At 39.4% G+C, this 288358-nt stretch overlaps 8 protein-coding genes and 1 long non-coding RNA gene across 9 annotated transcripts; 5 read left to right on the top strand and 4 right to left on the bottom strand.

Moving 5' to 3' along the window:
* The first annotated feature begins 26011 nt into the window (after nucleotides 1-26011).
* On the top strand, nucleotides 26012-73971 carry fgf10a (fibroblast growth factor 10a). Its single transcript, XM_084746306.1, has 3 exons — nucleotides 26012-27411; nucleotides 46260-46363; nucleotides 73100-73971. The coding sequence occupies exons 1-3, from the start codon at nucleotides 26952-26954 to the stop codon at nucleotides 73298-73300; spliced, it is 765 nt and encodes a 254-aa protein (XP_084602432.1). The 5' UTR covers nucleotides 26012-26951; the 3' UTR covers nucleotides 73301-73971.
* A 68195-nt stretch (nucleotides 73972-142166) lies between these two features.
* Nucleotides 142167-180043, bottom strand: nnt (nicotinamide nucleotide transhydrogenase). Its single transcript, XM_084745681.1, has 22 exons — nucleotides 179968-180043; nucleotides 177361-177577; nucleotides 172774-173003; nucleotides 172029-172246; nucleotides 170946-171033; nucleotides 170754-170842; nucleotides 169304-169491; nucleotides 168071-168204; nucleotides 167790-167981; nucleotides 165926-166079; nucleotides 164321-164482; nucleotides 160046-160156; nucleotides 157765-157910; nucleotides 157340-157535; nucleotides 155944-156177; nucleotides 154583-154743; nucleotides 152583-152762; nucleotides 151428-151587; nucleotides 148064-148145; nucleotides 146239-146357; nucleotides 144979-145094; nucleotides 142167-143088 (listed from the first exon to the last, which is right to left on the bottom strand). Exons 2-22 carry the CDS (start codon nucleotides 177512-177514, stop codon nucleotides 142939-142941), a joined length of 3264 nt encoding a protein of 1087 aa, XP_084601807.1. The 5' UTR covers nucleotides 177515-177577; nucleotides 179968-180043; the 3' UTR covers nucleotides 142167-142938.
* Nucleotides 180044-186027: 5984 nt separating this feature from the next.
* ccdc80l2 (coiled-coil domain containing 80 like 2) lies at nucleotides 186028-194085 on the top strand. Its single transcript, XM_084745517.1, has 12 exons — nucleotides 186028-186378; nucleotides 186448-186536; nucleotides 186687-186860; nucleotides 186979-187130; nucleotides 188058-188372; nucleotides 188571-188805; nucleotides 188916-189072; nucleotides 190228-190364; nucleotides 190863-191014; nucleotides 192416-192519; nucleotides 193217-193297; nucleotides 193528-194085. Exons 1-12 carry the CDS (start codon nucleotides 186096-186098, stop codon nucleotides 193857-193859), a joined length of 2211 nt encoding a protein of 736 aa, XP_084601643.1. The 5' UTR covers nucleotides 186028-186095; the 3' UTR covers nucleotides 193860-194085.
* Nucleotides 193625-220177, bottom strand: LOC146308312 (uncharacterized). The gene is made up of 3 exons (XR_014772601.1): nucleotides 219870-220177; nucleotides 213429-213600; nucleotides 193625-193761 (listed from the first exon to the last, which is right to left on the bottom strand). It is a non-coding gene; the product is annotated as an uncharacterized LOC146308312 (long non-coding RNA).
* fyb1b (FYN binding protein 1 b) lies at nucleotides 198358-218211 on the top strand. The gene is given in 20 exon segments (XM_084745516.1): nucleotides 198358-198400; nucleotides 198403-198527; nucleotides 205384-206395; nucleotides 210198-210333; nucleotides 210588-210661; nucleotides 211115-211137; nucleotides 211571-211623; nucleotides 212737-212857; nucleotides 213360-213519; nucleotides 213693-213810; nucleotides 214926-214945; nucleotides 215076-215151; nucleotides 215323-215406; nucleotides 215894-215934; nucleotides 216271-216349; nucleotides 216526-216625; nucleotides 216916-217078; nucleotides 217603-217636; nucleotides 217780-217811; nucleotides 217924-218211. Coding segments are annotated over 20 exon segments (2517 nt in total). The 3' UTR covers nucleotides 217947-218211.
* A 161-nt stretch (nucleotides 220178-220338) lies between the features above and the next one.
* On the top strand, nucleotides 220339-222610 carry atp5mea (ATP synthase membrane subunit ea). Its single transcript, XM_084745515.1, has 4 exons — nucleotides 220339-220466; nucleotides 221155-221209; nucleotides 222361-222459; nucleotides 222571-222610. Exons 1-4 carry the CDS (start codon nucleotides 220431-220433, stop codon nucleotides 222594-222596), a joined length of 216 nt encoding a protein of 71 aa, XP_084601641.1. The 5' UTR covers nucleotides 220339-220430; the 3' UTR covers nucleotides 222597-222610.
* Nucleotides 222611-225667: 3057 nt separating this feature from the next.
* LOC146308310 (rod cGMP-specific 3',5'-cyclic phosphodiesterase subunit beta-like) lies at nucleotides 225668-238436 on the bottom strand. Its single transcript, XM_084745860.1, has 23 exons — nucleotides 237680-238436; nucleotides 236770-237081; nucleotides 234473-234625; nucleotides 232778-232867; nucleotides 232514-232654; nucleotides 232341-232415; nucleotides 232159-232223; nucleotides 231663-231729; nucleotides 231511-231558; nucleotides 231237-231386; nucleotides 230194-230337; nucleotides 229259-229324; nucleotides 228944-229093; nucleotides 228748-228855; nucleotides 228482-228591; nucleotides 227944-228031; nucleotides 227739-227839; nucleotides 227503-227610; nucleotides 227363-227426; nucleotides 227193-227267; nucleotides 226271-226354; nucleotides 225981-226134; nucleotides 225668-225830 (listed from the first exon to the last, which is right to left on the bottom strand). The coding sequence occupies exons 1-23, from the start codon at nucleotides 237836-237838 to the stop codon at nucleotides 225769-225771; spliced, it is 2574 nt and encodes an 857-aa protein (XP_084601986.1). The 5' UTR covers nucleotides 237839-238436; the 3' UTR covers nucleotides 225668-225768.
* Nucleotides 238437-244281: 5845 nt separating this feature from the next.
* rbp4l (retinol binding protein 4, like) lies at nucleotides 244282-246365 on the top strand. Its single transcript, XM_084745709.1, has 5 exons — nucleotides 244282-244416; nucleotides 244852-244969; nucleotides 245060-245196; nucleotides 245698-245810; nucleotides 245902-246365. The coding sequence occupies exons 2-5, from the start codon at nucleotides 244853-244855 to the stop codon at nucleotides 246123-246125; spliced, it is 591 nt and encodes a 196-aa protein (XP_084601835.1). The 5' UTR covers nucleotides 244282-244416; nucleotide 244852; the 3' UTR covers nucleotides 246126-246365.
* Nucleotides 246366-255269: 8904 nt separating this feature from the next.
* On the bottom strand, nucleotides 255270-265944 carry LOC146308308 (keratin, type I cytoskeletal 18). The gene is made up of 10 exons (XM_084746410.1): nucleotides 265777-265944; nucleotides 263923-264195; nucleotides 263626-263751; nucleotides 262640-262722; nucleotides 261346-261502; nucleotides 259690-259857; nucleotides 258783-258908; nucleotides 257552-257769; nucleotides 256560-256588; nucleotides 255270-255519 (listed from the first exon to the last, which is right to left on the bottom strand). The coding sequence occupies exons 2-10, from the start codon at nucleotides 264184-264186 to the stop codon at nucleotides 255404-255406; spliced, it is 1287 nt and encodes a 428-aa protein (XP_084602536.1). The 5' UTR covers nucleotides 264187-264195; nucleotides 265777-265944; the 3' UTR covers nucleotides 255270-255403.
* Between the last annotated feature and the right edge of the window lie 22414 nt (nucleotides 265945-288358).

The raw sequence follows: 288358 nt of genomic DNA, 5'->3' as shown, positions 1-288358 counted from the left end.
TTTTTTTTTTACTGATGAATCACTTTTGCAGAGACAAATGGAAAAAGAAACAATGAGAGCAAAGTGGTTTGATGCAACTGTGTTCAAACTTGCAACAAGACACCTCTCGCTGTGCCATTTCTGTCATATAAAAACAGACGTATCTGCAGAAAAGCATCTGAAAATACTCAGAAAACAGGACCTACATGCAGGCAATGAGAAAGACAGACAGACAAAATGTGGGTCAACCTTTCCTACTGAGCTCACCGGCCTGGCATGACCCACTGCTGGAGGTCTCTACATGCTGAACTGACTGTTAGATGGCTTTAATAGGCTCCACACAGGCCAAACAAAGCTGTTATGTTATTATTAATCCAAAATGAATGGAAATCTTTACCACTGGACACATAAAAACATTAATTTAGCAGATGATTTGAAATATCTGGGTTTTCTTAAACCTAACAGCACATTTTTACTTTAAAATAAATGGTGAGCAGCTGCAAAACATGGCATCCATTCTAAAAATGTGCTCTTATGTATGTTCTAGCAGAGGAGAAGGGCCACTGTCTACCATCAACTGCATTTTTCTCAAAAGAACAATTCTGTGAAATGGACGCTAAAATTGCTGCTGGAGAAATTGGACATGAACACTGCTATATTATGTAACTCTAACCATAAACTATTAGATCAGACAGAGCAACTTTTACCAGGATCTGGAACAGCTGGTTTTAAGATCTAGTCGGTCTTGTCTACCCATTTTAGACAAAGAGGTTCAAAAACCATAGCCAAAGTCAGTCAATGTTCATTATAACAACAGGATAAAACAGAGAGAAGCTTACAAAATGCACAGGGATAATATTTCAATGAGAAACTGAGGGGAATCATAAACATATTTTTATATTAGCTTGTGTACTTATTGAAAAAAAATCCTTGTGGCAACATGTACTGGTGGTTAATTGATGAAAGGCGAAATGAGTGGTTGGTAAACAAGTTTCAGTTCTTCTTTTTCAGCCGTGTCATTGTACACAGAGCAATGCATATAATGTATAATAATTGTAATATCTGTATTGCATGGCCAAATCTGATTGGACTTCAAAAGAACTCTTAGACCAGGACATGATCAGATGCTCAAAAACTTAATAACAAATCTTTAATTTGTGACTGCCCTTCAGAACGGCACATACAGAGCATACAAACATGCAAAAAAAAAGTGTGTTTCTGACATGCACATAAACAGGACCACAGATCATTTGTCTGTGCTTTTAAAAACTGTTACAAATTAGCCATGTTCTCGAACACACTGTGCAATGGAATAACATGAGTTGAACTTACAAAAGAAATTTGTGGTCCTGTGGTTATCGTCACAGATCTACTTCCACTGCATATACTTTCCTGCTGTAACCTCTGTTCATGAATGCCTGATTTACCAATGTTACACTTGGGTTCACTGCAAACTCTCTAGGCATCTGTCTTTGGGCTGAGCAGTTATATAGTGTTAACAAATAGGCTAACTGTGGTAAAATATTATGACTTTCTAAAATTTTTCCTGCTAAAATGTGTTATGCTAATCATTGTAATCAGTGGCAGGACTGTCGATCATATTGATTGGTGAGAGATTCAAGAAGTCAGTTCAAGACAAAGTTTCAGTGCAACATGTTCCAGGTCCCTCCTGTTGAGTGAGCGGATGTCTTGTTTCGGTCCAATGGACCAGTCAGTGTCAGGTTCAGGATTAAATTCATAATTAGACATGATGAGGTCTCAAAGTACTGTAATCCCCATCAGTGAAAGCTTGAGTAGTCATTGAATCATGTGTGTTTGTTTTAGGCTCAGTGGGAAATGGCGCTGGAGTGTTCCAATAATGTTATTCCTCAGATTAGTTTGTTGCCTCTTGAAAAGCAAATATTATCTGTCAAGTTTCATTGTGAATATCAGCTTCGTAAAGACTAGCAGTTAAAAAAAACAGTTAACATGGTAATCATGTTTGTCTTCTAGAAGTCAACGTTCATGTGTGACTTGAGAAACTGAATCCTCAGATGCTTGCAGTGTTCAAAGACTTGATGTGTCCAAGTGTTTTTTGTGTAGTCTCTTTAGATTGATGAAATTGATTTATCAGTGACAGCAATAAATAATGAATAAATAAATAAATAAAGAGGAAGGTCAGACAGAGAGAGAAAAGGAATGAGGGAACTGATAGATACATTGTTTTCTGTACAAGATACCTCTTCTTCAGAAAGAAGAATTAGATCTTGTTAATGAAAAGAAGAAAGAACAAGACACGCAAGAATAAAGATAACAAGTTCAGCAGACAGAGAAAGAACTTAATGAACTACATACAGGTCTTTTTTCCCCAGTGTCATGCACTAGATGTCATCTGAGCCTATGACTGACTTTCTACAATCCAATGAAAGTAATTTTATCTGATTTCCCTGCTGAGTTGATGGTGTTTATGGCGCCATTATTATTTCAAGACATTTACAACATGATCTAGTATGATTATGATTCAGACAATTTAATAAATGATTAAATAACAAAAAACAAACAAACAAAAAACATATGGGTTCACTCAGTTTAATAGATTTTACATTTTGTGGATGGAGTATGTATATGTATCTGCTACATATTATCTCCCAAGTTTTTGTTTTTCTTTCGGCAGCTTGTCAACTCACCACTAAAGTCTGGTTGTGAAGTGACAACTTATCCTGCAGCATTTTGGTGAGGTTTGAGGACACAACATAAGGTTATAGCTAAATAATAAATATCATAACATGACATAACGTCCCAGAAGTTCTCAGTTGGATGGAGGTCTGGGGAATGTGAAGGCTAGTCAATGGCATCAATGCCTCCATCATCCAGGAAATTAATCCAGCAATCAATTATTAATCAACTATTAAATTAATCAGTAACTTTTTTGATGATCAATTAATCATTTTGAGTCATTTTTTGAAAGAAAAAATGTCCCAAATTCTCTGATTTAAGCTTCTTAAATGTGAATTTTCTGATTTTTTACTCCTCTCTGACAGTAAACTGAAGATCTTTGAGAGCATTTTCTGACATTTTAGACTAATTGATTGATCGAGAAAATAATTCAGATTAATCAATAATGAAAATAATCGTTAGTTGCAGTCCTACAATAGTTAAATATAAATTTCAATTAGATAGAAACATGGCAATGAATACACTCTCTGAAAGAGCTGTAGCAGTCATTGTTAACATCCTCAAACCTGTTGCGACTTCTCCACCTTAGTCTTTGTTTGTTTCCCCAACCCCATTCACACCCGGAACAACTCAAGTGAAATAAATGTATTCAATTAAATGTTTTACTTTTTAGATCTGCATGTTAAATTTTATTATTACAACATTATTAATATTATTGTGCATACATCCAAAACATGAATTCCCCCTGCCTCTCTGTAAGTGGTAAATTTCCAATCAATCCACAGCTTGCTTGCACATTTGCAGGAAATGCTGCCTTCACTAGAGGCCTGCTATAGGTGTGAAAATGCAAAGTCTCTTGGCAGCAAGATTACAAGTGTTCCTGTCGAGTCAGCTGAGCTGCTGTAAAAGTTACTGAACCAACAATTATGAAGAGAAGGAAACAACTTCTTTTGCAGGGTTTGATGTTGAAGACAAGACCTGTCCACGACAGCAGCAGGTGGTTAATGTGTCTCTGATGAGTTTAATTTTGTGGCCCGCTCAGCTGTCTCAGTCTGTTAGTCCACATGGCTATGCTAAGGCTCACTTGTTAGTCTACCGATGATATGCCTTACTTATACCAGATGCTTGACAGATCACATCAAAGATACACTGCTGACTGCAGCCAATCTGTGTTGTTTTATTGTTATCCCGCCACATCTTAACAGAATGTGTTGAGCCGATGTAGGAGACTGAGGCAACAGTATGGCATTTCTCCATTATCTGTGTCAGAGGATGCTTTTGTGAGGTCAAGAGGACATCATGTACTTGGCTGCTTTCTTTTCACTATCAAGATATACACAAAAAGAAGAAGTGCCACAAAAACGGGTCCATATATGCTGGGAACCAAGTGAGATCTCTACAAATCAAATCACATTCATTTATCAGATCAATTGTCTTATATGGTTACTGATCGAAACATGTCAACTGAATTAGCCTGGCTACAAAATACCAAAAGGCTTTGTGCTATTTCAAAGCTGTCAAAGGAATAATGACATGAAATCTATTATCGGACCAAAAGTGTCCCTGCATTAAAACACCACAGGGGGAGTTCGTTGGTGCTGGCGTTGTTTAACGTAATGATGAGACAATGAAATACAATCAAGGAAATCCGGTTGGAGTAACAGATTGATGTGTTCAAAGGCTTTGCAGATGGCAAAACTCCGCACAGCAGTTTGCAAGAGTCACAGACAGGATTTTACAGATCTGGAAAGGGAAAGTTACTCTACTATTTTATTTTTTATTATAACAATTGCGAGGTAACAAGAGTTACATTACATTACTAATACAACATTCACGTTATAAAGCAATCTTGTGTTTACATGTATTTGATTGGCCAAAGCAGCACCCTGTCAGATAACAATGCAGCAAAAGTTGAGTCTGGCTAAACTTTTTTGCTGGCTTTGCCCTGCGTTCTTCTCCGAGAGACTTTTTCAAGCCGGACTCAAGTCGGTCTGAATGCAAACACTAATACTAATTATATCGGTTATCAAATAATTAACAACCAATGACAATGTTGTGCTGCACATCGTGTTATTCTGTTGAAGAGCAACTGCACTGGAATATGCAGTGAATGGCTGCACATTTTTTGAAACATGGTAATCGGCAAGGTCCCGGAGGACGAGTCCGGTGCTTATCATGGCACTCCACTGCCATTTTCCAGAGAACTGACACACCTTGAAAAACAACCGTTTTATCCACTTTGCTCTCAATCTCTCAAACTACACTCTTTTTTAACTTTGTCTTTATGCATCGCTATTTTCTTGTGAGTGCCCGATTGGTACTACACATGCACAACTCTCAACAGAGATGAGAAGGAAGCGAGATGGTTTAATCTGTAGCCATTTCCATCATCAGCTGTACAAAAAAATAACGTGTTCCAAAGTTTTCTACCACTTGCCCAATCAGCCAAGTTAGTTGCTAGACTTACTAGCCTCACAAGACATTTTATTTGCCCTGGGCAATCCTTTTTGGTGAACTCTGCACTACTGTTGTTTGCAGTAGTTACTGGCAGAGGTGGGGGACTCGAGTCACATGACCTGTTGCAAATTTGAGGACTTGAGACTTGTTTGACTAATGTTTGTGAAAGAGTTGACTTTGACTTGGCATCTGTGACAGATGACTTGAATAGCCTTTGATATTTTTACAAACCTGGCAACCTACTGGGATTAATATTTTTCTCAAAATTACATTTTCTATACCAGGAGCAGAAGCACGCTTTCAGGTGAAAAAGGAGAAATCTGGGTTCTGGTAAATCTGACCTGACAGCTTTAGTGTAGGGCTATTGTTTTGTGGTACTGATAATGAATAAGGCAAAAGAATGTAATTTATGTTAATCAACATTAGAATGAATATAATCTACACATGGAAGCAGCCTAAACTTTGCTACAGCTGTGAGGATAAAATGCAAAGTTTATTGTCTTTGATCTGTCACTGTCCGTCTGAACAGCCTCATGGAAGTGATATTTCATATTTTTACCTAACAAAATTTGTTAAAGCAAGCTGTTTGGTGTTTTCAAAGTCATAATGTTAAGTTGAGACAGATTAATTCAGTTAGCATTCAGAATCGACTGCTGCAACACAGCAGAGAGCTGGCACTGTGAGCCTTGAAATGTTATATTAATAACCACTGCTAATACAGTCAGTTATCACTCAAAGTTAAACAAAGCTGTAAAAAATCTCTCTTTCACTTGGTGTGAGTTTTCGATGTATCCCTCAGGAGATTTGGGCTGTCTTTTATTCAGGTCTGCTTTATGGGCACATTTCGCCACATCCAGCTGTTGAGGATATCTCCATCATCTGCTGCCATGTCTTTCAGTATTTAACACAAAAGCGTTTGGAATAAAGTATAAACTCAGAGTTTTTGGACTCTTTGGGATTTGACTTGGAATTTGATGTTGCAGCAAAAACCTTGTTGAACGTCTGTTGCATCCATCAGTCAGAGTGCACGCAAAGCTGGTGGCAGAAACTCATACAGGCCGGGATGATAATATTGAGGGACAGGTAGGTTGATGTGGGACATCACACTGGTTTCTGTGTAACTTCATGCTGAAGTGTGGCACAGCTGACTTTGTTAAATTAAAGCCCCCTCAGCTGTGTGATCCACGCCAGTGTGTGTCTTCAGCAGTCACATGGTAATGTACTGATAGATATGCCCTATGCAGCACCAGCACTATGTATACATGCATCACATGCTGTGTATAGGGCACCAAATGCGGGGTACCAAAAGAGCCTCACAGACCTGCCAAGTGTTGTAAAAAACACCAATTAATTGACTCGCAACAGCACATGCGAGAGAGAGAGAGCACACAGGACGAGTGCTGAAAGAGAGCGTGTGAATATCGACAGACATGTCGTCGTGATATAAAAACTTCCTTTGATCATGAAGCCTGATGTGTGTCTATAATGCTGTGGTGTATCAGTGAAGTCCATAGAATACACTGCAGGGTGGAGTCTGTTGACAGTGCAAAACAGACAGATAGATTTGTGTTATTTGCTCATCTGCTATGAAACCTGTAGAAGACCATTTCCTCAAATATGATGGAATAAAAGAAGATCCCTTAAGTCATTATGATGGGAAACTGTCGAAATAAAGAATAATTTAGTATTTCAAAATATTTAATTAGTTAAGAAAAATCACTTTGTATGTTAAAATAATGAGACACATTTTCAAGATGACTTACATACAAGTCATTATTCTGAGGTACTATCATTATTCTCTGAAAGTTTCTCATTATTCTGATAGACTGACTTCATATTTTGAGACAGGGAAGACCTGGGACAATTGTAACATTTTTTATATTTTCGTTGATAGCTCACAAACTAGATGAAATACAGTAGCCATCTTTTGATGAGAAACATATGTGCACTAATTAATGATGCAATTGGTATATTTTTTATCATGAAGGACAAGACTGTAATATTACATGTCATCCAATGTCATGCCCCCTTGGTGGGGGCAATTGTTAGAGTGGCTGGGGCAGTTATAAATGAAAAAATGAAGCAATATTAACCCACTGCACGTCAACTAAAAGCACACCTCTAAGTAATCACATGACTGTTGTAGTATCCAATAATGTTATGTAAGATTTTATTTGTATATAGTCCAAATTATTTTAGATATCAGGAGACATCATATTCATTCAAAGAAAAAGTCTCCTTCTATTCTTACAGATGAAATGGACAACAATTCTAGCAGTAATTAATTTTAATTGAGTTAAAAGTCATTTCACATTCAATTTTAGTGAAATCTTTTCATTTTCTATCAGGAAAGTACGCCGACAGAAGAACACGGTGCTTACATTGCTTAATTGTATAGGTTTGTATGCTGTCATGGTTTATGTTTGAGCTAGACTTTGAGAGGTAGGAGAACTTTCTCTACACAGAAAGGACTGGACATGCTTCAGTCTCACCACAGTGACTCAAGACTTGTTTGTGACTTGTGTGACTTACTCCTTTGATTACTGGACATTGAAAATAATAGTAATAACAATAATAATAATAATAATAATAATAATAATAATAATAATCTCAATGACTGTGAAGATAAACATGGATTGTGAGGGTATAAATGAAAGGTTAGCCCATTAGCCCTAACAAGGATTTCTGTACTGTATGTAATTTTGTTGTTGTAAAATTAGTTGCAAGGTAATAGATTTCAGGTTTGACTAAATCCCTTTTGAAGAGCCCAATGAGTTACCTAACTTAACAGATGTAACACACATATGTGAGTTCTGCAGTAAAAACACAGTGGTTTTTCTCTCTGGATGCTCCCATGTTGCCTCATCATTCATCAGAATCTCAGACAAGACTAACAATAAAAAACAACAATCAAAACCACTGTACAAACAAAAGTGACATGTTTGTTTGTTGTGTATAAAGTTCATGACCTGTAGTGTGGTGATGGTTGTTAATCCTTTTCTCTTTTATTAGTCATTAATCATCTCTTTAGGAAACATGTGGCCTCAGTAAGGACGGCATCCAAAACATCAAAGATATTTGTGTTTTGTTGCCTCCATATGAGGGAGTTGGCCTCAGCAGAAACTTCTTTTACACACTGCAAAATGGGTATTGTGGACTAACAGAGATAGAGACAGTCAACCCTGGACAGAAGACATTTATGCAGTTTTGTTGCCTCCATATGAGCGACTTGGCCAAAGCAGACACATGCAAGTAGTGATGACAGAGGAGTCAACATGCCAATTGCACTGGCCACCATATGAAAAAGACCCTTTGAAATTCACAAAGATGTGTCAGAGTTCCAGATACTGTATGTCACTGTCATATATGTAAGAGAATGTGCAAATCTGTGACAGATCAGTATTCTCATATCGCTCCAATAGCTTGATATATACTATCATTTGTTACATGTGGTCAAAACAAAGATAATCTATAAAGTGTTACTTTATTGAATAAGGATGGTGATATTGTGTAATAATCCCATGAAAAGACTCAAACCAACAATGCGTTTGTCTGTCACTAAAAGTTTTCTGCCTTTAAAAACCTGCCTGTGACACACTGCCCCATTCATAAATCTTTAAAAACAGGTCCAGATATACACAATAAGCAATTTGTATCTCTTCTTGTGGCATGGCTGTACAGGGATGGTGACGTCACTCTTTGGGTTGGTTGTCCACCGCATTGGTCCTTACTAAAATATCTCAGCAATCATCGCATGTATTGAAATTTGGTTCACACATTCATTTTACCCTCAAGATCAATTGTAAACACTTTGGTGACTGCTTCACTTTTTATCTAGAACCATCATCAGGTAAAATTGCAAACTGTCTGATAACACTAACTGTAGCTATCACTGGCTATTTAGCTTAGTTAGCTGTGCAGCTAGCAGTCCTATGACTCTGACCAGACAAGGAACTTGGAGCACCAGGGTAGTTTTGGTGTTTGCACAGGAGCTTTGGACTTCAGAGAGGAGGAGGAGGTTAAGGGTTATATGTATATATGAGATTTTTAACATTAATATAACAGCAAACAACTATTTGTTATGGTAAGATATAGTGGAGTACTGACATCCTGAGCAGAAAATGAAGTCACACTCCATCTGTGACTGGCTAGAGAAGGCTCGGTAGATAACTGTTACCAATACTGTCTACACTAATACTATCTATCTGCTACTGGATTTTGTATATAGCACCTTAATTAAGGTAATTAAGCTTTAAAGGACTGCTAGCTGCACAGCTAACTGAGCTACTGGAAAGGCAGATACAGTCAGCAGTTATTTTACTAACAAGTAAACCTATCTGTTCATCAGAAAATTAAGAAGTCTCATCAAACATCAGAAGCAACAGAAAATACAGAGAGTTGAGGGAGAGCAGCTGGAGGACATTAGAGGGAAAACAAGACAATATTTTCTTCATAAAATATGATTAAACAGTGAATACAGTTGTAAAGTAGTCTTTTGTACCATAATCAGTGAGACCTGGGCCCCAGAAACACTTTGCTGACATGGAGTTGATTTTTCAAACCTGATTCTTGCCTCATTTGTGATCTGAATAAACAGCAGCTTTATTAAATTCAGGATAAAAGGTTAAATTAATGCCTTGCAGTTGTATGCCACTGCTAACCAGTCAGGCTGCTTTTTACATCATGCAAGACTCATAATTTATGGGGTAAAGACTTTAAAAAAGTCTTTTATGCCTTTATTGGACGGGACAGCAGAAGTGAGGACAGAAAAGGAGGAGAGAGAGTCGGGGTATGACACGGGCCATACGAGGGAGATGAACCCACATCCGCTACAGAGGACTCACAGCCTTAACACATGGGACAAACGCCCTACCACCTGAGCTACCAGGCTACCAAGGGGTGAAGAAATGTAGTAAAAGGTATTAAGTGTATTTTTTGGCAAAATGGGAAGGTATATTCATGTATATGATTCCAGTGAACAATTTCCAGTGAGAAACATGCTGTCTTCACAAAGACTATTTTTGAATACAGAGGACTGACAGAGAGATTCAAGTGTTTTTGTAGGTCACAGTAAAGTTGACCTTTTCTCTCATCATTTTATCCTTTTAGACATTTTGTCATCATTAGTGTATGAATTCCTGAGTTGGTAAAAAAAACAAAAACATTTTTTGTGAGGTCACAGTGATGTTTAACTACCAAATTTTAGTCAATTCATCCTCGAGTCTACAAGTACCAAACCTAAAGACACTCTCTCCTCAGTGTCCAACATGCAGACCAGGTACAGAGTTTTTGAGGTGAAACAGAGTTGGCTGAAGTTGTTTGATGCTGCAGTGTGTGTTGCTCAGCTGCTCTTGTTTATTACAGCTGATCGCTGCTCCGCTCCATGAATGACTTAACGTCTCCGGGTGATGGTAAAAAAGTATTTATGTTTGTCTGGCAAACGCGATTATTTCAACACTAAATTAAAACACGATGGCAACCGTTGCCTTTTGAGAAGATGAAATACATGTCCCTGTTAACTGCTGATAACTGAGCTCCACCATTTTCACCTTGTCAACGGTCCAGTTTTTCCTTTTATAAATCAATTAAGAATCTTCCTCATCCACATCACGATGAATCTAAGAATCGAGTATTTCCACAATCGCTAATGTACACATGTACAGACAAAAACACAAACAAAAAACACAATGCCTCCAGTCACAACTGTTGCTAGTGCAAAGACCTAAAAACAACACATTTCCCTTTGGAAATGGAAATGATGTACTACATGTTTATTTGCACTTAGAGCAGGGAACTGAGATTCAATAACAACTGGTCACTCAAGACACATGTGGAGTCAAAATCTAATGCCAGGTGTGAACCGACGTACATGGAGCTCTTCACTTGTGATTGGATCATCCAAGACACATGTTAATGCAAGATGCAAGCAGGCCTTCAGATTAATCTTGTGTCTCCCTGTGGGGCTCCTGTCCCCCACATTGAGAACCACAAAGCTAGAGTACAGCAGGATTTACCTTCAGTCAGGACATGTGGGGGACAACTGCTGTGGAAACCCATGAGTCAAGACATTAGCAGCTATACAAGGGGAAGCCCAGCCGCACTGTCCTCATTACAAGCAACAGACCGTTGTGATGATGAACAGTGATGGTTCCTTTTATGTGAGACCAAGTCTCATGTCTAATGGCCCTATCATTACTGGAGAGTGTAAACAGGAGAAAACACTACATACAGACATGGGATTAGTCCTAGAGTAAGTGTTTGTTGTGGTTTTGAAAACCACAAGATCATGTGTGTGTTTTATGTGTGTCTGTGCAAGTGTGTGCCATCTCTGGTAGCAGTCCTTCTTGTAACACCATAAATGCATGTGTTATTGTCAGACGCAGCATGGAATCAAAGCAAGTTTGAACACATGATTGCAGGTATTCACGCTGGCCTTGTAAAGACTTGCAACACACTTATTATTCACAAGTGACAACTTATATCATCAATCAACCATCACAAAACACATTTAGACTGAGGGGGAGAAGAATTACAGGTGTCAAAATCAAAATACATGACATGTCTTCAAAAGACTGAAAAGGTATTTTGACGGTAGAGGTTATTGTAACTGTACTCAGCTTAAACTATGTTACATCAGTACAGTGGAACTTTCGTGACTTTGTCTGGGGCTGGCGTACACTAACAACAATTATAACATGTTAAAAATATATATCAACGGTGGAAATGTAATGTTTGAGATGTTTCTGTGTATGTTTTGACACAATTTAGAGTATTCCTCTAAGTTTTAACTGTTCAAAACACAGCAGCAACATTTGTTGCAGTTTCAGTAACTGTTTCAATCAGGGCTATGATCAAAGCTGGGGTAGGCAGTTTATTTTTTCTGTCAGTGGGCAAAAATTTCATAGTAAACTTTTTAGCATATCGTAATTCAAGCTGTCTGGCTGAAAACTAGACCTCTACAGCGCCTCTTGGCTCTGCTTTCAGGTTCTAGAAAACCTATCCCATGATGAAAGACTTCACCAATCACAGGTCATTTCAGAGAGAGGGCGGTCCTATCGGTCTCTGCAGATGCAGATGAGTGCGCACGTCCCTTCATATGGAGAGAGCCTTATTCAATGGCAGAAAATCCTTTCCCACAATTCCTTTGTCTATAATGGGGCATGGTACCAAACTTGTGTGTGAACACGGCCCGGTTCCACACAGAGCTCTGGGATCATTGTGTTCAATGCCATGGTGCTCGCACCAACGAGTGGCCAAGGGGCATCATGACAAATAGTAGGGAATAGCTTTTAAATGGGGACAGTGATGTGTGTGTGGTCTATTAGTTGCTTATCCTGCTGTTAAACAGTGTCACAGCTGCCCCTGAAGCCTGGGGCGCTCTGCCCTGAGGCCATAAAGAGCTGGATGGGCATCTCTGAGAAGGCAAGTTGCAGTGAGCAGGACCGGGTCTTGGCAAGGGTCAAGCCAAAGAGAACAAAGAGAGGTTTCGCAAAGAAACCTGCACTCTGTTCAAGCTTGTGGGTTTGGTGGGAGCGGTTTAGTGGAGTGATACATATTGTGTACGTTCAGCTGTTACTTACTGGAATGATTATTTTATCATTATCAATTAATCAATTAATAGCTTTGTCTGTATAAAAGGTAAGAGAATACTGGAAGATAGATGTAATGTTTTCCCACACCTAAGGAAAATGTATTCTAATTGCTCAGTTTATTTATTCCAAAGCCCAAAGATAATCAGCTTACTATCATCTGCAACTAACAAAAGCACTTAATAACTAAACTACTTCAATTGTTGATCGACCGATCGATTAATTGACTAATCGTTGCAGCTCCACAGTAGTTAGCAGTCAGGATATGATGGAAAAGAAATTATAGAAAATACTCTGCTACTGTACTGCATTCAAGAAAAACTGAGCAGTAACTCTTCACATTTGTCAGTGTACCTGCAGTGTTAGTGGTTCGCAGGTGAAGATTTAGCTCATGTAATCCAGATGAACATGTCTACTTGAAAATATACTTGGGGCTTTGAGTCTGATGTTTCAAACACCTCCTCTAAACATAAAGAGCCCTCTAAAATAATCTTTCGTGATTGATCTTTAAACTGGAGTGTGCACTGCTGAGACAAGTGCTTAACAAGTTAATTCAAGTGCATTTCAAGTGCTTCAAAGTATTTTCAAAGCATTTTCAGCTCAACAATCTTTTCCCCTTGTCTCACCTACAAACGAATGTCCTCTCTGTATGGAGTCTTTTTGCTTTGGTTTGTTCGCGTGTCTAGACAGAATGCACTTTGCAGGGCTTTGAGTCGGCTGTCTATTGTCTACCTGTGTACCTGGGCATGGTTGGATGGCTTCACCACATCACAGGGCTTTGTCTGCTGAGTTTGTTCTCTCATCAGAGGCCAGACATAATTGCCTTTCAACTCCGGTCGCCCTCTCTTCTCCTCACTGATGTGTCGTGCGGGAGAGGTGGAACGTCCCTACCTGCCGTGCTTATATGTCGAGGATAAAGCTACAGGTACACTGGTCACCTGCTGACTGAGCGTGTGCAGAGAGGTTAGGGAAAGGGGAGGGTGGGGGTTATCGGCCCACTTAAACCTGATACCTGAAATCCAACCTCAGGACGTGGAACAGGACAGGTGTCTGGTTCCAACTATGGCCAAAGTAATGGACATGAGTGGTGACGGGGTTGGGCTGGTGTGGTTTAGCTTAGTGTGGAAGGTTAGAAAAATCCCCTGAAACATTAGGAAGGAGTTGATAGAACTTCCCATGTCTCACTCTTTCCTCTGACCTCTCACCCTTATCTGACCTTAATGCAAGTTTGTGTGTCCATGACTGTTTTTTTGTGTTATTAAGTGTCTAAGGTTGGACGTGCATGCATTTGTGGCAGCGTCTAAGTCAAGAGAGCACTGAAAGCTATCTTTGAAATCTTCAAAATGAAACAGAGTGCCACATTGTGATGTCTAAAGCAGGATGTTCTTCGTGCTTTAAGAGTCTGGGAGCATTTTGGCCAAATAACCCTCGAGCCTCTGCTCACACACGAACACCTGGCCTCCATTTTACCCCCTGCCTGACGCAATCCTGCACGTCATGGCAGCCGTGCCAAGTAAACTTTGGTTGCTATTATATTTGTCTCTTCAAACCCAAAGACCACAACACTGATGTTAGAACTAAGAATAAGACTCTAAAACTGTGCTAGATTACCCAGTATAGTGTGTACCATGTTAACCACTGCTTGTCCTGGATGATCTTTGTGCCCCCACTGCTACATCATGCCCTCTCCTCTCTAGTTGCTGCCTTATAATAATTATAATAATTTATTGTTATTATAAGTAGTATTTAGTGGCATAGTAATCCAGTATTTTTCAAATTAAAACAGCAGTTGACTAAAATGTTAAGAATATGATACAATATGATTGGTCAGAACCTTCTGCCTATACCTACATAACTGAGACTGTGTGCAGCTATACACAGATAGGGAAACTGGCCTCAGAAAAAAGCTGAAAAAGTTATGTAAATGCTCTATGGATATTTGAAAATGGCTAAAAAAGACAAAACCTGTAAAGGTAGAGCAAGAGGCTGTTGCTCAGTCAACAGCTCCTGGTGCATTTGTAATATAATAAGAAGTTGGCGCAGCAAAAACCACCAGCCACTGACTCAAACCGCTGCACTAATGTTAGCCTCAAACTTCTCTGAGATTAACATAAAAATCAAGCTCCAAGCTATACCAAAATAAAAAGAAAAAAAACAATCTTTTACAAGCTCAGTACTCATCCCAGGACTGGCTGGAATAACATTCATATTAAGAAAACGCTACTTTCTGCTGCCCTTGTCAGACATTTTGGTCACCTGCATCACATTCAGGCACCACTTTTTAAACGGTATAGTAGACAGTTTAACACTGTACAACACTACATTTGACAAACACACATTAAGAAGGTAACATTATAAAAGGTCCAGGGAACAGTGAACATAAAAGTTTTACAGACTTAACGAACATGTCCCATCTGTTTGTCTCGCACTTGTCTTGCCTTTTAATGAACCGGCGTTTGATTGGTTCTGGCATTCGTCCTGCCTTTAATGATGACCACTGATTGGTCACAGATCTACTCTGCTTTCAACCTCCCGCCTGGTGAAATAAACAGAAAGCCACGAGAATAATCAATCATCAAAGACAATTATCTCTCTCTTTTTCCCTCTTTCCCTTTCTCCCCCCAAACCTCCCCCTTCCTTACTCATGCTGTATACTTTTATTTAGTCTCTCTTTAACTACATACAAGTCTGGACTGTGACAGATGTGCCGGTTTATGCTGAATGTCAAACTTTATTATGGTCACGTAAAATGTGCTCATTTCAGTCTGTTAAATGTAACGTAGTACGTTATTGCTGGGCCTTAAGACTACAACAGATCAGACTAGGATACCGACATGATACTTCAGGTCTTTGCAACATTAGGCATACATACAGAGAGCCAAGGAAAGTCATGTTAGTTATGTATGCCTTCAAACATAGCTGCAATAAAAGTCCTCGAATGTTTCATGTTTCTTTGAGTGTGTGTATGTGTGTGTAGGTATGTGAATGCAAATGTGCAAGTGTGATTAATCAATTTATCTTCTTCTCTTTTTGGGTCTTTTTTCCATTAATTCTTTCCAAAACGTGGATGGAAGGATCTTTATAATCATTAATTTATCCACCCGCTCGCTTTCTCTGAAACCAGAACTAATCCACCTGCTGCATTATTCACCCGGAACCAACACTCCCAGTCCCCGCATCAATATTTCAGTGAAGGCCATGCACCCCCACTGGACAGCATGACGAGATAGATGTTGAATGGATGTTGGTGTGGTGCACGGCGGACAAAATATAGCCCACAGGGGATTTTGTTCAAAGCTAACCACGTGGATTTTTTTTGTTTGGGTTTTTTTTGTATTAATTGTCAAAAATTGTAACTTCTCCTATGATAACATATTTTTACTATTATCACACCTGTGATTTACTATGTCGTCATTTTCTGTTTATATAATAACCTCCTCTTACAGGTCCTTGTAGTTGTTGTTAACTGTTAATCAGGTAATTACCGAAAATCTTATTGACCGAATAGAAATGTTTGTCTATAGGTTAATTTACATGGTCACACGCTCCACTGAAGGCTTCGCTAGAAAGCAGTCTGAGGCAAGTAGTTCTATCTGCAGACTCATGGCACTAAAAGACACACATCATAGAGCCCTATATCATACACGTTTCAAAACAGATGAGGTTTAGGCACCAAAACGTCTTGGGTAGGGTTAGGAAAAGATATCCGGGGACTGCAGCTGGACCCTTCTCATCTGGGGTAAAAAATGAAGCTTGGTGAGGGAACATTCCAGGGTATTAAGTAATCCTGATGGTATGATTTTCAACACCGTCATAAATACAGGCATTCCTCTTTTCATTAAATTGATACTGAGATACTGTACTGTAGTGCACAGCTTTCGCCACCAGAGGTCAGCTTCTGCACGGCAGCACAGCTGTGCAGACAAACATAGCTTCATGAGAAGAAGAAACATGGCGTCCTGCTCCTGTTTTGGATTATGTTGGATTCAGTCCAGATGATCAAGGTAAACTGGTCAGAGTTGCGTTTCGTCTTAAGTATGTAACTTTAGCAAGCATTAAAGAGGGAGTGGGCCAGACTAATTACTGCTGACAGAGTTACAGCGAATGCACACTGAGCAGAGGTAAAGGTGAGCAGTGATGTTGTCATTCTGGTAGAATATGTCAGTAACAGCACTGTAAATTTACAGTTTAGGTTTGAGTTTGTCAGTTTTACACAAATACCGCCTAATACCGTATTACCCTAGTAAAATGTCAGGAGGGTATGAAGGTACGAAAAAAAATGATACTGCCCAAGCCTAGTAATTGTACTATGCTGCTTTTGTGAACAAGCACCCAGCAACCAAAGACCACATTGCTGCTAGCCGTGGGGAGACACTGTGATGCATGCCAGTGGTATGCAGTATGGTAGAGGGTGAGAGATTTAAAGAGCTAATGTTAGTTTGGTACCTTGAGAAGAGAATGTTATGCCATAGAGAGCTCTTGTGACTAAATAACTGTGACACTAAAAAAAAAACTTTTGAGGAGAAAAACAAAGCTAAAAGTCAAGCTAGCCAGGGCAGACAAGCTAGCTCTGGCCATCAAGTGCTGGACAGATCTCACAAGACACTGGGGGACAAAAGGTGCACATCATTTCATTTTTCTTAGTTAGCGGTTAATGGGTGGGACTATTAAAAGCATCATTAACCGAAATCAACATCTCTACACAGATTACACTGAGATGATGTAGATAAATGCATGCTATCAAGCTCAAGATGTGTCATATTGTATGCTGACATCATTCTTTGGTCCTGAATCAGAACACTGCTGTTATGATTACACTTTTGCAGTTGTAAATAAAAGTTCAGATGCGATGACATCTACTGTAACTACTCAGCTGAACAAGTGTTTAAGATGTATAATATATCCAGTAAAGGAAACCCGCCACAGACAGTGTCACTGGAGAATTTGAGCATCATTTATAGATCTGAAAGGAGCTCTCCAGGTCAGTGAGTTCATTTCCTTGACATTAACATAGTTGCCAGTAAGATAACAGCCAGCCAAGTGATGGAAATGATCATCGCCGTGGTGAAATGTTATTTGTTACCATAGCGAATGTATCATGAGAATTAGCATTCCAGTGGCAGTTGTGTTTAATGTTTCAGCTTTTTAAGTCTCTAACATGGGCCACACTGTAATTACTTCCATGTAGTTAACATTATTAAAATATGGAAGCTATCTCAACACGATTAGAAGAAGCTGTCAGTGGTGCATTGGGCAACATTTCAAAACTCTGGGGTTTACATTTCAAAATGTAAACTCAGTCTTAGAAGCAGCACCATCTGATACGAGGAATCACAGTTTGTAATTTAAGCCAGTATTTGACAAATTAAGTATAAAACTGGCTGCAGATGGAGCCGGTGAGGTTTTGTGATGTCACACTTTGAACACAAGTCAAACGTACAGGTCACTGTCTGCTTCAACTGTCTCCACTTGCACCATAAAAGGTTTGGTCATAAAAAAAACAGGAACGGTGTCATCTACAATCACATTTCCAAAAAAGTTGGGGCGTTGTGTAAAACATAAATAAAAACATAATGCAGTGATTTGTGAATCATTTTCACTGTTTCCAACTGAGAACAGTACAAAGATATTTAATGTTCAAACCGATAAACTTTTTTTAAATAGACACTCATTCTGAAGTTGATAACTTCAACACATTTTAAAAAAGTTAAAAGAGGGGCAACAAAAGACTGTGAAAGCAGCGGAATGCTAAAAAACACCTGGAACGTTCCATAAACAAGTTCCTTAGTAACAGGTGACAGAAAGGCTCAATTGTTGACAAGATGGGGTAAATGAGGTTCATCATCATCATCACTTGTGAAAAACTGCGAGGACGAATAGTTCAAAAGTTTAAGATGTTTCTCAGTGCAAAACTGCCAGGAATTTAGAGGCTTCACCTTTGACAATCCATAAGGTTCAGTGACTCCAGAGAAATCTCTGCACATAAGGGGAAAGGCCAACATCGAATGCTTCCAGTCTTCAACCCCACAGGTGGTACTGTGACCAATACTTCATGGGCTTGATAACATTTTGTAAGACCATTGTCAGTAAACAGAGTTTGTTGGTGCATTTACGAATGCAACTCAAGACTCTGCTGCACAAAGCAAAAAACATATATCAACAAAATCCAGAAATACTGCAGTCCTCTTTGGGCCCAGTCACATCTGAGATGGAAAAGTGTGCTGCCAGCTGATTAGTCCACATTTCATGTTGTTTTCAGAAATTATGGATGTCATGACCTCTAGGCTAAAGAGGACCATCAAGATTGTTTTCACTGACTTCATCCTAAGCCACAACCAGTGTTAATGAAGATGTTAGTTTATACTGACCTTACCAAGCCAACGCACAAAAGAAGCAACAACAACTTTCAGATCAAGGAGATCCACAGCCATTAATAAGATCAACACCTGCTCCAAACACTTCCTATGTGCTCTGTGAAGATTATGTTTCTGAGTCTTGTTTGTTTGACTGTATGGCTCATTATGGCATCTGTGCTGTTGGTGAATACATGTATCTGTAAGGCAGATGTCAGAGGGTTATGTCTGCTTCACAGATGCGAGGTTCGGCGTCTAAAAACCAAAATATGGCAGTACTTTCCCTCAAATGTATAATTAGCTCCGTTATGACTTCATATTGAGTCATAATTTTACAGCATGGCCTTAAGAAATAGGAATATTTCCCTCTCACTGTCGATTTTAGGGGATGAAGAAGAACAGCAGGCCCGCGTCAGGCTGCTCTCTGTGTTGTTTGTTTCCATTAGTGGACACTTTAGTCCCTTCAGACCCTCAGGTGCTTTTGTTCTGAAGGATCAGTCTATTTCAAGAATCCCCTTGAGAAAAATTGGTTGTGATATCATCATCAAATAATCATCTGGATCAGCTCTTGAAGAAAGTTCAGCAGAGAAGAAAACACTCATGTGTGGCTCATATGATGTTGCATAATTTGCTTTCTAAACAATAAAACGTTCCTGTAAATGATGGAAACCAGATCTTCAAGACTCTCAATATATGACGACTGTGATGTTAACAGAAATACGTTATTACTCGAAGACTGTGCTGCCTTTATGTGTCGTTTGTAGCTTCAGGAGATACTTGTTTATGATTATAAACCTGCCCTTTTTTTTGAACATCAACATGAGCAGTCCATCGGAAATACTGTGGTGTGTGAATCATAAAACACTCTTAAACCAAAAGCACCGGTCTTATTATTCCATGTCATTGTCTCAGAACATCTTTGTTTACGTGATCTGAAGGTCATGTCTCTTCGTTCAGGAGTCTGGCACACCTTCTGAGGCAGCCTGAGAAAGAGGTGTTTACTCGTCTTTCTCTTATTGCGGCAGTTAACACGCTGATCTGTGTTTCCATTTCAAGTGTGTGTAGTACATTCCAACGGGATGACAAAAATAATGTGGGAAGGGCAACAAAACAAAGCTTTAAAAGGACTCAGTGTTGATTAATTTAAAATTGCTTTATTTTTCGGAAAGCCTGTTCAAAACTGATCGTAATCAAAGCACTCTGGATTATTAAGGTTGTCACTAAGGATTATCTACTCAGGAGCTTGACCGTAACTGCAGAGTACAGTATCTGTAAGTTAGCTTATCGTAAGACCTCCTTTTTGTCTATAAGTGCTTTAATGTGTCTGTAATTAAAGTTAACTGCCAGGGCCATTTCTGCAGAGCTGGTTTGAAGACCATAATGCGTTCAAAGCCACCAGCTCAGACCGCAATGAAACAATTAGAATCACTGAGCCGAACTGCTGCTCCCTGATGGCGTTCTCCTCCTAGGCATGAGCAATCAAGACTTATCCAAGGCATGACCAACGGAACCAGAGGGGGACCCGAGTCAGGCACTCACACCGACTGATCTCAAGTCCGCAGAGCTCTCTGGGAACATATAAAGATCATCGCCATTTGGCTTTAGGTACTGGATCAGCACTTCTACTCTGCTCGACTTTGAAGTTTGACCTCAGATTGCAGCGGCAGTTTTAAGCCAAAACCACGAGACAATGAGACTGACTCATTTCTTTCCTACGAGGGGGAAAAAAAAAGATTTTGAGAAATGTGGCCACATCTAAAAAAATTATTTGTTCATCATTAGAGGCACCACTGTTGCATTCTTGCATTTTGCATCACTGTAATTACAGCGTCACATTTTTTTGTATATTTTTAGTTAAAATTTTGAGTCATGTTTTCTATTGAGTCATATTTGTTAAAGGAGAAATCTATATTTACTGTAATAAATCATAAAATGAGCATATGTCACCAGAAATTTTAGTCTAAGTTGAAATTGGTGCATCTTTGACAACAGAACAGCCAAGGTGTCCTCTTTTGAAATTTCTATTCCAGTTTGTAACTTGTGCTATTGTTTGCCCATTTCACATTAACAATACACAATCTTGCCCTCGTCTGGTGCTCCTGCAGTATTCCTGCAGCCTGCCTGGGCTTCCTGAAGCCTGGTGAGGAGGGTGGCGGGGCAGAAACATCATGCTTCAACCATAGATTGTATATTAAATAAGATTTCAACCTATTTTATACACCATTCATGGCTCTTTTAAATATTTTCAATTCTTCTAGAAAATAAAATGTCTGTGTGTTACTTAATGTAAAGCAAACATCTGAATGACAGTCCTTTCCAGAGAGGGAAGCCCCTACAGCTTTGTTGAGTATTCAGGGGAAAAAAGATGAATATGTGGTGCTCCGCTGCATCAAACAAATTGTTTTCTGGTGTGACGAAACATTTTTTCCCTCATGGACGACCGACTTCCAACATCTGAGTCTTGTTAGGACTGTTACACAGAACAACAAGACTGCAGGGCGAAGCAATGAAGAGATCAGTCAGTAATTGATCAGCAACTGATAATTAGTTCAATAGTGATTCATGCTTACTATAACAACGCAATAATGAATAAACAGCTTGAAATTTTCTATGACAATAAAAGAAGGGTCAAAGACTCAGTGTGTGTGTTTGTTTGTGTGTTTGTGCATGCATGTGGGTGTGTGTTGTGTGTGTTGTCATTCTACACCCCAAATTCAAGCCACAGAGCCACTGACCAGATGTTTTTTCTCTCTTTCTCCCTCTCACTCTATCTCTTGGCATTTTTCTGTCTCTTCTTCTCACTCCTTTGTTCTTTCCCTGAGAGTTTCCATTTTTATTGCTTCCCAAGTTCCCATACATTTATTCATTTAGCAAGCGTTCAGCATTTATACCCACAGTTAGCCTGTTATGCTCAGTGTACAAGACTCAGTTATATTCATGACTTAAGGGCTACAAAAAAAAAAGTATTTTCATGATTGAGTAAGCTGTAGATTATTTTTTCACTTATTCAATTAGTCTTTTTGTCAATACAACATTTGTCCTGAAAATTATACATGGCTGCTGGTGAGACAAACATTTTTCACTTGTGACCAGGTTGTGCCACAAAACAACCAGTACCAAAGGTGCAAAGTGACCAAGGGTGGTGTTTTTTTTTGTTTTGTTTTTTTAACTGTTCAATTTGTTGCATTCTGGCCATGATTTTCATCTCTGACAATTTATGCGTGAAAACTATAGTAAAGTATACGATGCTACAAGTGATGAAGGAGTCCTGCATCTGTCCTTAATAAAAAATATTGTACTTATTTTAACTGTCCAGCTCTGTTTTAGAATATAAATGAACAAAGACTTCACTTTGGAATATGAATATGACAGATAAACCAGGCAGTCATCACACCTAAAATGCTTTTTGTTTTGTTTTGTTTTTTTTAACAACGTATCAACATTTTGCTTCTACAGAGAGGTTTGTATCTGTACACATCTACAGCAGGCTCAGTCCAAGAAAAGTCAAACAGCTTGGTAAGACACTAAGGAAAGTTTTCAATATTTAAGGCGAGAATATTCAATCATATATTGCATGTTGAAGAACCGTGTCGTGCTGTCCGTGGTGCTGAATTTTATCTGCAGGTGTTGACATGTAGATGTTCCTCTGGTACCTGAACATGTGGGCATGTGTGTAGGACAGATTGTCAGGTGAACAGTTTTTCAAGGTTTGTAATTCCTGCTAGGACTGAAACTAAACAGACTAAAACTCAAAGACATCAGTGTACTGTCATATAGGAAAAGAAGAAAAATGAGGAGCTGTAACCAGGGAATGTTTGGTGTTTTCGCTTGAAAACTGACTTAAAAGATCAATTGGTAATCAAAATAGTTACAGATGGGGGTCACCCTGGTGGTCTAAGGGTTAAGGCACCAACCATTAGCCGCAGCATCCCAGAGCCTGGGGACTTTTTTGGCATGTCATTCACCATCTCTCCCTCCCCTCTCATTTCCTGCCATCACTTTACTGTCAATTAGGTAGGAAAGGCATAAAATGGTCCTAAAAAGTACTTGAGATGAGACCCAAGAAAAAGTTTAAAAAAATCTCAGCCAGACACACACCATATTTTACCACTTATGCTCACATAGCCAGTTACACAAATTATTAAATGATTAAAAATTATGCAATAACTGATCACCAGTTTCTGAAATAAGGAATGAATATTAATTACAGCCTGTGAACCACCTTGTAGGGCTGACTGGCTGACTTTAAGTGTACAGGGCTTTCTTTTTACACTGTTACTGTTGTGCTGTTGGTACTTCAGCAGAAGGAATTGTATGAAAACATCCTGAAGTATTGATGCACGTTGCTTTGACACTGGAGGACTAAATGAAAGAAGAAACACACGAGAACATGATAACTCAAATTTATCTAGTGCATACCTTGGACAGGAGTCAGTAGTTCCAGTAATAACAGAGAAACTTCTGAGGAAAGAGTTGAGGAGAGGATAGGAGAGGCAGGGGCGGAGATATGGCTGTTGTCTGACAATGTGAAAAGGAAATTAAACAATGCTGAAACCAGACAGTAGACCTAGATTCTTGAAAGGTGAAATGCAGCAACACACGTAAGGTACAACTTCTTTCATCCAAACACAGAGAGATGTTTATCTAAAGATTAAGCTCCAAAGTAAAGAAATCACTTGATAGTATCTGTCAAAACAGCTGAGGGGGAACTTGGATCAAAACTGTCCTGTGCATTTCCAAATGAGAAAAAGAAGACAATCATGCATCATGGAGGGTGGAGATTTTTTTTTAGGTTTAACTCCATGATGAACACTATAGAGGGTAATTTTACCTATGAGCGACCTGATCAGGACAATTAGCACATAACAACCTGTCTATCTATTGCAGATAGCTATAAAAATACATTTGGCAGAAAAGGCTTTGAGAATCCGAGCAGCAAAGAGGGCTCTGCTGGGTGAACAACTCCCTCTTCATTAATGATTACAGCCACACTAAATCTTCACTGAAGGGGAAGTTTGGATTATTTGAAGTGGGGTTGTATAAGGTACATGAGTTACTGTAGTCAGTGTATTTTCTACAGTAGATGATGGTCAACTTGTTCCCAGTTTGGAGAAGCAGAAAGGAGCACCAACACAGAAGCAAAACAATGTGTTGCTGTGGACAGGGTCAGGAGCAACATGTATTTTAGCCACCTAAAAAAGATAAAATTCAACACCAGTTTAAGTGCACCTTAGATTAGAATATTTTCACAGCTTTATCTTGCTGCCAGACAGCCTTTTCTCATAGGAAACTGCTGTTATATTAGCCAAATATCGCTCTTTTAAACCAAACAGACTCCACTGGCAAAATCAGTCATTTTACCTCACAGGAGGCAGGAGTTGCTGCTCGAGCGCTGTCTCAATATTTTTGTTTGTTTGTGTTGTTGTCTGACTTGGATGAATCTGAACTAACCTTTCAAAACATCAAAGTCACACAATTACACAAAAACAAACTAACAGATGAATACAGCAGTAGACAAGTGACTCTGTGTTCTGCGAGGTACATGTCGCCCATGTAGTCTGGTTGGTTTGGAGAGAGCACTATTTGGCCTATGTGACAGCAGAAAGACAGCCTTTTCTGATGGGAATATAAAGCTTTGAAAATATTCTAAATATAGTGTGCACTTAAAAAAAAAAGGCCAACCAAAAAAATCCACTCTGGTTTAAGTGGTTAAAATATGTTTTGCTGCTAACCCTGTAGTATCTACTGTGGGTAACACACTGACTATGATGTACCTTTAAAAAAAAATATAAACCATCCCTTTGAATCTTAATTAAGGAGGAGAGGTTTGAACGGAGGAGGGACCAACAGTGTGAGGTGTCAGGTGTTAAAATTGCTGCGCTGCACACCTGCATGAACATGATTGGAAGTTACAAGTCAGCTGGTCACACAGCTGTGAATGAACCAGTCATTGTGAAGCATGAATGAAGCAGCTGATGCCAATCAGCTAAAATACAAGTGTGACTGCAGAGCTCTGCCTCAACAAATGCTTTGCTTCATCTTTTATTCATAGGTGAGGTGGATTTCATTTATTTAAGAAAGCATTCATATTTACTGAAGAACTACTCGAGATTATGACATTCACATTATAATAAGTGGGGCTGAGTATTAAATTTAATATTGTTCTGAGAGATGCAATTATTAATTGAATAACTGATTAGTTGATTGATCTCTAACTATTTTGATAACTGATTAATTGCTTCAGTCATTTTTCAAGGAAAAAAGATTTGCTGGTTCCAACTGCTTTAATGTGAAGATTTGCTGCTTTTCTTTGTCACTTATGATAATAAATGGTGAGTCTTTGGGTTTTGGACTTTTGGTTGAACAAAAGAAGCAATCTGAAGACTCTAGGAAATTGAGATAAGCTTCTTCTTCTTTCTTTCTTTTTTTTTTTAAACAATGATTTAAAGAAAAAAAAAATGTTTTGGAACGGTAAGAACTGAAACTAAGGCACATCATATCAGAGGAAAAATTTGATATAATGGCCAATGCTAATCAAGAGATGGACCTTGGAGCTTTGCTGAAGGAGAGAGATACGAAGGAAAGGTTTTCTTTCCCTCTTTCGGACCTGCTGTGTTCAACTGGTGGGGTTTTGTCTGGGAAGGGGAGGAGAAAGAGAAAGGGGGGGAGAAGGAGAGGGAGGGAAAGAGAAAACGGGGTGGGACGGATCTCTCCCCCCCTGCACACACACACAAACACACATGTACATGTGCGGACACACATGCACGCACACATAAATACGCACAGCTCTTCAAAGCCAAGTGGTTTTCATAGACATCCAATTACACTAAGAGATGACATCTGGGCAACTGCAGCAGATAAATAAGGTGAAAGGAAAGACAAGATTCAGTCACCTCAGAGAAACTCCAGATAAGCAGAGAGAGCACCGGTGCTGATAGAGATAGGAGGGAGGGAGAGGCAAAGGAAAGAGGGAGGGGGCCAAAGGAGAGGGAGCCACACACAGGAGGAAAGAAGAGAGGCAACGCGCTGCTCCGGCTGCTCAGACTCCGAGAGGCAAGGACAGAGGAGAGACAGATAGGGAGCTCAGCTCACTGACAAGACGCACAACAAGAGAAGAGGCTGAGTTACACACTCAAGTAACTTCAAACCAGGAGAAACACAGAGAGAAAAGAAGAGAAGAAAGTCTGGATTCTGTGACTTTTTTTGTTTTTTGTGTAGCCTGCCTCACGTGGATTTCTCTGGACATTTTATGAGAAGCAGAATTAATCTGTTCTTTTGACTTCCTGTTTTTATTTATTCATTTCGTTCTGAGCAGTTTGGCATCTTTTATCCAGACCTACTCCTCCGCCTTCCAGTCATCCAGCTCCTTGAGCTGAAGAAGATAAATGGTCTGGTACATGTGTGTGTGAGTGTGTAGAGTAGATTTTGTATATGAATGAACTGATGATGAGAGTTTTTGCCTTTGGATGTGAAGATGTGTAGGTGTACGTTCAAACTTTAAAAAGGGATTTTGAGCGTGTGTGTGAGAGCAATCAGGAGCAAAGAGCGGCAGTCTTGGGAGGAGAGGGTGGAGGTGGTGAGAGGTCTTTGAGACGAGCCCCCCAGTTGTTCCCGTCGCGACTTGATATGAGTTATGGATGTTGACGCATTCCTGCGACGCTGCTGAGGAATAAACAGCACTTCACCGCCACCAGCAGAAACATTACCATCATTATCCCCGATAACGCTACATCCGTTAGACTTGTCTTCACCCCAGCTATTCTACAGGTTTCAACAGCAACAGTCCCAGTGAGGAGGACAGAGGAGGTGCAGCCGGTCGGTCAGGGGGAGCTTCTCCCACTCTCGTCCCCTCTCCCTGCACCCAGCTCAGCATGCCCCAGCCCCTGAGCACCTCCACAGCTCTCCCAGCTCCACTACCATGTGTAGATGGACAGTGACACAAGGTGCACCGGTCGCCTGGTTCTCCTCCTGCCCCTGCTGCTGCAGACCTCCTTCACTCCTCCTCTCCCTCATCTTCCTCCTCCTGCTTCTCTTGCTCCGACCTGCTTCGTCCTCACCCCTGTCAGCTTCGTCATCATCAGACTCTCAAAAGGATCACGATGCTCCCGGAGGGACTCCTCCTGACATCTTCATCTCACACTCACCACCTTCCCCATCATCATCACCCCTTCCGCTGCACGCATCCTCTGCAAGGTTGCCACGGGCGACTAATGTGTCATCGTCCTCGGCAACGGTCGTCGGGCGCCACGTGCGGAGCAGCTACAACCATCTCCAAGGAGATGTGCGCAGGAGGAAACTTTTCTCCTACCAGAAATTCTTCCTTCGCATTGACAGGAAAGGAAAAGTTAATGGCACCAAAAGTGAGGACGATCCATACAGTAAGTCAACTTTGGTCTCTTTGTTTCTTGGCATTCTAAAAGCATGGCAAAAGCAACTTGTGAGAATTTCTAAAGTTTTTACTCTATATTAAGCCACTTTATCTCCTCTCAGCCTTTTAAGTTTCACTAAAAATTTATAAAAGAGCTGCCGAACCCAAAGGGAAGTCCACTTTGTGAAATTTGCTATCAAACATTTTAATATCTGTCTAAGAGAACACTATGGCAAAAGAGGGACTGGTATTCTTCCACTGCATCTCAGAAGTTTCAGATCGTTTTGTTTTTTCAACCTTCAGCAACTGTGTACATTAAGACAGGTGACTGGGCAAAAGAACAAATAACAGAGCTGCGTGATCTTCATCCCTTTCTACCATGTGCACAGGCAGGCACGCACATTTGCCAGACTGCAGAGTTATAAGGGAAGGGAGAGCATGACAGTGGGAGAGGAGAGGAAAAAACAAAATGAGTAAGCCAGGAAGATAAAAAAGAGAGATGATCCACTGGAACCAATTAGAAATCGCCCAGAGAAAGTTCTTCTTTCTTTTAGGAAATATCTAAAACACAGCTATTACCAAACCCCTGGGGAGAATGACAAGTACACTTACTGCTCACTGCCATTGTGCTGCAGCTGTAATAGTGGTGGGCATATGCTAAGTATGAGGTTGTACGGACTCAGATGTAAAGTAATGACCATGCGATTCCTGCTCCTTTTTTCTGGTTGTGCATCTTGAGGGCTGTGAAATATGATTTTAACCTTTATTTATCCTGAGATGGGGTCACTGAGCACACATGGTCTTTTGTCAGCACCACTCAGCTTCACATTCACACAGTTACACTCTTTCACACTGCTTTTAGTTCTCCACTGTGGGCCACTGAGACGATTCACTGGTACCTTTAGGGCACCTTGAGATACCTTGACCGCAGTTTTCACATTAATAAATGCAAAATGCATGGAATCTCTTGTAAAATAATAAGAATGAAGATGCATGTAAAGAAACTGCATTAACAAAAAAAAAAGCTTTGTTTTCAGTTACTTGAAGGGATACTAGATTATTTAATGTGGGGCTGTATTAGATACTTATCGATCGGTCTTTGTATTACCTACAGTAGATGCCAGTCGGCATGTCCACAGTTTGGAGAGAAAGGCAGAAGCTAAGCAACATACTGTACGGCTGTGGACAGGCTCAGAATCAACAGGTATATTAGCCACAAAAAGTCCACCTAAAAAAAAAAGTGTTTAATCAGTTTAAGTGTATGCAATATTTAAAATGTTTTTACCACTTTGCCATCAGATGGTCTTTTCAGATGGGAAACTGCAATTATATGAGACAAATATTGCTGTTTCCCAACCAACCACACTCCATAGGCAAATTCAGGACCTTGCATGGAGGTTGCTGGTCTACCGCTGCCTTGATCTGTCACTTTGTTTGTGTTATTGTGTGACTTTGATGTTTTAAATGGATAGTTCAGATTCTCCCAAGTCACACAATAGCACAAACAAACTAACAGATCAATGCAGCGGTAGACCAGCAACTTCTATGTTCTGTGATGTAAAATGACTAATTTTGCCAATGGAGTTTGATTTGCTTGGAGAGAGCAATATTTGGCCAATGTAATGGAATTTTCATGACAGAAAGGGTTGTACACACACACACAGATATTGATTTTGTTTAAGTGGACCTTTTTTAAGTGGCTAAAACATGTTTTGTTACTGACCCTGTCCACAGCACCTCTTTGCTTAGATTCCGTGCTGGTGCTCTTCTCTGCTTCTCCAAACTGGGGTAGCAGCGACATGCATCTATGGTAGTTAAAACACTGACTGACAACTCCACATCAAACAATACAAACTTTGCTCTTAAAAACCAAACTGTACCACAACAGCTATATGGTATAATATATTTTTAACAACTTGTAAAGGTCACCAGAATCATTTATGACTTGATCCAGAACAGAAAAATCAGCTGTTATCATTCTGGACTCCACACTTTATCTTCTAGTTAAACACATCTGGAAGTTCTCCAGGACTGCCACAGTCTCTCTGGTCTCCACGCAGCTCAGAATAGCTACACTGCCTGAGGGCACATTGACAGTAGTTGTTGAGGGAGAACAGAACATTACTCCCACATTTACCTGCCCAGAGGTTCCCTGCCAGTTCACTGAATTAGATGGGTGACGTCCAAAACACAAGCTAATTTCTTAAAGATTATACAACAGGCTCTCACTGCGTTACGTCTACTGTATGTGTATGAATCCGCCACCGCATGTCAACGGGTGTGCGTCTGCGAATGTAATCTTCACAAATGGATTTTTTTTTAATCACTCACACACCTTCATACACATGTCATTAGGTTTGTATCCATCTGTCTGTGGGTCTGTGGTGCTGTACAAGCCTCTCCTGCTAAGAGCACGCACACATATACGTGCTCACACACACTTGAGCACAGAGAGGCCAGTCTTGCACATGGCCTCCATATGGCAAAGCCCACTTTTATTAGGGCCAGGGCCAGTGTGAATATGTGTGTGTGTGCGTGTGCATGTGTGTGTGTGTGTGTTTGTGTGTGTGCCACTCAGACACCAAGGCTCTGCCAGACATGGCTGAAGGAATTTCAATTAGCGTCTCTTCCTCCCTCCCCTCCCCTGCAGTCCTCTCTGACACACACACATGCATACATACACTTTTACACACATGCACATAAAGAGCTCAACCATTAGGGTGCAACGTGTCACTAACTATAATGGCATCAGGTCATGGCATTAGAGGCACAATCCATCAACTTCAACAGCTCTTGCCACTTGATTGTGGTGAGAAATAGGTAAGAATTTTTTAGAGGGAAAAAAAATAAATCTTATAAATATGAGGACTTGGCCATAAAGGCCAAACATTTCAGGTCATATTTTGTCTTGTTGGCAGCATTTTTTGTAGGCATTTCATCGAGTATCTACATGATAGCAAGTGCAGATGTTTAACATGTTTCAGATTAAAAAACGATGGGTGGAAATTTGGTGATAAACTGGAGAAATTCGGCTGCGATGATGAAATAATGGCAAAATAACATTTCTCTGCATAGTATCATATTTAATGTTCAGGTTCTTTTGCACTGACATCATTTGTAACTGTGGACAAACTTGCATGTGTGTCACCTCCTGCTATTTTGCATGCACCCTGAAAGCAGCAGAGAACAAACTGTACCCTTCAAACGAAACCAAACAGAACACATTTAAATTCTCCTCCACTAACTGAGAACATGGATGTGGTATTTGACATGCTAGACGTTTTCAGTACACTTTTTGCTTATTGCTCACTTATTTTAACATGCTACATTTTAACATCGTTCATTCATACTTTGAAGTTTTAGAGCTGATAGAAGCAAAACAACTGCTTCAAAGCTGCACACAGACTTTGGTACAAATTAGCCTGGTGCTTTGACGCAGGTTGCTGGCCTTTATATGCTCATTAAAAACACATGGATCTTCTGAGATAAAGCAAAGCTAGCTTGCTTAAAATCCTCTACATATAAAACATACTATATCATAAAATAAATCTCCAACACACTGTGCATAAAACTCAGGTGTTGCACATGTATAAGTTGTAGAGCTGGAACAATTACACGATTAGTCGTCAGCTCTTAAATTAATCACCAACTGTTTTGCTAATCATTTTCATTTTTAAGGTAAAAATGTCTAAACTCTGATTCCAGCTCCTCAAATGTGAATATTTTCTGGTTTGTGGACAAAACAAGACATTTAAGGACATCACCTTCGGCTTTTGGGAAATACCGATTGTCATTTTTCACCATTTCTGATATTTTATGGACCAAACAACAAATCTATTAATCGAGAAAATGATCAACAGACTAACTGACAATGACAATAATCATTAGTTGCAGCCCTTAAAAATTGAACTTATCTGCTTTAGGAAAGCATCAAATTGTAAACTAGCGAGGGGGGTAGTTGTTAGTGTTTTATCATGGTCTAGTAGTCTGGCAATGTTCAGGAGGTCAGATTGCAAATGAGCGTCATTACATGGTGTCAGAGGTGATGAAGAAGTTTCAGCTCCATCTCCGGGGTTGAGCCTCTCCTCCACAGCCAAGCCTTTCTAATCATCTTGTCAAAGCTGATGGCAGTACATCACTCAGGGCCCAGAGTCTGTATTGTGTGTGAGCGTGTGCTCACTGGTGCATGTCAGTGTTTGTGTATTTGTGTCCATGAATCAACGCCCATTTATCCCATCTCACCTCATAAGGCCTTCAAAATAAGGCACTCCCAGTCTGAGTATGGAAATCCTGTCATGTGATTAGCATTGATCCTGCTGCCACTGACCATAAGCAACAGAGCTGTCCTTGTTTTCTTCCCTCGACATTGTCCACGGACTGTCACATCTTGTTTACAAACAAACGAATAAAGCAATGAAACAAATGGACATGTGTTTGCAGTTGAACCACAGAATTGTGGTCGTGCGTAGCTCAATTAGCATGAATGGTGCCAACGCGACCACAGTGGGAGCTTTGATTCTCACTGTGGCCACCCGGATTGTAAAAGCTGCCACACATACTTATTGTTAACATTAATCACAGTAGACACGTTACCTACTGACATGAATTAATCCAACGCACCGCAATTTATGGAGAGCCTCATACACTGGACATTATTCTGATTTAGTGCAGCTTTTCCATGCCCAGGGTAATTACACAGGTTTGCCACCTCTTGCTTGACCTTTACCCATTGACCCATGTCAGGAAGCTTTGTTAATGGAAAGGTCAACACCACACATAGTGCATCACTTCTGGCTGTTCTGTTACTCTGACACTGTTAGTTATGGATATAGCAAGGGTAGGGTTTCCCCTGTGTATTGCAAACCCGGTGGCCCACTGGGCCTAAGTTGCCTCCCCAGCAGGCCTAAGCATCGGGGAATTTTATTTTCATAGGATGTATTTTTGAGATGTTTCTTTAACAATAGCTACAGTGGGGTAGCTCGGCTGGAAACATAGATATAATTGTTGGAAAGCTCATTAGCAACATCTATTGGTTAAGTCCATCCACTTCCAGTGTCCTCCACAGGACTTTATTTCAGAAAAAGCTTGTATAGTCATCAACAGTGAAAGAGAAATAATTCATTAAGACTGATTAGAACAATGTTTGTTAATTTAAATGCATAATATGAAACATTTAAAAACATCTGCAGCGACATTGCCCTCTGCCTGTATTTCTCATTATTTTCGCTGAGTTCAGGAAGCTTTACCAGTCCAAAGTGTCTGTATTTGATGCTCTGGGAATGACACACAACAATAAACTATCTTTATGGTGTGTTTACAAACAGCTCCTACCTTTTTAGAAGATAATTTTACAGGTCAGGAAAGTCACAATTAAATTTCTTTTGTTGTTGAAAACAAAGCATTCTATATATTGCCAGCGTCTTTGCAAAATTCTACCACAGCTGTTGTTATCTTTTTAAATGCGTGTTGAATAAATGATGGGCGATTCCAACCCTATTATCTTATTATAGAAACTATAGGGCTCTAACTTAATGTTGCCATCAGTCTGTTGCTGTCCTGTGCGGGGCTCCCGTCAAAGATACTTGCCACCAGGCCTACAACTTTATTATATACTACCCTGTAGGGGTGAAGAAATTCTCATTCTGAATTGAGATTAATAATCCATTGCGATATGACGTTGACAGGTGGTGATAGGTTTGTCAGTATCTTGAAACAAGACAAAATAAAACAGAGCACTGAATAAGAATAAAGGAAAATTCATGAAACAAGCAGACTTGTCTTGGAAATGTTACAATTAAAACAATGCTCTGGCACATAGATCCACTTGTCTTGAGAAGACTGGACAAAAACATTACTTGGTATATTGGAGATTTTTGCAGTTACACTCCATATTACTTAAATATGAATGACCATTTCTGCCAATGTGATAAAAATATATACATAGCTCATTATAATGACTTAAACTTAAACTGACTCAAAATAATGACTCGAGAAACTTTCTCAAAATAACAATTGAGATACTAAGATATTAAGATACTAGATACTAAGTCATTATTTTGAGATACTTACTCATTATTTCAAGAAAGTTACTCATAAGAGGATCTTTCACTGTACAGGATCTTTTTTTTTTCATCACATTGGTGGAAATGGGTTTCCACACTAAAAAGCACAGTGCACCAAGAAATGCCAAAATCTTTCTCTTTTTAAAACATGTGGAATGCAGAACAAACTTGTGTTTTAGAAACATCTGAATAAGGTCTTGAAAACCACAACCACTTCTTCTCATCTTCTTCCATAAACCTCCAATGACTCAGCAAGGTTAACGCAAAACAAGAATGTAACAAGTGCTTGCCCTTCTTGAATATATTTAGGCCTAACATCTTCTTGAAATTAGTCCCAGTCTTTTCCCTTTTTCTGTCTTTATTTTGCTGCCTCTCTCCCCTGCTCCCGCTCGATGAGCGCATTTAGGGTTCTCGTGGGAAAAGGTAACAGTGTGGCCTATAAAAGAGAGTTATGAGGAGGTACTGGACGCACCAGAGGTTAGTGTCAGCGTTGCTTTTCATTCAAAGCTACTTTGACATCTTCATGGACTCTTCTTTCTAACAGCCATAAATAAAAGCGTTGTACAAATGTCATTGTGTGAGCTTGTTCAGGAAATACTCAACCTTTCATCGAGTACTCCTGAAGCTGCCAGAGCCAACATCAACAATTACATTCAGCTGTACTCTGAAAACATACAATAAACATATACTACCTGCTCACTCCCTCTGATCCTTCCTCCAAATACATTCATTTTGCTTGTGGTTGAAACAAATAGGAAATACTCCTGAGTGGCTGTAAACAAAAATCATGGAAAACCATTCAAGATAATGAGTGAAATTAGTCAGGCTCAATCTGCCTGCATGAACAAACAAATACAATATTTTTCATTTTCAAGTGGCACTCTTCATGGTGATGTTTTGTTAATATAGAGAGTCTGGATCAAATCATGTCAGTTCTGATTCATCATGACTCCTTTACTGGAATCTACGGAGCAAACGCTGTCAGCGTCCTGTGGAAGCATTACATAATATTGATTATTATCTTACATAAGAGTAATGATATTTCACGGTAACAGACAGATAGCTTTGCCTCGTATATTTAGAAATTATTTAATGAATAGTGACACCAAGCCATGTTGTAAACTTTGGAGAAAGATGGATTAACTACTCATTTACTGGTGTTTACTCAAAGTTTAGTTATTTCATAATCTTTGATGCCTAATCTCAGATATCATCAGGCCATCAAAATCTAAAGAGCAGAGAGACATTCACAGTCTGGGAGGGAGGGAGTAGCACTGAGTGTACCTGCTTTAGAAATGTTAATGAGAAACTATTAACTAATTTAATTTAATTCCTGCATGATTTTTACAGTGTTACTGAGATTTAGGGCTGCAACTAATGATTATTGTTTGGTCCATTAAATGTCAGAAAATTGTTTTTAAAAATGTTGATAACTGTTTCCTAAAGCCCAAGATGAGGTCTTCAAATGTCTTGTTTTGTCCACAACCCAAAGATATTCAGTTTACTGTCACAGATGAGTGAAGAAACCACAAAATATTCACATATGAGAAATCAGAGAACTTTGCCTTTTTTTTCTTAACTTACTTGATTAAATTAAATTAACTGATTAATCAGTTATCAAAATAGTTGGCAACTAATTTAATAGCTAACATCTAATCAACTAATCGTTGCAGCTCTACTTGGATTAACTGTAGTAATAAAGAGACAACTGTCTCATACAGCATTCATTTGTAAAAACAGCACACATTTTTGACCTCCAAATTTGATTAGACTTGAGTGACTAAAATGGGAAGTTATGATCAAATTAAATTTCATCAGAAAAGTGGATTCCATTCACGTCTAAAGAATTGCATCATCAGATCCTTCATCACAAGAGTGAATGTGAAGGTCCAGAGGTCCAGATGCACGAGTGCCCTTTGACCCCATAACCATTCAAATAGGGTAATTTATGAACCGTGTGTGTGTGTGTGAGAGTGTGTGTGTGTGTGTGTGTGTGTGTGTGTGTGTGTGTGTGTGTGTGTGTGTTTTCATGCTTTGGATGTGTCTGGAAGGAAAATGCAGTGCTGACAATGATGAGAACAAGTCTCCACAGTTAATAAAAGTTTCCCATCAAGATATTGGTTAAGATATTTCTACATTGTTAAAGTGCCGTTTTTCTACTTTTGAAAGCTCAGTGTTTTTGCCAAGAGTCAGTGAGGACAATGACAGGATCTGTCTCATTTTTCCATCACTGTTTACATATTTCCTATCATCACTGCTTGATATTTTTCCCATGAATTCACTCCCCTGTCCATTAATGTGTCAGCTACGACAAGGCTGAAATAAGAGCCAGATTTCTGTAGGCAGACCAAGGCAGGCCTGCCACAAACCCCACCAGTCAGGCACCACCTTAAACAAAAGTCTTTCAGCAGCAAATCATGTTTCTGTAAGATCTTCTGCTGCTTTGGAGCGCCTCGGCCCTCTAAAGAGAAAATGGCTCCAAACATCAAGAGTCAATTACTATCCGCAAGGAATCTTAAGTTGGACATCTTTGTTTTTGATGGACGGCTCTTTTCATTGTTTATGTTATGTGGAGGATTCTTGCAGAGGACAATCATAAATATCTTGGAGAGAGGGAGAGAAAGGCAGAGGAACAGGAGGAGATGCTCGGACTTACAACTAGACCTCAGTGATTAAACAAATTTCTAAACAACCATCAAGATTTGGTGTGAAACATCATCTTTGTGTAACTAGTATATATACAAATCTGGTAAATGAGCCACATACACTTATCTGAAGAGTTGGATGCATCTGGTAGTATTCCTGAAGTGTTTTACAAGCCTACAGCGTTCATACAATCAATACGGAGAGGTATTTACTGTATGAATGCAAACATTTTGCCCCATTCAGCGCAGTTTTTGGCTTATCTCAGCACTGTGCTAACATGAATCAAACAGTTTATTGTTGTCTAAATAACAGATTATTACATTTGGTAACACATTGCAAAACAGAATCCCTTTGGAGTAAACAGTGATGGGGAAATTGTTAGCATCATTTACATTAAGACCTAAAACTTCAAAACTGCTGTATCTGGCATGTCTGAAAGACACTTTTTGTTGTGTAATCAAAAAAACTTAAGAGTATTCCTTTGTTCTAGACATACAGAACATTCCAATACCCATACAACAGTACTATTCATTAAGCCAAAAAACATTCCTATCCTATCCTATTCCTGTCCCTACACCTATGTCAAATGGGGTCCATCACCGATGGTTGACAGTCATCAACCACTGAGCCCTCTACCATTGCAACATCCTAATTTATCTATTTTATGGGTAGTGTAGTAGTGTATCGTGCCAGCCAGAGAATGGAAAAATGAAGGATGGGTTTATTCAAATACTCAAATAAGCACCCAACCCTAAATGCAGTATGCCAAAAATACCAGGATGACTTACTGCATCCAGTTGCATTTTGCAGCATGCAAGCCAGCACGTTTTTCTGGCAGTTCTGACCCACAATCCTCTGCACAATGGAAAATATGTCACACTGATTGAACTGCCAAAACAGCACTGTCATCCAAATCCCATACTTTTCTTTTTTTCTAAAATTCGCTGTGGACTGTGACATATGTATGAGCAAGAGGGTCAGAGTTCAAGATGCAATGTTATGACGAAGCAGTATGTCCCTGCTGTATAATTACTACATCCAACAGTATGTACTTTAAGATAACTGCAGAACATTGCAGTAAAAGTAAAGAGAAACAGCATGAAATTTGAAACAAACTGATGATTTGATTGTGAAGAAGAAAAAGAAAGAAACAACAATGAAAACATCCATGTAAAATAAGATTATTACAATTCAGTTTACAGTGCAAATCATTCTGTAGTTTAATGGCTTCATCTGTAGCAGAGTCATCTCTTCTGGGTCCATCTTAGTCCATAAGATGACCCTCTGTACTAACTAAACTGGGCTGAACAATGACCTCTTGTAGCAGGAGACAGAACAAGTTTCAGAATGATGTAAGCTTAATGCCCAGGTGAAAATAATTTAAAGTAATCTAGTCCTTTTTAGAGCTGAAGCCATTAGCAGATAAAATGCCTGGACAACTGACAGAGACTTCATCAGAAACTGTTTTGACAAACAATTAATCTTTAAGACATTACAGATTAAAGATTAGCTTGATGTCCTAAAGACAAACTCTCTGGTTCCAGCTTTTCCTCTGTAGGATCTCCTTTCGTTTTTCTTGCTTTTCTCTGTTTTATATCACTATAAATTGAATGTCTTGGCAATTTGGACCGCTCACAATGAGAATATTCATCGGTTTCTGTCCTGCACAAACTTCTTTCAGAAAACCAAAAACAATGAGCCCTAACAGTATTGTATTTTTTAAACATAGTTTCTCTACCAGCCTCGATGCTGCACTGGAAGTCTAATCCTCAAAGTGTCATTTTGGTGTTGGTCTGGTGCATGTGAACAGGCTGAATTCATGGCCAGTAAAGCAGTGGGAGGTGAAGAACAGCATCTGTGACAGATAACATCCAGGGCTGCTGCCATATACACACCACGTGCTGCAGGAAAAGCCCCCCACCCAAATACGCACACACCTTATGTTGCTGCTCCTCCACACTCACCCCTAACCCTGCTATACACACACACACACACTCACACACACTGCATGAAAGTGAGGCTCTTAATGGAGTCATCAAAGGTAGAGCTGAGTCCAGAGAGGCATCTGGACAGCCTTGCCGTTTGAACAGAGCAGCCAGGAATGCCAGTTAATTACCCCGTGTGTGTATGTGTGTGTGTGTGTGAACGAACATAAATGTATGTGTAAGGACGGATAGACAAAGTAAGAATGATACAGAGACAGAAAGACGCATGTGACAAACTGAATAATATCTGTGCATGTCCGTGCATAATATTTGTGGTGTAAAATAACAAGATTTCTAAAGCTGAAAGTCCAACGCCAACAACTCAGAAACCACAACAGTTGGGCAACATCGCACTGGCAGCTGAACTGTAAATGAAAAATGTGTGAAATGCAGACGACCGTCACAGCACTTTGCCTGAAAACATAACTCCTGCCGTGTCAGGCCTGTGAAATGTTTTGACAGAAACTGGCAGCTTTGGCACTTTATCATGTTACAAAGTCAACTGTGTTAAAGGAATCGTGAGTTTTTTCTCCTCTCGATCGAATCACCATTAACATCACTGTGAATTTCTCTTGGTTTCCTCCCAGCAGCTCTTAAACGTGTGTGACATAACTCGCTGCGGTCTTGCTGCACCCGGTAAAGTGATCTCAAATTATGCGGGACTGGAATGATGAGCAGCGCAGACGAGAAACTCTACGCTATCTGTTGGCCGGGCCGCTGGTATTTTTAAACTTTTCACTCAGGTGATCCCTTTTGTTTGATTTTTTTTAATAATCTGGGTTTGTTTTTCTTTTCCTACCGCGGCCAGTTTTGAAATCACACACAGCTTGAACGGTGTGTGGTTTCGGCTATTTCTGTCCAACAAGAGAGACACTGATGTGAGTGTTCTTGTCAGGGAAGGAAATAAAACCATTATGGGGGCAAGAATAAGCTGAATAATACAGTGAGTGTAGGTCAAATAGAACAATCATACTGCTAATGAAAAAAACACATGAAGAAACCCATTCAATGTAGCGCAAAAAGGGCACCCCATATCTGTTTAATATGATTTATAACCCAGAAACTTAAGATGAGCAAAACAAATTTTGAAAAGAAATCAGTTTACCAAATATGCTATTTGTAAAAAAATGTTGGCCGTGTTGAAAATCAGAAACAGGCCTCTGTTTTCTCAGCTTCGGTTTTAAACTGTCGGCCAGGCAGGCTTTGATGTGGCCACTTAGCGCAGGATGATACTGTTGTCAACCACATCAGTCTAAACCAATACCTCAACGCTCCTCAGAACACATAATATACAGCAGTTTCCACTCCAACTCAATATCTTCACCAGCACTCACCGAGTAAAAACTGCTTGTTCTCTCTCAGACTTCATAAAGAACCGGAAATATTCAACCAAACTCAGAGAACAAATAATGCAAAGGAAATAGTTTAATCCTATTAAAACCACAGGTTTGTGGACACGCAACAGCGGCCAAGAAGACTTGTTTGCATGCGTTCCACTCTTTGTTTTTTGAATCTTTACGGCCAAATACAGCAGAATTGTTTCACATTTTCGATATCGATATCTGATTTAAGCATACTGGTGGTCCATTATTTCTTTTCTTTTTTATCTTTTATCTTTTTTACTGGCACGGATTTTCTTTTCTTTTTAGTCTTTGGCGGTTACATGGACGTAAACTCTCATGTCACAATGAATACGAGACATCGTCAGTCACTCTGTTGCCATAGTTTTAAAGAGAAAAATGATCTTACAGTGTAGACCTCAACTGATGCAAATCAGATATGTAAAAACCCATAATAGTGCCATTTTTGCCTCGTAGAAATTTTGTTCTTTGGATATCACATTTTTATTTTACATCTAAGAGTGAGAAATAACTGAGTGGTTCATCCAAATATCTGCATATTGGACACAGAATAAAGGAACAAAACGATTTCCATTCTTTTCACTGAGGGGAGTTCATGACAGAAACAAGTCCACAAGTGACAATATTTCACAATACAGAGCAAGACCTTTCCGTGCTACAGGCCCGCTGTAGACCCGCTCACAGCTGGTCACCGTGTCGAGGTCATATTGTGAACAACCACAGTACAATCTTCAAAAACATCTCCTGGACAAAACAGTGGAAACATTTTCATAACCTCCCTTAACCTTTAGGTTCAGCTGGAGTCTCTCTGACCTGCTTTCCAAAGGGGCTGGGCAGGTGGGGGTTGGCAGGAGGTCTGTGAATGTGTGTGTTCCCCAGTGTGTGTTCCCTTTTTTGTGTGGATACGTGAGGATCCTGTCATGTATATGTGTCTGATTGTGTATATGGCTGCAGCTAGATTTTTTTGAATTATCGATTAATTGTTTGGCCTATAAAATGTCAAAAAAAAATTGAAAAATGTTAATCACAATTTGAGTCCAATGTGACATTTTCAAATTGTTTCTTTTGTCCAGTCAGCAGTCCAAAACCCAAAGACTCTTCATTTACTCTCATAAATGACAAAGAAAAGCAGCAAACCCTCACATTTAAGAAGCTGGAACCAGCAAATGCCTTCAACTTTTGCTTGAAAAACAACTGAAATGATTGTTGGCAACTGAAGTTCTTTTCATAGACTAATCATTACAGCTTACAGCTAATTGTGTGCGTGTCTGCTTACTTTGTAGAAGTTGGAAAAATGTTTTTATTACCAAAGCTCCATCTCACTCTCTTCAGATCAAATTCATCTGAAAAGTCATAACAGGTGTTTGTTTCAGCTCAACTTACAACTGATTTGACATATTTCACAAATCTTTAAAGGGTTCCCAAAGTTTTTCAGCTTGACCAAAAAGAGAAATTTGGTGTCTCATGACCCAAACAAGCCGGCGAGCCAGGGACAGTATGTTGGTATGTCAACTGTGGGCTTGCAAGGTAACGCCAGCAATCACGGCTAATATTGACGAGAAATGTTAGCTAGCTAAAAATACACTAGTCACTAACAAACGTGAAACATGAAGACAGGGAACAAACAATCAATTCTACAACGTCTCTTGAAAGTCTCAGAATGAGAAACCTGCATATTAAAAGAGAACTCAAACACGTTTTCAGGTCAAGGTTCATGAGAAGTGGTGTACCCTTGTGGGTTAGAGGTACGAGTCTGATCATCTCTTCTTCCTCTTTCTTCCCTCATGTTCTGCTAAAGGTAGAAAAATATCCCAAAATGTTTTTTTTTGTTTTGTTTTTTTAAAAGAATGATTTCTCAGAGAGGTGAAGGGAGTTTCATGTCAAACGGTAACTGAGTAACTGCAGGCTATTCAGACAGCACTGTACACAAAATTAGACTTTCTGTGCAGCAAGCCCACTCTTACTGTAGGCAGTGTGTGTTGTGATTGAAGCTACAGCCTTAGAGATCATAACAAGGACTTGTGCCTACAATATAGGCTGGGTATTGAACTTCGATACTTTTAAGGCACTGACCGACTGAGTATTGAAAAGTGTCATTCGATACCAAATTTCAACACGTAAGGAATAAATCTGATCATCAGAAACAAGCCATTAACGATGGAGCTTGCTTGTACCAAGATCTTATAATGCTGGTGATTGATTGTCGAACATTACACTGTGCTGTGCAAGAAAAACACTACATTAATCCAAAAAAACGGGAATTGTTTAGTTTTTTTTTTACTAACAGGTCTAAGAACAGCTTCCATGATGTGCAATGTAATTTTCTATTTATTAAAATGGATTAGGTATCGAAATAAGTATTGTTCAGGAACCGGTATTGAAGCCGGTATCGCTATCAAAATTTTTTGAATGGCCTTACTTGTCTCAAATGTCTCCTCAGTGTGATTCAGACACTGAGGTTTGCTGGGAAAAAGGAGGAAACCTGCTGACATATGTGACAGAAGATTAGAGTAAAAAGATACTGAGCCACTTAAAGAGAATGATGATGATGAAGACAGAAGGTGAGGGAGACAGAAATAAAAAAGGAATATAGACAGCAAAGCTAGAAAGTGACATGAGAAACAACAAGGCTGAGGAATTATTTTGTCTATGCAGCAGGAGTCTGGAAGTCTGAGACAACAAAGTAACAACAATCCATAAAATGTGGATTTAACATGAAGAAGATCACAGACTAATAAGTAATAAATGTGTCTGATTTGTAATGGTTTCTAAAAGGCAAATTTCCATTCCCATTTATGGAATTGACAGGGTCACACTGGAGTTTAGTTTTGGCTACAAAACCCATTAAACATCGTAGTGGTCTTTATGAAGTGGTTAATGAACAGTTTCTTACTGTTAGAAGGCCAGCTTGTGTTTATTTGTACTTGCAGCTCCGTTAGTGTTACGGTTTGAGTTTGGCTGGCAAAGAACCCATTTGGCTTGTTTTTATGAAGGTTGTAGTGTTGCCCTGTTACACACAGGTGTTTGCCCTTGGTAGGGCATGTTGATAGCGGAAAATGTCCATGCCTTTTATATTAAGAGAACTCTGTGCTATTTGTGCTTTCAATGCAGGGTCATAAAACTGTTTTTGCTTTGCACTTAAAAACATAAATTCATAATTAAGATGTTGGGGCTGAGATCCAGGGGGCCACAAGGAGGGAGAAAAAATGTTTCGTTCTGTTCTTTTCGGTAAAACAGGAAAAAATACGAGGCAAGACAAGGTGTTGAATGATGTAAATTAGATTGTAAAATAAGAAAAGTTAAGTTTTAAGAGCAATGTAGGTCAAGTACCAGAATTTAAACCATTTGTGAATGTGCATGACGGCATCTGCGTGTGTTTACCACAAAAACCTGCTGAATGGGCCTGTGTTACAAGCTCAGGTCCTGTTTTTCTCCATCTCCTTGCCATAAACTCTGTTGTTGCAATCTAATCCTTTTGTTGCAGCCTGGCCTTTTAACTCACAGGCGGACGGGCTGCTTCTGGTAACTGGTAAAGGGGCCATAAAAGAGCCCTGCGCTTTGGTTTTTGACAAACCACATCAAACAGGAGGAGGGAGAAAGGGTTTGAACAGGTGGACCGGCCTTTAGCGCATGCAGCACAGACAGATCTTATTCTGACAGATCACAGCTCAGAAATGTCAGCTGTGGTGCAGTGAAATGGAACATTTTGAACCTGATAGATCAGCGTTGTGTTGCGGTACACGTCTGTGTGAGTAATGGACTTAACATAACAAGCCACTATGATGCACTGTGAGCTACGAAAATCTTCTTGAAGTTCAGAGCTTTAACAAGCCTTTAGTGACCAAATAAGGGAACTGCGGGGATGGATTAATGCCAGTTTACGTCACCCAAGGACTACACTTAACAAAGAGCAACAAGGCCAGAAACTATTAAAAAACAACAAGACACATGCAATAGAAAATTGTTTGTCACTGCAAGACATCAAATTAATTTTATGCCCTTTTCAGACAATTCCAAATGCAAAACAGTCTTTCATTGAAATTACAAAGCAAAGAGAAATAATAGACAACGGGAGACAAGAGGGACACATTCTGCAGTCAAAAAAAAGTTCAAGAAAGACAGATATCTCAACACCCAGAGGTTCAGAGTGAGGACGTAACTGTAAAACACAGCAGTTTCAGAACAGATGCTCTCAGATGTCTATATCTACAATTAACTAGACCCATCCCCTCATCTCTTTGACCAAAACAAAATCACACCATGACTGCAGGACAGTGCAAATTTCTGTGTAAAGGAAGACAGCGGGGGATGAAGACAGGAAAGGGGATCAGGTTTAAAGACGGGTATGATTTACTGTAGATGAGCTGAAGCTAAAAGGGGTAGTTTTTGAAAAGGGGTTGTGTGAGGTACTTAGTGATAGTCACTGTATGACCTACAGCAGATGGTGTTCAGCACGCATCCGGTTTGGAGTAGCAGAGAGGAGTACCAGCACGGAAAGCAAGCAATGAACTGCTATGGACAGGATTGGCAACAAAACGTGTTTTAGCCACTTACAAAAGGTTCACCTCAAATGATCTTAATTAGTTTAAGTGTGCACTATTTTTAGAATTTGTTGATCGCTTTACTTTTCTGTTTGACTGCCTTCTCCGGTGGGAAACTGACATTACGTAAGCCAACTCTCCATGCCAACCAAATTCCATTGACAAAATGAGTAGTTTTACCGAGCAGAACAAAGGAGTTGCTAGTCTACTGCTGCTTTGATCAGTTAGTTTGTTTGTGTTATTGTGTGACTTCAGTTTTTTTAAAAGATCAGTTCGGATTCACCAAAGTGAAACATTAACACAAATAAATAAATATTAACTCGAAGGTCACAGGAGTTGATGATCTACTGCTGCCTTAATCTTACTGATTTCCTCTAAGGAGTTTGGTTGGTTGGGAGAGAGCGATATTTGGCTTATATAACAGTGGTTTCGCAGTGGCTCTGACAGCAAAGTAAAGCAGTGAAAATATTCTATATGTAGCATGCATTTATACAGATATTGTAATTTTTTAGGTGGACTTTTTATTAAGTAGCTAAAATACCTTTTATTGCTGACCACTCTGGTACTCCTCTCTGCTATCCCTTTAAATATTCTGGACTTCTGCCTGAAGCTGTCTCTCTTCAGTCTTTCATGGTACAGTACTACTACAGTATATTCAGTAAATTCACTCTTTAGAGAAGAAGTACTGTACACAGATTCAGTTGTTTTTTGGCGATGCAGTACGGCATAAGATTGTCAAACAGGAAATGGTCTAATTACTGACACTTTCAAGAATGACTTTAACAGACCTCCACAGATACTCTGGATATAGTGTCCTCTTTTCTCACTTCATTCTTCCAACTATTCCTGCAACCAGGCTTCACTTCCTACCGGCCCCTTTAGCTAATCCTCTCAAACCCCTGACAGTTTTATGGCTTGGTGTAACTGGTTTTAGGATGAGAGAAGAAAGGGCCGGCAACCACAGCTTAAACCAGTAATTGGTTCAGGCTTGAAAACTGATACGGACGCCTTGACCTCTTGCCAGTCTGGCAGCCACAGAGCCTCTCTCCGTCCTGTCCGTGTGCCCGCCTGCCTGAGCTCCCCTGGTCAGAAAAACAAACATAGAACGGAGAAATGTTTTTTCCTGGCTTACACCTTGGTCCCAGGGCATGCAGCCCGCAAACTAACCAGCAAATGAACAGGGGGCAAGAGGCCGGTCTGAGGTCTGCCTGTCACATAGTGAAGAAAAAAAGAGACAAGACTGGGGTTCACTTGTGCAGAAGAAACTCAGATGATTCAAGTTTCTCCTGCAGGATTTTCAAGCTATTTTTCAAAATTATAGAATCCCAATTAAGATTGTTACATGCAGACCTATAACCTCATACTCCAAGATGCATCTTTTCACAATTTAAATTTATGAGAACACAATAAAATATCCATATTTGCAGTGATCCTATGATCACTTAAACAACTGCTCACATTTTCTTGGGAACAACCCTAACACTTGCCAGAGGCAGTAAAGGTCATGAAGTCAATTATGAACTTTTCCGAACAATTCTGACAGACAGTTATAGGGCTGCAACTAACTATCATTTTCATTAGCAAGTAATCTGTCGATCATTTTCTTAATTAATCAATGTGTTGTTTGGTCCATGAAATGTCGGAAAATGGTGAAAAAATGTTGATTGCTTATTCCCAAAGCCCAAGGTGTCATCTTCATATGTCGTGTTTTATTCAGCTTACTGCCATGGAGGACTAAAGAAACCAGGAAATATATTCACATTTGAGAAACTGAAATCAGAGAATTTGGTCTTTTCATCTTAACTCAAAACATTAAATTAGCAAAATAGTTGGCACCTAATTTAATAGCTGACAATCAATTAATTGACTAATCGCTGCAGACCTAGTCGATTAACTGTCAGGGTTAAGTCAGTGCTGGGGTCCAATTGATTGTAATTTACTGTATATTCTAGGTTGATCATTCATCAACAAAAAAAAACTCGCTGGTGATTCTTTAAAAACAAAATTCTCTCAAACTAGAGTCTAATATGCCTCTATTGTGGGCATCATTTACATGAAAATGTTTGGAAACCCCTGATTAAAATCATTTTTAAGTGAGCACGTTTTGATTTATGATCACTTTTCTTTGGGAGAAGATGACAATTTGGGTTTTGGGCCATAAATATGTATCTAGTATCAGCAAAATGTAAATGTACATGGATACAATATGTGAGGAACCAATCTACACAAAATTTTGTCTGTCTCTCTGTCCTCGCTGCACCAGGTATTTTGGAGATCAAGTCGGTGGATGTGGGAGTGGTGGCCATCAGGGGCCTCAGCAGTAACTACTACCTGGCAATCAGCAAGAAAGGAGAGCTATACGGAGCGGTGAGTAGCTGTAATTTGATTAATATAATAATAATACTAGAACTGCAAGCAGTTATGAACGGGGGCCAAGCCTCCCCGCGCGAGCCGGTCCCCGCGGCCCTCGGAAGCCGCCGCCGCGGGCCCCGAGGGACGCGGGGCTCGGGGCGATCGCGGGGACGCGCGCCGTCGTCCGAGCCGCGGCCTTCCAGTTCAGGGTAATTGTCAGGACACAGCCTGATGCTGAGCTGCAGTATTCACTGTAGTGGGTGTGCACTGTTAGTGCCACAGGCAGAATGCGTGGCGATTTTGTTTTGTTGTAATAAATCCCGCCCACTTTGACCAATCATTACGTAAGTTTGCGGTTGGCCTCAGGAGGGAGTCCACATCATGCACAGCGAATTTCGTACGAATCCGAGCAACTTTTCGGAAACTCGATGTTTTTGGGTTTGTAGCGCCCCCTATTGGCTGATCCGCACCAAATTTGGCACAGAGGCTGTGGATGACCTCTGGAAGCACCGTCTTAAGTTTGAAGTCGAAAGACTGTAGTTTGACCGAAATATGACACAACATGTGTTTTTTAAGCTAGCCCAGAAATCGTTCGGTTATTATTAGCGCATTTTTTGTCGTGCAACAATTCTTTTGATAACTTTAGATCAGACACGTCTAGACATCGTATGTGCAAAGTTTGGCGCAGATGGCGCTTAAACTGTAGGAGGAGTTCGAAAAAGTAGGTTTCGGACATGTGGCGACTTAGCGACGGGAATTTTCGGCGAAAGTGGGCGGGGCCTACGTCAGAAAATCCAGCGCTTTTCAGGGAATACGGCAATATAAGATTTTTCAACGTGTCACTTAAAATGTGAAAGTTATAGGCAAAAATGCGTTATAGCGCCCCCTAGCGGAGCACACGTGTGATTTTCGGTAGGCAGGATCTGAGTCCTATTCTACATGTACCCATAAAATTTCAAAGCCCTAAGTATTATACTTTGGCAGAAATTAATTTTTTTTGTTTATCTTGTCATAAGCTCCGCCCACATCGACCTGTCATGACCCCCTTGAAGGTGTGGCCTCAGGAGTGGCCCTACATCGTACGGACCAAATTTCGTAAAAATCGGTGCAGCCGTTCTAGAGATATAAACTTCCCACATGTGTAGCGCCCCCTAGTGGCCGACATTTGCCAAATTCAGCTCATAGGCTCCCGGTGTCATGCCAACCAAGGATCTCTGATTTGGTGTCGATAGCATTTACTTTGACCGAGATATGCAACATTTTCCATTTTTACGGCTAGCTACGGAAATTTGTTCGTTAATAATTCGCGAAATTTTCAACCCAAAAAAAATCTTTTGATAACTTAAGCTCATGAGGACCAGAAGAGTGTACGGGCCATTATTCGTCCAGATCGAACAAAATCCCTAGGAGGAGTTCGAAAAAGCAGGTTTGCCAGTTTTCGCGATTTTGCGAAAAAATTATTTAGGCGGAAGTGGGCGTGGCCAATTACAAAGTGACTCAGCTCCATTCAAGGAATAGGGGGATATAAGGTTTTTGAATGTGCGACATACGGTGTGGGAGTTATAGGCCAAAACGCGTTTTCCTTGCTTATAGCGCCCCCTGCAGGCGGACGTGTGCAGTTTTTTGCGTCTGAGGTACGTGCGGGGGTGTGGGCCAGCCCTCCAAATTGCACCGCCCTACCTTGCACGGTTTAGCCTGCAGTATGACTTTTATCGGGAGAAGAATAAAAATAGAAAATAACTAGAACTGCAAGCAGTTATGAACGGGGGCCAAGCCTCCCCGCGCGAGCCGGTCCCCGCGGCCCTCGGAACCCGCCGCCGCGGGCCCCGAGGGACGCGGGGCTCGGGGCGATCGCGGCGACGCGCGCCGTCGTCCGAGCTGCGGTATTCATGACCAATCATTAGGTAACTTTGCGGTCGGCCTCAGGAGGGAACCCACATCATGCGCAGCGAATTTACGACGACTCCGAGCAACTTTTGGGAAACCTGATGTTTTTGGGTTTGTAGCGCCCCCTATTGGCCGATCCGCACCAAATTTGGCACAGCGTCTGTGGATGACCTCTGGAACGAGCATGTTAAGTTTGAAGTCAAAAGACTTTAGTTTGACCTAAATATGACACAACATGCGTTTTTTGAGCTAGCCAAAAAAATCATTCGGTTATAATTAGCGCATTTTTTGGTGTGCAACAATTCTTTTGATAACTTTTCGTCAGACACGTTTAGACATCGTATGTGCAAAGTTTGGCGCAGATGGCGCTTAAACTGTAGGAGGAGTTTGAAAAAGTAGGTTTTGGACATGTGGTGACTTAGCGACGGCAATTTGCGGCAAAGTGGGCGTGGCCTACGTCAGAAAATCCAGCGCTTTTCAGGGAACACGGCAATATGAGATTTTTCAACGTCTCATTTAAAATGTGGAAGTTATAGGCAAAAATGCGTTATAGCGCCACCTAGTTGGGTTTGTAGCGCCCCCTATTGGCCGATCCGCACCAAATTTGGCACAGAGTCTGTGGCTGACCTCTGGAACCACCGTGTTAAGTTTGAAGTCAAAAGACTTTAGTTTGATCGAAATATGACACAACATGCGTTTTTTGAGCTAGCCAAAAAATCGTTCGGTTATAATTAGCGAATTTTTTGTCGTTCAACGATTCCTTTGATAACTTTAGATCAGACACGTCTAGACATCGTATGTGCAAAGTTTGGCGCAGATGGCGCTTAAACTGTAGGAGGAGTTCGAAAAAGTAGGTTTCAGACATGTGGCGACTTAGCGACGGGAATTTTCGGCGAAAGTGGGCGTGGCCTACGTCAGAAAATCTAGCGGTATTCAGGGAATACGGCAATATAAGATTTTTCAACGTGTCATTTAAAATGTGGAAGTTATAGGCAAAAATGCGTTATAGCGCCACCTAGTGGAGCACGAACGATTTTCACGTGCGATTTTCGGTAGGCGGGATCTGAGTCCTATTCTACATGTACCCATAAAATTTCAAAACCCTAAGTGTTATACTTTGGCAGAAATTAATTTTTTTTGTTTATCTTGTAATAAGCCCCGCCCACATTGACCTGTCATGACCCCCTTGAAGATATGGCCTCAGGACGGGGCCTACATCGTACGGACCAAATTTCGTAGAAATCGGTGCAGCCGTTCTAGAGATATAAACTTCCCATATCTCTAGCGCCCCCTAGGCGCCAACATTAACCAAATTCAGCTCATAGGCTCCCAGTCTCATGCCAACCAAGGATCTCTGATTTGGTGTCGATAGCATTTACTTTGACCGAGATATGCAAGATTTTCCATTTTTACGGCTAGCTACGGAAATTTGTTCGTTAATAATTCGCGGAATTTTCAACCCAAAAATAATCTTTTGATAACTTTAGCTCATGAGGAGCAGACGAGTGTCCGGGCCAATTTTCGTGCAGATCGGACAAAATCCCTAGGAGGAGTTCGAAAAAGTAGGTTTTGCAGTTTTCGCGATTTTGCGGAAAAAAAAATCGGGGCGGAAGTGGGCGTGGCCAATTGCAAAGTGACTCAGCTCTATTCAAGGAATGTGGGGATATAAGGTTTTTGAATGTGCGACATACGGTGTGGGAGTTATAGGCCAAAACGCGTTGTCCTTGGTTATAGCGCCCCCTGCAGGCGGACATGTGCAGTTTTTTGCGTCTGAGGTACGTGCGGGGGTCTGGGCCAGCCCTCCAAATTGCACCGTCCAAACTTGCACGGTTTAGCCTGCAGCATGACTTTTATCGGGAGAAGAATAAAAATAGAAAATAAAAATCTGAACAATTACAATAGGGTTCCCAGCACCGCTGGTACTGGGAAACGCGTATGCTTGCATCCGCGTTCCCCAGTCCCCGCGGGCTTGGCCCCCTAATAATAATAACTAGAACTGCAAGCAGTTATGAACGGGGGCCAAGCCTCCCCGCGCGAGCCGGTCCCCGCGGCCCTCGGAACCCGCCGCCGCGGGCCCCGAGGGACGCGGGGCTCGGGGCGATCGCGGGGACGCGCGCCGTCGTCCGAGCTGCGGTATTCATGACCAATCATTAGGTAACTTTGCGGTCGGCCTCAGGAGGGAACCCACATCATGCACAGCGAATTTAATCCGAATCTGAGCAACTTTTGGGAAACCTGATGTTTTTGGGTTTGTAGCGCCCCCTATTGGCCGATCTGCACCAAATTTGGCACAGCGGCTGTGGATGACCTCTGGAACGAGCGTGTTAAGTTTGAAGTCAAAAGACTTTAGTTTGACCTAAATATGACACAACATGCGTTTTTTGAGCTAGCCAAAAAATCGTTCGGTTATAATTAGCGCATTTTTTGGCGTGCAACAATTCTTTTGATAACCTTTCGTCAGACACGTCTAGACATCGTATGTGCAAAGTTTGGCGCAGATGGCCCTTAAACTGTAGGAGGAGTTTGAAAAAGTAGGTTTTGGACATGTGGCGACTTAGCGACGGCAATTTGCGGCAAAAGTGGGCGTGGCCTACGTCAGAAAATCCAGCGCTTTTCAGGGAACACGGCAATATGAGATTTTTCAACGTCTCATAAAAAATGTGGAAGTTATAGGCAAAAATTGCTTTATAGCGCCACCTAGTTGGGTTTGTAGCGCCCCCTATTGGCCGATCCGCACCAAATTTGGCCCAGAGTCTGCGGATGACCTCTGGAACGAGCGTGTTAAGTTTGAAGTCAAAAGACTGTAGTTTCACCGAAATATGACACAACATGTGTTTTTTATGCTAGCCAAGAAATCGTTCGGTTATTATTAGCAAATTTTTTGTCGTGCAACAATTCTTTTGATAACTTTAGATCGGACACGTCTAGACATCGTATGTGCAAAGTTTGGCGCAGGTGGTGCTTAAACTGTAGGAGGAGTTCGAAAAAGTAGGTTTCGGACATGTGGCGACTTAGCGACGGGAATTTTCGGCGAAAGTGGGCGGGGCCTACGTCAGAAAATCCAGCCCTATTCGGGGAATACGGCAATATAAGATTTTTCAACGTGTCGTTTAAAATGTGGAAGTTATAGGCAAAAATGCGTTATAGCGCCACCTAGTGGAGCAGAAACGCGATTTTTGGTAGGCGGGATCCGAGTCCTATTCTACATGTACCCATAAAATTTCAAAACCCTAAGTATTATACTTTGGCAGAAATTAATTTTTTTTGTTTATCTTGTAATAAGCCCCGCCCACATTGACCTGTCATGACCCCCTTGAAGATATGGCCTCAGGACCGGCCCTACGTCGTATGGACCAAATTTCGTAGAAATTGGTGCAGCCGTTCTAGAGATATAAACTTCCCATATCTCTAGCGCCCCCTAGGCGCCAACATTCGCCAAATTCAGCTCATAGGCTCCCAGTCTCATGCCAACCAAGGATCTCTGATTTGGTGTAGATAGCATTTACTTTGACCGAGATATGCAACATTGTCCATTTTTACGGCTAGCTACGGAAATTTGTTCGTTAATAATTCGCGGAATTTTCAACCCAATAAAATTCTTTTGATAACTTTTTGTCTTGAGGAGCAGAAGAGCATACGGGCCAATTTTCGTGCAGATCGAAAAAAATCCCTAGGAGGAGTTCGAAAAAGCAGGTTTTCCAGTTTTCGCGATTTTGCGAAAAAATTATTTAGGCGGAAGTGGGCGTGGCCAATTACAAAGTGACTCAGCTCCATTCAAGGAATATGGGGATATAAGGCTTTTGAATGTGCGACATACGGTGTGGGAGTTATAGGCCAAAACGCGTTGTCCTTGGTTATAGCGCCCCCTACAGACGTACATGTGCAGTTTTTTGCGTCTGAGGTACGTGCCGGGGTGTGGGCCAGCCCTCAAATTTGCATCGTTCAAACTTGCACGGTTTAGCCTGCAGTATGACTTTTATTGGCGGAAGAATAAAAATAGAGAATAATAATAATAAGGAGTATAATAAAAATCAGAACAATTACAATAGGGTTCCCAGCACCGCTGGTACTGGGAAACGCGTATGCTTGCATCCGCGTTCCCCAGTCCCCGCGGGCTTGGCCCCCTAACTAGAACTGCAAGCAGTTATGAACGGGGGCCAAGCCTCCCCGCGCGAGCCGGTTCCCGCGGCCCTCGGAACCCGCCGCCGCGGGCCCCGAGGGACGCGGGGCTCGGGGCGATCGCGGGGACGCGCGCCGTCGTCCGAGCCGCGGCCTTCCAGTTCAGGGCAATTGTCAGGACACAGCCTGATGCTGAGCTGCAGTATTCCCTGTAGTGGGTGTGCACTGTTAGTGCCAAAGGCAGAATGCGTGGCGATTTTGATTTGTTGTAATAAATCCCGCCCACTTTGACCAATCATTACGTAAGTTGGCGGTTGGCCTCAGGAGGGAGTCCACATCATGCGCAGCGAATTTTGTACGAATCCGAGCAACTTTTCGGAAACTCTATGTTTTTGGGTTTGTAGCGCCCCCTATCGGCCGATCCGCACCAAATTTGGCACAGTGGCTGCGGATGACCTCTGGAACCACCGTGTTAAGTTTGAAGTCGAAAGACTGTAGTTTGACCGAAATATGACACAACATGTGTTTTTTAAGCTAGCCAAGAAATCGTTCGGTTATTATTAGCGCATTTTTTGTCGTGCAACAATTCTTTTGATAACTTTAGATCATACACGTCTAGACATCGTATGTGCAAAGTTTGGCGCAGATGGCGCTTAAACTGTAGGAGGAGTTCGAAAAAGTAGGTTTCGGACATGCGGCGACGTAGCGACGGGGATTTTCGGTGAAAGTGGGCGGGGCCTACGTCAGAAATTCCAGCGCTATTCGGGGAATACGCCAATATAAGATTTTTCAACGTGTCATTTAAAATGTGGAAGTTATAGGCAAAAATGCGTTATAGCGCCCCCTAGTGGAGCACACGTGCGATTTTCGGTAGGCGGGATCTGAGTCCTATTCTAAATGTACCCATAAAATTTCAAAGCCCTAAGTGTTATACTTTGGCAGAAATGAATTTTTTTTGTTTATCTTGTAATAAGCCCCGCCCACATTGACCTGTCATGACCCCCTTGAAGTTATGGCCTCAGGGCTGGACCTACATCGTACGGACCAAATTTGGTAGAAATCGGTGCAGCCGTTCTAGAGATATAAACTTCCCATATCTCTAGCGCCCCCTAGGCGCCGACATTCGCCAAATTCAGCTCATACGCTCCCAGTCTCATGCCAACCAAGGATCTCTGATTTGGTGTCGATAGCATTTACTTTGACCGAGATATGCAAGATTTTCCATTTTTACAGCTAGCTACGGAAATTTGTTCGTTAATAATTCGCAGAATTTTCAACCCAAAAAAAATCTTTTGATAACTTTAGGTCAAGAGGAGCAGAAGAGTGTCTGGGCAAATTTTCGTGCAGATCGAACAAAATCCCTAGGAGGAGTTCGAAAAAGTAGGTTTTCCAGTTTTCGCGATTTTTCGGGAAAAAAAGTCTAGGCGGAAGTGGGCGTGGCCAATTGCAAAGTGACTCAGCTCTATTCAAGGAATATGGGGATATAAGGTTTTTGAGTGTGCGACATACGGTGTGGGAGTTATAGGCCAAAACGCGTTGTCCTTGGTTATAGCGCCCCCTGCAGGCAGACATGTGCAGTTTTTTGTGTCTGAGGTCCCTGCAGGGGTCTGGGCCAGCCCTCAAATTTTCATCGTCCAAACTTGCACGGTTTAGGCTGCAGCATGACTTTTATCAACGGAAGAATAAAAATAGACGTAAATAATAATAATAAAAATCTGAACAATTACAATAGGGTTCCCAGCACCGCTGGTACTGGGAAACGCGTATGCTTGCATCCGCGTTCCCCAGTCCCCGCGGGCTTGGCCCCCTAACTAGAACTGCAAGCAGTTATGAACGGGGGCCAAGCCTCCCCGCGCGAGCCGGTCCCCGCGGCCCTCGGAACCCACGGCCGCGGGCCCCGAGGGACGCGGGGCTCGGGGCGATCGCGGGGACGCGCGCCGTCGTCCGAGCCGCGGCCTTCCAGTTCAGGGCAATTGTCAGGACACAGGACAAAGCTTAGCTGCAGTATTCACTGTAGTGGATGTGCACTGTTAGTGCCAAAGGCAGAATGCGTGGTGATTTTGATTTGTTGTAATAAATCCCGCCCACTTTGACCAATCATTACGTAAGTTGGCGGTTGACCTCAGGAGGGAGTCCACATCATGCGCAGCGAATTTCGTAGGAATCCGAGCAACTTTTCGGAAACTCGATTTTTTGGGGTTTGTAGCGCCCCCTATCGGCCGATCCGCACCAAATTTGGCACAGAGCGTGTGGATGACCTCTGGAATCACCGTGTTAAGTTTGAAGTCGAAAGAATTTAGTTTGACCGAAATATGACACAACATGTGTTTTTTAAGCTAGCCGAGAAATCGTTCGGTTATAATTAGCGCATTTTTTGTCGTGCAACAATTCTTTTGATAAGTTTTGCTCAGACATATCTAGACATTGTATGTGCAAAGTTTGGCGCAGATGGCCCTTAAACTGTAGGAGGAGTTCCAAAAAGTAGGTTTCGGACATGTGGCGACTTAGCGACGGGACTTTTCGGCGAAAGTGGGCGGGGCCTACGTCAGAAAATCCAGCGCTATTCAGGGAATATGGCAATATAAGATTTTTCAACGTGTCATTTAAAATGTGGAAGTTATAGGCCAAAATGCGTTATAGCGCCCCCTAGTGGAGCACACGTGCGATTTTTGATCGGCGGGATCTGAGTCCTATCCTACATGTACCCATAAAATTTCAAAGCCCTAAGTGTTATACTTTGGCAGAAATTAATTTTTTTTGTTTATCTTGTCATAAGCCCCGCCCACATCGACCTGTCATGACCCCCTTGAACATATGGCCTCAGGACCGGCCCTACTTCGTACGGACCAAATTTCATAGAAATCGGTGCAGCCGTTCTAGAGATATAAACTTCCCATATCTCTAGCGCCCCCTAGGAGCCAACATTCGCCAAATTCAGCTCATAGGCTCCCAGTCTCATGCCAACCAAGGATCTCTGATTTGGTGTCGATAGCATTTACTTTGACTGAGATATGCAAGATTTTCCATTTTTACGGCTAGCTACGCAAATTTGTTCGTTAATAATTCGCGGAATTTTCAACCCAAAAAACATCTGTTGATAACTTAAGCTCAAGAGCAGCAGAAGAGTGTCTGGGCCAATTTTCGAGCAGATCGAACAAAATCCCTAGGAGGAGTTCGAAAAAGCAGGTTTGCCAGTTTTCGCGATTTTGCGAAAAAATTATTTAGGCGGAAGTGGGCGTGGCCAATTACAAAGTGACTCAGGTCCATTCAAGGAATCAGTGGATATAAGGTTTTTGAATGTGCGACATACGGTCTGGGAGTTATAGGCCAAAACGCGTTTTCCTTGGTTATAGCGCCCCCTGTAGGCGGACGTGTGCAGTTTTTTGCGTCTGAGATCCCTGCGGGGGTGTGGGCCAGCCCGCCAAATTGCACCGCCCTACCTTGTACGGTTTAGCCTGCAGCATGAGTTTTATCAACGGAAGAATAAAAATAGAAAATAATAATAATAACTAGAACTGCAAGCAGTTATGAACGGGGGCCAAGCCTCCCCGCGCGAGCCGGTCCCCGCGGCCCTCGGAACCCGCCGCCGCGGGCCCCGAGGGACGCGGGGCTCGGGGCGATCGTGGGGACGCGCGCCGTCGTCCGAGCTGCGGTATTCATGACCAATCATTAGGTAACTTTGCGGTCGGCCTCAGGAGGGAACCCACATCATGCGCAGCGAATTTAGGACGACTCTGAGCAACTTTTGGGAAACCTGATGTTTTTGGGTTTGTAGCGCCCCCTATCGGCCGATCCGCACCAAATTTGGCACAGCGTCTGTGGATGACCTCTGGAACGAGCGTCTTAAGTTTGAAGTCAAAAGACTTTAGTTTGACCTAAATATGACACAACATGCGTTTTTTGAGCTAGCCGAAAAATTGTTCGGTTATAATTAGCGCATTTTTTGGCGTGCAACAATTCTTTTGATAACTTTTCGTCAGACACGTCTAGATATCGTACGTGCAAAGTTTGGCGCAGATGGCGCTTAAACTGTAGGAGGAGTTCGAAAAAGTAGGTTTCGGACGTCTGGCGACTTAGCGACGGGAATTTTCGGCAAAAGTGGGCGGGGCCTACGTCAGAAAATCCAGCGCTTTTCAGGGAACACGGCAATATGAGATTTTTCAACGTCTCATTTAAAATGTGGAAGTTATAGGCAAAAATGCGTTATAGCGCCACCTAGTTGGGTTTGTAGCGCCCCCTATTGGCCGATCCACACCAAATTTGGCACAGCATCTGCGGATGACCTCTGGAACGAGCGTGTTAAGTTTGAAGTCAAAAGACTTTAGTTTGACCGAAATATGACACAACATGCGTTTTTTGAGCTAGCCAAAAAATCGTTCGGTTATAATTAGCGAATTTTTTGTCGTTCAATGATTCCTTTGATAACTTTAGATCAGACACGTCTAGACATCGTATGTGCAAAGTTTGGCGCAGATGGCGCTTAAACTGTAGGAGGAGTTCGAAAAAGTAGGTTTCGGACATGTGGCGACTTAGCGACGGGAATTTTCGGCGAAAGTGGGCGGGGCCTACGTCAGAAGATCCAGCGCTATGCGGGGAATACGGCAATATAAGATTTTTCAACGTGTCATTTAAAATGTGGAAGTTATAGGCAAAAATGCGTTATAGCGCCACCTAGTGGAGCACAAACGCGATTTTCGGTAGGCCGGATCTGAGTCCTATTCTACATGTAGCCATAAAATTTCAAAACCCTAAGTATTATACTTTGGCAGAAATTATTATTTTTTGTTTATCTTGTAATAAGCCCCGCCCACATTGACCTGTCATGACCCCGTTGAAGTTATGGCCTCAGGGCCGGACCTACATCGTATGGACCAAATTTGGTAGAAATCGGTGCAGCCGTTCTAGAGATATAAACTTCCCATATCTCTAGCGCCCCCTAGGCGCCGACATTCGCCAAATTCAGCTCATAGGCTCCCATTCTCATGCCAACCAAGGATCTCTGATTTGGTGTCGATAGCATTTACTTTGACCGAGATATGCAACATTTTCCATTTTTAAGGCTAGCTACGGAAATTTGTTCGTTAATAATTCGCGGAATTTTCAACCCAAAAAAAATCTTTTGATAACTTTAGCAGATGAGGAGCAGAAGAGTGTAGGGGCCAATTTTCGTGCAGATTGAACAAAATCCCTAGGAGGAGTTCGAAAAAGTAGGTTTTGCAGTTTTCGCGATTTTGCGGGAAAAAAAGTCTAGGCGGAAGTGGGCGTGGCCAATTGCAAAGTGACTCAGCTCTATTCAAGGAATGTGGGGATATAAGGTTTTTGAATGTGCGACATACGGTGTGGGAGTTATAGGCCAAAACGCGTTGTCCTTGCTTATAGCGCCCCCTGCAGGCGGATGTGTGCAGTTTTTTGCGTCTGAGGTCCCTGCAGGGGTCTGGGCCAGCCCTCAAATTTTCATCGTCCAAACTTGCACGGTTTAGGCTGCAGCATGACTTTTATCAACGGAAGAATAAAAATAGAGGAAAATAAAAATCAGAACAATTACAATAGGGTTCCCAGCACCGCTGGTACTGGGAAACGCGTATGCTTGCATACGCGTTTCCCAGCCCCCGCGGGCTTGGCCCCCTAATAAAAATCTGAACAAAAACAATAGGGTTCCCAGCACCGCTGGTACTGGGAAACGCGTATGCTTGCATCCGCGTTCCCCAGTCCCCGCGGGCTTGGCCCCCTAACTAGAACTGCAAGCAGTTATGAACGGGGGCCAAGCCTCCCCGCGCGAGCCGGTCCCCGCGGCCCTCGGAACCCGGCGCCGCGGGCTCCGAGGGACGCGGGGCTCGGGGCGATCGCGGGGACGCGCGCCGTCGTCCTAGCTGCGGCATTCCAGTTCAGGGCAATTGTCAGGACACAGCCTGATGCTGAGCTGCAGTATTCACTGTAGCGGGTGTGCACTGTTAGTGCCAAAGGCAGAATGCGTGGTGATTTTGATTTGTCGTAATAAATCCCGCCCACTTTGACCAATCATTACGTAAGTTGGCGGTTGGCCTCAGGAGGGAGTCCACATCATGCACAGCGAATTTCGTAGGAATCCGAGCAACTTTTGGGAAACTCGATTTTTTGGGTTTGTAGCGCCCCCTATTGGCCGATCCGCACCAAATTTGGCACAGAGCGTGAGGATGACCTCTGGAACCACCGTGTTAAGTTTGAAGTCATAAGACTGTAGTTTGACCGAAATATGACACAACATGTGTTTTTTAAGCTAGCTGAAAGATTGTTCGGTTATAATTAGCGCATTTTTTGTCGTGCAACAATTCTTTTGATAAGTTTTGCTCAGACATGTCTAGACATCGTATGTGCAAAGTTTGGCGCAGATGGCGCTTAAATTGTAGGAGGAGTACGAAAAAGTAGGTTTCGGACATGTGGCGACTTAGCGACGGGAATTTTCGGCGAAAAGGGGCGGGGCCTACGTCAGAAAATCCAGCGCTATTCGGGGAATAGGGCAATATAAGATTTTTCAACGTGTCATTTAAAATGTGGACGTTATAGGCAAAAATGCGTTATAGCGCCCCCTAGCGGTGCAGACGTGCGATTTTCGGTATGCAGGATCTGAGTCCTATTCTACATGTACCCATAAAATTTCAAAGCCCTAAGTGTTATACTTTGGCAGAAATTAATTTTTTTTGTTTATCTTGTAATAAGCCCCGCCCACATTGACCTGTCATGACCCCCTTGAACATATGGCCTCAGGACCGGCCCTACTTCGTACGGACCAAATTTCGTAGAAATCGGTGCAGCCGTTCTAGAGATATAAACTTCCCACATGTGTAGCGCCCCCTAGGTGCCAACATTCGCCAAATTCAGCTCATAGGCTCCCAGTCTCATGCCAACCAAGCATCTCTGATTTGGTGTCGATAGCATTTACTTTGACCGAGATATGCAACATTTTCCATTTTTACGGCTAGCTACGGAAATTTGTTCGTTAATAATTTGCAGAATTTTCAACGCAAAAATAATCTTTTGATAACTTTAGGTTAGGAGCAGCAGACGAGTGTACGGGCCAATTTTCGTGCAGATTGGACAAAATCCCTAGGAGGAGTTCGAAAAAGCAGGTTTTCCAGTTTTCGCGATTTTGCGAAAAAATTATTTAGGCGGAAGTGGGCGTGGCCAATTACAAAGTGACTCAGCTCCATTCAAGGAATTGGTAGATATAAGGTTTTTGAATGTGCGACATACGGTGTGGGAGTTATAGGCCAAAACGCGTTGTCCTTGGTTATAGCGCCCCCTACAGGCGGACGTGTGCAGTTTTTTGCGTCTGAGGTACGTGCGGGGGTGTGGGCCAGCCCGCCAAATTGCACCGCCCTACCTTGCACGGTTTAGCCTGCAGCATGAGTTTTATCAACGGAAGAATAAAAATAGAAAATAATAATAATAACTAGAACTGCAAGCAGTTATGAACGGGGGCCAAGCCTCCCCGCGCGAGCCGCCCCCCGCGGCCCTCGGAACCCAGCGCCGCGGGCTCCGAGGGACGCGGGGCTCGGGGCGATCGCGGGGACGCGCGCCGTCGTCCGAGCCGCGGCATTCCAGTTCAGGGCAATTGTCAGGACACAGCCTGATGCTGAGCTGCAGTATTCACTGTAGTGGGTGTGCACTGTTAGTGCAAAAGGCAGAATGCGTGGTGATTTTGATTTGTTGTAATAAATCCCGCCCACTTTGACCAATCATTACGTAAGTTGGCGGTCAGCCTCAGGAGGGAGTCCACATCATGCACAGCGAATTTCGTAGGAATCCGAGCAACTTTTGGGAAACTCGATTTTTTGGGTTTGTAGCGCCCCCTATTGGCCGATCCGCACCAAATTTGGCACAGAGCGTGTGGATGACCTCTGGAACCACCCTGTTAAGTTTGAAGTCGAAAGACTTTAGTTTGACCGAAATATGACAGAACATGTGTTTTTTAAGCTAGCCGAAAAATAGTTCGGTTATAATTAGCGCATTTTTTGTCATGCAACAATTCTTTTGATAACTTTAGATCAGACACGTCTAGACATCGTATGTGCAAAGTTTGGCGCAGATGGCGCTTAAACTGTAGGAGGAGTTCGAAAAAGTAGGTTTCGGACATGCGGCGACTTAGCGACGGGAATTTTCGGCGAAAGTGGGCGTGGCCTACGTCATAAAATCCAGCGCTATTGTGGGAATACGGCAATATAAGATTTTTCAACGGGTCATTTAAAATGTGGAAGTTATAGGCAAAAATGCGTTATAGCGCCCCCTAGTGGAGTACACGTGCAATTTTAGGTAGGCGGGATCTGAGTCCTATTCTAAATGTACCCATAAAATTTCAAAGCCCTAAGTGTTATACTTTGGCAGAAATTAATTTTTTTTGTTTATCTTGTAATAAGCCCCGCCCACATTGACCTGTCATGACCCCCTTGAAAGTATGGCCTCAGGGCGGGCCCTACATCGTACGGACCAAATTTGGTAGAAATCGGTGCAGCCGTTCTAGAGATATAAACTTCCCATATCTCTAGCGCCCCCTAGGAGCCAACATTTGCCAAATTCAGCTCATAGGCTCCCAGTCTCATGCCAACCAAGGATCTCTGATTTGGTGTCGATAGCATTTACTTTGACCGAGATATGCAAGATTTTCCATTTTTACGGCTAGCTACGAAAATTTGTTCGTTAATAATTCGCGGAATTTTCAACGCAAAAATAATGTTTTGATAACTTTAGCTCATGAGGAGCAGAAGAGTGTCCGGGCCAATTTTCGTGCAGATCGGACAAAATCCGTAGGAGTAGTTGGAAAAAGGTGGTTTGCCAGTTTTCGCGATTTTGCGAAAAAATTATTTAGGCGGAAGTGGGCGTGGCCAATTACAAAGTGACTCAGCTCCATTCAAGGAATTGGGGGATATAAGGTTTTTGAATATGCGACATACGGTGTGGGAGTTATAGGCCAAAACGCGTTGTTCTTGCTTATAGCGCCCCCTGCAGGCGGACGTGTGCAGTTTTTTGCGTCTGAGGTACGTGCGGGGGTGTGGGCCAGCCCTCCAAATTGCACCGCCCTACCATGCACGGTTTAGCCTGCAGTATGAGTTTTATCAACGGAAGAATAAAAATAGAGGAAAAAAATAATAACTAGAACTGCAAGCAGTTATGAACGGGGGCCAAGCCTCCCCGCGCGAGCCGCCCCCCGCGGCCCTCGGAACCCAGCGCTGCGGGCTCCGAGGGACGCGGGGCTCGGGGCGATCGCGGGGATGCGCGCCGTCGTCCGAGCCGCGGCATTACAGTTCAGGGCAATTGTCAGGACACAGCCTGATGCTGAGCTGCAGTATTCACTGTAGCGGGTGTGCACTGTTAGTGCCAAAGGCAGAATGCGTGGTGATTTTGATTTGTTGTAATAAATCCCGCCCACTTTGACCAATCATTACGTAAGTTGGCGGTTGGCCTCGGGAGGTAGTCCACATCATGCACAGCGAATTTCGTAGGAATCCGAGCAACTTTTTGGAAACTCGATTTTTTGGGTTTGTAGCGCCCCCTATTGGCCGATCCGCACCAAATTTGGCACAGAGCGTGTGGATGACCTCTGGAACCACTGTCTTAAGTTTGAAGTCGAAAGACTTTAGTTTGACTGAAATATGACACAACATGTGTTTTTTAAGCTAGCCAAGAAATCGTTCGGTTATAATTAGCGCATTTTTTGTCGTGCAACAATTCTTTTGATAAGTTTTGCTCAGACATGTCTCGACATCGTATGTGCAAAGTTTGGCGCAGATGGCGCTTAAACTGTAGGAGGAGTTCGAAAAAGTAGGTTTCGGACATGCGGCGACTTAGCGACGGGAATTTTCGGCGAAAGTGGGCGTGGCCTACGTCAGAAAATCCAGCGCTATTGACGGAATAAGGCAATATAAGATTTTTCAATGGGTCATTTAAAATGTGGAAGTTATAGGCAAAAATGCGTTATAGCGCCCCCTAGTGGAGCACACGTGCGATTTTAGGTAGGCGGGATCCGAGTCCTATTCTACATGTACCCATAAAATTTCAAAGCCCTAAGTGATATACTTTGGCAGAAATTAATTTTTTTTGTTTATCTTGTAATAAGCCCCGCCCACATTGACCTGTCATGACCCCCTTGAAGTTATGGCCTCAGGGCTGGGCCTACATCATACGGACCAAATTTGGTAGAAATCGGTGCAGCCGATCTAGAGATATAAACTTCCCATATCTCTAGCGCCCCCTAGGCACCGACATTCGCCAAATTCAGCTCATACGCTCTGAGTCTCATGCCAACCAAGGATCTCTGATTTGGTGTCGATAGCATTTACTTTGACCGAGATATGCAAGATTTTCCATTTTTACGGCTAGCTATGGAAATTTGTTCGTTAATAATTCGCGGAATTTTCAATCCAAAAAAAATCTTTTGATAACTTAAGCTCAAGAGGACCAGAAGAGTGTACGGGCCAATTTTTGTGCAGATCGGACAAAATCCCTAGGAGGAGTTCAAAAAAGCAGATTTTCCAGTTTTCGCGATTTTGCGAAAAAATTATTTAGGCGGAAGTGGGCGTGGCCAATTACAAAGTGACTCAGCTCCATTCAAGGAATCTGTGGATATAAGGTTTTTGAATGTGCGACATACGGTCTGGGAGTTATAGGCCAAAACGCGTTGTAGTTGGTTATAGCGCCCCCTGTAGGTGGACAGTTGCAGTTTTTTGCGTCTGAGGTACGTGCGGGGGTGTGGGCCAACCCTCCAAATTGCACCGCCCTACCTTGCACGGTTTAGCCTGCAGCATGAGTTTTATCAACGGAAGAATAAAAATAGAGGAAAAAAATAATAATAATAATAAAAATCAGAACAAAAACAATAGGGTTCCCAGCACCGCTGGTCCTGGGAACCGCGTATGCCTTGCATTCGCGGTCCCCAGGCCCCGCGGGCTTGGCCCCCTAACTAGAACTGCAAGCAGTTATGAACGGGGGCCAAGCCTCCCCGCGCGAGCCGGTCCCCGCGGCCCTCGGAACCCGCCGCCGCGGGCCCCGAGGGACGCGGGGCTCGGGGCGATCGCGGGGACGCGCACTGTCGTCCTAGCTGCGGCATTCCAGTTCAGGGCGATTGTCAGGACACAGCCTGACGCTGAGCTGCAGTATTCACTGTAGTGGGTGTGCACTGTTAGTGCCAAAGGCAGAATGCGTGGTGATTTTGATTTGTTGTAATAAATCCCGCCCACTTTGACCAATCATTACGTAAGTTGGCGGTTGGCCTCAGGAGGGAGTCCACATCATGCACAGCGAATTTCGTAGGAATCCGAGCAACTTTTTGGAAACTCGATTTTTTTGGGTTTGTAGCGCCCCCTTTTGGCCGATCCGCACCAAATTTGGCACAGAGTCTGCGGATGACCTCTGGAACCAACGTGTTAAGTTTGACGTCGAAAGACTTTAGTTTGACCGAAATATGACACAACATGTGTTTTTTAGGCTAGCCGAAAAATCGTTCGGTTATAATTAGCGCATTTTTTGTCGTGCCACAATTCTTTTGATAAGTTGTGTTCAGACATGTCTAGACATCGTATGTGCAAAGTTTGGCGCAGATGGCGCTTAAACTGTAGGAGGAGTTCGAAAAAGTAGGTTTCGGACATGTGGCGACTTAGCGACGGGAATTTTCGGCGAAAGTGGGCGGGGCCTACGTCAGAAAATCCAGCGCTATTCAGGGAACACAGTAATATGAGATTTTTCAACGTGTCATTTAAAATGTGAAAGTTATAGGCAAAAATGCGTTATAGCGCCCCCTAGTGGAGCACAAAAGCGATTTTCGGTAGGCGGGATCTGAGTCCTATTCTACATGTACCCATAAAATTTCAAAGCCCTAAGTGTTATACTTTGGCAGAAATTAATTTTTTTTGTTTATCTTGTCATAAGCCCCGGCCACATCGACCTGTCATGACCCCCTTGAAGATATGGCCTCAGGACTGGCCCTCCATCGTACGGACCAAATTTTGTAGAAATCGGTGCAGCCGTTCTAGAGATATAAACTTCCCATATCTCTAGCGCCCCCTAGGGGCCAAAATTCACCAAATTCAGGGCATATGCTCCCAGTCTCATGCCAACCAAGGATCTCTGATTTGGTGTCGATAGCATTTACTTTGACCGAGATATGTAAGATTTTCCATTTTTGAGGCTAGCTACGGAAATTTGTTCGTTAATAATTCGCGGAATTTTCAACCCAAAAAATAATCTTTTGATAACTTTAGCTCATGAGGACCAGAAGAGTGCACGGGCCAATTTTCGTGCAGATTGAACAAAATCCCTAGGAGAAGTTCAAAAAAGCAGGTTTTCCAGTTTTCGTGATTTTGCGAAAAAATTATTTAGGCGGAAGTGGGCGTGGCCAATTACAAAGTGACTCAGCTCCATTCAAGGAATATGGGGATATAAGGTTTTTGAATGTGCGACATACGGTGTGGGAGTTATAGGCCAAAACGCGTTGTCCTTGCTTATAGCGCCCCCTACAGGTGGACGTGTGCAGTTTTTTGTGTCTGAGGTACGTGCGGGGGTGTGGGCCAACCCTCCAAATTGCACCGCCCTACCTTGCACGGTTTAGCCTGCAGCATGACTTTTATCGGGGGAAGAATAAAAATAATAATAATAATAATAATAATAATAATAATAATAATAAAAATCCGAACAAAAACAATAGGGTTCCCAGCACCGCTGGTCCTGGGAACCGCGTATGCCTTGCATTCGCGGTCCCCAGGCCCCGCGGGCTTGGCCCCCTAATAACTAGAACTGCAAGCAGTTATGAACGGGGGCCAAGCCTCCCCGCGCGAGCCGGTCCCCGCGGCCCTCGGAACCCACCGCCGTGGGCTCCGAGGGACGCGGGGCTCGGGGCGATCGCGGGGACGCGCGCCGTCGTCCTAGCTGCGGCATTCCAGTTCAGGGCAATTGTCAGGACACAGCCTGACGCTGAGCTGCAGTATTCACTGTAGTGGGTGTGCACTGTTAGTGCCAAAGGCAGAATGCGTGGTGATTTTGATTTGTTGTAATAAATCCCGCCCACTTTGACCAATCATTACGTAAGTTGGCGGTTGGCCTCAGGAGGGAGTCCACATCATGCACAGCGAATTTCGTAGGAATCCGAGCAACTTTTTGGAAACTCGATTTTTTTGGGTTTGTAGCGCCCCCTTTTGGCCGATCCGCACCAAATTTGGCACAGAGTCTGCGGATGACCTCTGGAACCAACGTGTTAAGTTTGAAGTCGAAAGACTTTAGTTTGACCGAAATATGACACAACATGTGTTTTTTAGGCTAGCCGAAAAATCGTTCGGTTATAATTAGCGCATTTTTTGTCGTGCCACAATTCTTTTGATAAGTTATGTTCAGACATGTCTGGACATCGTATGTGCAAAGTTTGGCGCAGATGGCGCTTAAACTGTAGGAGGAGTTCGAAAAAGTAGGTTTCGGACATGTGGCGACTTAGCGACGGGAATTTTCGGCGAAAGTGGGCGGGGCCTACGTCAGAAAATCCAGCGCTATTCAGGGAACACGGTAATATGAGATTTTTCAACGTGTCATTTAAAATGTGAAAGTTATAGGCAAAAATGCGTTATAGCGCCCCCTAGTGGAGCACAAACGCGATTTTCGGTAGGCGGGATCTGAGTCCTATTCTACATGTACCCATAAAATTTCAAAGCCCTAAGTGTTATACTTTGGCAGAAATTAATTTTTTTTGTTTATCTTGTCATAAGCCCCGCCCACATCGACCTGTCATGACCCCCTTGAAGATATGGCCTCAGGACTGGCCCTCCATCGTACGGACCAAATTTTGTAGAAATCGGTGCAGCCGTTCTAGAGATATAAACTTCCCATATCTCTAGCGCCCCCTAGGGGCCAAAATTCACCAAATTCAGCGCATATGCTCCCAGTCTCATGCCAACCAAGGATCTCTGATTTGGTGTCGATAGCATTTACTTTGACCGAGATATGCAACATTTTCCATTTTTATGGCTAGCTACGGAAATTTGTTCGTTAATAATTCGCGGAATTTTCAACCCAAAAAAAATCTTTTGATAATTTAAGCTCATGAGGACCAGAAAAGTGTACGGGCCAATTTTCCTGCAGATCGGACAAAATCCCTAGGAGTAGTTCAAAAAAGCAGGTTTTCCAGTTTTCGCGATTTTGCGAAAAAATTAATTAGGCGCAAGTGGGCGTGGCCAATTACAAAGTGACTCAGCTCCATTCAAGGAATTGGGAGGTATAAGGTTTTTGAATGTGCGACATACGGTCTGGGAGTTATAGGCCAAAACGCTTTGTCCTTGGTTATAGCGCCCCCTACAGGCGGACGTGTGCAGTTTTTTGCGTCTGAGGTACGTGCGGGGGTGTGGGCCAACCCGCCAAATTGCACCGCCCTACCTTGAACGGTTTAGCCTGCAGCATGAGTTTTATCGGGAGAAGAATAAAAATAGAGGAAAATAATAATAATAATAAAAATCCGAACAAAAACAATAGGGTTCCCAGCACCGCTGGTCCTGGGAACCGCGTATGCCTTGCATTCGCGGTCCCCAGGCCCCGCGGGCTTGGCCCCCTAATAACTAGAACTGCAAGCAGTTATGAACGGGGGCCAAGCCTCCCCGCGCGAGCCGGTCCCCGCGGCCCTCGGAACCCAGCGCCGCGGGCTCCGAGGGACGCGGGGCTCGGGACGATCGCGGGGACGCGCGCTGTTGTCCGAGCTGCGGCCTTCCAGTTCAGGGCAATTGTCAGGACACAGCCTGATGCTGAGCTGCAGTATTCACTGTAGTGGGTGTGCACTGTTAGTGCCACAGGCAGAACGCGTGGTGATTTTGATTTGTTGTAATAAATCCCGCCCACTTTGACCAATCATTACGTACGTTGGCGGTTGGCCTCAGGAGGCAGTCCACATCATGCACAGCGAATTTCGTAGGAATCCGAGCAACTTTTGGGAAACTTGATGTTTTTGGGTTTGTAGCGCCCCCTATTGGCCGATCCGCACCAAATTTGGCACAGCGTCTGTGGATGACCTCTGGAACCACCATGTTAAGTTTGAAGTCGAAAGACTTTAGTTTGACCGAAATACGACACAACATGTGTTTTTTAAGCTAGCCGAAAAATCGTTTGGTTATAATTAGCGTAATTTTTGTCGTGCAACGATTCTTTTGATAACTTTAGATCAGACACGTCTAGACATCGTATGTGCAAAATTTGGCACAGATGGCGCTTAAACTGTAGGAGGAGTTCGAAAAAGTAGGTTTCGGACACGCGGCGACTTAGCGACGGGAATTTTCGGCGAAAGTGGGCGGGGCCTACGTCAGAAAATCCAGCCCTATTCAGGGAACACGGCAATATAAGATTTTTCAACGTGTCATTTAAAATGTGGAAGTTATAGGCCAAAATGCGTTATAGCGCCACCTAGTGGAGCACAAACGTGATTTTTGGTAGGTGGGATCCGAGTCGTATTCTACATGTACCCATAAAATTTCAAAGCCCTAAGTGTTATACTTTGGCAGAAATTATTTTTTTTTGTTTATCTTGTAATAAGCCCCGCCCACATTGACCTGTCATGACCCCCTTGAAGATATGGCCTGAGGACCGGCCCTACATTGTACGGACCAAATTTCGTAGAAATCGGTGCAGCCGTTCTAGAGATATAAACTTCCCATATCTCTAGCGCCCCCTAGGCGCCGACATTCGCCAAATTCAGGTCATAGGCTCCCAGTCTCTTGCCAACCAAGGATCTCTGATTTGGTGTCGATAGCATTTAATTTGACCGAGATATGCAACATTTTCCATTTTTACAGCTAGCTACGGAAATTTGTTCGTTAATAATTCGCGGAATTTTCAACCCAATAAAATTCTTTTGATAACTTTTTGTCATGAGCAGCAGAAGAGTGTATGGGCCAATTTTCGTGCAGATCGAACAAAATCCCTAGGAGGAGTTCGAAAAAGCAGGTTTGCCAGTTTTCGCGATTTTGCGAAAAAATTATTTAGGCGGAAGTGGGCGTGGCCAATTACAAAGTGACTCAGCTCCATTCAAGGAATATGGGGATATAAAGTTTTTGAATGTGCGACATACGGTGTGGGAGTTATAGGCCAAAACACGTTGTCCTTGCTTATAGCGCCCCCTACAGGCGTACATGGGCAGTTTTTTGCGTCTGAGGTACGTGCGGGGGTGTGGGCCAGCCCTCAAATTTGCATCGTCCAAACTTGCACGGTTTAGCCTGCAGCATGAGTTTTATCGGGAGAAGAATAAAAATAGAAAATAATAATAAAAATCAGAACAATTACAATAGGGTTCCCAGCACCGCTGGTACTGGGAAACGCGTATGCTTGCATCCGCGTTCCCCAGTCCCCGCGGGCTTGGCCCCCTAATAAAAATCAGAACAATTACAATAGGGTTCCCAGCACCGCTGGTCCTGGGAACCGCGTATGCCTTGCATTCGCGGTCCCCAGGCCCCGCGGGCTTGGCCCCCTAAAAATCTGAACAATTACAATAGGGTTCCCAGCACCGCTGGTCCTGGGAACCGCGTATGCCTTGCATTCGCGGTCCCCAGGCCCCGCGGGCTTGGCCCCCTAATAATAATATAACCTTTAAGACAACCATTACATTTTAATCCAGGATTACCTCACTGGCGCAGTCTCATGACTGTTACATTTTACTGGTAATACCAGTAAATATGTGTCAATTTTAATGAATCAAAGTCTTGCAAAAGAGACACTTTGCTCCCTAAACTGGTGACTTTGCAGCTTTGAATTTCCTTGAATGCTTTTTAAAACAATGGACAAGGCTGCAGGACTCTCTCTTCAAGAAATAGGAACCACAGTTAGTCAATGCGAGCTCTCCTCTCTGCTACCTACCTCTCCTCTGCGCTCCATTCAGAAACAGGAAACACAATCCTTCAGTTTCTCTATTCTGCTTCAGTCCCTCTGGGGAGAGCAGCCCTTGTTTCATCCGTTTTCTCTCCTCTCTATCCCTCCTTTTCTTCATCTCATTCTCTCCCTCCTTTTTTCCCTCTCTTTTTCTTACTTTTGAAAGACCCAACTTTCAGCATGTCTCTCTGGAGCCACACCACAGATGAAATGACACACGGTAGAAAGAAAAGACAGAGAGGCATTCTGTTGCATGGCCTGAAACTGAATTCCCATGACGTCTTCTGCTCTGTGCAACACAAACCATAGTAGCGCGGCTGTGAGGGACTGGCGTTCGATTACACTTGATGGCTTTTGCACAGTGACTTCTTTATCCGGCAGTAATCAAATGAAATCGTTGTTTTCTTACATTGGCAGATTAATACATGCAAATGACACAAAGGATTATGATTGCCTGTAGGTTTTAATACGATTGAATTTGAATAGAAATCTCAAAGAAAAACAGTGAGGAAGTATGGATGATATATTCACTGTGTGGGCTGGGAAAAACTATTAGTATTCAACAGTTATTTTCTATTAAAGATCCAGTGCATCAGATTTAGGGGGATTTGTTGACAGAGTTGGCAGAAATGGAATATAATATTCACAAGTGTGCTTTCATTAGTGTACACTGTAAAAAGTGTATTTCAGTAGTACCTGCTGTGATGTAATGTTTTGAATGAGTTCCATTCAACTTTCAGCTTTGGTGATGGCAGTCTATTTTCATGGATTATAATCACTTGAATTACATCCCATAACCTGCTATTCTTATTTCAGTAAACACGGGTCAGGTTTCTCTTATATTTAACAAACTGAAGTAACGTACTAAGGTTACTATAAAAATACTTTCCTGAAATCATACCATACCATTGTTAAGGAGCAGTATTTTACTTCTGGGTAAAGAAAATAACTCAGTTGGAAATTTGGGAACTTTTAAGTTGATTTGCCTTAAATTTGCTGTTTTAAAAGCAATTAAATTATTAGGTACATCTGACTTAAAACAACTGTGTTCGCAAAACTTGTTCACTTGATTTGAAAAAACTTAATTCATTTGTGTGTTACCAACTGAAGTAATTTTTTTTGTGTATAATCACCTGCAGATAAGAATTGTTGTGTTTTCATTACTTTTTGATGAGCCCTTAATACAGAGGGCATGGGTCCTCTTCACCTGAATCCGCCATGTTGTACCGACACATTTCTACAGTAGCCCAGAACGGACAAGCCAAAAACTGGTTCTAGAGAGCGCCTTTCACATTTTTGTTAGTATCACAGCCACAACAGTTTCTTCTACACCTTTAGAAGGGGAGAGTGAGACAAAGTGTTTGCAATCTGCAAGCTCACAGCTAGATGCCACAAAATCCTACACTCTGGTCCTTTAAATACAGAGATTTACTTTTTCAGATTGGACCAGAAAGCCACTTAGTAAAACAGTACTGACATTATTACTTTTCATGAATCATTATCATAATCAAATGTCACTTATAATAACTGCTTTTCTAATCATTTAATTGAAAGACAGCCAGCACACACACACAAACACACACACAAACACACACACAAACACACACACACACACACACACACACACACACACACACACACACACACACACACACACACACACACACACCATTTGGTCGTACCAAGCACTAGCCTTCGTTAGAAAGCAGCACAGTGTCTGTAAAATATTCTCATTTTGCTTTGGGAACATTCAGTTTTACTTCTGGAACCAATTTGAACAGCTGTGGCCAGATACAGAGAGAGAGAGAGAGGGAGAGAGAGAGAAAGACTGAGTTATATAGTGCGTGTGTGTGTGTTTGTGTGTGTGTGTGTGTGTGTGTGTGTGTGTGTGGGGCACGTACATTTTTGCTCGTGAATATCAACCGCATCCAGTTAACTGGCTGTTTAAGCGACGTTAGCCTTAAGCATAAGGGCAGCTTCCAGTAAACTGACAAATGTTACTCTCTCAGATCATTTTCTCTTTATTTACCAGTGGGTGGTCACTGCGGTAACGTAAGCCACAAACATGGTGTCACGATGCTCTCTGCTGGCACACAGCCCAAACCTTTACCACGTCACATCTCATGCTAACCTCTCGGCCCCCTCCAATACCTCCCCCTTCACCCCTGCAGTCCACTGACACACAATCAACATCTACAACTCTTTGAATTACATGTCCAGTTTTTACAATTGGCCTTGATTACACTGGGGATCATGCAGCAGATTCTTAAGCAATGGCTGACCAATTTTTGATGCATGTTGTCACAACAAGTAAAATATCAACATCTTGTTGCCGTGCTCAGACAAGCCCTCTAAGGACAACTTTAAGATGAATAAGCATGAAAACATCATCAAAAGCAGCTAATACAACAGCTAAAGAGAGATTTTCTTGTAACAACTACGGTGTTTATGACAGTAATAATAAGTCTGAAAGATTAAGAAGATGGACTGAGGGCAAGGCATGGAACAGGGAAGATCATGATTAACTTAAGACCAGGCTCCATTAAACAGAGGTTGAAATAAAGCATAGAGGAAATAAGAAATCGCAGCTGAACAGTACAACAGCCCTCTAACTTGGGGATTAGTAAGATTTCCAAAAACAGACAAAATGTGATCCTGAAAAATCCACACTTGGGTTTGGTTTAGGCATGCTGAACTACTTGGTTAACCAGATTGCAGTTTGGGTTAATATGTCACATATGTTATGCATGTAATGCAACATTGCACATTTAAAATTACTGACTAATTTGCCTTCTTTTCCTCAATTAGTCGATTAATGATTTGGTCTATTTCATAAAGACCAAGGTGATGCCATTAGATTGCTTGTTTAGTTCAACCAATAGTCCAAAACCCAAGGATATTTACTTTATTACCATACAACACAGAGAAATGCACCAGATTAATTAAAATTGCAGCAGGCAGGTTATTTTTGGTGTCAGTGGGCAAAAGTTTCATTATCCTTTTATGCACAATGTAATTCAGATGTTCTGAAAGGGAAGTAGACTTCCGCTCGTCCTCTTGGCTCTGTTCTCAGGCTTTAGAAAATCTAGCCTGTAATGGGAGACTTCAGCCAATCACAGGTCAGAAAGATAGTTGATTGTTTATTTTTTTCATTCCCATGTCATCAAATACTGACATATTGATTCAACAGTCAACTATCTTTCACCAGAATCGCTTCCTGCAGCTTTAAAATTTAGAAGTAGGAATTAGAGAATGTGCACGAAAGTGACTCAAACAATTTACTACCAAAATTGTTACTTTCTAATTTTCTGCCAATTGAACAATTCATCAATCAACCAATGGTTTCAGACTAAAAAGCATTCATGCTTATGTACAACTATCCATCATGCATCTCATTCGCACAAGGGCTGCAACTACGGGCATTTTCATAGTCGATTAATTAGTTGATTATCTTCTCAATCAATTAGTTGTTTGATCTATAAAATGTCAGAAAATGGTAAGAAAATGTTGATCAGTGTTTTCCAGAGTCCAAGGTAGCACCCTTTAATGTCTTGTTCCGCTCACAACCCAAAGATATTCAGTTTACTGTTATAGACGACCTCAGAAATCAGAAAATATTCACATTTAACAATCTGGAATCAGAGAATTTTAACTTTTTTTTTCTTAAAAAATTACTCACACCGATTAATCAATTATCAAAATAGTTCATCATTTCATAGTTCATTAATTTACTAACTGATATAATAATCTATTAATTGTTGCACCTCTAATTCACATAGCCAAGTGAAAAGTTTCAAATCCAGGAGGAGGTGCCTTTACTGAATATAATCTCTGCTCCGATTCATTTTTGAATATCTGACGTTCACACTCCTTGTCTCTCCCCTGCAGAGGGACTTTGGTCCGGACTGTCGTCTGATCGAACGCATCGAGGAGAACAAGTACAACACCTACGCTTCAGCAGAGTGGCGCAACAAGAAGAAGCATATGTTTGTGGGACTGAACGCCAACGGCAAGCCAATGAGGGGGAGGAAGACGCGGAGGAAAAACACAGCCACTCACTTCCTGCCCATTGTGGTACAACCACGATGAGTGGACATATCAGCCATGAGAGAGCTCTGCAGACTGCGGGGTATCAAACTTCTTTGGAGTTATAGCGATGGCTACATTGGACAGATCTGAATCAGATCTGAATGATGCACTGAGGAGGAAAAGAATGGAAACCTATGGACATTTTATCTCTGTTGGATAAAGACACTTCTATTTTTAAAGAAAGAAATAAGATATATTGCTATACAATGTATATATTATTTTCAGTTTTAAGTTATCAAGTACCTTGGCGCAGTAGAAAATATGAAAAGAAATGACTTCTGTGCCAAAATGTGATTATTAACTCACATTGCTAGATTTGTGTACATGTGAAGTGCTTGACTGGGTAGAAATAAAATGACACAAGGTGTAAGAGAGAAAAATAAAGAGAGAAGCGGAGGTATTGATGTAGAGGTGACAGATAGAAAAGGAGATGAGAAAAGCAGAAAATGAAAAGGATGAGAAAGAGTTAGAGTCAAGAAGTACCAACACAACAGCAAGTCTAACACTATCATGTTTTTTCCTTTAAATTTATTTATTTTGTGTAATATTTAACAAAAACGAACAAAAACACAAAAAGGACAAATTCTTGTCTTTTTTACCATTTATGCTTCTCTTTTTGAATACTAATCATTTAAACCTGAATAAATATAAAAAAATATATTTGTCTTTAAGTTGTTTGACTTTGAATCATTTTAGATATTTTCATGGTTCAATTATTGGTTGTTCATATTGTAAATACACAGCAAAGAGATAGAAATAAATCCATATATGATCAAAACACTCAAGGGAATTCTTCAATCAGCTGGCCCAGGAAAGTGATTTACTGTAGTCTCTTAATATTACCATGCAAAGTGCTGTGAATTAAAGGATAAAGGATAAAAGATAATGTGAGAATGTTATACTAAGGTAAAGGTTGAAAGGAGTCATCTTGTTAATGGAAACCAAAAGATTACATATTATAACGATACCACAGGGTACCTGCACTTTTTTTCAGTACTTTACTCTCTCTGTAATAAAAAAAATATCCAATTTTAGCTGTTAGGAAAAGGGGGGGGGGGGGCAAACTTCTCCATTTCAATGTTATTTACACTACACACAATAACATTCCACCCTACATCAGTACAAGCTACAGCCTGTCACAGTCTGTCACCAGTGTGTTGTGTGTCGCCTTATTGTTACAGTGTCTGGTGTGCAGTAATATTTCCCAGTAAACAGTATGTAATACACATAATATTGGGTTTGTACTAGAGTTTTGGACATACTAAAACATATCACCTATGACCCACATCACCACCTGTTTTAGCATGCAAAATAGCATGTTGGGAAGTAATTTCGGACACAGCCAGAGAGTGCTGGCTAGCACTAGTAAACATGCTGAGCTAACATTCATCAAGACACTGAAAAAGGCTCTATTATCTCTAACAGCAACTGATCCAACTACCCAATTAACTGCCTGAAGAGGTCGCTGAAGTTGTCAATGCCTAACTTAAAGTTTCTTTGTCAGTGGAGGGTGGCTGCAGGCATGCATACATTAGGTCTTGGCTTTCAGGCGATCAAACACTGTGCATCTTTTAGCTTTTACAATATATTTTGATTGACAAGGCGTTTCTGCGGGATAGATGTGTTGCCCTGGCCAGCTTTGTATTTCACATTACAAATACTGGAGCAAGTGTTGCCAATGTCAAGTTTGGAAAATTTTAACCACACATACAACCACTTCCGGTTCTCCATTGCCCTGACGTAATCTTGTCAGTACCCATAAGTACCCAACCTTTGGAAAAAGTATGCTGACAAAAGTCATCTTAACTAATGCTCCATGTACTAAAGCAAGTTTATCTCTGCCCTTATGGTTTTCACCAGCACATGGACTTTGCTCAGTTTACCTGGATGGAGCTAGGTCTAGAAGTGCTCAGTTTACCTGGATGGAGCTAGGTCTAGAAGTGCAACAATTTATCAATTATGAATTGATTATTGAATTTATTGCCAACTATTTTGATAATTGTTTAACTGGTTTGAGTGTCATTTTAAGAAAAAACGTAAAATTCTCAGATTCCAGCTTCTTAAATGTGAAAAGTTTTTGGTTTCTTTATGCCTTTACGACAGACACTGAATATCTTTTGGTTGTGGGCAAAACAAAATGACTGAGGACATCATTCTGTGCTTTTGCAAACACTGACATTTTCACCATTTTCTGACACTTTATAGACCAAATAACTATTAATTGATAAGTCCAGAAAACTGACTGATTAATCATCCATGAATATTGCTGTTAGTTGCAGCCCTTAGTCTATTTAATGATGAATACAGTGTGTCTGTGATACAGTAGTTAACAGAATCTTAACTCCAAAGGTCAAGAATGACTTTTAATGCTCAAATATTCAAATATTTTGGCAAAACCAAAAGCATCACAAATAGCTCTGTCTAAGTTGTCAAGATCGAAAACAAACTGCAAGTAAGTCGGTGGAGTATTTTTTTTTAATCAAGATGTGAATCAAGAATCTGTAAAAGATTAGACTTTTGAAAGAAGTCCAGCAGACGAGCTGGTTGATGAGTTCAGGGGTTTTCATTTCTCGCTGAAAAAACCTTACAAGTACACATGGCAAACATGGATTCCTGGAGGATAAACACTGTCTTTTATGTGATAACAACAAAGACAAAACAGGCTTTAGAAATGGCTGATGCACACACACATACTGGGGGGGCGGCTGGGTAAAGAGGTGTGCCTCAGTGTGGTCTAGCAGCTGGGGAAAACCTCCTCCTTGACCTTACTTGTCTGAAACCTGTTGCTGTGCCCCCCGAGACAGAAAGACACATGGAGCAGGGCATATGGTGTAACGTAAATATCACTCCCTTGTTTATCACCTGATTCTAATTAACTATGATGTCATGTTTTCTTTATTCTCCTTCTCTTGCTTTCCCTCGCTTTTACTTAAACTCCTTCTCTTGTGTCGTTGCCGTCTGGACCCTGTGTTGCATTCACACTCACATTTTTTTCATTGTTTTCGAAAACTTTTGTCACGTCTTGGTTAAGTCAGACAGATTCCAGCAATTAGCGGGATCAAACCTAGAGCAAGGTTATCTCACACACACACTCACAGACGCACACTTCCTCTGCCCAGGGCTGTAGCAGTTGTAATTTGTTCATTGCATCCATCACTTTCAACTCTCTGCCATCTGTTTTTCTCTCTGTTTCTGTGTGTGCGTAAGTTAATTTCCGAGTATGATGGAATCCACCAGAGTCGGTCCATCCTGCTGTGTTTATTACAAAACGGCCCGAGATCCTCTTTTTTGCGCAGGAATCCTCGGTGCCTAACACTCATGTCAAAATGTGAGTAAGTATGATGCATCAGAGGGAGATTCAAATTTCCTTTCATCCTCCCAGGGCATCTAGTCCTTTGTTTATATGATTACTTGGGTGTTCTGTAAACGACATATCAAGTACAATTACTTTGAAATGTGTTCAAGACACCGATCCCCCTCCTCCTTCCCTCCCTCATAAAGTTCAAGGGCTGGCATTCCTGAGCCAAGATGTCTTTATTATTTGGTGGTACAACTACAGGGATCTACAACCCTAACTCAAAAAAGTTGGGATGCTGTGTAAAACATAAATAAAAACAGAATGCAATGATTTGCATAAACTTTCTGACCTATATTCAATTGAATACAGCACAAAGAAACAAATTTAATGTACAAACTGATTACCTTCATTATTTTTGTAAATATACACTCATAATAAATTTGATGCCTGTAACAAGTTACAAAAAGGTTAGGGGAACTGAGGACACTAATTGTTGATGTTATGAAAGTGTAAGTCCTTCTTATTCTTGCTTGATATACAACTTCAGGTCCTCAACAGTCGGGGTTCTCTGTTGTCATATTGTGTGCTTCATAATGCACCACATATTTTCAATCAGAGACAGGTCTGAACTCTTTTACTACAAAGCCATGCTGTTGTAACACATGCAGAATGTGTTTTGGCGTTGTCTTGCTGAAATAAGCGAGGACGTCTCTGAAAAAGACGGTGTCTGGATGGCAGCATATGTTGTTCCAAAACCTGTATGTACCTTTCAGAATTAATGGGGTTTTTCACAGATGTGAAAGACAGCCATGACGCCATGGGCACTCACACACCCATATACCGTGACAGATGCTGGCTCTTAAAGCTAGCTGTGGTGACAATCTGGATGGTCCTTCTCTTTAGCCAAGGGCTTCAACGTCCATGATTTCTGGAAAACAATCGGAGATGTGGACTCATCAGACCACAGCACACTTTTCCACTTTGCGGTCCATCTCAGATGAGCTTGGGTACCAGAAAAGTCGGTGGCATTTCTTGATGTTGCTGATATATGGTATAGTCTCAAATTGCATTTGATGCGGTGACAAACTGTATACTGACAAAGGTTTTCAGAGGCCATATACAAATATGTTGGTTTTTAATGCAGTTTTTAATGTTGTGCCACCTGAGGGGTAAAAGGTCATGGGCATTCAATATTGGTTTTCAGTCTGGCCTCATTCATGCGGAGATTTCTCTGGATTCTCTAAATATGCCAGTGATGTTATAGACTGTATATGGTAAAATCCCTAAATTCCTTTTTGTATTTGTGTGTTTTGTGTTTCAGAAAGGCGTGAACAACTGAGCCTTTTAAGGACGGCCCTTTTAATCATGACACTATCACTTATTACCACTTAACCTGTTTACCTGTGGAATGTTCCAAACAGGTGTTTTTTAAGCTTTCCACAACTTTCCCTGTCTTTTGTTGCTGTTGACCCAACTTTTTTGAAATATGTTGCAGGCAAATCATTGCATTCTGATTTTATTTGCATTTCACACAATGTCCCAGCTTTTTTGGAACTGGGGTTGCACATATGTAAAATGTCCTGTTTAAGTCTGTATTAGAACATGGAAATTTGGATTCACACAGACATATCTGTGACAAATTCGTCCACTTGTTCATTCAGGGAACTTGGAATCAAGTCTGCATATATATCATGTGTAGAGCCCTTGGAACAGTATTTTTATTGCGACTTTAACATGACTTAATGTGCTCTTGCCTTTACCCGTAATACATAACAAGGCCAGACTTAAAAAGCGGGGCATTTATCCAAGACAGATGTTCCATGCTGATTATCAACCCCAATGACATCTGAGTTGGTCTGTTCAGCGGCACTGAGCCACGCATCATTTCTCCCGTTTCTACAGAGCGCCTAACATGTCTCTAAAAACTGTTTGCCAATGTCATTTTTTAGTGTTGTGCTTGGGTATGTTTGGTTAGTGTTTGGTTTGTTGAGGCATGTGGCGAGGCTCAGTATGCGGTTTCTGTTTTGACTACATCAGGATCTATCGGACCTGTGTCGGACCTCAAATGAAACGTACACCATCGGCTTCACACGTTCACAGCTCCTCTGTTTGTTCAGAGAGTCTTGTGGCCGTGCGACCTGACCGCAGCAGCAGCTGTGAATATTTTACTTCCCGGGGAGAGGGGGAGAGAGAGCCAGAGAGACAGAGGAGGGGATACAGAGAGAGGGAGTTTGCGAGCTTTGAATCGGAGAAAGACGTGTGGGTTTGGAGGAGAGGTGAATAACTGAAAGAACCACAGTCCTGGGGGCATTTACAGCAGTCGAGGGGGGTTATTGGAGGGGGGGTGCGAGAAAGAAAAGGAGGAGGGGAGATGTTTGCTGAGAGGGCAGCAGTTTGGATGGGATGCCAAAGGGTGAAAGGAGGGGGTGACTGGTTGAGAGGAAGAACGGGTGATGGGGGCGATTAAAGGAGTTGCCAGAAAATCTGGGGTTGGAGGATTGGAGGGCAGGGGGGGTGGCTTGAAGGGATATTTGCTGAGGTAAAGAGGATTGGGGGGCAAAGGGGTTTGGAGGCAATCATTGGAAGCAGACCAAGGGAGTTCCTGGAACCCAGGAGGTGAACCAGGAGTCCTCCTCCTCCTTGCATGTTCAGCTCCTTTTACTTTATTTCTTTTTTTTTCACCACTTTGTCCTCCTTAGTTCAGCTATTTGTCATTGTCGTCCTTGTCCTTTTTGATGCATGGCACCTTTAGCTCCATGGTGAAGACCTGCTCCCAGATCCGCTTTGTTTGAATCAGTCCGTCAGCATTCAGTCAAGTTGCAGAAAAGAACAACGTTACTAATGTAAAGAACTAAAGTTATGTTACCTAGCTCCAGTTGGAATTTTTTTAAAGCAAAGACGACTTACTACAAAAACTATGCAGTGATCAATGAAAAAGTAATTGCAGTATGCAAAACATAAAGATTAAAACAGACAGAAGTGCAACAACTTCCAACTTTCCTTAATATTAGAGTAAGTTTTACAAACTGACAGGTTACTCGTTGATTGAAAGGTGTTGGTGATTATCATACTGCATCATCAGTGCATCATCAGGACCCACATGGGGAAATCAAATGTCAGTGTCTGACATAGGTTTCCACAGCACTTAAATGCTTTGGATGTGTTTATTTAAGAGCTCAAAAAGAATTAACCTATCATAAGCATTATTTATATTGACAACAGGTTACTGTGCACCTGAGTGTAATGCCACCTTGCTGACCTGCTGTGGCTCTTATGTGCACACAGAGACCATGGTGCATCGCTGCGTCTGTCAGCCATACTGTATATCTTTTTTTATAACGAATTGGCAGAAATTTTGTTAAAAGAAGAAAAGAATAACCAGAAAACACCTGGACTTTTGTTTTCCCCTGTTCAAAGAGGGAGAGACGGAGGGAGGGGGACAGCGCATCTGCCCTTCACCCGATGTATTCATGTCTGTCATGCTGTATATTACTGTGGGGTCGCTGTCACACTTTTTAATCAGACAAAGCACACAGAAAAGGATACAGCACAGCAGTTCTAACAGCTTTTGACATATATAATCAAAGAAAATATCCACACTGAGGTGCATACATTACTGAATTTACTGAACCGTTTAAGGCTGATTCGGTCAACTTGTTTAGTTTGCACCAGAGTTGAATTGACGGCTTTCACAAGAGCCCAAATGAACCGAACTAAACCGGCAAATGGACCACAGTCTGTTTTAACCAGACCAAACGAGATAGGTGTGACTTGCAAAACACGGACTCAGTCCCACCTCTGGCACAGAGTACATGGATATCAACTTAACCTGTTCTAGTGTACTTGCACGATGAAAGTTGGATTATCCGAGGTGGACAGCTGAAAAGGCTCAACATGCTTAGCTACCAGTATTTCCACATAAGCTAGCTAGCCACACAGTCATCTCATTACTACAGTATGATGGGAGACATAAACACACACAGGACCGTTTATCCTGGTAATAAAAGAACACCATCTCATTATTATAAAACTACAGGCAGAACAGGAAATGTTGCTTGGGCAGAAACAAGGAATAGATAAATGATTAAAACTGAGCCAAGATTAAATGAACGGATTAAAAAATAAAATGAGCTAGGGAAAGATAAACAGAAGAGTAAAATAAATTGTGTTTAATTGCGTTTAGATAGATCACCTTTCACTGCCTTTTGTTATCTTTGGGGCTCTAATCACCTCCCTCTGGTAATTAGACTTTACTTAGGCCTGAATTTTTCAGTACGGTTTTGTTAAAAAAACTGCTAATAAACTGTTATTTGCAGATGCAGTGGCATATTAAGAAGTTAAAAGTTTATCCACATCTCCTTTTCTTTCATTTTTTCCCCCTGTGGGATTCTTTTTTTTTTCATTTTAGTGAGGCGTCAGCAGACTTCAACACCTTGAAGTTTAAATATAGAAATAAAGATCATTCCATCTCATTTGTAAATGTTCTTAATACACACACGCACACACACACACACACACACACACACACACACACACACAAATAGTTCACCCCCCGGCTGCCCCCTGACACAAACACACACTGCCCTGCGTTTCTGTTCTGGTTCAGGGGCGACCTGTACCTGGAGCTCAGTCTCAGCTCCAGCTCCATCTTCACATCTCCTGAGGGCTTCAAGTTTCCTGCAACAGGTGGCTCAAACATTTGCCTTGGCCTGCACTGAGGTGAGGCCTCTGTTTATCGATTCGGAAAGAGTGAGGAAAGTCAGGAGAGGGGGGTGGGAAGACAGAAATAAAAAAAGAAAGCGCAAAAAAAAAAAAAGGATAAAGTTAAAGCATGTCAGCAAGAGAGAGAAATATTCAGGAAAAGTCTCTCCGACACAAGACTCCTAAAATGTGAGTCACTCAAGTTGAGTGGAGATAAAAACAAGAATGTAAACATGTATTTTGTACTAATATTTTAGTCAAGGCTTTGATAAACCTATGAAACATTTTCCAGAGCCTGAGCCAGAGCAGAGCCCAAAATTAGTCTCCTCTCCACTCGCAGTTTTTTCTCATCTCATTCCTGCCTCACTTAATTCATTTTGTTTCTCCTTTCTCTCCTCTGCTCTGCTTTACCTCTCCTCTCCTTTCCTCACCTTTACTCCCCCACCCTCCCCTAGTCTCCAGAGGAATATGCCTGCAGCCTAAATGAAAATATATTTGTTGTTTTCATTGGCCTTCTCTCCTCTCACTCCACTGGCGTGATTTAGCCTTAGACCCAGGGTCGCTGGAAGCGGCTGTGGCAGCAGAAAGCCTCTATTAGTCCTTGATCACTGGCTGCTTGACAGTAGAGTCAACATGCAGGGCATTAGGGCCTGACATGGGATCAAATAAAGACTAATTTACTGGGTGTCTGTATATAGTGAAACCACATTAACCATTCCCTTTCCTGGTTTTGTTTTAATAATTCAATTAGCTGAAATGAACAAGTGAATCAATAAAATGAACAAGGGGGGGAGCTATTTTTACTGTGGCAAAACACTAAAAAGGAAGAAAAATGTTTTTATAATCATTAAAGAAATAGACAACTCATTAGCAAATACAAATTATATAATAAATAAAACCATATTGGTTCAATTCAAAGGCAACATGCTGCCAACAAGTTTTCTTTGCATTGGAGGGTACTTGCTTATTTCAAAGAGGATTTGGTTGAATGTCATGTTTACACTGCAGGGTACAGATTTTGATAGAAAGCACTAGAAGCTAGTATGGTAGAAAATGCCTTTACCATCTGCTATTGATTCATATGGATCTTCATGTGGAAAAGTATCATCAAACAGATTAAAATCAGAATATCTCTAGGGGATTTTAATTGCACAGACCTCCAAACTTGATGTGAAGGTGTTTGTAAAACAGATAAAATGCATTTCACTGCTGTGAACCAAAATGATCACAAAGTGATAACTGCAAGCTTACACAAGGTCACTGTATTTGCAGTACTGTCTCTGCTCTTCATCATGCACCACATGAACCAAGTGCCAAACAAAAAATAGCTCTAGTGCACCTTGTGGTTTCAAACTCGTTGTCTCCATCGTGGACGTTATACTCTCAGTTAGCAGGATATTTTTAAAAAGTTACTGAACAGATTTAAACGATATTTGGTGAAACATTTAAAAAATGTTTGTTTTGGTGGGGACAGTGCAACCACAGTCATTTAAAAGGTACTAGGTTTTTAGCATTTAGCAATAACAAATATGCAAAGTCCAGATAGACTTTCAAAATAAAGGCACAGAATCTGTTTTGTTAAAAGAGGTTACTCTGTTACGCAAGTTCAGGTATGTAACGCAACTGATGCCTTGATTCCACTGGCAGGTTGCATTTGAGCTGTCTTCAAAATGCCTCCATGCTCCCATAGCAGCATTTAACAGGTAGATCATTTTAAATGCCTGATTTTGTTAACATGGTCATTTTTGTTTGATGTTTGTGCTTATAACATGGGTAAGTATGCTACATAGTTAAATAGTTTCTTTTCTTTTCTTTTTTTTATCATCTTCAGTTTTGATTTTGAATAATGACCACTATCTCTATCCCAGCTATTCTCAGGAACTGGGCTATGGCCAACCAATGGGCCTCAGAGCAGAGTGGAGGGCTGTTTCTGGGACACACTGAGGCACTTCTGGTAGAATCACAATGTAGAATGGCCCGGAATAGCTCTGAAAGTCATGGCACAGTGGAAACACAATGCAGCCATGTCCACTGGAATCAAGTACTTATATACATTAAGTAACTTAAATAGCTAGAGGGGCATCACAGTTTGAAGCATAGGTGCACTGACATTTTGCTGTAGCATGTATATATGCATTTCACTTTGTTCAGATCCATATCAATAACTCGTGAACATTTCATATCATAAGACTAGGACTGTGCATCCAGGGTGAAAACATGTGCTCAGCAGGGCTGGGTACTGGTGCTCAATACACTTAAATATCAACCAAAATATCCCAGTACCAAGTACTGTCAAAAGTTCTCCAGTCAAATGACACCAATCCTTTTTGTACCCAGACCTAGAAAAAAAATTATTGTTAATATTTGTATGGTTTTGCTTGCAGCCAAATCTTCAACTTAATGCAGCGTGAAGTAGAGCGTGAAATATTTGACAGAGTTGGCAGTTCATCGTCCCAAGATATCACCAAAACGTTGTGAAGTATGGCTATACTACAGGCGTGTGGCATCTGATGAGGAAAGATTATTTCAGGAATGCTTCTATTCATATGATAGGTATTGAATGAAGTAGAAAAATAAGGTATCAAATGAAATACTTTTATTATAATTTATTCTTAAAACACATGTAGAGAATGAGAATTACAACGCATGTGTTTTTTTCTGGTCAGAGTGTTGGTGATACAGTAATGGGGTGTGTGTGGCTGAGGTCGGTGTGTTAATATGTGTGGTGAGAGTGTGTGTAAAGTAAGAACAGACTGAATTAGCTTTACATGAGGTCAGGTGGCAAAAGGAGTGAGTGGTTTTTTTGTGGTAGTGTGGAGAGATTGCTGTGGTACAGGCTTACGACAGGGTTGTGGCAAGGTTGAGCTATTTTGGGGGGCACTGGTAGGGCAGGTTTACTGTGTAAAATGCAACCAAACTGTGCATTAAAGCTAAGAAAAATACACTATATTTTAGAGACACTGCACTCCCAAATATGTCTTCGTAAGCCCTCTATTTCCATTTACTGTACAGTCCATCCAAAATTACCCTTATTCTGTACCTGCAGTTTCCACATAACCATTCTCTGGAAAATGCTGTGTTTGCATGCCGATGAACCCAGTGGAGCTTTTTAATATTTATTATTAATAAGAATAACAATCATACAAAGAAAAACACTGCAGTGAAGTCTCTAGCTCTTGCTAAACCTTATTCCAGTCAATTCTTTGGTGTCTGACCAAATAGCCGAATAAATGTAATATATTAGGTTCCCCGTCGCATTTTTTGCCGATAATTACATCATGTACTTGGGAATCTCTACTACTCACTAATGTCTGTGTGAGTGGGAGTTATTAAAAGTGATTCTTTTTTCGGTTTACTCCCCCTTGAGCTTAACTCCCACTGGCTGTTGCTACAATTGAGCTCATTCTTGGAGACTCTTGGACTAGTTCATGGCACACAAGCCAAGAAAATCAACACATTTGAAAAAAAGACTCAAGTACTGAGTCTTGAAACCTGTCACACATGATCATTTGCACAGACTGTTGGGCCCAAGTGTCCCTCGATCCCTGATTCAGCTTGATGGTTGGAATGTCTCAGTCGAGTTTGGAATCAGTGTGAAAACAGTCCAGTATGGCACGGTGTTGGATTGTGTGGCAATAAGCATTGTGGGGTTTTGTGCTAAGAGAGTGTATGTGGGTACACCACATCAGGGGTTTAAAAGGCATAGTCGTCCCCAAAACCTGTAGAAACATCAGGATGTAAGGATGTGTCACTGTGCGGGGAGATGCTGCATCACACTTTATATCCACTAAGCTATGACCACTGGAGGGGTGTCTCACAAATCAACTTCAACATAGTTTCACAATAATACAATGCAGAGTGTTAACAGGAGTCACACAGTAGATACCTGCAGCGTAGGCATAGGCCAAGTGACAGTGAGAAAATCTGCCTTTATAATTTCTGAATGAGAAATTTAGTTAGTCTGTTGATCATTTTCTCGATTAATTAATTAGTCATTTGAATCATAAAATGTCTACAAAGTTGAAAAAAGTTGATCGCTGTTTCCTAAAGCCCAACATGATGTTCGCAAATGTCTTATTTTGTCCATAATGCAAAGATATTCAGTTTACTGTCACAGAGGACTAAATAAACCAGAAAATATTTACATTTGAGAAGCTAAAATCACAATTTTTCTCAAATCAAAATGATTATTTATCATTAAAATAGTTGTTAATTTAAATGTTTAATTTAATTGACTAATTGTTGCAGCTCTAGTTGCAGTTTTATGTTATTAGATTTACGTTATTTTGTTCACTGATATAGAAGGTGATGGAAATTACTTAGCTGGATGTCTTCACTAAACCTTTTTTTATAACTTACTTCAAGTAGTCCTCGCCTTGAACAATTTCCAATAGCATCAGAAACTTGTAGGAGAAAAACATACCACAGCTGTTTTGGTTCTCATATGGTATTTTTGTAGCCACCATAGTCCAAATGTGTAACTACATTTTGGAGGAGAAGCACATCAGCTATGGCACAGGTAGGTAATAGCATAAACCCCTTAATGTGGAAGTATGAATGAGGCTTAAGTGACAACAGCTTGCCATCACAGTCACTGCAAACAGATTTTTGGGGTAAGATTATCATGAATTCCTACTGTCAACTCAGGATTAACAAAAGTAGAAACAGGTGACGTTGCATTTTTCTGCCTTGATTCAGTGTTAACACATATTGTATTGTAGACATCTTTTCAAGTTACAGTTACTGTTGGAACAGAGTTCACAAAAACAGGGCTATTCAAAATCCCCTGCTTACAAACCCAATTTAACTGGTGAAAAAACCTGACTGACCAGAGAAAAGCTATTTCCTTTTCAAGGGAAGGTGGTGCTTTTATCTACACATACAGTGGATGTTTTCTAAATATTACAAGGTGAAAAGTCTTCATGAAAATTATCAGTTTACAAAATATTTAGTAACTATTTCTATATAAACTTGTCAAAAATGTTTGTAAATTTGTGTTTGGTCAATCATATCTCTGTTGGCACTGTATTACTATCATTGAATCTAATATTATTGGAAAGTATATGAATTCCCTTCATAATGATGTCCCATTTGTAAGGGTCCTGCATTTGTGGGATGAGCAGCACAGCTGATCAATCAATGTCCCTGCCAGTGTCAAACAGTGTATTCTCCTGTTGGTATTGACTCTATTGTTCTGAAGTGTTTGGGGAAGTGGCTGATCAAACTCTCTATCAGTAACAAGGAACAAACAAACATATTGCTAATTTTATGCTTTATTCACTCAGCAAACAGTCAGAAGCCTCAGTAGCAGCACCTGGTCTGCCTTAATTGATTTTTTTTTTTTTAAATGCATCTGCTGGTGAATCTGGATCTGACACTTTCAACATCATATGGTTGAGAAAGGATCAGTTGTGCAGTGACCATGATTATATGACATTTCAGCATGAAGCACCACAGTTAGACTATAAGGCTGAGGTTAAGCTATTAGTTAACTCGCTAACCCACTGATCTTACTCAGTGAGACGGGACCTGGCCCTGACAAAATAATTTCACCCATGTCTCTTCCCTGCTCTCAGCTTCAGAATAAAACAATGCCTGCTTCATTTCAACCAAGCAGGCTCCAGCTGGGCCTCACAAAAGGGGTAATCATGGAGAAGATGAGTCCTGTGATGGTTTGGTTGTGGTGTGTGTGAATGCACACACACATGTGCGTGCATGCAAGATGTGGTCCCAACTGCTTGGAGCCCACAGGAACATTGATGAGGTTTCCAGTGATGCACTTTGCCTTTCAGCACAATAGAGGACTTCCCATTGATGTCATATTCTGCAAGTGCTCCATGCCAGCGTATCATCACTGGTCTGCTGACACCATCTCTGACTGGTCTGCATTATAATACAGGTTCAAGATGCTGAGGAAAGCAGAGGCCTTTACAGGAGTCCAAATCAGTAATTCATGAGGAATGAATGTTTGGGGTATTTTGGGATTTGTTTACACCAGAATGATGGTCAAACCGCAATCTACTAATCAAAAGCAGACAAATAAATGTACTTGATGAATTATAAACAAACCACAGCCATCCTCATGCAGGTGAGCCAGGACTGTAATGCTACACTTTTATTTGTTACAGTTTAGATTTTACTTCGCGTGTATCAAAATCTGATCTGCAACAATTTATTATGAAAGAAAACTGTGTAATCCATTTATGTTGTAGCAACACAAGAGGGAGAAAAATAAAGTGTAGCTATTTCAAGACAAGCTTTCGTTTTCTTAGTTTCAGTATTAGTTGTACTAACAAATGATAAGTGGAGGCAGTATGATGATGTCTCAATGGTAAGAGCACCCTGAGTGTACATATTACAGTAAAAAAAAGAGAGATCTCCTGGCAAATGTAAACCACATGTTGGCTCCATATGAAAGCAATAAACAGCTTCTGGCCCCATGTCCCCAATTCCAGCCGTCATACAGGGCGAGCGTAGATAATAGCAATGATGACTGCCCAAAACACATTTATTGCATTTAATTATTTAGTATGCTGCTTTCAAGCCCCCAAGGTTATATGAGACACAATCATTCGCCATTAATCACACAGCTTGAAATCCTAATCAAAGTCATGTGTCAAAGCTTAGTGTAAGCTTAGTAATGAGTTGATTTTTCTATTATATGAGCAGTCATACTGCCATACTGGCACATGATGAGAAGTGCAATATGATGATTGTGTATATTTCTTTATAGTTTATGAATTCAACAATGCCATGTTCCACGCCATCAAAACCATGTATATCTATCATATTTAATAACAGCCAGACATTGACTTTTAAATTTCAATTAACCCTTCGCTAAGCTCCTCCTATGAACATAGATTAGCAACAGTAATGAAGCACCACAGGCCTGTTGAGCTTTGCATTTCTCTATATGATTAAGTAGTGTGCAAGGGGCTCTAAGATTAACAATACTGTTTCTGAGGTTGACATGAGACAGAAATGAAAATCTGTCTTTGGATTAGTCAAATAGTCTAAAAGTAAGAGAAAAAAACTCATAAAACAGTCAAACTTGAGCACAATTTATCAAAAAACATGACTGAACTAAATTATCTTTACAGACTGAGCAGGATCACTGAGGGTAAATAATGTTATGACATCGTAATGTAGCTACCACACAGTGTGGCTAACTTTAGCAGTGCTAGCACCAGCAGCCTGCTATCCATGTAGGTTAACGTCCACACGTCTGTCCTGAATGTGGTTTCACATTGCTGCAGTGAAGTGATTATATATCAGTTTATTATGACACAGCCTACAAACAACCTTATTTTCATTTCTAGATCAAAATACTGACAAACTGTGCTGATTTCTATTAAGTGTTATCTGTCCCACTTTGCTGATTACAACAACATGCAGACCAACTGGGTGTTAGCGCAGAGAAGGATGGGCTGCAGCCCCCGCTAGTGGCGGATGACTGGGTAACACTTTAAATAGTAACTGGTGTTGTACATGAATAAAATGTCAATAATGAGGTTAACTGATGCTGACTAACAAGAGCAGCAACATTTAATTTAACTTATTGTCCACATCCCTAATTTTAAATAAGTCATAAGTCCATACAGGTGTCTTCACTGTAGCTAGTGTGCTTGCTGCTACAGTAGCTACATTGTGTCCTTAGCAGACACTGGATGACTAGTGCCCTGGGGGTGTCCCCACAGTCTGGCAACCTGATTCACACATGGACACACAAATCGTCGCAGCTACAGCTTTAACAAATAAAACTAAAGACAAACCGTCACACAGTGCATTCTTGTTCGTATTTTTCTAGACGCTGTGGACAATAGTGCCAGACGTTAACTTCAAAACTAAAGCTTAAAACAAGAGAAAACAAAAAGAAAAAGCCCTTCCTGAAAAGATTTGGCTTTATTAGACTGTCAAAAATGATGGCCAGCTAATAGGAACCGCAGGTCGCTGGAGACTTTGTGGCCTGAGACTAATGCAGTCCGCCTCACAGTCTTTTTTTTTCTACTGTGGAGGAAACAGTGGTTATGGCAGAACAAGACTAGGACGGGCAACCACAATGTCAGTCACAACACGGTGCCCAGACTATGTGGGTACTTCGTCTGTGTGTGTGCAAAAAAGGCATTTCTATGTGTTGTAAAAGCTCTATGGTATTCACTGTATGTGTGCATGAGTGTGTTTTGTCTGCGTCAAGCTGAGCTGCAGTGGGACAGATGAACCACCCCCACCGTTTGATCACTATGGCATAGAGTCTGTGTGAGGACAGTGGTGGTTTTAGACTGGCATTCTTCATCTCCCCCCTCAGGTCACCTACAGATCCAGATGTGTGATAGCTCGTAACCTACAGTGACTCTGGTGGCGACTGGTGTGGACCTCCAGCAGTTCAAAGTCTTTTCAGTTTGCAGCTGCTGAATTTGGCGGGAAGCGTTATTTTGCTGGAATTAGTTAACCTCTGCTGCGCTTGTGTGTCAAAGTCGGGTTTTTTTCTAACTGTACTTGTGTGTATGTGTGTGTGTGTGTGTGTGTGTGTGTGTGTGTGTGTGTGTGTGTGTCCCATAAAGGATGTCAGACTATTTCATAAAGGGCTCCTAAACGCTACGCTGCTGCTGGCTGTTTGTTTAGAGAGAAAACAAGCCGAATGAGACAGGAAAGAGACTCTTCAATTTCCTTATCTCTGATTCTCCTTGGTAACTGTCCAATATCCTTGTATCCCGTGTGTGTGTCTCCTCCTGCAGAGTCCAGTCCGTGCGACCTGCATTCACAAGCAGCCTATTTTGCTTTGCTTTCCATAGTAACAATCTCCATATGGCGGGCGTTATGATGTTGAGCTTTTTCTTGCATGAAGTGGATCGGATAGAATTGATGATGGACCGAGCTTTTTCAACAGCTTTCACGGTACTTTACGTCACACACGCACAGAGTTACTGATATGCTAACATCCATACAAACATGGGCAAAATGTACAGTAAACTACACGAGGATACTGACACACATAATTACCATTCATATTCATACACACACAAATATACATTCAAAAGCAGACTGAAACACACACACACACACACACACACACACACACACACACACACACACACACACACACACACCACCAACAAAAGCTTGCCATAGGTTTGGCCTCCTCATGCTCACTTCCATGTGTCTTTCATAAGGGAGACCTACCCCTTACTGTGTCTTACTCCTGCTTCATCCAACCTCCCATGTGTATCATCTAATGACTCTCTCCTGTACCACACCACACTGAACTGAGATGAACACAGGAGATTTAAAATAAGACTTTCAAACTTTTACGTCATAATACTGAGTTTTTTTTAACCTGTCTTTAAGAAAACAATATAAAGATTAGACATAAAAAAAACTCTATGTATTCTGATAACTCAATTTATCAGACTCAATGAGGTCAGAGAAGCCTTTTGCAAAGTAGATCTGGCCAAGATGGCAGCATAAAGCAGTAGACAAACTAACAGAAAATCAATATAAAACTACATGTAAAAAAAAAAAATGCAACACTAAACTCCTATACTCAGCCAGTTACCAGTTTCCTCAATTTAATTTGCTTCCACAGACTATTTCAAAGTGGCAGATGGTAAGGTGAAATGTGTGAGCTAGGTTTACATAAATAATGATTATCACATGTGGGGATACTAAGGGTGAATATCTGTGTTGTTATCTTTAAGACGGGCCTTAATTTTAAAATCCCCATGGCCTGTCTGTGTCCATTTCTGTCCAAGTGCACCTCCTTCCTGTATAGTACATTCAAACACTGCTAGTGCCAAGCAGATAATAGCAAGCAGTAAAGAAAAAGATGATGAGGATCTTAACTCCAGTGTTTCCATTGTGTCCCCTGTAGCTGTCCTCACCCTGACTTCTCACTGGCCGTCTCTCCATCTTTCTCTCTCCTGTTGTTTTACTAGCAGAGCTCTCCCAGCCAGATGTACTCAATAGTCAGAGTTTATCTTACCTTGGCTTTAAAACTCAGGTCCTCCACATGATTAAAAAGACTCAGGGACTGAGAGCAGACTTCAAAAGAGAGGATGAGGGACCTCAGGGAAAGAAGGAGAGAAGGAAGAAGGGACGACTGAGTACTTAATGATGGTAATACATTTACTTTCATGTGTGTATTCACTTGCTGTGCTGATGCTACTTGATAGAACAGTCTGGGAAGAAAAATAAATCTCATTTTGGAAATACAGCATAGATGCAAGAAGGAAAAGTATTTACAAGAGTAGCGTACACCTAGCTAAAGCAGACTAATATAACAGTCCTGTAATAAATCATGCTCAGTTTTTGTTGAAATTGTTTTAGAGAGGTGATGACTCAAATGTATGATCATTTTAAAGGATGTAGTTTGTGGTGCTGTTGTTACTGTATTGCATTTTACTTATAGGTATCAGGTAATATATTGTGCACCCAATATCTATGAAGACATGCTAAATACAGAAGCATTTCTCTGTGTAACAAAAAGAATTGGTAGCCTATACATCAAAAAGTAATGAAATGACAAATTGACAAATTCAAATGACAAATTTCTGATTCAGGTACAGTCCTACAGAAAAGCATATCTTACACTGTAAATTTGAAAACACAAAATAATTAGATTAAGAGTAGTGTTTAGGTGAGTTCCACCTTGGCTATATTTAAACATTAAAACCCAAACAATTATATATTGCAGAACAATTAAATAACATTCAACAACTCTCTCTCTCTCTGTTGTGGTTGAAGCTGACAGGGAAACTGAATTGTTCCCAAACAACTGATTTAAAGGATGCAGACGGGTACTGGGTACAGCTCCAGCATTTCAATTGCGCTCACCATAGTGTGATTGACTCACATACCAATCAGCTAACCTCAGCACATGTTGCTGAAGGCGTAATGTTTCAGAGAAGAACTTGGGCTCTTCTGTAGTCTGTGTGTTTCTGACTGTGACCTTGCATATCATGACAGTTTGGCACAAATACATGAGCTGCTACAGCCCTAAAAGATACTGAAGACTAAAGAGAGGATTTGTTGGTTCCCATCTGGGTGACAAACTGATGTCTGGTTATACTGTCTAAGACAGGATAAGACACTGAACGAGCCTGCTCTGCTGGATGCCACTGAATAATGTCTGAATGTTTTATATCATAATCCCCACAAACTGTACAGAATATTGTCCATCAAATTAGTTCATACTGCTTCCCACCAACAGAGTTGAAGGAGTATTTGAAGAAAACACTCCACAAAACACTTTATGGATGACTGCAGTGATCCATAAATTCATGCACATGGACAGCCAGAGAAAAATGGCAGGATCCTGTTATTTACGGTGCGGGAGGTACCCTCCAGGGGGTTTCCCCCTTTTGAATTGTTACATGTATGTGGCCACAAACCTTGAGGTGTCTTTGACCTAAAATTAAACAAAGCTGGGAGCATGAACGGTCCAAGCACCGCCGGCACACTGAAACTCCCCACAGGATTATGATGTGGTCTTACTCCTAATTTCTGTTTGAGCGCAAGTTGTTCAGGCAGAATGGAAGCAAAGTTGAAAATGGAGTAATTGATAAATCCCTCAGTGAGTGTTGCAGCTCTGTTTATGTGCTCTAAAAATTTCTCTACATGCTGCTGTGTGGACTGTTGCACTACAGATTCAGTGTGCAATTTTATGCATTTTAATATTTTACAATGGATCTGACTAGGAGTTACCAGCAGTAGCAGTCTTCTTTATACCGTGTGTCTTTACACAAATTCATCACATGACTATTAAGAAGTTGCTGTTGGATGACATGGTATATTTCAACAAGTCACGGTCAGGCTCAAACATTGTGTACACTGTATGTATACTGACATCAGAGGTCACTATTTTCTGTGTAAAACATAAATCTTTAGGCAAATAATCACAAACTAACTACTGGAACATCATATATTTCAAGCTTTTAGAAATCCATGGAAGGAGGTAAAGGATTAAACAAACAATTTACAGAGATCTGAAGGAAAAGAGTGAGAGACAAGCGCAAACCACACACACACACATGCCACACCTAACTGCCTGGGCACGACACAAAAGGAGACCCTGGTGCTGTTGGCAAGAGTCATGAACTGCATTACCTTGCACTGCATGCACTGGAATGAATTACAATATAATATATATACACAATATATTTCCAAAGGCTCAAATGGACTTTTGTGCCAAATTTGAATAAATTATTTCAAGATGTTTTTGAGATATCACATTCACAAGGATGAGACTGACTTGAGGTCACAGTGAACTTAAACTATTACCACCAAAATCTAAACAGCTCATCCTTAAGAGTCAACAATATTGATACATTGAAAAATACTGATACTTATTATTTTAAGTGATTTGAATACTCATTTTTTTTCAGTATTAATACGTCAATGCCAGCTGGACTTCCTCTCTCTCTCTCTCTTCTCTCTGACAGTGAGTGACACACGCAATTCTGCAGTGCCCACATTGTCCCGCCTCCTCTCACTTACTCACAGTGCTGTCTTCTTCTTGTCACTCATGTCATTTGCTCCGATGGACATGAGTACCAATTCTGAAGAAATTCTTTCAAGGTATTCCCGAGATATCACATTCACAAGAATGGGGTGGACGGACGGATTGACACCCCAAAAACATAATACCTCTACCCACAGCTGGTGCTGGTACAGCTGGTACAGCAGTACAGAAAGAGTGATTGATGTGGTGGACGGTGAAGGACAAGACAAGAGTTCATGAGACCTCCACTGCTGGCATGAAAAATGACTGCATTGTCACTGTTCATTTTTTCTCTCCATGCCCTTATAAATGTATAATCCATGTTCATTCTGTATATTAAAAGCTACTGTGATTGAGTTGTTTTTGAAAATTATATGCTATTTGATAACAATGTCTTGTTATAAAGAAATTAAAATTAAAATGGCAGAAGCTTTATGACCCTGTTTATCGAAACGTCAGATATTTAATAAATCAGCAGAAAGGGAGACAGTGCGTGAGAGTCTTTCTGGTTTTCTTCAAGATGACCCTGTCTATCAAAATAATAGACAACAAGAAAGTGTAGCGTCAGGTTACAAGCGGCATATGAATCAGGTAACACACATCTGGAGTTCTGGAGATGGTGGAACTCACAGCTAATATATACACAACTGAAACAATTAAAAGTAAATGAGGCAGTGTTTGTGCGTTCATTTACACTTTTTTGAGCCGTCCCACCCTCTCACCAAGTGTTATGGATAGGCACATGAAAAAAACACTAATGCAACATTAACAGTTAACCATCAGACCACAAATACCACCTTGAATCCACAGATATTCAACACACAGCAGTGTGTGATGTATTAAAAGATTAAAGGTTTAACAACAAGTCCATCCACATGTGAATAATGAGGGTCAGAAGCCTGATTGAGCATCTTTAGTCCCTGAAACCCAAATCCTCTCTAACACACCCAGTAACACACACGCTCTTCAGTTGACTGTAAGAGGTAAACAGAGATGTTTGTTGGCTGAATGTGACAGTGGTAATATGCAAATGTAGAGAAACATCTGGCCAATGTTAACTGGTGGAAGCCAAGAATATTTCTTTTTGTGATGATGATTCACCTCATGCATCTGTTTGTGTGGGTGTGTGTGTTTGTATGTGTGTCCAAAGTACTGTACACCTGCGTGTGTTTAAATTGTACAAATGAAACCTTATATTTGATATCAAGTAAGACTGGAATTAAGGAGAGGGTTTGGCAACTAGACAAGACATTATTAAAATAAAGAAGGGAGAGGGTGAAAATGTTGTGTAACTCTGGCAATGCTGTTGTTATGTTTAAGGCACATAAATAATATCTGTTATTTCAAAAGAAAATCAAGTATGGACACCAAGTGTAAACCGATCTGCTCCAAAATCATGGCATCTTAGGTCAATGATATGCAGCTGCATATTCAAATGCTGCTTTCATTCAGGTAGCGTCAAAACAGCTCAGAATAACTGTGTTACTTTACACACATCTGAGAGCCAAACCCAAACTTTATCTTGCAGGTGCTCAGACAGATGTGACCCCGTCAAAACTTGAGGTCTTGACCCAAATGAGGTTGTTGGTTACTGTTAGTTCACTTTGTTTCTGGGTTGTGTTGAACTGAGATTGTGATATGTCCTGGCTCTGCAAAATTTTGAGAACAAGAGAGCTGATATTTCACATGATTTTTTTTTTTTTTAAATAAATGTGCCCGCAAATATTGGCACAGGTACTTTCTATCATTAAAAGTCAAAAGCTCTTCAAAGTGCTATTCTATCCAACTCTGAGGGCTTTGTTCATTTATTAACACACACAGAAATCAGCCCTGAAACATTACTGTACAAGACACCTCCTTTTCATCTTTTCTCTGCCTGATCAGATGCAACAGGTGCTGCAGACACTACTGCCAGTTCACTTAGGGACCATCAATAAAATACAGTTTGAATAAAAACAAAATCAATGTTATTTTCAGTACCTTTGTGGTGACTTGCCCATATTAGTGAAAATTCTGATTAAAAATTCGTCTTAAGTTAGTCTCATGAAACACACCTATTTTGACTCTTCATGTGTAATTAATTCATTTTACATGAATACAATTAAATATTTAAACAGAAAACAATGCATGCCACACACGTTTGCCAGCCACCTTTGCCTCAAAAAAAAATCTGGGAAAACCCAACTTCTATCCAAGAAGGTTTGTCCTTTTTCTGACTAATGATTGGAATCTTTGAATTTCTGGTGGAAGCATTAAAAATGACTTCAATGATAAATTCATTATCAAAGCAAACAGTCTTCAGTTGATCACCTAATTAATGGACTAATGGACTACTCATAGACCGGATCAGCTCTTTCATTGCTAAATGCTAAACTCATGTGATGCTGAAAGGAACTACAAGTTGGATTTACCAGTTATGGCCATTTGTGTTTTTCTGGTTGGATCAGTGATCCATAAGATTACAGAGAGGTTTAAAAACAAACTGAATGTGTTAACCATTTTTTTTCTGGACCTATAAGTCAATTTTATTAGAATCAGTTTAGATCTGTTTTTGTTTGTTTTTTAGTTGTTGTTTTTTTTGTCTGTCTCAGGGTTGAGCACAACATTCCTGGCAGAACCTAACTTTTTAGATGTCTCTGTTGCGTGTTTGCTGGTCTGCTATCACGGTTTCAGCAAGACATTACCCTTTTATATATTACACAGCATAGATAGAGGAGATACAGAGGTCAGAGGGTCAATGACAGGAAACAAATCTTGTGAGCATCTCATACTACAACATGTACCGCAGGCTTCCAAGCAACTGTACACACATCGATACATATATACATCCAGTCCTCTTACAGTCTTGCTTCTGACATGACACATGAGAGACAGAAGCAATGCGTGGAAAACTACAAACACCAGCGAATCATCCAAGTGTGAAGCATCTTACAGAACTCAGCCCGAAGCCTTGGACCAACCTGCTGCTCATCAAAGACAGAGGGGGAATTACCCTGGCCTGGTGAACGCACACACACACACACACACACACACACATATATACAAACACACACACACACACATTCAGACAAACACAGACACAGGTCTAATGAGTCCCAGCTGTGAATGGTTGCGTGATACAGCAAGACAACAATTAATGTGGAGAGGAGGCAGGACATGTTGACCTACTAAACAGAAAGAGAAAGAGAGAAGAGAGGATGAGAGGGAGATTGTAAGATGAGAGAAGGTGAGAGATGAAGAGTTTGGAAGAAGAGCAAGAAAGTGCAACAAACAAGTGACTAGAGTAACCGTTTACAACCGCTAACCACTTAGATTACACTAAAATCCTTCACTGTACGCAGAAATATAAAAGATTTCTGAAAAGTGAATTTGTGCATACAGTCTCATCCCTTAAGCAGTTGTTGGAGAGATGTAAGTCAGTGTCAGCTAATCACTCTTGACAAGCTCCATACGGAAGAGAAAAGCCATTCTAAACAGTATTACCATGTGTTATTGTGAAGATCTTACATGGCTCAGATAATCATTGTGAGCAGGAATACTACGTCTCTCACAAAGCTTGAAACCAGAGAAATTAAGAAAAAATGTTGGTGTGTTTGAAGTTTACTTTGCATCTTTTATTTCACTGGGGTGTTGACATCTCAGAACCAGAAAATGTGCCTGTATCCCCATAAAATTTCCCTCGGTGCTGTCGGTGCCTGTACAGTCAGTTTTTAATTATCTGTCAAAGGAGCAACTGTTGGCTTTGTGCGTTTAAGTTTTCAAAATCTTGACTTAATATTAAACACAGTAGGTTTGTGGGAGTCTGATTTTTGTGTGTTTAACCTCTGTCTGGAAAGTCCAAGTGAAGAAAAGCTACAGTTTGCTGTTCAGAAGTCAGAGTGAACACTTTGGAAATGACCTCAACCACATTTTCTTATGGTCTATTACTTCATCAAGGTAATTTTTTGCCTCAGAAACAGTAGTTTGACAAAAAAAAAGAAATAAATAAATACAAAACAATCTGCACCTGAACACTCTGGAGAAGACTAAAAAGTAGAGCCAATTGTTATTTGCAACAAAAAATATAATTCACATCTTGTAATTATGCTGTGGTATTTTTCCTTTAAAATATAAAGAGGGGTGAATTTAATGATTTTGGGGGCCTCATGCAAACACTGAAAAGTGGCCACATGTAAACATTCAAGTGCATTTTTAAGTTATTCAAATAATTGTGGAAAGTGGCAAGTTCAGTAATTAGTAAGCCTTAAAATGTCCTGAGTGCATCACATTTTAAAATCTGTGGATTTGGTTAAATGTCAACTGTTGCCTCTCAGACCGGATCCGCGTGCACACGCCTGAAGCGGGTACACAAGCTCTCACCCATGTGGCAGTTGACCTTTAGGCTAAAAACATGGTGTAAATGGCGTCTTTTTGGGTCAAATTTTAATGGTGTGGCTTATGGACACTTGGACTAAACCACACGAGCAGTATGGAGACATTTTGTGGGTTTTTTTTTTCTTTTTTTCACATTTTAAAACTGGTCACCATTCTCTTCAATTGTACTGGATTTGGCTGCAACGCTGTTTTCCGCTGAAGCTCAAGGAGTGTTTTGGGAACTGGAGATATTCACCCATGCTGATGTGAGAGCACAGGGGTGAGTAGATATTGAGTGAAATTTCATTTCTGGGTGAACTATCGCTTAGTTAGTTTATTTTTAGGTAAAACTGAAGTTATCACTATAATAACACATGATTCCAGTAAAACATGCTGCTTTCACTTGGAGACTTTTTTTTAGGAGGACAGAAGACTGGTAGAGAGCTGAACATTATGTCACAGTAAAGTTGACCTTTGACCTTTTGGATATAAAATGTCATCAAGTCATCATTTTATCCTGTTGGACATTTGTGTGGGATTTCATTATAATTAACATATTAATTTTTGAGTTATGGCCAAAATTGTGCTTAGTGAGGCCACAGTGAATTATCCTAATTAGTTCATCCAGTACAAGTCCAGCCATGGCTTCCACCAGCACAGAAGCATAATAAACTTGCCGGTGACGACCACCATATAACCTCTTGAGTCTAACAACCCTTTCCCATCTCCCCTATTATCTCTCTTGCTATCCATCCATACCAGCTTTGTAGGAATGTCTCCCTTGCTCACCCCGATTGGTTTGGAAAAACTAAAAATTAATCCATTTTGACACCTCTGCGAGACAACAGGAATGTATCTGGGTAGGTGCGTTATTGAATAAGACTGGGTGTCCTCAGCTCAGCCAGCAAGGCTGAGGCGCGTTGATGTTTAACTGGCAAACTACTTAAGAAGAGAAACCTGAGAATGTAGAGCTCACGCAAAGAAAAATTAGGGCTGTGCCCAACTCAGACTTCTGTCAGTGGAATCAGATTTGGCTGGCTATGAAGATTATATATAATATAAAGATTCTATGATTTGATTTTTCACACTAAACTCCTACATCAGCCAACATGAGTATATTTTATGATTAAATTTTAATGCCTTCAAAGAAAGTTAGTGTGCTCATAATGCAGGTATAAAATTCCAGTGCACTGCAGAGCGTGCAGTGCCGATCACCTGCCCTCTCCGCTCTATCACAGTTAGTTCTGTTATTTGTGGTGACTTTAAGACTCAGTTTGTTAAGTTCTCAAGCTGCCATACTGTTGCTTTTCTCTGTTTACAATGACACAGCCAGAAACAACCAACGATCACTCCTTTCACCTTCTCTCCCCGGATAAACATCAGAGCATATTGTCACATGCATTTTTAAAAAAGTGCGCCAGCTAACATAAAACTATTTATTATTCCCCTTATTTAAAGCCAAATTCCTCAGTGAAATGTTCTCTCTGTGCATTTTTGTAAGTTTATATCAGTTGTATCCTGTTACTGTAACGCACACTAACTAAGATTCTTGAAGTCTTTTTTGTCAGTCGACTAAAGGGTCTCCTGATGAGTTGAATCTTCGACTTTCATGTGGCAGCCCAAAAAATAATGTATCATTAAGCTGCTGTACAGTACCTTATTGTATGTAGGGTGTATGGATTAGTTTAAATTTGAGAGTTATGATAGGATGATTAATTTTGCATTGATATGAGTAGCTGATATTTGTCTCCAGTCCAACGATTCTTAATCAGTCCTTCAACATCCAATCATAACTATTTTTCTTACTTCCATTATTTATTTCAACAATATATCAAGTAATAGTACCTATTAGGTGACTGTATAAACTAATTAAAAAATATAATGTTTTGAAAGACAACATAAGGCACAGGACTAGTTGATACAGGCAAAAAAGGCAAGCCAAGCTGCACGTGTGAATGAGGAAAACTACTTGAGAAAAACTTACTTTTTCCAGAGTGCAGGAGAAAGAACTTGGTGACATCATTGTGCTATTGTACTTAAAAGTTGAAATGGCTGTTCTCAAGAATGGCTTTCAGGGATTTTGGCCACCACAAAAGCTTACTGCTGCAGTAATGCTATACCCCTTCCATCAAAACTCATTACAATTCTAGCAGGCCGGTTAGTCCCTGGTTGTCCCTTAATCCAAATAAAAAAAACTAAGAATATATTAACGTATGTTCAAGAGAGCTGTGTGATTTTCTGACTTCACACCAAGACCAGTTACACTTTTTGTCTTCTCTCTTTCTAAAGTGTGTGTGCTTGTGATAGACATGTTTTCCAATATTTGTACAATTTTGAATCAAAAACCAAAAGCACTAGAAATTACTGTATGTATTTTAATGTATTGCTACACCACACCTGTCAGCAGGTGAAAACAGAGCACCTGTCTGGTTTACATGGCAGACTCTGTAAAAAAACAAAAAACAAATAATGCAATAATCACCTACCCACTAACATTTTAAGAGGTGAAGGCAACCACACCAGACCACAGCCACAGCAGCTGGTCAAAACTGGTTTAAATACACACACAATACACACTAGCAGGAAAGCACATAATTACATAAAAACTCTGTTACAATTTCTTATGTTGTCCATGCACACACATGTGTGCATGCTCTGCACAAACAATCACGTTTTCAGATTTGGCCACCCAGCACTCATCGAGCTAATAAAGCTCTTGGGTTGCAGCCCAGAGAGGGGCTGGGTTTGAAGGGCTGGGTTTTTAGGGGCTGTGCAGAGTAAACAGAGCTTTAAAAACAATAACAAGTCACTTGTGAAACATTCTGAGTCTGCAGGGGCTCTGTGGACTAATAAACTTATTAGTAGGTGACTTTACTGGGACCTCAGGGGAAATGTGTGGAGGTGTTTGCTTGTAGAATACAACAGGGATCACATCAAGTCTGGTGTCATCGAACCAGTGAGGATGACAAACACACCTGCGCACACAGATGCACGCACAGACGAACAATCACTCACACACAGACTCACAACCATGGCTCATTTTCATTTTAAGTGCTTTTCAGTAAAACAATTCACTGGAATTTTCACGTGGCTTTTTATCTCCTGACACACTCAAAAGTTGTTGTTTTTCGGGATGAAGTTTTCTGGCAATTAGCATAGTTTGTGAATCTTCAGGTTATAGAAAATAATGCGAAAAATTGTGAGAATATTCAAATGAGCTAGCGGTGTTGTACAAAAGTCCCTCTAAAGTCATGTCATATCAAAAATGAAGGTGATAAAACCAATAATTATTTGGAGCAAAAGTTTAAATAATGAGACCTCCTCCTGCTGAATACAGGCATGCAGGTTCTGTTCAAACAAATTATAACATGCATGTAAATTGTTCACATTATTTAGAACACAACCCATAAAGCCTAATAATAAAATTACTTTGCAGAAAAGATATGGTCCACTGCCTCACTAAGAGATGAGCTACCAGGTGACCCCCTTTGTTATTGTGGTAATTTTATAAAGATAGCATGCATGATGGTTTGGAGTAAGGGTGCAATCGATCACAAAAATTATAGTTCAGATTGTATCACAGTTTTGAGAGTTTTTTTTTTCAGACTGCAGTGCCACAGAGCATATCTGTCTCATCTTTTCATCACAACTCTGCAAGAACATGTTGGGAATTATTAATCTAAAAAGTAACAGCGACAGTAAAACTGTATTTCACTCACAAGTTAGTTTGCGGTTCACGGGCTGAACCGTGACCTGTGACAACAATGATCTTGTTACACTACTAGTTTGGTGTCATGATTGTATGTTCAGGACAGGTTGCTTCTTTCCTGCTTTAATGAAGAGGGCAATGACCTGGGGAACATGATAGATGAACACGGTAGTGAATTTTCTGAGCACTCCCAGCTGAAGTGCAAGCCACTGCTTGTTGCCCTTATACACAGTGAATATTTTAATTTGATCACAGATCAAATATTTTTCCCATCTTCGAATGTTTTATAAATTTAAAATAAAATTATAGCAGTCATGTTCTGTTCCACTGGTGCTCAGGTCACCCCGCCTCACCACAGTCTCCACCGACCGGGGGAGAGATGAAATAATGTTCACACTGACAAAGAAAAAACACACTCCCCATCCAAAGAATGAGCAGGGAAAACAGGCGAGCGGTGCAGCTAGTGAGGTGGAAAAGTATTCCTCACACAAAGAATCAGCACAAAAGGCCAAGCATGAACACTGGAGACTGGAAGATGTAGCCACAAAACCCTGGCTCTGAAAACCACACAAAAAACAATAAGTGTTGCTCTTTGGACACTAGAAAAAAAATCAGCTCCAAATGTGTTTTAATGCAAAGTAGTAAAATTAGAATGTCTGTCTAGAAATATCTGCTGTCTCTTTCCTAATCCGAGAGAGCACTGCCAATATTAATACACCTCTTAGGACACAGAGGCAATGTTATTTCATCTGGATATTGAGTATCTCTCTGTGTGTGTGAGTGTTTGCGTGTGTGCGAAATTACATCTAGGAATAGCCAACATGACCCCGAAAAGCCAAGTTTAAAAACCACACACATACAATGGAATCTGTACTATGTTTGTTTTGTTTTGTTTAATTCCAGACCCCCAGTATGAGGGCTGACAGACCGGTGAAACGGGAGCTGAACAAGGGCCAGACACAGCCAGGAATGAGACCAAAAAGTACTCACTCACACCTTCCCAAGCCTCCGCCAAGGTGCACTTTATCTGTCATATTTGCAGCCATCTTGAAACCATCTCTCAGCAGAGCTTTCTTTAACAGTACATTGAACCAGGGCCGGGTCTACACTAACGAAGGTCATGTCAGGGTCTCCTTGTGGTACCTTGTACTGTAGAAGTGATAACATTTACACAAGAGACATATATATTTGAAGACCCATTAATCAATGAGTACGCATTACAGAGCTAAATACACACATATATATTATGTGAAATCCCTTGCTAAATTGATAAAAATCTGATTTGTTTCTAAAATAGTGTCACACTTCTCTATAAACACTTAATATTAAGAAATTATATTACGAGTCAAACATCTAATCTCAAATGAAGTCTTTTGTAACACTGGTCTCCACCTGACATCCGGACCACACTGTTGGGTTGTTGGAAGAGAAAATGTTGACTTTATAGCCTACTAGAAAGAAAAATTACCAAAGGTAAAGGTTGTAAGAATGGAATAAAATGATGATTAATTTAAATTTTTGACAATAAAGCTGTAGAATACAGCTTTAGCCTCAAGTGCTTGAGTTTACTGATGCTGGGCAACACCTCTCTTTCACTCCTGTACTGATGTAACCATCCAGTTGGCAGCCTTGATGATTCTAAGAGCAAATCAGGGGGTGAAGACTGGATCTGCAAACCCCTCGTATTGCCTGATAATCTGGGCCGAACATCAGTGCAAATCCAAGGTCCAGGCCAGCTTTGTCCTCCCGATTCTCGGGAGGGAATCTGAAACTCCTGGTGGTTAAAGGTCAAACACGTTTTTGGCCATAACTCAAGGATTAATACACTAATAATGATAAGATACACATATGCCACTTAATTCAGACAGTCTTCACATTATGGAGGCTAAAGATATTCTCATTGGGCTGTCACTGGTCCAAATTTGAGCATGATTATTACAATAAATTCCACCTATATTAATGTGAAATGCTGTCAAAATGACAGATCTAGAATCCACAATTTAAAAGAACTAACTAACCCTTCAAATGAAAATATTTGGTTATATTCTGGATTTTATTAAGTTCGACTCAGTATTTTATTCAAGATGTATATAACAATATTTCTTGTTTTTTGGCCTCTAGTTTGTCAGCTGATTAAGTTTTTAGCTTGCAAATGCAGCTCTGCTTTGGTCCTCAGGGGGTTAACAAGCTAATGCAAACAACTTTGATATCATTTCAGGAAATAACCCCAACAGTTCTCAGGGTTTCTTCAACGAAAAGAGCTATACAAACAATGCTGATTTTGATTTTATTTGAACGACATGAACCGTGGTTACTGATGGGAGAGCAGAAATCATCTGTGCTTCTCCACATCCAAACAGACAGGCAGGTAATTTTAGACCCTGGGAGAACAAATTGGCCTGTTTCACCCACTCAAGTCAATCAAGAGAGTGAGGGGGAAGGGAGAAAGAGACAGACAGACAGAGAGAGAGAGTAAAGCACTGAAAAAGACAAAAGGGAGAGGATAAAAGAGATTAAAAAAAAGACAGCGGGGTTACAGAAAAAACTATAGAATAGGAAATAGAAATGGGTAATTGAAGACAAACTGTGAAAGAAAAATAAAAAGGAGGGGATAAAAATGTGGAAAGAAATCTTTCTCACCATCCTCCCACTGGTGGTCCATGTTCCCACTATTGCCTCTCTTGATTTAATTGCCCGGGTAGGAGTGAGATCAGAGCAGCAGTTCAGCACTAGGGTTCTATCAGACTTGAGAAACAACAACAAATAAGAAATTAAAGAGATGAGAGAGAAAGAAAAAAATAACAGAGACTAGAGAGGAAAGAAGTAGAAACCAGTAAAGCATGATGAAAAGGCACTTAAAAGCACACATTTAGAAAACAAAGAAGAAGACTGATGCAAAAAAACGTGAGAGAAAGAAAAGGGAGGGAAGGAGGAAAAGCAGAAACAAGGAGAGCCGGTGGTCCATTTCCTTGTTTTCGGCTATATTTAATTACCCAAGTAGGAGTAAGTTCAGTAGATCAGTAGATCAGCAGTAGGAGTAGCAGGCCTTCATCAAAGCAGCAGTCACTGCTTATTAGAATATTATTACAGAACAGCAGCAGCCAGCCAGTGGGCTGATTACTGACTGGGTCCAATGGGAGGCCTCATTTGACTGGAATGTATGGAGGCTGAAATGGAGAACAGGGATAAACACAGAAATACCATTTATAGACCTGACGTTTTGATATGCTTTTATAAAAACTGTTTCCACAGTCTTTTTCATTATACTGTACAGTGGCTTTTTAATGGCTTTCACTGATGTTTGAACATTACATTTTCTCCAACTTTTGCTTTCAGAAGACCTCGTGAAAAATGCATTTCAAGCTATAATATGTAACATTTCTGTATTAAAATGTCTTAAAATGCTGAACATGTGTTATATATTTTGTTCAGTTGTGCACTTGCATTACCCTAAAATTTTTAATATTGCTCAAATGCAGAGAAGTTTATTCAAGGTAATGGTGCATTTCCTGCTAGCTGTTGATGGCCAGCTCCTACTTTCTACAAGTTCCAGGAAAACACGATGCATCGGAGAGTGAGGAAGGAAGTCTGTGAACGTGACTAAACTTAGCATGGTTACAATTTTAAGACGTCACCTCATCCCATGAACGTGATTTCATGGTGATAAGTCATGTCAGATAGATTTTCATCAGCAACAGTGGTTGTTTAACAATGACGACAACTACCATGATCTAACACTACTTCACGTGTTACTGTGAGAGACATCTAGTGGCAGAACTTACATGACACTGTGCATTTCATCATAAAAAAAAACAATATTAATTAATAACAACAATCTGCAACTTATCTTTCCAGCTATTAATTTATTTAATATGCAAAATTACTAAAGGCAATTGTGCAGTTAATTAATTGTGTTGTTTGTGGCATAACGGATGAGGCGATTTCACATGTTAGGAGAAATGTACGATGAGTTCACATACTAAGTAGAACTATTACAAAATATGATAGCTAAATATAACTAAATGAGCAATAGGACACAATATGCATTTTTCTCATTCATTTACATTCATCCAATGTTTAGGAACATGTGCCAAGAAAAAAGAAATCATGACTTAAGATGATGGGATGGGAAGACATTTGGAGACGACAACATCCTACAGCTCGGTCATCCTAAATGTTCTATACTGTGTATACTAGGGTACAAAACAGATGGATTATCTGATGATATGTGTAACACCAGATTGTCTTGCTGCTAAACGGAGAATTGGAGGATAAAAACTCCAACCTGTTTTAGATTGAGCAGTTGTTCATAGATTTAATAGGAATGGACAGAGCTGCTGCCACCTTGATGAGGGTATAGAGATACTGTGGGATAGAGTAAGGTCATGTTAAATAAGGAAAAATATGAATGAAAAAGAAAGATTCTGCTTTGTCAGTTGTAATAGACCAAATATATATAAGGAAAAATAGCAAATAGTCTAATGTCTTGGACTTGGAGCCTTAAGACAAAAGAGGGGAACAAAATGCAGACGCGATCTAGGAATACCAATTCTAGATGAAACCAAAGTAGAAAAGCATGCTGGGTAATTAGCATTTCCTACAGGGGTTCAGATCACATCTCCGCCTCCAGTCAGGACAGACACTGATCTCAGGTTGATTGGTTGGTTGACTGGATGAAATTAGGCAAAGCGATGCCTATTATTTATCCTCAGATTTGATTTGGCTGCTTGATACGGACTCTACCACGCAACACACACGCACACAAACACAAGTGAGCACGCGAGCCGTACACCTCTACAACACACACAGCAACACATTATATTTCTCCAAACTCACACACACAGAAACATACACACACCTAGTGTGGTCCGACCGACGACCACCGTGACTGAAGGAGACACAAACACACAAACCACAAGCATCCAGTCATTCCTGACTGAGAAAATATTCATGTAAAAGTTTGATTCGGTAGAGTACACGGAGCAGCGCATAAGGAAATTCACTTCTACATATTAATACTGTACACATGCATTCAGTGTATCTCAGTGTTTGTTAGAAATGGAATGAGAATGGTGCTGACAAAGGCTTCATCTATGGTAAATTGCATCAAGCTGGGACTTTCCTTTAAATCTAAAAAATGCTTCAAAACACTGTACCAAACAATTTATCTACATATATAACAAAGTGACAGAAGAAGCAAGGATGTCTATAAAAAAAACCAAAAAAAAACTCAGCAGCGTTTTCTTTTATGCTCCAGACTTTTTGGAAATAAAAAAGTGGTTGAGTCAAGCAACTGCCTCGCTGAGTTGGATATCCACGATTTGGCATGTTTGTACTAATATGACTTGGATCATAAGTTTAAGTCACATCCCTGCCAAAAACCACAATGGTGTCAGTCGGGGCGGTGTGGAGGATTTTCAGAGAATTATGTCTGGGATTTCTGAAGTCCTGGGTTTAATCTCTGCACAATAACACAATGAAGCACATATTACAACCTGAATTAAATGTAGTGCCTTGAATTTAATGTAGTGTCTCTTTAGCCCCCCTCTTTTCTTTCCTGTCCATTTCATACAGTCACAAACTGCATCAACAAGGGTACCTACGCAACATGAGGTGGCAAAGTGTGTACATGTGTGTGCGTGTGTGTGTGTGTCTGCAAAGTACAGGCGCAGAGTGAGTCAAGGTTGGCCTAATTGGAGGTTGTTTGTATGTCTGGGAGAACGTGTAAATGATGGAGGTAAGAAGAAAATGAAGAAAAGGGAGGGAGCAGGTGGCCTCCTTCATCTGGACCACAGCTGTACGCAGCATGACTCACACCCTCCTACCTTGACCAGAAGTTACACACTCACTCACAGACAGACACACACACACACACACTTAACTATATGTGCATGTGCAAACACATATTTGTGACAAATGCTTAAAAACCATGAGACACCTTGAATCAGACTACAAGGACCTCCATGTCACCCACTGATGCATGCTTTGATGTTCCAGAAAACACAATAAAAGAATAATTTATTTACAAAAACAAATATTTCATGTCATTTTTATTCAGCTACATCATTGCTCATTACTTTGCTACACAGTTAAATAATTTGTCTATATATTTAATGCTTCTCTGAATTACCCTAAGGTAGTCCTCCACCTTTAATTTATCCTACACCTTTGCCAAAATATTTCTTTGAGGAAGGGAACAGTCTTAAAGGGACAGGTCATCACAAAATCAAAACAATACGCATTTCTCCTCTCACCTGATAGTGAAACAAGTCATTTCACAGGGGTTATGACACTCAGGAAATGTATCCACTGTTTTACAGCAACTTTTTTCACATTGTAAGCTTACGGAAATTGTTTTTTTTTTTTGGGCAACTGTGCATCACATGTTGGTGTCTTGCACTTCCTTGGGACTTGGAGATATATTCGCCATAGAGATGTCTGCCTTCTCTCAAATAAAATGAAACTACATGGCACTTGGCTTGTGGTGGCCAAAGTGCCAAAAAAAAAAAAAAAATTGGAATATTCAACAGCAATGTCTCTTTCCAGAAATCATGACCCAGTTACTCAAATTAATCACCAACCATTTAATCATGCTAGCTAGGACAGTGGTGCCAATATTACAGCTCAGCAGAGGAGAATACCATTAATGTTTACATTGTGCACTGTCACCAGCACGAGCCTCTCGTCCATGAGCAGATGCTCCTTTCTGTACAGTGTTACGGTTAGCGGGTATAGTTTAGTTGAAAGAAAAATACCTACATGAAACTGCTCACAACAAGGTGTGTAGATTATCTCGAGTAACTGGGTTTTTCTGGAAAGAAACACTGCTGTTGCGCTTTGAATACCACAAGCAAGAGTGCCATCTTGTCCCCACTCTCGAAAACTCAGCAACTCACAGTCAAATAATTTTAGAGGAAAGATATTTATTTTTGATTTGGGGCTGAACCTTCCCATTAGCAAACTGTGTCAGTCTAGAACTGTAGGCTCTGGTGGTTGTTTCTGTGGGTATTTATCCTACATCGTCTTCACTCCAAAAAGTCAAACGAAGCACTAGCCCTGAGGAAATCAACAATTTGAAGCAAGCTGATCATTAATCTCACCAGTGGTGAGGAAAGCAGTCAAAACACACCACAACAAATAGCACAGCAGGGGCGCCCCTGTAGCTCAGTTGGTAGAGAGTGAACCTCATGTACTGAGGCTATCAGTCCTCTGCAGCAGCTGCTAGTTTGACTCCCACCTGCAGCCCATTTGCTGCGTGACATCCCCTCTCTCTCTACTGCCTTTCCTGTCACATCTTCAGCCGTCCTTATCAAATAAAGGCAAAATGCCGACAAAAATCTAAAAACAAACAAACAAACAAGCAAACAAAAAAACAAATAGCACAGCCTATCAGACAGTCAGGCTCTGTAGACTGCTGGCAGCTCCTCTCCTCTTTCTGGAGTTCACCTATAGGGTACAGGTTATTTTGCTGTGAGTACATGTGCGTGTGTGTGCATGTAGAGGGGACAGGGGGGTGCTTGCCCTTCAGGGCGTAGTTAAGGTCCTTTGGAGCTCGAGCTTTTTTTCCCTCTCATTTCACTTTGATTCCTGGAACACTTAACGTTGCACATGCATACACACAAACACAAACACACACACACACACACACACACACACACACACACACACACACACACACACACACACACACACACACACACACGAACACACACACTTAACTAGACATGGACGCTTTGCTGACAACAAGTTGGGCAACAGCTCAAATGCTGCATTCAATTAAAGTGGCAAGTGACACATTCCCCCCCCCCGCCTCCCTCTGAATCACTGGGAACTGTGTGAACACTGCTTTGATTTTAATCAAATTTGGAGCATGATAAAGTCAAGAAGGCATATAAAATCCATAATTTCATGGTGAAATAAATTGTGCGCCAAAGTTTTCTTTGACAGTAACTTGAGCTGATGATTTTCAAGTCTTGCCAAAAGTGTGTGTTTATTTGAAACTGTGAAGATGCAAGGATATTTTTCACATTTCGTGTGAAACATTGATTAGTTGGGACTACAGCACCATGTATATGGGTGTCTCAAGCTTTGTTTGTTTTTTCTGTATATGTTTTATGTAGTATCAAACAGTTTTAGTTGTCTTAACAGATGTGCTGGAACAGAGGTTTTAAAACTGGGGTGTGGGAGAGTTGAATGGGGGGCACAGAAGGAAAGACATCAGGCAAAGATACTATATGAGGAGAAAGGGAGAGATGCTCACTGGTCTGGTGTTCTGAAAACAAGTTAACTGTTGTAGCCTGGTCCGCTTATCAACATGGTTGACTGTGATACACAGTTCACAAAACCAATTTCAGGAGCATATCTGAGTGAGAGTATCTCAGAGTACAGAGAAAAAGAAAAAGAGAAAATGACGTCAGAGCAACTTGTTTAACTCACAGTGAACCAGGGGAGCCGAAAAGTGTTGCAAGTTTTAGTTAAACTTTTCAAAACTTGATGCAGACAACACTCTCCACACGTAATGTGAAATGCAAAGATGGCAAAGGTGACACATCTAACAAACACTATCTACATCTAAAAGTTAAAGTGTGCAGTTTTTCACAGCTTGCATCCCCCTCAGCAGCAGCAGCTAAAGTTAGCAGGCCAGAAGCCGGGTTCTAAATTTTGTAACCTAACCCTCCACGGGAAGCAAAATTTTTAGTGAGGCTTCAGCAACTTCCTCAACATCTTCAGGTGATTAATTATTGGAAAAGTTGTTATTGGAGGTAGCTGGGCTTCTTTCATTGTCTTGGTTGACTTAGCATTTTTACTAGCCTTATGTTTGTTGACGTTTGACCATTTCTTTTTCACACATAGCTGTATTGTTGTCTTCAGGGCATTTCTGCATTACATACAGCTGAAACACAAAGACACACACTAACACTGGTGATGAGCATCACACTAGCTTCCAAATACAAACAAAGCAAAGCACCAATGCAGTAACGCTGCAGTATAAACTTCCACAAAATGCACCAGGAAAATCAGTCACCAGCATCCAACCTACTACTCTTATTATTTAGTTTGTATTAAATGAGGCTTAACATTAAGACAGTTTCTCTCAACGGTGACATTAGCAGCAACATGCTTATGCCAAATCCAACAGGATAACCTACAAAATAAATGCTAAAACATCATAAAACATGGTAAAACTTACAATGTTCAAGTTTAAAGTCTGGTCGCAGACAGCAGCATTGATTCATCATCAAGGTTGAACCATTACCTCGTTGATGAAGCAGTCCAGCAAAGTAAAATACACACCTACGTCACAATCACAATCTGCATAGTCCCTCCCACCCCTAAAAATAAAGGATTAAGAGGTACTTCTTTACCTTATGAAAGTAACACCAGCCCCTGTCAGACAGGAGTCCATTGACCACCCAAACAAACGAACAACCAGAAGCTGTCAGTCTGATTTAAACCCTTCATGCCAGATTACTGCGATTTGCCTCAAAAACCTTACTCCTTCTCAAGAGTCATAATATGTGTAGTTTTACACTCAATCTGACTTACACTTCCTGAGGACATAATTACCTCTGATACCCATTGCAAATAAATATGCATAAATCTGGTTAGAAATCACATAAAAAAGAAGCATACAATCATCACATATTTATGTTTTCTTTATTTACTAAGTAATCCATTGATTGTACATCCATACTTACTTTCTAAACAGGAACTGCTACTAGCTCATTGTGCATATTTTTTTGGACTTCCTGTTTAAATCTCCAAAGGCCACCAAATTATAAGAATTTGGCTATGATTATCTTCCAAAGAAAGAAGAAATAAGACAAAGAATAATGTTTGTAAATAACACGTAAGTCAATGCAATGACTTAAAAAGTTTAAGACATGTGTGTTGAATTTTTAGTGGAACATAGGGTAGTGCACTCCAGTCCTCCTCGGAAGATTCCTTTCCTTCTCCTTGTAGACTTTTTGTCTACTTTTTTACAGTCTTACTTTTCTACATTCTTCATGGCTTGTTGAGATTCCATGTCTTGGATTGTGGTTTCCCTTTGCCATGATGGTTATTTGACTGAACCTTGGCATTGCTCATATTCTGAATTCTTAACATGCCCTTTTCATGGTTGGAGCATTGGAAAATGATTGTATTTTCCATTGTTACTGTGAGCCAGTGAATGCTTGTTTTGAACTTCATTTTGTGTGTTTTCCCTTTTCTAAGTAAGAGAAAGATTTTCATCTATTTTAAGTTATTTAATTTTAATTCGTAGCAATTGTAGTGACATTAGTTATCCTATTGATAAATGTGGCAACATAGACCATGATAGAAGGTGTGAAAATTTCTTTACAAACATCACACCTGATAGACATGATACAATCAGAAGTTAAAAAAAAGTCATACATGCTGGACCACTGATCTGCTGCATCTTGTCTTTGATTGTCCAAGGAATAAAAAATGCAACATATTTACTTGTTCTACCAAGAAAATTACAAAACAAACAAAACAGATGCAAGACCAAACTTTATGGCAACATACAGATATGAACATGAAAGCATCTGTATATTATGGACTTGGCAGCAAAACACTCCATTCAGGCCTGGATATAGTCAAGTTATATACAGTGACATTAAGAACACAAACAGCCAGAACAGAACAGCACCATAAAGAATGTAAAGATGCGGAACAGAGAGCCACCCTTCTGCAAATGTCACGCATATTAGTCTTGGATAAAAGAGAACACAGCTTTGCATAGACATTTTTTCCTCCTTTTAAGGGAAAAAGTTTGACTCTTCTGCCAGTGTGCAACTACATAATGACTCTACTTCAATGTTTGGTCATCGAGAAGCCGTCCTAAATGTCAAGAGCAATGTGTTTGTTATGGGATATCACTCTCAATAACATCCACTATAATTAATTGAGCTGGAAAAGTTGCATGAATCAGCAAACTCTGCAGAAAACGTTTTTTAACCAAGTGACTTTTAAATATGCCAAACTCTAAGGCATTAATAAACGTAATATTAAGCATGATTCAGCAAGTCCCTGGACATATTTTTCAGTTTTAAAACTAGAAGAAAGGACAGGCCAAGGAGTGCTGAGGCTGAAAGCTCAGCTGCTGATGGCTGTTGATGGCTCAATAAGCAAAGTAAGAATGTGTCAATTATGTGTTCTACTGAGTGACTACGTGATTCTTGTTGAAAGCAAGATCCAGCCAACTGCTTCCAGAAAAATTTTCTCAACACAGATCAACAGGTAGATGCCTCAGTTTGATTTTCCTAAATATAGCAGGTGGATCTTAGACATTAAATGAATGTAAAACCCTTAGTTTTTCTGCACATTTCCATTTTATGCAATTTTTTGTAAAATCTATTTCTTCTCTTTCTTTATTATAGAGTATATAGCATCTATGAAGTTGAAAGGAAAAGGGACCTTGACAAGAGCCACACTGTATGCAAGCTATGTCTAACTACTAATTATTACTAATTATTAGGGGTGTGTATCTCACTGACTGAGACAGATTCAATTCGTATCTCGATACATGTTCAACAATACATCTAAAAAATTTTAAATGGCAAACAATTTGGTTTGATACAATTCAGCTCTGTCACAATACGATACGATGCAATACAAGATAATGCAATATGTGAATCTTTACATTTTCATTCAACTAATGCTACATTTGTAGAGCGCTGTTAGTAGAGATGACCGATTTCAATTTTCTTGGCTGATTCCAATTTTGTTTTGTGTGATCGCGGAAGCAGGCATGAGGCAGGAGGAGAGAGAAAACGGAGGAAACTTACAGTGGCAGCTCCCTGATGCCAAAAATGAAACATGCACGTCCTAATGAGGTTTATCAATACGCTAGTTCTGCATCAATTTGTTTCTGAATCATGTTAAGCTTTTTGCCGATACAGGCTGTCTGAATCGATGCACTCATATCTTACACATTACAGTCTGATGCATCGGATACATGAGTGAATCATTCCACCCCTACCAATTATGGATCATTACAAATACTGTTTTAAAAGTAGCCATATAGTGAGAAAAAAAAAAATATATATATATATAGTGTCTAAAAATCAAACATTTTTATGCATCAAGATGGATGGATAATTGTTTCTGATAATTATAGCCCTCTGAATCAGCTTTGAATCAAATCATGATGTGCCTAAGATTCACACTCCTCCAAGCCACTAAGCTGTGTTTTGAATCCTCTGTGACTGTAGCTGAAAGATGACAGGGTGGTTCCTTTTCACTTCTGAGCCAGAACCTGCTGCTTCACTGAACTCCCTGAACCCACCCTGAAGAGGAATTGTTTAATTGATTCTACAACACAGAGGCTTTCTCCTTTCAGCAAAGAATTATCCGGTACTATGGTGGGATTTATGGGCGGGGTCCAACAGTGTGTGAACATGTATGTGCACACATAGCAGCAGAAACAGATAATCAGGCTGTCAGCTGTGCTTTCGAAGAATTCACCTGGTGACCTGACACCAGTAACATCTTAACATTTAGACGCTGGTTCCAGAAAAATATTGCTGAAACAACATTGTGCAAAGAAAAACAGACTTAGCTTGAAAGTACTGAAGAAATCATTTGTTTGTGTTGAAGTTAATCTCGAGGCTAAATTCTTCCCTGACCTTTCTTTTGTTAATAGAACTTATTGTAATCATTATCATTTAAAAGGGTAAACATTGCTACATCTCCAACATTTTAAGCAAGACAAATGACATGTACTGTTGTACTGGGGACAGACTATTCAGAGCTGGTATTAGATAGCAGCGGTCACATCCTTGCTGCTGTTATTCGCTTCTCAGAATAGTAAAGGTAATCTGCCTGAAATCAGAGTTACAGACAGTTTTATCAATATTGATATAATCTCAAACTAAACAGTGCCGGAATGGAAAATTTTCCCCTTCCAGCCTCCTTCCAGCCTTTTGCTTCTTTCTTTTCACTCATCAAAAAGAAACTGTGGCTCACACTCAAAAAGAAGATAAGACAGAAGAGACTATTTTATTTTAACTTTAATTTATTGTATTTTTATTTAAATAATTATAATTATTGAATATATTTCTTATAATATGAAGACTACGGTATTCATTTTGATTGTTTGCATAGTTTTTGATTTACAAGAGGCAACGAATTTGACTGTCTGGGGTCTTAATTTCTCCCACCCTGCCTTTGCCTTGTCAGCTGTTTTTCCATCACAGTTATGCCACTCCTCTCTCCTCCACATATCCCACTCCTCTTTATACTCCTCTACTCATTGACCACAGTTCCATTCTTCCATTTTTTCTCTCAATCTCCTTTCCAATATCTCTCTTCCCACTCATCCTTTTCTCCATCACTCCCACAGACCCATCAGTGCTTTTCTGAGTCCAGGCTTGTATATCCATTAGTCAGTGTTATCTTCATGTCAACAGTTCCTTTCAAATATTTACAATAGTCCCCGGTGGGAAGACATCCAGCCAGGGGTGGGATGATTCACCCTTTGTTAACACAATCACCCCAAAGTAACTATGTACCACTCAAAAACACATGAACGTGACTAATGGGTGCAAAGTGTCCCAAAAAATGTTTGGTACACTGCAGCACTTGACCTTTAAGAACAGGTTTTATAATGTAAATTAAAGACAGAAGAGATTAAGCTGCATAGTAGCAGAAAAGTGATTGGCAAGGGTGTGTGCACGTGTATCTATGATTAAACTTAAGCAACGGAACAAACAATTTTACGCCTGCATTTTCTCCTAAATATCACCACCAAAATCCATATACTGTAACAGCCACAGACAAAAACTGTCAAACTTTTAGCAAGGTCAGGCAAACTATTCATTGACTAATAACTGCAACATGACAATCAAATCAGACAGTAATCTAAATAATAATCATATTACTACTACTACTACTAAGACTACTGCTATTACAGCCAATGCTGCCACTGGTAATAATAATAATAATTATAATAATAACAATAATAAATCATTTAATTCCAGTCTCCTAACTTTCAAGCTTATTCTGTATCCAAGTGGTTTAAAGATGACTATCGAGATAGAAAAGGAGAGAAATAAACGACCACTTCGGACAATTTACAAGGTATTCAAATAATTCAAGGGGGCAAATAACTCTTTGGCTGAAATGACAGACATAGTGTAAGCAGACCATAACAATGTGAAGCAAACAGACATTGCTTCAATTTAAAGATTTACAGGCCAAAAAGGATGGGAATCACTGTTTTTCTGCTTATTTTTCCTTGAATGGTCTGAAAAACATCCTGTCACTGTCCTCTATCTCTGGTGGCTGAAACAAGTCTGGAGATGTCCAATAAAGCTGCTAGATGGAGCATCGTGTTTCAGGTTGTTTTCAGGTCGTAGTGGTGTAGGACACAGGAGACAATGGACTACACACACGCACAGTATTCCAGACCAGAGAAAACTGCTCATATTTTCAAGATTTTGAAACCTTATTTTCATACTCAGCATTTATTAAGTTTTCATTCAAATTTTGTTGGCTGGTTAATTTATTTACATTTATTGTGGCTTCACATGATCTTTATTAAACACTGCAGTTTCTCAAGACCAAGAAAAGTCTTGTCTGTTGTTCCCCAACTGCTGGAAAAGTGGCAAAGACTGGCCCAAAAGTAAGCAGAGCAGGAAAGCCTAACATTAAGCTATGAAATCTTTGGGTACCTCATCTTTCAATTCGATTACAATTCAATGATAAAACAATTCTTGATGAATCAAAATCTTAAGATTTTAACTGGCTGGATTGCATTTATCTGCAGCTGCTCACATTCAGTCATCCTCACCAAAAACTCAAGAAGTAGCCAAGTTTAGAAGTGAACATGATGCACATTACATTTAGGGGGGAAATCTTCATGTCTAATTTGATTCAGAATCTATTTTTTGACTGAATGAAAAGAAAAGGGGCACTATTTTCGGACTGTTACTCCATTTTCCACGACATACAATGAAACGTACTGACAATGAAATGGTCTGCAGACTCTTCATTTTTTAAAGTTAACTGCATTAATTGATTTATCAGTCCTTTAGAAAGAATCCCATAGTCCCTTGCCTAAATGACAATAAAAAAATGAGGGGGAGGTGGAGTGATTAGCTGTGTGTGGTGCTATTACCATTATGTTTCCAGCAGTGGAGAGCAGCATCTCTCCTGCACTGTCAGCTTTGATTCAAGTCTTAAAGTCTCTGGATGGAGGTAAAAAAGTTTTCACAATACACTTTGCGTTCGTCTCGCAAATGCAATTATTTAGACGCTTAATCGAAACACGAGTTGCCTTTAGAGAAGATAATAATAAATATAACACCCAATGTCTTCTGTGAGCAATTATCCATTATTCTGTGTTGAAAACAGTTGCAAGTTGTTAGCTGCCATTGGCAATCCTACAATGCCTTGGATTGAGTCTGTCAACCATCCAGAGGCTTTGTTCCTGACTTGTCAACCAATCAGTGGCCGTGTTTCTGATTTGTGTGTGACAGCACTGATCCACACATGTATTAATAGATCCACAGCTGATTTCAACATGAGAATGACTCTTCAAAATAAAATTTGTGGGGATGACAGTAATATGATTACTGTCACAGCCCTATCTCAGATGTGCCGTTTTCCTCTAATGTGTTTATGTTTTAACCAATATATGCCACTGGTTTCTAACGGTTATGGCTATGTTTCCAACTAAAACCACCCTGCTGTAACTGTTGTCTAAAAAACATCTCAAACATACTTTTTTTTTTTTTAAGTTCTCTGATGCTTAGGCCTGGCAAGGGGTCATCTTAGGCCTGGTGGGCCCCCTGGCTTGCAATACACTGGCAGAAACAATGAGTTCAGTGAAACATTCATCATCCAGACAAAGTTTGGAAGTCTTAGTGACACTGCTATTCTTCTTAGGGCAAGATTGGTGACTGCATTTAACCACAATGCATCAGTGACACACATTCATTTTTAATCAGGCAGCAGCAGTAGCTGAAGTAAGAAAACAAAACTAAACATACACTTTGGAAGATATACCAGCAGTGGCAGATAGGCCACCCCAGGTTAACCACAGATATGCTGCACGTGTACATACCCTAACACTTCCAGTTGGGGACACCCACTGACAGCATATACAAAGGGCGTGAAAATAACACAATATTGCAAATGTACATACAAATGTACACGTGTCACACACAAAAAAAACGTGAGCTTGTGCTTACACACCCATATACACAGATGCAAACATATACACATAGAAGCAACAAAAAATATAGTCAGAGTGAGTCACAAGTAAACTCTGATAGATAAACAGAGCTGTTGGAGGCAGTGAGTTTATTTGACATTTCTCTCTGTCTCTCCTTCTCTTTGTGGTGTCTCTCTTGGACCATCTTTAACCATGACCTCCTGCTGTATTTGTTTAAGAGTTGTGACTCCGTAGGGCTGTTCAGGGAAACACACACACAGATGGACACACTCATGTATGCATTCACACACACACATACTGTACATGCACACAAAAAAAACAGACATTGCTTAATGGGAGGAGGAAATTAGTAACAGTCTGATGTTAGTAAAAACACTCGTTTGCTCACAGTTTTGTTTTTATACAGCAGTTCTATCTTTTTATCGTCAGATCTCAGATATTAGATCAAGGGTCAGCTGGTGCTTGAACTGGAGGAACTTATTTTTACATTCTGTCAGTTTGTTAAGCTTTTCTGGATATGAATCAAAAGATTATAGACAAGCATGCAATCAGAAGCTTGGAAAAAACATTAAAAACTAGATAATTCTGTTTTTTATTACAACTGAAATAATCTTTTATAAAATTATTGTATGTTCAAAGTTTTGGCCATGAACTGTCCAGTAAGAATAACGTTGTAGTCAGGAAGAGATCTGGGAGCATGGTGACAAGTACAAAAAGAAGTCTGGCAGAGCAAGGAACATAAGTGCTCAGATGATGATAGGTTTTAAGAAACCCCCAGGTTAGCCAAACTTATGTGGAAGGGAAAACAAAGGCAAACCTTCAAATCATTGCTTTGTTCCTTTGTAAACATCCATTAGAGTTTACAGACAGACATCCTGGTTCGAATTTGACCTACTATACTGACCTACATATCTAGTTAGGGGCACACATAGTGTGTCTTTGCAATGTGGAATTATTATCAGTAATGACATCTAAGAAAGAAAATAAAAATAAGCTGTTGCCGCTGTTCATTGCACTGTCTGTAGACATTTGTGTTGTGTTTATTTTCTTTTTAAACACAATTATGTTATTGTCACATGATGCTGAGATGAAGACCCTTTTAGACCCCTGCAACAATATCATCATCCATCACATTTTTTTATTGTGGACGTTGTTATGCCAATTCGGTAGACATTGCCCAACCCTATGTATATCGTTATCATAACCTTTGTAAAAATGGCTAAAACTATGAAAGTAAGGCTCTTGCTATTACCTCTCCCGCAGTTAGTAGAATTAAACTCTCAATTCGAAGATGCATCACGATGCAGATGTAGAAGGTTCCGCATTGATGGAGTGAAATGACATAAGCAGAGGTTTGCAGCTTACATAATTATGGCCTACCAACCTTGAATGTTGATTTTCCGGCCTCAGTTGCACAATGAAATCGTAAAATTGCGTTGTTACACTGCATTGTTGTTCTCTTGCATTGAACTGAGGGTGAACATCACGCTAACGCTAACATGCTCTAACTGATGTTCATTTTATGTGTTGGGAAATATGACGGCAGGGAGCAGCAGCAAGTAATAAAAAAATGCACCCAGTATTTTGAAAGCTGACATCTGGGCATATTTTAGATTTTATGAACAAACTGGAGAAGATGCACACTGTGTGCAAAAGAATTTGTGGAAACACGTTAGCCGTTTTTACCTGAAGCGAACATCTGCAACCATAAAGAATACAGCGAGCCAAGCTAATCAGCCAAGAATTAAGGAGGCCCTTTTAAGTTTTTTTTTTTTTTTTTTTTACTGCCATCCAACTCAGAGAGGGAAGAGAATTATCTGGTCTGTGGCAGCTTGGTTGCTAGGAGTTGAAGTAATCACATACATACTGCGTGTACCACACAAGTACTGGTATTGAAAAGGTGCAGCTTTTTACATAAAAAAAAATTGGATATAAGACACATTGATGCATCAAGAATTGGTGAGCATTTGAATAATTAACAGGTGAGTCACACCCCCACTGGTTGCCATGTAAATATAAAAGGGGTATAAATAGGGTTTCAGCATTTCTGTCTCCCTGCAAAATCTTCCCCAGAAGAAAAAAATCTATATTGATGATTGGTTGGTGGAAAGATGGATCGACTGCTATGTAAACAAGAATAGTTTTAATCCAGTAAATGATGTGTAAGAGAATACAGAACCAGATGAAAATAAAAAGCCAGTATTTTATATTACCATCATCATGAACTCATCAGTTCTGTTCTGATGATGATTCACCTTCCTGGGTAGTCTTTCAGCCCATGCTGCACTGGTAGTTAACCTTATACCTCCACAGACTACAGAGTAATCAAGGAACACCCACACATCAGTGTGCACCTACCCACACACACAGACAACAAACACACTCCCGCCCTGGTGATGATGAGTTGGCATGTATAGCAATCCATGTGCAGGCTGGGGTGTGAGAGGTAATGTTTCAAAACACACCGCCAATTCTGCTCAGAAACAAAGATGAAGTATCCTTACAGACACACACATACACACACATGCATATCCACATCTGCACAGGAAAAAAAAAAAGGGGGGGGGCTGGGCAGACATCAAAATCCAGGTGTGTGGAGAATTTGGAATAAACATCCTGAACTAATGCAGGCAGATCATGGAAAAATTATTTGGCAGGAAATAGTAAACATCAGTCTTGCCTATTAGTTATTAGACTTTATTGATAGTCTTTGTTACAAATAATTGAATGCTAAATGCATTTTGTAAACAACAAAAAAAGTTTGGAAATATTAACACATACAAGTGATGGGTGCCAATGTACAGTATGACAAAGAATCCATTTTCTACTTCACTTTAAATTTAAATAAGAGGCTGTACAAACTCAAAGGCTTGAGTCTCCATCAGCTCTTGTCAGTCTTCATACTGTACAGAATATTAATTCTATTACCACACACACTGTAATATCATATTCCTGTTTGTCACACAGGTTCAGAACTAGGGCTGGGATGATACAGTTATCTTCCGATTCAATACCATCATGATACTTCGATGCAGATTTGGTATGTATTGCAATTCTTGCGATTCTACTTGAGTATTGTGATTTGTCATTATAATGAACTGCTTCATCACATGTAAGACAGTCTTTCTGAGTTTTATTTCAGCAGCATCACTGATAAACTGCATATAAAATACTTTTTGAAGTGGTTTGTTACATTAAGCTGATTCTAAGAAAATAAATAAAATAAGACTTCAGGCCAAAATGAAAAGAGCCCCTGAAAACTTCAAACAGCATAAATGCGAGCCTTTAAATGAACATCCTTTACTTCAGAAACTGAACTTGAAAACTGTTCTTTCAAAACCCTGGACTTGACTGTATATACAAGTGACGAATTAAATGCATGATAGAATAAATAAAATGTATATACTTTGAAGTAAAGTGCTATATTTGGTTGTTCCTGCTCATCACGTAGTGAACAATAAATCAAACAGAAAATATAAATATAGTTTCTGTAGCTGGTCAATGTGGAGTGTTGAAACCAGAGTAGCAGATTGAGTTAGCAATGTGAAGTCAGCAGCCTGCAGAGCTGTTTGTGTGGGGAAAAGGCGGTGGGCGGAAGCAACTCATTTAAACAATACATTGTATATTAAAGAGGATTTCAACCTATGGCTCCAACTTGCTATTTTAACTGCAGCACTCTGTGCAGTAGTTAAAAGGAATCATATTCAGAACCAGTCTCTTAAATGTATTATCAACAGAATAGTGCCCATCTTGTTTCTAGCATTTGGAGTGACTTGCTGATTTTGACATATCTAGACTTGACTTGAAATAGGTAACGCATAGGTAGCATAGGTAACATAGTAGTAACGCATTTGATTCCATTTCTGGCTGGATTTCCCCTTTTATACACTCATAACCTTCTGCTTGAGTCATCACCAGTGTTGTGAGGTCTGATATTGAATTAATTTAAATTGATATACAGGCTGATGCCTTTCCTGTATCTGTGTGTGCATACTTTATAACTCACTTTCCATCTGTTTGCATTGCTTGCTACAGTATGTGCATTGTGGGTGGTTTGCATGCAGACTGTGTAGAATGCAAGCTAAACCGCTTTCGCATCTGGTGTTAAAGATTCAATAGCTATTTTTGCTAAATCTGATTTCCATTCCTGTAAGAAGTCATACAGAACAGACAAGTGTAACTGTAGCTCTGGTCTAAAGAATTATCTTAAGGCCAACAAGAACTGATTGTGGTCTCTGGGTTCAGTTTATCACAAGAAAAGACACTGGAGAGAATTCCATGATTTAGTGCATATTTTAACAGGCACACAGACAAACCACACTCAAAATCAAAGTCAAATGCACACCCATTGTGCTAGAACAATATTCAACGCTTGGGATCAACTCCAAAAGGCGGGAAAAGAGTGAAAAGAATTTTAAGGCTGAGATTCACAGGTTTCAGGGTATCTGAGCATACAGCAAAACACAAATGTTATGGTTCTAATCGATTGGGCCCAAGTGCCCCTCATTTGTGGCTCTCCATATCCAAAGCTAAGCTTAACCGTTTATAAGCTTGACACATTCAGACAACTCCTTTTACATCTGAAGGATACTTCATGGGCTCCAGAACACTTTAGGAAAACCTTTGTCGGTCGACACATTTTGTCGCTGCATCCAGGAATGCAAGATCATCATGCAAATTGAAAGCTATATATCAACAATATCAAGAAATGCTTCTCTAGTAGGTTTGGCTGGCATCCATTTCTTTATACAATTTTTTATTAATTTTTTAAACACTCAGTGTTGCTTTACTTTCAGTCTGGCTCAAGCTCTCTCAGAGACCAGTATGGTGTACGTGGTGTTCTTTGTTTAACCAGGCACACACTACCAGTTTTGTCTTTGAACCTGCTGGATTGAATCAAAAGTTATACTTGCTATTAAACAGACTCATTACAAAAACAGGTAACTGAAGAATCAAGACCATAAGGATGCAACAATGTGTAATTAAGCATAATAAAACAAACAAGCTCTGTCCTTTATGTCTTTGTATAATTTAACTCTCCACAGCTCATCTTCATCATGACCTCCAGCCTTCCACTGCAACAGCTGAGGAGGATCTTGTACTGAAGCTGTAAAATACACACACATACAGTCACACAACTATCAATCCACGGACATGCTTTCAAAAATGCACAAACACACAGACAGGACATGACCTCTTATTCATATTTCCTATTCTGGTGTGTTCTCTTGGCAGATCAAACTGCTGCTGCAGTGTGTGGGCCCGGCTGCACAAACAGAGAGTTTCCCAAATAAAGCTCTAAATTAAAGTTTTATTACCATCACAAGGGCTGACTCATCAGACTGTCACACTAATGAGGGGTTCCCCTACTTTTATCCCGTTTTTTTTCCTGTTTATTTCTCTGTGCTGGTGCGTCACTCTTTGAGCTTCCTATCTCTTAGTCATCATCATCATCTTCACCATCATGCATTCTTTCAGTACCACACAATGTTGTAATTTAATTCATTTCTAAAGCCTGGTGTGATTGTGCCAGACTGTCCTCACCAGAAAACAACAGCACTGGTCGTTTGTTGAAATGCTCACTCAACCTGTGTTTACTTTTCCCTCTCAAGTAACATGCTGTGGTCATATGAAGAATGACTGTGCTCTCAGAGTAGCAAAAATGGAAGCAGCACGATGTTACACTGCCACAAAACCTCTCAGGCAAGAGGCTGGGGTGGATAGGTGGGTGTACAAAATGACGTAAACAATGAAGACTACAGATCACATCCTGTCCCCCACATTTGAACTGATTCAATGACATACAAATGAGGTAAAATCCACGCCACAGTAGACAGAGATAGAGTGAGGCAACATTCAGGAGAGGTAGGTGGCATGGGTGGCAACGTTGGTCTGTCTGTCCGCCGCTTTCATCCTGACATTCTCAACAGCTATTGAATGGGTTGCCCTTCTCATACCCCAGAGAATAAAGACACAGTTATACCCTTACTTTTCATCTAGTGCCATCATCAGAATGACATTTCAATTTGTCCAGTTTTTTGGTTTATGACTAGGGCTTAGGCTTGGGCAGTATAAAGATATTACAGTACACCAGGGTATTAAGAAGTCCCGATGGTATGATTTTCAATACAATCATATATACAGATGCTCCTCTTTCTATTAAACTGATACTCAGATGCTGTATCGTAGTGTGCAGCTTACAACACAAGGAGTCAGTCACTGTGTGGCAGTGCAGCTGAGCAGATAGACATAGCTTTCATGTGAAAAGACACATGACAATTTAGGAATAAAGTTACAGGACTTACTAATTAAAAAGAAGAAAATGCATTTGCACCTGTTCTGGATTATGTTGGATTCAGTCCAGATGATAAAGGTAAGCTAACAAATATACAGACTTCTGACTGGTCAGAGTAGCATTTTGTCCCGAGTATTTAATTTTGAATCGTTTCCCAGCTGTAGGAATAGCATCACTATGATGATCAGTTCCGCCTATGTTGTGGGAGTACTATGTACAGTGGAGTACAATGTAGATGAGCCATTTTACATAAGTTTTACACAAATATCACTTAAATCTGTATATCCCAGTACAATGTCAGAGGGGTATGAAGGTATGAAAAAACGGATACCGCAAGTCTGCACAGTTGGGGCATATATGGATGTCCCTCTAATAGTAAAATTCAAATCACACAGACCATTGCGCACTTGTGCACATGTTGAGCTTAATATTAATATAATGGTGAATACAGCCACCGATATGCATGCAAAACATCAGCAAAATAGCATTGTCTTTGTGAACATGTTAGCATGCTGTCCTGCTTTCCCTGCACGAAACATCCAGGCAACTCACTAATTTCAGTGTGGCCACAGCATCAATCTTGCAGGGGTGCTGAGGCAGGCTCCTCTGACAAAATAATGGAGGGTGATCCGGTGAAGTCTGGGTCAACTTTTGCCGCAGCGCAATTCAACATCACCTGATTAATGGATGCACCGAGTTGGCTTATTAAAGATGTGTAAGTGCATAAAAGTAATGGACTCACAATCATTGAGACAGAGGATAAAATGATTGTTACCACAACTTCCCAACTAAAATCATTCGCTGCTTTAAGCCATCAAACACATGGATTTATTCTAATTGGCCTATTCTAATCGGTCAGTCTAAACAACCTTCAAGGCTCAGTTATACTCTCATACAGTAGTACTGACACAGAAGATGAGTAAGTGAAAGACATTTATAGTATAAATGAAAACATGACAACAAAACAAGTATCAGAGACTTTCCGCCATCAACATATGATAACTTGCAATGTGCAGTAGAGGAGCAGAAATTGTAAAAATGAAATCTTGTAAGGCTGATCAACCAACAACAATCCAAGAGACAGACTGGTTTGTGTTTGCTGCCAAGTACATTTGCGAAACAATTCTGAAAACATGTGCGAGGCACAGCATCTCTCCTATCTGAGTGATTGATTTAAAATTAGTTTCTCGTCTGGCACCATGTAACCGCTGTTATTTTTCTCAGCCTGTAATCTGTTCATTGTGCCGAAGTCTGTCATATATTATTCATGTCTATTCAGTTGGCAGGGCATTGATTGCTCTCTGTTATTACTGTCTGTTTGCAGTCAGTCTGAACTGTCAGAGAAAATTTATTTATACATTGTCTAACAGAGTCCTTGTCTGTTACCACCATGTAGTGTGATAATTAATGGCGAGCCATGTCACATGAAAGGAAGTCTGGAAACCTACTTAAAGCACTGTGCTGTGGATAAGTTGATGTGGCATTTATTTAAGTGCAACCGTCAAAACCTGCTGCTGTCTATGCTTCCCTCCCCCATGCAGCACTATCCCCCCTTTACATTTTGATGTTGTTGCACAAAACAGAACCATGATGCCAAAATAAAATCTCCTCAATCTGTACGGAGCAGAGCTCATGGTGGCATATTTTCTGTCAGCACTTTCCAATATTCTCATTTAACACAATAAATCCCAGATGTAATTATGTTTTTGCTGATTAAAGTATGTGAGATACAGACAGAATGGAAACAAAACAGACCTTGATAAATTGAAGCACTTTCCAATACATTTACAAATGTTTCATTAACACAGTTGTGTTCTACATATGATTATCTTACCTATCAACACATAAATCTGTGCAGTATGTGTGAGCATGACTCATCAGTAAGAATGAAGGTGGTAGATTGCTCAAGACAACCCTGTACCGTCTCTTTTCCATCGTTTCATCCTTCTTTTTGTGCACGGAATATCTATTGTCCATCCCAACACAAACATGAAACACCCACACACCCACATTTTGCTTTCACTATATTGGGATTTCATTATATTGGGAAAGGACAGATGAAGAAAGATAGGACAGGTGGGAGACACAGACGGAACAACATGCAGCAAAGGGCTGCGGTGGGGCTGTAGCAAATGTCTTGCTGGTGCTAGACTGCTAGTTAATTCAGGCCCTTATCTCCCTTTGTATTTTTTTTTACAGTAAAAGACTAAATGCCAAACAATTATGGCCTGAAGCAAGATATTATTTAGTTAAAAACATAGCAAATTTTGTAAACAATCACAATGATTACAAAGATTAATTTTGGACTACAAGGCTCCAGAGTTATTGAAATTGTTTGTAGAATTAGATTCTAGTGGTATAGAATTGTTTAGTGTAATACTAATATTTTTGGAGTAGACTATCCTTTCACTGAAACTGGGCAGAAATACTCAGTTTAAACTAGTGAGGTTAATGATTAATCAATTATTCACTGTTAATTTAATTTAACCAATTAGAAATGCATTAATTGATAATGAATCTATCATAAAACATTTAGTTGAGCAGCACTCCAATGTTGATTTAGAATTTGAATGTCAAAGTTATGAATGAAACTTCAAACTATTCAGTACAGCCCTACAAATTACTAGAAAAAAAGATGGTCATTCAAAAAAATGAGAGGCTGCTGTTGCATGTTAGTGGCTTCCCTGCTTCCAATTTTAGGTGAAACACCAAAATCAGTCCAAAATATCAGCAAGTCAACAGATGAGTGTCTCCCCGGCTAACAAACAGACTTCATCAGATACCCACTCAGACTGTGTGATCAAATACTTTATGTGAGCCGCTGATCACTGAATGGGCCACCATACAGCTGGGCAGCGTTCAAAGACTCTCAGGTAGGTAGACGAGTGAGGTATGCTGGCTGCGGCTGTTTCCCTCTCATCCAGACACCCAAACAGACACGCACAGACACCTGTGCACACACGCACACATACAAACACAACTTCACACAAGTGGCACATTCCTTCTATGACATAGTGCTGCCCAAACAAGGGGCTCAGGTGTTTCTCTCTTTGTAGTTTTACAAACACTAAGAAAGAGACAGAAAGTGAGTGAGACAGAAAGAGAAAGGGAGGGGAGAGATATGATGTTTTCTTTTTTCTGCCTCGGCTGTGAAACTCCATCCCTCTTTCACTCCTTCTTTCATTGTCAGTCGCTCTTTTGTGTGCGTCGCTGATGAGGCCCCCTCAACACTGAAGAGGTTATGCAGCTGATACTCGACTCCCATTGAAGACGCTTTTCCCTCAAACACACATGCACACACTCACTTGCATGCACATATCCACTACCCTCTTTTCTTTCTTTTTCTTACACACAAGCCTCTGTCTCTCAATTTCTTCCTTTCTTCTTTGTTCCCCCAGTCTTTTAGTCACCTCTCTGCCATCCTAATACAGATACGCAGGTCAAACCACAAAAAGATACCACAGAAGAAGTGTCGGAAAACACTTACATCACCGTTGTGAGGGGCAAAGGGAGGGAAAGGGGAGTGGGAGTATGGACAGAAAGATACCTTCTCACATCTGCTACTATCTGTGTGTCCTGTCACCTCATTCCTGTCTCTTTACATAATTTCTTCTCTTCACTGTTGAGTGGCATTAAAAGACCTCTTACTACTTCTCATTTTTCTTGTTTGGACAAACACCCAAGCAACAACCATACTAACCAGATACAGGATACCACACTAGGTCAGATCCCATGGGATTCAAGAACCAGTTCAGATCTTCTCTGGTTGTTTCTTTGGTGACTCTTATGAAAAGCTCCAACTTTAAATAAAAGGCACCTCAGATGATGACATCATGTCACAAGATAAGCCTGGGTGTGTTTTACGTTTCTTGGTATCAGTGTGTGACGGTTTGAATATATTCGTAATGACGGCTCTTGTAACATTCAACAGCTGGGCCGTACACCATCTACCCTTCTCTATAACTCTCTATGACTCTATAATCAATTTACTTTTTAAAAAAATATAAAAATCAGAAAAAAAAACAACAACAACAACAACAAGGTCAAGTAGGAGGCTCTTTGCAATAAAACTGAAAATGAGGGTGAGTTCGAGTCAATGGCAACAAGTCTGTCGATGATAGTACATTTACAGTTTCAACTCTGCAGAACATGGTGAGCATGAGGACTTTATGTTATCTGCAATGTACTGTAAATAAAGCTGCTTCATATTAAGCAGAGTATGATGTAAGACACCTTCCTTGAAAGATAGGATTATGGTATTATTAATATGCATAATATAATGCATAGTAACATGCCTAGGGGCCATGATGTGCTGAATTTCTGTAGCAAATATTTATAGTTTGAAGGGGATTATAAACCTACAATTACAAGTCAGTCTATGACTTGTACATTATGAAAACATCATGACAGCATCATTCATAGTTCATAGTCACACTGATAATAATAATCTTAAAGCCCTTGTCCTGAATTTATGTTGTTCAAATGTTTTTTTTCGTTTGTTTGTTTTTTACAGCTCTACACTACTAACCATGTATGGAGAATATGACTGCTATCATTGTTGGCCTGGCTCAGGTTAAAAAAAAATCTGGCATACAGGACAATGCTGCAAAAAGGAGAACAGAGGAACCTAGTCATTTTAAGGGTGCACTGTCCTCCACTACCCAGCAGCAAATGTAAAGGCATTCTTCTGCCATCAAGTCCAAACACAAAAACTGTAGGATTAGACTTAATCCACAGCCAGCAAAAAAGACCATAAAAGGCTTAAGAGTAAACATTAAGTCTCAAAGTGTCAAGTGATTGAGGTACTTTCTGGAAAAGTCCATAGACACTCATACATGAACTGAAAAAAATAATAGCTTACTATGCAATATACAGTCACTTGAAGCTAGAACAGAGGCACTTTGCCATTGACTCCTGGAACAGCTCAGTGTATACAGTATGTGCATCTGTGTAAGCACATTTAGAGCTCATAGCTATGAAACAGTATGTGATTGTGATGTGCCTTGGAACAGAACATCCACAATCAATAAACATTTAAACAGACCAAAGAGACAGGCCATCTTTTTCTCTCTACACACATGTATAAACACACACAGCACTGTTCTACGTCACACACCATCACCCTATAGATGATCCATTTTACAACCAGACTGTCCCAGGTTCATATAAACACCCAACTAGCATAGAAAAGATGACGAGAAAAATAAAAGCCCTATATGCTGTCCACTATTTCAACATATAATACACACACACACACACACACACACACACACACACACACACACACACACACACACACATATATACACACACACACGTCAAATGGTAAGCATGGAAGGAATAAGTTAACATTTATGCTCTCTCAAGGCAGGCAATCAATCTATTATGATGACAACTTATGAGTGAACCAAACAAATATCATATTCAAAGGCAGAACAGTTGCATAGCAGACATATTTTCAAGGATTTCCATCCTAGTGTTTGTGTCTGACAACTACAGTGAGGCTGAATCAGCTTCAAAGCCTTGTAGTATGACCCCCTCTCTCCACAATTTGCATAGGGTGGGTTTCCCAACCATTCAGCGTAAACACTATTTGTTTCTTTTTGCATTTCTTTTTGCCCATCCAACTCTCGCCTAGCCACAAGACAATAACAAACTGATGCTAAGTGGTCTAGGAAGATGTTTCAATAAACATTTTGTTTCTCTGAACTTCATGATGCCTCTGCTTTAATGACATATATGCACAAACATACAGATGCACACACAGAGAAACCACTTTAAATGATTCCTGCCTTACTTCAGAGAATCCCCCCCCCAACTACTTACCACTACATTAACCACCCCCTCACCTCTTTTCACCCCCGCCTTACTCCCATCCTCTCTCATCCTTCCATCCCAACCTCTCAACAATTTATATCCAGAGGTTGAGAAGCAGCTGGACAATAAAAGCGGCTTAAAAGGACACACTCCCACAATGTTTATGTTAGCCAGCCCTGAGAAGCAATGAAATTGAACAGTAAAGAGGCCAGTTGTGTTGCTCGCTGGCCAGGTTAGTGTGTCTGCATTTATCTCTGGCTGTCACTGTCAAAACGACTTCAGGACAGTCTGGGGCAGACACTGTGTATGTTTGTGTGTGTCCACGGGACGATGTATCCAAGAGGCCTGGGTCTGGGGGCTTTTAAGATACCGCTCAATAACACAGTTCCTCCAAACAAGCTGTTAGGACAATCAGATTAGACATTAAGAGAGGGAACATGCTTGAGATCAAAGAGGAAAGAGATTCCTCTCATTGAGAGATCCACCATTCTTAGCATAGAGTGACGATACACCATCACTCTACCTGAAAATGTAACACAGCCTCTGCCAAAGTGATAGATTAGGGTGACTGATCTCCTGTTTGATACAGCTTAGAAATTTTACTCAACAGATAATGGTGGTCTTCTTAATGCCAGTAAAACATTAAATCTTTATTTAGCAATACCGTTTCTACTGTGGGAGCTGTCCTTTAGAGTCTCTGCTACATACCTGGGGCAGACTGTGTAGAAAATCAGAGCTGGATTCTCATGTGATGAATCCAATAGCTTAGCAGGGTAACGTGATTTGAGCAGCAGGTCTGCTCGTCACTTTCTAACAAGACGTGAGAGCAACAGGTGGTGGCAATAATGCACCTGTAAGCTGGTTACACTGCCGCAGAGGAAGAGAGTGATAAGCAAACAAGGAGGCGGAGAGTGAAATTGTAAGCAGGGAACAGGAGGCATCCCAACCAACCCAAGATTAGGGAGAAGAACTTGTTGAAAGGAGTACAATTTCTACAGCATGGATATTTAGATTTTTGGTTTGGTTTTGGATTTATGTTTTTTACTCAAGCAGGGCTCAACAATAAGGATAGCCCACTTGCTCAAGGCAAACAAAATGCCATGTCAGGCTGGTAAATCAGACAAGTGATGATCAAAGATCAAAGATTCTGGCCACATTGCTTACCCTTAAACCTAATCAGGTTTGGCACCTCTTTAGTAAGAGAAGCTGGCAAGACAGCAGCATAATAACAATAGCATAATGCTACATCAAAAGCAAAAACAGATCTATTTGCAATTATTTGGACTTCTTTTGCAAGATCAGACTGAAAGAGGGAAAAAAGGGGCAAAAAAGTATAGTTTCACAATGCTTATCCCAAGACCCCATATTAAGCCTAAAGAAAAGAAAAGATCAATATATATATGAATAATTAATCTCTTATTCAACATTTTTTAAATTCATATTCAGCTTGGATCTTAAATCCAAGTGTATGATCTAAACAAACAAGTAAATGCTGACAATAATCCAAAAATCATTGCCTCATTTAAGTTAACAATATACTGTTTAATTTCTTGATTCTTTTATGAAATTCTATTGCTGTACCTAATGTCTTTTTAAAATATGGTAAAACTCATCATTGTTGTGTAAGAAAATAACAAGTAATAATTTATTTTAAGGAGCTTGTGCCATGGGGTTATGAGAAGTGATTTCTCTGATTTAAGGCCTCATTTAAAAATGTTTAATAACACCATTGGTTGTGCGTTCAAGCTGTATACGTCTATATTGCATCACAGTTGAATACAGCATTTAGATACTTAGACTGACAATTAGCAGGAAGACATGTTTAACAGATGTTGATCTTGGTATAAAGGCTGGTTGAAGAGGTTTCATCTTTTAGTACAGCCACATCCTCTGGCCTGATTTTGACACACACGCACACACACACATCTGTGGTGGGGGACTCGGCTACAAATCTCTCCAATCACACATAGTTTCATCTGCACGCCTTTCAACAAGGATTACTTCATGTACACAAGGCTGTGTGCTCCATCTCTTTAATACACACACGCATACACAGAGCTAACTAGGGTCTGTGGGTTTGGAGTTGCAGATAGTTTTGAGAATTGTGGGGTCTGAGGTTGGTGCTCATCACACGATCAAACACACTGCAGAGACTCAAGCCTGTCTGTGTAGCATTGATTTAAAATGTGTTTCTTGAACTAACACAGTGCTGGAAACAGTGTGGCTCCTACAGCAGTGAGTGACAGAGAAGATGAGATGTTGCTGTAGCATTCAAACACTGTTAACCCACAGTATAATTTAAAGTGATAGTTCACCCAAAAATTTAAATTCAGTCATCATCTATTCACCTTCATGGTGATGAAGGTCAGTTTTAGTCTGCAAAAGACTGCTGGAGTTTCACAGGAAAACAGTGTTGCAGACTCTGCCAAACAATTTAAGTGAATGGTTTTTCAAATGGAAAAAAAAACATAAAATGACTTCATACTGGTCGTCTGGTCTAATCCAAGTCTCCTAAAACCCCAACATGCCACTCACTTGCACATGCACTGTCACACAACACACACCCAGCTCAGATGGCTCCAAGTTAAGGATCTACACTGAAGACTTAGGCTAAAAACATGGTGTAAATGACATCTTTCATGTCAGCTTGGCATGTTGGGGCTTTGGGAGACATGGATTACACCAGACAAGCAGTATGGAGGCATATTTTGTTTTTGTTTTTTTCTGTTGTATTTTACATTTGAAAACTGGTCACCTTTCACCTCCATTGTTTGGGAGATTGTGCAACACTGTTTTCCTGTGAAACTCTTTCAAGACTTTCAATCAGCATGAGGGTGAATACATAACGACTGAATTTTCATATTTGAGTGAACTATCCCTTTAAGACTAAGTTCTGTCAGCCAACTCACAAGGAGGAGCACATTTTTTAAATGTGAATTCAGAACAGACTTGATATTTGGTGTCTAGGCTATGATCTCATCACTACCCACAAACACAAACCAAACTAAGCACAGCACAAACTGGGGGTGAGTGACCACAGGAAACTCTCCCCAGCATGTGGCTCATTCCCAAACACGGCACCTCCAGACATTGCAGGAAATATACCATCGGAGAAATTGAGATATAAACGCTTTAAATACAACAATCCACCTGCTATGCAACATCAGACCAAGATAAAATCATCTACATAGCAAATAACTGGCTTGGAGCTGACAATCCTGGTTTGAAATTGTATTTGTTACTAGCAAACAAAGATTATCAACAGAGCATTGACTATGCACTTAAAAGGAAAGTTTGAATTTTTTGAAGAGGGGTTGTATGAAGTACTTCTCCTTAGTCAGTTTATTGTTACACACATTAGATGGTGGTTGGCTCATCGGCAGTTGTAGAAGCAGCAGGAGTACTGGTGTGGGAAGCTAAGCAACAGCAGCAACAAGGATTTAGCCACCTACAAAAGGCCCATCAACCAACCCCCACCCCCCAAAAATAAGTATCAATGTAAGCTATATTTAGAATATTTTCACCACTTTACCACAGCCTTTTCTGCCATTATATAAGCCAAATATTGTTTTTTGTTATTGTGTGACATCTGTATTTTTAAGGGTAGTCTCAAAAACATTGATATATCAATAAATATTGACACTGAATATTCTAAAAAATAAAATGCTTTCAATACTCCTTTATCACAACATTACTGCACTGTACTTGCTGTTTCATCTCTTGGACAATGAGTTGACACACACCACTGCACATAGCCCACATAGTCCCTCCTCCTCTCACTTGCTCACAGTGTTGTCTTATTCTTGTCACTCGTCTCATTGGCTATATCGGAGTTGTCATATTAAAGCCTTGTTATATCTTTTATTTTAATCAAAAATTTTATGCCCTCAGTGTTGAATAAAAGATGAAAAATTTTATAAATTCCAGTATTACAACAAAACTATTAAAGGGTTAGTTTAGATTCACTAAAGTCACATGATAACACAAACTAACAAACAGATTATGGCAGTGAAACACCAGCAACTCCTGAGGTAATATTACCATGTTTGCCAAAGGAGTCTGGTTACTTTGTGGAAAGTGATATTTGGCTTATATAATGACAATTTCCAATCAGAAGAGGTTTTTCTGATGGCAAGATAAAGCAGTGCAAATGTACACTTAATCTGAATATTTGTAGGCGGACGTCTTTTAGGTGCAAGGAACGTTTTGCTGCTGACCCTGTCCACTGTAGTACACTGTAGTACATACAGCTTCATACAGTGGTAATTCTCCAAACTGGGGGCGTGCAACTGTCATCTACTGTAGGCAATACAATAACTATGGGTAAGCACCTCATACAACTTCATTTCAGAAAAAAAAACTATCCCTTTAAAGGTTGGGACTGAATGAAACTGAATATGGCAGCAGGGCAAACAAGAAGGGTTAGAAAAATATGAAGAATAGTAAAGCAACCTAACAGATAAACACATTGTTAAGTTAATATATTTCACCAATGCTCAGCTGTATATAAACATAGGCAACATATGAATGAGAAAAAGTTGTTCCAATGAAGCAAATAATGCAGGTAAATAACTGAAAAAGCAAGTCATGTCTGCATCCCTAAAGCCAACGTGCCATATTACCGTAATCACCATTACACTAAGCCTGCACACATTACATAACCACCACAAGACAACCGTTAAACCACTACAAATAAAACTAATTCACAATACCAGCAACAGCAGCAAATTGAGGACAAGCGTAAACAGCAAACACATTAGCACAGTTTACAAACACAAGTAGCAGTGATTTGTTCTTACTTATTAGCTGAGGGAAGTGAAGGAGGGTCTTCGGCATCGCGGCTAGCAAAGAAATCCTTCAGGTCGGCAGGCGGCAGTTCAAAATTAGACCAAAAAACTCCCTCTGCACTTGAGATAGCTTAATGTTGGCCCACAGCTGACACCGTATATTCTCACTTGGTTGTGGGGAGCACGTCTTTTATCCACAAAACTGTCCGTAAAGCTATAAAACAAAAACGACTACAATTGCTGGGTTAGCATCTCCATTAGACGCTACACAGGTAAATAATTGAGCTAGCTTAATTAAAGGAGCCGTTACGCAGCTGAGCCGAAGAGTGGGCGGAGCAATGACGTCTTAAATGGACTGCCGTTGTGCAACAGGGTGAGCTTGGCGTAGTTTTCCTTTCCTGTTTTCGCTTGTTTGTTTCTTTGTTGTAAAATATTAGGTTGCCATAAACACATGTATTCTACTCAAGTACAGCACTACACTCTACAGAGACCATTTCATTATACAACACAGGGTTGTACAACGAGTTTAAGTTGCAGTTCCTGTTTTTGCAAGTCACAAAAACTCTGTAGTTTGATGGTACCACAGTGGATACTTCTGTATCTCTTGGCAAATGGCAGCATGGTGAATAGGCTATGACTAGGGTTAGTGTTGTCTTTTAATATCCTTTGGGCTCTACATAGGCACCTCACCTCTCTGATATCACTGATGCTCAGTAGAAGAGAAGCGATAATGTCCTCCTGTCCTGGGCCGTGCACATCCAGTGCCAGTTTGTGATGTTTCTATTGCTCCTGCGTAAAAAGTTAATAAGAACCTGGCACTGGCACTTTGCCTTCTTAAGTATCCTAAACAAATTCAGATGTTTCTGGGCTTTCTCACCCAGGGTGGAGGTTTGTAAGGCTGATTTCCAGGACCCTAAAGGTACTCATGCATCTAACTGTATTTTCATTTATAGTTCTTTATATTTATATATATATATATATAAAAAACTTAGTGGGTTAAGATTTTACACACAAAAACGTGAATTTAAAATTAAAATTAAATATGATGCATTGTTATAGATCAGACTACTCACCAGTATACTAAATAATCTAGCTCCACCATCTCCAACTTATTTATACATTATAAAAATCCATTAACAATATAATAATAAACTTAATGCAAGAAAGGTTTGGCTAAAACAGGGAACTTCTTCAGGGACCCAAAATGTACCAGGTGCATTGTGTGTCAGTGGGTTTGTGATTAATTTGGGAATAAAGTGGTCTAAATACAATCATCTGAATTGATATGGGCTTTGAGGCAGGTTATGCTCACAATCTTTACTAAACTAAAATAATCTGAGCACTTGATCTACACCTGCATGTTTCCTTCTCACACATGCGTGCTTACTAACCTTATCAAACATGGAATCCACAGTGTGTCTCATCATCAAATAGATTCAAAAGGATTCACTCACCAAAACACAATCTTGTCATAAATAATTAAATACCCTCCACATCAAATTGCATGCAAAACCAGGCAAAACAAACTGTGTTCTTTCTTTTTTTTTTTCAGGGGGAACAGAGAATCCCTGTGGGGAGCGGGAATGGAGGCTTATTGTGGCTGAACATGCAGGCTTTCCTTCAGCGCTCAGAGTAAATACTGGCCGTGTGACAATAGACCAGCTTGAGCTGAGGAGGCTGTCACCTCAGCAGTCATCAGACCATGGATCTTCATGGTGTATCTCTCATTTCTCTCTCTGTCACACATACACACACACATACACACATACACACCATTAAAGGGATAGTTCAGAATTTTATGAGGTACTTATCAGAAGTCAGTGTATTAGAAATAGGAGTACTGGTGTAGGCAGTCAAGAAATGAACTGCTGTGGACAGGGTCAGCAACAAAAGGTATTTTAGCCTCCTAAAAGGCCTACCTAAAAAATCAATATCAGTTTAATGTCAAGAAAATTTTCACTGCTTTTCCTTGCCATCAGATAGCCTTTTCTGACAGGAAACTATAAAAGTTATAAAAGGCAAGTATCGCACTCAACCAGCTTCCTTTTGCAACAGCAGTAATTTTACCTTGCAGAACATTTGAGATGCTGGTCTACTACTTTGTTGTTTTTAAGGGCTAGTTCATTAAAGTCACACAATAACACAAAGAAACTAACCAACTGGGGCAGCTGTACACCAGCAACTCCTGCGTTATGTTTTTTCCAGTGGAGTCTGGTGGCTTTTGAGTGAGCGATATCTGGCATATTTAACAGTGTTTTCCCATCATAAGAGGCTGTCTAATGTCAAGGTAAAGAAGTTAAAATATTCTAAATATACCGTACACTTACACTGATATTGATTTTTTTAGGTGGACCTTTTTTTAAGTGGATAAAACACCAGTCCCACAAGGAAGTTGCGATATTGCTATCGCAACAGTTAATGCAAATTCAACCAATCCCTGTGGATTCTGCATGACCTTGCAATTTTGTCCAATCACTGCTACCAGCCATTGTAACTTCCTGTGAGTTCCACCAATCATAGCAGTCCCCAGCGCAAACATCATACATGTATGTCTAAATGAAGTGACACAATGTTTTATTACATATATACATTTTGCTGCTGACCCTACCCACAGCAGTACAGTACTTAGCTTCCTACATCGGTACTCCTGCTGCTTCTTCAAAAGTACTTCACTGAGCATTGGTAGGTACCTCATACAATCCCACCACCCAAATTATTCCTTTAAGACACATATGAACTTTATCTGGACCTGAAACCTTTTCACCAGAAATAAGTATCTGTAAAAAGTAAAGTGGGTAGAGATGAAGATGAAGAATTTACTTCTACTCACATTCAAGTGGGTTACAATTTGGAAATATGATGCACACAAAGTGATAGTACTTTGTCATTCTTTTATCACTATCTGTGCATCTCGCCTCTGCTGTGGGAGTGACAGTTCTCCTCAGATCTGCTGCAGCTTGAGAGCAGATAACAGCCCGTCTGAGTGCTACTTGTTACAGGATGAAGCCACCCTCATCGAGCACACATGCAATCCCCATCCTCATAAATCTATCTATGGTCTAATCTGCACCATCTCTATAGGCACCACTCCCCTCCTAAGTACCTCCAGTTCACTCGCCACTGATGAATAGCAATCAAGTGCCGCTTGTAGGTGAAAATGTCACACGAACTCATATTTACATTTCAGTCATTATCACGACCCTCATGACAGACTCATGCAATCCCACAGGGACACTTTGAGGTTTCGGAGCAGGCTTTCCTAACCAGCGTGGGCATCCTCTCCCCACTAACCCTCATCAAGGCAGAGCTATTGTGTTCACCCCCTGTATTCATTTTTGGAATAGATGAGATGTTTGTTGCATGACACTGGTTGCACAATGGCGAAAAGGAACCACCACCTTCCAGCTGTGTTTCAATGGCTTCGTGACTGGTTTTCAATTAAAGTTTTAGTGTCTTTTTGCCATAGTTATTTAGTTATATATAAATGTATGGTGCTATCATGAACTCTTCAGCTGCTTTTAATATTAACTATTTCAGTGTGACTGCAATTTGGAAACAGTAACATTGCACTCAACAGCAGTTCCTACAGTATAGAGCTCCCTGACACATTTGTGGTGTTTGGCATTTTAGCATATATTTTCTTTTTAACAGTTAAATGTCTTTTTTTTCTGACTGTGAATCAGAAATTTTGGCATCTTTGAAGTCCTGTCAGTAGCCTTGTATCGCTTTGAAAACCCACTTATCAAAGTGAGAATTACCACATTTTGATATAAATTCTTTTCCACACATTTGCATCACAAATGCACAACTTATCAGCCATAATTACATGACTTTGGTCAATTACAGCATTCTAAGGTCAGTGATTTCTATGAAGACAACCCTTGCTATGTGTAACAGACTGTCAGTATGGACACAGTTGTGATAATACGTGCTAGAGGAGCAATTAAACAATTTTTGAATCCATAAAATCATTAAAAAAATAATATACGTGTCATTATTGGGGGGTTTTTTGTAAGTACCCATACAATTCTGTGCAGTGACTGGGTCATAATTCCAAAATAAATCTGTTCAGCATGAGTCAAGACCCCAATGCTAAGAGGAGGGATCATGAATCATCCTGAAGGGGTTTATTTTGTAATAATATTCCACTCACTGTACATTTTCCCTTACATACTGGCCTACATATATTGAACTACAGTTATTATTAAATTATTAGAAATACCAATGGAAGTTTACAGTTTCATTCTTAGGCTCTATGAAGTTATATTTATACTATTTATTTGATATATTTGTGAATTTTTATGATGTACTTCATTGATAAAAAAAAATTGTTGTAATAGTGATGTCAGACGTGGAATTTAAATCATCCATCTTTGCTCACTACATCTTAGCCTTTCTTACCCTCACTTGTGCATAACCTACATGTTATGAACTTCTTTTTAAAATACAAAAATGTGAATTTATCTGTTATCGATATTGGCCATTAGAAACAGGTAATTCTCAGTTATTGGCTGAAAAAAAAAAAAAAAATCCATATTATCCATCCCCAGTTTACAATATTTACTATGTCCATTCCCTCTGTAAAGCTGCACTGAACAGATGATGTATGTGTGCGAGCGCAGATGCACCTCCTTCCCCTCACGATCCTTCATCCAGGTAATTGCTGTAAATATTTGAGTTTTCAATTCCGCCGTACAAAACTGGGCAGGTAACATTACCATCAAAGCGGAGGCAGACCTCAGGGAAAACCTTGCAGATCAACTTGTTTATTAGTAGGTAAATCAATTGCATGTTGAAGAGTGTGTAAGGGAAGGAAAGACCGCTTTAGGCAACATCTAGTGTAAATACAGGTTTATTAGGGGTGAAAATGTTCCATGATAAACAAGAGGGGGGAAAAAACATTCACAGTACATTTCATCTCCCTACATGGTGTATTGAAACATTGTACAACTTCAAACCCCCATTGTTGCTCTGCACAAATATCCTCTTTACAAAATATCTCTCCTTAAGAAGAAGAACAAGAAAAGGGCACAGGGGGGCATGTTGGCCATTGTAAAATTAGACTTTCTATATCCCTTAATTTGATCATTACCTTTACAATAAAAAACATGGCAAGAAGCTACAAATATTAAGCAGACATCTTAATCTAATTAGTCCCTAAAGACAGCATTTGTTTGTGTAAATTGACATGTAAGAACAATAACCCCTCATGAGCAGTAATGACATCTGCAGCTCTTCACGTGCATAACATACAGTAAACTAGCCAGCAGCGAACTGAGGTCTGATGGTTAAAAACACAACGTGAACACAAAACAGGAGGCAATTGGTCTGGTTTTGGATACACGAGAAGGTGTGTGGATAAATGAATGGTCCGTTATTAGACAGATGAAGGTCCTATGGGAAGTTATTGGTCATTTTATGGAGAGGTAGGACAGTTGTCATGGTCAATGTATCAAGGTGCCAGGATGAAACTAAAATAACTAAGAGGAAAACATATCACCAATTCATCTACTGTAGCGTGACCAAAACACAGTGGAAGTGAAGAAATAAAAGGATGGCAGCAATCCAACCTTAGCCAAAAAATTCAAACTCGATGGACTAAGTTTCTGGTAGCTTGGTTGGCTCAGCTGCGTAAAGACGGGTGTAGAGTGGGAGCTACTGTCATTATGTCAGATCTTAAAAGAACCGACCCTTCTTAAGTCCTGCCCCTTTTCAATCTGTGCTCCAATTACAGTTGGTCTGGTACCCAGTGGAATGTCTGTCAACTTTTTTTTCCTGTGCTTAAAAAGGCTACGTGCTACACTTGTTCATGTTAAAAAAATAATTAATTTATTAGTTAGCTAATGTTAGCAATATGCTAGCTAACAGTTAGCTTACAATTGGTGTAGAGATTTGCTAGTTACTTAGCTAGCATTATGCTAATATTAGCTATCAGATGCAACTACCTAGCTGAAAACTGATGAAGATTAGCTAGCTAATTGGCTAACATTCTGCTAATATCAGCTATCAAATATAACTAGCTAGCTTAAGATTGATGTAGATCAGTTAGCTGGCTAGCATTTTCAGGTAGGTTTACCTGTGGGTACACAGTACTACAGGACATGCCCACTACAAGACACACTCCTGAAACTGTCGTAGTTGGGTTACATTTTAGGCACAAAAACAACTTGGCTAAGTTTAGGAAAAGATAGTGGTTTGGGTTCAAAGAAGTCAGTTAATCCACGAAGTTAGCTCATGGGGTGTGCTGTGTAATAAAGCAGCTGTGTCTTGTACAATGTGAGGATGCAGGTAGATAGTTCTCAGTGTGATGCTTACATTAGCTATCAACTAGCCAGCTAACGATGGATGTAGATTAGCTAGCTAGTTAGAACTAGCACAGAGCAAAAAAGGGGTGGGACTTTGCAAGGGTCAATTACTCACAACATTCAACTAATCAGTCTATATTTGTGCCATGAAATCTATCCAGATTGAGTACAAAGGGGGAAATGTTGGCACAAGTTAAGGTTAATGGCAAATATTGGGCATTTTTGAAAAAAAAAAAAAAAGGGACAATTTCAGTTTAGAAATGCACACTTAATAATAAAGATGAAGAACTCATGTATTTTGAAATGTGGTAAATTAAATGTATTAACACCATTGTTGCTTTAGACTCTTTACACAACACTCAGGTTAACATCTGGCCCTATTTTACAGTGATCCTTCATTTCCCTCCAGAGTAATAAGGGCACACATATATTGGAGTGGATGAGCCACATTCACTTTAAAAACAACCCTTCTTTACCGTAAAGGCCCTCGGCCAGCATCACATGTACTGTGATCTAAGAACCACACAGGGTGATGGGACACACTTGGCACAAAAACATCATAAAATCCATTCAGCTATCAGAGCTAATAGAGTGTTTGTTTACAGGAGAAGTACAGTCTTCATTACAGGACAGCTGTAGTCCTGTCCTTAAAAGCTCAAAGCCATTTAGTTTATTGCATTGAATGCTTGATAGACGAGGTTTGAATGGATTTTTACTTGTTTTTGAATCCATATGTGATTGGATAGGTGGAAGTCACAAGACACACCCAAGTGAAAAGAAAAAAAGCAAATAGCATGGCTGGAGTTCAATTACAGACTATGGCTTCTAAAACGTGATCACATTGACATTTTATAGGTTTCTGATAATTACTTGACCAAATACAAAAATCTCTCAATACGGTATAAAACTGGAACGAAGGGAACTTTACAAAAATGTTGCACTATTTTGCTTTTCTTCTTTTTACTTTTACAGAAAAAGAAGGTGTGACATAAGCATTTGAGCAAACAGATCTATCAAAGGGAACATCAAATTACTAAACTATAATAAAAGCAAACTCTGGAGAAAGAAAAGGGGAGAAAACAGTCTTTACAGTGTGGACACACATTAGTGCTTGAGTCTCTCATACCATTTCTCCAGCAGTTAACCTTCATATATTTCTGCTTTTGTTTTGTTTCAATTCCAATTCATCTAAGATTTTCTTCAAACTACAGACTATTTCCTAAAATATCTTAAAAGTGAAATTTAACATATCTAACATCTTAATGCATCTATATTTCTGATTGTTGTTTTACATTAATATAAGTGTCTAAAATGAAGAGGACACTGTCAGATGCTCTCCAGATTACGCCATATTTGCATGGTTGACGTACCCTTCCTTTAATATCTAGAAATAAAAGACATGCCTAAGAGAACAATATCTGTATTTAAGTACATCGGGGTGGGAGCACTAATAGAAAAACTACAGCATCTGCATTGCTTGGCTCCTGCTCTGTTTTTTTTTTTCATCAAATGTCATTTCTTTTATCTATAGATGATAGGAAGGGTGGGATCATCTTTGCTCAATTGGCTGACTCAAAATTGAATAAAGAAGATCTGAATGCTGAGATATTTTTGGAATAAGTTTGACTCGTTGTCTTCTACCTCCATGTGTGCTCTTGGTGGAGGTGTCCGCTTGCTTCAAAGCACCCCCAACCTTACTGGTTCTGGGACTCACGGACCTTGGCTTGCAGGGCATCGCAAGTCTTCTTGGCATCACCTAGCAACATCGCAGTGTTGGGCTTGTAGAAGATGGGGTTGTCGACAGCTGCATATCCCACGCCCAGGGAACGTTTCATCACAACCACCTAGAGTGAGATACACATGCACACACACTCATTAGTGTATAGAGTGAGACGCATCGTCGTAATCCCACCTTGATCCCAAACCAGCTCACATCCTCCTCCTCAAACCTCCACATAACAAGTTTGTCTGGAGGAAAAGTTACTGCAGCTAGTAAGCTAGTGTTAGTCAGCCGGACACGTTAAAGTTTGCATCTTATGTTAGAGCAAACGAAGACAGAGTTAAAGCCATTCACCGCATGTGTGTTCTTGTGTTTCTCATTTTTGAGAGACTACAAAAAAAGACATCACTGTTCAGACTCATGAAGCGCAGTGTATCACTCTTCTCAGAGCCTCCTGCATGCTGATTCATCCATGTAAAGAAATGCAAAGCACAGCTAAATGCACAGCTCTAGTTATGGTTGCTAAGTTATAATTGGACAGTTGTTGTTTGGAGGTGGGGCTTAGCAAAGGGTCAATTGGATTATTAGCGACAACAATATGACTAAGAAGCAGTTTTTTTAATTTTGGGCGGATTTTAACTAAAGTAAAACCAGAAATTTAAGGCAGATAAAGACAAATAATTCAAAAGTCACTTTTAAAACAATTAAAATGCCTTTATTTGTCGCAGCATGGTCATGTTAGACCTTAAAACAAACTACAGCTGCAATGATAGGTCAGTTAATCTATTAGTTGATTGAAGAAAAGTGCCTAAAGTTGCAAACTACCTTGATGATCAATTAATCATTTCACTCATTTTTCCAAACAAAAATCTCAAACATTTGCTGGTTCCAGCCTCTTAAATGTGATGATTTGCTGCTTTTCTTTGTCATTTATGATAGTAAATGAAGAGTCTTTGGTTTTGGACCTTTGGTTGGACAAAATAAGGAATCTGAAGACATCACTTTGGGCTCTGGGAAATTGTTAACAGGATTTCTGACAATTCTTTGACATTTTACAGATTAAACAATAATTGTTAGTTGCAGCACTAAAACAAACTGACGCATTTCAGCATTGAGCCTTCATCAGGAAATCGAGTTGTTTGTTTTGGTATAAAGTCCTCATCAGGGAGTCCAGTTTTTTTTGACTCCCTGATGAAGGCTTGATACCAAAACATGTCAGAATTTGTTTGTTTTGAGATCTAACATGACCATGCTGTGACAACAAAGGTATTTTCATTTTTTAAAGAGAGTTTTTTTTGTGACTTTGCGTACACATGTATCGCTATCCAAGGAACACCTTAAACAAAATCAAGCCAGGTCCAGGAAGTGCTCCTACCTAAACATTTTTGAAAGACATATAACAATTTGAAAACCATTTTATATTTTATATTTTACTTGAGAAAGAAGCTGAACATGTGAGTGTGTGTTCTCACGTGACTCATGCATGCATCACTGGGCACTTATGAATGACTACTTAAAAGCACTTGAGAGATTTTTTTGTATACCCAAATTTTTGTCTGTGCACCTGTATGTGTGTCTGTATAGTACGAGTGTGCGTGGTTAGGTAGAATGTCCTCTTTTGATTTCCCCAGGGGCAAAGTGTGTGGAAAATAGCAGGAGCATGTGTATGAATCCCAGATCTCGGAGCAGTGCCAGTGGGACGCTCCGAATGTCGTCATTCCAACAGCGACACAGTCACCGCTAATGGGATCAGGATGGGATTGCACCTGGAACTACACAATCTACGTATGCGAGTCTGTGCACATGTGGGTGTGTGTGTGTGTGTGTGTGTGAATGTGAGTATACATTTCTTTTTGTGCGTCTGTGTCCTCAAATGGAGGCCTCTCTATGGGTGTGGACTGCAATATTCAGTGATAAAAAGCAGTCCAGTTGTTATAAAATCTTCCATTTCTCTTTGTCTTTTTGAGCATCAGGACAACCTCATTATCACACATACAAGCACCAGATGACTCACCTGCTTTGACTTCCAGACCTCCAGCACGGGCATACCAGCAATGATGGAGTTGGGGTCTTCCTGGGCGGCTGAGTTCACTGTATCATTAGCACCGATCACCAGAGTCAGGTCCGTCTCTGATTGGACACAAAAAAAAATTAACATTAGAAAACATTTCTCTTTTTTTTTCATCTTTTTACCCCAGCCATTTCTGGATTCATTCTTTTCAGCCTTTGTCTCGATGACAAATACATATGTCACACACATGCCCGAAAATAGAAACAGTGCCACTAGTCATTTCAGTACTTCAACACATTCCAAATCAAATTCACCTCATTATGTGTATCCTGTTTTTGAGGACTGGAGATGTGGCATACAAGTGATGGCTCATTTAGTTGGAGATTGTGCATGACACAATTCGAGATGATGAGGTCAATATTGTGGGGGGAAGTTTGCAAAAAATAGGTTTTTGAGAAAAATATGGGTGGGAGAAAATCCAACATGATGTGACTTAATGGAACCATATGCAACAAATTCAACAAACAAACAAACAAAAAAAAACAGGAAAAATTGATTACTGTACATTTCTGCTACAAGTTTTTATCTTGCTGGCAAAAACAGAAGCGGTTTTTGTGTTTGTCTGGCTCATGTGTAGAATTTATATGAGCTGTACTGTGCCATGTTCTTGTTAACTTCTACAGTGGAGCAACTGAAAGCATCCTGAACATCACAAACTGGCATCATGGGATGTGCACGGCCCACGACAGAAAAACTCTACAGTGGGTGAAACAGGCCAGAATATCATTGATATCCATATACCGAGCATCAGTGACATCAGGGAGGAGAGGTGCCTGTGCAGAGCCCAGAGGAGACTAAAACACATTACACACTCCAACAGTTTGTTCATCCTGCTGCTGTCTGGTAAGGGAAAAAACAGTAAGTGCCTCCGTACCATCAGACTGAAGAGCAGCGCTGTCCCTCAGGCAGTGCTTCCAAAAAAATACATACTGGTTATTTACACAAAACTATGTTGAATGTTAGTGCACATACTTGGTATGTAGTGCATAGTATATGATTTTGGATGCAGCAATAGCTTAGCATTAAGACTGATGCTGGGCAAAACAGCTAGAACTAGCCTACATAACACAACATAAGAGTGGTATAGTTATGTTTTCATCCAAATCTTGGCAGGTAAGTGAATTAAGTCTGTTTCCAAAAAAAATACAACCTTTTAAAGTCAAACTTTTAACTCCATATGTTAAAATGTCACGGCCCTCTTACCAGGGAAGTCTTCGTTAATCTCTTCCATTTCCAGGACAATATCATACGGGACACCAGCTTCAGCCAGCAGCACATTGAGCTGACCAGGCATACGGCCAGCCACAGGGTGAATACCAAACCTGTGGGAACAAAATTTAATGAGTCCTTTAGAACAGTCCCTCCTCTATAGACCTCCTTATTGACCACCATCCACTGTAACCTTTATTAAAGGGATATGTGGGATTATTTAATGCGGGGTTGTATGAGGTATCGATGGTCAGTGTATTAGTTACAGTGGACGGAAGTTGGCACGTCCCCAGTTTGGAGAAGTAGAGAGGAGTACCAATACGGAAGTTAAACAATGAACTGCTGTGGACAGGGTCAGCAGCAAAACATAGCCTCTTAAAAAAGGTCCACTGACAGAAATCAAATCAGTTTAAATTTGGGATATTTTCACGGCTGTCTCATAACAAGGTAAAGCTTTGAAAATATTCTAAATATAGCGTACACATTGTTTTTTTTAGGTGTACCTTTTTTAGTTTATTGCTTAACTGATTCTCCAAACTGGGGGCATGTTGACTGCCACCTACTGTAGGTAAAAACCCTGACTATTAATAAGTGACTCAAACAACCCCACTTCAAATAATCTGCGCCATCCCTATAAAAAAAGACATGAGAGCTGGAGAGGATCAAAATAGTTGGAAGAGCCAAGATGGAGACTTTGGACAAGTGGAGTTGAGTTTGTGATTAGAGTCTGGTTATACACAGACTTCCTGCTGCACTCCTCCACCATGCATTATTTATCGAATGTGTGCGCATGTGTGTGACTGCGTGTACATGGCCATCAAACTCAGTTAGCCATGTCATGTAATCAGGGTAGGAAATTAACACCAGCCACTGAATTCTGGGGGCTAGGATGTCTCTGTCTTAAACCTTTCAGTCGCTTTGCCATGTTATCGACCACCGTTTGCAGATTTATTTGTCCATTTGTTCAGCGAGTTTAGGAGGATACAGAGTGCAGACGACCAGTTGCTTCTGGGATCTATTAGCGACTGTGGCTGGCGATTGAAAAAGTCAGTTTCTGCCCTACATGTAATCACGTACAGTCTACATACATCGGAGGACAGAGCGAAGACACAGAAGCTTTGGTCTTTATGCAAAGCTTCCAAAACTCATACTATTAGTATACTATAGTGGTTCATTAGGCTAAGGAGGAGGTCTACAGGGAATACATGGGCAGATATAACAATAAGGAAGCAAGTGACAAAAGAAAGCATAAGAACACAGAAGAGAGAAAAGAAAGAAAATAGGAGAGAAAGAAATCAGGGTGAAGGTTTTTTTTTCTGACCACCCACTTTCCTCTAATCAAGCACAAATGCTCTAAGTAGCAGCAGCTGCAACAGCCAGGATCAAACGACTGAGGCAGGACAATTACACAGGCTTCCGCTGTACCTTGTCCTTCCTCTCCTCTCTTTCACATTTCCCTTTTTCTCATTCCATCTTCACATACGAGTCTCGTCCTATCTGTCCTGTCCCATCTTCTTGTCATCAAGACCAAAAAAAACTAAACTCTTCTTTTCTGTCCTTCATGGTGCACTTTACATCTTGTACTGGGTAAAACTGTTTTACTTTATTTTCTTCACTCTTTACACTACATGTGCATCCATTTATACTGTTTGTACCTATCTACATGTATATATATACAGCCTATATCTATGTATCCATCCATCTGTATGAAATCTGGCTTATTTTCTATGTACATGACTTATTTCTTTTCACAATTGTTTACCTAAAACACACTTGATGTACACTGAATGTAGATTAGTTAGTCTTATCTACCCCTTACCTGACTGTCTTTCCAGCGTCTTGAAGCATCTTGACCAGCTCAGCGATGGGGTACTGAGCCTTTGCAGCACAGAGTCCGTAACCTGAAACAGAGTTTAAAACAATAACAGGTCAGAATGAGCTTATCTTAAAGCCTTGCGACTCGACTACACAACCTGGATCAAGACGATGGCGATCAATGTACTTGGCAGCACACAGATTTTTGTTTTAAAATGAGAAATCCAAAACTGGGAAACATGCCATTTAACGATTCTCATTTAGACAGAAGGAAACCAAAAATTTAAAACAACCTGTTTTTTGTTTTCATACTAAAAGAAAATGAAAATGGAAAACCACCTGTTGCCCGTTTGTTTGCTTTGAAAATGCACTTGGTGGCCAAGGGATTTTCTTTTTAAAATGAGAAACCCAAAATCAGGGAACAAGCCAATTCCCATTTAGAAATAGGGAAACTTTTTTTTGTTTTAACATTAAAACAAAAAGTCTCTTTTCTTTATCCCTCTTTCACTGCATTTCTGACCATTACGGCACGCTCCCACAAACACTCACTGCTCTGCAGTCCCATTTATTTATCGTCTTCTCTCATCCCACAGGGAAACATGTTACTTATCTTCTAGCACATAATTGTATATATTCCAATTACAGTTATACAGTAACAAAAAGGTTGACTAAACTATTTACAACTTGTAGGAACAGAAGCTGCTGCGGGATCTTGAAGGACCTGCATCCCGTTACAGTCTTCTACATTGGACATTAACATGACAAAAATGCCATAGTGCAATCAAGATATATTAATCCGCATTAACTGAGCTTCAACAATTGGTTAATCCATCACTTGAAATTAGCAGCAACTTTATTTGAGTAATTTCTCGAGCAAAAATGCCGAACATTCCCTGGTTCCAACTTCTCAAATGTGAAGGGTTATATTATATTGTTGTGTAACTTTATAATGTGACCTTGCTCAGGGTTACTTTCATGTCTCTGAAGAGATCATTTCAATCATGTATTTAATACAAAACATTTACATTACAGTGTGTTACTGTGCTGGCACAATGTTTTTTTCTCCAAGCCTCAGACCTGTTTCATGTTTAATAATGCTGGTGTGTGGCACTTGATTTTTATCACACATCACACACACAAACACACGTCAAATGGTCCAGTGGTGTTTACTAGCCCTGTCACAACAACCAGTCAGAAACCATCTTGTTACGACACACCAATCAAAATGACAAGGGTTCAAAGTCAGCACAGAGAAAGGGGGAAAAAAAACTCTTCAGAAAACATGTTTTCAAGCTCAACAGTTTAATGGTTTTCACTTTTTTCCTCCCCTCTCCGTCATCACAATTTTTTCATTCCTTGTGCTTCCAATATTCTCTGAGGAGTTTCCTGCTATAAGAAAAACAAGTGGACCCAGACCATGCGGAGATGGCCCAGACGAAGCCAGGAAAACACTTATGTTTATCAGGCAGAGTCTTAACCGTTTCCACAGATGTCAATCAGGCAAAGTGACTGTGACGGCACCAATTAGGGAGAATGGTCAAAATGGAAACAAGGGGACTGACTGAAAGCTGGCGCTGGGTAACAATTACTTACTACTCGGGTAAAGAAAAGAATTATACATTCGGATGGTTCATGTCACGGCTAATGTGACGTGAGAACTCTTCATAAATAGACCTGACATGTCATTTTACTGTACTGTTCTACTCTCACTTTACAGTACAACAACATATAAACTATGACAGTGACATTTTCTACAAATGTAACAACTGTGAAGAGAAATATCTCTGTAAAACCAGAGTATCAGCGTAGGAGGCAAAGCAATGACTGCTGTGGACAGTGTCAGCAAAAATTTAAGATTTTATCTAGTCCAAACAGACAAACAAACAATATCAGTTAAGTGTACACTATATTTGGAATAATTTCAACACTTTACCTTGCTGTCAGATATCTTTTCTGACAGGAAACTGCCACTGAATAAGCCAAATATCGCTTTCTACCAAGCAACCAGACTTCATGTGTAAAATCAGTAAATTTATTTCGCAAAGAGGAGTTGCTGATCTACTCCTGCCTTGATTGATTAGTTTGTTTCTATTATTGTGTGACTTAGTCAGCTGACAACTGACTATCGAAGTACCTCATACAACCCCTCTTCAAATAATCTGAACTATCCCTTTAAGATCAAATGTGTGACTTTCATGTCCAGATTTGGAGGCTCTGTGAAGCCTTGAATGACCTTTAGAGCCTGGGTAATCCATAAAATTACTTTGACAGGTTCTATTATCATGTGTTTCTTCTTATTCTGATCTTCATATTTCACTGGTTTCAGTTTTTATATAATTCTTCAAAAAAATGTCTGGCATTTTATTATTGGTCTTGTCTTGGTGTGGTATTGTTTGTAGACCATTTTGAGAAAAGGCAAAAAAAAAAGACACCATAATTTTTCATTTCCGCTCTCCAACTCCATCCAACTCAAGATTTCTTTGGCCTGTTTTCTGTTTTTCAGCTTTTGTCCCACAAAAGTAAGAAGAACAGAAATTTAATGTACATCGGTTGGTGCTCCATGGATAACTTCTTTTTCACTTCTTCTCAACCATGTGACCACTTTAAGTTTTGCAATTCTTGTAAATTGCAGAGGTTTCCCCTGAAGAGTTTGGTTTTGTATATAGGCCCTCAGCACTGTGACTGAAATCACCAGTTTACTGGCTGGATGCCTTTAGTCTGTGTTTACATGTACCCACGTGAGTAAAACAACTCCATGGAACTGTGACTGCTTCACAACAGTCTGACGAGGGGAATGAGATGTCAGTGGGCCACACAATGATGATGATTTTAGGACACCAATGGCACCAACAAGGGCTGTCGTCATAGCGACAAGTGGGAGGTTCAGACACGTATTTAAGTCAAATACTGAAAACACGTTAAAACAAAGAAAAGCATGTTGCTGGAACAAAGGCTGGCCGCCACACTCTAACCCCCAAAAAGGAACTAGAAGCCAATTTTGAATGTAGTGCTTGAATTGTCAACAAAGACCCAGCGTACCCTCATTCCATCTAATTTTCCCTTGACCTCGCATATATATGCTGCACTGTAGAATGTCTATTTACCAGGGACTGACGACCACACAGAAACCCAAGAGCGTGTATGTGTGTGTGTGTGTGTGGCCACTCTACCATGACTTGTCAATTAGCCTAGCAAAATGGTGATGTAACATGGGTCAGGAAAAGGTTAAATAAACAGAACACACACTTTGCTAATGCGGGGAGAAAAAAAAAGCGACTGGCAAAGTCAAAGTACCATGTTTTTCCACTCGCAGACGAGACCTCTGAAGTGTGTGTAGGGATGTGTGTGTATGTGTGTGTGTGTGTTACCTGGAGTGATGATTATGTTCTGGGCCTCTTTAATCATGTCGACGGTCTGATCCACGTTGACCTCTGTGTGTGTGCCCGTGATCTCCATTGGCTTGCCTGTACCGGTGGAGGATGTGCCGTAGCCTCCCAGGATCACGTTAGCCAGAGAACGATTCATGGCCTGAGAAGGGGAAGACAGTTATTAAGTATATCAATTTATTGTATTTCATTTTAGTCATTTTCCCCCCTTCCTTTTTAAAATATATTTAAAGTTATGAATCTGTATATATCAGCATATATATTCATAGTAAAGTCACAATTTTTCTGTTTATGTACATATTTCTTTTGTTTTTATTTTACACCTGCTTCGGAAATGTTAAAGTCTGTTTCCCATACCAACAAAGCCCCTTTCAATTTGAGATATTTTATTTTTTTTTTTATGAGTCCATTACTTTTGCTTTCACTTTATTAACTCAGGTTTTTTTTAAACCCTTATGAATATGCTTTAAGATCTATTTCATGTCCATACTAAAAAGTATAAGGACAGTTTGCATGAGTGGTTACTGGGTCAGTGTTGGTTTCGCTGTAGTTATTACAGCATGATCAATATGAATTTTCACAAAAAACATATTTAAAAGTAAGACTTAAGTTAATGCAACATTATAAACAATAATGTTAACTTCATCAATCAATTTTTTGGACCTGTCAAAAATCCTATTCAAGACATTTCAAGGCCTAAAATTCAGATTATTGGATTTTAGACTTTTTAACGTTCTGCAGATACTCTGAGACTGTGTGCAGCAAAACACAGCAATCAGAAGAAATTTGAAAGGGGTATCTCCTCAATAAAACATACAACTGAGACCTGAGATTTTAGTCAGAGCAGAAGCCCTGCTACAGCAAAGTTAGAGTCCCTCCTGGTGGACAGGAGCGGAACAACCACATGAAACAGCGTGCTGATCTACAACACACATCAAATGCTTCATTTTAGGATTTCAACCAGTGTTGCTGGGACTCCCGGCAGTAGCACTATGATATACAGTATGTTCTTCAAACTAATCTAGTCAACACATACTATTATATTTTTTAAAACAGATTTTTCTAAGCATTTTGGCCTTTTGTTCACAAGCAAACTCATTCCCTCTGTACATGTCAACACAGATAACTAATACTCACCACACACATGATATACGACAGGATGGCTCCGGACGAGCCAATGAGAGCTCCGACGATGGTCAGCAGGTTGTTGTTGAGCAGGAAGCCCTCAGCACACAGGGCCCAGCCTGAGTAACTGTTCAGTACAGTGATCACCACTGGCATGTCAGCACCTCCGATGGCTGCTGTCAAGGTTACACCCTAAAAGCACAGAAGAAGAAAACAGGATTCAGGTTAGTGTTTAATATAGTGAACACCACAGAAGAAGTAGTGATCCATAAAGAAGAGGTGAAGAAAATTAGTAGAAAGTTATAAAGTTTTAACAAACTGTCCCTCCATAACAACTGGAACTAGCAAGCTTAGTGATGCACTGATTCAACCTCACTAGGATACTTAAAAAAAATCTGTTCCAACAGAGAGAAAACTTACATTATTTACAATCAAATTCACTGCTTCTGTGTCCCTCCATCATCTGTACAGTTTTTGTTTAACAGGGGCCAACTGTAGTTATCAAAGCGGCAGTGAGATCCAGGAACGAGTGCCTATTTTTTTTTTCAACATGCACAGGTGCACATCATCACTGACAGACTGTAGATTTAGGAATGGTTGCAAGTGAAAAAGCACACGCACGTACAGATACATTACTCTGACTGATTAGAGATCAGACACAGCTATTCTAACGAAATTCATTTATAACTGAAACTGAAATAATATCCAGCTAACTTCTCTTGGGATGGGCTGGTGATTTTTTTTTCTGACTGATTTCACCTGATGATTTTCCCAGCAACTTGTGTAAATATGCAGAGCAGGCAAAAATGTTGAAATTGCAATAAATCAAGTGTAATTTTTTTTTTCCTTTTTACAGTAATTACAATGGTGTGTGCACACTGCCTGGATTCACCTGACTATAATCTATTCTGAGAGGCTGTAAAACTCAAAAGCTCACCATCAAATTTATAGACGACTAAGGCCTATCAAAACTAAAATTATCTCTCAAGACAGAAAGTATTGGTTTCAGGAGGGAGGTCGGAGTTTGATAATGCATGGGGACCATTTATGATTGACAATATCAATCCTGTAAAAATGGTAGCTACATATAATGGATGTTTATTTTTTTGTTGTATGCACATTTTTTCCTTGTTTCACTCTCTAGGTTTGTTCTCTTGTTTTCTAACCTGATTCTTGCTGTTAATATGTATAAAATCTGCCAAATATGTTCTTTTATGCTGCTACAATGATGTTATTGAAAAAAAAAAAAAAAAAAAAAAAAAGATTGATTTTGTTTACCAAGATGCACTGTATCCAACATTAGAATAAAATATTCTTTAAAAAAAAATATATCACTCTCCTGATTTGGTAAATTGACACAGTAAAAACTGATGAATGAATAACTGTCATAATCAGTGGTCATTTCACTGCTATATGCAAAGTCACTAAAGTTTGGAAATCTTGTTAAATTGTCTTGTTTAATGTGTAAGCTTCATATTTTTTATCCTGCAGATGCTAATTACAATAACTTACTACATAAATATTAAAAAATGTTAAACCAAAATCTCATCTCAATAAGGACATAATGAATAAACTGTGTCTCGAGGTCAAAAGTAGCTGTAGTTGCTATTTATTCCTAAATACTTTGCCACTCATGCAAGAGGTTGATCTTCCACTTACTTTAACAATGGTGCAGACCAATATAATGAATCGAATATGAACAGGAACGTGGCACATAGTTGAGCCTGTTTGCCGCTATGGTTGCCAGACTATTAACAACTCTCTGCTCAACTTTGAGTGAATCGCTGAGCAGCTACTATTACCTGTGCAAGAAGCCTCTTACTTGACAATTTTCTCACATTTTAAACCCTTCCAGCATATTTTTCTCTGACTCCTTCCCTTTTACCCTTCCTGAAGTCTTTTAACAACATCCTTGCATGCTTTGTCTGACAGCATGTAAAAAAATAATCTAATCTGCAACATTTAAATGCAGATTATTCTATTGACCACAAAAACACACACAATTGCTGTACCATGACAGCGGAGAGAGCAGAAACAGATCCAAGACAAGTGAGGCCTGTGGTGTAACTGGGATCCAGCATGTAGGGAATGATCCCGCCAGCACTGGCTGCCAGAAGGCCGGCGTTCAGAGCGTGACGAGCGGGGAGCATCAGGGGAGCGCTGTTCAGAATACCTATATGGAGAGAGGAGGGAGAGAATGAATTATGGGGGGTCAAAGGAAGAGAAAAATTACATGGATTGAAAATTAAAAACTAAAACAAAAACAGCACCAATAATTGCAAATTATTGCACTAACATTTATTTGTCACATCAGCGGGGAACTTGTCCTAAAAAGGTACACATCCACACAGCAGAATAAAGCTTGTTCAGTTTATAAATTTAGCATTTCTCATTAGATTTAAAATTCATCAGCCACTGCTTAAGACTTGTCATTAACTGAACGTCACGTTCATGCATAATATGCCCTTCTGAAACACTTGCAGCCAACATTGAAATTACAGTGTGGCTGCCCAGGACCAGTGCCAGCACAGGAACCTGATGAACCCTGATTTTTTTTTTCCTCTTTCCCCCCTCACAGCAGGGAGAGGTGGGTTTGAAGCATCAGACCCTCTCTTGTTGATAAGTACAGTACAGCCAAGAGACGTCAACTGTCTGCAAGAATTTTTTACTTTTAATCCTGTTTTAAGGATTCCTATCAGTGAAGATGATATGGTCCTTTTATTACCCCAAAATGTTAAAGTGCAATGAAATGTGCAGCTCAACTAACTGGTGGTTATGGACTGGACAAAGAACCAAAAGATTGCACCAAATTGATCTTGCTCTGGTAATGAAACAACTAAGCTGTTGCAAATAAAACAGAAAAAACTAAAATACATACAAAATGACACCAAAGATGTGTCACGCTCAAAAAACTGTGGTTTCCAAAAATACAATTAACAAAGAGAAGAAGAGAGACAGACATGCTGGAAAATGGCTGTGCATTAAAATAATTATTTAATTTTTTTAAAAAGGACTGCTAGTGACTGCTGTATTGTTTTTTTTGCAATTTGTACATACATAATTCGAGCAATCATTTCCAGAGACAAATTAATTTTTTTTGCTTTTATTAAATCTTGTGATAAATATCGTATCATGAACTTTTTACTGTGGTGTTATCACATGTTGAGCTTTTGGTATCATTACATCCCTAAAATAAAGGACAACCTGATCCCCCAAAATGTCAAACATCAATGCAGTTTAGACCCTCTCTTTATCTGCCTGTGCCATCAACCACATGTGGTTTATAATACCGAACAGCATTGTGCAAGTCCTGTCTGTACATCGGCACACAGCTTTCCAGGCCATATTAAGTATACATGCTTGCTTCTCTCACCTTGCAGTTTGCCATATGCCACCAGAGAGCCACTGAAAGTGATTCCACCAATGTAGGTGCCAAGGTATGCCACTATCTTGGTGAGGTTGGCTGCAGGGTCAGTGGCGAAGTGGGGGTACTCCACCATGTATTCGGCCACACAGGTGAGCACAGCAGCCAGGCCCACCAAGCTGTGGAAGGCAGCCACCAGCTGGGGCAGGTCAGTGATCTGGATCTTCTTAGCAATGGCCAGGCCTGAACAGAGAGAGAGAGAGAGATGGCAAATAAATAAAGTGCAGTGGCTCTGAAGGACCCACACATTAATGACATGCAAATCACAAGCACGTGCACACACAGTCAAAGGACTGCTGGGAAGTGGATCCGTCTGAGGACCCAGGTGCTGCTGATGAGGCCTGTTTGGGGAAATTCCATGTTTGTGAGTGGGTCTACACTGTGTGTTTGTAGGTGTTTGTGTGTCTCCTGCAGGAAGCATTGCAACATTACTGTAAAAAAAAAAAGAGCACAACTGTCTGTGTGGATGGTTTAGTCTGGGATTCAGCTTTGTTACTGGAATAATTAGCATATAAATGTTCCAACTGTCCTGCCCGAGTGAGAGAAAGTGAGTAATAGATGATGCTGACCGTTCTGACAGACCTCCTGGGTCTGGCGGTGAGTTAGTCATGTTGTGTTTGATGAAAACATCAGTGAGTCTGTGCACTCTGCACACCTGCTGCTTAATCTGGCCAAGCTTGGAACACATGTACACGCACAAACCATGCAGAACTCATATCCATTAATTTACATCTGCTGCAGCACAATTCTCAAAGTATTAGAGTTACACCACTTCCTAACTGGAAGTGATGTGAACGAGCGAACATCAGAGTGTTTCGGTTTTTCCCAATGAGGATGTCCTAACCAGCTCCGTGTCTCAGGGAACAGGCTAAGCCAGGCTTTCTAAACCAGTGGGCCACGCAGGCTGTGGTACAGTTAGCCAACATTCCTTCAAATGCAGACATGCAGGACAAGCAGTGACACACGAAAAAGTGATGCGGGAAACAACCCTATGCCAGTAAAGATGTCTACTTAAGTGGCATATGATGATGTCCACAGTGAAAAATTGCAGTTGACGATATTGTTTTTATACTTTCTCTAATACTTTTTATATGTATGCATGTTGGATATTAATTACAAATTGGGCAGTACTTTATGTCTTTATACTGTATATTATACTGTTAGAATGGTAGAGGGCTCAGTGGTCAATCATCCACTGACCCAACCATAGTAACTTCTTTTAATCATATTTATTATATGGATGTTCCATTTTTCAAATCTATATGAAGCCCTTGTGTATGAAATGTGTTATAGAAATAAACGTGCTTGTTTTTCCTTCTTTTGACATGAGTACACACAGACTCACCAGCACTGCCACCTACAGCCATGGCTGCACTCATCTGTGCCAGCAGCTCAGGACTCGGCTTCAGGGCACCCAGAGTGGCTGCGAGTCCCCCCGCAACTCCAATCATACCCAGAGCGTTACCAAGGCGGGCTGTTTTCTGGTTGGAAAGACCAGCCAGGGCACCAACACAGCACAGACCTGAACCCAAGTACATCATCTGGTGAGAGAAAGAGACAGAATGGGGAAAAAGGGGTTATAGACCAGCATTGAGGGGCAACAGAATGAGAAATAAGACTATTTACTTGGAATGCCCTGGACAACATCTTGGCAAACAAAGAATACATTCAGAGGATGCTTGGCTGACTTTTATATAGTCATGGGCTGTTTTGCATAAGGTTTTGTTAGGAAACAACAAATATAATCTTGAACTCAACATCCTCTCACACCTGTTCAATGTTGTATCCAGAGTGCAGAGCAGCAGCATAGCCTCCAACAAAGACACCACCGGGAAGCAGATAAAGGTAGTTATACTCTGGAGGATCAGTGGGACGCTTGAACATGTCCAACATCTTCTTAGTCACCAGAAAACCACCTGGGTGAAAGAGAGCATATGAGAATATAAATACACCTATATGTACAGTGGCAGAAAATCAGGATTAAAAAGCTGCTTTTTACGAAAATGAATAGTAATATACAAAAAAGTGAAAGAAAGAAAAAAAGAGGGTAAGAGGTGTTGAAGCAATGAGTAGAGTCTCCTGAAGTGCATGAAAAATATCTATTTTTAGAGGTTTGAGAGGATTTAACAGGTGTTTTAAAGCCAATAGCTAAAAACGGTTGCCAAGCCCAATAACCAATGTTAGGAATTTAATGAGTCTACTTCATGTCAGTGTAAATATTTCAAGTAGAAAACCTCAAAAGCGTCAAACCGGGACCAGACGGTGTCTCACTACTTTACAGGAGGAGATCGCATTACTGTGTGTGTGTCTCCCTTTTTCCCCTCTGGCATGATGGGAGCCACGTGCACATACACGCACCCATACATACAAGGGTGAATCTGAGGCTAGCACCTGTTTCTTTCCAGTTCATGTAATTTTTGTCGTAGACTGTTAAAACATGCAATAATAATAATAATAATAATAACAATAATAATGCAAACACTATTACTGCAGACCAATCTTGAGTCAATATATTAATATGGAGGAATGACCATGTATTTAAACAACACAAAGCCATTATCCAATCATTTCTTTTCTTTTTTTAAAACCCACAATGACTCTGTTGACACTATATTTAGAAACACTGTCATAGTCATGAAGCCTAAGACAAGATTGAGGCTCTGTTCAGACCAAGTCGGGCACTGTAATGATTAGCACATGCATAGGACTGTGCATGATGTGCAGGGGTGTGGGCGTGTTTATTGGGCGTTACCACTACTCCCTCTCTCCATTCACACTCTTGCTCACTCGATCACCACTGACTGCACCATGGCTGACCAGCTAATGATGTTAACTGATGTTAGCAGTGCACCCAGTGGAGGTTTGGTTGGGAGCAGTTTAAAATGAAATGGTCTGATTGTAATCTGAGAACATCTTTGCCTATAACCAAAGACAGAGAGGACAGATGTTTTTTAATGCACAGAGAGAGGGTGTAATCATTAAACCTGAAAATACAAAATACAAATGTTTCCCTTTGAGGTTATGGTTTCGTTCTAAAAGGAGAGCAATGGACAAAAAAACCACATGAAAAATATGGAACCTGATGAGACCTGCTAGCACACATTGATATTCAGACAGTGAGAAACTTAACATATTAAGCTCAAGATATTCAACAGACCCAGGTGTTTTCCGTGCGTTCCCACATCTTACGACTGTGGAGGAATGGCGGGAACAAGGAGCTACGGCCAGGGACCTGTTCCTCAAAACAGTCAGCCAAGCCCAAAAATGCCAGGGTCTGTTTTATGGGAGCTAAATTTCACTATTGTGTTTCGTCCGTTTCCATGGAATGAATTTTTCTGCTCCCTGGGGTTTATGGGTAATGTGGTAAACCGCTTAGAAATGTGCGTGTGGAACTGAACCCACAGAGAACATCAAAAATGAAATGAAACAACCGGTAAGAAAGTAGGTATGTCTATAAAGGCTGTGGTATTTGAGCATGCTTTGGTTAAGGGGAACCTAAAATACTAATAAGTGGTTTCTAATGCCACAGAGCTTAGAGGGCCTGAGATTTGTGGCAGGATTCACAGCCTCATCTTGAACTTCAAAACCTTGTGGTGTCCTGCAACACATAAAAATCAAAGCAGCTTTGGTGCATTTTTAACAAAGAGGTTCCATTATGTAAGTTAACCATTCATTTGCTTGCATCAAAGTATCCCCTGATGTCTAGCTGTGAGCTAATAGGAGAAATTAAAACAAATCCATGGCTCTGCCCTGAAGGAACACTCTGTTTCCCAGGACTATTAGAGAGTGATGAGTATTATAATGACTCCAGGAACACTTTGTCATTATAATGGGAATTATTAACGATAATAGCAGGAATGAATGTGTGTGGTCCGAGCCAGAGCTGCTGACTCCGGTGTGAGCAGGTGGGTAAGAAAGGACAGCTGCAAAACTGTTATTGTACAATCAATATAAAACCCTTCAATCTTCAGCCTAAGTTGATAGTTTATTGGCTAAAGGTTGCTGTAACTGGCAGGGTTCACTGTGAGGTGTCTATGTGCAGGTGACTCACCAGCAATGTTGACCGAGGAGATGAAGGCAGCTGCCAGAGCCAGTGTCTCAGCAGTGGATGTTGGGGTGTAGCCACCTCCCATCAGGGCAAGACCACCCACAGCCGTCAGACCTACGGAACAAGGAGATTTTAGTATTCATGAACCGCTTTCATTATTCATTATACAGGACATTGAAAACTTTGGTGAAGAGGTTACAAAGACAACACAGATTGCACTTCTACAGATATTTTATACTGTTCTTCTTAAAGGGATAGTTTTGAAGTTAAGCAACGAGCTGCTGTTGGCAGGGTCAGCAGCAAAACATATTTTAGCCTTGTAAAAAATGTCCACATTAAAAAAACAAAACATCAATATCAGTAAAAGCGTGCACTACATTTCTTTACTTCACCATCAGACAGCCTTTTGTGACAGGAAATTGCTCTTATATAAACCAAATATCACTCTCTCTGAAGCAACTAAACTCCATAGGCAAAATCAGTCATTTCTGAGCTGCAGGTCTAATGCTGCCTCAATCTGGCAGTTTGTGTACATCATTGTGTGACTTTGGTGAATCTGAACTAATCTTTGAAAACAGAGAAGTCCCACAATACCACAAATTCACAGATCGAGGCAGTGGTAGACCAGCAGCTCCGGTGTTTTGCGAGGTAAAATAACTGATTGGATTGGAGTCTGGTTGGTTTGGGGGGAGTGATATTTGACTTGCATAGATGGGTTTTCCATCTAAAAATACTCTAAATATAGAGTACACTTAAACAGATATGAATTTTCTTTTAGTTGGAGCTTTTTTAAGAGGGCTAAAATACATTTTGCTGACCCTGTCCATCGCAGTACATTGCTTAGCCTCTGACACTGGGACTCCTCTGCTTCTTCAAACTGAGAAAAGGTGGACTGGCATCTACTGTAAATAATACACTATAAATAAGTACCTCATACAACCCCACTTCAAACAATCTGAACGATCCTTTTAAGCTCAGAGTACTCGGTTTGCTTCCAAGATTGGAAAAAGACAGAAATAGGAAGATTTAGAGATAAAAAGAGAAGGAGAAAGAGAGAGTGCGTGTTTACTAAAAGAGGCTCAGGAAATCTTGATAACATCAGTCCTGTAATGACTTACAGGCAGTAAGATGCAATACACAGCACCCTAAGAGCCTGCGTTCACACGGAATTGTGTTTGTGTACAATTTAGGTCAACTAGCAGGTAGACAGTGTGTATGCATGTTTGGTTTTTTTGTTTGTTTCAATAGTGTTACACTGATTTTTCAATTGAGGCAAATGTGATGTTCGACCTTCTTTCACAAGTCTCCTTTTTTCTCTGAAAAAAAAAAAAAAAAAAAAAAAAAAAAAAAAAAAAAAAATCGGCTCCATGGGTGTATACCAGCTCCTAAACAAAAAGTTTCAAAATGTTGCCAAGCGTCATTTCACAACTTCTATTATGTAAAGTCAAGCTAATTCAAAATTTTCCACTGTTACAAAAAAGGCAAAACCAGCAGGAAACATGCACCATTACTGCGACGAGGATATAAAGAACAGAATTCAGAGGAATAACAAACTTTCCAAACATCTGTAGTTTGGTTTCTTGGGGGAAATAAAAAAAAAAAACACCCAAAAGTGTGTCAGGATGCCATGAATCAGCTATATTCTCTATTGACTAATGTTAAGCATGTTTTGCTCATATTACCAAGTTGACACAGATCCTACAGCCATCTACCCACACACAGCTTACACCCAATCAGCAATCTTCTTCTGCATGCTTCATAATTTTTCAATGTTCAGTCACTGTGCTGCTCTGCTATTCACCTCTTCTTTTCCTTTTTTCATTTATTTAGTAAACTGTTTGTAAATGCATTTAAAAAATCTTTAACCAACTACAAATACCATTCATTTATTAACTTTGAGTACAACTTTGATGATGAAACATGCCCTCCCCCCGTCCTGATATCTCTTGTACTGTTGCCAATTAAATATCAGCTTCATCTTAATTACGTTACACTTCTTTAGTTAAGGTCACTATCCCAGGACTTTCTTTATTTTTTTAAGACATTGTTACTCTTTTAAAATAGGTAATGACTTGAAACAAAAGTTGCCTGTGGCTGGATGCGAACCACAGTAGTTGCTGTTCATTGGTTAAACCCTTAACCACTAGACGGCTTACATTTTTATCTGGACTGTTCTCTTTTGCTGGCAAATTTTGTTGTTTTTTTATTGCTTTATCTAACAATCAATCTATTCAGTCAGGCTAGGAGTTTATTTTGAAAGAAATGCAATTGCAATTCCAAGCAGTTTTCAAACCTTGAAAACACCACATAATACAATAATAAAAAAAATAATTCAAGTGTTTTTAAGGATTTCCAGCACCTGTATGAACCCTGATAAAAGTCTTGCACTTCAAGTTTACATTGACTGAAAAGGTTTAGCTTGAAATGTGATCTGACAAGAAAAAAAATATATAAAGGGATGTCTTGATCAAGTTTTTTTTGGCCCTGATCCAAGTCTTTCAACACTAGGTGTCCCTGATATGGAGTTTAATCTGGCAGATATGAGCATTTACCTAGATGTTGGTTACTGGGATGCACATCTGTCAATAAAGGCTTTAAAATGAGATACTGTACTGGCCCAAAATGAACATTTCTGCCAATATCACAGACCGGGAAGATGACACTTCACTGTGCACACAACACAAATATGTCTGCAGTGTGGAGGTTTACTGAATGTAAAACAGACAGCAAAGTTGCCATTTGCTATTCCACTACAATACGTATGTATATGTATCTGACACATTAAGATCAGGATTCTGAATTTGTCACACCTTTTTTTATTAGCTCCTTGATTTAGATGTATATTTAGGGGGAGATCAAAGGCGAGCCCAGTCACCACAACTAGCAGAATAGCCAGAAAGAAAGCCAGGAGGCATCAGCGGACAAACGCATGCAAGCACCAACTATCACACACACACATAACAGTATATACTGGGTGGGCCAGCGTCCTCTAGGTGTGTATCTGTGACAAACACACCAGGCTTGAGTGTGACAGTGAATCAGTGCTCTCAAGTAGATTAAAGCATTACCAACGGACACCAGATATGAAGCCACTGGATCTGTGACTGACCCACCAGTCAGAGTCACTACTGGCTGTAACACTATAATCTCCACATGAAGAATATAACTGTCCCTCATTCAGACCCTAAATTCCAATATGATTCCCTAATGTCTGACTGATATTGTGTGTGTGCATGAGTGTGTGTGTGTGTGTGTGTGTGTGTGTGACGCCTGGCACAACAACAACAGAATTCTGTTGGTCTCACTGTTTCCATAACCACAGTCAGTCAGTGACAGAAATAAAGAAAAAAAAAAGGTAATAAAGGCCCGCCAAATAAGAAGGAAAAATACCTGGACAGGGAGGAAAGGAGAGCAGGACAGATTGAGGGCAGACAACATGAAGGGAAGAAAAGGGGAAACCTTCAACGTGTCTTCATTTCTTTCATTTTTGGTCTCAAATTCTACTGATCTTGGTCTGATCTCATGAACTCGTGCCTTTTAGACTGAACACTGCGAGGAAAAATGTGAACAAAGTTTTAAAAAATAATCACATTTATTAAAGTTTGATAAATTTGACAGAGCAGATCACAAATTCAAGATGGTGGAAAATAAAAGGGTGCAAACCTGGAGGAACATGAAAGCTGGTGTGAAGATGGGAATGTGAAAACAGAGTCTGGGTGTAAGTAATAAAGTTTTAAAAGGACGTGAAAACGTGTCTATTTAGTTGTTACACTGCTGGGGTCCAACACCGAGCTCTTACGTCCGGCTGTGTGCACAAGTAAATGAGCAATGGACTTCCCTGACCCTGAAAGATCACCAACAGTGTGTTACTTCCTACGCTAGTGTGGGTCTTGAGGGTGATCAAAGCCGTCAGAACACACACACACACACACCTACCTCTCTAACCCCTTGACCTCTCTGTGTTAAGCGGCAGCTGACAATAAGGCCACAATCTTTTTTTTTTTTTTTTTTGGGGCCTGCAGAGACCTGATGGACTGAAATGTGGTATGTTTGATCCTCTAGCCAGGTCCTGGGATAGTGTGACTCTGGGATAAAAAATATCTTATTTTCTGTAAAAAACTATTAATCTCTAGTAGTACTGGGTTTCATTACAAGTAAATGTGTAAAGTTTTGCTCACAAATCTTTTACTCAGAATGATGCATTCATGTGAACTTGTTGACCACTCATGGTAGACGGCCAGCTGAACTGGTTCTGATGATGCACTGAACACAACTAACCTGAAATGGCGTTGGTGACAGACATGAGAGGAGAGTGTAGAGCAGGAGTGACTCCCCACACTGTGTGGTATCCCACAATGCCGGCCAGACCAAAGGTGGTGACAATCTGAGTGAAGGCGGCGTTGGGAGCGCACAGACCCAGACCCAGCAGGGTGGCAACACCTGGCACACATAGAGAAACAAAGGTCAAGAAATAAAAAGACAGCATCAACTAGACACAGATTTTACAGTTTTATAGTCTTTTTTTCCCCCCACATTTATTTAGCCTTTACAAGTTAGACATATATCAAGGATATCAAGGATCTTTTTAACAAGGGAGAACTGGCCAACAAAAGCAGCAACACAGATATTAAAAAGATCATATAAAACATCTGCACACAGACAATCTGACTTACTATTCAGTTACATTAAGTGCACAGCACACTTAGTACAAGAAAGTTCTCCAATTGTTTTAGCTCGTGATATAGCTGCAATGATTAGTTGTAAAACTGTTTAAAAGAATGGAATTTGGCAACTTTTTGGATAAATGTAAGGATTTGCTGCTTTGATGATGACATGACATGATAGTAAATGAAGAGTCAAAATAATTTGGCATTATGTAGACCAAATGATTAATTGTGAAAATAATCTGCAGATTAAATCAATTATGAAAATAATCATTATTTGCATCCCTACCTTATGACTTCATAACACACTTGCTATATCTGCTTGCAACCCCTTGTCCCGATTGAAGACATAAAAGTACCCAATATTTCACTGACTACAGAAAAGTCAGACAAAAAAGCTTAAATTTGTGTGGCAGAAATGGCATTTTTTCTTTACAATCTTGTTATTACCTTTAAAACACCTTTGGTCTAACAATAGCAGTTTAAAAGGTAAAAATAAGATTTGGATTTTTGGAGTTCACCAACTTTAAGCTCATTTAGTTGACTTCAAAGTGTGGTAGGTATTTGACCACCCATGTTGTTGGTATCAGTCTGAGAGCAGTTTGTCTAGTTGCATCCACGAGACTCGTGTCACGTAACAAAGCTTCTTTTCCAAACCAACTGGGGTAGCAAGAGAAGTTATCTACATCAATGACAGCCAGTCTAAAATAACTACATTACATGACTCGGTAATAAGCATATCATGATCAGTTACTTCTCAGTGAGCGGCTAACATCAGCAGCTGTGTGCTGGTGTTAAAAAGGAAGCTACTGCAGCACCTGAACAATGTGTGAAACACATTAACTGCATGTGGCGCACTTACACAGAGCGCTGTGTGGCACCATGGGAACCCCTCGCTACAGCACCACTTCAAACACACACTCAGCGTGACACTGTTTTTACAATGCACACTTCCTGACACTAACAGGGTGTCTGTGTGTGTGTCACTTCTCGCCTCCTGTGCACATTCCAGCAGTGACCTGAGAAGCTGATTATTAACCTGTCCGTCACCTTATGGCAGAACTCAACCCCCTCTTAAGACAAAATGTGGACAATTAATGAGAATAAATCTTGTGAATGAGCACATTTCTCAGATCTAGCATCTCCCTGCTTGCTCTGCCTTGCTAGAAAAACTGAATTTAATTAAACGGTATGTTCAGTTTTAACTGCAACAACAAACCTCCGGTGTACGCGCCAGCAGTAGTGAGCGTAGCCTTGAAGGGTGAGACTTGTGCAGCCTTTTCCTTCTCCAGCTCCTGTACAGACTTGGGTTTAGGAGGCGCTGCAACGGGCACATTGTTGGGCTGAGGAGCAGGGAACAGGTTCTTTCCATTCTGGAGGGGACAGAGAAAAATGACAAAAAAGTCAGTCTTTCCTGATTTATCATTTTAATTGCCCAGCTTATAGTTATCTATACCATCTTACAGATAAGCGTGAAAAGACTGCAAAAACTGGTGGGAATGAGGGTTATCGTCAGTTATATTAACTATATCAAATGACACTTGTTAAGACCTGATTTGATCTCTGCTTTTATTCCCTGCTCTTATTACCTGATGGTGTACAATGACCACTGCTGCATTACTCAACCTGGGAAACATTAGACTCTGCTGTCAAGATCAAAGTGAGTAAATTAATGATCAGTGGGTACACTAAGTATTAAGTAATACCTGCATTTCACCATCCTTTATAAGATGTGTGACCAGTATTGTGATTAATATGGGTCGAATTGATGAATGAACACAGCTTGAATGAGACTGATTACAGCAAAAAAAAAAAAAAAAAATACTAATGGTCTCCGACTTAGGACAGAAATAAATTATATGGCTCCACCTTACTGAAAAAACATGGAAGCCAAATCTACAGTAGTTCTGGTGGTCAACAATCACTGGTTTGAACACAAAGTAAAGATGCTTGGCCTCTGACCAGTACTACCGTAGATTTATATGGGAGTTTTTTTGTTGTTGAACTTTACCTTAACACATAATATACAAACAAAAATTTGATAAGGATCCCTTGAATTTGGTTACTACAGAGCTGTGACCAAGATCCAAACATTTCACAGATGTTACTGGAACAACACCATTTCTGAATTATTGCACAACAAAGAAGTGCCTATATATTCCAGACAAGAAAAAGTTTAGCAACAAACCAAACATCACATCACATCCATCTGCACTTTCTTGTAGTTGTTCAGATCGGTTAGTTAACTTTAGTGTTACTTCTAGTGTTTTTTTTACTAGTCTTAAAATTTGCCTTACTGGGTGCTTCAGTGGTCATAGTTGGTGGCTTATTTCACATTGTGACGGCTCCATACATTATAGATCTGCGCACCACATTTGATTTAGGTTTTTGTCTAACTAGATACTAACATCACCAGCCTCCCTGGTGGTGAGAGAGAGAGAGAGAGTAAGCTTTAATTCTAATGAACAAACAAGTTGTTTAGAAAATTTTTTGTTGATTCCCAGTTGGACAGACAAACTTATAATTAAGTAATTAAAGAAAAAACATTAAAGCTTTTACAAAAATGATAATAAAATTACATACATGTTATTACAGGATAGAGCAATGTTAAAGAGTCATAACTAGTAGACATATTAATTTTCTGCTAAATCTCATTTGTTGCAGTGTGGGAACAACCCCAATGATCAGGAAGTGATTAAATTAACCAATTTCTAGGGGACTAAATAGCTGCACCAAAGTGAGAGGCAGCTTATTGAGCCTAACAAATACAATGACATTTTATTTTGGAGTAATTAAAAGCAACTTGTGGCATGTGCCTGTGTCTTTATCAGTATGTCAACTGCATTTTTTCACTGTAAATACTCAAACACAAATAATGAGGTTTTATGTTTACAGAGGGGACATTACTACAATGGCAGCTGTAAATATGTTCTAGAGAGATAGTCTGTACTTAGGGTGACATCTAGTGACTGTGAAAGGGACCTGCAGGGTATTTTAAATGATTTTCTACATGACTGTATGGTTGCTCAGCTGCACACATGCATGTGTCTTTGTTCGTTCGCTGGTCACATGACACCTCATACCTGCATGACAACAGATCCTCTGACGACGTGGTCCATGGTCCCGTAATCAAACGCGTCCTTGACATCGAGGTAGAAGTTGTCCTTGTCGGGGCTGATGGCTCGCACCAACTTGGTGATGTTGTTGGAGTACAGAGTGCTGGACTGTGTTGGCAAACGGCTTGGCAGGTCTGTGTAGCCGATATGGGTCACTCCCTAAAAATAAAACAGACAAATGTTGTGATATTACACTAAAATGTAAGGAACCTTGTGGTATTGTATGTGTGAGCAGGTTGTGCATTGACCTTGTGTACTGACAGCTCTCCAGGTACTGTGGTCTCGATGTTTCCTCCAGCCTCAGCAGCCAAGTCCACCACCACTGACCCGTCTTTCATGCTCTCTATCATCGGTTTGGTGATCAGGATGGGTGCCCGCCTACCTTCAATGTCACAACGCAAACAGACATTGAGGCATTAACACCATACTATGCCATGAAGTAAAATGTATTCACTACAGCTACTGTAGATCCTTACGTCCTACACCACAGTGTTGTGTGCCTGATGTGCATTCTTGTTGCCTCTCTTTAACCTGAAAAGTTTTTTATTAACCTAACCTTTGCCTTATTAAACATACAAGAGACTTCATGCCTAATTTTAACTTCAGAGATGATTTGTCATTTTTTGTGATCATCAGTTTATGTAGATACACTTAGATTTTTACTCCTTTAATTCCACTGGCAAGGCAAATAGATTTTTCTGTAGATTTTTTAAATGGTTTTTCTGTGCTGCGTACTGCTGATAAATTCTCAAATTGCCCATCATAGTGTTATATTGGAAATATGATATTCGACTAAACGGTGCTTAAAATATAATGCCATTTAGATGGAGTAAATTATGTCCAACAACAAAAATCTCCTCAGATGGCGGGTCTGAATTCTGATATCAATGTGAGTTAGTATCTTCCAGCCCAAATGGGCCTTCAAAGCAGCCAATCAATTTCCATATACAAAGGTGTGAGACCAATTATACAAATGATAGGAAATCATGAATAGTATATTCTGTATGCCTTCATACTTGCATTAAATAAACTGATCTCTTATTGTATTGTATATTATTGCATGTAATTAGAGCATGGGCTGAGACTGTCACGGAGGTCGATGAAGCATGCACCGCTACGTCCTGCAAAACCACACCCAAGACGTTTTTAGGGAGTCCCATAGATACATGTTCATACATCAAAATTTTTGAAAACAACAGGGTAATGGAGCAAATGTGAAGCTTTTTCTAAAATATGTTCTGGGACATTCTGCTAAAGTTATTTTTATTGTTCAATATTCTGTGACTTGTTCTTTTTATTTCTAAATTCTCTGACTACCTTCCCAGAATAAATGTCTGACATTCTGTGATATTCTGGGACCAAAGTAAAAGTGTTTACATGTCCTTTCATTGCAGGACAGTCTGTCTCTGCAACGTGTCCTTCAATTTTTACATATACAGTTGGTGTTTACATTGTGCACCAGTCTGTGTTTCTGTGCATACCAGGGATAAGAGCCGTGCTGATGACAATGTCCACGTCCTGACACTGTTTGGCAAACAGCTTCATCTCTGCCTCTATGAACTCCTTTGACATTTCCTTGGCGTAGCCTCCCTGGCCCTCTCCTGACTCCTTAATGTCCACTTCTAGCGGCTCCGCACCCAGAGATTTAAACTGCTCCAAAGCTGCAGCTCTGGGAGAGGAAATTTCTTAGTCAGGCAGAAGGAAAATCAATCCAACAGAACATGAGAGCACATACTGAATATAAGGTTTAAAATTTTCCATTCATGTAGACTGGTCATGCAGGAGTTACAGTGTTTGTCCTTGAAAGTGTATACAGAGAAAATCTACTGTATGGAAGCAGCATTCAGTTGAAGTTATAACTGAAAGGTACAGAATATAAACACAGCAGATAAAGTCTCTTAAAGTTATAATCCTTTAGATTTTCATGAAAACAAAACCCAATTTATTTTTTGGCTTAAAAATCATTTATGGTATTTACATTCAGAAATTAGCTCTCTGTGTAGTAATTTTTGGGTAGTCTGCCACACTGGATTCACAGGAAATCCACTCATCAGCATTTGTGTATACTGTTCCTTCGTTTAAGACCATATTAAATTGCTACTAATGCAAACTGAGCATTGCCTACTGTTGCTGCTTCACATTAAAAGTGTTCAATTAAACTCAACAAAACACAAAATTGCTTTTATTGTGAAGAAGCCACAGGAGACACAGTTCACTGTGGTTAGTGACCATTATAGTTCATCAAAAATGTGCCAACAAAGAAAAAGTACCATTTTTGACATTTCTGACAACAAATCAGTTTTAAATGTTGCAGAGAGACTAAATGGAACAAGAGTAAGTCACCACAATGAGCTGTCAGCTGAAGAGTTGTAGGTAACAAGTAACTCCTCAGCATAAGAACAGACTTGAACCTACTGTGCCCTGCTTTTGTGTGGTAATCTATTCATGCTATATGCAGGACGAACTCAAACTGCTTCTGACAATATAACTCTGTATGGCTACACTTTAAAGAGATACACAAGTTGTACTTCGTTGTATTTCTGACAAAACAGCTGACCAAGCAGTGTTTGTTGCTCCTGGGACTGAAATACTGAGGATTACAGCTTTAAATTGGGTCTTTACACTGCATATTAGAAATAATTTCAAGTCTAATGGCAACTGTGAAACTCCTACATTAGCAACTCTTTGTCTCTAAACACTTTTTTGTGGCGGTCTTGATCAGTTTCCACACAGGCTTTACAAAGATGTTTAATTACGAAGGTTTGAAGTAGCTAAGAATATATGCACACACACAGCACATCAGCAGCTGTCACTGCACTGCACTGTTACCTGGTGAGTAAGACAAAAACTTCATCTAATTCTGCACTTCTGCTTAAATAAAAAGTCAGTTCATTCAAGCTTCAAACGCACAGTATAATATCACAAACAAACCTCGTATCAAATCCTCTGACAATGGCCCCCATGGCTCTGGCACTACCAGCTGCTGCCAATCCAGCCACACCACCTCCAATGATCAGCACCTGTTCACATACACATGGGCACAGACAAATTCACGGTTGTGATAATAATTTTATGCTTTATTGATAAAATAAATCTAAATCTAGACACACTCATTCTACACACCTTTGCAGGTGGAACCTTCCCAGCTGCTGTGATTTGTCCAGTGAAAAAGCGACCGAAGTTGTTTGCTGCCAGCACAACTGCCTTGTAGCTGAAATGACAGAGTAAAATACATGATAGAGAAAGAGAAAAAAAATAAAAATCAATCAGTCAATGTGTATAAAAATCTACTTAAAATGTTTACATGTGCAACTACCAACTTTATTAATATTTGAACAAGCAAGTGCAGTATCAGTTTTTTTCTGATCACGAGCGAGACATCTACATACAAGTTGTGGTTACACCAAAAATGGCACAAAGACAGTAAAGCCAGAAGAGACTGTTCAATAGTAGTAATTCACCACTAAAGTAACTGTGTGTGAGTTATCATGCAGGACAAAAAAAATAGAAATGATGTATAATAGTCTGATTATAACAGTAGAACAGTTTCTCCACACATGTAGATTTACCAGTTCCAGACCACTGTTCTTAATCTTCTTGAATGAGATGGATAATTTTAAGAAAACATTAAAATGTCTGAAAGCCAAACAGGTGTTCAATGTTTACCAAAACTTACGTATTTTGATATCTGATTAGATCTCTGACCTTTAATTTTTCTGTTTTGTACTGTATTTATTTCATATATATGTGTTTTTTATTGCTTTGTTATGTCTAAAGTTGGAGACCTAAGGTTATTTTATTAATATTTTTTGCAGAAATAACAAGGTAAATTGTTTCCTGAGTCATTGCATTCGGCTGAATTTTAATTAAATTTAGTAATCTAAGCCCACACTTGAATTTTTTGCCAATGCAGGAACCGGTACTGGATTAGTATGGTTTTTGATACTCATCCCTAGTTCTCATGCATTCTGTTCGCTCTTCCTGCTAAAATTTGGCCTACTGTTTGTATTAGTCTGCTGCTTTCAAATGAAACTTAAGAAGGAAAGAGAAAGCAAAGATCAACAACAAAAGTAATTTATTGAAAAGTAATACTTTGAATTAGATGGACATTTTTACAACTTGTGAACTCCTGTGCCGTCACAAAAAAAGTTGTGAAAATCACACCAGTGAATCATTCAAGTGGCCCTCTTCTCATCATGTACATACCCTGCGATGTTTGCCATGGAGCTCAGTGCATCATATCCCTGAGCGATGGTGACTCGGGGCACCTGGTCCATAGCCAGGACAGTGGCTTTCTTCTGAGACAGCATGTCCATCAGCTCAGGGTTCTGAGCTGGGTAGATGAAGCTGATTAAAGTAGCTGCGTCCTTCATCAGCTCCACCTCATGGACGCCCAAATCAGGGTTGAAAACGGGAGCGCGGACCTGGAAGCAGAGAAATAGGTTGGAAAAATATGAGGACATGGGAAACATGAGAGGGAAAGCTAAATATTCCACTAAAGGTTGTACATGTGAAGGTTGTTTTGTTCAGCCTGATTTTCATTTTCCTCACTTCTCATTCCTCTGTTTTTCTACCTCGACCACCATGGCAGAAAGCGCGACAAACATGATAGTAAATTGTCATTTTGAAACAGTCTCAGTCATTGTACCTCTTCCTTCTGCACCTACAGACAGGTTATGAGGTGCCAAAAGCTCCTGCTGTCCTTAAAAACACTAACTGGCCCACCCTTTACATTCTTTCTTTTTCTCTCTTCAGACCATTATTCCTAGTTACCTCTTCTCATTCCTTAACCAGGCCTTCACAAAAGAAGACATCTGGTGTTTTCAGCTGCTTGCGAAGTTGTTTGAATCATCCCACCATCTTATTTACCACTCTTCCTCTCTCTGGCCTTGGTGATCTATTTAACAATCCACTTCTCTCATTTCCCCTCCACACCCCACTTAAATCCCACCTTAACCACCACATCCGATGCCAGGACATCTTTAACGTCTTTGATTGTCGCTCCGGCCTGGGCATACTGTTCATCAGGGAACTTGGAAGGCTCTCCGGCTCCAGACTCCACGACGACATTGAAGCCCTGTTTGATGAGCGCCTGGACACCAGCAGGAGAGAGCGCCACACGACGTTCATTCTGGAAGATTTCTTTGGGTACACCAACTGTAAGCTGTTTGTAAGGAATACCTGCAAGGACAAAGAGGAACAACACAGGAACACATGTGAAATAAGTACCAACTGTTACAATAATTCATTTATCCACATTTCATGCTTAAATGATGACAAATGAATTCATGACAGGCTAATAAACAGTTGTTTCTGTCTTTGTTTAAACCCATTATAAACCAGTGGTTTTTATAACCAACAGGCCATAAAAACAAAGCATTGCTGACATGTGCATGTTTGTATCTTGTCCTGGTCCAAAACAATAGAAAGACACACAAACAAAACACAGGACACAAGGATCATTATTTTGTTGATCGAATGGATTGTTGTAACAATTTCAGCTTTTCATCTTCAGTTGTGGATCATGATTTAAGACCCAGTAAACTGAGAAAATGTTTTATTAGAAAGATCACAACAGCACAGAGCACAATAATCTTTATGTGCAGCTCTTCCCTCTGCAGCTTCAAAGAGAATCTCCACTGGAAATGACAGTGAGCAGAGTTAAAACTCAATGTATAAGCAGAGAATGAGAATATCAACAGCCAAAATAGACCATATAAAATATCTAAAATGAAAGTGACCTATTCAAAAGAAATCTAATTGAATTATTTGTGATTATTTTGAAGTTTGCAGCACACTGCACTGACATTAATTACCACAATACTGAAAGGAGCGTTGGAGGACTTAATTTTGGCATGTCAAATAGCATGTACCCTTTTCTTTTGTTTACATGTGTCCGCATGAGGACAGGACAAAGACATGAACTTGACATGGCTATTTAAAACATATGTCCAGTGGCTGTTCTATATGCCTGTATTTCTATAATACTAACAGCCATTTCTTTTGTTTTCCGGGTAATTGATCCTAAACGGACAAAGTGAAATTTCACCAAAGTCAAGCATTGTCTGAGAATTATGACTTTCTCTACCAAACGTTGTGCTAAATTATTAGATAGATATGAATATATCACTGGGTAATTAAAACCTTGAAACTTTAACCTGCTCTTGGCACAAAAAAGAAAAGTCAGGGGATCATCAAAGTTGTTAGGATTTATCCTTTGAGGACCATAAATGTCTGTACAAACTGTAATGGCAATCCATCCTATATGACAAGATAGTACAGTCTTGACCAAAGTGTTTAACTGACAGACTGACATAACTATCCCTAAAGCCCCACAGCTAGCTTAGCACAAAAGAAAAAAAGACTTATGAAGGAAATATTGCAATTCACTGTCAGAGTAAGACACAGACAATTTAGTTAGCAATGTAGAGGCAGAACGTGTTCTTTACAATGATAACGAAATGTGTTAAGGGAAGAAAAAAGATAAAGACAGAGTCAAGAGAGTAGTGAAATAGAGATACAGTGACTATGACAAATACAGCGACCTATTATTATTTTCAGTCACTTCATTCTGTGTATTTTTTGGTACTCTTAATATGGTCTAGTGTCCATGCGACAGGCAGGTCACATGTTACATCGGGTCCTATGGAAAATTCCACTGCAGCTCTTTCCTTCAGTCTTCTCGTCTATACATAAACACAAGAGCACCTGACAGGCTGCCTTTCCTGTCACCCTGCTGTGGTGACCGGTCCTCTACAACTTTTTTTTTTTTATGAAAACACTCAAGTGGTAAGAGTCAATACATGCAACTGTATGTGCTATATGGCCCATTTGTTTCTGACAACACATTTAGCAGTCAAGTACCAATAAAGAGACTAGAGTCAGAGAGCTGGGCATCAAATCTATCCCACGGCTATCAGATTACTGAGCAAAATGCAGTTTAGATTCGGTTCAAACTGAGCAGACACCAGCAGATACACCCGACCACCACCATTACCCTTAAAATACTAGTGCAGTGCAGCAGTAACAAAGCATTATCTTGTATTAAGACAACTTATCTAAAGAGATTTAGATAACATGATAACTTGTAAACCTACCTACACTAAATATAGTGTGTTTCAGTTTACATAAGAAAGTTCTAAGGCCATATATGTACTTTTTTCTATATAATTTAATTCAGTTTTTGCACGAATAATGTTAGATTTTCATTGACACCCCTAGTTGCTAGTGAAAAATTGGTTGGTGCCAAACAATGTGGCAATGTGTCAAGAGAGGGGGGAGAAGAGGAAGACTGCATATAAACAATGCAGGATTTATTATAATATTTTCAGTTTTGTAAATATTTTATGAGGAATGACATTCAACACACAGGTTACACACAGTGTATAAATACAACAGACCAACAGGCCATGTTCAGAGATTAACACCATGTGAAAAAACACCTCTCATTCATTTCAGTGTGGGCACTGCACTGATACAGAGGGGTATAAATGACTCCAGGGTTGTAAAATCTTTCATTACTTGATTATAAACCGGTATACAATGTTTTTGAGTCTGACAACCCTTCAAACTCCTGGATATGTGGCTCTAACCTGCGTTCCTGGATTGTATTTCTGTTTCACCAACGCCTGAAGCAACCTGCCCCCACCAACGCACTTGTGGTACCTTGTTTTAGATTCAGATGCAGTGTTAGCATTCTGATACAATGTGAAAATAAATCTACGTAGGTGGTATTTGCTAAACAAGAAGCATAATTACTGTGTTCATTTCTCAATACTCATCCCGCAAATAAAAATCCCCAGTACAAGTTGGTACTTGAACATTTTGAGAATGACAGTAACAGACATTCATGAAACACAGAGTCATTCTGTCCACGTCGTAGTCTCACATTAGCTATACTGGACGTCTATAGGCTCCCCAGAGGTCAAAGCATGAACAAGTCTATATGAAGAATGTGTGTGTGTGTGTGTGTGTGCGTGTCTGAGAGAGAGAGAGAGAGTGAGAGAGAGTGAGTGTGTTCCTCAACTTGTCTGTGACCCTGTAAGCTGATACATGTGTGTCCAGAATAGCCTCTGCCAGCTGTTACTGAAGCCAGCTGAACTGCAGGGACATCACCATGGACCAGGTCAGAACCACCCCCTCTCAACATACAGAGACACGCACAATCAAACATGAAGCACCTGAAACCAGCTGGTACTGGCTGTCACAGTACACACACACGCAAACAAACATCTACACTGTCTAGTTACTGGAAAATGGAGAATAATGCCTGAGGGCTGCAGCGCCAAAATGTGACCTTGGGACTGAATGCAGCTGCAGGTAGCAACAATGTCCTCTAGAATACACTTTTCAGAAAAGTTAAAGGAAAAACTACAGAATAGCGTTAAAGGATATCCACTGTTTATCTCTCTTGTGGCTAAACAGAGGATTACCTTCTTCATAACAATTATAATGACTTTAAAATGAATAAGCATTCAAAAAAAAAATGAATGAATGCGTAGCACACTACTCTCCATGATGACAGCATTGTCCTTGGTTGGTCTTGGCAACAACTGAAACAAACCTAAGAAAACCTAACCTCCATCAGTGTTTATCTAATGAGTATGTTGCCACCTGCCATTTTGCACCTGATGCACAAGAACATGAGAACACACACAGAAGCTACAGGTGTCGTTGCTATCAGCAGAAAAACGTGTTTCTATAAACCTGAACAGTTTAGGTTCCAAGAGGAGGAAAATCAGCCTAAACCAACCCTTTAGGGTCTCATTTACTTGACTACAGGCAAGTTTGTAAACATCCGTATGCAAATGCCCTTCCCCTTTTCTTCACAGCCCAAGGTGGCAAAATGAAATTTCTTGTTTTGTCCAATCAACAGTCCAAACCCCAAAGAGATTAACTGTATACTTGTATAAAAGAGAGTGAAGGAAAAAAAATCATCAAAATTTAGAAGCTGGAACCAGAGAACATTTACAGATAACTCATTCTAAAAAACAGTAGCAGATCAATTTTCAATTTTTCGATTGATTAGTCAACAAATCATTCCAGCTCTAAGGGTGATTTTTTTCGCTTTCAGGTCGCTTTGCAGGCACGCTGTCAATAACTCAAACATCCAAAACCTCACACACACAACCAAAATATTATGTTTGGAACAGCTTTATTTGCTCAAGAGTGGCTGAAAAAGCTTTAAATGTTGCAATGACACTGGGACAGACTCTGTTACTATCATAACCTCTACGTGTGCTGTGCAAAACCCACATTCTTGTTGGCCTTTTGTCACATTGTAGTTTTAAACATCATGTGACCTCAGTGGAGATCCTAAAATATGACTTATATTCAAACGTCTTTGTATTGCTTTGTGCTAAAAGTTTGATCCTTTCAAAACAGAAAATCTCAGTTTTCATACATTGTCTAAACAGAAATTATACTACTTCACTGACCATTTGTAAATAAAATGTTAAATTAGTAATTGTGCCAACTGTAGCATCATGCTGTCTGTAAATTATTCTACTACTAAATCACCATGTGTGGAGTGTCTTACCTGGACTAGCACATCGTCCGAGAGCTTGATGGGTCCTGAAAAAGCGAATGCATGGTGATTTAATAGCACGGCTGCTCTGCAGCTTCACAGCGGAGACCCCACTGAACACAGGGGCCGAGCAGCTGGCCGCTACAACACGTAGGAGGCTCGCCATGGTGCACACACACCCCGACACTCACACACCAGGAGGAGCTATACAGGACAGACAGCACCCCTCCTGAGGAAGAGAGAGAGAGGGGAGGGGGATTTTGTAAAAAAGAATAACAGGAAAGGGAAAGTGAAAAGGAAGGCACATCATTATCAGATTTCAATTCCACTAAACTTCATCTCATTTGAACAGTAAGTTGTGCCCATAAGTTTCACAAAAATGTTCTACACTGTTCCCTAAAGCACCCACGACCTACATTTATGCAACAAGTCACATTCATTAAGACACTTTCCTACATGCATTTGTACTCAAATCCAACACATATTCTGGCATTTGGCGTTTGATTATGAGTCTGTCCAAAGTTTTGTTATACAAGCACACTTACATTTTTGCCCCATTTTTGACAAGGATCATTTTGGAAAGAAAAAAAATGTGTCATTAACAAATGTACATTAATAAAATCATGGAAACCCACAGCCACCTCTCTGAACTGCCACTACTGAGTGACTCTGAGGCAGGAACCAGACAGCATGTTTACTTTGAAGGGAGATAATGGAACTGGGATAGACTGGGACAACTTGGCTGGTGTAGAAGGGTTTAATCTAGTACTGACCAGCATGAGACTGTTTTTCTCATGAGGTCAAAAACATACAGCAATTGGAGAGTCAAACACAAATTAAAAACCTAACTGAAACAAAATCATCGTTTAGCAAAATGCACTATCAATGATTTTGATTACAGATTTTCTATTATGCAAATGTACTACTTTTTTTCTTTTTCATACCAATGTAAATAATATCTTTGGCTTTTGTATTGTGTTCTGTTAAGAACTTGGCAAAATAAAGATCAAACAATTAACCAAAGAAATTAAAAAATGGTAAGTAAAAGTACTTGATCATGAAAATAACTGCATCTCTGGAAAAGAAGGTCTGACTATACAAATTAGCACAAAGGCACAATAAAATGTACCCATTACACCACTAATGGATAACTGACCTATTTGGTAGACTTCAACAAAGGGAGATCAATATTAAATTGACTCTAATCAATGTCATACAATCACAATGTAAAGCATAAGCATGTCAAATAGCAAGGTACCAATAACAAAACACTCAAGGTATGTTTACCAACTTGAAAAAGTGTAATTTTTAAAGAACAAAGCTGATGTACCCAGAATTTCTTCTTTATTTAAAGTTATTTTTCCTTTTAACGTAACAGTGTTTCTGCTTTCCTCCTCCAATGATATAAAATGTAACCAGCCACGAAATTCGGATTTGAACTGTCTTTGCCAATGACTGTTTGAGTTATATATTGACAAATGCAAAACAAAAACAATGCAGCTGTCAGTAGCAGAATAAAATAATTAACATGTAATATCACAGTAGATATAATCACAGATCGGTACAGTATTGAGACATTTGTAATCACAATATTTCATGTATTGTTACATCCCTAAAAGAATTAAAAGTAGACTTTCAATTACATCAGGTCAATTATTTTTTTGATGTATCTATCAATCTTGTAGTTTATCTGAAAATAATTAACTAGTTTCAAAATTTCCTTAAGTGCAAGCTTAAGTCTTAAAATGTCTCATTTTGAGGAAAACATCAGTCCAAAACGCAAATATATTAAATTTGATATCACAGAAAACCAATTATCAGAAATGTTATATCCGGTTCATTTTCTGTTGACAAACTAACCATTGATTAACTTTCACCACTATCTGACAGTCAGTCAACAGACAGTCATTGACTACTTGCCAATGCTTTAGACCTGTTATCACAAGAACAAGCTGTTAACCAGACCGTGTGTGGTGTTCAGGACTCTTTTTTATATCAGAAAAAAAAAATTCAAACTACCACGTCACCAAAAACTGTTGCGGGAATAAAAATGATTCACACAGATTCAGTTAATGTTTTGCTGACAACGCAACGTTGGCTCATGAAACCTTAGCTCGGCAGTGAAAGCGGCATCAAATTGCAAACGTGTGCAGCTTTGTCCGGGTCATGACTTGAACGTCTCTCATAAACCGCCGGCTAACGGACTCGTCAACGTTGAAGACCTGATAAGTCAACAATAAAACAACGTTTAAATCAATGGCGTCCATTCGCCTACTGTCATTCAGAGAAGATGAATCACAAAACAACTTAAATACTGTTTTTGTTAGGCCAGTGCTCAGTGTCATTTCACTATGAGTCACACATCAACACATCAGTCTCCAGGCGGGCACTTCTTCTCTCTTTTTGTCTCCGCTCACCGCAAAATCTAGCGGGGGGGGAACTCAAAGCTAACGTGAGCTAGCTAGCGCGCTAGCGGGCAGCTAAATACACATCTGTTTTGTACGTGGAGGCGAGGCATGAGTCAAAAAGCTCCCGTACACAGTACCAGAAATGCAAAGCGAAACAAATGCATGGTGAAAAGTGAGAGTAGAAATGTTAGCGGCACATAACTCCACTGACCTTTGCAGACGGTCCTGGCTCTGTGTAGCACAGGCGAACTGTGCGCTAACCCGGAAGATGTCCGGAGAAGCGGCCGGCATAGGAATATTATTGGATCATATGAGACACATCAGAGGATATCCGATGACTTTTGATGCGCTGTCACTGAAGAGTCATGACAAGGCCATTCATATTGTTCATACCGTGCAAATAAACTTTATATGTGTCTTAACAAGTTCCTCAACACGTTATTAACTGACAGTAACATTAATGATAATATTTTGATGTACTAGCAGATTTATCAGTTAAGTCTTAGCTTAAGAAAAAGTTGTATTTAAAACTTTTGCTTTTAAGCACATGCAAGAGTAGATTTCTACACATACAAAGCACAAATATGTATAAATACGTAATGCAGTCATTAAAAATGTATTAATGAGCACATTTACGTGTGTACAAATATATCAGAAATGGCGTCCCAAAACTGAAATAACTAAAGATGCAACTCTATATACTTCCACTGAGGGGCGCGCCTTTACCATTTTATGTCCACTAGTGCACTGTTTTGTTTTGTTTTGTTTTGTTTTGTTTTGTTTTGTTTTTTGATTCAGGACTCATTTTACGTCGGCACCAAGATTTTTAAAAATTGTCTTTTCAAAACAACTATATTATGATTCATATTCATACTAAAGTTACTTGCAATGAATGAATGAAGCAATGAAATAAATCCTGAAATTAAATAAATGAGGGAATAAATATATAGTCAAGTACCTTGAAATTAATAAATGTGGAATTATAAAATAAGGGTGCCCTTAAATAAATTAAACAGTCCTAAAAACTTTTTAAAATGTATTTATTTACTCACTTATATGTTATATTTATATATGTATTGTCTCATTTTTTTCTAATCCATATGTATATATGAACAGACAGGTTACATGTAACAAGATTATGTAATCAGGATACAAAAAGAAGGAATTTCATTACAGTTACAGAAAAAAACAACACATAATGAGATTAAAGGTACATTTAGTAAAAATGGGGATTATGAGCAGGATTAAAATTTTACAATGCCTTTAAAATTAAAGCTGCAAGCAGTGATAATCAGGCCCTCGCACTCCTGCATGTGATGAGGCGTGCAGCGGCTGCAGCCTCTGGATGTTGAGCAGTTGACAAGGCCCAGAATTTTCATGTTATGGACACCACAGGAAGGAGTTCAGTGTCACTTCCTCTCCATTAGGTGGCACTAAAGAACACCTACTAAGTGTATGTTGTCTTACAGTGTGTCAAGTGAAGACCACATGGTGAAAATTTAACGTAAATCAAATGATGATTATCAAACAATGCTTGCTTCCTGTCGCCAGTAGGTGGCACTACGACTATAACCATTGACCATAAGCCAAGAATTCATACACCAATTATGACAAAATAACACACAAATATTCAATAGGATAGAATGATCAGATGATGACGTTTTATATCTAAAAGGTCAAAGGTCAACTTCACTGTGACATCAGCTCTCTATCAGTCACCTGTACTCTTCAATTCCTTCAAAGTTACAGGTATTGCAGTAGGAGCTTCAACATCTGTTGCCTGGCAGGGATCTCCACTCTACAACCAATGGTTCTGGCATGGTTCTGATCTGGGACCTCTATGAACATACATGGAAAACCAAGGAGGGCAGCAGCAAAGACCCCCAAACAGAACAGAGCAGGAAACAATGACATAGATATATAAGTCTGTATACACATCCAGACCAAAAAGTGTCTGGCGCTGAACTGAAAGTGGGCAAATAATGCAAAACAAATAAATGGCTCATTCATTGCAATGATCTAATGTCCACTTATTAATTTAATGTACCAAAGTAGAGACAACACTGCTCTTCATCTGACTTGAGTGACACCACACAACATCTTAACACGTGAAAACCAATTCATTGGTCACGTGAACAGTGTACAAAGATACATACATGTCCATAAATACATACACTCACACACATATGTACAAGTATATAAATAAATACACATAGATTCTGCACATGGCTAATAGTTCATGCAGCTCCTGATGCGCAAGTGAAAGGTAACATAGAATAAATATTCAACAAAAAACACTCGAAAAATACACAGTTTACACAGTTACAAAGTTTATTTGCATATATCATAGCAGGAAGACAATCACTGACGTGTCTGCAGCCTCCATTTGGCTCAAAGGTCGTCACCAAGAACAAAAACATACTGAAGAAACCACTGTTATTTGTTAAAGTAGAATTATGATTGAGATTTTAGGTTTGGGGCAGCATAATTCTGGATGCTTGATAACTCTGATGAGTATCAATGAAGTATGAAGTCATGCATGTGGATCTTATCCTCTCCTCTCCAGCAGCATTACACCATGATGTGTTTGGTGGCAGCACCTGTATGCTGCCTCGGCTCTCCACTGCTGATGTGCTATAAAGTTTGCGTTTGTGAGAGATTACTGTGTTTCTGTATTAATAGTGTAAATCTTTGTTAATGAAAAACTAGCCTACGTTAGAGCAATATCTAGAATAAAGTTATTTATTCTCCCTGCACCAGTGCCTCCATTCACTTACAGTGCAGTATATGCACTGTATACAATACATATATAGTGTCTGTCACACATATACTGATCATCTGGTTCTCTTTATCCGACTCAGAGAGTGGAATGCATTGTTGCTACGCCTGGTTCTCATTTCAGTGCTTCACCCTAAAAACGGCTCTCCTAATTGGCTGTGCCTGTACATCTTTCTTTTATATTCTCTCTTCATTACTTCTTCTTCCTCAGTGACACTAAGACTATAAATTTAACCAACATGTGTGCAATTTTGAGGTCAGGAAGCAGGTGGAGGTAAATGTTTGACTGTAACACCCCTTAAAGCTGGGGTAAGATTCCACAATAACATTTCAGCATGATATGATTCGAGTGGTGCGGGAGAAAAGTAGACTTCTGCAGTTCCGTTGGCTCTGTCTTCAGACTTTAGAAAATCTAACCCATGGTAGGACAGTTTGACCAATCACAGGTCGGTAAGATAGTTGATTGCTGATAGTCAGAACCAGGTCATCAAATACTGGTGCTTTGGATTAGTGGTTCCATCTGAGCTCAGTCCCGTAGCCTCAGGTGACTCCCAGGTCATCAAATACAGCCTGGGAATGAGCATTTCTCCACATACTATACCTTTTAAAATACTTTATTCCTGTTTCTCTTTTAAATTTCTCTGTTAGATGCACGTGTTTTTAAAACATCACTAGCTGCATATCCATCTTTTATTCTAAAAACTGTCTGCTCTTTCTCTTTCAGCTCGTCTTTTTTTATTTTAGGGTAGAAAGAAGAGCATTACCAATCAAAAAAAAGTTTATTTTATGGATATCTGATTTTCATCTTACAGTTTAAAAAAAAAGGAAATGCAAAGTGAATACACCACCTTCTACAGCTATTAAAAACATCTTTTCTGTTCATCCAAGTCTTATTCAAACATAATATGGCTGGAAAAAGGGAGAGATTTTTGTACATCAAAGGCTGTTAAATTAAGCCTTGGTGACTGACCCTAAAGGAGTAAACAATAGGATCATAAATCAGTCCCATTCCCATCTGAAGTTTATTAGAATCACTTAGTAATCTGATTCTAGCCGAACTCTGCCATCAACTTTTAGTCTTTCTCTTCATGTTCATGCTATGAAATGCTTAGATTTTTCTGTCAGTTACAGAATTAATCTGAAGACTTTAAAATGCAATGCAAATATGGTACGTTGTTTTTTTTTGTTTGTTTGTTGTTTGTTTGTTTTTTTTTACCATAAAAGACCCAGGAATGCCATCATTTGGACACTCACATGTTCATGATTAAGAAAACAAGCATCTCAACTGGAATGAGTTAGATTACTACCATTTCTAAAATTTATATAATTTTAAGGATTTGGTAATCTGGGGGAAAAAGGCATGAGGTGTCAAATTTAAGGTTACATCTGGCCAAGTTTTTGGGCCTGTGGGCAGAGCTGCTCAGATTCACAACTTTGAACTGGTGTGAACTTTTCTAGACTGCACACTGCTGTTAGCCTGTCTGTGTTATTTATGGTTGCTGCGGTTTCCCTTCATTTAAACGCTTTAACTCCTGCTGAACAAATGGCTTTGAGCTGAACTGCTTTGCTCTACCTCTAACTTTCTACATTTACTCTGTCATTCTGTCAACGCAGTTTTTTTTTTAACCGCTTTTCTTAGTTTCTTCCCCTACACGTGTGAGGCAGCCTGGAATACTTTGTGGTTAATATCACTCAAGTCGGTGCCAGCCTCTGATGGATAGTGACAGATGTTAAAATCAAAACTGTCAAACACAATCAATCTTCACCTGGTGTAATACTGCAATCCCCTCATAGGGATCTTCACTTGCCCTTCTCTACAGGGAGGTCGGAGGTCAGGATCGGCTTCACAGCAGCACGCCTGAAGCAGATAGGGATTTAGAGTCTTGATCAAAGACACAGTGGGGTGTGTGGGGTGTGCTATAATCATACTAATGTTATGTAATAGGAATGTAACAATATATCGAATACAGCAATAAAAGAAATTACTCAATACCGCGCCAGACTGTGACAATATCTATCATGATTTATTTTATCTTATAAGAGGCCTACTACTGCTATGTCAAGATTTTTTTTAGTACTTTTTTGTTACCTCATAATTTGTTTTGCGTTCTCTTCGCTCTCAATATGTTTGTCTTTTCTCTCAATAAATTTTGAATTACCTTGCAATACTTTTGCATTACCTTGCATTATTTTTTGCTCTTTCGTTACTTCTCAGCCTCCTGTTTATTACTCACCTGCTCGCGGCACAAACGTCCGGATCGGCACTACTCAATCAGGTGCCCTGGCAAAGTTCCACAGCAGCAGCTGCACGAAAATAGACATATTGCTCAGACGGAATGGAAGAAAATGGCAGGGTAACACAAAATTAATTGAGAACACAATAAATTGCGAGAGAATGCAAATTATTGTTAGACAACTGTAGCAACTGCACATACATAACTCAAGCATTCATTGCCAAAAACAATTAGTGCCATTTTTTTGCATATGCTTAGGTCACAGCTGGCTACTTTAATTTTATTTTATCCAAGAAGTAAAGCAGAAGCAATTAAGTTAAAAGGAAAAAACAATTTATACAAACAAATGCTGTATCAGATTTGCTATTTAATAGATGGCATGTTTTCAAGTCATCTTTTTTTTGTTTTGTAATACAGTGATAAATATCGTGTATATTGCAATAAATATTACAGTATTATCGTACCTTGGCATAATTTTTTATATTGAGTTAAAGTATCAAATCAAGTTCATTTATATAGCATGTTTTAAAAAAAACAGGAGTTGACCAAAGTGCCATAAAAATTAAAATGAATTGCACAAGAAAAAGAAAGCAACATAACATTGAGTGTGTTTTTGCATGTTTGTTAAGGCACTGACAGTCATGTGTATTGTACTATGTGTGTTAGTATATATAGATATGAGTGCTGTTTTGCACACCACAACAGTCAGATGTGAGACAAAGAGTGTGTGTGTGTGTGTGTGTGTGTGTGTGTGTGTGTGTGTGTGAGTGAGAGAGAGAGAGAGAGAGAGAGAGAGAGAGAGAGAGAGAGAGAGAGAGAGAGAGAGAGAGAGAGAGAGAGAGAGAGAGAGAGAGTGGGGGGGACAAAGAGATTTTTCAGGAAAAAAATGCTTTGAAGTCACAGAAAATTCCAGGAGTTTCCTGTTAACGAGCCTGGGGTATAATGTGAACCAGGAGTGTGTGTGTGTGTGTGTCTGGGAAGAGGGAGGTCTCCACAGTCAGTCTCTCTCTGCTGGTGAGAGGGGTTAACATCACTGCACTTTTTGCCGTCTTTTTTCCTTTGAGATTTGGTACACCTTTTTTTTTTTAAGGATACAGAATGATTCAGTTTTTAATGGAGTTTTGAGAGTGGACTCAAAGTATGGAGATTCCTCAGCTGGGAGTTTTGTGACTGAAAGAGCTTTTTAACTCCTAAATCACTTTCAAACAGCTGGTGAGTCTGTCTTATCTGCTTCCGATGCAACACTGCTGCCTGAACACAGCGATTTGTGAGCTGCTAACCAGCTCCAGCTGATCAACAAAACAACCACTCACCCGTGTCAGTCAGGATGTTTCACTTCTGTTACTCACACTGGCCTCTGCTGTTGTTCGCTGCCCTGTGGAGCCTCAGCTACCCGAGTTTGCTGACCGCCTGGCCGGGCATCAGCCGTAGCAAGCCCAAGGATCAGCTGGACCCTAATGTAAGGGACTGGGGAGACTATTCTGACCTTCCTGTAGGAGTCGAGCAGGGGTTGGGGTTGGAGGAAGACGGAGAACATGGAGACAACAGAGGAGCTGGAGAGCCATCATCAAGCCTGGCTCCAGAGCTGGATTTTCTGGCTGACTTTGCAGGTATGACAAGTGAATTAATCAGCTGATGTGTCTGCGTACTTACAGTAACACCCCCCTTCTCCGTTGCAGGTAAAAAGCGACTGTGGGTGATAACAGCACCGTCACACAATGACCACTACCTTCGTATGATGGAGAAACAGCTGGAAGACATGGAGCAGGTACTGTTTATACAGATATATACACAGTAATCATTTGTAAGGAGATTATTGATATTATTATTTACATTAATTTGAGAAATCTTAGAAACTTTACACAAAAGTCTCCCATCTATTCTCTGACTCTTTTTCTTTCTTTTTTGTGTCTCTCAGAAAGGGCTGAACTGCCGTCTAGCAGAAAGAGACACCTTCATCATCACCATCATCCAGAACGCCATGATGGAAGGCCGAATCCAGAAAACATCTTTCCAAGGAGACGCCACAGTAGAGAGCCTGGACCCTGACACAGTTACCAGACTGCTGCACTACCTGGAGCTTAACAGCCAAGTATAAGCAGTTAATGCCCCCTTAGATTATAAACAAAGTTACAGCCTAATTGAGTAATTTCTTTTAATTTTAAAGGCCTCTGCTCTTTCTCCTTTGTGGGTACCTCTACTTGTTTCAGGACCAAGGGTTCACCATGCTGGTCATGAAGAAGAACCTTCGGGTCAGCGAGCGCTTCCCTTATCCGGTCCGTGTTGAGGCAGTCTTGGAGCTCATTGATCATTTCCCCATGCGGAAGCTGGAAAAGTTGACCAGAAAAGGATCCAGCATGAGGTTCCATTATAATCATACTTCTGTGCTCTGTACTAACAGAGAACTGAGGATTCATTCAGTCTACCTTTGATTTTAAGTGTTTTTTGAAGGAAGAATGATCACAATTTCAAAGAACTGAAGAAGCCAACTCTAGCCTTGGCAGCAGCATGGCTTTGTAGATGGTAATGTTGGTCTGTTGGTCAGTCAGTCCACCACTTCAGTTCAGACTGAAATATCTCAACAAATATTAAATGGATGGCACAAAATTTAGTAGATATTCATGGCTCCCAGTTGATTTGTTCTAGTGACTCTGGTGATTCCCTGACACCATCATCAGGTCAAAATTTTAATTCATCCAACATGTTGGTTTAAGAAAAAAAACGTTCCCATCAGCTTCAGCTGTATTTTGTGTTTTGTGCTAGTGAAGCTAGCTTTTTTTCAGTGGCTTCTCCTCACAGGCTCCATCCCACCCAGCTTCTAGTCTACCACAGGCCCCCTGAAACAGAACTGACCTCATAGGTCTGACCCACATACCTGTTATACATCTGATATACATGACAAAATATGGAAATAGCTAACCAGTGAACCATCGTGCCTCCCTCTCATCTCTGTTGCGAGCTGCACATATGCACTCCCAATCAGGCAGGATGTATGACTTGGGTAGAGACAGTGCTAATTAGGAAATGTTAGGTCCAATATTAAAAAGCTCTAACCAGTCTTGCTCCTACTTCCACCATCTTAATCTTCTATATGAGCTGGCACTTGAACTCATGAGTTGTGCAAAGCCACTAACCAAGAAATAATTAATGAAAGTTTGTTTGTCAACTTGACTGCATTAGATGTTAATGTGTGTTATCCAAAAAGCTGCATTACAAGATGAAATTGTGCTTTATGATTTTTCGGTTGAAGTTAAGGACAAACTGCTCTTTGATACTGTTTTTAATTCAGGTGTAAAACCACTAAAAAGAAGGTTGTGGTGACCAGGAAAAAGATGAAGAGGAAGATGGTACTGAGCCCTCAGAGGAGAGGGAATGTGACTTCTGTTGTGGCAATACAAAGAAAACCTCCGCTAGACAAAAAAGCTGCCCTGAAGGGTAAAATCCAGGATATACTGAGTGGACGGTCGAGGTTTGTTATCCGTAAGGTGCCTGCAACAAGGGAAAAGGACTCAAGCAGTGGTGGTCAGGTCACTACCAACGTACAGGAAAAAGTGCACGGTCTTCCAGCTGTGTCAAAGAGCCGTGAAGAAGTGAAGAAAAACAGGTGCAAACCTCATATTTTTTGTCATATTTCAAACCTAATAATCGTAAGAGTGTGGATGTTTGATTTCACTTAAACCCTGCTTAGATTTTGTGTTCACATCTGGTCTGCCATGCCTCTTCATCCCCTAACACCAGAGGGAGATGTGCTTTTTTGGTGCTGGATGAACTTCAAAGTGTTTTTTTTTCTATTCTACAGCAGGCCTGAATCCACTGTGGAAGAAGGGAAGAAAAGAGGGAAAAACAGTGAAGATAGAAAAGAGGAGAATGTAAAGGAGGACACACAGGAAAAACAGAGCTCTAAGAAAAAGGGCAAAGGGAAAAAGGGGAAGAAAGGGAAAGGAAGAGGGAAGAAGTCCAACAAGGAGGCCAGCGAGAAGGATAAAACAGCGCTGAAGGAGTTTTTGGACAGTTTAAAGGGGACGAGAAGGTTAATGGTGAGAACTTTCTCTTGTCTGTCCTCACTTCACCCGATTATCACTAATCCTAATGTACACTGGCATGACCTTCCCATCATCCATTTGTGTGTATGTTGTCCCGGTATTAGTTAATCTCAACGCCCAGCATAGATGCAACACTATACAACCAGCAGAAAGAAGAGAATGAAAAGCAACACTGTGACCTTGCTATCAGGAAGATCACTGTGGCGACCATTGTGGGTGAAGGAAATGACGCTACTCTGACACTGCAACACCACCAGCTCGGTAGGTAGTGTTTGCACGTTCCTGTGTGTGTGTGTGTTTGTGTGCATCATGTGTGTTTGAATATTTGCATCTGAAAAATTTGCTTAGGTTTTCACCTCTAGAGGTAATGAGAGTCATTGGAAATTCTCACTCAGATATTATCTAGCTTGTTTATTTCAACATTCTGAACCGAAAAGAGGAACACATTGTATTTTGTTATTAACATGCGACCAAAGGCAAATGGTACTTCCATAGGTACAGGAATCATGGTGGTGTTTTTCATGTTTCATCCTCTTTTTTTCAATCTGTTTTTAAAAATAAACTGTAAACTTCTCTGCAATTGTGTTGTCAACATGTGTGACTGTGCTGTGTTGAGTTTATATGCTGTGGATAACCTCCTTCTGACTTCTAAGACATGCGAGTCTTGTTCTGCAGCTGAGTAGCAGCTGTTTTAAATGGAAAACAAGAGTCTACAAGAGTCTGTAAGGTTGTACTTGCGCACTCAAACCACAGCGCTGCTTTGAGCTAAATGATAACACATCTTAGTTTAGTGTGTTAGCATGTTGCTAATTAGTGGTAAACACAAACTACAGCTGTAGCTGATGGGAATGTACCAGCATAAACCAAAGGGTTAGAAATCCAACACAAGACCCCTGCAATAAATGCTGTCCTTGACGGTTCAAGCATTGTTCAGTGGTGGTGATTCAACTTAATTTTTGTGTTTCAAGCCATACATAAAGGGACATTTCCCCTCTTACCTGTAGTGCTATTTATCCATCTAGAATGTTTTGGGCATGAATTGCTGAATTTTGGATCCGTTTCAGCTGTAGAGACGTCTGTCTTCTCTTGAATGTAACGGACTCTGCAGATTATCTTGAGGAACCAGGTCACAGTTTCTGGAAAGAGAAATTGCCGTTGAGTTTTTCGAATGTACTTTTTGGGCACTTTGAGTACAATGAGCCGAGCGGTGCCGAGTCTCTATGGTCAATACTACCAACCAGAACACCACCAAAATTATCCAGATGGATAAATGGGGCAACTCACTGGAGGAAAAGTATGTATTTTAGATTTTGAGCTGCCCCTTTAATGTTGTTGTGGTTGTATAAGGCTGCGCTATTATTTTGTCTGCTCTCTCTACATCTATTCACACATATTCATTCATATGTTGTATTTCAGAGTCGGAGCCTCCTCTCAGTGACCAGTCAGAACATTTCTCAGATTCAGGCCTGATCTCTCTGTTGAGAACAGAGCTTGGTCTGTCGTCCCCTGACCTATTCTCCATGACCGTCACAGACTACGATATCAAGTCCAATGTAAGACAGTCTCTTCTGCACTTGTTTTGGTCCTTGTATTTGGGTGTGTACATTCTAGTTTTCAGCACCACTCTTACTCGTGTTCACACCTGGAAGCAGTCTAGTTTACAGCTGTTCAGAGTGAAGAATATATTCACTTCGTGTGCCAAGATTTTTTTCAATTTTTTCAGTGCAGGAGTCAAATAGACAACACATTTCCTTCAAATCTGACTGACAAAGCTAGTGGCATCTTTTCATTTATTTGTGAGACTAATAGAATCCAGCATCATTTAGTGAGGTATTTACAAAATAATTTGTCAATCCTCATTTTTTTGTTTTTACAATGTTCTTTTAATTTTTTTCTTCTCATAGTCTGCCAAGAACTTGCTGATGCAGGCTTGTAAAGACAATTCAAATGTAATTCCATGGTTTACGGGTTTAAAAAATAGGCATACACTTGTTTTGACTTGTTTCTCTCTGTTTTTTTTTCTTGCCTAAGTAGCTTTTATCTTCCCCCAGAGAGTCTTTGAGGCTCCTCCATCAACTCCTGCTCTGTTCGAGTACATTGACAACTTTCCCTCAAGGCGCCCAGAAAAAGAAAAGGAAAGGAAGAGTCCTCCGGCCTGCTCTAAAAACAATCAACAGCCTGGAGCCGAGAATTCACTACTCAGGTAGAGTACGGTCATCCAGCTCCAGATCCAGCTACCAAATACATACTAATCAGAGACATGCAGTGTTTGTAACCTCTTCATATCATTTCTTGCTGGGCATGTCCTTTGAGTTAAGTAAACATTGTTTTCATAATATAATTTCCACATACCCTCATTATTTTTGGACTATTGATGACAAACTGTTCTGCCCTACAAAGCGAAATTGCAATAAATGCATATTTAGTTAAGACAAAAATCTGACTGAATCTGACATTTAGTTTGCCATAGAAATGTATAAAACATCATGTTAAACGTGCTGTTAAAATGACACACAGCTAAAAACGAAACCAAACGGTCAACCACACAGGTAGGTAAACAAGAGAGTCAAATCCTGTTACAGCTGGCCTAAAGGAGAAGCTGAATAAATACAGCTTAGCTAGTCCTCCAGTAACTTTAGGTTAACTTTAGGTAACTCTCATAACTGCCAAATCAGCTTTTGACTCTAGTGGAATTCAAAATGAGTCATGCTGCTTTTATATCACATATTTAAACATAATAAAGTGTAAATTGGTTTATTATATACATTTTAAGTTAATTATCATTATTATTAACTAGAGTTGCGACTGCTGAGAGAAACTATTTAATGACATACTCTGCTGTTAACAAAGTAACAACTGCAATAGCTGAACAACTGAAATATGTTAAACCAGACCTTGATCTAGTTACCAAATATATTTCATGATCTAGAGCTACAAACAAATAACACATCCTGTTGTACTGATGGCTGACATGTGTCACTGTACAGAAGTAATTCCAGTTACCTTATGCACTGTAGCTGTAGTTGGCTGAGTCAAACTGAGTCCAACTTCTTTCCTTCCACAAATATCAGTACAAAGTGCATATAAATCCCAGTACAAAAGGAGAAAGTCACTTCAAGTTTAACTGATGATTTTTATGCTGCCTGTTTTTATGGGTGCCGCTGCCCCCTCAGCCTGCCCCCACTTTGGTGAAACAGCAGGAAACCCTGTGTAGGAAGTTATGCAATGTACTGCTATGGACAGGTTCAGCAGAAAAAGAGTTTTTAGCCACCTAAAAAAATCAATATAATTTTAAGTATACATCAGATTTATATTTTCAACACATTACCTTGCCATCAGACTAACAGATTGAGGCAGCAGTAGACCAGCTGCTCCCATGTTCTGTGAGGTCAAATGACTTTTTACCAAATGAGTTTGGTTTGAGTGAAAGAGCAATATTTGGTTTATATGGCAATTTCCTGTATGAGTAAATGTTTTATTTATTTATAGACATTATTACATAAGATGTGTCTCAACTCATCATGAATGAATGAATGAAAGGCAGGCCCTTGACCGACTCATACTAGAACACTGAATTGTACATCACCATTTCATGTGTGTTTAGGTTCATGTCTAAGAGGAGACTGCTGCTCATCTCTGCTCCCTCTGAGGACGACTACTCCTTCCAACAGCAGCTCTCTGCTCTCAGTGGACAGGAGTGTCACCTGGGTCAGTAACACACCACACGTATTGTACATCTGAACAATACACCGTCTGTCTGATCTGTAGTCTTTGGTGTAATATGTAAATATAATGGATAGGTTTCCCGTCTGACCTTAAGGGCTGGGAAATACGATCCAAGCCAGCACTGTCTCTGCCTTATTTTCTCATGTTACATTATGGTGGGTATGTGACTTAAATGTCGTCAGTTTAAAATAGTTTTGTATGAACTGAGTGTTCTTTGCTTGATGCTGCCTTACTCCTTTAAGCCTTTTATCCTGAATAGCCGTTCATGTTTTACCTTCTTTGGCTCTAAATGTACATGTGTTTTATTTCAATTCCCCACTCATCAGTGATGTTGATAAATGTCCCTGAGAGTAAATTAAGAATTGAAAGAAAATAAATGAAATTAATGGTCCAGTGCAAGCTCCAACTATACATCTAACATATGGGAACAATCTTTATCTTATCTCCAATTCATTAACTTGTGCTACAACATTTTAGCTCTGGACTTGTATTGTGGGTTATCTTAAAATTGCATTGTAAAATCCTCACACTGAAAAAGCGAGTATGTCTTTCACATTTTTTTTTTTTTGAGAAATGACAGAGACAATTAATCTATCGTCAAAGTAGTCGGCAATTAATTTTCTTTTGACTGACTAATTGTCCCAACTCTACCTTTAAGCGTTTTTGGGTCTCTCCTCAGGCATTCGCCACTTTGCAATGTTGAAGCTGACTGGAGCTGGAAACAAAGCATCAGGAACTGTTGAGCTGTTTCCCCTAAATGGTGAGTCACAGTCATGTGGGTCAGTCCAGGTGCATGATGGAAACAGGAACTTGAAATTTATTGCCAATGTTGTCCATATGACTGTAATTATAAGGAGACATGTCCAATATTTTTAATTTAAGGTTGAACTGCATTTTTCAGGAGACCTATTTGTCTTTTTTAAATCCAATTTTACAGTTTTGTAAAATGCACTGTCCAGTTTTCACGCTCTCGTGTCGTTCTTCTTCCAGGTCGTAGTCAGAGTGAAGTCGAGCCTTTACCCCGTGACACAGTCAACAACCTGAGAGAGCAGCTGAAGATCAGTAAGGACTATTTCAGCATGCTGGTTGTGGGGAAGGACGGCGATGTGAAGGCGTGGTTCCCATCACCTTTGTGGTCCCTGGATAACATCTATGACCTGGTGGACTCCATGGAGCTCCGCCTCCAGGAGGAGAAGCTGCAGAAGAGACTGGGGATCCACTGCCCTGAGGACAGAGGGAGAGACGGCGGTGAGGGGGGGCATTACAGAGGCTATGATGAAGACGGGGCAGATGATACGTATCTCTATCATCGGTCAGATTAACGAGGAGAAAGAAGGAGGAAGAAGATGTATTCACATGGATTACACCTAAGCAATAAACAAAGACCTCAAAAACTCACCTTCAGGACTCACAGGATTCAATCTGTAAATTCTAAATAGATGATAGTGATGCATCTGTTGGACACCACAATAATGTGTGCAAGTAATAAATATGAAATGCAGAAAATATTAGAATGGTTTTATTAACGAAAGTCTTAATGAAAGCATATGTCCAGAAAAGTTGGTGTTGTTATTATCTGCTGATTGCAGCATCAGCGAAACAGGAAGAAAGTCCTTTCAAGGCCGAGCAGATTGTGCTTTTTGGCAACACTTCTGTCCACTGTTTTACAAACACATTCATTGTGTTAAGTATACATACGGAAAGTTCCTCTGTTGAAATGTTGTGATGCTGGAATTGAACGCGTATTTAAAGGAAACAAATGTTCATCGCTAAACATCTGTTTTTTAAAGAGCTACAGACACCTCAGGGTCAGTAAAACAAAGAGTTATTGATGCTGGATATGTTGCATGCCTCAGGACACTCTTTTTAAAACAGTTCTTTAAAAAGCATAATTCAACTTGGCTGCAAGTTTCATGAGTTCAGTTGTTTAAAAAAAACAGAAACATACCATCTGTGTAAGAAAGAACTGCATCAGATCTTCTCTGGCCACTTTAATTCCAGTATTCAACTGGGAATGATTTGTTTTTTGCCACCATTAGAACACATGAAAGGTCATCAAATGCCATACAAATAAACACACGAACATAATTTATAATAAGGAGAGAGTGAATTATTTCACGTACTGTGGACTTCATTCGATCAGAAAATGCAAAATTCCCACACTAGCAATTTAGCACTTTTAAAAGCCACAATGAATCTGGAAATATCCTGAAGCAAATATCCTGCTTTAGTATTTTTTTTTAATAAGAAGATAAGCAGACTTGGTTCAGGAGAAATGTATCTATGTGAAAATGAACAAACACCACAAATATATAAATATGGATCTTAAAGTGAAAAAGAGGGAAGCAGACTTTAAGATGTAACATGAAAAAAACATGAAAAAAATAAAACATGCCAAAGTTAAGGGCTTAAAATACAGGTGAAAGAGAAAACTAACAACTGTCCTTAAAATAACTTTTGATTTAACACATGCATGCATGAATTTTAGTGCAGTCATGGCCAAAGACACTTAAGCAGTTTCGTGGAGAGTGAAAGTGAGGTGAAAAGATAAAACACAAGTGAGACTAAATATGAACAATTGGGGCTGTGTAGTGAAACAGAAAGTTTAACTGCCTCTTCGTGTCAAACTTTCATGCTGGTGTGATGTACCTTCCACAGTCCAACTAAACGGCAGCCCGACACATACGGAGACAGATTGCGTCGCGTTTAGGTCGTGAGTGCCTCCCATCCAGTGTATCCTGGGAGTCTGCAAGCCAGAACCTGCTGTGAGCACACACCACCTTCTTCTAAAACAATCTTGTTTAAAAATGTTATATACTTGCTTTTAATACTCATGAAAATTGCAGAAATTTCATTGAAGTTAGTAAGCTTTTGTCTCTTATCAACCTGACTTTTTTTAGACATTTTCTTTCCTTATTTACTGTACTTCTCTAGCATCATTATACAAGGGCAACCATGACATCCACTAGAGGGACTGCTTAGCTCTCTTTAGGTCCACTGAGGTTGAACTGGTCAACTTCCTCATAGAAACATCTGTTGACACCTGTCTGTTTTTCCTCTTTATTCAGGTGGATCAATTCAGCCTGGTGTTGATGTATTTTAACGTTGAATGTTGCCATCTAATTTCCTCTTACCCAACCTGGTAGCCAAAGTGATATAACCCAACAGCATCACCCACACGCCTACATACAGGGCTCACCGCAGACCGAGTGCCAGAATGTTTTCATTTTCAATTCTGGATAATGATACTGATCCAAAGATTACCATGTCTGGCTGCCAGAAGAGGAATGTTACTGACATTTGTCTGAGCCACCTGGTTGACATTTTTGGCTTTTAGCAAAACAGCTCAACAACTATGGATGGATGGAAGTATCTCAAAGTCTACTAGACGGGTTGGCACATTTTTTGAAGTATATTTCTATAAAGAAATATGGCACATAAGAGAAAACGATGTTAGTTTAACAACGAGAACCACAGTTAAAACAGAAATAATAATAGCATCATCAAAGCACTGCGTATCTCAGTAGATCAAAAGAAAAACAAGCCACATTTTCTGACTTTAAGTTTTTCCATATTATACAAGGGACAAACACATGAAAACAAAACAAGAAACAGAAACAACCTTGACAAAAAACAAGAGAATAACTAAAGAAACCAGAAGAGAGACTGAAGAGAGTTGAAGAACATTAAAATGGTTTGTCTCTTACCGCAGAACTTTTCAGAATTACCTCTCAATGAATATTTAATCTTCTCTATCTTTAGAAAGGACATGACATCATTGAGCCACTAGGTGCTGGAAGGAAGAAGACAGAAATGGCATCTTGCCAGTAAGGAAGTGAAAGTTAATATCTAATAGCTTGGAGGAGTATTTGTTGTAGTCTTCTGGGCAGCTTAATATGACAATATTGGCAGCAATATTTATCAGGAGTACGTTTGACATAGTAGTTTTGGAAAAATGAATCCTGACCACTGTGATCTGTGACTGTCAGACGAGCACAAGTTGAGCACATGTGAATTTTGTTATGAGCAACGTCCCACCAGTTCTCCTGTCCTGAGAACTGTCCTAAGACAAGAGTTTGTTATAAACCTTCGAGATAAGCGACTGTGCCACATCATTTTGAACAGATATTCATTATTCTTAGACGAAGAAGCCTCCTGACTTTGGTGATAATCTGACTTTACATCTAATGCCACCAACAGCTCATTTGTGATTTTGACTGAAATGTCTCAACAACCATTGGATGGACATTCATGTACTAATGTACTATACTCTGTGACTAATTAGTAAATGTTAAATGTTAGCATGCTGACACCTTAAACTAAGACAGTGAACATGGTAAACATTTTACCTGCTAAACATCAGCGCATCCATGACACAAAATTTTAGTGTCCACAGAATCCACACAAACATTCAGGACTGTCAAAATACATGAAAATATTATGCTCACTTGACACAAACACTCTTATAAGATTGATGACATTTTTTAGTTCACTTTACTAAAGTGTATAAAGCTCATAATTACTTCAAGACCAATGAACAACACTTATACATGTATGAGTCTTCATGTTGAAATATATGTGCACGTTTGTGCGCATTTAATTCTATTTTCTACAAAAATGGTTGAAAACATATGTACTAAATGTTTTTATATTCATGACATGCAGTTTATTTTTTGTTCTATAAAATTAGTAATTTGTGTTCGCTTAACAGAAAAGCACATTATTACAACAAGAGTTGCAGTGCTATGCTGAACACAAAAAAACTGCAGCAACTTAATTGCGTGAGAGTTGAAACGTTCCTGAGATCCTGAGAAAGACGGTGATGGAAAACTTGCCGTATGTCTCTGATACATGTTAAGATAAGACGTCTGTTTTCATTCACAATAATGAAAACAATGCAAACTAGAAGACTGCAGTTCGCTTGGGTCGATGCGTGTGGCGAGGAGAACCATGATGAGTGTTAGCACTGAATTTACTCCCCACCCCCTCACACTAAAACTGGGATTTCACATATTTTCTTTGTTGCAAATATCAAAGCTTTATATCCACATACTGCACATTCTCCAACAGCACTCCATGGCCTCTGAAACATTTAAGACATAAAAGTCTACATATTTAACACATATATTTAAACATCAGATAACATACGGAGCGCACTCATAAAAACAATGTTATATTTCAGATCTTTATTTGATCAAGATCAATTAAATTTTACTTGATCTTTACAAAATTCAAAGTTCAGTTAACTTAGGTTTTTGTTGTAGATGTACCAGCTGAAAATTATTTACTTGCACATGAAATGTTTTGTGTCTAAGCGGTTTACAATAAACTTGAGCTGAGTGAACACATTAGCATTTACAGCAAGTTTGCATGCTTGCATTAGCAGCAGCGCTAAAGACTTCATCTTGTTGTTATGCAGTACATATGTCCACAATCTTAAGTGTAGTATGTACAATAGATGTTACTTATTATGGCAATAACTTTTAGTCATGTCACATTTTGCGTCACTTTATCAATCACTTTATCATATTTACAGTGTTTAATATGGTTGCCAAGGAACAACTCTCATCGTGGCTTGTGTGTTGCTCCGAGTGAGTGAGCATCAGGTGTTGAACACAAAGGGGGAACTGCAGGGAGTTAGCCAGGGATAGGCAAATCCATGAGATGAAAACGCACAGATAAGAGAAGCTGTGAGACTCACACTCACACAAAGCACACACACTACTCAGAGAGGAAGTAGTCAAGCAGTCTGCCTGTGTCACACTGACACAACTGGAGTATACATCCCCCCGCGCACAAACACGCAGACTCACACACTCAATGCTTTGTCACACTCTTTGTCACTCACTATCTCTCAGTACCTTTCTCTCTTCGACAGCGACAGAAACTCACACAGACAGAAACACTGAACAAACACTCTCTCCACCACTTTATACAGCAACCTTTCGGACGTAGCAGAGGTGCCTGGGAGGAGTGTTGTCCTCAATATGGTGAGTACAACTTAACAGTCAACTGAAACTATTTAAAAATCACTTTGTAGACTGGAGTGGGTTGTGCAGATTTAATGAAAGAAAGCTGCTGTTGACCATTTTATAGGACTTTTGGCTTATTATGAATGAATATAATGAGTATTTCTTGGAATAACACCCTAAAGTAGTCATTCATTCTTGTGCGCACAAATTTGACCGTGCCATTTGTTTGAGCAAGTCACTGCATGTATGATTAAAGAGGAAAGGTTGTTAAATTTAAGTCATACCCTTGCATACATCATAAAATAGACTACAAAATCACTTGAGTTGTCCTAATATACTGTTTAAAGACACAAGATTAAATTAATTTAATTTTACATTTCATATTCAAGGTTTTTTTTGTCACATTTCTTCATAAATATTGTTTAAAAACACAAGAAGTCACCATTTCTTTTTGGGTTTGTGTCAGCGGGATTGTGCAAGATAACTTTGGCCTTCACTTTTCATCACACTGGAAACAGAAATCATGGTTCCTCTTTGTTTGACCTGAAGATCTTATTCTTATCTCATTTCTTAGCAAGTCACTGGACTTTGAATGTGCATGTACTTCTAAACTGCACAGACATCAGCATTTTTATTTATATTTAAGAGGGAAACACCTCAGCAGCTGAGGTCTCTGTGGCAAACGCTATGAATCTCACTTCTCCCCATGAATTTCCTACACCAAAACATTGGATTGCATGCAAGGTAATCCCATATAAACTTAGAATGCTAATTTGCTAATTTAGTAGATATACCTAGCTAAAGCTAAGTGCAGTCTAATACCACAACCTTGCAATAAATCCTACTTTCATGATTTTGTTGAAACCGTTTTAGAGAGATGTAAATTAAAGTTTATTTGGTCATTGTGGTTAGCTATATGGCTGTACCCTGTGGTTCTTTAGAGTTGTGTCATGTTGTTCTGAGGGGAGTTTCCCAGAATTTGACAGAATTTGTAGGTTTTTACAAAATTAAAACTGACACTAACATTTAGAGAAGCAACTGTGTGGTACAGCACATATTGAGTAATTTTTAGTTTACTGCAGTTGAGAAACAGAAGCATGATGAGGGAACTTTCCGCAGTTTCTTTACCCCTGATTTCATATACAGCCACATGTCAGGCTTTGTGTTAACATACTTCGTTGTGCCACCACTGCAAGATGTTACTGACACCATTAAAGTGACACTCCACCCATCAGATACTGTTGTCCAGACAGGAGGTGGGTAAAATGTACATCTGGGCAGTTGTCTCAACGAAGAGAACAGCTATGGATAGACTGACAGTGTTTAGTGAATGCATGATGGTTACAGTGGATTCAAATGTTGACATTTTTTGTCTAAAGTCCCCTTTACATTGGACAAAAAAACCCACTAAAACCTGCTAACATCTGGCTTTTTTCTTCAGTGGGGAAGGGTGCAATCAGCAGTAATGTAAACACAACAACTGCTATTTTCACTGGTTTTCATAAAAGGCAATGAAGACCTGTTGCCACTTTTGCTCCTTTTTTCATCCAAGTGATGCTCGACTCCCTTTGACTCAGTGCTGCAGCCCATCACAGCAGTTTGCAGCCACCTGAAGGTGTGCGTTTAGTGATGGAGCAGTCGTATTTAGTCAAGCGGCTGAACAGTGTATGAACATTTTACTTCCTATGAAATCTTCATAATAAAAGTCCTCCATTATTTTGTTAACTAAAAACTCCTCTACAACTGAAAGCGGACATGAGACAGGCAGACATCTGAAAGTAAAAACATCGATGCAGGAGAGAAAGTAAACTTCAAAGAACTGAAATCCATTTGAAAGCTACAAAAGTGCTGATAGCTGAATGCACGGAGACTTTTAAAAACCTCTTTCTCCCTGCTGTCCTGCATGTATATGAGCTGAGTCTTGGTGCGCAGCAGAGAAAAAAACAGAAAGACAAGTGGGTCTACTGGCGATGGAAAAAGGTCAGTCACTGGGTTTTAGTGGCTTTACCCACATTTAAAAACCCTGCATATACACACTTTTTACTGTGTAAAAATGGTACAAGTGACTAACAGCCACAAAACAAGCTGCAATGTTATCCTTATAGGTAGTTACCCATAATGATTGGATTGGACGTTGCCAAACCAATTATTTGAAGTAGTGGATGTATTTCAAATGTCAGTTTTTGCTACTGATTGACTCAAGTGTCTGATAGACCTTTCGTTAAAAAGTAAGATTAATTTTGTTTAGCCAGAAACAGCCAATTTATCGCTTCCACCAAATCCAGACTTCATTTAAAAAACATTAATTTTATCACTGTAAAACACATAATAAAGCTTGCAAAAACTCACAAGAACTGGCAAAAACGTTGTGGTTCATCTTTCCACCATTACAACAATCTTTCTAATGATCACCAACTCTGGTTGTTTTGCCGAAATAAAGTTTTTATTCACTGTGTTAGATATGAAAATATTTGGGTTTGTCTGAAGGCCAACCTCCCTCACACACCTTTCTGCATATTTTCACATCCAGCGCTGTGAATAAAGGGTTTATTTCAATCAAACCAGAGCTAATGATTGTTAAAATGATTGAAAGATGAGCTAAAATGTTTGGTGAGTTTAACTTTGTTTCTGTTGAGTTTGAATGAAGCATGTTTTATAATAATAGAAGTACTGTTTCTGTCAATGGAGTCTCGCAAGACCAAGAAAACGGCTGCTTTTGGTTACGTGAAAAGGATGTTACTCTTTAACAAAAAGGTCTATTGCTATAACAACACTTCCCATAATGTTGCCAGACACTTAAAATAACAACTGGAGCCTGTTACTGGCAAAAAGATGCATTTTTAGTGGATGTACTTTGATGGGCGAAACTGCCCCAAAACATTACACTGCCACTGGTCAACATCGAAAAATACTGAAGTTACCCTTTAATGTCTATATAAAAATCAGACTGAAGCAATGTTTTCAGCCATGTCTTGGGTGACGGATGGATGGATGGATGGATATTGGAGAAGTCTGTGGAACTGGTTCCAGAGGTTAAGAAAAAGATAAATATGTGAAATGTTCCAACCAAACAATGATTTTCCTAGATCTTCTTGTAGCAACAAAAGAATGATTAACAATTTTCTACAGTAAAAGAGAACTTTTCTCTAAAAAACACAGTTTAAACCAAAAACAATTAGAAGTGTATAAGCATACTTTGTAGAGGACAGATGTCAGTATAAGACAAGAATCTGGAAACTGGATTTTTAATTTTTTCTTATTTGTCCAGATTTAAAAGCTCACTCAGAGACCCTGTATGATATCAGGCTATACAGATAAGCTTGACCTGGCTTCTCATTGGTCATAAACATCATATCCAATATAATTCTAGTTAAAAGATCACACAGTGGCTTTTTTTTACTGGCAACTGCATGACTTGGTGTGGGTTATAATAATCTAGCTGAGTGTTAATGTGTTAATCAGAACCAGCACTCACTGTACTTCCCTTTTTTTTTTACATACAGTACATTTGTACTTTCCGCTGTACAGTTTTTCCTTGCTTTTACAGCTCTGCTACAGGAATAGCAGTGACTCTGTGTCCTCTCGCTCTTATCTCCACTTCCTGGTGTGATGCCTCTCACTCCAGTCAAACCAGCCTCTTAAAACAGGTGTGCCTGCTAGCTGGTCAGTCCATTATGACACTTTATGAAACAGCTGTATGAAACTGAATCAATCCTGCTATTTTGGCCACATTTTGGGTGTAACTTGTAGCTACAGTGCTGCATCTCTCCCAACATTTGGTCATTCTCCTCACTTCTGGTAGCCCAGACTTTCAGATTCCAGATGCTTAAATGGCTTATCCATTTACACCATATTACAGCTGAAGCGAAACCACCAACTAGACAAATTTTCAGTGCAATAGAAAACAGAACTGCAACATACTACAAACCATTTTGTTTCCATGACTCATTCAACCTCAAAACAAGCACATTGTAAATATCACCCCCCCCTCCTCTTCAACCACAAACACTTGATAAAAAGCACCTTTTGTTTACCTAGACTGGAGAATATGCTTAAGGTTTATCATTAACCAGCGTGTTTCGGCCATAAGGCAATACAAACTGTGGTATGACAAGTAATAAAGCTCTTTATTTACCTGTTGCACAATGCTGAGCTATGTTATTTAATTGCTTAGTAAATATTTTCACTCCTATGCTTTCAGCTGCTCTTTTCTGATATTACATTTGTTTTTCATTTGTACATTTTAATCTCATGTGATGTACATGTGAATTTGGTTCCCAGTTTTCATATTTGTAGACGACATTACCAAAAAAAAAAAAAATACAACAGTTTCAATATCATAGAAAAGAGCTTCTAATTTGATAAATGAAGATGACTCTGTTCTTAAATACAGTATTTTGAATACTAAGGGCTTCCTGCCTCCTGTCCCTGCCTGACCCGACTATGTCTTCATCCTCCCTGGAATCATAGCCCTGGTCGAGCAACTATAAATCATCTTGGTGCTGTATTCCCTGTCGTCAAACCTCCATCAGTCTCAGAGGCTGTATCCCAGTCCAATACGACCACTAATTGAGCTAACTAGCTAACGTAGCTACAGCACCATTAGCAACAGTGCACTGGTGATTCCAGTTTCACAAAGGAAAAGGTCTGCATTGCAACTATCCCCCAGACCTAATGGCAAGGTGCAGCTTCCAAATGTAAAATGAGGTGTTTTTTTTCTGACAAATGAACGAATGAAAATTTGGGTGACTAAGACTCCTCTCACTGACTAACTGTTTAGTCAACTATTAGGAGGCAGCTCCATTGGAAATAATTATAGTCCCATCATTCTGAGGCAGTGACATGTAATTGTGTGCTCACTACTCAGGAGAATGCGGGGAGAGCATTATTTCCTCAATGTACACTACCAGTCAAAAGTTTTAGAACACCCCAATTTTTCCAGTTTCTTATTGAAATTCAAGCAGTTCAAGTCCAATGAATAGCTTGAAATGGTACAAAGGTAATTGGTGAACTGCCAGAGGTTAAAAAAAGATGGTAAGGCTACCCAAAACTGAAAACATTTCAGAATTATACAAAAAGGCCTTTTACAGGGAACAAGAAATGGGTTAACAACTAAAAGGTGTTCTGCAGCAATGGAGGTTGATCAAGCCTTGAAAGTTGGTGCTACCAATTCCTACAGGTGTCCCAACCTTTCTTGATTCCTTACAACCCCCTCTGTCTGCATAAAAGTAGTATTTGAACACACTATGGTACCATACCCTCATGAGTATTATTTGAACATCATTGTACTGCAGAAAGTAGTGTGTTGCTATATAAATGGCGAGAAAAAGGCAATTAACAATGGAAGAGAGGCAGACCACCATAACACTTAAAAATGTAGGTCTTTCCTACAGAGAAATAGCGAGGAAAGTCAAGGTGTCAGTGAGTACAGTTTCCTTTACCATCAAAAGGCACTCAGAAACTGGGGGAATCTCTGACAGGAAGAGGTTTGGCACCTACAAAGCCACAACAGAATCACAAGACAAGTTTATGAGAATCAACACCTTGTGTGATAGACAGCTCACAGGACAACAGCTTCAAGCACACTTAATAGTGGTCGTCGTAAGCAAGTCTCAGGTTCAACTGTGAAGAGAAGACTTCGAGTTGCAAGTTTGACAGGTTGAGTTGCAGCAAGAAAGCCATTGCTAAGACGTCCGAATAAGAAAAAGAGGCTTGCCTGGGCCATGAAACACTGCCAGTGGACTACTGAAGACTGGAAGAAGGTGTTATGGACTGACTGTCGTTTTGCTGGATCCAGGGTCGGTGACTTGTACAGAGTGACAGCCACCCTGAACCAAAACGGCTACCACAGCATTCTGCAGCGCCATGCAGTACTCTCTGGTATGCACCTAATAGGTCAGGAATTCATCCTACAGCAAGATAATGACCCAAAACTTAAGTCCAAGCTATACCAGAACTACCTAGGAAAAAAGAACAAGATGGTAAGCTTGAAAACATGGAGTGGCCAACACAGTCTCCAGACTAAAAACCCATCGAGCTGGTTTGGGATGAACTGGACAGAAGAGTGAAAGCAAAGAAACCTACAAGTGCCACACATTTATGGGAACTTCTGCAACAGAGTTGGGAAGAACTTTCTGAAGAATATTTGATTTCCACTGTAGAAAAAATGCCACGAGTGTGTTCAGCTGCTATATCTGCCAAAGGTGGCTACTTTGACGAGTCAAAGGTTTAGAATACATTTTGGTTTATAAACTGATTCCATGATTTATTTTTTAACTTCAATTGTTTATTTGTTCTATCCTTTCATTTCAGAGCACAATGAGACATTAAACTGCATAATTCTCCATAAAAAATGGAAAAACTGGGGTGTTCTAAAACTTTTGACCGGTAGTATGTATCATTGAAATTATATGAGGGGTATAGGTTTAAACAACTACCTTGCATTTAGAAATCCCCAGACAACTGGTAGATGGCTCAAGTCAATGATAACTGCTAAGCTAAAAACAAGGTCTACCTAGTCTGTTGCAGGCCACATTTTGGTATTTGTTGTGGCTCAAAAACATCCGCAGAAAAATTTCATGTCATCTTAAACTGGAGCATCTACAGATTTATTTGGTATAAGCACCAGTCCTGGGTGGTCCAAACATTTTATTGACAATAACATAGTGATGGTGACACACACACAACTTGCTTCGAAGCTTTGAAGTCAGTCTGATGAATTGTTCATCTTGTTTTCTTTTATTCCTCTTTTGCTCTTATCCAGCAGTTTTCGTTTCTGTCATTTCATATTCCAGCATGCACAGCACCTCATTTTATTTTCAGTTTTGTATACTGGTTATTAACTCTCCTTCTGGCCCTCTTCCATTCTTTCCAGCAAAACAAAGCTGATGTAAAGGCCATCATGGCACGCTTCCAGACGACTGGGGCGAGCACTGACGAGACTTCTTCCACACCGGCTGGACGGCCCAAACAATCCCTGCACCCCACACTCTCCTCCGGCCCACCCATACAAACAAAGAAACCTGTCTTGGAGAGCCTCTCAGGCAGTGCGATAAATGTTCCTCCTAAACCCAATTTCCTGAAAAACACAGTATCGGCTAAAAGTGACACAGACGCCCATGAGCCAAACAAAGCTAAAGTGCTGGCAAGCCGGTTTGGAAACGCACAGGAGGACAACAACACCAACAGCAAGCCTTTCATTGGTAAACAGCACCTGCCCTCAAAGCCACCTTTTTCACAGGCTCCTGAAGCTAAAGGTCCTGGACAGAAGCCTACCCCTCTCAACAAGCCCCCACTCAGCTCCACCCTGTCTGACGCCAAACCTGCCTTTCCAAAACCTCCACCAACTGGCACCCCCAAGCCCAGCTGGGTGAAAGAGGACAGTGGCGGGGGTGCAACCAGCCCCACACCACCCAAAGCACCTGTTTTACAACAAAAACCGAGCAGCAGTGTTTTAAAGTTACTTCAGCAAAATGAGGAGACGGCAGGAACTAACACAGACACCGCGAACAAACCTCCACTTCCAGCGAACTCCACTATTAAGCCAACATCCAACTTCAAAGCTGCCCAGAATATGTTCAACAAGGAAAAGGACAAAACGGAGCAGTCAGATAATGGTGTGAAAGCAGACATACCCAGCAAACCACCACTCACTGCTACTAACTCCACCCCTCCTCCCAAACCTCCAGCCAATAAAAAACCCAGCTTCAAGAAGCCACCAAAGCCTTCTCCTCAGGCCAGTGGCATTAACGGTGATGCCACTTCAGGCCCCAAGCGTAACCCCCTCCCCAACAGTTTAGCTCTGGGTCCTCCTCCTGCCAAGCCCAACAGACCCCCCAGAGTCGACCTGGAGAACTTTAAAAGAGGTGCTGAGGCCTCGGATGACGGTAAGTGGGACTTGGATGAACAGTTTTGTTGTTTCAAAGTGACATCACAGACCCATGAACAGAACTTCTGATTACGAGATGCATAATCAATTTAGTGTGTGAATATCAGTGTTAGATTAGATGAAATCAATCATCAGTTTGGTGCAATTCATTACAAAGTTGCTTGCATTTTAAAGTGTAGTCACAGGCACAACTAAAATAACAGTTTACTGTAACTCAGAACTGTGTGATCACACTCTTAGGTTCAAGATAAACTCAAGTGAGCATCTTAATTTAGATGTAGCAAAGAGTTTTATTTTTGCAGACGGAAAAGAGCTCTGTGGCTGCTTATTTATCCACCTAATTTCAGTGGTGTTGGTGTTGCTGGGTTGATGAACAGACACAAAACTATAGAGTTGTTACGACTGGAATGAACTGCAACACATTTTAAGTTAGGGACATAAAAAACACATAAAAAAGTGTTCTTATATCAAGATCCAATCATGCTTTATACCTGTGAAACAAAATATGACATATTTAAATAGGCTCAAATCAACCAATTTCAACCACTAATATCATGACATCCAGCAGCATGGAGCTACGATTCAACAGATACCTCTTTAGTGACAGCATGGTACATCGACACCCACTTTTTTAATGTTCAATTCATTTTTGACTTGTTCTGTTCTGTTCTTGTTCTGTTCTGTTCAAAATATAAAGCAACTTACTATTCCTCCACCAGCATTATATTCCTTAAAGTAAACAATATTTCGACCTTCATGTGGGCAGAAAAAAACGACAGAAAAGCTTTTTTAACAATTAGACTAAACAAATGGGGAAAATAACAATAAGACAAGACAGTCCAATAATCTTACCGTTGAGCAGATAGTTGTTCAGAGTTGCCATGATAACAGAATTTTAAACTTCACTACAACAGTATGCTCAATACCTCTTTTGATGCCACTTTAAAAAAGTTCTGGACACACGAAATAGGATATTTTTTTAATTACAACCTGCACACAGTGCTAAATGCAGACAAAGTTATTTAACATTGTCTGAATTTGCTGCAAGTCAAATTTCAAGCAGAATAATAAAGACTAAACTGATCTGAGGTTTTGAATGAGCACTTTTGCACTTTTGATACTAATAATTAACAGATATTTTATTGTTTGCGGTACTGAAAGAGGTCCTAAGTCCCTGGTCAAAAATGTTTTAGGGGGGTGGGGTTTTGGGGTGGGGTTTATGGACTAATGTTGTATTTCTAAAGCCTTCAGTGTAGGTTTTGGACTGAACTTTCTGTAATCTTTTGGATACATAATTTGTACAGAGGTCCATGCTTCAAAAGAGCCATTGACTTAACCACCTCATTGCAGGGTGAGACAGAGAAGCAGCATTTTAGGAGAGAAATTCTGGCAGTCAAACGAGACACAGGTGGCCCCACAGGCAGGAACACCTGATCTAGCCTATATCTGGCTGCATTTACATATTTTGTTTTCCATTTAATATGAGATGTCACTGATCCTCTCCCTGCCTCCAATCACTATGCAACAAAAACAGCAAAACAAACACTGCAAAAGATGTCAGCATCATTTCTTTCCAAATGAACAAGCACAAAACCTAAGATAATCAATGCTCTCTCTCAGCTATGCCAGGTGCTTGCTTCAAAAACGGAGGGCGGCAAACATTTTGCAGGACAGATAACATAGGGTTTCCTCTTATTTTGTTGTCTCAAGTGCATTTCCTTTCTACCACTCGCAGAGCTACTTAGGACAGGGTTTGTGAAAAAGAAGTGTGAAAAAGACTTGCTTCACAAGTTGGTGTGGTTTCAGTCGCGTTAGCAATGTGTAATCTGCAGTTTAGTTTGTGTTATCTGACCAACTCAAACAACTGCTGCTTATGCACTGTAGTACGCACAAAAGCAAAGGTCCATTTATTCCAACCGTTTTAAGATATGTTTATGCAACATCTCAGTTTGCATTTTGTACGTTCTGTACAAAATTAGTGCGAGTTAAACAAAAGCTTCTGTCGTACAGCTCAGCTCAGAGCTTCAGATAAGAGACCAAAGTCACAGAAACACACTTTGTTCCTCTATTTGGTTCCCTGTCCAGTTTCTCTTTTCTCCTCCCCCCCTCGCTTGACATGCTCACAGCTGAGTTTGTTTCATCACATGGGGAAGTAAGTTAGAGCAAACAGGGATAGTTTCGAGTGAGAGGCTCTGTTTTTAGACACATTCCTGACCTGAACTCGTATCCAGTCAGAGGTGAACGAGGGACTGTAGACAAACATGCATCATAAAACATGAGCAAGTTTTGATGCTGTCACACGGTTATCTCTACAAGTCATTTATATAGTTTCTCCCACCTTCTCATTATTTTATGCACTCTGCTAAGTGTTAGGTTTTAGAGTTCCACATAATATGCATTGCCTACCTTACTTGTGATTGGCCTTTAACTAAAGGGTAAATTGTTAAAGTTAGGCATGCTCCTGAGCAATGGTGGGATGAAAATGAGTTCATTTACTTTAGTACCGTATTCTCCTAAAGCTGTAAGGATGAGATATGATTGCTGGTATTGTTAAATGACCTGGCTCAGGCTAAAAAAAGCACACAGAATGCCACTGGGATGTAACAGGGTCCCATTTCACGGATGATAAATTACTTGACACCATATTAGAACTAACTGATCCTGCATTTTAGGCTGCATCTGAGGCATTTCCAATACAAGTATTGATATCGAAATATGTCGTATTTCCTTTCAGAGGCACATATTCTACTTTTTACTGCATTAGTAATTTGCAGACTGAAATTTTACAAACAAATCTTATGATGAGCTTGTAAAATCTTAAGTATTATTAGGATATAACTAAACGTAAGGGGAGGGACAGTGAGATGCTAAAGACTCAAACCTAAGAAGCGGTTGTGGTCAGATCAGCTGACCATTTGACATCTTGCTTAATTCACAGAGTTTCACATCTGTATGGCAGAATAATGTATGTGATCTCTTTAATTGTTTTTTTTTGTTTGGTTTTTTTTGCACAAGCAGGTCAGGACCATAACCAGTTCACTCTGGATTTAAAAAAATAATGTCCCAAGAACTACTTTTCAAGGAACTAAAAGGTCCCCTCAGCCCGTTGTTGTCTGCGTTTCCACTGCAGCCTAAAGACCAGCAAAGACTGAGCAAAATAGTGCACTGATGAAAAAGCAACGGCTGTTTTTAAACGTCCTGTGTGACCATACAGCAACAAAATCAATATAACAATAAAATATACAACATATCTGTCATATGTAGGAATGTCACAGTGTCAATATTAAATCCAAAATTGATCAAAATGAGGTTTCAATTTCAATAATTGAATCACAACAACAGAATCAGTGATTCTCCCAGTATGTTTTTTTTTATCCACCCCCACCTGCTTGGATGTTCGACGTTTGTCCAAAAAACTCCCAACGCTCTAAAGATCTACTCATAGGCTTCTTTCTGTAACTCCATATTGATGTGTTGAAGCACAATAAACAACAGTCAAACTGGTTTTCTCCTGATTTTTTGAAATTGTGACTGAGATAAAATGCTGAGTAATTAGCCAATCAGAAATGTTCAGCACTGCAAGCCCTACCCCCAAATTTCTTGTATTTTCGGAAAGTAGTAACTCCTGAACAGGGAGTTTTTGTAGGCATGAAATAATGTCCCAATTTAAACCCTGGTCCCTGCAGTGGAAAGGCATATAGTAGTATATGTACTACGTATGTGAGACAGTCACTGAAGGGCAGTGGTAAAGACACCTACATTCTCTATTTTTTTTTTAACGTTGTGTGTTTTTGCTACAGGTCCTGGCGCCTTTAAGAAACCCACCATCCCAACTCCTCTGTCCTCACACCCCAGTAACCATAGCAACCACATGCCCCCGTCTCAACCCCCTCAGCCTGCATTACCTAGTCTGCCCCCACGACACCCTGGAAGCATGTAAGTCACATGTTCACACACACACAAACACACTTAAAAGCCATGCTCAAAATTAACACTAACCACCAGTCAACTGCTGGTAAAATATGCAGGCGGCTGGTAGATCTGCTCCACTTCAACAGCCAAAAATACAAGACGTAATCTCTTGAGAAAATCATTCATTAGTCGCCCTGCTTACAAATGATTAATACTGTATGTTTTCTGGATAAATCTATTCCACTTAACAAAAGGTAAATCCCGACTGTGCTTTTCAGGATCCAGCAAGAGGACTTCTATGACGATGTTGATGAATTCAACAGCTCTCCTCCACCTCTACCACCATCCACAGGTTCAGTAATGGTCACTGTTTGATCTGATATGAGGCCTCATGACTAATATGTTGCAAGTGGTTTATGTTTTTAGCATCACAGGAAGACAGAGGAGTCCTATGTGATGCTGAACATTGTACCATATTTACAGATGAGATGAGACAAACAAAAGAATCTATATTAGCCATCTTATTTTAGCAGTCTGTCTTTAGCAGTCTGTCTCTTTACTGAGTCTGAGGTGTATTTTTGTGGTCAGCTGCTTAACCTTTGAAACTGTTGTCTTGTTTAGTTGTAACTGTCTGAAATGTATTTTACAAAAAGAGATCAAGAGATAAAATGTTTGAGCAACTCTATGTAATGGTTACTGAAACACTACAGATAATCTGATCTCAGTGTAAGTCACATTGTGATAATTGAAGCTATTTCAAAATGATCAAGTCCTCTTGTAATGTTGATTCATTGTTTCTCTTCAGGTCATCCGAGTCAGAGGGCAAAGGTGAGACGAGCTGAATTACTTTCACTTACATAAACGCACACTTACATGTGCAGATGCAACACGCATGCATGTTCATAACAACCTTAGAGGTGTTCAGTACATGTTTACTGTGGATCCTGACTTGGAGCATTTTAAACTCAAACTCAAACAGATCAGTCACATAGTCAATCTGATGCCGCTTTTTTTGTCTTTTATGCTGCTTGAGTGTGTTGTAGTTTGTGCCTTGTATTGTGTTTTTAAATGTTCACATTTATTGTTAAGTTTGTTTTGTTGCTACGTACTCATCTCTTTACAAATAAACATTAATTAGCTAAGTAAATAAATAAATAAATCTTGACAAATGAGTTTTCAAAGTGAACTGACTATACTAAAACACATTTGAGTCAATGACAGAGTCAGCGGCTAGTTTTCATTCATGATTTCTCTTTCCAAGGAGGAAGCTGATGATGATGATGGAGAGACGTATGAGGATCTTGATGAACGATGGTGAGAGAATGTCCTTTGTTAAACTTTTCCCTATTTATTCCCTAGAGCTGCAACAATTGACTGATACATGACAATTGATTAATTGATTAGTTTCAACAGTTCAAGTAATCCTCAATTATCTTCTAAGGTTTCTTTACTCTTCTATGACATTAAACTGAATATTTTTAGGTTGTGGATATTCCATGTTTATGTATATTTAAAAGCCCTAGCACAAACTGAATTTGTCTCTGAACCCTTCACTGATTTTAATATGGTAACAAGCACGTTTAATAATTCAATTCTGTGAGCTGCATCACTTAAACATTGGTTTTCATCCCGGTTCAGCTGTGTTCATGTCTACCTCTACCAGCACCGCACTCTGGTGGTTGTTTTGCAACACTTCAAGAAGTCATTCATTCTCACTTGTTGTACTTTCAATTTATGAAAATAGAGAAGCAAAGAACTGTTCTCCTTCCTTCAGGGAGTCATTTTTAAATACAGGTTGAAACAGCTTTTAAATGGAAATCATGAATCAATGAATTTCCTCCAGAATTTATCTACTTGAAAAACTGCAAATAAATGCAAATATTATTTCTTTGTATTTATTTGCAGGTTTTCAAGTAGACATTTTATGCTAATGCAGACATGTTTGTGTGTGTGTGTGAAATAGTAAAACAGTGTTTTGTAATCTTAGGGGTGTCTTAGGGTGAAGTTCAATATTTGACATTTTCAAAGCTGTTAACATCAATAGCTCAGTGTCAAAGCCACAATTTCTCCCAGTTTTGGGATATGTTGGAGAGATAATTTAGGTACACATTTAACAGTTTTGATCAAATCAATATCATCCAAAAGTTTGGATGTCTGTTCAATGCAACACTGTAGGCGCAGTTGGGGACCGTTGTAAAAGTGCACCAAAACCATAATTTTTCTGTTTATCAACACATGTATCTCAAACCACTGCCATTATAAAGCGTGACAGTCATGAAACAACAAAAATTCAATCAACTTCAGTGTGGTCTGCCACAGAGTAAGCCACATCTTGCAAGTGCATTTGTTTATCTATCAAATCTTTCATAACTTATATTTTACTGCCTATTTATGAATCTCTGGCGTGTTCTCTCTCGCTCTAAAAAGGGAAGCGGTGGAACAAAAAGACAAGAAAGACGAAAAGGAGGAGAAAAAACGCCTGGAGGCTGAGAAGAAGGAGCAGAAGGAACGTGAGAAGAAGGAACAAGATGCCAGGAAGAAATTCAAAGTGAGTAAATTAAACAGGAACTCTCAGCTACGTCTGCTTCAACACCTTGAAGGAACAGTTTGGGAAACAGAAGATTGTTCCACTCTCATGTCTGTATGCTAGCTGTGAAGCTAGATCCAAAAAGTATTTAGCTTTGCTCAGCATAAAGACTAGAAGCAGGGGTGTTATCCTGGCTCTTTCCACATGTAAAAAAATCTATCAACATTTTTAAAGCTCATAATTAACATATCAAACCTTGTTTGCTTCATCCAAACACAGAAATGTGAGTATGTGTATGTGTGGGAGTATGTGTTTCCACCCTTCATGCTAAGCTAACTGTTAAGTTACCCATCTCCAAGTCTCACTTTAATAGACAGATATGAAACTGTGACTTTTGTGGCTCAATAAAAAAGTGAAAAACCTCTTGTTCTATTTTTAAACGTGATAAATAAATGTAATAATCTTTTTTTATTTGTCTGTGTGTGTTTGCATATCTGTTTGTGCTTGGTTGTGTGTGCGTTAGTTGGTCGGCCCCCTGGAGACCATCCACCAAGGAAAGGCTCGTGTGGACTGCAGAGGCAGCAAGACTGACCTTGTTCTTAAGCAGGGAGACTGTCTGGACATCATCCGTGTCCAGGGCAACCCAGAGGGAAAATGGTTGGGAAGGACGCAAGATGGATCCAGTAAGTTATCCCTCATTCGTCTGGTTTTCTTCAGTTATTTTTTGCCTTTGCTTGTCATCTTTTCATGTCTTCCAGTCCCATCTGTAAATACAGGATATGACTGTTTATTACACCTCTTAACCACATTTTTGTGGATCACATCATTATCTCACTTCGCTCTTTGTTTCCAACAGTTGGTTATGTGAAGACCACTTCAGTGGAAATTGACTTTAACACTCTGAAGAATCGTAAAGCTCAACAGGTGTACGACCCTGAGGTTTACGATGACATTGATGTGGCTCCTGATAACAGGTAACAAGAATGTCAATTATTTATTAACTCCATGTTATTTAGTCACACAGACAAACCTTTGTAAGAATGGAGACAAGTGAAATGGTTGGAGCCACCAGTGCCAGAAAACTTTCTCTCATTATAATCTGCCAATAAGAAAACCTCACATTTCTCTGTACTAGAATGCCCATAAATATGAGGTGACATGTTCAGAAAGCTTTATTAGGACACTGCAATGTGGTGTTTTGTTCCAGGTTTGATCCAAAATCTTAAAGGAAAGTTTCTCCTTTCAGGAACTATCTAAATTCTTTTTCTTGCCAAGAGTTAAACAAATATATGGGGCACAGATGCAGTGAGACCTGTCTATTGCAAAATGCGTGCAGAATACATGCATGTAGTCATTTGAAGCTGCTACACTGACCACAGAAGCCATGTGCACCCACTCATTAACGCGGCTAGTCTATTTTTTTTTCTTTGCGTGGATGCATGGCCTCCAACAGGTAAAAACTATATAGATGTGTGAAAAAAATGTACAAAAAAATACAATTTAATTAAAAATTTTTAGAATAAATGCTTATTATAATGCTTATTGTACTAGAGGCAATGCAATGCTACAGAGCAACCTTTTGGACATTAAAATAAATCAATCAAATCAATGTGTGTCCATGATACTGTAGTTAGAGCAACCTAGTTAATTAATTCAGTACCAAGCTAAAAACTCTGCCCCTGCTCCACCTATGTTAAGCATCCACGCCCCATGTATTTCAACTGTTAGATGACCAAATTAAAACCACTCTCATACAACCAGCTGCTAGTTAGCTTAGCTTAGCACAAAAACTTGAAACAAAGGGAAACCGCTAGACTGACTCTGTCAAGAGTAAAATAAAGTCCAAAAGCAAATATCACAAGTATCTCCAAAAATGTTGAGCAATTACTATAAACTGAACTGATTCAAACTGTAGAATTAATTCAACAAATTCAATTTATAGAATGAAGAATTAAAAGCTGAGTTATACTACACATAAAAAAAAGTTTTACTTTTGGATCCCATTAACCTCATGTAATACATCTCAAATCTATAGTGAGAAATTAAAGTATAAGAAATAATTTGATATGAATTCTTTCTTCTTCTACAGTGGGATGAAAGGACCAGGTGGTATGTTTAAAATCTTACTATATTACAATTAATTTCATTATATTCAGTTACAATCTTTAAATTCTGATGATGTAAAGACTGTTTTACTAATAAAACATGTCACTAATCACATGATAAATTTGTCCTGCAGTTGTCCTTCCCCCACTACCAGGAGGAGAGGGAGGAGAAATATATGATGACGTTGTTGATCCAAACCTGGAAGTCAGGTAGCTACACTGATTTATTTATTTATCAGAATTAAGTGTTTCAGTACTATATGTCTGAACTATTTTAAGAAGAACAAAGACAGAATATGAAAGTTAAATGGAGATGGGAAAGATTCAAAAATGAAATAGAAAAAGAAATGCAGGTCTTTTCATCCTCGGTTGGCTCTCTAGTCCCACGGACCCCAGGTCTTCTCTGAAGCCCCGTGGCTTCCTGCGGATGTTTGACCGAAACAGACGTCCTGCCAGCACTAAAGTGTAAAATACACTCAGTAGTAAGACTGACTACAGATCTACTGTCCACTGTTTTTAATCCCTAATCTTTCAGCTGTCACTTCCCTTTTAACAGCTCAACAATTCCTCTCAGATGAAGTTGAATGTTGATTTTCTCCCCCAATCAGATCAACCACTTAACCTCTCACTGAATAACAATGATGGATGTTTCTTTTACAGATGAAATCTTAGTGTTGTTTCTCTGATTACAATCAGTGCAGCTAATCATCTGTGATTTTACTAACCTTCTGGAGTCATTTGCATGCCTTAACTATATGACTTATTCAGAAAATCAAGGCATCATCTGCTAACACTGTCAAAAGCACGTTTTAACAAGTATACTAATATCATGTTGTGTTGTAATTCATGAATATGATTAACAATCTGGCCTGATTTGAATCATATTAACCCACTTTTAACTGATGATATAAATTATGTAACATTTTAATGTATTTTTCTTCTCTTGTGCCAGAGTGCCTCCACCAAGCCAGTTTACTGCAGAGGGGAATTCAGGTAACACTCAGACATTAAAAATAAAGATATAGAAATAGCCAGTCTTCGATCACTTATGGTTTTGTTTGCTTACGTAGGCAATATAAAGTCAACAGTATTCAGTTAAGACTGTTTTATAGCAAGTCCTTGTGGTCAGTTTAAATAAAACTCCCTCAATGCTGAATTTTATCTCTTGAAAGAAATGAAAAATGCCCCACACGTCCTTTTTATATCCTTTACAGGTGGCAGCTGATTTTTGTGCTACAGTATGTTGTGTGATTAAGATTAATGCATGTTAATGTCAAGTTTCAAAGTTTAAAATTTCATATCATTGACTTCTTCCATGTGTTATCACAGATCATCCACCAGCAATTGATGAGGACATATATGACGATGTTGACTCTCAGAACGTACCTCCCCTTCCTCCACTCAGCAGGTACAGTTACATCAGTCTTAAAGCTAAATAGATCCATTTTCATTTCAGGTGTATTTATTACAAAAATATTAGTAACTAAAGAATAAGTAACTAAACAAAAACATTTAATAATTTACTCAAGTTTCTGTTGTTTTTCGTTTGTGTTTGTTATGGTTGGATATTTTTTTGCTCTGCAGCCTTCCAACCTTGAAAGGCAAAAACAAGACTGATGAGATGGACCCAAAGAAGCAGAAGAAGTTTGAGAAAGAGGAGAAAGAATTCAGGAAAAAGTTTAAAGTGTGTTTTTAAGTCTGCTTGTTAATCCAATCATTTTATTGTGACCAGGATCACACCTACTGAAAAACCTGAAACAGCTTTCTAGTGTAAAAAAGTTGCTCCCTAATTTAAATGTACCTAACAATAATTTCAATCCAAATTCACTAGAATAATGAGAATAATCATGCATGTCAATATAAAGTTAAGCTTTCTTAAAATTACTTTTATGTGCTATCAAGAATGTAAAAATAAATGTATTCATAGTCATAAAAAATCTCAACACTGATTATGTCATTTTTAATCTCCCTCAGTATGAAGGGGAGATACAGGTTTTGTACCAGGTGACCATCATCCCAACACTTTCTAATAAGAAGTGGAGTGGGAAAGAGCTCCCAGTCAAACCAGGAGAAAAACTTGACGTCATTGTAAAAGCCGTGGATAACAAACTGACCTGCCGAAACGAGGAGGGCAAATGTGAGTGTCTGCTTGTTATTAAAGGGATCGTTTGAATATGTTATATGTTGCTACAGAAAGTGGTGGTCGACACGCTCAGTTTGGAGAAGCAGCAGGAGTATCAGCACAGAAGCTAAGCAAGACAGCCTTGTCCAAAGGGAAACCACCATTATATAAGCCAAATATTGTTCGTTCTTGCTCAACCAGACTCCATCGACGAAATCAATGCTTTTACCTCGCAAAACACAGGAGCTGCTGGTCTAAATACACTTTTTTTTGCTGACGCTGTCCAAAGCAAAACATTGTATATCTTCCATGCTGGTATTCCTCTCCTTTCTTCCAAACTTGAGGCGTGCTGACTGGTACATATTGTATGTAATACACTGACTATAGATAATATTTCATACAACCTACATCAAATAATCTTGCTCAACCATTCATTTTCTCTAACAAAATTAATCAATACATGTATTCAAGATTCCCATAATGCTGCTTTTTCATTGTTTGCACCATAAAATTAACGTCTGACTGTCTGCATTTTACAGTTGGTTATGTTGCGACCAGCCACATTGTTATGGAGTAAGTACCACAAACATTCACACACTCATACACACACACACACACACACACACACACACACACACACACACACACACACACACACACACTAAGAAACAGAGTTAATGTGCTGTCTGTACTGTAACTTTGGTTCTTGTTTACAGTGATGGTGATATCTATGATGACATTGGAGATGGTATGTTATTCCTATTAATCTTTCATCATCTACATATATCATATTGACAGAGTGAACCTAAACTACGATTCACAGAAGAAATAACCTTTTTAAAATCAATATTTTCTTTCAGACTGCATCTATGACAACGACTGAGAAACATCCTGCACTGGGTTTATTGTTTTACACTGATATTGTTCATGTTATTTATTGATGATGTACATTGGGAGCTGCATTTTGGTTAACCTGATAATCAGACAGAATTGTTCACTTCATTATTTATTGCTCAAAATCTGAATCGCTGAATAAATTGGACATGATAACAATGATTTAGAGATGTAGAGATTTAGAGAATAAGACTAGTTTTAATTCCTTTGAACAGTTACATCCTTTTAAATGTTGCATCTTCAAAAAAAAAAAAAAACAACAAAACAAAACAATTCAATGTGGTTCTGCTACTTACAACATCACAGCAAAGTGTGAAACATTTGTTAGAAGAACAGTATTTGCATATTTCTGTTTTCTTATTTTTTTCCTTTTATGACTGCCTTTAGAAACTTCACAGCACTGTATTTACATGTATGCTTTCACTATCTTTTGCAGCTTTATAGTTTTTAAATGAGAGTTGTGAACATTACTTGCTATTTGTTTTTCATCAATGTCCATGATATGATAGTGTATGTATATTCCATTCCTATCTGTGAGGCCAACAGAAATTTCCACATGTAGACTTAATACCTGTCTTAGTGCCAAAGTGCCTCTAAAATGCTGTACATACAATTATGACATAAATACATACAATTTTCGGAAAAAAACAATGTGTGTTTGATTTTTCTCTGCACATCTTAATTTGTCCTGTTGTTAAAATAAGAGCCTGTAGAGGGATATCCTGTTCCATAAGTATAAGTCACAATAACATGCACAATACACTGTTGTGTGATGCTTCTAAACTTGAGTGAGATGTGTGCAGGTTAATGATGTGAGTTTGGCTAAATACCGCCATATCAACTGGCTTGTTTTTCCAAGTCAAGATATCAACAAAACACGCCATGTGCACCTCAATCATGATCTTCTCAGTGGAGTTCATTTTTGCAAAAGGTGAAACAAGGACATCAAGTGGCAGCCATCAGGAACTAAAAACAAAAATGAATAACACTGGAGTTTGAATTACAAGCAGAAGTTGCATTGTTTGTTTTTTTAAGTTATGTTTTTGGGGTTTTTTGCCTTTATTATGATAGGACAGCTGAAGAGCAGACAGGAAAGGGGGGGGGGGGGGCTGCAGGCAGCAAAGGACCACAGGCAAGTCAAATCAGCAGCCGCTGTAGAGGACCAACAGCCTCCATACATGGGGCGGATGCTCTACCAACTGAGCTACAGGGCTGCCCCTTCAATCACTTTTTGAGCAAAGATTTGCTGATAAAAGCCTCTTTATTGTGAATATATTTTGCTTTTCCATGGCTCTCCTATGTTTTTCACCACTGTTAACTTGGTATCTTTTTAATTTCGGACGGCTGGTCAGACAAAGGACATTTGAAACTGGATAACTAATGGACATTTTTGCTATTATATATTATATATTATATACTGTCTCAGGTTAGGTGGTGCTGCCACAGTTCAGGTGGAAGCCAAGTCATGACCCCTAAACTGTTGTTGATTGTTGTTGTTGTTGACTACTACAAACTTATAACCAAATGAGTGACATAAACATCACATAAATTATTTCAAGTGTAACTGTAGGTGAAGAAAATGTTAAATGATTAAGGGCCACAGAAATTTGCCTGGAATCACACATATTTATTGTGTTTTGAGCTGTTTCCAGGGAAGTCAAACTTACTAGCAGTGCCCAGCAGGACTTTGATATGACTGTATAAACACATCTCACATAAGAATTGATTATATGCATTTTACTGCTAAATATGAACTTTGAATTCAGTATGGAGTAAGGCGTATTCTACCCCTATATCTTGATAAACTGGGTTAATTTTTATCACCCTTCCAGTTGTTTATTTATGTATTCATTTTAATGGCTAATTGTACATTTATTTGCTAGCTAACTTTGTTCATGTATTATTAGCTTACCTGAAGCTGGTGAGTCCACTCTGAAAATGTCTGTTTTTTGCAGTGAAAAAGAGACAAAGAAACCAAGAACCGCCGAGAATGTTTTACATTTCATAAATAAGGTTTATCTAGCAGCAAAGTTTAGCTCAGGTGGCTTAAATTAGACTTTAACTTGTTCATCAAGGAAAAAACGGTTTTGTATAGATGAGAAACCTGTATTTGAGAAACTCTCGCGAGATTCATGCGCCCTGTTTTATCGTTGAGCACATCGTACATACTAATTACTTGTGTTTATAATGTGACATCATTGTGGTTGGGATCTGCCTGGGTTTGGGTTCGGTTCAGCTTAGGGAAAGATCATGGTTTGGGTTAAAATGGTCACTCTCGCGAGGTCTTTCGCGGGTCTGGGGTTCCCATCTAGCCACGACCGCCACGGAAAAACAAGACTCAGGGTGGCAGTAATGCAACATACTGGATGCAAGCTGCCGCTAACCCTCAAAGATAAAGAAGAAGAAAGAATTTAAAAAAAATAAAAAATAGCCCTACTTCCGCCTTGTCTGAACGTCACTTCCTCGCTTCACCATGGTTCCTCCAGTCGCAGTGTCGCCGCTCATCAAGGTAATAATAACGCATATTATTTACCTTGATAATTGTTGTTGTTGTAATTTAGTGAATTTAAAGGGAAGAAAATAATTTAAACGGCAGGTCTGAAGATGTCGGCGAACTTACCACGAACATTAGTAGCTCTAGTAGCATGTTGGCTAACGTTTGCTAGCAATGACATTGAGAGGCTGTACAGGTGAACTTCTCTCCGCAAAGTCAGCTGTTACATCTGGAGCATCTTCCACACATGTCTGATGCAAAGTTGCTTATTACCATTAGACTACTAGTTGTAGAGCTGCAAAGATACTAGTGTGTCATTTCAGTCAACAGCTAACGCTAGCAATGTTAGTTAGCCTTAACCTGCCTGCTACAGCAGAAGGGTGAGAAAAACTGAACTTCGCCCCTGTCACGTACGTAGATTAAATGAACGTGATTGTGCATAGTTTTCTAGCTTTATTTTGTGAAACAATGACTATATCTTGGATGCTGTTATGGAAAAAAAACTGTACACAAATATTAGAATGGTGGTTATTTATGAGCTAGTGTTAAAGAGTGTCAGTCATGTCAATGAAGTATTGCAGTGGAAACACTGTTATTGAAAATCACGTTGTCGGCAGCTTGCTGACATGTCTCAGCTCACTCAGTTATCTGGTTAGTCTTAGTTGTTTAATTAATTAAGTCGTTTTAATGATTTTTATTTCAGACGGCCAGATGGTCTGCCCTGCTGCTCGGCGTGTTCTATGGCAAACAGAGGTTTGGTAAGTTCGTGTTTGCGCATGCGCCACCGAGTGTACCTGTCACTCTGCAAACTACAGTGAAGGAATAAACACTTTTCAGAGCAGTCATTGTGACATGAAATAGTAGGCTAACATAATTTTTTTTAAATCAATGATAGTAATTAAGGTTCCATTCATTCAGGACAAACAAAGCCAGGGTGCTGCTCTTGTGCATGTTACCTCGCTAGAGATGTTCTGCTACACTAAATTGAATGTGACTGTAATTGGTATCATTGTTAACATCTGTGTTGACCCTACTATTTTATATCAATATGGCTAGATGAAAGAGTCTATAGTAAAGTTCCCTTAATATGACTGTTAAAAAGTTGCTGTTGTACTGTGTATTTGACAGATGAATTTTCTCTTAATACGCTATTGTATAGGTGCATATCAGTCAGTGCACTGGACAGTTTTCAATGCATTCACTCTAGTAACTAAAAGTAATGTAGGCCATAAGTGGAATTTAGGTGCCTTAGTTTCTTACTTTTATGCATGCTGGCTTACAGTAAATGTGTTTTGGCTTACTGAGACACTTGAACTAACTAATGACATTGTTAATGATATAAGTCACACCTCCGCCTTATCTACTATGGCAAGTCAGACATGTATTGCTGTAATGCAACACTTTACAATGAGACCTGCATAGCATGTTCCTCTTATCAGTATAGACATGTTACTTTTACCAGGAATTGTATGCAACAATAGGGGCATGAGTCTTTGCCAGTACACATGCGCAAAATAAAACTTCTTATCCAAAGAAATAAATTTAAACAGCTGTTCTGTCTCTTAACAAGCAAATAAAAAGAATATAGTCCACCTGCAACTGCACTCACTTTGGGAGATAATTTCCTTTTAATCTTTATAAATATTCTGTAACATTTCCTATTTTTACATTGTTTATAGTATGTTTAGAAGTGTGATGTTGTATATCTTCGATTGAGTGGGTGACATACTCTGATCTATGAAGTATTAGTATAGTATTAGTAGACTGTAAATCTACTTTCTGAGGTGTGTGGACAACACTGAACCCCTGGATTGTCATTAGGATATTTAGCACCCTGCATGAAGTTGAAATAAAAATCCTAAATGTTTGTTTTGAAATAATGGTCAGATGTGTTGTTTTTCTTGTTCAGACTACCTAAAGCCCATCGCTGAGGAGGAGAGGAGAGTTGAGGAGGCAGAGAAGAAGGCCAGAGAGGAGCAGGAGCGCATCTACAAACAGCTCTCTGAAGGTAACGCAGGACCACATGCTCTCTTTTTCCTGTCTGTCACACAAGTCATCACACATTGCAACATCCACAAAATGTCTTACTGCATATCTTCTTTCTCTCTCCTCTCTGCAGCAAATTCTGATACCATCCTCAAATGAAACATCTGTGGACCTGACTCATTATGTCCTCAATTCAATAAAAACAAGAATTATTTTTCATGTACTACTCAAAGTGTTCTTCCGTTTATGATTTTTGTGTGTGTTTGACTTCATACTAAAATAGAAAATAACATCAAACTAATGTAAATAGTCTGTTTAACCAAGAAGGTTTTCCTTTTTTCAAACAATTCACAATTCAATTTTCAGCATCTTTTTTAGGTGTAGTTTGTTAGTTGCAAAGACAGCACACACTGTACTACAGGGTCTTTTTTTTCCCAGCCAAGTGCCCCTTACAAGATAGAAAATATGCCAAGGACCTCCTCACGTGTGTCCCTTAGAATAATTTAATGTAGCCTATTTTTTTTTAACCTAATTATGTCAAAGAGCAATGCAAGGGAAATGTATTAGAAATATATTAGACTTGTATTAAAATATTTGCCCCATCTCAGCACACAGTGCCCCTGCAGAGAGCCAGAACCCACCATTAATGGGTGAGGTGTGGGTGTATATGTTAAAGAGTTCTAGATTTAAAGAAGATCCTAATATAAAAATAAATCTATATTGGATTTGAAAATGATACTTGAGCTGTGATGTCTTTTGTAAACATAAAAATGTATATCATAATTTAAATGAATTTATCTGCAAACTTCACGGACCCCCTGGCAGCTTGCCATAGACTTCTACTTGAGAACCACTGCTGCATTACACACATTTTGTGACTTGAGTGCAGTTATGTGTGTGTGTGTGTGTGTGTGTGTGTGTGTTATGCACCTGTCCTTCAGTAGGAGATGAGCCTGGGGGAAGAGCATGGTTGTAATCCTGGCCTAGTTTAGCAGCAATCCCAGGATTGGGGTCAGGGACCAGTAGTAGAAAGTGCAGTGTGGACAGAAGTGCTACCTCAATACTCTCATCTGTTGCATAATATTATAACCTTCATTATGAAATCTACATTGCCTAATGGCTTTATATAGCACATTCTGTTGCATTAAATTTGTGATGGCTAGGTGACTACAGATAGTTTTGGTGCATTTCATTCACGGAAATCATTTTGTTTTTCATAATGTGAAGCTGGTGTCTCATCAGAGTCATCTTCCTCTAGTGGTGAGTGTGCTTAGTCAGTGAATAGAGTTACAAAACCCTGGCTAAACAATACGTATCAAGAAGACAGTCATTTTATTTTGCAAGTAAGTTTCACTACTGCAGGCAAGTAATTCACTCAGCTACCTCATAAAAATACATTTGCTTTATTTGGGTCATCATTGTACACATGGAGTACATGAAGAGGCAAGCTATAAAATACTGACAGTAAGGTAAATTAAGTCTATTTGAAAATGTTCAGTGGTATGTCAACAGCATATTAAAGTACAAGTATAACCTAATATTACATGGTCATCTCTGATATATCCACTCTTTCTCTCCATATATGAAGTACTTGTACATCATTAAGTTGAGGCAAGCGTGATAAAGACTGCATCTCAGTCATTTGAGGAAATAAGAAATAACTTGAGGACTCATTTGCCAGTGCTTACAAATCACTAATTTCACTATTTTAAAAAATAAGCATCTATATTTCAACTAGAAAAATATTTTTTATATATTTACAGGGAGGAAGGAAATATGTACAAGTCATTACAATAAGTTGTTCTTTTGTACGGTCCAAAACATCTTCACTGTCAGTCTGCATAAATTGTTAGTGCAGGTGCATGATAGAGCAGTGATTAACACTGTCACAGCAGTCCTGGTTTGTGGAGTTTGCCTGTTCTCCACACTTGAGTTTTCCGTTCCCTCTCACATCAAAACATTTCTTTCTTAGCTATTACAAATACTCCTGTCATTGCTCTTGAGTAAAACATTGGCCCAAGAACTGGAGTGTCCTCTTGGGTGGTGTGCTAGGGCTGACCCCTGCTCCGGTTTAGGATGGGTCCATTACAGAGGATGAATTCAACCATCTAACTAACCTGGACTAACCATCCATAACTTTGTGCAGCAGTTGGAGAGAGATGGTTGCTCCCGCTAGAATATGCTGTATTTGAATTACCACTGGAGTCAAATCATTCAGTTCTTATCCAGAATGAACTTATTTCCAGAGTAGTAACTGGTCTTATTTAATAAGACAGTTGTAATTGTATATTCCTAAAATATAATAACATTCTCAGCTATTCTCTCAGACATATGTACAGTGTGAAGGCATCATGAGGAAGCAACTACAGGCTTGTACGCGGACAGTTAAATTTCTATGCGATTGTATCATATAAATTAACCATATGTGTAATATGTATAATATGCTTCTTTTACTAACAGTAGCAGCCTTGAACATGTCATCTACCTTTGGCTCTCTGCAATCAAGGTAAACAAACTCTCAGATGTAAATGATAAGTGACTGGAAGGACAGAACATGATAATATCATTTTGAAATATTGGAATATATGTACAGTAGTTTGATTATATTACTATCTACCCATATCTGAGTTTACATTCTGAAACCTATATGAATGTTACATTAATGTACAATATACAGAATGTTTGAAAACAGCTCCAAACATGATATATGGTCGACCCTGACTTGGACTTTGCAGCAAAGAATTATGTGGGTATCACTACAGAAATGTACAGTATGTACAAGTTTTATCCTCTCGTTTGTGTTTCATAACTACCAAAGAATTTGTGAAAATAAATACAAAAACAAGCAAACAAACATACACACACCATCCTTCCATCTGAACTAACATTAATCCTCAAATATAAGGAAACTGGTTCCGTACAAGGACGACTGGAAACCTGAGATTCAAACTCTTAATTCATATTTCAATACGAAGAGACAGGTAGCTTTGCCTCAAATGTAACCTGAAGTAGAAGTACTCATGGCTACCTATTTCAGTTGTACTTCAGTGATGTTTGCCAACACCGGGTGATGTCCTCCTTTGTTCTGAATTAATTTTCTAGCTCACCTGGTTAGTATCCCTTCTTGTTCAGGTGTTTTCGTTTCTGAACGGAACCAGTGTTTCTGAAGAGGTACTACGGGGCCGTGCATTGACTTATGTATCCATCTTCCTGACTGTGACTTCCTGACTTGCATTTTGTTTTTCCTTGGCGCTGAGACTGACTAACTGGTTGTCAGTCTGCGGAGAGCTGTCTGTGTGCACTCCCATCGTGTGCACAGCTTTTTGACCTTTTAGCACACAGAGCAGGTCTTGGAGCCTGAGCCGCCACCACCACCGGTGTTGTTTGCAGGAGCTAGTGGACAAAGACACATTAAACCAAAGAATCAATATATTTGTGGGTCATGGTGATGATGGTACTCTCAACAGAAAAACAGAAAATGGCGTGCAATTGTATAAAGGCCTGTAACATCATCTAATACACTTCATAGTTGTATGACTGCACCTTTACTGCCCGTGGTTGCCTCTTTAGCAGCCCTAGCTTCCTCCATGGCTTTGATTTTAGCTTCATACTCTTCTTTTTTAGCATTCCACTCCTTTCTGTTATTTAGGATGCCATCCAGCATGGGCTGGATTTGTGGGTGGAAGCGAGAAAACTCCTGAGAAGAAACAAGTCAAAGACAAAACTATTTTTTAGAAAGTTTGGAAAGATGAAAACAGCAGTTTAGGTGGTTTATTCAGAAATGTTTATGCACAAAAAGATGTATGTATGTCAAATGCAATATTAAACATTACCTTGTAGACAAATGTGCAGACAAAGTCAATGAAACCACACTGAAGCTTTGGAAGCTCTGCTGCCTTGTTCCTGTCCATCATGGGCTGGTGGAATGGACAAACAGTGTTTAACACACTTACAAACATCATATTAACATCCAGGAAATCATTAGTAACAGCTACTGTCAAAGTATTTGGGAGCAGAAAGACTTCTAGCTACAAAGTATGCACCATCTTGAGTTTTATTTGTTTTATCATGTTTTTAATACTGAACACCTGACTAACATCAAAGATCTTCTCCTGATAGGTTTCGGAGAAGTTTGCATTCCCTTTGGGGAGCTTTAAGGAGCTTAATGTGCACAAGGCCTGAAATAGTAGAGTCACTTGAATCAGGGCCAGATCAATACGATTTATATCTTCGATATTTTCGATTTCCAAGTGGTTCTATCGATTGGCGCAGACAAAACGGCAAAGACTGGATAGACCTAGAACCAATCAGAGAAATGAAACGTGACGTGGCGCTGAGTAACATGCAAGTTGGCACGGCGCTTGGTTCGTTTTCCAGCAGGACAAGGAAGGCAGCCTGGTCACAAAATTTCTCAAACTACATCTAAAGTTTACATTAAAATGTGTTTCTGAAAATATTTGAGGAGAGAAATAGGCAATGTAGTAACAGAATCTTGATCCATATTTGATCAGCACCGCCTTGTTTTATGGTTTTATTTGAGTTTCGTGAGCATGGTGCATAACACTCAAAACGTGTGAATTTCTGAATCTGGACTGGTGACGCTCTTTTTCTGAGAAAACAACTGGCAGATTAATAGAAAACAAGCTTAGTTTTCAGCCTAACACCACACCACACATAAACAGTTATTTGCTGATGCCAACAGGCTTTCACATATGCACTTTTCACACAGATTAAAATTTACACATTCAAACTCACAATAGGTTGCTGTTCCAGCACTGTCCTCTCCAGGTCACCCTGCTCCCAAAACTCTGCAGCTACAGACAAGGCAACCTGAAAAAAACAAAAACAAAACACGCACACAGTCGTCTGTCAAAAAGCAGATCACAAACACTCACTAATTTATTATATTTTGTGTATTTTTTCACCTTGCTCTGCACCTCCCAAGGCTTGGTGATAGCTGACAAGTCACATGCAGTCATCATCATAGCCCTGAAATAGAATAATCAAATATAGAAGATCAGAGAATTGTACAAAAAACTTTGCAAATGCTCACAGTTTTACTCACATGACGATTTCTTTTCTGGTTGTCTCCAGAGACATGAAGTCGACCCACTTCTTCTCATCCTCATATGTGTGTGAAAGGTCCACAATCTTCTGGAACATGGTTCTTTTCCTGGCAAGGTACGAGGAGAGGAACTATTTTACTATTTATTATGATGTATTTTTACAGTGTATTCATAAGAGAAAGAGCAAAATGAGGGAAGAGAAAAGTAGAGTGAGTCAATGAGAGACTATGCTGACTTGAAGTAAAGAGCCAGGTCAGTGGCGATGATGGCGATGTCCATGAGATGAATCACATGTTCTACCTGTCGCCTGTGAAGGTTCTGGTAGATATTCAGTGACTGCAAGAGAGAAGAGAGGAGAGAGATCGGTCATAGTCAGCGACTGGAGGATGTGATTTCATACAAACTAGATTAAGTTATTCTCCTCTTCTGTTCTTTCTCACCTCGTCAGCCAAGAGGAACTTTCCAAACTCTAGATGGTGTCGTTCCAAGATGGAAGAGCCGTGTAGTTTGGCCAGAGGGTTGCCAGACCTGTTGGCATAACAACATTCCTCAGATATGAACTTTCTGCAGGGCTGTGCCTGTATTTCATTGCTCATGACCAAAAGTCTGATGCTGACTGCCATGATGGTTTTGGGAAGGAATGAACACCAGTTCTTCCAGTCAAATCAGAGAATGTTTTTCCGACCCATCTCATATTCTCCACACCGAATGGCCAGGCAATATAAAGTACCCCTATGTAAACTCAACTATTTTAAAAACTAATTTGTGACTACCTCAATTGAAATGTTAAATAATTGTATTGTATCATATCTTATCAAATTGCAATACTGACCCTTGAGCCTTACGTGCAACTGTTTTCAGGTAGGAGGTGTTTTGTTTGCACATACATTATATGTCCCCACCTATGGATATAGACTGTGTGTGTAGGTTGGATTGTTTTTTTTTTCTACTCAGAATTGAAAAAGTTACAGAACTTACTTGACTTGGTACAAGTTGTTGGTCCCTCTGTGATCGATATCATGGAGGAAGCCTGCAGTTATCATGGCCATTACCTCCAAGTCAGTGTAGTACCGTTTCAGCATTCCCGTCTGAGCGCACAGAGACACACAAAGTGGTTAAACAAAGATAATATGCAAAATGTGTAGATAGTTTTCCTTTTTTAAAGATTTCAGGCATGGAATTCGAACATAATAGTGCTCGCATTAATATAAACAGCTTCTATTGTAAATATTATTTAAAAATACCGTTAAGAGTGTAAACATGGTCTGTCCCACGTTGAAGCCATGACGCCAGTTGTGGTAGGTGATTCTTCTGTAGCCTTTACTGACTGAGTACATGAATCGAACCAGCACCTGAGAGAAGAGAACTGATTAACAAACTTGTTGCTTTGTGATAATGTTGCATTTGTGTGCGCGCAGTATAATTGTGTGTCTTTGTCACCTCTTGAGGGACCTGGAACTTCTTGACCACCCCAACTTCATAGTACATCTGGATCCCACACCTCACCAGCTCCATCTCCGAGCAGTTAAAATCTGAAAAGCGGAACTCGTAGATCTCAAATTTCTTGATCAGTGGAGGCAGGTCTTTTTTCTAAGAGTGAAATGAACAGAACAAAAGCAGATGTTGAGGTCAAAACTGGCAGACATACAGTCTCAAATATTTGGATAAGTCAGTCTTGCTTCCCTTCTAAACACGCTAAAGATGTCACTAAAGGAACAAATTAAATGTGTGGTCACTAGATTATGGACAAGTTACCAGGAGGTCTAGGAGCTCGTCCTCTTCACACTCTGCAGGTTCACAGCCATAGACTTCTCTGGTGTTCTGTCAGAGATGAGAATACCATTGACCGCTTCTGTTGCTTTGTGGTGAGCTCCATATTCACACGGCAGCCATTTTTCTCTGACATCACGCTGTGTTCCATGTTTTGCAAGTTATATAAACTCAGAACTTGACAAATCATTTCATTGTTTCCTGATTGATCAGCAACTTAGGGACATCAGACCGTATTTCAGCTACTGTAGTTAACATTATTGTTCAGCCATTTCCTTGCTAATGTTATTGTTTGATAGTGTGACATGATACGATGCGTAAGCGTAAATTTATTCTGAAATGTTAGTGCACATCTTGGATACATTTATTTAAGCCTACAAGTAAAACGCACTGAATGTAATGTAACATTAAATTAGCTGTCTTGCTGTCTCCTTACCTGACCCAGAATGGTTCTTGTTAAGTCAATAACATCATGTGCCATTATGTTTACAGGAACACATATAGTGTTCATACAGATTTCATTCAACACAAAGGTGTTACAAGCACTTAAGCAGTGTGTGTATGGTGTGGCAGTAATGATGTCAGTAACGTTAGCTAGGAAGTGGCTGAATGCTAACATTAGCTGTTGTCTAACAGGAGCTAATGAGTTATCAAATATATTGTTTTAGCCTGAAATATGGTCCAATGGCCTCCAAATATACATCATATGTTTGTGATCTGATCAATCTGGAAGTCACAAAAAGAGTTTTTGTCAGATGCTTAACATTTATACAACTTGTAACATGGAACACAGCAGTACAACATTTGAGTTTCCTACCCTGAGCATGACATGTAATAGGAAAATGGCTGGTGTGTGAATATGGTAAATGATCAGTCTAATTTGAATTTGAAATTATTTATTAAAAGTATACAGTACTAACCAGGATATTCTGAATCTCATCATTCCGACATTTGACATGGTAGAGCACCATGTCTTGAGCGATGTCTTTCCGATTCTCCAGCTTGTTCATCTTGTCGTACGTGTCCGTGTTCAAAACGGACCAGCCAAGGAACTGGGTCAAAGCCTGAGAAACAGGGACGAGGATCAGACACAGCAGACTCTTCTTAACCATGTCATACTAAGAAGATTTCAAAAACTCAGTGATGAGCAACAATGTAATGTATAACTATTCAGCGCATACAAAAATCTCCAATAAGCACATTTAACTGCTATAAATGCCAGTTCACTTGCTCAGCTTCAAAGTATATTGTAAGCAGCCTGACCACAAAACTTTAAACATGACAGTTCATAATTTTGGTCGGGTTTAACCTAAAGATGCAAGTTAACTGAACTTATGTTGCATATTTAGTTTAAAGACTTATTTGAGTTTTGTAAAGCAGGTTAACTGAACTGATCAACTGATGATGAAACATCACAGTTTCTGATTTAAAAAACTGACTGTCATTAAATACTTAAAAATCTAAAAAAAAAAAAAAAGCACATTTAACTGCACTGTAAACACCATCATGTTGAGCTGGTTGTTGCTGTTGCAAAAACAATTCAGTTAAACTAACTGAACTTGAGAAAACATGTTGAATAAGCTAAAGATATTGAGTTGAAAAAACACAGGAAATTGCTGCGGTCTTATGTTAAGAGAGCAGAACTTGTGTGTGAAGTATAACACTGTAACTCTTATTTGCTTATTGAACACATTTTTACAACCTCAATTTTGTTCATTCATCTATCAAAATATATATTAAGTGCACAATGTATGCATCGTTAATTGGTCTTGAACTAACTGGGCTATACTATTACATTTATAAATTTTAGTAAAATTAACTAAAAAATCAAAACTTGTTGACGTAACTTTAAAAATTATGTCACATAAGGAATGAGTGTCAAGTGTCAAATGACAGTCCTGGATATTTGTCTGGACTCTACACTAAAATCTTGTGTCATGGATGATGAATGAATGATCAATACCTCCATCAGCTGCTCATCATGATCATCAAAAGGCTTTCCATCTTTTCTGTTGTAAAAAGTGGCCACACCAACTATCTCTTCTTTTTTGTTGACAATTGGCAGCGAGAGAACATTTTTTATGGTCCAGCCACTGTTGTCGAGTGGCTCAGTCTGCAACATTGGAACAAGCAAGCAAAAATAACATATTGTGATACAGTATGAACATTTCTCTCTTTAATATCCCTGAGCTGGTTCATGTCAAATCATATCTTTTTCCTTTAATTTGCTTTCTTACCTGGAACTCGAACGTCTCATCGTTAGCTGCATTCATAATGTTACAAATCTGAGGAACAGGAATAAAACAGATTAATCGAGGAGAAAGATGTGCAAATTCATTAATTAAATTCCAAGATTTAAAAGCTTGTAATTTAGTGAGGAGAAACTCACAAAACCAGACTCAGCAACATATGTAGGCAGGCCGCTAACCAAAGCCCAGTGATCTGGAGGCGGGTTGCTGTGTGACAGATGGACAAATCGACAAGTTAGCAGACATGAACACAGACTGTGGCCACTTTGGGTTTGGGCTACTGGGCCTCTGAAATGTTTTAAAGTTTTATTAAACATAACATTTGTAGTATTTATTTTCAGGAGACGTCAGAACTTCTTTTAACTTGAAGTCTTTTGATTTGAAATGATGAGTTAATGTATTTATTGAACAGGTTTTCTTGAACTGATATCAAGCTTTTTCTTTGGAATCATTACAAGGTTACCTCAAAATTAACAATTTGAGTGGATAGTCTTCTTAAAAAAGTGTTTTCATCACATGATACTTGCTCATTGTGCTATTATTTGGTTGTTGTTTTTTTAAGTTATTTTAAATAATAAACTACACTATTTTTAAGTTTTCTTATAATCCTTACAACAAAGAAAAATATATACTTACGGTATTACTTTGATGTCTTCTTTTCCATGCAATATATAGTCAATCACTTTGTAGAAAATTACCTCCTGAAGTAAAAATAAGACAAAGAGATTAGATTTAAAACAGTTATACAATCAAGTTCATAGATATTCACTATCATGTAGAGTCTTGATAATAACGTTAGATAAAATAAAAGAATGTACCCTGCCGTCTGGAGTGACAGGGCCAGAGTAAGGTGGCTGCTCTCCCATCAACACTGGCCAGATATCAAAGAACTCCTAGAAGAAGAAAAACACAAAAAGTCAGCACTTCATGGTGACATATGCATGGACACAAATATATTACGGACAAATACAGAGAGAGAGACACACAGTACCTTCTCCTTCGTCATGTCTAGTAAACCGACAGAGTAGCGGTCACAGTTAAGGTAGGCTCGGACTGTGTACAAGGCTTTGTGAAACTGTCGCTCAATGTCCGTCAGCTCTTCAAACACCTTGTTGGCCGACCACAGCAGCAGCTGCGAGACACAACACACAAACAGCAGTCATGTTAAGCATTCAGTGTGAATGCAGTCATTCTGTCCTCATGTCAAATAAGCAGAATGAAAAGCCAGTGACATCTATCAAAGCATGTCCTTCACCTGTCCTTTACGAGTCTCACAGCTGTGGAGGTAACTCAGGTGGTAGATCTTCAAGTTCAACGTGGCAATTTTCAGATACTTTAAAAAAAGCTGAATGGACAAACGAAAAGAGACGAAAAATTACACAGCGCAAGAACACAACTTCTGATTAGTTATCACATATGAAACAATATAATGTATGAGAATAAATAATAATAAATAATAAACTAAACACAGGTGTCAGTCACCAGTGATACTAATTAAGGTTCAGTTCCATTCAGGTCAGACAGAGGCAGGGTGCTGCTATTTTAGCACGTTGACTCACTGGAAAGTCTCTGCTACACGAAAAGGAACGTAACCTTAATCAGTATTTCTATCACCTGTGTTTATAGTACTATTTCATATCAATATGGCTGTTGTGAAAAAGGTCTATACCTCTGTTTGCACTTTTTTTTCCCCTTATCTGTCCATATAAACATCTAAAATATTTTATATATAATCCGCAGAGAATCAATCTTAAATTAATTAAAGTGTTCAAAAGCAAAGTGCATTTTGTCAAGTCAATCATTTCAGACCTGTTTGAATATATTAAATGGGTTAATTCAGAGGTAATGATGATGTTCAGGCAGATTCCAACCCTAGAAAATACAACTACAATGTAGAAACAGTTTAGTAGAAATGTTTAATAGTTTTTTATTCATAATTATGCTAAGCAATACTATAGGGAATGGCTTACAGTACAAAATTTTTGGTAACACATTCAATGATGCCCATGTTTTTTAAACTAATCTAATTAGTTATTTGCACTCACTCATATTCATAATGCTTTATAACAATAATAATAACATATTAAAAAGCATGTACAATGACCCATAACTGCTGATCACACACTAACATTTTTTTTTAGCAAGGATCAGTGTATTATAATTGTTATAGTTGTAATAAATTATATATTTCTTTATACTGCGTTATAATGTGACTATAAGTTAATCATTGGGTTCTATAAGTGAAGTAATGTAAAGTAATTCCCTAATGAAATAATCCTAACCTCTGCTTCTGATATTTCTCACTGAGGGAGAACTGTTAACCCAACGCAGGCTACACACTTAAAAATTACATATCATAAATTAACATTATTTTGTAAATGTAACTTTCATTTCACTCTTAAAGGGGCAGGGATAGGTTAGTACATTATGTTATGATAACATGTCTGTCTTGGAGAGAGTGACTGAATTTTTATTATTTGTTTTTGCTGATGACATCACACACTTTGTTTGAGTTACATGCTGTTAATAAAGTCATTAACCTTTGTGGATTTAAGTCCACTTCTGACGTGATCACCTCCTGATTATTACCATTCTGAAGTTTAGAAGTGAGATGACGTCCTTACAAGTGATGGATTATACCTGATGTATAGTGAAGACGTGAATAATATACCACTCAGCTCAAAGGGAATTCCCTCCCTGTAGTGGTGATACACTTATGTCAGATGCATTTTAGAGACATCATCGCAATTTGATCATTACTCTGAAGTTCATGATAAAGGTTTGACCATCTTTTGCTTTGAGTCAAAAGCAGAAACAGCCTCTGAAGACAAAAAGAAGGAATTATAATTTAATTTTTAGATCTTTGTTTTGGCCTCTGTGAGATCACACTGCTCTGCTCTGATGTGTTTTGTCTGCGTTTGCTTTTGGTACTTGTGTGGTTGGGACTCACATCTTCATCCTCCGCGGTGAAATGTGGTCCTGTGGTCTTGTTTAGCGCCATGATCACAGCCACCATGTCTTTGCCGTTGAGGATGGGTGTTGCCAGAACATTCCGGGTCGTGTAATCTGTGAGTTCATCGACGAATGAGCTGAAGTACTGGTTCTAAAGGACAGAAAATACATGTTTCATATATGCTAAGTATACACATGCACACAGGTAGGACTTTTTTTCTTTTAGTACAATTTAAAGCTTTTTTTTTATTTTAATTTATGAATTAGGGGTCACTGGTTTTTCAAATCTTAATATTTAATGAATGTCTCATTTTTTAAAATGTCATGTGGCAGGTACATGTTGGTAGTTGGAAGCCTCTTAAGTATTTTTTATTTAATTTATTTTGGTCATTTTATAACTTACAACTTAAATATAAAAAGATAAATAAAGCAAAACAAATTAAAGTTACACTGAAGGTGTAAGCCAAAGCCTTATCTTATTAAACCTAGCCTTTTTACATTAATTGTATTACAGAATCCTTCAGATTCAGAGATTTATACACTGAAATATGTGTGTGTGTATGTTTTATTATCCGTGTAGTACATTATCCATACCTTGAAATCCCAAACAAAAAAACTATATACTCAGTATAGAATAAAACCAAGAACATTGTTGTAACAATGACCCAGGTGACAACTTACACACTGTATAGACGCAGTGTGAAGTAAACTAGTTTTGATCTGTTTTAGATTCCTGCTGACTGCTGACTAAATGCCAGAGGCGTCTAATCCACGGCTAGAGCAGAGGCTGATGGGATCTGGAAATAAATGGATTACGTCTGACAAGGGGATTTACACTCTCACTTGGTAACTTATAGATGCATGTCACTAACCCTTCTTTTACTTGTCTATAACCATCATACTGTAGGTTTCAAGCAGGACATGATTCATGAGAACATACCGCTTCAGTATGAACATGCCACTGACTATTGTCAGAACTTTCCATCTATTCATTTTGATGAAAAACCACACTAAAATATTACTTAGTTTTATTTGATATACAGAGGATTGGATTGACGAAACTACTCATACGATGCTTTAAATCTTGGCTGTCCAATACAGTGCTTTTACACAGCTTTGTTATGATAACCACCTCACAATTTAAAGCTGCATGAGAACAGAATATTATTTAGTTATGTTATTTATTGCAGAAATGACATTCCTACTGCTAATAGCCCATTTTCTATGGTGGTGATTGTATGATACACTGTTAAAAAAAATCATTTATTTAAACATAAAAAAGTTAGTGAACACTTGTCTGAATTTGAAAAGACAAATTGAGGTAATTTTGTACTGACTCAAAACAAACTTTTCTAGTCTGATAAATTTGACAGTAATTTAGTTGTACTTGATAAAACATGTTCAATAAGCTTAAGAAATTAAGTTGAAATAACAGTTCTCCAGTCACACTGACAAACAAACAAATTCGATTTCCTTTTAAATTTATCCAGTTTGAAAAGTCAGTCTTCATTTCACGCAAAGAACTTAAAGCTGCTCCTGTTGCAGCCACTTTGTTCCACCACCGGTACTAAATTCAATAAAAATACATATTTATGTTAAGTTAATGAGAAAATTTGTATTTTAGATAAAGTACATGAAACTGCTTGAAACTGTAATTTTATTACTTACATAACTGGCAATCTGACTGAATAGCTCAGTTTTAGATGATGAAATAAAATGAAACATGAACTTTTGATGTGTTTTCCTTTAATTTGTCATCCTTATGTAGAATGCTATCCCAAAACATAATTTTGGTTGTTCGTAGCACAAGAACATCTGATTTATTGTGATTAAAAAGTGAAATTATTATTTGTGTATATATACAGTATGTGTATAAATATGTAATTTACCACAGCTTTAAATTGCTGGAAAACCTTGAAAATGCTTGAAAAGTGCTTGGATTTGACCTCAGAAAAGATTTAAGAACCCTGTGATTGTCTTTTGTCACCAGGTGGATGGAAAAATAACTTTAAACTTGCCCACAATTTGTCAAATAGAATCAGATACACTTAAGGGACATATATCACACATGACGTTCACAGATTAAGTCTTAATTGTTAAGAGGATAAACATTTGATTGAAGCCTGTAAGGGTGGGATTGAAAACTGAAGGCTCTGGCGTCATCTGGCGGTGGTATCATGAACAACACTGTGTCAGACAGCAGTGCAGATATGCTCAACATCTGGATGCAGCTAGAGCCTCATCATTCTAATCTTAGGATTACTGTTCATTAGTGAATTTCCCCCCCCTCCTCACCTCTGTGACATCTTTCACATTAACAGTCTTCTTGGTCAGGGCCACGTGGCCGACTATACCCAAGTCCAGTGGGTAGACGATCTCAGAGTCTGGTGGCACCACACAGTCATCCATCTCTGCCTCTGTGTTGACGTTGAAGAGCCTTGTGGCGAGCTCTCCGATGCCGTTCCTCTGCCTGTACATGAACAAGCTGCACCGGTCTGCGTGGATGAGGGCGCTGATCCTCTTCAGGATCTTGAAGACCACCTTTTCCATGTTGATGTTCTCCTGCATGTCTTTGATCAGTTCATACATGATTTGGCTTTCTTCATACTTGACAAAGAGAGAAAAAAAAATGACCCATATTTAGACTTTGGATTCAAAAGAGAAGAAACACAGATGCTTGCCAGAGGTTATATCATAGAGATGGCAGGGGTGGGCGGATCAATCCTCAAAATATTGGTACTACTGATACTAAATCTTGATTTAAAGATGTTAGATGACATCCTGGACACATGAATGTTTATCTTAGTGCTGCAATATTTGTATCTCTGCAGCTGTTGTATGCATGCATGCAGAGATCAGTCAAATTAATTTCTTTATTTACCCTCAAAACTGTCTTGTGTTTAAACATGAATCAAATTGAGTAATTAACAGAATAGTAAAAATAAAAGACCCCTGCTTGGCAAATGATTTGCATTATTTGCCAGTTACAACATATTTTGCTCCCTTATGTACATTAGCTGCTTTTAACAATAAAAAGTAATCGGTATTGGTATTGATATCTGTGATTCTGACCCTGGTATTATTTGGTAATGGATCAAAACCAAATTTTGTGGTATCACCCACCCCTAATACCTAACTCAGACTACCTAACTCTACCTGCTCCTTTTTCTTAATAACCAGGTAGTGAAATAAAAATAAAATTTACCTGACTGAGCTCCTGTAACTGGACAAAGTCGACCTGTTTCTCTGGGATTCCTGACAGTTTCGATATGGAGGCAGCGCCCATCTTCTTGGCAAAGTACTGTTGAGCAAATGCAGGGTTCCCTTTGAGGAACTGTTCCACATCTTCCTTTGATACACCCATGGTTCCTTATTCCTCCTGTGCTCCCCAAACGTTCCTCTTCAGCTCAGTGATTGAGCTCCTGCTTGGTCCAGCGCTGCTTGAAACGAGCTGCCTCCAACTTCTCAGGGTAGGAATAAAAAGGAAAACAATTAGCAAAACAATGCACACGGCTACCAGTTTCCCACTTTATCCCCCAAGGGAAAAAAAATAAAATCTCACCCAGGTATTACACTCAAATGCGGAAAACAAAAGTGGACACATTCAAATTGAGGTAAAAAATAATCCCCCTTGTCACTGGGATGAGTGGACTGAGTGAGGGAAAGCCCTGAGGAGAAGGCAGAGGGCTGAATCCAAACAATCCTTCTGTCATCAGCAGATAGTGCTGAAGGTTAGCAGGGATCTGCCTATGCTAAACTTGTCAGCTGATCATCTAGTAATGGATATGTGGGCCAAATGATCCAGGCTGCACTCTGCCTCAGAATATACAGTGGCCTTTTAACAGCACAGTTTTGAATGGAATAATTTGGATTTATAAAGCTCAAAGACAAACAAAACTAACAATGAAACATACATAAAACGAATCAGTATGGATGTGACAATACCACAAACTCAGGCTACAATAATACCACATTAAAAACTACACAGTACTATAACAAAGAAAAATGATGACTTGCTGTTAAAAGGTAAATCTGATGTGTACAGCATTGTTTATTTGTGTAATATTATTTTTTTTCTTTTAGCTTACAGTGCATCTGCTTTCCTTCTTCAATAAATGCTTGAATTATGGATGTACAGTTGTAACACAAAATAATGCAACAGTCAGGAGCAGCACTTTTATAAAATAAAATAAAATAATTAACCATGTGATATCACGGAAGATAACATCACAGTCTGGTGACTTTTTTATTGTGATATTGCAGTATTCCATATATTGTTACATCCCAATCAGCAAACATCAACCACAGAACACAATGAATTTGGAAAAACTAATTTGACAAATTTAAATCTATATCTTCTTATACCCTAAGAGCAGAGAAGAATAATGCCACTACTGAAATGATTATACTTATAACTTAAATAATAAAATTAGGGGAATCTTAAGCAGGCTTTGTGTAAAGGATACAAATGTGAGTATGTTTAGTTTCTTCTATATCTTCCATTTTATTTTTCAGTTTGTTTCATGTTGTCTGCAGGAAACTTTCTGTGTATCTGTCACACATGCTGGTCTACCTGTACAAGCTCTTTAAGTCCTTATTAAACAAGGCCTCCTCTGGCATAAGCCCTATTTAGTTAGGACACTAGCTGATTATCTCAGCACCCCAACTCTTCGACTTTCTCCACATGCAGTCTGTGCTGCCTCAGGTGCTTTTCTGAGTTTTCCAAAGCAACAAATGTCACTGTCATATTTGAGAGACTGATGGTGGACGATACCCTGAGAAGGCTGCACGAAAACATCCAGCTAGAAGCTGAACAATAATTTAACATTCATGAGATAGTAAGCCACTCTCAGCAACAAACAAACACAGACATAAAGTATAAAATGAAACATGTTTTGCAACAAAGGTAATCCTTTCATTGAGAGCAGGGAGGACCCATCTATAATAAGGTTTCATAAACACCTTAAACAAAAGGTCAAATAGATAATCTGCTTCCACTATAACAGATTACGGCATGCCCAGTGTGTGTATGTGAGTGTGTGTGTGTGTGTGTGTGTGTGTGTGAGAGAGAGAGAGAGAGAGAGAGTGAGAGTGAGTGTGAGTGTGAGTGAGAGAGAGAGAAAGAGAGAGAGGGAGAGAGAGAGAGGGTGTGTGTGTGTGTGTGTGTGTGTGTGTGTGTGTGTGTGTGTGAGTGAGTGAGTACCTGTTGTGTCTACAATTGAGCAATACGTTTTCTTCACTTTAGTGAGGTTCAGAAACAGTTTAGATTTAGACAGAGCAAGCTATTTTTGTAAATGTTATTTTTATACAGATTCAAGTCTTTCATGTATTAATATAAAAACTTTATATCACAGTGGATCAGCTAGCAATAAACAAGTCTACAGCCACGGTGGCAGCTCTGTAAGGCTTTAGGCATGGCAGCACTTTGAGCTAAATGCTAGCTAATGCTAGCATCTAAACATGCTCGCAGTGACAATGCTAACATGCTAATAATAAGCAGGTCAAATGTTTGTTTACCATCTTAATTAAGCGTGCTAACATTGGCTAATTGTCACTAAGCTCAGCAGAGACCGACAGGTCATTACAGCTTTGCAGGTACTTGTTCATCGACCAAAATATTGGACAAATTAGCATTTGTACCTGATGATGGCGCTGGAAGACGAGTCACCAACGTTATTAGAGTTCATCCTGAGAGGGATATTAATGTCGGTATCAGATTTCATGGCAACACGCTCAAAAGACCTTTTTCACAGCAGCCGTTTTGACATCATTAGCAGAGTAAACTCAGGTGTTACCAGTGATGTTAATTAAGACTCTGTTGCATTCAGGTCAAACAGAGTCAGGCTGCTGCTATTGTACATGTGATCTCACTGGAAAGACTCTGCTACACTGAATGGAACTGGAGCTTCATTATTACTAACACCTGCATTTACCCTTTTATTTTATATCAATATTATTCAATAACATTCTTTACTCTTCCTCTGGTTTTATTCTAAAACCAGCCTTTCTGGACATTATGTTTATCAGCAAGGTTTGATCCTCCTCCACCTCCCACCACCCAATGTTTTTTTTCTAGACACTAATTCAGGACTCTCACAGTGGCACTAAACTGCAATAGGCTCATAACTTTCATTATGAACGTATCACAGTTAAAATATCTCTGCTTATTATCCAGTCTCTTTATATTATAAGGACCATAACGAGTTTATGCACATGTTTGAATTATTTCTGCTTAATAAATCGAACATTAATCTCATTAGTCTGCTTAGTCTTAAATAGTCAGCTGCTGCTATTAAACTTCCAGTGCTCACTGGCTGTTCATCCATCGCTTGCTGTCATTCGTTCATATGGAAATTGAAGGGATATCTTGAGTAATAACATGGACAAAAGGTGCAGTTACAATGTGACAGTGTGTTATGCATCACTGACAGCACACTGAGGGAAAATCTTCAGTCAGATTTATTGTTCTACATCACTGTTATACTACAGCTGAAACTAATTCTTTCTAGTTGCTATACTGACATTAACCACATGATGGCAGCAGACCCACATCTAAACAACTGATTAAGGCCCTCAAACAAGCTTGGTCCACCCATACAGGTGTTTTGTTATTTAATCAGTATTATTTTGCTTAATATAAACTTTTGTCAGGACTGTGCGGTTGTGCACAGAATACATGACAACAAGTGTTTGACTGACATCCCCCTTAGCTAAAATAAATAAAGTAAATAGAGAATGACAAGAAGGGCCCATGCAAGAAACAATTTGATATAGTAGATGAATGTGTAAACAGTCAGTGTTTACATTTAAAATATACCACATTACTGTCAGAGTGATGGCATTTTTATATTAACCAACACATTTTGATGAATAAAATTTATTACATTTAAGAGTCCAGCTATAAAAAGGTGTGTAGTAATCAGTCTATTTTTGGTGATGAGTTATTTCTGGTAGGATTATAGTACCAAGAAGTAGAGTCAGTAGAAAAAATAGATCTGTCTGACTTGATTGGCTTGCCTCTCTGTGTCCTCACTGAGGAGACTGTTTACTATATGTGGCATGAGTCTGCAGTCACTAACTTACTGTTTTATTCTCTGTATAAAAGCAACAGATTAAAGAATTTCAAACCAACAAAGAAAATGCACAATAGAAGAAGAAAGCTACAAGTGAAGAGGACTTTGGACATTATTATATGATATATTATGGCAGCAGTAATCTCAGGTGACTGGGGTTAATCCAGGAAATGAGAGTTCACTAGTTCACAACAGACTGTGTGTCAGTGTGTGTGTGTGTGTGTGTGTGTGTGTGTGTGTGTGTGTGTGTGTGTGTGTGTGTGTGTGTGTAGGTGCATAACTGCATTCATTCATGCAAAGTTATAATAATTTTAAATTTTCTTTTTGTCGTTACAGTAGGTCAGCAATTTGAACTTTTTTGTGGTAAGAACCTTTCTAAAGATAGTATAGTGATCCAACGGTAGAATGTTGTACATTTACTCAAGTAATTTGAGGTTTTTGTGCTTTACTCGAGTATTACCCCACTACATCTCAGAGGGAAATAATGTACTTTTTACTCCACTACATTTGTCTGACAACTTTTGTTACCTTTCAGATTATTGATTACATATTACTTTTCAGATCACCTTTCCTGTGCAGTGAAAACCATGTCTCTCCAAATGTTGTGATTTTGAATGTTTATTTAAAAAAGAAATCTTAAGGAAAAACTGAAATCAGGGCTGCTTATGAAAAGTTGATTTTTTTTAATTTATTTACTTTGTGTGTGTGTGTGCATTTTATGCCTTTAATGACAGGACAGCTGAAGATGTGACAGGAAATGAGGAGAGAGAGTGGGGGACTGACACGCAGCAAAGGGCAATGGGTGGGAGTTGAACCCACGGCTGCTGCAGAGGACTCACAGCCTTCGTATAGGGGGTACACACTCTAATAACTGGAATCTCATGGGACAGCAACACTAAAAATACATTGATACATTGCTGTAGTTTAAACTACCCAAAAGTATATGAAGTATCTCCAGTAGTAAAATGCAACATACACATTCATGCAGTTGTATGTTAATCCATGTATATAATACATACATGTAATGGTAAAACCCTCACAGAGATCATCACTCTTATTTTGAGAATTAAATTTTGCTGATAAGATTTGCTGATTCTATTTACTCTCTGAAGTGGTTATGCTATCCAGTATAAGTTATCAGTATCAATGCACATCTTTGCATGTGTGTGCATATAATAATTGCAATAATAACTGCAATAATACAATATATTTGAATTTACATTATTAATAATAATGGAGCTCATTTTGAACTATTTTGAATATCATTAATCCGCTGATTATTTTCGACATTAATTGATTATTTGGTTTGTAAACATTTGGAAACCAGTGAGAAATGCTGTCACAATTAGTCCAAATTGACCTTCACAATGCTTGATTTCTCCAACCAGCTGTCTTAACCTTAAAATGATTTTTAAAATATAATTACATTATTAAAATAATTAAAAGAAAAAGCAGCAAAGCTTCACATTTGTGAAGCTGGGACCATGAAATGTTTTACATGAAAAATAGCAAATTGTTTCAACTGTGCTTTTCTTAAACTGTTGGGTAGTTCAATTTACATAAAAAAGAATTATACTCTTAACATGCTCCCTGTGTAAAAATCTTAATGTGTAAGTAGTAAATTACACCGTCAGATGAATGTTGTGATATAAAAAACTACAATATTTCCTTAGAAGTAAGTAGAACTAAAAATTGGCATGGAAAGAAAAAAGTACAAATCTGTAAATGGGTGTGAGTGACCTTGTGCATGTAGTGAACTAACAACTTGGTAAGATGACATCTTTTACAGCTACAGTACGGCTTAACATGAAAATGTAATATAAAATTATAATGTAATTATTAATTCTGGAGTGTTTTAGTTTGTTTTCTTGTTGATCCCATAGGGACTTGTTTTTCAAGTTTAGTTTCAGAGACAGATTTGTGCTGCTTTGGCACTTTGCCATAAACTTGTAACTGGCAGTGGTTTTAATCAGAATATCTCTCTTAGAAACAGCTTGTTCAGAACAAACATGAACTTTTTTTTTTGTTTTGCCTGCTGAAATTACAGCAATTTAACTTAAACAATGAAAACCCCTTTTCTGACTCATCCTAAACTGTCACATATAGATGAGTAAATATTGGCTTTTTTTTTTTTTTTTAAGTAGCACTTTAATTAACACATCTTCCTTATGTAATAGTGGCAATGGAGTTAATATATGTAATGCAGATTCTCTGCACTTACAAAACACCTTTTAAGACATGTATAAATCCCATTATGTAAGACAGTGGACTCAACATATATGTATCTCCCAGACATCTGAGGTTAAAGGTCAAAAATGTCTGTTTCTACCCCATAAAACAAGTTAACATAATAAGTCATTCATCTTATGGCACAACAGAGTTTGGGTGGGCTCTAACTGCAGGACATGAGTTATAGATTTTCAGAAACCTTTGCCAAGTAAAATTGCCATGCATTTTGTGTAGCAGCAATTTATTCCATTTATTAATACATTAAATTTTACCCAGTTTGTTAAACTCAAACACTTTGTCTATGATGTGTATTCAAAGTCAGTTTATGTGTATGCACCTGCATCCATGCCTGTTTTATTGTGCTTCCAGTCAGTTACATAAAGGTCTAATTGTTTTTATAGTAACTCTTGGGCAGGTTTGAAAACAGAAAGCCAGATTACAGTAAGGATTTCAACCCAACAGGATTACCTCTAGATTTAAGCACCTTATTTAGTTCCAAGCAATGAAAATCAGCCATAAGCTTGTCTGTGGAGTGTGTATATAAAGGCTGCCTCAGAGACAAAAGCCCATGAGTCTGGTGGATAACCACGTACACAGCGGCTGAATCTTTAATCACTGTTGCTTCTTTGACCCAGAACAGGTAAAACGCTGAAATTTGACTCTCTAGTCTCTTGTTTGGAGATTTCTTTAAATTTCATCATTAATATGTGACCTTATGTTCTGTTAAGAATGTAAACTCTCAGTTCTGTCAGCTACAACTGCTGAAATAAGACTTTTTAATTATTGAACCATAATGTGGTGTTACAGTTTGACACTTTTTTACTCAGAATGCATTTTATGTTGTGAGGCTACAACATGTAAGATGCTACCTTTTAGTGCTAATATTTTCTTTTTCTCATGTCAAATGGTACAATATATTGTTGGTGCCTTTATAGTATATTTAGACGTATATTAGTATACAAGAAATCAGGGGTTTGGACTGTTTAGTCTCATAACTTGTATTCAGCAACCAATTAGCAATACTTCCACAGTGTGTTTCATTATTGTACTGATTATACTCTACTGTTCATTACAGAATGGGATCTTCTAAGCTGGCCCTGCTGCTGGTCTTGGTGGCTTGCATAGAGCGCTGTCTGTCTGCCTCCTGTGTCGTCGACAGCTTCACAGTCAAAGATGACTTCGACCCCAAGAGGGTGAGTGAACTGAAGCACACAAACAAGCCCGTATGTTGAAAAAAATAAGAAAAGTAAAATAATTTGGAACTTTGTTCCTGTTCACTGTAGTATGCAGGAAAGTGGTATGCACTGCAGAAGAAAGACCCAGAGGGCCTGTTCCTGCAGGACAACATCTCGGCCGAGTACACCATCGATGATGACGGCTCCATGACTGCCTCCTCCAAAGGACGTGTCACTCTGTTCGGGTAAGTCAGATGGCAAGCGAGAGGAGCAAGATTTATTTCATTGTCTAAAGTTATATAATTCACTTTAACAAAAGTGAAACCAGCTGGAGTCACATCTCTTTTAGACTCTCCTGATTAGGGCAAAGGGTCAGTTTGGTCACAAAGACCTTTTTGACTCTAGGACCTGAAGGGATGAGGGCAGCTCAAAAATTCTGTGTCCAGGGTCAACACCTAAGAAAGGTGTTCAGGTTCTGCTTGTAGATTTAAGATAGGAACAGATGGAACGTTTTTCCAGAGGCACATTCTGAACAGCATTTACTACAAGCCGGGTTTTCTCTGGATTAAGGAGGATTAGGAAGAAATGCAGGTGGGTTTTTACACAGGAATGTGGGCTTGAAAGCACTTTTACAAACAAACTTAGAAACTTGTAAGAAGAGGACAATGATATTAAAAATGACTTTTATTTTGACATTTCTCACTTAAAAAATGACAACATGTGTTGTTTGTATCTTCATTTTGCAGCTTCTGGGTCGTGTGCGCTGACATGGCCGCCCAGTATTCCGTCCCCGACCCTGCCACTCCCGGCAAGATGTTCATGAACTACCAGGGACTCGCCAGCTACCTGTCCAGTGGAGGTCAGTCATGCAAACATACCGTCTTCATATCCTCCTCATGAATCCTCCTTCCTCTTCACACTAAGTAAGGTCTTCCTTCCTGTCTGACTAGGTGACAACTACTGGGTCATCGACACCGACTATGACAACTACGCCATCACCTACGCCTGCCGCACCCTGAAGGACGACGGCAGCTGTGAGGATGGCTACGCCCTTGTCTTCTCCAGGAACCCCCGTGGTCTGCCCCCCGCCATCCAGCGTATTGTCCGTCAAAAACAGGAGGATATCTGCATGGCCGGAGAGTTCCAGCCCGTCCTGCAGTCTGGAGCCTGCTAAAGAGAAAGAAAAGGGAGAGCAGGAGAGCTGGTTGCAGGAGGAGTCTTGACATCAAGACAGAAGAGGGAGAATGAGAGAGTGCATGTGACAGAAGGTGTGTGTGTTGTGAACGTGAGAGTGACGATATGCAGATGGACAGATGCAAGAAAACAATCAGGTTTGTCCAAGAAAAACTTTACTGTTGCTGTGGTGTTGTGACTGAATGCGAATGCTGAAATAAAAAATATTTTTCTAAACAAATGTTACTGGAATTTTGTCTCTTTTTGTGCAGAAAAAAAAATCTATTCATAGATTAACAGCTGTAAGTAGCCACTGCAGGCCTTTCAAGCTTTGCATTTCTCTACATGCTGAAGCAAGTATACTTGGGATGGTTGGCAGGGTTGCCAACTCTGCGTTTTTCCCTTGGAATTTCGTTACTTTTGAAGTGTTACCGCAGGAGGAATTTTTTTGTCTGCTGGTTGGGTTTTGCATGCAAATTACATTAATAATATCTATAAATACACATCCATGTTTGAGATGAAACCATTAATTTATACCTAAATCCTGGTAAAAATGACTCCAGATCAACATGTACACACAGGGACATGGCACACGTCACACAAACAGCCACATGAACACACACAAATAGTATGTGCCTATGCTCTCTGCCTGTCAGTGCCAGTTTTATTGGCTGTTTGGCTGGTTTTGGAGTGTGTTTGACCTCCCATTGGGTTTTGTTACCTGGAAACCCGGGTGCATTGGGCTCTTAGACAGGCCACTTTGGAAGGTGATGTATTTTTTGTAGTATTTCAAAATTCCTAAAACACAAGAAAAAATGTGTGAGGAATGGATTAAACTTTGTCTTTATATGCTCTAATATAAACTACAAACATTAGCATGTCCAGCTAACTAGCTTAGTATCTCCAGTAAGGTTACCTCCATCCAATTTGTTTTAGATACAACTGTATTTGTCAAACTCATATTCTAAGGGTTAAATCTGTATTTGCTATGTGATGGTTTTGATAAGGAGGATGTGGGCTGTTGCAGAATCAAAGTGGGCTGTGGCTGATGCATCTCTCTCTGGTTCACACTACTGGATCTAAACCAAGTTAGCTTTGCTCTTATCCCACCTCTCTTTCTGGAATGATGGTGGTCCGGCTGGGCTGGCTAAGTAAGGTCTTGAGGTCCATCACACTTAATCTAATCCCTGTGCATCTTTTCACAACTTTGAGTGCACCTCTGTCTATTAATACAGAAAACAGAAATACACACTTTATATATTTAAGACTCTGTTACAGGGTTCTCATTTTATGCATCAGATGGAAACATGAAAAAGTCAGCTGGAGATGGACTTTTCAGCAGACTCCAAGAAGTGTATGTTAGCTTGCATTAGCTCGCTACACTTAGGAAATCTCCTGAGTCATTATTTTAGCTGGCAAAATCCATGGTTGTCAGCTAGAAATGAGAAGCCTGTTTTAAAAATTACCTTTCCTAAGCCCTGCCACATTTTGCTGAACCTCAGACAACTTTCTCCTTTCCTGTTTCCTGTACTTCATATGTTATGTCGTGGGCTTGTGTATGTTGCATCTTAAGTTAGCTAATGTTAGCAAAACACTAGCTAACCAGCTAAATATTCTACATCAATTGTTAGCTGGCTAGTTACCTCTGATAGCTAATGTTAGCAAAACACTAGCTTACTAGCTAGCTGATTTACATCAATCATTAACCAGCTAGGTAACAAGCATTTTGCTGACATTAGCTAAATTGGTTAAATCTGCCACCATCATTACTAAACTGCCTTGTGTGTGCAGTACAATGATGGAAAGGTTGACCGATGTAAGAACAGTGGGGGCATAGATGAGCAAAGCAAATTTAGTCCTCCAAAAATGTATTTGTGAATCTATACAAATTGCTTGGTGGTCAAAAAAATTGAGTAGAACACACTTTGAAGCATAAAACACAAAAATTCCAGCAGTTCAGGGTTGAAAACATGTTGCACTTTGGCCATGTAAGTGGCTGTGATCCCTCCTGAGCTCCAGAGAATGCAGCCAAACCCAACACTCGCTGAGCAGTAATGGGCTTATTGGTGGTCTGATGTTCAGAGACTTTAGTCCTATTATACTAACTCAACTGTTAGGCCATTTAGCGTGCTTCAGGGGTCAAGGATCATAACAGGAGCTTTCTGAGGCCACATCTTGCTTGGATTTGCTGAATAGTCACAGGTTAGAAAAAAACAACACTGCACAGATGTTCCTGTCTGTGTTTCTTCTTTTTTGTAATGTTACATCACCAAATAGTGAAAATGTTAACTTAGGGAAAGGAGGAGCGGCTGAGTGGAGACAGACAGACAGATGGAGAGTGTTTGTTTCTATAGCTGGTGTTTAATCCTGTTGATGTTATGCAACAAGCTGGAAAGCAACTTCTTAAAGACACCATTGATCAAGCATTACTGTAAATTAATATAATACATCTGAGTTCGTAGCTTACTTCATGGAGGACAGACAGCAATCCAGCTTATTACACACTGTAAAAATTGTATTTCAGGAGTAGTTGAGGTAATTTAATATTTTGAGTCCCATCCAGCTGTCTGCTTAAGTGGTGGCAGTCTATTTTTGTTGATTATAACAACTTGAAATTATACCATGTTCCCTTCACTTGCTGTTCTAATTTCAGTAAAAATGCAACAGTTAGGTTTCTCTTACTATTGCATGTCTGACATCATGGCATCCATGTTTTTTCCAGCTTTTCCCCCTTCAGTTGAACTGCCATTTTGTCATTTTGCCATTTTGGTGAATCAGTAAGAAGGCAAGTATAATGCAAGACAACATTATATTTTGTGACCAAATAATGTATTATTTCAGATATAAATTGGTAAACCAGAACTGGTTAAATTGTGTGGTTTAAATTTGAATAAACTCACAAGCAAAACTAGCTATCGTTAAGTCAGGCTAACATTAAGTCATGCTAACAATAGCAATAATATTATCATATTTAAAAAACTAAAATAACGCACTAAGATGACTATAAAAATACTTTCCCTGAAACCAAACTACTGGGTCATCAGGAGCAGTAATTCACTTTTAGGTAAAGCAAATAATTGAGTTGGAAAATTGGGAAACTTGCCTTAAATTTAGGTTGCTTTAATGCTAACTGTTGATTTGAAATCAGACCACTAAATGCATCTGACTCAAAGCAGTTGAGTTCATATAACTTGTTAACCTCATTAGAAAAAACTTAATTTATCTGTATGTTACAAGTTAAAGTAATTTTTGAATGTTGGTCCTTCATTTTCTCTCTCTCTCTCTTTCTCTCTCTCAACTCTTTGCAACATTTATTAACTTATTTTGGAGATGAAAAATGATGAAATAGTATTAAGCCCACTTAGAAAACATCAGTGCAGCAATATTAGAGCATGCTCTGTGATATTTTCCTATTTTCAAACATCTCAGTACTCAAGCTTTACTTTAAATACTGAGATGTTTAGTTTACAACATTTAGCTGACTGGATTTGGTTTTGTTTTATTTTGAGAGGCATCCGGGTTGTGAAATGGGAATGTGTGACAGGGGATCGTGGGTAATGACACTGGCTGGCGGGACAGTGTGTCAAGGGCACCACGCCAAAGTCTGCCAGTAAACTAACTTAGCTCTAATGAGATCAGCTCTTTGTCCTTACTGGAAATGAAACCATCAATTAAAAACAGCTAAACACAAATGATGGCACGGTGGTGCACCGCTTAGTCCTGTTGCCTCAGAGCAACACGGTTCTGTTCTTGGGGGGGCCTTTCTGCATGGACTTCTCTCCATGTATGCACAGGTTTCCTCCTACAGTCCAAAGACATGAAGATTAATTGGTGACTCTGAATATGTGTCAGCCCTTTGATGAAATGGCGACCTTTCCAGGGAATACCCTGCCTCTCGTCCAGCGTCAACTGGGATTGGCTTCAGCCCCACTCTGCAGAGGATAAACGGTTCTAGATTATGGATGGATGGATGTAATAAACCCAAACAATTTTTATGTGTCTGTCATTTCACCTGTATAACAGATGTCCTCTATCCTAAGGAGTTCTAGGACTTAGGACTAGACAAACAGAAAAGAAAATATTACATTGTATAACTTCAAAAGGAGAAATTAAATTAAAAATTAACAAATCCCAAACAACAACAAACAAAAAAAAATCCCAGACTTGGTGTTACACCCGCACTGTTTTCATGTAAACAGGCTATAAGCCGGAGGTAAGACTATAAGTGGATGTCTGTGCTTCCCACGTCTGGGGGTTTGCCAAGGTAAGGAATTCTGGTCCAGTTTTCTCTACAGCAGCCTAACACAGTTAAGTGCAAATGACATCTAGACTAATCACTGTTCAGTATCTTCTGTCCATGCAGTCATCAAAAACAACCAGAGCTGCAGCATAGTGGACTGTTTTATAAATGACTTGTCAAGTGCTATAAGAGGATGTGTCCACTGGAGTGCAGTCAAACCTCATTAATCATAAAAGAACATCATTATACCTGAAATACTTACAGTTGTTATAATTGTCAGAATTTATATATAAATCGATCATATTCATAATCTTTCACTTTGGTCTTTGATCAGCCGAACTATTTAATAAACTTGATAAACAGCTGATCACCTCAGTAACAGTCAACAATGATCCATCCAACTTGCTTTAATTTTAAAGATGCAGTCTTAAAGGGACATTTCACCCCAAAATCAAAAACATCTCTTACCTGTAGTGCTATTTCAATCTAGATAGTTTTGGAGATCTTGGCCGTAGAGATGTCTGCCTTCTCTCAAATATAATGGAACTAAATGGCACTTGGCTTGTGCTGCTCAAAGCACCAAAAGGTACATTTGACTAAATGCCAACCATACAATCACGCAGAAGGAAGCGTGCATCTACTGAGAGAAGCTCGTGCTTGTGCAGTGTGGGGTGTTAACATTAATGGTGTAATCTCTCGTCCACGAGGAGATGCACGCTTCCTTCTGCACGTTGATATGGTTGACAGGTGTAGTTCAATAGAAAGAAAGTAGTTCTCGCATGAAACTGCTCACAACAAGGTCTGTGGATTATCTTGAGTAAATGGGTCATGATTCTGTCTTGCTGCCTGTTTGCCACCCAGCCCTTCACCTGCAGATATATGCATAGGTGTGGGTGCTATGTAATCCTGCAGTGGTCCAGTAGACTTGACCTTTGTTAACCTTTACTACTATCCCTATTATAAACTATACTGCCGACCAGGTCGCTCCTACTGACAATGTCATGGAGTCAGGGGATGGGGAGGGGATTGAGGGGTCTTGGCTTGAGGAAGAAAACGCAAGAAAAACTGAAAATGATCTATGTGCAATTTTCCTGTTCTATCATGTGGACAGTGTGAGATGCCAGTGCTCTACTCATGGAAGAGGTGTACTTCAGACCTGTTTCTGAAAGTGCAGAGATCCATGTCGGAGCTGTCCTGCAGCGTGTCATTAGCAGAATAAACAGGTGAAGGGGGAGGAGGGTGTAGGGCAACGAAACATAATTGGTGCTATTGTGTTTGTGATTGTGCGCTCAGGGTGGGGATGAGATTTGATCTGACTGAAGGGATTTTTGTAGTACCACTGAAATGTCACCCTGCTCTTGTTCACTTGACCAATAAAGGAACAACACAAGGAAATGGGAAGGAAAACCTGACTCTGTATCGCAGTTTGATGTAAAACTTAACATATTTTTCTTTGAAGAGGAACAAGTAGCTCCTTTTTTCATACAACTGAAGACAAAGATCTTCCTGTCCAGATTCACTTAAGTAGGGATATGATCTTCTAAATGGTGCTGGAATGCAGCATCTGAACTTGGAGAATATCTGGAGCTGCGCTTGTTTTTGAAACATCACCAGACCACTTAATCCAATGATCTGTCTCTCTCATCTCTGTTGTCATTCTTTCTGTCTGTGTTACAGAGGAAAGACAGAGGCTGACTGCCTGTGCACTCTGCCTGCTGTTATTTAAAAGATACAAGAAAATTTGAACAAGCTTCTGCTTGTGTATGAGGCTCCATTAATGTGCTCAACAAAAAAAAAAAAAAAAAGAACACCACAATGGTAATATTATATAATGCAGAGTTGACTCAAATATACAAAATGGAAAATGTTTCACTTTTTTTTTTTTTTTTTTTTATCGTGGTGATGATATCTGTCTTATAGTCCCACAGAACAAAGACAGATTTTTACATCAAAGCCTCACCCTCATTAATTTTCATTAGAAATACTTTCCACTTGAGGGACACCTTCAGGGTAAATGAGCAAGGCGTTACAGTAATAAATGCTGCTGGTACAAATGACCTTTATTATGATCAAAGGACACCGCCGTGAGACATTTCTCACAGTTTCTGTGTCTGTCATGCTTACTGAGCCTCTGTCTCTCTGTTTATGCTCCTCCTGACTCATATGACTTCCTGCCTCTGGTTTTATGACTTTTTGAGTCGTCCAGCTGGGACTCTGCTGCAGGGTCTTGACAAATGTGCCGAACTGCTCTGTCAACAGACGGCGCTTGTATCACGTTATTTCAGGGGATAGACAACAAGCGCTCATGACGGTGACCTGAGGCTGAAGTCTGCAGTGGTTCATCCATCCAGACTGAGGCACCATTATAAAAACTCTACTTTTAATGAATTGTAAAAAGCCAGTCTCACTTTGTGGTGGAGAGCTTTTTGAAGACACTCATGTGCTGTACTGTTTATCATATTCACAGGCTGCCTAAGCAACTTAAGATCTTAGGTAGATCTTCGGTAGCCTGTGGATATCTTGTGCATTCTGCTGGTCCACTGTATTCAGCATGTTTGCTCTAACAAAACATTTGTACAATTGTACAAACCTGCCTGTGAGAAACTGTGTGGAGGTCTTGGCTCAAATGGTCTGCACACTTCAGGTTCTACAGCAGTGTTTTTCTAATGTTTCAGTGTGAATTTTAGAAACAACCTAAAAATGTTGAACATGTTAAAACCATTAATTGTCATTAATGTGGATTTGGTATCAGATTTAGTGGGGTCCTGTACCTGGGCTATTACATGTAAAATCCTACTTACATGTCCTTCTTTTGACTTTTGTTCATGAGGAATTTTGGAGTGTGGTGACCCCTGTTTAAAAAGGTCATGACCTTAAATTACAGAGTTGACAGAAGTCACAGAAGGGTTTGTATGTGTCCTCAGGCAGGACATGTTTATCAAAGGATCAGACTTTTTTTTTTCTTTCTCAAGTGGACCAGAGAGAAAAAAAACACATCCAAATATTACTCATGAAGGAGTTGCGTCTCTTTTTGCGTGTCTGAGCCTTTTGAACTTAGATTGTGTAACTGATTCACAGATAAAAAATGTATCAATAAAAAACAAACATGTGGGCTACAGCGGTCTCAGTCATTCTGGAGAATTTCAAGCAGAGACACAGTTACATGTCCCAACACTTACACACAAATTATCTGTCGCTGAATGATTTTATTTTTTTGGCCCTGTCTCATCATAGTAATTTCTTTAATTTTAAAGAGCGTCATTTATGAAAGACATGTTGAGTTTTTTGGCTGTTAGAGACATTACTTCACACCTCACCTCAGTGTAAACAGATGTTTCCATTCTCGTAAAAACTATTGGGAGGCTTCACGTGTGTAACAGCACCACTAACTATAATGCAAAAGTTTCCCTCCTTTCAGTCTCTGTTTGCTTTTTATTTCGTGTTCTCTTTATTTTATTGCCCATTGCAGATGCTTTTGTTCTCCTCCAAAAACAATTTAATGGTAAGTGATTATTTGTAGGCTTTTAAAAAAACGTATTAAAGTTGCTTTAAAAAACTTTTACCACTGGACAAAGTATTACAAGATCAATTGTTTTTTTGTTTTTTTTAATGTGTTAGAGTTTTACAGATTCAGAGTCTTGTGATTCTTTTTTTTCACGTATTCACGCTGATACATACCTTCAGAAGATAGAAAGAAACGAAAGAAGTGCTATTTTTCTGCACTTTTGCATAACTAGATTACTGCAACTTTGCAAAATCCAAAATATGTCATCAGCAGTTGAAAATCAAGTAAAAGTGTCTATGAGAATGACAGTTTTTATATTGGGATGGTAATATTACTCCCAAGACGATGCATCCCTTTGATTTTGGTGATCTTGATCTTTGGTGACCTGCTAAACTTCCCATCAGTCTCAGCTGTGCTTTGTGTTTAGTGCTAATAATAAATATCTGAATGTTAGCATTGTTACTGTAAATATGTTAGCATACTGATTTTAGTGTTTAGCTCAAAGTACTGCTGGACAATTAAAGACATGACAGGAAAGGGCAAGAGAGAGCAGAGGAAAGGGCCACAGGTAGGAGTCGGACCCACGACAGCTACAGACACCCAACAGCCCCAGTGCATGAAGCGAGCCATCAGCCCACCGTAAAGAGTTTTTTCAGTTTTCTGTCACAGTTTGGTTTCATTTTTTGGGAAACAAAGTTAGGTTTAGGCAAGATAATTTAGGAAAAGATCATGGTTTGGTGTAAAATAGACCGTAAACCACATGTTAGACAGACTGTCTGCAGAAATATTTCTGCCAAAAAGAGCTTCTGGCAGACAGCCTTGTATGCTAACTTCTTCTCCATGCTTGAGCCAAGGGCTTTTTATGTTAGACTGATACTAGCTTACAGAAACATCACAACATGGAGGACACTGTACATTGGCATTTTTTGATTTCATAATGTTTCCGTGTTCTGAGTGACATAAGAACAGAGAGATGGACATGCTTTAGTCAGTACAAACGCAAAAACAGCAAATACAGTTAAATGATATTTTTTTATATGAGTAAAACTATGTATTACATTTACTAAAGTAAACTTTTCCACACTAAGAAATAAATATCTTGTTTAAGTACACAGCATTGTATTAGTAAAACAGTATGAAAATGATTAGTCAGTTGCTCTCACACAAACACACACAAACATCTCTATTAAAAACTGCTATAAGCATGCAAAGCTAAAGTGGTATTGAACATAGAATATTTTTTGTGGCATTTTCTCCAGAAACAAACAGTTGATCAACGAATAACTGATGGGTCAGCTGTGGGAAAACATTCCACTGAAAACAAAACATTCATAATCGAGCAACGCTCCTCAAAATGCCCAGTTTAAAACATTATGTTCTCTGTTGCAAAAATAAATGATGCTCCAAATGATGATACACAGGTCATGTGTAATATTCTGATACTAATATTTTTATTTCGTCTTCCTCCCTCTCCCTGCAAATCCCTGTGTCATTTACTCTCCGTTTTAATTTTTACTTTCTTTACTCCCTGTTTTTATTTCTTGGTCTCCTCGATCTGCTCCACCTCGCTGGATTCGTCCACCACTTTCCCGTTGACCATCGTCTGAGTCACCACCTTTACAATTTTCCTGGTGCGAACGTCAGGCTCTTCTGCACAGACAGAGATGAGATGAGATGATATGGGATGAGATGGAAGAGGAACAAAGAGAAGAAAAAAAAGGAATTAGATAGATTAGATAGACACTAATAAATAAATAATATCAAATGGGATCATATGAGTTTTACACTAGTGAGATAGTAAGCTGTGAAGAAAAGTGACGATAATAGATAGATTATAAAATATAAGAAAATGTGATTAGAGGAGATGAGATGCAATGAGGTGGAGGAGATGATATGAGAGGAGACAAAGAGACGAGAACATTACAAACATGAAGGGTGAATGTCTGAGTTTAATTTCTCCTGATGTAGTCCGATGTGTTGCACACCGAACTTCTATGCATGAAAATAAAATGTCATGTCTTGACAGGTTCAGGATGTTCAGGATGAAGGACATAGTTCTCACTAAAAACACTTGGTTTGTAAAAACAGTTTCAACTATTCAACTTTTCTGTCTGTGCAGGACTTCACAGTCTTTCATTCTGTGTTGTCTTTAGTCTTCTAGTGTTATGAGACAAAGATGAACATTTTCAAAACACCTTGCAGAGTGTTAATCCAGCAGCGTGACTTAAATCAGATCAACACACGGTTACAACACTGGGATAAATCTTTTCACACCCACATTTGTTGCTATAGGAGCAGAGCTGTTAGTGGTGTTTGCATTGTTTTGAGGTTCATGAAACAATCATTACTCCTGGGCCTCTTGGGTGTGTGTGAGGGAATATATGTGTGTCTGTCAGTCTCACTATAAGACGCTGTCTCAAATTCACATCTGAACCCATATAAGGTTTGGCTGCTATGCAGCAGGTTGTGAACAGTTTGTTCAACTTATCTCTTACATCATTACAGATTTAGTCACTCTTTACTTCCCTGATGTGTCATTCAGGTGGTGATAAGATTCATTTAAAATAAATGAATGACCACGGTTTCACTCTTTTCTAATGTGCCATTATATAATACAGTACTGAGCTCAGACGTCATCCTGATCTCTGACATTCAGATGGTGACTTAACTCTCTTTTTTCAATTACTCACTTTTTGGTGGAGGAGGAACTTCCTTGACTCTGATGGACAGAAAGGAAACGTGTTAAAATCAGCTTTGAACTGACTTGAAAACAAAATGAACACATTTAAAGGAACAGTTCAACATTTTGTGCAATACACTTATTACAAGTTTTCAGGGGTTTTGTTAACGTTGGATAGAGCTAACAGGCTAGTAGCAGACAGCATGAGAGTGGTATTGATTTTTGCATCTAACACAGTTGAGTTTGGATAACGAAATGTAATGAAAGGTGTCTTGAGGAAAACCACCTTAGCTAAAATTCTAATGTTGCTAGCAGTAGACTGGTATATTTTAGCAACTCAAACAGTGTTTTTCTAACAAACCTGGCTGCGTCACACTGATATTGTATCATATCTTTTATTATATCTGGTGTCGTCTGGTCTGAGATTATGAGGCCGCTGACAACCGTACGGAGCTGTCGCAGCACACCATTTTTGCAATAACAGGGGAGTTAAGTGCTAAAGCTCCTTCTCTGCAATCATGTCAATACTCCTTCAGAAACAGAGCGATCAGATAGTCAGATCAGACAAGTTGTAAACAAGTGAAGAGTCTAATATTTTCTAACCCACTTTGTTTGCAGAAAAACCCAAAGTGAGCGCACGCAGAATGTTAGTGCCACATTTCATAGGAAAACTGCAAGTTGGTCTGTAAGCTGTGATTGATGTTTACAATGAATAGTTAGTTAATAATTCAGTATTTTGCCTTTGTTTTCTCTTCCAATTAAGTCTAACTAGTATGGGGGTTTGATTAAAACCTGTATGATCATCTGACTGCTCATATTTTTTTGCCACGTCATACTCTTTTCAGTGACGCGGCATTCCAGGATCTCAGCAGCTAACTTGAGTAAGTGAGTAAAAAGTTATCATGGGCAGACTCATATTGTAATAAAACATATTTAGCTTTTGCACCAGTCCCTTTTTTAAATCTCTCTCCCTATTGTTTCATGAGATTGGTGAAAACTCACGTTTCCTCTCCCTCCAGCAGGCGCCTGTAGGTGGCGATCTCCATCTCCAGGTTCTGTTTGATGCGGAGGAGCTGCTCGTAGTCGGTCTTGGTGCGCTGCATGTCCAGTCTGAGCTGGGACAGGTCATCCTCCAGCTGGCTCAGGGTGGCCTGCAGCCGCTCCATCTCACCTGAGTACTTCTGACCCGTCTCACCCAGGTTACCCTCCAGTGCTGCTATCTGAGGAGAGAAAGGAGGCAAAATAACAAGAGAACTGACCTGCCTTATCTGCATACCTCGGTCTACTATTTCCATTGTGTGCTTTTAATGTTACCCATAATCATATCAGTGTATCAGTTAAAGAACACTTGAATAATCCATGTCCAGTTTAAGAAATGTCCCAAAATTATTCATAATTCTGTAATTCCAAACTTTAATCCATCATCTCAGTGTCTGCACTGACTGTATTGTAACCAACGAGCAGTAATGTGATGCTTCAGGTTGGCTGGTATTAAAGGTTTTGGCTTTTCAACCACTTCGCATTTCCTGAGAAGGTGTTTGCCAGGAGTTATCAAACCTCAGCGTCTCCTGATCCTGAAATTACTTCCCAAACCATTATCAACAAATGCCTGTGAACTGACAAGGGCTTGACATCCAAAACAAACAGTGGCTGCTCAGACAGGATTATCCATCTCACCACCGAAACTCGCCCCCATAGAGTTTAGCAACTGAGCCCAGGATGTTCTTGCATGACTTATCAGCGTGGGAGAACATGTTTACTGTCAACACAGCATTACAAGAGAGAGAATCAAAATTAGATTTCACAGATCTTTCCAAGATGGATGATACATAGCATGGATACAGATGGAACACATTAAAAAATTCCTCTAATTGAGACCGAAATATAAGGATTTTATATGTTGTCATTTTACAAATCTCTCATAAATAAAGTCTTTAAAATAACACCATACCTAATCATGGCTTTGTCAAAAGGCTATAGTCATAACCATATTTTAAAATCATGTTTGCACAGTTTCATGTGCATTAGATTTTGTTTGCACAGCTCCAAATGCAGAAGTATCACTTGCACAGTTATTTTTTATACCAAAACACAATTACATCAGGCTTAGTCGCAGTTTACAAGTCCCTCCTGGCACCACACCAATCATGTTTCCATATGTCGAATAAAATCCTCCTCTTATGTCACTTGGTGTGTTAATAATTTTTCTCGCTCCTCAGGTGTAGGAGCTTACTTGTTTGTGCAGACTCTCCAGCTCCACCTCCAGGGTCTGCAGGAAGCGCTGCCTCTCAACCAGCTCGCTCTGAGCTCCTCTCAGAGCCTCGTTGCTCTCCTTCACCTCGCTCTGCACTGTCTCCAGCTGGAGCACAGGATGCAAAAAAAAAAAAAAAAAAATCAGAGGAATAGACACCCAAGATGAATTTAAAGATTTTGTGTTTCTTCTCGCTTATAGTTTTGAATATAGTTTTTAACTTTCCTTGGGCCATTTCATGAATATCAATATTCAAGATATAACCTGGGCCTCTTGTTTTAACTTAAAGAAGTGTCTGGGCTGCCTTAACATTTGAAGTTGAAATACAACTTGAGGTAGTTTAAACAAATGAACTTTTCTAGTTAAATAAACTTGAAACTAAATAAACTTGAACCAACAACTCTTCAGTTACAATGAGTCTGTCAGTTTGAAAAGTCAGTTCTTCATCAAGAACTTCCAGCTGCAGCTGCTCCTGTTGGACTTTCTTTGTTCCAGCATTGGCACAAAGCCAGAAGCATGCTAGGAAGTTTGCTAATATGTTAATCATGTTTCTTTAGAAACTTAATTTAGTGGGTTGACTAAACTCTGTGCAGTACATTCATTTAAGTCATTTCAAGTTGAAAAATTTCAAGATAAATAACTCGTGTTCATAAGTCCTGAAGCGTTCTGAAAATAAAAAAGTAAAATAAAAGTTTAATAAAAACAAGTTGTATATTTTCATCAAGTTATTGAGAAAAGATTAGGTGATTCCACTAAATCCCTGTATGGATTTTACAGTGTTTTTTTGGACATGTGGACACAATTATTAGCGGAAAATAATCATTATTGCAACCCTATTTCAATGAATCAGTTGATTAAAGAAAGAAGAAATGTCAGTTTCTCTTCACACCTTCTTGCGGTACCACTGCTCTGCTTGGTCCTTGTTCCTCTTGACAATCCCCTCATACTGGGAGCGCAGGTCAGACAGAATGGTGCCCAGCTCCGGCCCGCTGACACCAGAGTCCACCTCCACGTTCACCTCGTCTCTGGCAATACGAGACTTCATCTGCTCCATTTCCTGCAGGGGGAGAGAAGTATTTAATACTCACGAGTGCACTGCATTTCTAAATAAACTGCACCAGTTGTTCCATTTGGTGATTGAAGTCAACAAATCCCAGCGAATTATCTATTATCTGCTTTTTGGAGAAAATCAATAAACAATGGTTGGATCTTGTGTGAGTGTGTAAGTGCAACATATAGAACCAGCAATAGTTTTGTGAATCCTACACCGCAGGGTGGCAGAGAGGATGTGAGGGCACCTTCATAATTTAGATGTTCTCCATTAATAGTTGATGGTGCAGAGCTCACCTTACCTCTGGCTTTTTAAATTCTCTCTCTCTCTCGCTCTCTCTCTCTCTCTCTCTCTCTCTCTCTCACACACACACACACACCCTGCATGCTCACTGGATCTCTTTCACTCTCTCATGTCACATGCAATTTGTAATAATGTGGATTCATGTGTTTTTAATACTCTTGATACGGCCTTTGCTGGATGATAAACTTTAATTATGTACTTGATTTTATGCACAGTGGTGTATCCTTGCTTGGGAAGTAAAGTCATGAAAGAAAACACCGTGAACTAGTTTCCCAGCTAACCCCAAGAGATACTTTTCTATTTTTGCGGGGGAAAAGTCTACATTTTCAACATAAAGACATGACATAGATTTCATAGATTACAGCAGACAATGTGGCCTTTACAGTCCTTGGTGAGCTAGTTTAAAAGACCAAACCACCAATGCATCACTTTTCTACTTTCAAACAAGACAAAAAAGAAAAGAAAAAAAAGAAAAGCTAAAGTATACATAGGTAATATGCTTGCAAACATGATACATATGCATGATGTATTAAAGTATACACATAAGTCAAAATCATTCAGTCTCATTTGGTCAAAGTCATTCTCAATATCTACAGCAGGTCATGGTTTGAGTATAAAATTTTGGCCCTCAAACTCTGACTCAAACTTTTTTTTGCATCACATTAATGTCACGTTTTAATCCTCAAATATCATAAATGAACTGGGTCCCAGCAGTCTTACTCATGTCTTGTTTTGGTAAGTAGGAGAGCCACCCTTCCTTTAGTGAGGGCGTGAGTTTATCTTAGTTTCTCATCCCCCCAGAGGACAGTAGCCCGGACGCCTCAGGTCAGCTGATTGGACAAAAAGAACAGGTTTGGGAAACTAGATCTACCTGCTCCTTTTGTGTGTAGTAACCAGAGGACCACCTCTATCTCCCTTCCCCCCTCCCTACATGTTCTTTTCAGTCAGCTAAAGACCTCTCAAGTCCACCAAATTGGGTCAGTCTGATATCAAACAGCTTGTTGTTTGTGAGGGCAAGCTGGAGAATAAGACACAGGGCCAGAATGAAAACGAGACGAAGCAAATGTCAAGTAATGGAGAAGGCAAAGTAAATGTGACAAAAACAGAGTGTTAAAAGACCTGCATACCAATGTGGGTGAAGAAGAAAGGAGATTAAAAAGAAAATAAAGAAGAGTTGACAAACAGACTCACCTCCTCATGGTTTTTCTTCAGGAAGTACAGTTCCTCTTTCAGGCTGTCCAGATCTCCCCTCAGAGAGGCAATGATCTGCTCGTGGTCGGTCTTGGCCTTTTTCAGAGCAACACAGTCGCGCTCCACAGACTGACACATCACCAGCTCAGTCTCCCACCTGGCAAAGTCCAGAAAATTAGCAGAAAAACTAAACACTTGATATATACTTTTTATATGTCTGTGAGTGGAAAGCAAACACTTATACATCAAAGAAGAAAAACATTTGTATTGACTGAGTTCCGACATCTCTTTGCATATTATTGATTAACAAATAATCAAAAATCTCTATGCACGTGGAAGACATTCCAAGAAAAAAGAACAGGAAAAGTTGGACATGATGGTTAGAATAATACAAAGTCTCAGTCAGAAATCAAAGTGATGTGATGTTTTCCAATAATAATCAGAAATTCCATGAAAAATCTTAACTTTAAGTTGATCCAATATGACACTGATATATACCATACAGTTGCTATAAATGTGCAAAGTAGCTACTGCTGCATGAAGCAGATGCAGTGAAACCTTAATCAAAGACATGGATTAAAGGGATAGTTTGAATTAATTTTTTTAAATTATTATTATTTTTATTTTTATTACCTACAGTAGATGGCAGTCAGCATGCCTCCAGTTTGGTGAAGCTGAGAGGAGCACTAGCTTGGAAGCTAAGCAATGTATTACTGTGGACAGGGTCCACAACAAAACACATTTTAGCCACTATAATAAAGGTCAATCTAAAAAATAAATATAATTTAAGTGTTAGAATATTTCCTCCACTTTACCTTGCCATCAGACAGCCTTTTCCAGTGGGAACGTGCCATTATATGAGTGTTGGTCTACTGCTGCCTCAATCAGTTAGTTTGTTTGTGTTATTGTGTGACTTTGGTGAATCATTAAATAACAACATTTTAAAATGGCAAAGACACACAATAACATCATCACAGTAACCGGTTGAGACAGCCATAGACCAGTAACTGCTTTTGCTTGAGGAGTCTGGTAGCTTTGGAGAGAGCAATGTCTGGCTTATACAACAGCGGTTTCCCATCAGAAAAGGCTGCCTGATGGCGTTTCCTGCTGACTGTTCACAATAATTCATTGCATAGTTTCACTGCTGCTTCTCAATACTGAGGGAATACCGACAGTCATCCACAGAAGGTACTGATAATTATCCAAACTATCCCTTAAAACTTTAAAGTCAAATGAAAAAGAAAATAGACACTAGTTTCAGTTTATCTTTATACTGTAATCAGTAATCACTCACTTGATTCTGAAGTCATCAGCAGCCAGTTTAGCATTATCGATCTCTAACATGAGTCGAGCATTTTCCAAGGTCTTCTTCCTCACCTGATGAATATTAACATGGAATAACAATGTTATAATAGACATTAACACCATTCATAATCACTGAAGTCCACTAGTCTAACACATTCTTCTATATTTGATGCTTCAATTCTTGTTCAATAGAGTAACACATTCCAACTTCATTAAACTGTAACATTTTCTGTTTAGTAAAAATAGGCAAAATAATCATTAACTTCACTCAGGCTTGGTTTGATAAAAGTTAAGTCAAACATCAGATGTGAGTCAAATTCTGCCTCTGATTAACCCACTGACTCAGCTCCTGCTAAAAGATGTGATGTGTTGACATTTGCATGAATGTTTTGTCTATGTAAAATAACCAAAGTCATCATAACCTTGAGCTCTGTTGATTGACATATACAGTATAAAACTTCAAACTCACAAGTGTTTAAGTAGACCTCTGTCTCAGAGGTCACATGACTTGGACTCAAGTCAGATTCAAGTCACAAATTTGATGTCTTTAGACTTGATTTGTTTGACCCAATCCAACAACAGCCAATCAAGTTGCAGGTTTCCAGTTGGAAAATATGATACCAAAGATAACGTCGTTAGTGTGTAAAAACCCAAAGTTTAGGACTTGGGACTTTTATGACTTTTGGGACTTGCCTGTCTTAAAGGAATAGTTCAGCCAACAGCATGAACAGCATGTCAAGGTTTTAGGAGATCTGAACTACACCAGACAAGCAGTTCGGAGGAGCATTTTATGTGTTTTTCCATTTGAAATCTGGTCACCACTCACTTAAATTGTCAGCAGTGTTTTGTGGACTAAAAAACTAAATCTGACCTTCAATCAGCTTTAGATAGATAATAATTGAATGTTTGGGTGAACTATCCCTTTAACTTGGGACTTGACATCTTGACTTGGTGTGGTTGTCCCTTCATGCCTACCTCTTGCTCAACAGCATGAGCTTGAGCCATCATGGAGTCAATGTCATGACCTTTGGGAATGCGGTCAATCATCACCTGCTTTATCTTCATCTCCAGTTCTGCGTTGGAGCGCTCCAGCGAACGCACCTGCAGGAGGACAAAGAGGAAAAGAGGAGTCACTTTAATGATCAAACTGTTTCAGCTTGCTACTAATGACATCATTTCCTTGTCTGAATGCTGCTAAATGAGGATACACTCATCACCCATTTGGCTGCTGACCAGCAGCTGAACAGTGTGGTACTGTTGTACGTATCAGACCTTGTCCAGGTAGTTGGCCAGTCGGTTGTTGAGACTCTGCATGGCTTCCTTATCGTTGGTGCTGTTGCCGTGCAGTCCGTTAAGCTGCAGGCTCATTGGCCCGTTGAGATCCTGGCTGATAGAGACCGAGCGGCTCAGCGGGCTGGCGGCAGCGAAAGAGACTGAGGCGCGAGAGCGAGCGCGGCCGGTGTCCATCAGAGAACGACTGGAAAAGGAGGGCTGGCGGTTCATGGAGAAACTCCTCATCGACATGCTGGAGGCCATGATGGGTGGCTGCGAGGGCAGAGGACAAAAAAGAGCAACAAAACTGGAAATTAAAGACAAAATGGAGGCAAGGCTTGAAGAGAGAACCAGTTCCACATGTTACATCTATCATTTCTGTGAAGAGAGAGAGGATGGATGTTCAAGTTACAGATGTCATAAGGAAAATACATAACTTCATGTGCCAGACTGTTTGACCTATTGCCGTCATTTCAAGCTATAGTGTTACATGAGATCAGGCTGTAGAAAAGCTCTTTTCTGGCCCTTAAGCAAATGTGTTCTAGCATTTGGTCAGACTTAAATACAAGAGGGCCTTATATTCAAGACCACTGGACGCCTACTGAAAACAATGAAAGGAGTCTTTAAATGAGACCATGTATGGCTGGCTAGTGGCTTTTCAAACAACAGTCTGCATCTGCAAGAGATGACTGACTTTAAGGCCAGAGCCACTTCAGTCTGTCCATCTCGGCTCAATTCAAATACAAGTCAAGTCAGTGTAAAATCAAAATGTAAATGACTACAGCTCAACCCCGGGTCGAAGAAGAGCCTCTCACTGGGACGGAGAACACTCTCTTATAGTCTATTACTATGATAATAAGATGCATTTTATATTCAAGGAGAAACAAGGAGAGGAAAATACTGAGGAGATGAAAAGTGGCTTCAACAAACAGAAGCCTTCCTAAAGGTTTATACGACTGAAAATGCAGCTAAATGCTATTAAATAATTGTAACAGCTATGTTTTTCTTATTTTTCAGTGATGTTAACTGTACTAAGAAGATGTAACAAATCATACTTTGTATCAAATTATGCAAAAACTAGAAATAACATGTTCTTTATCAGACAGTATTAGATCCTTTATTAGACGCTTAATACACTTTCTTAGATGATAATCAGGGACACATCGCAACAAAACTGTATTGTAAAGTAAAGTTTATTATTTTGCACTGTCAAATCTCTTATTAGAATTTATTAGAGGGTAATTAGGGACACATCACAACCAAACAGTACTGCAAACTAAAGTGTATTATTTCTTACTACTACACCTTTATTAGACTTAATTATAGGGTAATTTGGGACATATTGCAACAGCACTGTACTGTAAACTAAAATTAAATCACATATCTGTTACTCCCTTATTTAAAGCAATATGTGAACCAGAACAACTAAATAAAGGCCAAATTTATAAAGGCAGAGGGATATTTTGTTGATGGGTGACTATACAGATTTACTGTTACATTATAGTCAAGATAGGCAAAGAAGTAGTCGTCAATATTAACTACTCTTCCAACTGTATGGGACCAGACAAAGAAGGTGTGGGTGTAATTTAGTAGATATGTTATTTCACTTTACTTTACAGTACACTTCTATTGTAATCTATCCCTAATTACTCTCTAAGAAAGTCTGTAAGGGTCTAATAAAATAAATAATTAAGTATGGCTTGTTACATCTTATGAGTGTATGGTAAAATAAAGTGTGACCTGTTTTTCTCCCATTCCTACCCTTTAACCTCATTTGCTATTAAGTTTAACAGGTGTTCACATTACCTGCTGGACTTAAAGCATGACTAGTTGCAGTATGGATATCAAACGTACAGGACAGTGTGCATCTTTGTCTGCGCGTGTGAGCGAGGTTTCACGCAAGCTTGCTTTTGTGCGTCTCTGTAGATTAGCGGCCAAGGGAACCTCTCTGTCTCCCTGTCACTTGATCCTTGCAACACCGTTCCCACAACACTACAAAGGACTCAGCAGGAAACAGACGCTCCTTGTTCAGATGAAAGATAGAGCTTGGGAAAATGATCGGGAAAATATTCTGAGTGAATTCCAGTGACACAAGGAGACACTTTGTTCAGCAGGAAATGGACTTTCATTTAATTTTTTTTTGGTAATCATCTTGCCATTAGCTGACAAATAGTTGTGATGACAGCTTCGAATGAAAGTGAATAAGAAAATAAGATTAACTTGCTTGAGGAAAGTGGCTGAAGCTTTTTCTTCCAATTAGAATTAATAATTTAAATCAGTGCTTCAATTTATCATAATCTCAACTATTAAACTTAATGAAAGAACAATGTGGAATAATAGAAAATAGTTTAAATAATAAATTCTAATCATTCTAATTGCAAAAACATAATAATTTCTTAAAATAACATCCTACTCACCAGGATTTTCTTCAGATAGAGGCACAGTGGGATCCAGAGGAATACAGCAGGCTCTGTGCTGCTGATGCTACAGGTGTGCTTATATGCAGGTGTGCAGGAGGTGGGAGGAGCTAGCTCTGAACATGAGGTGTGTTTACTGCACCTGAAGGTTCACAGGTAAAATGTCTGTATATCCTGTTGAATGACTTTAAAAGGGTCACTGTAACCTTTACATAATCTTGATTGGAATGATTTCAGACTAGTTTCACTTTCAGTTTGTAGAAAGATTATCAGGCGTTTGATATCTCAGTTTCTTTTTGTTTTTTGATAAGTGGTTTTAATGTGATTCTGTTGTTTAGATTAGATAGCTCAGAAGAGACATGAAAACCAGTTTTTGAGACATAGTTTTCATTGAAATGACTAGACTGTTGGAACAATTGTTTAAAAAGTAAAAAAAAAACTACAGTGTTTCACCCATGTTTTGCTTCCTGAGCAGTAATTAGACTAATGAGAGTGTTTATTTATTCATCAAAATGATACTGCCTGAAAGTTCAAGTTCTTCATTCATCTTTGCAAACACTTTATATCAACATCTTCTATAAAGTGTTAGTTAATACATAATAAGGCCCTTATATGGTCCATAAAATACTTATTAACAATATTATATCATAATAAAACATTGTGTCTCATGTGGTTTTTGAAAAATAAAGTTTAATCACAGCATTAAATTTAAAATTTGAAAAATCCAGAATCTATGCAGTTACTGTTCATTTCAACAATTTAGCTGCTTCACACAAGATATCTCCTACTACATGTGACCATCAGTTTTTGTTTATCTGCACTGGAAAACCGTATAAAGTTGATATGGTGAATGTGTTAGGAAACAACTTCCTATTTACACTTCCACCAGAGCAACTTAATTATTCATATGAATAAATACCCCTAAACTATGTTCACCAGCTAGTTCCCATATGTCTGTCTATCTGGCAAGCAGACACTTTTTACAGCTTTTTAAAAGCCCTACTTTGGTTGAGAAAAATGCAAAAATTCAAGCTAAGAGAGATGCAGTTTCATTATAATTTTTTCTGTGGGTTCATCACTATGAGAGCACCCTTTCACATTACACATATATGTTTTCCATTGTTGATATTGTTGCAGCTTTAAATAGTAAAAAAAAAACATTACAACTCTGTCAGTGACGCTATTTGTACTCAGCTTCCACTGGGCAGCATCACTGATCACAATAAAGTATGGCCTCTCATGTATCGGTGCTATTAAGTATCTCATTAACATGGCCGTGCCCTTACTGGTTGTATCTATGTGGGTGGAGTCCCGCCTGCAGTCCTCTGCAGCCCTCCTGTCCTGCAGTCAGTCATCTTGCTGTAACCTGACGCTCCCTCTACCTGCTGCAGATAAAATATTCAACAAGTCACTCAGAGGAAGAAAACCTGCTGTGACACAAGCATGGTGTGGGGTGTAAAGGCTTGACTGAAAACAGGTCAGGATGACCAGAATGTCTCTCCCCACTAATACAGAAATAAAATACATTAAAGCTTAAACTATACACCCTGAAACAAAAATGCATCATTGTTAATAAAGTTGTTAATCTAAAGATGGGTTTGCTGCTACAGGGAAGGACTCTCTACACACACACACACTTGCAAGTCTTTAACTAATAGACGTTGCTGTGGTCAATATTTACTTTAATTTATTGAGTACAAATGTGCACATTCTCATACTTACATGCTCCTATACAGTATACTGTGACCTGCAGTAAATGTTGTCAGAAAATAAACAAAACCACTTGAATTTATTTATCAAAACTTCCTCTTGATGCTGCAATTTCAGTCCAGAAATGCGACTTCCTGTCTATTCTTGACTCTGGGGCTGATACTGTCCCTCCTCTCATTGTCCCTCTAACTATAGCTCCTGTGAACTTTGTCCATGCAAAATCTTGCAGAAACATAGAGGGACATGGGATATTAAAAATGTGTGGGAGCGCATTATGTTTCCCGCATGCAGTATTATCATATTCAAATTGAAGTGAGATGAAAATATTCCTTGTGTCATTCAGAATTGCAAATGTCTCTATTTGCATTTAGTTCCTGTAGGTTGTATTTGAGCAACAAGTGTACAGCTTTATCGTTATTGAGCTTATGACTTCTCGCTTGTTTACTGCAGAATCACTTATAAACTAGTCACTGCAGCTTTCTGCAATGTATCTGTCCTTATGTTTTACAAGCTGAAACATTGGAGACAAATTGTAAATTGTATTTTAGAGAGCCACCATGCTGATACAATGATCATATTTCATCAGAATAACGACACCACTCGTGCAGTGTCCTGTTGAAGGCTTGTTTACAGAAACACATCAGCTCAAGAAGTACAAAAAAGGTAAACTGAGGCCATGGTAGTTATAAAAATGTTGTGTTTTTGGACTGCTGGTATCTAAGCTGATATAATGCAATGATTTTCTTGGATCTTATTATAAATGTTAATGATGTATGTCTTCTATCCCAATACAGATACAGAGAGAGATAATTTTGTTGATTGGACAGATACAGATACAAATAATGACATCTTGGTGCACCTCTAATGTCTATAATGCATTATAAACATACTTATAATGTATTATAATCTGCTTAGAACACTGTATAATTGGTTAAATGAAAAGAAATGATTAATAGCAGGAGTACCTTTACGAAAATGATGTTAATTGATTGTCTTTTCTAAATGTATAGCATATTTGATTAAACCTCAACTTTTCCCTTTGGTGAAATAAAACACAGGTTATGGTCAGTAGTATCCAGTGACTACTGTTAAATTATTATCATGTATTACAATGATGGAAATTATAATACACTATGATACTTTCAAAGAAAAAGGAAAAAGTCAGAATGATCAACAAATGGGGCCTGAGGCAGGATGATAGTTGACCTTATAGGTAATTATAATGTAATATAAACTGTTATGATTATTGTTATACAGCATTCTGAATATGTACGGTGGTTCTAAATATAATTATACAGTGCTATGAGCAGATTATAAATTATTTTTAAGAGGTGATTTAAATATAATTATCTTATAGGAAGATAATGATGTGATGAAGTAGAGGAACTAAGTTACATGATGGACATGAAGGGACATGGGAATATATATAAAAAAAGAGGGGAAAAAGAAAAAAGCATCAACATTTGAATGTGATTATTGCAAAGTCATTCCTCCTTCACTGGTTGAAAATGATGTGAATACGCCCCCCGGTGAATGTTCCCATCAGACCACAGTGATCTCCAGTGTTACAGCTGTAGTCTGTCGCCACCGTGTGGTAAAGACTGGTAAATACATGTAAAGTGCGCAACAAAGCAGGAACCAGGACATCCCAAAAGAGGGCAGCAACAAGCTTTACTAATATAGTGCTTTTTGTAGTCTTGCTATCCTAACAAGTCCCAAATGGACTTTTCTGTTTTTGAAATTGGTTTGGATTTGAGTGAAAATTAAAATATAAAGGATTATATTCTTCTAACTCCTTTACATATATAATTGTCTGTAAATTTTCACTTTAAGTATCTTTAAGGTTGGAAAATCATATTAATCTACACCGTCACATATAGTACAATATGTACAGTATATTATGTATCGGCTTGTTTCAGCTATTCATCTAAATCATATTTACACTGAATGAAATATTCAAACACAAGACTTCATGTTCCTGAATGGCTGCACAGTTCATCACTTTACACACATTCCCAACATATTTGGTGTCTTTGGACAGTTGGGGATCTCCAGCAGACTTTTAAAGAAACTTCTGGCTGTAAGAGCCACAGATATCCAGCTAAGCCTATTAAGGGGTTAAAGAAAAGCAAAAACACCAGTAAAGATGAGATGCACACAACCCTATGCGAGAGCAATCACGATCAAGCTGAACCTTAATCAACCTTTCCTTTTACTTTCACTTTCTCCCTCTCTCCTTCAGTCAGTGTGGATCTGAGTTTGGTTGTTAAAAAAATAAACAGGTGATTAGACTGGCAGGATGTCAGGATACTACTCACGACCCCACTTGACCACTCATGACCCCTGTCACAAGTGATCATGTGACCATACCAGCAAAATGGTCATACCAGCACACGGAAGAGTGCAAACGCTGCAATACTGACAACATCCAAGGCAGGTCAAAACCACAGAGGCAGAACATTTTATGGTTTATTTGGATGATGAAACATTAGTATGAATATGAAATCAGGCTGACAGTTCAGGACACGACCACAGCATAAACACAAAATCTTTCAGTGATTTTCATTTTTTAAATAAACTTACGTTTGGAGTGAAAAACTGCACTGTTAGTTGATGACACAACAAGATCCTGATGGATGCTGCAATGAAGTCATAACCAGAGCAAATACATACATGCATTTAAATCACTGACCCTCCTGTGGAAACTTTAAAAAAATTAGATTTTTTTGGTAGGTGCATCAGGTAAAGGTCAATTTTGAGTTGAAAAATTCACCAGTCACCACTGAGACTGATGCCTCTCAATGATCATTTTGATCCTGAAGTGATTTCTGTTACAATGCTGCTGCTGGCAGAACTCACTTGCATTCATGTTGGCTTTCTGACAGACGGACAAATAAACATAGATACACAGAAAGGCAGACAGACAGACAGATGATGAGCACAGGATGAGCACGCAGACAGTCTTGATCATCAGTTTCTCTCCTGTTCAGGAATGTTTTGGGTAAAAACAGGTGAAAATTGTTGCTGTGAACTTGCAGAGTCTTAACAAGAAAGACAAGAAATAACCTGCTATTGGAGTTGAGTTGATCAGGAAAAAAATGGCCTCTTTCTCTGATAGAAAAGCTCACAATAATTCCAGTAAATGCACATCACAGATTGTAGGAATTGATCCAAGTGATGTAAGTGAGACAGCAGAAACATAGCATCACTGTCCTGTGAACCATGGGCCTCATGCATGAATGTTTTCTTACTTTTCTCTTATATTTGTTCTTGAATGACACAGTGAGAGAAAAATATGAAACTTATATGTGGGATTCATGAAGCGTGTGCGGACAGTCAAGTCTTTTCTTACCCACCTGAGCGTGCTGATGAATCGCATTAAACCTTAATCTGGATAAGCGTGCCAGGAAGTTTGCAATAAACACATCGAAGCACCCTAATAAAACCAATAAAACCAAAACCAGCAGACTTAAGTGAACCACAGAGCCACGTGCCAGCGATAATTGACACGTGATGTTAAACTAAGAAAAAATCAAAAAAGAAAGCGAAAGGAAATGACACTGCAGGACAGCAACAGAGGAACTTTTCTAATAGACATGGAGCAGTGGATTGGAGCATCATTGGAGATAATTCTCTGTCACAGGTGTGCTGCAGGTGCAACAACGGTTTTTGCAAAAAAAATTTAAGATCAAATCTGTATGAACAATTCATGCATGTGTATATTACAACTTGCAGTTTCATTTAGCATCTCCTAAATGAAACTGCTGATACAAACAACTACAAAAGCGAAGAGTCTAGCTAGCGACCTAAGGCCCTGTTGAATCAGGCGCCTGACATTGGCGTAGCGACCAGGAGGGAGAGTAGACCTGAATGAGAGAGTTTAGGTAGGTGGGAGCTGTTTTAGTTGCTGTCTTCAAAACATCAGCTTGTCCTAAACTAAAAAGAACAGCCCTGTTTTTAATATGGCAGTGGATTTGAATTTATCTTTAGATATGTATGAGTTTTCTTAATCCAAAGGAACATGTGATCCTTTAATTTTCCTCAAAAATTTAAAATCATGAACAGTTAACACTTGGGACAGTTTGGAGTGAGGATGTGTACTACCTTCTGAGCCTGTACTGTAAATGATACATGCTGGATAAGAGGGAGGTCAGACTTTTCTTCAAGTGTAATTGAGATCCATCTGAATTATGCACAAAGCAATCTGTTGTTTACAAGTTTTTACCTTATATAATTGAAAAAAATCTTACAGCAAATTCTTTGAAGCAGCAGCAAGTTGCATATGCAAACAAGCTGTGGTCTCAGCTGCAGGCTGTTTTTTTTTTCAATATTTCTACTGTTTTTGTTTCTCACAGTTCCCCATCAGAAGTTTAGATCTGAGGTAACGAATGGAAGTAGATCCGTTATTCCACCAATTTAAGGAACTCAAAGCACCGCTCCACTCCAGACCCTGATTGGTGTAATTTTGGCCCCGAGTCACTGTTTGATGGGCGGACTTCAGTCCACCAGCCCCTCTGTGATAAGAAGATAAGAATCCACAGCAGAGTAATTACACACAGATAACAACATATGTGAGCAACTCTGGAGGTCAGCACCTGCACTCATTCTTTCTTTTCTTTGCTTTAACTATCATTTTTTTCCCCCTCCTGTGTTTGGGCCCCACCGCCACCCCACCCGTCTGAGTGCAGGTTGCTTTTGTGTGACGGAAACACATCAGACCGCTCAGTATGTGTGTGGAGATGATTATCAGAAGGGTTGGTAATATTTAAGATATGGATCTATATGCATAGCTGGTAAGTGTATGAAAAGTTGAAAGGGAAAGAGGTCTGTGTGTGTGTGTGTGTGTGTGTGTGTGTGTGTGTGTGTGTGTGTGTGTGTGTGTGTGTGTGTGTGTTAATCCTTTTTTAAAAGGGAAACTTCTCTGAGAAGAACACACTCTTATCCTGTTCATGAGGAAGTAGCAGCAACAGGAGGGAGGGCAGCACCCCTGGGAGCTGTTTAGTGGTGCAGCTCCAGTCCTGCTGACAGCTGACAAACTGTAACAGTTACGTGAGTTTGGTGTGTTGCTCAGTGGCACCTGGGCAGTAGTTGTAGAGGACAATTTTTCACAAACCTCCCAGCGTGAGGGCTTAAACTGCAGGAGCTCCAGGGTCAAGCTCACCTGCTGCAGCTGGAAACTGCCTCAGGGGCCCGGAAACCCCACTGAATAATAATTGTTTTAAGTTTATGCTGAGGCTACATTAAAATTTTAAGTTGACTGAATTCAAAAAGACAAATTGAGGTAGTATGGTAAAGATTCAAAACAAATAGACTTTCCCCATTAAATAAATGTGATATTGATTCAGTTGAACTTGAAAGAATTCAGCTGCTCCTGTTTGTTCGTGCAGGAAATTATATGTGCTCTCCCAATGAATTTATTACATTTTCAGTGTAAAAGGATCATGTTTCTTTCAAAACTTCCTTTCAAATTTAATGAGTTAATTGAAATTGTACAGTACATATATTCAAATTATTATGTCAAGTCAAAAGAACTCATTCAGAATTTCAATCATATATTTTTGAGCACCAATCACAATTTAGCAATGTTTGAGTCAAAATCTATTGAATAAATAAGGACATGTTTTCCCCACGAGCTTTGGGTGTTAATTCTTTAGTCATAAATATGTAATGGTATAGAGAACTACTAAAGATTTATTATTTATTATTCTATTTCAGTGGTTTTCGAACTGGGGTCAGGGGACCAACAGGGGTCCTTGAGTGGGTTGTAAGGGTCCCCAGCAAACCTTAAAAATACTCAGAGAGGAATCCTTAAGACAAAATCCTCTCAGGTCGGAGGTCTGTCATCTACGTGCATCTATTGTGAGGGTCCTTGACATGAAAAATGTTTGTGAACCTCTGTCCTGCTTTACATTGTGCTAACATGTTATGAAGTTAATGTGTTGTAGCAGAGTTAGTATTAAGCTAATGTTCATACGAGTAGGTTTCTAAGTCTCTGGTCACATAATGAAGCTGCCATGTCCAGACTGAAGTTAGTTCTACTCATTGTGTGTTTGGTATGTGATAGTGAAAAAAAATCACTTCAAGAAGAGAGACTACAAACTAAAAAAACCATCATCCTTCATCGAGGTTGTTTGTACTTTTTAGCATAAAGACTCCTGAATATCATATGTATGATGAGGGCTTAATGACCTTAATGACAATCTTCTGCAAAAAATGAGACTGAGACAAAAAAGAGAATAATTCTGATAAGTGATTCTCCAGAAATTAAGTTTTTGTCGTTTCTTTTTTTTATTCTTTCTTTCTCAAACGTGAAAATGAGTGAGGTTGAGGCTCTAAAACCAGACAGGACACACAAGACAATAATGACACAGCTCTCTGATCCATCGCTAATGTGATCATTGGATGTTTGTTTTGAGGGAGAGGGCTCAAAAATCCGATGTTGCTCAGCTTTCCTTCATTTGGTCCCATTAACCCGCTGGCAGCACTCTTGTTTTTCCGTTGTTGTTGAAAGAAGCCCTTTCATATTCATATTCCATGTTCTGAAGTCTGCACTGCCTCTGTGTGTGTGAGTGTGTGTGTTTTCAGGAATGATTCCATAAAAAGTGCGCTCTCCAAAATATGAGTTAGATGCACAAAACATGAACTAAAACAGGAAAACTTCAGTTTGTCAGTGCTGAGGGTTAAACACTGATCGGGTGAGTGTAGGTGCTTATTAGCAGCATGAAAACAGGAAAAATGCTTGTCACTTTAACACAGTCCCTAATGAATAGCTATTAGTATAATGACATAATTCTGACTTACAAAGACTGGTGATTCATGTTAAAACTAAATGAAACTGAACTGATTTTTAATGAGCATGTGTGGTAATTTAAATTTGGAAAAAAATACTTATATTTTTGATTTTTGTCAAGAAAGACCTAATAAACACAATTCTTCTTTAAAAAATACTCCTCAAGATAAAGACAAACTTAAAGCTGCATGTCCTCATGGGGGCAGTGAACTTAAAGTGCAATTAATTAGGTAAAGTAAAAGCAGAAATTAATATTTGAATTAAGAGTATTTTCTAATGAATGACGTGTTTTGTCACTTCCTTCTGAATGTAATATATTGGCAATTAGCCTATACCTACACCTGATTAAAATAAATACCCCTTACATAGTTAAAGGGCTTGTCCTACTACATGTTACTGTGTCAGATTTGACAACAGGAAAGAGAAAGAGTATTCTTTTTATAGCACCGACTGAGCGACATGATACATTTCAGTGCTTCTTGCTTGAAGTAAGTTGTTGATCAATATGCCCAGCGGGTGCGATGAATATGCACGAGGCGTCCGCCGCGGCGGCCCGGTAATTGCCGGTCGTCAGGGGTGGCAGGCACAGTAATTTGCATCTCGGGGATCCTGCAATCAGCGTTCTATTCATTAGCGCGCCAGCCGCTTCATCTGCTGGCCACTCAGAGCTGCCAATCTCCCCTCGGCAGCCAAAGCATTAGAAAAAAACAAAATGGAAAAGTTTCAATTACAAGCCTGCGGGTAGTGGTGTAACAAGTCTTAAACCCTATATTTAGGCTGCTTTATGCAGGTGATTGACTGTTACTGCATTGTGAAAGAGAATTGGGGGAAAAGCTCAATGAAACGAGCATAATCTCATGTATTTTATATCACCTTTATCTCAGGGTGACTGTCTGCATTCACAGAGGGGAGAGAGGATGGCGGCTACGATGTCTTCGCCTGTCTGAAGTGGGCCTTCAGTGCTTCCATCGACACAGTCGGGGGGAAGGGTTACGAGAAAGAAAGCTTATTATACCTCTATAAGTGAAGACTGGCACTCAAGGCTATTGTCTCATGGAGATTACACACAGTGGGCAGGCTATAGGCTAACACCGGACATCTATAATTTTCTTGGCAATAATAATGTGGTGATTTCCAGTCGTATGGCTGCATATGACACAGTTAATCACAGCAGGAAGGGATGCACACGCGCACGATACCTAAATAAATGTGACAGCTTGTATGTGAACACACAAGACTTCTCACTTTTATTTCCTACATCCTGTCTGCTATTTTTTATTTTCATACCCCTACTTTTGACAAGAGGATGCACGACTGTTGGAGGCTTGTGAGCCTGGTGGGAGGTGTCATTTGTTGTGTGTGTCCGTGTGTGTGCGTCTGCCAGCATTGCAGCAGGAAGGGAGTTCCTTGTGGAAGAAGTGGAGGGGTCTCTGGAGAAGTGAATGCCAAAAGAGCGCACGTGTGTGTGTTCATGTATGTGTGTGAATCTTCTATTGTTTTACAGTGACATAGTCGCTGTTTCCTGCATCATAAATCTACATGCACACACACACACACACACACACACAAACACACACAACAATATATATGATTTATAAACAAAAACACATGCAAAACCTACAAACATGCACAGAAACAAAATTCCTGTGATGATACATGCACAGATGCTACTAGTAAGTAATAATACACCTACACACATAAGTGCATTAGCAAATAAACAGGCACACACACACACAGCTATCTGCACACACACAGGTCCTTTGCCCTGCCATTGTCTTACAAAGGAAGCCTGTGAGTGGAGGAGGAGGAGGTCGGATTTTGTCCTCAGCTGAAGGAGAACTCGGGGCAGAGGTTGGGATGGAAGGATGAGGAAGAGAGGAGGCAAAGGAGGAAAAGGAAAAGGAAAAAAGACAAGGAGGCAATGTGGTATTTCCCCAAATTCAGATCTTTACTGACAGGGAGTTTGAGCAGTTATGAGTAAATCAGTAAAATCAACCTGAGGTGAGGAGCTGAATTATAGATGTACATAAAAAAAAATGCACTGTCAATAGTACAATCAACCATAACAGTAACAGCAGCAACAATTAAACTGAAAAAACGGGGATGAAACAATAACTAAACTGTAAAAATAAATTATGTTTCAACTTTAAAAAATTGTCCAGGCTGCCTTAAAATGTTTAATTGACTGAATTTGAAAAGACAAGTTGAACTAATTTTATAATGATTCAAAACGAATATTCTTTTCTTGTTACATAAATTGGATATTAATTCAGTTGTACTTGAGAATAAGATATTAAGTTTAACCAACAACTCCTTTAATGTTTTGCCAGTTTGAAAGGCCATTTACTCCAATTTACTAAATTTCAAGTGTTCATCATATATTTCTTCAAAGTATAAAAAAGAACGGTCTCAGAGTTTTGAATCTTAAACAGTGCATGCTGGGTAGTCAGCTAATATGCTGATCATGTTTCTACAGAAACTTAAAGTAATGAGTTGATTGAACTATGTACAGTAAATATGTTCAACTCATCTTTTCAAGTCAAAAGACTTCAAGTCGAACTCATGTTTATAAATCCTGAAATCTTCTGAAAATAAATTCTAGATTATAAGTTTAATTAACTTTGATAGATATATCTTTTACTTTTACATTAATTTAACGAGAAAAGGTGAGTTAATTCCACTAAATTCTTGGAAGGTTTTTAGAGTGCAAGAAGCACATAAGGTCCTGCAGAGGGTCCCTGGAGGTCTCTGGTTAAATGAGAAATTTTAAATTTCACTCTTAATTTTAAAAAACGTGTATCAGGCAAAATAAATGTGTCTCGTGGTCTAATATGCATTTATTTGAAGATCATTAAAAAGAAAATAATTGAAAAACCTTGAATGTCAACCTATATTTTACATAGCTCAATAAAGTCTCTCTCACACACAAACACACACACACACACACACACACACACACACACACACACACACACAGCGTGTAAGACACTGATGGCTTTATAATGGTGTCTGCTAACTTGACAGAAATACTTTTCATTGGCACGGAGCTATTTAACTGATTAAAGCCACCACATCAATCTATGAGCGCTTAAGTGTGTGTGTGATTGATACATCATTTATATGGCCATAAAGAGCTGACAGCAACCATGCTTGATATGTGAGGGCTAACACAAAAGCAGACAGTAGTCTAATTAAAAGAATATTAGATTTTTTTGAAAGATGTAACATGTTTGTTTTTGTCCAGTAAGACTATTTTGGTTTATGACCAACTTTCCCATCAGCCTCAGCTGTTGTTTAGTGTTAATTAGTAAATATTACCATGCTAGTATGTGAATCTAACATGTTAGCAGTGTTAGCAGTGTCACTGTGAGGATATCAGCGTGCTAACATTAGCATTTTGCTCAAAGCACTGCTGTTTACAGTACAAGCCATAGATTTATATATACATAGACACTGTGCTGACAGCTTCAGTCTGTTGCTGTGATATGTAGATGTCACTGCTATATTGGACAAGTCTGTCCTGTAAATAAATACATGTAAACAGGGAGCTGCATTTTTTCCTGGATAAAAAACACTATAATGTTTTAATTTCTTTAAGTCATGTGATATTCAAGGGTTTATGATCTACATGGAGTAAGAAATATTTTTTTTTTTATAACTTACTCAACGTAGATCATGCACCCTTAAATATACAAATGAAACTTAATAGAAATGGAAAACATTAAAGTGTTTTTTATCCAGAAACAAAAAACACTTTAGGCTGGCACCAAAGTGTGTCAAATCCCATAAACTCCTGGTTCAAAAGGCGGCTTCCCTGTTTGCGACAGGGGGACTCAAGATGATGACGGCCAGAGCCAACAAACTGAGCTTCACGTGAACTCTTCAATAACCAACGGGTGACGTCATGGTCAGAATGGTTGGGAACAGTTAGTCTTGTTCATGAAGTCTGACACGCAGCATTAGCTTGAAATGTCATTTGCGGATGTGCCAGTAAATTGCACTTAAGGAGCTGCAGTGTGCTGACCTTGTTTCACGTTTCTATCGCTGTCTTCTACTGGCCCATCAGTTCTCTTAAATGATATCTGGACGTGCACAACCACTATGCATTGTTCTTTATTTATATTTACCCCAATATTTGGTGCTCGAGCCATAACCATTACCTCATCTGAACTTAATTATTAAACCTGTTTGCGTAATGACAAGTTAACATGCAGCTTTTGTTACACAATCCAACACGCTGAGGAGGATGTTAACTGTCACAGTTTCAATTATGAAGCAATTATTATCATTTTTAATAAAATTACCAAAGTTGGATTTCATTTAAAACCATTCAAAAAATTAAATTTTTGACTGCTACTGCACACTTGATCTCAACCCAAACCTGTAAACACAGTCATGTGGACACAAATTCCTCCTACTCATTCATAACAGAAACAGCTACTCCTTTGTTGTCTTTGCACCACACCCCTATACTGTATCACTGAAACTCAAACTAAAAGCAGCCTATTTCTGTAATCACTGAAACAACATTGTTGATTTGACACGTATCTGTCAAATTATTGTGCAGCACGTCCTCTCCCAATTCTGCTTCAATGCATATCTTTGCTGTGCTATTGCAACTGGACCTTCCCTCTCTGTCTCTTTCTATCACACACAGGCACACGGTAACTCCCTTTCTCCAAATGACTGAAATAACACTATTACTCTTGCCATCATCGTGTCAAAACCCTTTTCAGTGTCAGTCTGTCTCGCCCAGCATGGATGACCAGACCTGCAGCTGTCAAAATTCCACAAAAAAAGGAAAGAAAAATAATAGACTCCTCGAGACATGAGAAGAAGAAGAGAGGAGCAGTTGAAAGGTTAGGTGAATTCCAGGCAAGTAAAACGCTGGGAATTTGGGGACGCTCCTTGTCCGGTTTAGAACAACAAACCTCTGAGAGGTGTGAGCGGTACGCCAGCACCGTCGCGCCTTCCTGGATCTGAAAAGAAAGAAAACCTGCAGGAAACCATGGCAACCCCCCTTGGCCCTGCCCACAGAGGCACCTTGACACGCACCTGTCAGAGACGTCAGGACAGTTTGTATGCACGTGCTCAGGAGAGAAACTGAGGGAGTGCTGGAGTGTGCGGTGCAGCTCTGTGGGTGGCAAAGGAGAGGGATCACTGGATCTGACAGGAGCTATTTGACTAATCCAAAACAACAGCTGTAAGGTAGGGATGAGGGGATGAAGGGGAGGAGGAGGAGGTGGAGGGGAGGTACAGGAGGTGAAAGGCGGGGGGGGCTGTCAGTTGAGGAGGATTTTGCGAGAAAGGGAATCATGGAAAGGGAATATGAAAATGAATTCCGCATGTAAGCCCTGAGGGGGGAAGAGAACCAAAAACGCTGCAAATAGAAAAGGAAAATGTTGGACACAGCAAAAAGGAAAGTGGAGGGTGAGGTGATGTAAGAACTGCAGGATTGTGGTGGGGGGGTGGGGGGGCAGACACAGAAACTGCATGGTCGAACCTAACACGCTGAGTTGCATCCGTTAGTCTCCACACAGGGGGTTGTAACAGCACACACGGCAACACAGGTGAGAATGATTACACTCACACGTACACGCACCATCCTCACGCATACACCGGCCTTCATTACACATCTGGTTGAGTTTTGTGGAGGGAAGCTGCATTGGGGTGGTCTTCACTCCTCCAGCAGGTCGGGCCTGTTAACACGGCAGGCCACGGAGAGTCCGTCACCCTGCAGGGCAGCAACATCTTAACATCTTAACATCTTAACATCACCTCTGTGCAGTTCAGCAGCACTTACTCAGCTCAGTGTAGCGGCGCAGACAAACATGGTGAATTCTAACATGGTGGATGGCAGAGGTGTGGACTCAAGTCACATGACTTGGACTTGTATCAGACTGGCGTCACAAATTTCATGACTTTATACTCACAGTGACAAAATGTAAGTCTGTAACTTGATTTTACTAGCAGTGACTCTTAACATCACTTGGACTTGAGCCTTTTGACTTGAAAATACTTAGAAAGACTCACTTGTGACTTGCAAAACACTGATTTGGTGCAACCTCTGCTGGAAAAAATATTCCTCAAAAATAAATTTGTTTAATCTGAACAAAATTTAAGTTTAAGAAATAGTTCAACACGTAAATTCTCCATAAAACCACTTTGTTGATTTTACATGAAAGGTTTTGTGCAGATTATAAATATTAAAGACAAAATGTGTCTTATTTCCCCTATTTTAAGTCTTAATGCTAAGCTCAGCTAACATCCTTGTCCAGCTTTAGTTTCACATGTTCCATTAAGATATGAGAGTGGTATCAATCCTATATATAGTGTAGTATAGTAATACATTTTTCCTCTTTATTCTGTGTATAAATAGGTTGATATGTCAATCATATACACAGTAATGACAGCACTACCAGTTTCCCAGAGTTTCCTGGCCCTCCCCTTTTTTGTTTTTGCCATTATTGGATAGTTGACTGTAGATCCTGACAGGAGACATGAGGAGAGACACACAGCGAGGAGAACATGTGAAAGTGAATGTAGGAGTTCCCCCACTGGAACTAAACCAGGGATGTTGCAGTCAGATGTTGTGCGTCTTAGACTGCCGGCCCACCGGCACACAACATTGGTTCCACTTCTGCTGATGTGCCAGAACCAAACAACAGCCACTACAGATAGAAGCAGAAGTCCATGTGAAAGTGTCTTCAGCTGTAGATCCTCTAAATTCAGTTCAATATTTCTTTATTTTAAAGTGTCTAGTCTAGTTAGCAAAGCAACAGTGAACAAATGATGGTCACTAACCGTCAGCACTAAAGGCAAACTAGTCATGCATTATGTATTCATCAACAGAATAATACAGCTGTGTTTCAAACTGAGCAGAGATTTAAGTAATGCCACAGGGGGTTAATATATTAATATTTGTTGTTAATGGTTGATATGTCAGGTTTTCCCATTAATATACAACTCTTCAACACTCTAGGAAAAGGCTATCAACCAAACGCTGGGCTCAGGCTTCTGGGTCATACATTGGATGGGTTTGACCTAACACTGGTTTAAAAATAAAACCTAATATCAAGCCTTGTCTTCGCAGTCCACCATTTTCATGCAAACGGCAACTTGACTTCACTGTATGATATCCAACGTTATGCTGTTTAAAAATAATTCATTTTTATTGTTAGCATAAACTCACATTAGGCAATGACAGTGTGTTAACTGATAGCTTCACCAAGCTAGCGCAAACTACAGTTTGTGTGTTGTAGCATTGAGTTAGGGTTAGAAGAGGGTTAGGGCTGGAATAGAATAGGATAGAATATAATTAATCATAATGACAATAATAGAATTCTGAATTAAAATTGTTTGTTTTTTTCATTTTCATCAAGCATGTCTAAGGAATTTAGGCCCCCAGAAATGTCCAGCAGCATTAACAGTTTTATCATTGTTGCATAAAATACTGGCAGGTGCCAGATAAAACAACTGGGCACTGTAATTTTTACTAAACTTTACCCAAACAGGAGTGAATAGTGCATTTGTCTGGAACTATTTTCAGTCGTGGAATCTGTGTGCCGGTGAGTATTTGCAACTGCAGGATGGTGCATGTGGGTGGTGACTCAAAATAAATGTCATCAGTGCAACGTTGTGGCTCAATAATGTGGTTTCAGTAGATTTTGGACAACAGTGGAGGTCTCTGACACAGAGGAACAGGGTACATTAGGCTTATATTTGTCAGATGGCTTAATTTTGTTTTGTTTTTCTGCATAGTATTTGTAGGAACACGGCAGGTTTACAGTCCAAGTAAGTTCCAGTGTCCATATTGTTGAATACGCAAAAATTCAGCCATCAACTAGACAACACTGGATATTCTTTGCCTCTTGATCCACAGGTGATAAATGGTGTATTTGTGTTTTGCATTTAAATTATCGAGTCAAATCACAAAATTTAAGTGTGTATGTTTTAATCCTTACTTCTCTTCAAGGAATAAACGTGAAAAAACAAACATGAGGTTTAACTGGAATCCAGACCCCTCTGCATACCGAGACAGAGGTCTGCGATCTGTGGTTCTGGGTTCTATTTAACCCACTGAGGTTACGTCGGTTCTGCTCAGGGACTTGGCTGTGAAGCTCAGTTCCTGTGGCTTCAGACCAAACCAAGAACAGAACCCCCCCTTTTCCTCACAGATCTTTTATGATGTCTGGCTTCTCTCATCTCTCTGCTCCATGTCTCGTCCATCCAGAAACCATGAGAGCAAAATGGGCTTCTTCTTCTCTGCTTCCATCGCTGCGGTGTATCGCTGAAGTATCTGAGGGTTTCACTGAGGTATTCTGCAGCATCACTTTGATGGGATCAGGCCATGTTTGGTCATGAATGTGGTTTCAGGCGAGGAGACGTGAATGAAGGGGAATGAAAACTGACAGAGTAAAACACTTGAGGGTGAAGGGCTGATGCAGTGGACGGCTTTGGCCAGACCGCTGTGGCCAAAAGTAACTATCCAGGTGTACTGTTCACTTTGGCTGGAGCTCTGAGAAATGAACAACTGTCTGCATGTCAGTAATCTGAAAATACGCACACATGGGGTTCATGCACACACGCTAAGAAGAAGATAAGGCAGCATGAAGTCATACACTGGATTGCACCGACAAAGATTAATTTAACCTAAGATTAGTTCTAATCAGAGTTCTTCAAGACTAGGTTTAAAATCGAGAGTTCGGAATTCAGTTCTCTGTTTAGTGAGTTTAATGATGTTAACAGAAATGAAATAGAGTTTAATCAACATAGAGTTGCTTGCTTACCCAAATTAAAACAAACAAACAAACAAACAACAAAGAAACAAACACACACACCAACTTAACAACATGGTATTGCTTGATAGTTAGCTAAAAAGTTAACAACGTGTTTGTTTGCAAGCTAAAAAGTTAATAAAATGTTACATCTTTTGCTACTTAGCCAAAAGTTATCAAGTTAAAGTTAATACTGGACAACAGTTTAAATGGAGTTTTACGTTTTGGTGCAGCAGAATTTTATTTAATTTAGGTTTGCAGTAAAAATTTGACTGAGGTTTAAATTGAATCTTTTTTTTAAATTCTTATTTAAAGCTATAAGGTTCGGTGCAACATTAATTTAAATCTAAACCATGACTTAATCAGGGTTAGAAATTAATGACTTATTGGTGCGTTGTATAGTTGTATTTAACTGGTCTGCTGTTTTTAAGGTTATAATGCTAAAATTATTCTATAACTTTAATTAAGAGCCCTTACAATAATGATCCATTTCCCTCACATACACCCTTCACCTTAACCTCTCTGTTAAATCTGGAGGTCTAGACCCGCACTCCTCTTTAAAGTCACTTTGGGAACTTTAAACACGCCTTCATGTCTGATTGGGTCTCAGTTCTTCAGTAACTTATAAAAAGCAGCTCCTGCACCATGCGTGTGTGTGCGTGTGTGTGTGTGTCTGTGTGTGTGTGTGTGTGTGTGTGTGCAAGTGCTCATGACTGCATCTTGGACCTAAGTAGCAACAGATGCTGCGCTGACCTCAGAGGCTTCCTGGAAACACAAATTTGTCAAAATGAAGCAGGAAAAAGAGAGAGCAGCAGTTTAGGTAAATGTAACATATAGGGGACACACACACACACACACACACACACACACACACACACACACACACAAATACAGCATGGGCACAGTCCTACACATGTTGTTGCTTCATGAAGTGGACACACACACACACCAAGCCTTGGGTAGTGTTACACGAGATGCACACAATGAATAATCACAAATGCACACACACCATCAAAACGGCAGAGAACTATATTACTAAATATACTTGTGCTGAACAAGAGTGCAAATCACTATTTATATATTTAAGGTAAATATTATCATCCACTAGAGCGCTGGTTCCCAACCTGGGGGTCTGGACCCCAACTGAGGGTCACCAAAGCTTCACGGGTGGTCGCGAGGGCTGTGTTATTTTAGGGGATGTAAGAAAATTTTTACAAATATGTACACAGTCGAGCTATATCCCAGCATTTCACTTATTTCTGTGAAGAAAACTTAATTCAGATTCCCAAAGTGTGGGACGCGGCCTCCTGGTGGGCCATGAGAGGTCATTAAAAATAAGTAAGAATAGAAAGAAAATACATTTTTAAGTTTAAGTTTTCTTGAATTTATTGTAAAATATTTAGGATTATTTTTTTTTAAAGAATTAGGACTGATGAAACAGAGCCATTGAATTTAAATTTCATATTAATCATGATTTTTCTGACCAAGTTTATGAGGTATTACCATATTAACCCATCAAGTTAACATTAGAACGTATCATCTATCTTGCCACTGGTATAGTTAGTCTTATACGCTGACCAGAATCAAAATGACAATCATAATTAAAGGTTTGGGTAGGTGGCAGGAAATGTTGAGATTTCAAACTGGTCATGGCATCATGGGGTACTGGCTTACATTAGTATTTACTAAAAATATAAATTTTTACCAAAGAGCTACTAGAACAATGGCCAAGCATGACAGAGAAGAAAACACTAAATTTGTTTAAAAAGAAGAATATGTATGATTGCAAAAACATAAAAAATACATAAAACAGACAGTATATGTGTATAAAAAGTTATAAAATATCACAAAACCTCATCTCTGATTCAATATTCACTGGAAATAATCTTCTCAAAGTTCATCCAAATTGCTTGTCTTGCACAAACTTATTCCATTCACTGTTTGGGTTAATTGTACAGATGTACTGTCTTTTTTCTGTGCTGCCATTGTTATGCATCAAATATAATATGAAATATCCATAAAATATGTTGCTTAGTCAGAGCTTGTCACTTTATTCAGTGACAGAAAAGGGACCACTTAAGGGAAAGGGTTGGGAACCACCACTCTAGATGAGCCAGTTCTGTTTTTTTGGCAAGTCAGACCAGATTTTAAAGACTTAATAATAGGGGGGAAAAAGTGTTCAGTGTTTCAGGGTAAAGAAAAAAAAAATAAATATTTCGCTGCAGCTGAAAAATTTTATCTCCAGAAGATGTATTTCTGACGTAAAAATTAAGCTGCTTAGTTTAGTTTTTGATAACGGACAATTTCCTGCCGATGTAATGACATGCAGGCCAGCAGTTGAAACACAGCTTGTAAAACAAATCCTGTTCTTTATATAGTAGTTTTTGGACTCGTTGGCCTTTGAGCGATAACACCAAATGATCTGGTGTGTGATTTAATGCCGCAGTCCCTCACTGAGAACCACATCACCCTCTGATCCATCTCTCCTTCTCTTTTTCTTTTTTTTTTATTCTTTCTTCAGTACCGGAAGCAATCACGCTATCTCAGTGACGAACAAGCAGCCTGACCGCATGATATCACCTCTTTAGGAAAACAAGAGGAAACGCGTGCCTGTTGCTCTCACATGCGATCAATTATTTTACGGTGAAGTCGGGCCGGGGGAAAATTTTCAGCCATTAGCCCTTTAGTGCAGGGATCATACTGAGGCTAATAGTGACTAAACACTGAATAAACACATTTGGATAATAGGTCATTCGAACCTGAAGTGGGGAAGGTGGGCCTGTTGATTGGCCAGAGGACTGTTGCATTTTAGCACTGGCAATATGATGTGCATGTACACTCAGAAAGGCACAGACGCGTGAACAGGAATGGACAAAATAACACAAAGCCTTTATAATACCACAGCTGATAGTGTTTGTCTTTTGTCAAAACTGTCACAGGTGGTTATAGCAACAGCTGTAAATCATGCAATTAGCAGCGTGTGTGTGTCAGCTTTAATAGATCTAATAGAGAATCGGTTTCTGCACAAATTTCTGGTTTGTTAGTCAAATGCTCAAAAATATGTAATGTTGAAAAGAGAGTCTTCAAAACGGGGCAGTTTGTCATGAGTTTGTCAATCAATGTGACACTTTATTTTACTGCCAATAATTGATCTTTGCTTTTTAAGAAGGAAATAATTTTTTAAAAAGGAATTTAGTGGAATCAACTAATCTTTTCTCATTAACTGAATGTAAATGTACAAGTTTTATTTATTCAATTCAATTAAACTTAAAACTTCTAACATTTATTTTCAGAACACTTTTTATTTGTAATGTGTGACTGAAGACTTGTTGGTTCAACTTAATATCTTAAACTTATTGAGCGTGTATAACTGAATTAGTATCAAGTCTTTTTGACTAGAAAAGTTTCGTTGTTTTTTTTTAAGCATCACAAAGTTACTTCAACTTGTCTTTTCAAATTCAGTCAAGACCCACACACTAACTTATTTAACTTAAAGCAAATAGTTTATTTTGTCATACACTTCATATTCATATCCTTTGTGTAGGTAAAATTTGCAATTATATAGTATAAAAATAATGCAGTAAAAGTCCTGCATTCCAGACTGCGCTTAAGTAAAAGTACATAAATTATAAACATAATGTGCTATTAAAAGTAGGGTAGACTGGGGAGGGTTGCAACGGGGTATGGTTTCAACAAGTCTTATTTCTCTAATTAGCAGTTGTTGCAAATTTATTGCAATTGTCCACAAGTTATAAGCGGCCATGTCAAAACAGACCACAATACAGCATTTTTTCAACATTACCTAGTCATCGTGGGGTACGTGAAATGATAGTTTGCCCAAACACAAATTTTGATTGCTTTTGTCAACATTGTGCATGTTGAAAAAAGCATAGAGCTGTATCAGGATAGTTCACACACTAGATTGTGACAAAAATCAGTTTTTAAAACAGTTGCAGTTTGTACAATAAAGACATGTTTAATAAAAGTTTCTTGCATTGCAAATTGTTTCATCCTTCCTGTGATCAGTGACTTTTAATATATTTTGAAGATGTTGCAGCACTCTCTTGATCGTGTTGCAGCTGTCCCCAGAGTCGGGGTCAGTTGCAGTCACTGACTTCTTCTTCCTCCATTCAAATACATATTGTGAACAATATGTCATATGTAATTATCTTTAAATCTCATGGATAATTAGCTGACAAATCTAAGTTTAACACATAAGGATTTTGCTGATCTGGTCCAAATAGTCTCTGAGTAAGTGAGAGAAATGCAGAAAGTGTTGCAACTGTCCCTAGCCTCCCCTAAGAATACATATTGTGTACAATGGCTCCTGTGAGAGTTCTTGATATTACATCTAGTTAATTGTTTTGTTACGTTATATTATGATTTAATGTTTTATCATGACTAGAGATTGAAGAAATATTCATAGACTTATGTAGAAGTCACAGTATGCCTACCACACTGTAAAAATACTCACACAAAATTGTACTTGAGTAAAGGTTAAGAAGGATTATAAGAAAATTATAACATAGGTACCAAAAGTATCCAAAAGAACTCATGTTATATTATGTTACATCATATTATCACTATAATTGTTGCATTAACATGTGGGAGGTACTTCAACACTGTAGCTGGTTGAAATAGACTTATCACTACTTTATTATGTGGTTTATTCAATAGCAAAGAACATTTTATAAGCTGATCACATGTTTTATGTAAAGTCTAAAAAGTAATTATAGCTGTGG

Source organism: Lutjanus erythropterus, chromosome 20 (genome assembly GCF_056507025.1).
Source record: "Lutjanus erythropterus isolate fLutEry1 chromosome 20, fLutEry1.hap2, whole genome shotgun sequence".
Lineage (NCBI taxonomy): Eukaryota > Metazoa > Chordata > Actinopteri > Lutjaniformes > Lutjanidae > Lutjanus > Lutjanus erythropterus.
Note: the sequence above shows the minus strand (reverse complement) of the source record. Positions and strands in the feature narration are given on the sequence as shown.

Coding starts and splice junctions, on each gene's coding strand:
- fgf10a (XM_084746306.1), top strand. CDS start 26,952: ATGTGTAGATGGACAGTGACACAAGGTGCACCGGTCGCCTGGTTCTCC. Junction 27,412..46,259: donor AAGTGAGGACGATCCATACA/GTAAGTCAACTT, acceptor TCGCTGCACCAG/GTATTTTGGAGATCAAGTCG. Junction 46,364..73,099: donor AAGGAGAGCTATACGGAGCG/GTGAGTAGCTGT, acceptor TCTCCCCTGCAG/AGGGACTTTGGTCCGGACTG.
- nnt (XM_084745681.1), bottom strand. CDS start 177,514: ATGGCGAGCCTCCTACGTGTTGTAGCGGCCAGCTGCTCGGCCCCTGTG. Junction 172,247..172,773: donor CATCGGATGTGGTGGTTAAG/GTGGGATTTAAG, acceptor CTCTGCTTCCAG/GTCCGCGCTCCCGTTTTCAA. Junction 167,982..168,070: donor GAGAGCTGTCAGTACACAAG/GTCAATGCACAA, acceptor TTTTATTTTTAG/GGAGTGACCCATATCGGCTA.
- ccdc80l2 (XM_084745517.1), top strand. CDS start 186,096: ATGTTTCACTTCTGTTACTCACACTGGCCTCTGCTGTTGTTCGCTGCC. Junction 188,806..188,915: donor AGGGGACGAGAAGGTTAATG/GTGAGAACTTTC, acceptor TCCCGGTATTAG/TTAATCTCAACGCCCAGCAT. Junction 191,015..192,415: donor GCCGAGAATTCACTACTCAG/GTAGAGTACGGT, acceptor ATGTGTGTTTAG/GTTCATGTCTAAGAGGAGAC.
- atp5mea (XM_084745515.1), top strand. CDS start 220,431: ATGGTTCCTCCAGTCGCAGTGTCGCCGCTCATCAAG. Junction 221,210..222,360: donor CTATGGCAAACAGAGGTTTG/GTAAGTTCGTGT, acceptor TTTCTTGTTCAG/ACTACCTAAAGCCCATCGCT. Junction 222,460..222,570: donor CTACAAACAGCTCTCTGAAG/GTAACGCAGGAC, acceptor TCCTCTCTGCAG/CAAATTCTGATACCATCCTC.
- LOC146308310 (XM_084745860.1), bottom strand. CDS start 237,838: ATGGGTGTATCAAAGGAAGATGTGGAACAGTTCCTCAAAGGGAACCCT. Junction 234,626..236,769: donor ATGTGAAAGATGTCACAGAG/GTGAGGAGGGGG, acceptor TCTGTCCTTTAG/AACCAGTACTTCAGCTCATT. Junction 228,592..228,747: donor CCATGTTTACACTCTTAACG/GTATTTTTAAAT, acceptor CTGTGCGCTCAG/ACGGGAATGCTGAAACGGTA.
- rbp4l (XM_084745709.1), top strand. CDS start 244,853: ATGGGATCTTCTAAGCTGGCCCTGCTGCTGGTCTTGGTGGCTTGCATA. Junction 245,197..245,697: donor GGACGTGTCACTCTGTTCGG/GTAAGTCAGATG, acceptor TTCATTTTGCAG/CTTCTGGGTCGTGTGCGCTG. Junction 245,811..245,901: donor CAGCTACCTGTCCAGTGGAG/GTCAGTCATGCA, acceptor CTGTCTGACTAG/GTGACAACTACTGGGTCATC.
- LOC146308308 (XM_084746410.1), bottom strand. CDS start 264,186: ATGGCCTCCAGCATGTCGATGAGGAGTTTCTCCATGAACCGCCAGCCC. Junction 263,752..263,922: donor TGGCCAACTACCTGGACAAG/GTCTGATACGTA, acceptor GTCCTCCTGCAG/GTGCGTTCGCTGGAGCGCTC. Junction 256,589..257,551: donor CTGCTGGAGGGAGAGGAAAC/GTGAGTTTTCAC, acceptor TCTGTCCATCAG/AGTCAAGGAAGTTCCTCCTC.